Genomic DNA, 288,358 nt, shown 5'->3' on the forward strand with positions numbered 1-288,358 from the left:
TAAACAGTACTGTATATTTGTATGTCTTGTATGTCATAAATGTCTTGATGAATTGAAAATGGACAAATGGAGGACCCGTAAACAACGAAAGTATTTTTCTGGCCTTCATCCTCTTAGCAGTTGTTTGTATTGAGCCGTACTGTACCCATTCTGCAATCTGTTAATAAAAAATAGCATTTTACATGAGTGGAGGGAACATTGTAACATTGTCAGCAAATGTTAGTGGAAGTTAATGTGGACATGAAGCATGTTTCAGAACAATGCTTTATGCCTCCATTGACTTCACCTATAGCGCTGCTAACAAAAACTATAAAGTTGTCTGACTCCCAACATCTGCAAAACAAACCTGTGGTGAGAGTGTACCCTAGACTTCCAGTTAGTGACAAATCACATCAGCTTAAGTAGACAATTCCTTCAACCAGGAGTTCTTAAACCTTTCCAGCATGGGGCCAGAACTGAGTAAAACAGTCTCCCTTGTCACGTTGAAACATTCTGGCCGGCTACTTTTATCAAATGGTGATCCACCAGAGACCCACTCTGGCTTTTAACTTCAGGCCGGGGTACAATCTTACATACACAGAACTGGACATTTTAATGATGACGTGCTGTCATTGAAAACTATAATCTAAATGTCTCACAAACAAACTGAAAAAACATAAAAAAGAATAATAATAATAAACTCACACTTGAAAGGGGTAAGAGAATAGTTTATTTGTGGGGTCCTATTCCTTTCCACCAACCTGAGTGTGACATAATAGCAAAATGGCCGCTGTGTGAATATCGTCAATGGAGATGCTTGGTCTGACTAGACTTGATCAATCAAAACACAACGACCAGTGCCACTATAGAGACTTGGAATAAAGTGAACATTTGTGTCACAATGTAAACTGACCTGCCATACGTCCTCAGTGCTGGTAAGTAAGACAATAGTCACTTGGATAGTTCAGTGGTTTAAAACTGTGTGGTGGGAATTTAGATACCACTAATAATAAATGTTGAGGAATGTGTGAGAAATAGGCTTTATTGTTATTGTTGTTTTATTATTTCTGACCACGTGAGGTCTCCACATCCCTCTTTGGATAACAAACAATAATGTTTTAAATATACACTGAAAGAAATCAGTACTATTTATATGCATTATATCTATAGCTTAATTGCAGCATTATGCAATCTGATCAAACGACATGCCCTTTGTAGCAACCCTGTTAAACTAAAGTGAGTTGACCAGTGTTTTTTGTTGTTTTCAGTTTCCAGTTTATAAAAATATTCCAGTTTTACCTTTTATTTTATTTGTATTGAATATTACAAAATGTAACATTACATGTGTAATGTGTATACAGCAATACACATCAGTATATCATTCAACAAGTCCTGTATAAGTACAGATCAGTACATAAACACACACGAGAATAAATAATTTACAAATAATTAAAAAAAAAAAAAAAAAAAAAGTATAACTTGACATATTTTCACTCATTTTTCAATACTACTGAACACATATTCATAAACAGATATTATCTTATTCAACCCTAAACATACATATTTTTCTATATGAAATTTGGTCTATTATTGAAAACTATTAATAGTATGAGTTGTTGAATGGTGACGTCACTGTAAACGGAGCACGTAGATGACAGCTTGAACGGGTGCATTGTGGGAAAGGAGGAACACCTCTGACGCTCCTATTGATTTGTGCAAAAAGGATGCACTTTTGTCTCAATATTTGATTAAAATGTCCGTGCAAATCGAGATCAGATAAACCCGTTAATAGATATAGCCTCTCGTCGTTTATTAAACAGAACGACCTGGGAAATTATGGAGGCCGCCAGTGAAGGTAAAGAGATGTTAGCTAGGATCAAGTCAAGATACGCTCTGCTGTATCGTTAGCGTGCAATGTTGCTACTGTACAGAGTTGAGAGCTTTATAGTCGCAATATGCTTATTAATGCCACTCAGTTATTCACCTGCGAATACAGTTGCAACACCTCTAACTACAATATTATTTCGTGCATGCATATTAACGTTGCAGGACATGAATTGTTGTGCAGCAGCTACCAAGCTATGTTTTCTAGTCTCGATGTCAGAGAATATTATTATTAGCAATACTAGTTAGTTGAAATAATACTAATAATACAAAAAACTGTCGTCGGCAAGCAATTGATCTGGTTGTTGTCTGTAGAATAGACTGAAAGGAACATGACGTACACACTGTGTACCTAGTAGTTACATAAATCATAATAATGTAGATCCTCTCAGTGGGTAGGCAAGCTGTCATGTCTGTCCCTCTCTGTGTCAGGTGCCAGCAGTGCCACTCCCACTGAGGAGATGAACGGAGCAGGGAATCTTATGGATTTCCTGGACGAGCCCTTCCCAGACGTGAGCACATATGAGGACTTCCACACCATTGACTGGCTGAGGGAGAAATCCAGGGACACTGATCGACACAGGAAGGTATGGCAGAACCCGCTATATGGGCCACGGGAAGGTATGGTCAAGTTCTGTGGCAAAACCAGCTACCTGCCCTGAGTGGACCAACTAATTGGTTGTCATGGTCACAGTCAGCTTTGATTGATTGATTGAAAAGTTTATTAACAGATTGCAGAATGGGTACAGTACAGTACAGCTCAGTACATACAATTGTTAAGGGGATGCAGACCAGAGAAAGACTTTCGTCTTGTTTACATCAGGGTCCCCCATTTTCAATTCATCATAACATATATGACATACATGACATACAGATAGACAGTACTGCTACATCTATACATTTATGACATATCAGATTTGCAAATACAGTACTGTTTGTGATACAAAAGTGTCCAGAAAAAGAGTGTATATACATTTGGCATAGAAACTGTACATTGGAGGAGGTTGGGTGGGTGGGGTGGGGTTGGGTGGGTGGGTGAGGGCTGTACATTGGAGGTGGGGGGGGGGGGGGGGGGGGTTGGGTAGGGGACACACACACATTTTACACTGTACATTGGAATACTGACAAAGCCTAACTTGGTCATTTACTGTACAACTAGGTTAGGACATTTGTAGGGGCCAGTTTCGAATTGCAGTCTCACGTAGGTGTTTTTTGAGAGTGTTTTTGAAAGTGGGTAGTGATTCACATTCCTTTACAGCTTTAGGTAGGGCGTTCCACATTGATGTGGCATAATTGCGAAACGTGTTTAGTCCCTTGTTTGAGCCGAATCTGGGTTTTACATGATTTGTGGAGCTTCCTCTGGTGTTGTGATCGTGGTATTCACTGACCTTTGGGAAGTATTTTGACATGTACATGGGTACCTTGGTCGCGTAGTGTATCTTGTAGACCAGGCCCATTGTAAGTTGCTGTACTCTGTCGTCTACTCTAAGCCATCCTAGGTTGTCAAAGTGGGCAGGGGTGAGGTGGGTTCTAGGAGTCAGGTCAAGCAGTAGTCTGACTAGCTTGTTTTGAGATGTTTGTAATTTACACATAGATTACTCTATGTGTAACACTGGTCACTAGGTACTAGCGGGTACTCTGTGTAACACTGGTCACTAGGTACTAGCGGGTACTCTGTGTAACACTGGTCACTAGGTACTAGCGGGTACTCTGTGTAACACTGGTCACTAGGTACTAGCGGGTACTCTGTGTAACACTGGTCACTAGGTACTAGCGGGTACTCTGTGTAACACTGGTCACTAGGTACTAGCAGGTACTCTATGTGTAACGGTGGTCACTGGGTACTAGCCCATTTAGACCTAAAACGCCTGCTAAGAATGCATTATATATATAGCCTGCATATACTACACACAAATGTGTTTCCCGGTTTCAATGGGCTAGCAGGTACTCTTTCTAATGTACTAGGTACTAGCAGGTACTCTGTGTAACACTGGTACTACTAGCAGGTACTCTTTGTAATGTACTAGGTACTAGCGCAGGTACTCTTTGTAATGTACTAGGTACTAGCAGGTACTCTTTGTAATGTACTAGGTACTAGCAGGTACTCTGTGTAACACTAGGTACTAGCAGGTACTCTGTATAACACTAGGTACTAGCAGGTACTCTGTGTAACACTAGGTACTAGCAGGTACTCTAAGTGTAACACTAGTAGGTACTAGCAGGTACTCTGTGTAACACTAGTAGGTACTAGCAGGTACTCTGTGTAACACTAGGTACTAGCAGGTACTCTAAGTGTAACACTAGTAGGTACTAGCAGGTACTCTGTGTAACACTAGTAGGTACTAGCAGGTACTCTGTGTAACACTAGGTACTAGCAGGTACTCTAAGTGTAACACTAGTAGGTACTAACAGGTACTCTGTGTAACACTAGTAGGTACTAACAGGTACTCTGTGTAACACTAGTAGGTACTAACAGGTACTCTGTATAACACTAGTAGGTACTAGCAGGTACTCTAAGTGTAACAGTGGTTTATTAGTCACATCCCTGTCCTTTTACAGTAGAGGTGTGACATTCTTGTTTCTAGGCTCCTTGGCCTCCTAGCAGCAATACCACACAGTAGTACAGACAAGAACAGTGAACAATAACAACTATTTAAGCAGCATATACAGTAGTAATGGCAATTAAGAATAGAAAATATATATCAAATGACGATTATACGTGTACTGTGTGCAAATCAGTGGTGTGTGCAGGTTAGTATTGTGCAGTCAGTATTGTGTGCAGATCAGTATTGTGTGCAGATCAGTATTGTGCAGATCAGTATTGTGTGCAGATCAGTATTGTGCAGATCAGTATTGTGTGCAGATCAGTATTGTGTGCAGATCAGTATTGTGCAGATCAGTATTGTGTGCAGATCAGTATTGTGCAGATCAGTATTGTGCAGATCAGTATTGTGCAGATCAGTATTGTGTGCAGATCAGTATTGTGCAGATCAGTATTGTGCAGATCAGTATTGTGCAGGTCAGTATTGTGTGCAGATCAGTATTGTGTGCAGATCAGTATTGTGCAGATCAGTATTGTGTGCAGGTCAGTATTGTGTTCAGATCAGGATTCTTTTTTATTTTGGTCCTTGATCTTGGAATGATCTTCAGTCAAGCCTCAAACTGATGGCACTTGTTCCTTTAGCCAGTTTTAAACGGATGTTATCTGAGGTGCTTACCACCAGCTGATCATGTAGTAATAAGTAACGTACCTTGGTTTTTTATTGTTCCAAATGTGCACAATGTAGTGATTGCTTTTTGTTGTGTTGTTCTCTGTGTTTTATATATTTTTGTTGTGTTTACCATTGTGGAAACATTGCTGCTTTCTTGGCCAGGTCAGCATTGTAAATTAGATTTAGTCTTGATGCTTTTTTATCTGGTTAAAAAAAACAAAATTATAAACAGAAAATCAGCAGCAGTGACTGCTGTAAGGTAGCACTGTTTCCCCTCAGTCACAGGTTGTTCGTGCTATTTGTTCATGTGTCTGACTGCCTGGAGGGGGAAACTAATTAGTGTGTAATACTGTGGATCTCAATCTGCAACTTGGCTGCTAGCGGGACTGTTGTTGTCAATATGGTGCAAGTGCAAGCAGGATAATGCCCTCGGAGGGGGTGCCTTTGGGAGATCGGCGGGATTCACCCCAACTACCTTGACGCTAGAAGCGCCTACATGAACCACGCGTTGCGTACTAACAAAACATCCTTACAAAACATCCCACCTAGAATGTCCATACTTTGCCAGTTACAGCTCAGGGTAGCATAGCAGCTGTCTGTAGCACCGTGGGAAACATACTTCAGAAGTGCTCCCATGTGTTTTCACGCATATCTCAATAATCCAAAAATGTCAGCCTAACAAACAACAGAATGAGGATAAAGGAGGTTCTACTGTAGCGGCAACATACACAGTCTAGCAGAAGCAAACAACTACGTACACGCAACACATGTTTGTGGGGCGACAGTGGCTCAGGCGGTAGAGCGGTCGTCTGGTAATCAGAACGTTAGGGTTCAACAGTGTCTCAGGAGGTAGAGTGGTCGCCTGGTAATAGGACGGTTCCCGGTTCGATTCCGGCTCCTTCCAACAGCGTGTCCGAAGTAGTCCTTGAGAAAGACATTTAACCCCTAACTACTCTTGATGACCTTGCACGGTCGCCTCCGCCGTCAGTGTGTGAGTGAATGGGTGAATGTGAGGCATAAGTTGTAAAGCTCTTTAGATAAAATAACTATATAAATGCAGTCCATTTACAAGAAACCTGGTTAATGTGTTGTTATATCAGTTTGGGAACTCTTTATTTGTGGTGGGCCTGTCTCATGTACTCATATTGCGGTGGGCCAACAACACAAATTAATCTGAGGAACACTTACCATGAATAATATTTTTCATTGCATCGTCCGTCACATGATGTCGTCTGTCTCCCTCAGATCACGAGCAAGAGTAAGGAGTCTGTCTGGGAGCTGATCAAGAGCCTGCTGGACGCCTGGTCAGGATGGGTGGTGATGCTGCTCATAGGACTGCTCTCAGGTAGGGAGGTGATGCTGCTCTCAGGTAGGGAGGTGATGCTGCTCTCAGGTAGGGAGGTGATGCTGCTCTCAGGTAGGGAGGTGATGCTGCTCTCAGGTAGGGAGGTGATGCTGCTCTCAGGTAGGGAGGTGATGCTGCTCTCAGGTAGGGTGGTGATGCTGCTCTCAGGTAGGGAGGTGATGCTGCTCTCAGGTAGGGAGAGGTGATGCTGCTCTCAGCCAGGTAGGGAGGTGATGCTGCTCTCAGGTGGGGAGGTGATGCTGCTCTCAGGTAGGGAGCTGATGCTGCTCTCAGGTAGGGAGGTGATGCTGCTCTCAGGTAGGGAGGTGATGCTGCTCTCAGGTAGGGAGGTGATGCTGCTCATAGGACTGCTCTCAGGTAGGGAGGTGATGCTGCTCTCAGGTAGGGAGGTGATGCTGCTCATAGGACTGCTCTCAGGTAGGGAGGTGATGCTGCTCTCAGGTAGGGAGGTGATGCTGCTCTCAGGTAGGGAGGTGATGCTGCTCTCAGGTAGGGAGGTGATGCTGCTCTCAGGTAGGGAGGTGATGCTGCTCTCAGGTAGGGAGGTGATGCTGCTCTCAGGTAGCGTTCAGCACTCCTTCTCAAGCAGAGCTGCCTCCACGTCACACAGCCTCTGCCATAGCAAGTGCCGTATTACTGGAACTAAAACTCACCTCTGTGACCCAATTAGTTTGAAAGAAAAGGCGCCAATGACATTCATGTGCATGTAGTATCACAAATAACCAAATAATATAAGCTTGTCTGAAAATGTATGAGTAATGCAGTGGTATAGTCTTTTTTTGTGTAAGGAAACCATACCTTGGCGGCAACAGTGGCTCTCAGGAGGTAGAGCGGTCGTCTGGTAGTCGGAAGATTCCCGGTTCGATTCCTGCTCCTCCCGGGCAGCGTGTCGAAGTGTCCTTGAGCAAGACACTTGACCCCTAATTGCTTCCGATGAGCAGGTTGGCACCTTGCATGGTCGCCTCCACCGTCGGTGTGTGAATGTGTGAGTGAAGGGAACAAAATGGTAAAGCGCTTTGGATAAAGATAAGATAAGATAATATGAGATATTCCTTTATTGATCCCCTTGGGGAAATTCAGGCATCATAGCAGCATGGGGGAGGGGGGGGGGGGGTACAGGTAGTAGAAGACATGTACAGGTCATAGAATTATAGTACAGTGGAGAAGTAAAAATAAAAAGGCAGTGTAAACAATATAACAATATAATTAACTCTGGATATGCGCATATGGGCAACAAGGTGCAAGATGAGGGTATGTACTGTATGCCCTCAGTTATATTTGCCCTACAATAAATATAGTTACAATATATAATCTAATAATCCAATAATCTAAATCTAATCTAATATATAATCTAAAAATGCTAAATGCTAAATATATGCTCTGATGAAGTATACAGTATACACATAAGGTGCAGTATGCATAAGGTAAGTACTGTATATTGTCCTTTTAGGTGTGAGTCAGCTACTAGGTTCCTAAAAATAACTAAATAACTAACTAAACTAAATAAAAGCGCTATATAAAATGCACCATTTACCATTTTATGGTTCATCGCCGTTTCCATGGACACAGTGAATAAGCACGGCTGCACAGGCACTGTGAGGAGGTGAGATTGTACATCTCAGGAAGGTTAAATACCTTTTTGAGTAGATCTCATGTTTGAGTAGATCTCATGTTTCAGTAGATCTCATGTTTGAGTAGATCTCATGTCTGAGTAGATCTCATGTTTGAGTGGATCTCATGTTCCCTCGTCTCTATGTGACCCCTTCTGTGCGCCGGCGGTGATCCCGTGGACCAGGCACGCTCGCTGGGGTGATCGACCTGGCCGTGGACTGGATGACGGACCTGAAGGAGGGCGTGTGCCTGTCTGCGTTCTATTACAGCCACGAGCAGTGCTGCTGGACGTCCAACGAGACCACGTTCGAAGACCGCGACAAGTGTCCACAGTGGCAGAAGTGGGCCGAGTTGATGACTGGACACTCTGAGGTCATGACCCTAAGTCCCCCTGACATCCTCTGCTGTACACCATCCAAAAATAATAATAATAATATATATACATACATTACAGATCCACCATATATCGGTGACCATGTCAGTTTCGGCTGATGATGGGGATCTTTTCATATATCGCTATCAATCCGATTAGCAAAATTGGGCAGATATATATCGGCAAACATATATCTGCTGGCAATACGGTCTCGTCGAAAAACATAAATAAAGTACTAATCGACCACAGGAAAAAAGGTACATAGTGTACGTTATGTTATAGCCATAAGTAATATATTTACATTTCGTATTGGCGAAAGTCCAAAACAAACTAAATAACAAACTAACAATGATTGTGGTCACGGTGAGTGCACTCACCACTAGTTAAATTAGTTTTAATATGTAATATATGTACTTATTTATAAATACATCAATATATTACTTATTTGTAATATGTAGACATTGTACATTTTCATATTGGTGAAAGATCACCAATATAGATAAAAAAAGAAATTAACAATTAATCGACTGAAAGTCTTAGTCGAGTAAAACCTTAACACATTCGGGGCCATTGGGATTAGACGGGGCCCACTCTATGGCCAGCATATCAAAACAAACTTTCATTGTGCGTGAGGCTGTTTGTAGAGCTAAATCTATACTTTATATTATTGCTATCTGTCCATTCTCATTGTCAATTGACACTATAAACCGTCCCTTCAATATGCCTTAAATAAAAAAAAAAATCATCAATACGTTCCCATTTTATAGCGTCGTGAATATGAACGTTATAGCAGAATGTTCTGGGGTATTTCCTGGAACGCGAGATATAGGGTGCTAAGCTAATAACGTTAAATCAAATGGCGTTTCGGCTATAGACAAGCTAGAGCTAAAACTCAAAATGCATATTGTCGGTATCATGGTCCACCATGAATGCATGAAAGGGGGGGCGCGGGGGACGTCGTTTCTGATTATTGATTACCAATAACGGCATTGGCCTCAGTAGCCTTATTCGCTGACCGGGTGGATGGCTATGAGAGCAAGGCCTGATCGGGCTGTAATTGACGTCAAATCGCTCTTACCTGTGGCTGGTTGGACTGCAAAAAGGATTTCCCAGTTATCGATCGCCATCTGGTAGATCCATATGTCCATTGGCTGATGATATATTCCTTTACTCCTTTACTGCATACTGAATTCAGCGTCCCAAAAACTATTCCAGGCCATCGGCTACACGCATAGCTTTAGGCTAACAGAAAAGTCCATTCATAAAAAAAAAAAAACACCGGTCTGTAACGGGGAACACTGCATTATCGAGACAGCGCCCCTACGAGGATCTGGCAGGTAATGCACTTTTTCGAATTCCAAGAGTAGGGTAAATCTGCAGTGCTGCTCGATGACATTGAGTAGGATATTACAATGGAATAAAAGCCAAAACAACCTTACCACGTATATATACGTGGTTGGCCATCAAGCGTTGGATCCGAAACATGTATATATACGTGGTTGGCCCCGAATGTGTTAAGGACCTATTTGTCGACTAATCAACTCAGTTACTTACTAGTAACTATTTTTTTTTTTATCCACTTTTTCTCCCATTTTCTATATTTTCTCCCATCCCAATTTCGTATCATCCAATTCAACCCTCCCCTGTCACGGACGCTGTTTCTTGCCTCCCACAAGCCGGCTGCAATGTGGACTAAGTCATACATAGCACAAGTCCCCTCCGGTACTTGAGGTAACAGCAGTCGCATCTTTTCACCTGCGCAGCTCGATCTCTCAGTGGCGAGGAGTAACGCGTGGGAGGCTCACGCTGCCCCCGACACTTCCTGATTCTACTGCGCAGGCGCACCAACCGACCTGTAGGAGTCGCTGTCCACAACGCCCGATCCCCACCCATCAGTTTCCCACCCCCTAATACGGCCAATGTGTATTAGTACGGACGACCAGCTAAACTGAAAGCAAATGTGGAGCGCTGGGCTCGAACTGACGAGCCCAGCGTCTCCAGCATTTCGTGGCGAGCGCCTTGCCCACTACGCCACGTAGCCGCCCCCTTACTAGTAACTCTTATTAAACCTGAGCTATCCTGTCTTGAGTCCTGACAGCCTTACTAGTAACTCTTATTAAACCTGAGCTATCCTGTCTTGAGTCCTGACAGTCTTACTAGTAACTCTTATTAAACCTGAGCTATCCTGTCTTGAGTCCAAAAAATAAAAACAAACACACACACACACACACAATGGCAGCTAGACAATTAAATAATCATAATTTGTTCACATCGGCCCAGTTTTGCTCATCAGACCGATACCGATATATGAAAAAAATCATCGTCCGTCACCGATATATCACGCATCCCTATATAATATAACATGAAATTGTATTTAACATACGTATTTGTATTTATTATTTTTGTATTTGCTTGTTTGCTACAGATGAGTGATACTAAACACACCGATATACTGTTGTGTTTATTGTTTATTGAAAGTTATTATTTCTTGTCTACAGGGAGCTGGAGCTTATGTGTTGAACTACTTCCTGTATGTTCTCTGGGCTCTTCTGTTTTCCTTCCTGGCCGTGTCGCTGGTACGAGTGTTCGCCCCGTACGCCTGTGGCTCGGGGATACCTGAGGTCAGCGCATTTACAAATCATTCATCAATTTAAGACGATGAACATTATGGTTAATATATAATAACTCGTGAAACATTTGAACAATACATTTGAAACTGCATGGAGTTCCCAGCAGGCACTCGACTTTAAACATGCTAAATGGGAAAAGTAGGCCTGTGTAAATAAACAATGCTCATGGAGTACATTCAGGCATTCTATGTAGCCAACTTGTACTTGAATGACAACTTTCTGTTGTTGATCAGATCTTTGTGATTATTCTTTTTCGTTTTGTTTCTAGCCTAAATAAACATACAGTTAGCTTACATTTTGCCTGACAAAATATTGCATTATTTGTCCCTTTTCCGGTTAAGCTAGCACAAATAGCACAAAATAATTTGACTGAACCTGCTGGATTTGATTGGTCCTGACTTTCTGAACACTATCACCTCATATATACGATTTGGTCACATGATACATTTACGACTTGACGAGGACCGACCAAACATTATTATTATTATTATTATTATTATTATTATTATTATTATTATTATTATTATTATTATTATTATTATTATGCCTCCCATTACTGCGGTAACAGGGTTATTGTTGCACGCAGCCCTACACTGATCATTGGCGTTGATGGCTTCTCCACTCCTCTGGCAGATCAAGACCATCCTGAGTGGCTTCATCATCCGGGGCTACCTGGGGAAGTGGACCCTGCTCATCAAGACGGTCACCCTGGTGCTGGCCGTGTCCTCTGGCCTCAGCCTGGGCAAAGAGGGGCCCCTGGTCCACGTGGCCTGTTGCTGTGGCAACCTCTTCTGTAGCCTCTTCTCCAAGTACAGCAAGAATGAAGGCAAGCGCAGAGAGGTGTGTACTGTTTCTCTACTGTAGCCTCTTCTCCAAGTACAGCAAGCGCAGAGGGGTGTGTACTGTTTCTCTACTGTAGCCTCTTCTCCAAGTACAGCAAGGATGAAGGCAAGCGCAGAGGGGTGTGTACTGTTTCTCTACTGTAGCCTCTTCTCCAAGTACAGCAAGGATGAAGGCAAGCGCAGAGGGGTGTGTACTGTTTCTCTACTGTAGCCTCTTCTCCAAGTACAGCAAGGATGAAGGAGTCATGTCCCTGGCCTGCTGTCAGTCTATATGGCAAGCGAGCTATGCTGATCTCACACACATTTGAATACTTTATTTGGTTCCACAAATTATATTGCATAAACAGGGAATCAAATATATCGGGGCCAAGCAGCACTGAACACTTCTCCACGCGGCTAAGCTGCCAATAGTAGCAATTTGTTTGGCTTTTCTTTTAGACATTTCAGCAATTCTCAGACCGCTCATGGTGCATTTGTATACATGGCCAATACTTCTGAATACAAGTACACTATATACACCTGTACCCAAGGCTGGCCATCACATTGAGCAGTGGTTGGTATTTTATATACTTGTCCCGGAAAGCCTGGTCCATGTACAGGTCAAAGACGGGTCAAAGGCACAGCCTACTTCTATGATTAGCACCTCCTTGTGGCTGGTGTCAACAAAAACAACAATCAGGTGTATTTGGTATGTTAGCAAAGACATCATTGGTAAAACCAAACCATTCTGGTAGCACTCTAGTATGCTTGTACATTGCTGCACTAGATGGTGAGATGTTTTGTACCGCATCAGACACAATGTCCACAATACGGTCATGACGAGCTATGTACAGCTATGTAATAAAAAATCGCGATTTACCCGGTGGCTACAACAACACACAGTGACTACTAGCCCCTTACGTGACTGCGGTTTGCAAGTCACTGTGCGTTGTTGTAGCCACCGGGTAAATCGCGATTTTTTATTAGTTTGTCATGACAAACCAATTACATAATCCAACATATGTGTAAAGGCATAACATATTCCAGTTAACGGTATATTTTTTTAATGATTCGTTACGGCGCAATCAATACTTCCATGCGTTTGGGACCTCCATGTTTTGGGGGTATTCATCAGAAAAATCGGATCCGGGATTCGGCTCCCATCAGTCGGGCAAGAACTGCGGGTTTTCAGCCTCTCTCCTCTCTCCTGGAGCTTAACACTTTGGTTGCCTTGGGTTAAATTAATGATATACCATAGGTTGCCGGCTCTATTTGTCTATGGAGAAGTACCCCTTCTTTGCATGGCTATAACTTTTTAAATTCTATTGCTACATTGCCATTATTGGGGCCCATTCAAAGTCCTATATGTATTGTTCATTGTGTAGCAACGTTAAACTTTTTCATTCACATATTCATAGTAAAGTATGGTCTAATGTATAAGTATGTTTTCATCTCTTTCTGCAGCTTTCTCCAGAACGTGATCTATAGCCCCAAATGCATTATATTGATGATGCAATAAAGTTTTATGGCAATCAGCGCGATATAAAAAATTCCAACTAGACGTACTTCTAGAAGTTACTACACGTCATCTGATGTTGACCGGATGGGCTAGGGGGCGTTTATAATTCCGTGGGCAGCGTTATACCAATCATCTAATGCGGGTCAAATGTTGATAATATCAGTTAGTATCGAAGACGGTAACGTTACACGCTGAAACTCACCCCAGTCTCCGCGCGCCGTTGGGCGATCATCGTCGAGTTGAAATCTTATCATTATGGGATGTAAATTTACCCGGTCCATCTCCAGCTTGTATAATGGTATATACGTCCAAATCATGTTGTTTATCGAGTTATTGGCAATCGATCACTGTGTAGTGTGACGAGCCAGAGTCGCGGGACCTATAGCGAGCGCCGGAAGTACTACGGTCGTCTAGGACAACCTCTATTCAACATCCTGTTTGGCGATTGCGCCGATCGGCCACCAGATGGCGCTCCTGAACCGCCAGAGAGCTCAGTGGGTCCTGCTGGTGGATCTCAGGCCAGCAGAGGGGCATTATGAATCCGATCGCAGATTTTTGAAATATTGATATAAGGACGCTGTACAGCGTCCCCCGGCAACTTGAGTATGGCCAGCAATGACGTGAAAAGACGTCTCATGGCAGTCAAAGTGTTAAGGGGGAGCTTAGTATCCCTGCCTCTGAGGAGCGCGTCGCGGCTCATGCGCATGCGCGCGCTCGGCCAATCAGAGCAATTCAGAGCAACGCGGAAGCGCATGTTGGTTGCCTAAAGTGTTCGCGCAGCCTGGTGGCTAATGTAGGTCCACTCGACATTGGACACACACACCACACCACACCACACCACACACACACACACACACACACACACACACACACACACACACACACACACACACACACACACACACACACTAACAGACGATGAGTGACAAGTGGTGTCTGATGGAGGGGGGTGTCGTTGCAGGTGTTGTCTGCAGCAGCAGCCGCTGGGGTGTCGGTGGCCTTTGGAGCTCCTATAGGAGGAGTCCTGTTTAGTCTGGAAGAGGTATGGTCTCTATATCACCCCACCTCTCACTACTACACTCCTTCACTGCTCTCATTTCAATCATTAAAGGCTCTCTGTCTCTCTCTCACACTCTTTCTTTCTTCCTCACTCTCTCTGTCTGTATCTCTCTCTCTCTGTCTGTCTGTCTCTCTCTCTCTCTCTAGGTGAGCTACTACTTCCCTCTGAAAACCCTGTGGCGGTCGTTCTTCGCCGCCCTGGTGGCGGCGTTCACCCTGCGCGCCATCAACCCGTTCGGCAACAGCCGCCTGGTGCTGTTCTACGTGGAGTACCACACGCCGTGGTACATGGCGGAGCTCGTGCCCTTCATCCTCCTCGGGGTCTTCGGGGGCCTCTGGGGGACCCTCTTCATCCGCGCCAACATCGCCTGGTGCCGGCGCCGGAAGACCACGCTGCTCGGCAAGTACCCGGTCCTGGAGGTGATCGCCGTGACGGCCATCACCGCCGTGCTGGCCTTCCCCAACCCGTACACGCGCCGCAGCACCAGCGAGCTGATCTCGGAGCTGTTCAACGACTGCGGCGCGCTGGAGTCGTCGCAGCTCTGCGACTACGTCAACAACCCCAACATGAGCCGACCGGCCGGCGGGGACGACATCCCCGACCGGCCGGCGGGGCCCGGTGTCTACAACGCCCTCTGGCAGCTGGCGCTGGCGCTGGTCTTCAAGATCGTCATCACCATCTTCACCTTCGGCATGAAGGTCGGTGCACACATCTTTAAACATCAACCAAGGCCTCCTGTAGTTTGGTCTAGGTACCATTTACAGTAGGTGAGGACCATGACGTACTGCTACTGTGTGTCTAGGTACCATTTACAGTAGGTGAGGACCATGACGTACTGACTGTGTGTCTAGGTACCATTTACAGTAGGTGAGGACCATGACGTACTGACTGTGTGTCTAGGTACCATTTACAGTAGGTGAGGACCATGACGTACTGACTGTGTGTCTAGGTACCATTTACAGTAGGTGAGGACCATGACGTACTGAGTGTGTGTCTAGGTACCATTTACAGTAGGTGAGGACCATGACGTACTGACTGTGTGTCTAGGTACCATTTACAGTAGGTGAGGACCATGACGTACTGACTGTGTGTCTAGGTACCATTTACAGTAGGTGAGGACCATGACGTACTGACTGTGTGTCTAGGTACCATTTACAGTAGGTGAGGACCATGACGTACTGACTGTGTGTCTAGGTACCATTTACAGTAGGTGAGGACCATGACGTACTGACTGTGGTCTAGGTACCATTTACAGTAGGTGAGGACCATGACGTACTGACTGTGTGTCTAGGTACCATTTACAGTAGGTGAGGACCATGACGTACTGACTGTGTGTCTAGGTACCATTTACAGTAGGTGAGGACCATGACGTACTGACTGTGTGTCTAGGTACCATTTACAGTAGGTGAGGACCATGACGTACTGACTGTGTGTCTAGGTACCATTTACAGTAGGTGAGGACCATGACGTACTGACTGTGTGTCTAGGTACCATTTACAGTAGGTGAGGACCATGACGTACTGACTGTGTGTCTAGGTACCATTTACAGTAGGTGAGGACCATGACGTACTGACTGTGTGTCTAGGTACCATTTGCAGTAGGTGAGGACCATGACGTACTGCTACTGTGTGTCTAGGTACCATTTACAGTAGGTGAGGACCATGACGTACTGACTGTGTGTCTAGGTACCATTTACAGTAGGTGAGGACCATGACGTACTGACTGTGGTCTAGGTACCATTTACAGTAGGTGAGGACCATGACGTACTGACTGTGGTCTAGGTACCATTTACAGTAGGTGAGGACCATGACGTACTGACTGTGTACTGCTAGGTACCATTTACAGTAGGTGAGGACCATGACGTACTGACTGTGGTCTAGGTACCATTTACAGTAGGTGAGGACCATGACGTACTGACTGTGTGTCTAGGTACCATTTACAGTAGGTGAGGACCATGACGTACTGACTGTGGTCTAGGTACCATTTACAGTAGGTGAGGACAGGTACCATTTACAGTAGGTGAGGACCATGACGTACTGAGTCTAGGTACCATTTACAGTAGGTGAGGACCATGACGTACTGAGTCTAGGTACCATTTACAGTAGGTGAGGACCATGACGTACTGACTGTGTACTACTACTGTGTACTGACTGTACTACTACTGTGTACTGACTGTGTACTGACTGTACTGCTACTGTGTACTGACTGTGTACTGACTGTATTACTACTGTGTACTGCTACTGTGTACTGACTGTACTGCTACTGTGTACTGACTGTGTACTGACTGTACTACTACTGTGTACTGACTGTACTACTACTGTGTACTGACTGTGTACTACTACTGTGTACTGACTGTGTACTGACTGTACTACTACTGTGTACTGCTACTGTGTACTGACTGTGTACTGACTGTACTACTACTGTGTACTGACTGTACTGCTACTGTGTACTGACTGTGTACTGACTGTACTACTACTGTGTACTGACTGTGTACTGACTACTGTGTACTGACTGTGTACTGACTGTGTACTACTACTGTGTACTGCTACTGTGTACTGACTGTGTACTGACTGTGTACTACTACTGTGTACTGCTACTGTGTACTGACTGTGTACTGACTGTGTACTGACTGTACTACTACTGTGTACTGACTGTGTACTGACTGTGTACTGACTGTGTACTACGACTGTGTACTGCTACTGTGTACTACTACTGTGCACTGACTGTGTACTACTACTGTGTACTGACTGTGTACTGACTGTGTACTGACTGTGTACTGCTACTGTGTACTGACTGTGTACTGACTGTGTACTGACTGTGTACTACTACTGTGTACTGACTGTGTACTGACTGTGTACTGCTACTGTGTACTGACTGTGTACTGACTGTGTACTACTACTGTGTACTGACTGTGTACTGACTGTGTACTACTACTGTGTACTGACTGTGTACTGCTACTGTGTACTGACTGTGTACTGACTGTGTACTGCTACTGTGTACTGACTGTGTACTGACTGTGTACTGACTGTGTACTACTACTGTGTACTGACTGTGTACTGACTGTGTACTACTACTGTGTACTGACTGTGTACTGACTGTGTACTGACTGTGTACTACTACTGTGTACTGACTGTGTACTGACTGTGTACTGCTACTGTGTACTGACTGTGTACTGACTGTGTACTACTACTGTGTACTACTACTGTGTACTGACTGTACTGACTGTGTACTGACTGTACTACTACTGTGTACTGACTGTGTACTGACTACTGCTACTGTGTACTACTACTGTGTACTGACTGTGTACTGACTGTGTACTGATTGTGTACTGCTACTGTGTACTGACTGTGTACTACTACTGTGTACTACTATGTACTAGGGCTGTCACTTTAACAGAAATCTAATTCGATATTCATTGCAGAAAAGTTTGAATTTGAATTTCAGTGTAAAAAAAAAACTCGAGTCTAAGCTATTTTCAACGTTTTGGCTACCTTTTTTTACCATGCTATGTTTGGTATCATTCTTTTCAGCACAGTCTCACCTATATGACCTGACTGTTTTTTTTAATACTGTACATACTGTATACTGCATACTGTACAACACAAACGATTTTAGAAGATGTGTTTTTCTACTATGAGGCTGAGCAAATGTAAACATGCTCCATGAAGCATTAGAAATAATGGAAATGTGCCCTCAGGTTGCCTATGTACAAACAATTATATGTATAAACAATTATTTTCTTACCTCACCTCATAATCCTCCTTTGAAACGGCACAAAACAACTCCAAACGCACTCCAAAAGACAACTAGCGTGATAAAAAATGGCAAAGATAATAATACAAATAGAGTACAATTTAGGCATTCGTAAAACCTTATTTATTATTTAGCATCGAGTTGAAATGATCCTGTTTCAATTATTTCTTTGGCCATCAGGAAATTCTCCGCCAGACCTCGTCAAACAAATGACGTCACTTGGTCACGCCGGCGTGCTGGTCGACTCCTGAGAAGTATAAAAATGACAAGACTAAAAATAACCATGACCAGTAATTATTTGGAATACGCGTTTCTTTTTTTAAGTTATTATTATTATTATTATTTATTTTATTATTTTTTTTTTTTTCAAATTCTAATTTCCCCATTCACGTTAGAATCTTATGTAAATTTTACAAAAATAATGTGACAGCCCTACTGTGTACTGACTGTGTAATAATACTGTGTACAAGTTGAACTACTACTATGTACTGACTGTGTAATAATACTGTGTACAACTACTACTGTGTTCTGACTTTGTACTACTACAGTGTACTGACTGTACTTTTGTGCAGTGACTTTGTACTACTACTGTGTACTGACTGTGTACTGACTGTGTACTTTTATTTTTTTTTATCCACTTTTTCTCCCATTTTCTATATTTTCTCCCATCCCAATTTCGTATTATCCAATTCAACCCTCCCCTGTCACGAACACTGTTTCTTGCCTCCCACAAGCCGGCTGCAATGTGGACTAAGTCATACATAGCACAAGTCCCCTCCGGTACTTGAGGTAACAGCAGTCGCATCTTTTCACCTGCGCAGCTCGATCTCTGTGGCGAGGAGTAACGCGTGGGAGGCTCACGCTGCCCCCGACACTTCCTGATTCTACTGCGCAGGCGCACCAACTGACCTGTAGGAGTCGCTGTCCACAATGCCCGATCCCCACCCATCAGTTTCCCACCCCCTAATACGGCCAATGTGTATTAGTATGAACGACCAGCTAAACTGAAAGCAATGTGGAGCGCTGGGCTCGAACAGGCGTCTCCGCATTCGTGGTGAGCGCCTTGCCCACTACGCCACGTAGCCGCCCCTGACTGTGTACTTCTACGGTGTACTGACTGTCCACTGACTGTGTACTTCTACTGTGTACTGACTGTGTACTTCTACTGTGTCTAGATCCCCTCAGGCCTGTTCATCCCCAGTATGGCAGTGGGCGCCATCGCCGGGCGCATCGTGGGCATCGCGGTGGAGCAGATGGCCTACCACCACCACGACTGGATCATCTTCAAGAACTGGTGCCGGCCCGGCGCCGACTGTGTTACCCCCGGACTCTACGCCATGGTGGGGGCCGCTGCCTGTCTGGGTGAGGAGGGGGGGGGGGCACACTTGGTTGTTTTAACTTAGTTTTTTAACACATCACAGACCAGCACTACTTTGTTCCGTTTTAACTTGTGTCACAGACCAGATCTTTAAAGTCAGTGTTTAGCATCGGTGCGTCCCTGAACGCAACCCAAACAGAAAGCACCAGCGTCTCTCTCCTGTGTCCCCGTTAACCCGTCCGCGTGTGTCGCTGTGCAGGCGGGGTGACGAGGATGACGGTCTCCCTGGTGGTCATCATGTTCGAGCTCACCGGCGGCCTGGAGTACATCGTGCCGCTGATGGCGGCCGCCGTCACCAGCAAGTGGGTGGCGGACGCCTTCGGCAAAGAGGGCATCTACGAGTCTCACATCCAGCTCAACGGCTACCCGTACCTGGACGTGCAGGACGAGTTCACGCACCGCACGCTGGCCACGGACGTGATGCGGCCCCGGCGGAGCGAGCCGCCGCTCGCCGTGCTCACGCAGGACGGCACCACGGTGGAGGACGTGGAGGCGCTCATCAAGGACACGGACTACAACGGCTTCCCCGTCGTGATGTCCCGCGAGTCGGAGAGGCTCATCGGCTTCGTCCAGCGCCGCGACCTGACCCTGGCCATAAGTGAGTAGGACCATAGATATATATATATATAACTATAGATGGTGCAAGGCGGAGTCTCCAGCGTAGTTCACCGGTGGCCATCTTGTCACAGGCAGCACGCCCACTCATAACATGAATGTCTATATGGTGCATGTACTATTGAAATAACCATACTGTAGCTTGCTAAATCAAGGACACTTCAACACGCTGCCCGGGATTAGCGGGAATTGAACCTGGAAAATTCTGATTACCAGACGACTGCGCTACCTCCTGAGAGCCACTGTTGACCCCATTTTATGTATTCAGAAAGTATACTAAAGTTGTGTTAAATTTAAACCATTTACCGGTAAGTTGTACTTAGTATGTTAAACGTTTTACTTATGATGTACTTAAATATATTGAAATTATACTTTTTGATGTATTTTTGGTTACTTCAAAAAATGTCGTTCATCAAAATACTAGTATACTTACTACTTTACTAAAGTACAACTTAAGTTTGGTAAACATCTGTTTTTATTTTCTTTGTTTTTACTTGGAGCATATTAATGACTCATACTAAACATGTGCTTTTCTAAGTATACTCTCAGAAAAGTACATATGGGTAGAACTATACTTTGAACACACATAATATACAAGAAATATAATTTAACTGGAAAAATATTTTAGAAATCTGACTTGGATACATACAACAAAATGAGGCAATCAGCCATATTGGATTTCTGTCATTTAGATTATTTCCCTACTCCCCCTATAGCCTGTTCACCTGATTCTCACCAAACTTGCTGTTTGGAATCTGGCGACTAACATCTTTAAATCTGTCATTTAGATAATCGATTGGCCAAACCATATGGCCGCCAGTGCCAGATCCAATCAAATTTCAGAAAAACTCAAAATGGTAAACGGGAAGGTTACCAAGTTGTGAACACAGTGGGGTGTAACGGTACACAAAAACCACGGTTTGGTACGTACCTCGGTTTTGAAGCCACGGTTCGGTACGGGTTTTCGGTACAGTGGGGGAAAGTTTGGCTTTCCATGTTCCACTCAGGGGTGATGTACTGTGCAGTAACTAATTGTACTTGTAGAGGGCTGTCAACGAATATTCTATATTGAAATTAATAATCGACTTGTAAAGAGAAAAAAATAATAATAATTATATTAGATTGTGAAAAAAACAGCCCCCGGTGGGCGGCCATTAGTGGTTAACATACCGTTGTATTCGTTCGGTACACAGCCGTTAGGTACGGTATGGTACACACTGAAACGGTTTGGTATGGATACGTGTACCTTTACACCCCTAGAACACACTGTCCGATTACCAACAAACTTGACAAATGTGTTTTCCTTGCAATAGTAATGAGGCCCGTTAGTCATGTGGCTTCACGGTGACACTATTCTCATGAAACAAAAAACATTACCGGTACTCTTCAATGGCACGGATTAGGGTCATGGTCAAAAGGTGGATTGAGAATCAGGGCTGTTCGGGGGATTATACCCACTTGTCGACCACCGACGGCAAATGTCTAGTTCTGTTTTAGGGTGGACTTTCTCCTTTTTAAAACAACTTTCCTCTCCTCTCTTGGCTTAACGTTGAAAATAGATTGTCTTTTAATATACTTGTGCTGTTCAAGTTGGTCATGAGCAGTAAGACTCCTGTTTTTATACATAATCAGATTGTTTTTAGTAATACTGTGCACGAGCATTACACTAGAGGTTCCAGTAGTGGGCAGCTTGAATTGCCAGGTCCTAGAACCAGCGCTCTGGGGAGATCTTTTATTTTTAGAGCATTAACTCTGTGGAATGGCCTGCCTCGGAACCTCTGCTGCATTTACAGTAGATTCACTTTTAAAAATAATCTTAAATTGTTTTTTAATTGTTTTTAACACTGTAAAGTGGTTTTTTGTTTTTGTTTTACACTAATGTAATTTTAGCTATATTAATTGTTACAGTAGGTTCATTATGCATTGTGTGTACTGACTTTTAATAATTTTGTTTTTTTGCAATGGTGATTGTTTTTGTGTTTTTTTGTGTGTGGACCCCAGGAAGACTAGCTGGTTGCTATCGCACCAGCTAATGGGGATCCCTAATAAAATCAAATCAAATCAAATCCACAGAGACCGCCCGTCAGAAGCAGGACGGCGTGGTGAGCAGCTCAGTGGTGTACTTCACGGAGGACGCGCCCCAGCTGCCTGCAAGCGACCCTCAGCACCTCAAGCTGCGGCGCATCCTCAACCTCAGCCCCTTCACCGTCACCGACCACACGCCCATGGAGACCGTGGTGGACATCTTCAGGAAGCTGGGCCTGCGCCAGTGTCTGGTCACCAGGAGCGGGTAGGCTAGTCTAGTCCAGCAGGCGGAGCCAGTACACAGTTCCTTTACTTAAAGGAACACGCCGGCATTAAAGGAAATAAATAACCATCTTACCATCTTCTCCAGAGTCGGACAAGAAGATGGATATCAGTTTTCTCTCTGTGTGTTCAGTTGAAAGCTATCTGGCTGCAAGCTAGCCTAGCACAAATGAATGGAAGTGGATACGGACCAGCTAGCCTAGCTTAGTGTTTCTGGCCAACAGCTAGGCTAGCTGGGCCGTACGTACGTCTGTGAAGTATTTTTACATGAATTGTTATGGATTTATAGTTTTAAGATCCCAATAATGGGATCCACCAGACATAAAATACATGAACACCACACAAGGGTTAAGTATAGTACTTGAGTTAAAATCCACCTCTGATGCAGGGTGGCATGTACACCGACATACTTAAAAGGTTGAATCTGTAACGCCGTCAAACGGCGACCTCTAGGCAAAAGAGCCTGCTTCGATATTGAGCTTTGTTTGCTTTTGTTTTGGGCTGACGTGTGGGTTGGAGTTGACTAACTTCTTACACCCTGAATGTCTCCAACCCCTCCCCCCTATCCCCACTGAACCCCCCCCTATCCCCACTGAATGCCTCCCCCTATCCCCACTGAACCCCTCCCCCCTATCCCCACTGAACGCCTCCCCCTATCCCCACTGAACGCCTCCCCTATCCACACTGAACCCCTCCCCCCTATCCCCACTGAACCCCCCCCTATCCCCACTGAACCCCCCCCCCTATCCCCACTGAACCCCTCCCCCTATCCCCACTGAACCCCCCCCCTATCCCCACTGAACCCCTCCCCCTATCCCCACTGAACCCCTCCCCCTATCCCCACTGAACGCCTCCCCCCTATCCCCACTGAACCCCCTCCTATCCACACTGAACCCCCCCACCTATCCCCACTGAACCCCTCCCCACCTATCCCCACTGAACCCCTCCCCCTATCCCCACTGAACCCCTCCCCCTATCCCCACTGAACCCCCCCCCCCCCCTATCCCCACTGAACCCCTCCCCCTATCCCCACTGAACCCCCCCTATCCCCACTGAACCCCTCCCCCTATCCCCACTGAACCCCCCCCCCTATCCCCACTGCACCCCTCCCCCTATCCCCACTGAACCCCTCCCCCTATCCCCACTGAACCCCTCCTACCTATCCCCACTGAACCCCCTCCTATCCACACTGAACCCCCCCACCTATCCCCACTGAACCCCTCCCCACCTATCCCCACTGAACCCCTCCCCCTATCCCCACTGAACCCCTCCCCCCTATCCCCACTGAACCCCCTCCTATCCACACTGAACCCCCCCACCTATCCCCACTGAACCCCTCCCCACCTATCCCCACTGAACCCCCCCCCTATCCCCACTGAACCCCTCCCCCTATCCCCACTGAACCCCTCCCCCCTATCCCCACTGAACGCCTCCCCCTATCCCCGCTGAACCCCCCCACCTATCCCCACTGAACCCCTCCCCCTATCCCCACTGAACCCCTCCCCCTATCCCCACTGAACCCCTCCCCCTATCCCCACTGAACCCCTCCCCCCTATCCCCACTGAACCCCCTCCTATCCACACTGAACCCCCCCACCTATCCCCACTGAACCCCCCCCCCTATCCCCACTGAACCCCTCCCCCTATCCCCACTGAACCCCTCCCCCCTATCCCCACTGAACGCCTCCCCCTATCCCCGCTGAACCCCCCCACCTATCCCCACTGAACCCCCCCCCTATCCCCACTGAACCCCTCCCCCTATCCCCACTGAACCCCTCCCCCTATCCCCACTGAACCCCTCCCCCCTATCCCCACTGAACCCCTCCCCCCTAAACGCCTCCCCCCTATCCCCACTGAACGCCTCCCCCATATCCCCACTGAACGCCTCCCCCATATCCCCACTGAACGCCTCCCCCCACTGAACCCCTCCCCCTATCCCCACTGAACACCTCCCCCTATCCCCACTGAACGCCTCCCCCCTATCCCCACTGAACGCCTCCCCCTATCCCCACTGAACGCCTCCCCCTATCCCCACTGAACGCCTCCCCCTATCCCCACTGAACCCCTCCCCCCTATCCCCACTGAACCCCTCCCCCTTATCCCCACTGAACGCCTCCCCCCTATCCCCACTGAACGCCTCCCCCATATCCCCACTGAACGCCTCCCCCTTATCCCCACTGAACCCCTCCCCCCTAAACGCCTCCCCCTTATCCCCACTGAACGCTTCCCCACTGAACCCCTCCCCCCTAAACGCCTCCCCCTTATCCCCACTGAACCCCTCGCTCCGAGAGACGGCGTCTCACTCACACAGAGAGAGAGAGAGAATGAATTAGAATGTCAAATGGGCAGATTGTGCGCATGGCAGACTACTTGGGGGGGAAAAACATGGCTAACCTGTTAATGACAGCGGATAGCCGGCTCTCAAAATAACCATTATGCACATCCCTATTTTTTTTTTTTATCTACTTTTTCTCCCATTTTCTATTTTTCTCCCATCCCAATTTCGTATCGTCCAATTCTACCCTCCCCTGTCTCGAACGTTGTTAGACTATGCCTCCCACAAGCCGGCTGCAATGTGGACTAAGCCTTACATCACGTGTCCCCTCCGGTACTCGAGGAGGCAGCAGTAAAAAAAATTCACCTGCACAGCGCGATCTCTCAGCGGCGGGGGTCTGCGTGGGAGGGACACGCCGCCCCCGTCGCTTCCTGATTCTGCTGCGCAGGCGCACCAACCGACCTGTAGGAGTCGCTGTCCACACCGTCCGATCCCCACCCATCAGCTTCCCACCCCCTAATACTGCCAATTGTATTAGTATGAACGACCAGCCAAGCTGATAGCAATGCGGAGAGCTGGGATCGAACCCAGCGTCTCCTGCATTGGTGGTGAGCGCCTTGCCCACTGCACCACCTAGCCGCCCTGCACATCCCTATTGACATTACAGATTCTACCTTTTAAGACCTCTTCCCCTATAGCCTATAGGAGTGGATACGCCGCGCCTGCACACTCTAAACTCTACTGTACCTGTAAATGATGATGACGTTTTAACCTCCTCTTCCTCTCCTGTGTCTCCAGGCGTCTTCTCGGCATCATCACTAAGAAGGACGTGCTCCGGCATATGGCCCAGATGATGAACCAGGATCCAGGGTCCATCATGTTCAACTAGGGTACTAAGAGACTCTTTTCTCTCCAGCCCCCTCCACCCCAAGACTGTTTAAAAAGTGAAATGCTACTGTACTGCAACATGTGAAGAAGCCACTCCCCTCCCGACGTGCCGACCTGTAAACCCTGCCTGCAGCCGCCACGGCGCACTGGACGTCCAGGCAGAGCACTCGTACCGGAGCCGTTTGAGTTCAAGCAGTGATTCCGTCCCACGGTATCGCAAGGTCACAGTTCTATAAACATGAAAAACAAAGAGCTAAAGAAGGTGTTGTGGTTTAGACCCCCGCTGGCCTGGGATCAAATCCCACCACGACTTACACTCCTGCGTCTCCCCGTCAGCCGTCCTACTGTCTAAATAAAGTATAAATCCTATGAGGAAACAAACTGCACACTCTCCTTTTAAAGGGGCTATATATTATTAAATAAGACTTCCTTGAATCTGAGACATGTTTTGTGCAAAGAAACGAGTCTAAATCTAATATACATTTATTTTCTAACACATTTATTTAAAAAAATATATATAATAATTCCTTCCCAGCCTGGCTAGCCCACACCCCTGAGGCTTTTACAATCTGGGCAGTACAAGAGATAAGCAATGTTCCTGACTAATTAATCCCATTGTGACATCATCAATCTGAATCTGAAGACTTTAAACCCTGGCCAAACAGCAATGAGTGATGTCATTTCACCCCAACACTTAAATAACACTTCAGACTGACAAAATCCATACAAAGACTAAGCAAAACCCATTTTCCGTAATATGTCCCCATTAAAATAAATAAACAAATAATTTTATTTTAAAAAAGAAGTCATGTTGATAAGCAGTGTTTGCCTAAAATGGAGACGTTTTCATGTAAGGCCTTCGCTGAATTACTGTTCGCAAGATGTCTTGAATTCAAACGTTCTTGTACAGGGTACATGCTTGGATTTAGGATGGTTGTGGACAGAGCTAATGGATTCTACAATAATATATAATCTAATACCTCTAGTTGTATTGAAGAGAGTGTGGACAGTCGGGGGCGTTAAGGAGTGTTGCACCTTGTGTTGCACTTGTGCTAACAATCTGTCGTTATTTTTTGTGTCGTTGCCATATTTATGTTTTTACTTGTATCAATATGTTTATTTGTACCATTGGTACCATACTGTATATTTGAACCACTCCTGTTACTTTAGTAAGTGAACACTGACAATGACGTATTTAACTAGCGCTGGTACTCTCTTGTACTTCACACTACTTAAGAACTACTACTGTAACAAGAAGGCTTAAAGAATTCCGTTACCATAATATATCTCTTTCCATGGAATTATATTGAATGAAGGAAAATAAAATGATTATTTTGTTTGTTTGTAGCCAATGTACAGTTTTCACTACTGAGTGTTGACATGAATCATCAACTTGTGTTTATAAAATGCCAAGAGAATGTATTGAAAATATTTGTGTATATATTAAGGAAGATGGGCACTTGTGTTTTTATTATTTAATTTTTCTGAAATGCGTACACTTTACTGTTGAGCCCCAGTTTTTATTTTTTAATCTATTTAACATGCATTTACTGGTACATAAAACTTCTACTTGCACTTTTATTTGGGATTTGAAAATTGTAAGCAACGCAAAATGCACCATTAGCAACATACTTTGTTCTGATATTTGAATAAATATGGTTCAATTGCATTTTTTGGAATATATATATTTTTTTATCCATTTTTTCTCCTCTTTTTCTCCCATTTCACTGTGCCAATTCTCCCCTGTCTTGAACATTGCTCGCATATGCCCCCCACTGGCCGGTTGTATGGAGGATAGAAGCCTTGCATCACGTGTCCCCTCCGATACACGAGGAGGCAGCCTGTCACATCTTTTCACCTGCCAGTGCGGACTCTCATTGGCGAGGTGTAACGTGTGGGAGGCTCACACTACCCCCGCCATTTCCTGTCTCTGCTGTGCAGGCATCCCCAACCGACCTGTAGGAGTCGCTGTCCACAACGTCCAGATTACCACCCATCGACTTCCACCCGCTAACTCTGCCAATTGAGTTAGTATGACGGCTGGCCCAAGCCGGAGGCAATGCAGACAGCCAGAGTCGAACCCGGTGTCTCTTGCGTTGGTAACGAGTGCAATGTCCGCTGCGCCACCCAGCCGCCTACTAGTTTTTTGGAATTTAATAGTTACACATACACACATTTTGTATATTGACTGATCATTGGTACTGATCAAACACATTTTCCACCTTTGTTGACCATTTTGAAAGCAATTAAAAGGCGTTTTATGAATGATTTAAAATAAGTGCACATATTGAGGAAAATGGGACATTTTACAACGAGCACAACACCCTGCAACACATTCATGTGAAAATGTCAACTGACACATAGTATAGGTGGTTTCAACATGACGACAAACTGAAATGGTATAAGTATTTGTCTAAATACTTCTTTTTGTACAACCTATTTTTGTTGTGCTGTATAAATACAATACATTTGAATCTAATCTAAGTGATTTCAACATGACAATAACAAACTATAGGCTCTTGAACTGACTACAGTTCCCAAGTATACTTTGTATACTTAAATATACTTCTTATGTATTCAGAAAGTATTCTAAAATTGTGTTAAATTGAAACCATTTGAATTGTACTTGTGTTAAAAATGTTACTTGAACTTAAATATATTTAAAATAATCTTTGGTTACCAAAATAGTACAATTTTAAAAGATTAAAGGTTAACTTAAGTTCTGGCTTAACCAGGCTTGCCTATGTCTTGTTTTTAAGTGTACTTTAAGTAATAAAAGATAAGAGATGTCGCTCACTGAGCTCATTCAGCACCTTCTTGAGATCAAGTGTACAAAAGATCTAAGCAAATGAATAAAGGGAAGATGATTTGTAGATACAGTACTGAATTATAATCCATTTGAATGACACATTCAACATTGAATTATGAACTATAAATTACCTTATTATGGCCAAATCATACATCTATGGATAGGGAAACAGCTCCTCGTTCCAATGGCAGTGTCTGGATTTGGTCATTTCCTCGTGTTTTTACGATAAAAGAGAGATAGAATTAGCATGATTCCAATAAATTCTTATTTTCGAAGAAAAAAACATCGGTAAACAAACGTAGTGCTGAAAATATACACTTTGACTGCTGTTTTGATAGGGTTAGGGTCTTTACTCTTGGCTACATTTGAAAAAGAAACAACATTAATTAATACGGTCTGTATTGATCGATTTATGATAAAACCAGTCATCTTTGGTGAAACAACGTGCCGAGTTTCCCTCCTCCATCACAGCCTGGTTGCTCCTGTTTGTGGCTCTCTCCTCTCCATCTCGCTGTAATGCTCCAAGGCTTTCCGCACAGGCTCAACGATATGTTGCTGAGAGGCGTGAGAAGAGAGTCTGATTTAGTTGGGAAAGCATTACCCCTGACCCCTGGATTCCTTTTTCAATTCAAATTTAAACAACTCATATTTTTCAGAGGCACCAGTGGCTTTAAACGGAATAAACTGAATAAATGATAACATATTTCTGATCGACAGGTGGTTTTTGCACATTGTGTTAAAAGATAAGATAAGATATTCCTTTATTGATCCCCTTGGGGAAATTTGGTCGTCATAGCAGCATGGGGGGGTACAGGTATGGGCATGGTAATAGTAGAAAGAAATATAAAGTAAAAGTAAAAAAGGAAAGAAAAGAAGAAAAAAAGGTGGGATTTGAAAGAGTGCAGAGATGTAGCACTACGGATGTTTGGAGGGAGGGAGGGAGTTCCAGAGGGTGGGTGCGGCAACAGAGAAGGCTCTGGGACCAACAGATGGTGGTCTGATATTCTCCGAAGTGACCACGGGTGTGTGGTGTTGCTGGGGTTGTATCAGAAAACGAACACCATCAAAGTACACAATGTGTTCAACCTGCTGATCAGAAGCTGGGATATATATATACAGTATACCTTTTTATTTTTATTCAGCTTGAAGCTGCTGGCGCCTCTGGGCGTCTGTGGGAAACCTTTGTTGCACGGTGCTAAAAGAGCTTGTTCTATTTCTGCTGGGCAGGTAAACTCACTCTTGCCAATTTCACTGAAGTTGCCTATACTCAATTATATCATTTGTACCTACCTAGCCTACCAATGTATACATATCTACTGTCTACAACCGTCTTACACTATAATCATAACTACCTACCTCAAACTATAGTCTACCCATATAACTCTGTATGGTAGCATGTACAATAATACTGTATACCATATATATATATATTTATCCACATCTGTCGGAATATACCTGCATATATTCCTGTTTACCTGTATATACTACCTGTAGACCTGTATATATACTGTATATCCCTTACCTACTCTTACCACTGGCCAGTATAGTGTATTTATACCTGTATCACTCATATCATACACCAGATTAGCATTATATTACTCACTCAGTAGTACTCATTTATATAATGACTTGTACATTGTATATTGTTAATGCGCTTTACTGTTACCTTTGCATTCTGGTTAGATAATTTTTGTTGTACTGTACTTGTGATTGATTATTTAAATCTAATCTATTCCCGCTGAAACCTCCTTGAGGAGGACCCCTGGAGGTCCCCGGACCCCATGTTGAGAACCACTTCTAGCATGTGTCCTGTACCTCCAGGCAGGGGAACAAGTTGGCGAGCTCCGTGAAGAGGGGTAGGAGGACGAAGCTGATGAAGTTGGTCTGGGACGAGGGCTTGGACACTGTGTCCCTGTCCATGAAAGGGGTCACTGGAAGACCTTTCAGCTTCTCCGTATCGCTCTGCAAGCAGAGAGGGCAGACACACTGTACACACTAACTGTAATGGTGAAACTACATAGGGGCTGGGATTAGGGTTGGGTACCGTTCACATTTTAACCGATATCGGTACCCAACGGTACTTTTTTCTGTACTTTAGTCTCTAAAAATGTAATCTACCTACCTCAGTTGTAAAAAAAAAATCAAAACTTCTAATTATTTATTATCATTATTATTTATTTAGAACAATTTGTTAATATACATTATATATAATATTGCAGCGAGTGGTGTCTGCATCAAGCTTTGTAAAGTGTAACCACACTTGCGACTGCTTTTGGCTTGCCATTGGCCCAACTGCTTTGTTGTTGAATCAAGTCAAATCCTAGGTAAGCGTGAGCGTTGACTTGACGACCCCAGAAAAACAGTACAGTACCGAAATGTGGCACCGTTTGATCTCACGTGAATCGGTACTCGGCAGTACCGACGTGATTCGGTCGGTACCCTTAAAAGTACCGGATTCGGCACTCATCCCTAGCTGGGATTAGGGATCTACTTATATGCGTTTTTCTTTTACATTTTTTTTTTTACTTAATTTTTTATTTTAATTTCTTTTTTTTTTACTTTCTTTTTTAGCGTTTATCGCTTTTCTGGTCAAGCATGACCGACAGAAACAGGTTGAAACAGGATGTAGAGCAGGGGAAGACATTCTGATAAATGACGGCGGGTCCGGGAATCGAACTCGTGTCCACCAGATCCGTGACGAGCACGGTTTTCCCCGACGCAGAAATAGCGCCGAGATATGCGGTGAGCTACTGGAGCTCCCCTTTATTTTCATTTTTGATTTACAAACATACAGGTACAAAATATAAAGACAGAATTTACAATACTATTTAAACAGACAGAAATAATAAAGAAAAAATTATAATATCAAAAAGAAAACTGAAATAAAAGTCAGGGTGTGACATGGGTTCATTGGTCATTTCTATCTTTACATTTTTTATTTACATTTCAATTTATTTTCTTGTTTCCTTTTCATCCTTCTGTGATGTCGTTCCTTTTCTTCCTATATTCCTCCCACTTTTCCCATTTTGACAAAAATTTCTCCTCTTGCAGCCTCAGCATATGCGTGATTCTCTCCATTTCCTGTATCCCCTCTATTATCTCTGTCCATTGTTCCTTCGTCGGTGCTTCTACCCTGTACCACAGCTTAGTCAGTGCTTTCTTGGCTGCTACTAATAGTATCTTAATCAAATATTTGTCTTCTCCCTGGATGTCTTTCTGTGACAAGTTCCCTAGGTATAGTACTAGACCTGTCTGGGGTATTTCATATCCTACTATTTCATTTACTATCTCTCCTATCTCTTCCCAATAGTTTCTTATTTTCTGACATCTCCAGAATATGTGTGTGTGGTTCGCTACTTCCTGTCCACATTTTCTCCAACATGGTTTCTGTGCTGGCGTGTAATTGCCCTGTATTTCTGGTGTTATAAAGAATCTAATTGTGTTTTTCCACCCAAACTCCCTCCATATCCTTGATCCTGTGGTTGATTGTTGTATCTTACATGTGTTATACCATTCCTCCTCTGTTATCTCAAGTTCAAGTTCTTTAATAGTTGTCATACAGAAGTACAGAATACTTTCATACAAAATGCTTCTTACTGTTACGCTCCAGAGACTGTGCTAGACAAGATAGTATCAAATAACATAATAACATAATATAGCATGAATTTAGAAGAAGAAAATGAGGTCACAGTGTTCGGTATAGACATATGTACAATGTTCTGAGTTACCATATAATATACAATACACAATACTATGCAGTGTACTAATGTACAGTACTATCTAGTGCAAAGCAGAAATGGGATGAGGTACAATTTTAGGTACAATTTACAGTAAGGTGTACGAGTTGTAGTGCAATCCTTCATCCATAAATATAAATATAAAGTGTGGGGAGTGGGTGCTACAGTGTGTTTGTTTGTGTCTATTTCTAACTCTTTCTCCCACTTTTCTTTTATATACAAGGTTGCAATTCCCTTACTGTCCATTATTGCCTGATATAGTGCTGATATAACCATTATGATTTTACCATTATCTTAATTACCCCATTCTGTTCTTTGTCTCTGTCTTGTTTTATTTCTTTATTATAGTAATCTCTAATCTGTATCTTTCTTTACATTTTTGTAGAGTCTGCATCTCCCCTCCTTCTATCATTGTACATATTGCTGTTACCCCCCCCCCCCCCCCCGTTCCCATCTTTTGAACCCATGGTCGTCTATCCCTGGTTTGAATTAGTTGTAGTGTGTTATCCATCTCAGTATCTTGGATTCTTTTTCTAGCTTGTATTTCTTTACTATTGTGTTCCATATGTTTATAGTGAATTTGGTAATTGGGTCCAGTAGTTGTTCCTGTCTTCTGAACAGCTCCCTATCTCCTATTAGTGCCTGCACTTCGAATCCCTCTCTTTTGGTCTCTATATCTTTCCATTTGGCTTCATAATTCACATTGCACCAGCATGCTACTGTCCTAAGCTGTGCTGCATAGTAATAGCCTTCTAAACTGGGTACTGCCATTCCTCCTTTCTCCTTTGGTAGTTGTAGAGTCACATATCTGATCCTTGGTCTCCCCCCCCCCCCAAATGAATCTTGATATCTGTCTATCCCATTCCCTGAATTGTTTTTGTGGTATTAATATAGGTAAAGACTGAAATAGGTATAATAACCTTGGTAATATGTTCATCTTAGTGATTTCGATCCTTGAGCTGAAATCTAGGGGCATTACTGTCCATCTTTCTAGGTCTCTCTTGATTTTCTGATTAATCTGTGTATAATTTGCATCGTATAACCCCTCCACCCCTCTTGTAATGTTCACCCCTAGGTACTTGATCCTGTCCATGTCCCATTAAATATTTTTTTTTAATTTTATCTCTATCGTTGTCGTGTAGTTCAGTGCTAAAGTCTGTGTCTTCGTCACGTTGAGTCTATACCCTGAGTAATATCCATATTCTGTCAGTAAATCCATCAGTGTCGGAAAGCTTTTTTTTTTTATCCACTTTTTCTCCCATTTTTTCAATTTTTTCTCCCATCCCAATTTTCATATTGTCCAATTCAGCCCTCCCCTGTCTTTGAACGTTGTTTCTTGCCTCCCACAAGCCGGCTGCAATGTGGACTAAGTCATACATAGCACGAGTCCCCTCCGATACTCGAGGTAACAGCCGTCGCATCTTTTCACCTGCGCGGCTCGATCTTTCAGCGTCGGGGGTCTGGGCTTTGGAGGGGCCCCGCCCCGTCGCTTCTTGATTCTACTGCGCAGGCGCACCAACCTACCTGTAAGAGTCGCTGTCCACAACGCCCGATCCCCACCCTTCAGTTTCCCTCCCCGTAATACGGCCAATGTGTATTACTGTGGACGACCAGCTAAACTGAAAGCAATGTGGAGAGCGGGGCTCGAACAGGAGGCATCCTGTTCGAGCCTAGTCTCCAGCATTCGTTGCGAGCGCCTTGCCCACTGCGCCACGTAGCCGCACCAGTGTCGGAAAGCTTATGTCTGGTTGTCTCATATATACTATCACGTCGTCTGCGAACAGTCCCAATTTATGTTCTGTTCCCCTTATCTCCACCCCTTTGATGTCTTTGGTCTGTCTAATTAGTTGAGCCAGTAGTTCGATGAATACATCGAAGAGCATCGGCGAAAGACAACAAGCCTGTCTGGTAGCTCTCTCTAGTTTAATCCGGTCCGTCAGACTACCATTTACCTTAATCCTTGCCGTCGGTTCTTGATATAATGCCCTAATTGTTTTTCATAGCGTTTTTGTCTAATCCAAATTTCTCCAATACTTTATATAGAAATATCCAGTTTACACTGTTGCATGCTTTTTCTGCATCTAGGCTAACTAATACTGCACTTCCTCCTTCCTTTTGTATCTCCTCTACCACCTGCACTGTCTTCCTTATGTTATCCTGTGTCTGTCTTCCTTTAATGAATCCGGTCTGGTCTTCGTCTATAATATCTGACATAAATGTCTCAAATCTTTTGGATATTATTGATGTATACATCTTGTAATCTACATTAAGTATGGACACAGGTCTGAAACTGCTACATAGTTCTCTATCTTTCCCTTCTTTTGGAATTGTAGTAATTATGGCTTCTTTCCATGAAGGTGGTATTGTGCCTTCTTTCATCGTGTGTCTGAATGCTGCTTCTAATATGGGGCTCAGTGACTGTCTAAATGTTTTGTAGAATTGAGAGGGGAATCCGTCGCTACCCGGTGACTTACTGCTCTTTTCTTTACTGATCGCATTCCCCACTTCCGGTTCTGTAATCTCTGCGTTTAATATTTCGTTCTGTTCCTTCCCTATCGATGGTAGATCTAATTTGTCTAAAAATGTCTCCATCTCCTCTTCTCCTGCCGCTATCGGTTGTGTGTATAGTTTCTTATAGTATTCTTCAAATGTCTTCTCTATTTCAGCTGGTTCTCTTAGTATTTTGTTTGTGTTCGTGTCCCTTATTGTGTGTATTGTGTTCAGTTTTTGTTGTGTCCTGATTCGTCTAGCTAAAAGTCTGGTCGCTCTCGGTCCTCCTTCATAGTATGTCTGTTTCATGTATCTAGCTTTCTTCTCTATTTCTGTCAGCAGTTCTTTGTTTATCTTTCCTCTAACTTCCTTTACCTCTCTAAGTGTCTTTTGGTTCTTTGAGCTTTGGTGTTCTTTCTCTAATTCTTTCAGTTTCTTTATCAAGTTCTGGTATGTCTCTATTCTGGCCTTCTTGAGTAATGCCGTCTTTGCTATACATTTTCCACGTATTACTACCTTTAGTGCATCCCATAAAATGTTTGGGTCTACCTCTCCATTATCATTTTCTTCTCTGTATCTAATTATGTCTCCTTTTACTTCATTAACCAAACCTTTGTTATTTAATAGTCCTACATTCAGTCTCAACTGTATTTCTCCGCCTACTTTTAAGATTCACTGTCAGATATATTGCGCTATGGTCTGATATGTCCGTTACCCCTATCCTGCAGTCTTCTACCCTGTATATGTCCCCTGTTGTCATGAGAAAATAGTCTATCCTTGAATATGTTGTGTGTGGATGCGAATAATGTGTGTATTCTCTATCTAGTGTGTGCATTTCTCTCCATATATCCATGATTCCTAATTCTGCCATTTGTATATTCAGATATTTGCTAATGTTTGTCCTCCATTTCTTTGTGCTTGTCGTGTCTATGTCATAGTTCAGTACTACATTAAAATCACCTGTACAGATTAGGACCCCTTCCCCTTCCATCGCTATGATATCAAAGATTGTTTCAAATAGATATTTCTCACTTTCTGGTGGAGCATACACATTCACTAGTGTTACCATTTGACCTTCCATTTTGACCTGACCATTACATACCTCCCCTCTTTATCCCTTATTTCCCTGATCATTTCAAACTTCACTGTGTTCTTAATTAGTATAGCTACTCTTCTTCTAAGGCTCTGTTTAAAAGAACTATAAAACAGATTCTCATACCCGAATCTCTTCAGCTTTTCATGTTCTTGTGATATTAGATGTGTTTCTTGTAAGAAGATAACCTGCGCCTCTTCTTTCTTAAGTTTCGTCATCACCTTACTCCTTTTGATCGGACTATTCATACCATTAACATTCAACGACATCATCTTGATACCCTTAACTTGTGTCATATTTCTTTTCCAAATGTTCTCCCGTTCTACCCATGTCACATAAAATAATATTTGTGGCTGTAGCCACTGCTATCCCTGTCTGATTTACATACATATAACCATAATAAACATTAACATCAACATTAACACTTGGAACTTCCATGGTAGTTGAGGGATTCAGTCGTATCCCTCTTTCCCCCGCTGGCGGGTGGGGAGTAGTGGCTCTCCTAGTGAGAGGGCTCCCCCTAGTGCCGCCTCAATATATCTCTTGAATCTCCATGTCCTTTTTTACAACTTTTGGTATAATTATCTCATATGTACTTTACCATCTTCTCATTGCATAAGTCCTTTTCATGTTTACATTTACTTGTATTGTGTGTGTCACATGTATACCAGTCTAATGTGTATTGTACTTATCCTTCCTTGGATCACTGTGTCCCCTCTCGTCTCCTCTCTGTTCCCCTTCTCTGCGTCTTTTCGTCTTTCTTCTCAGTTGATCCGCTTTGAATCGGTTCAGATCTCCTTCACCTTCCCGTCCTCTTCCTCGTCCCTCGACCCTGGTCCATCTTCTCGCCTTCTCCAACCTCTGCATCAGCGTCGGTCTCTCTTCTTCTCCTCCCGGCACCTTCCATCCTCTCCGGTTCATGTCCCTTGTTGCTTCCCGCACATCGTTGTACACCTTTATGCCTTCTTTCCAATGGACCTTCAGCGTGGTCATTGGTGATTGAAATCTGATTAATTTCTCTTTCAGAGTATTTTTTATCTGAACATAGCTCCGACGCTTTACAGCCACCTCTGTTGAATAGTCATGGTCGAATCTGCCCCTCCACCGCCATCTTCGTCTGCCAGGCTGCTCTGAGAAAGTTTTCTTTGACTTCGAATTTCAAGAAATTAACTATAACTGCTCTCGGAGGTCTGTTTATCTGTGGCTTCGGCGCTAGGGTCCTGTTTGCCCTTTGAATCTCTATCTTGGCGAGGTCTGACATTTCCAATTCTCCTCGAATTAGGTTGTCTACATATTTGGTCATCGAGTCTCCTTCTATCCCTTCTCTCCAAGTCCGTTAGCTTTTCTCTCAACATATTTTGTTGTTCGAGCGTCGCCGTTAGAATTTCTTGTATTTCCGTATTCCATTCCTCCGTTTCAGCTGTCCTTTCTTCTAGCATCCTTATGTCTGTCTCTTGTTCCTGTAGTTTTCCATCAATTGTCTCGAGTCTCTTATTTATTTATTCTCCGAGCTCGTCCTGGCCCTTCTTTAATTCTTCCCTGAGTCTGTCGATGTTGCTCTGGATGTTCTGCGTGTTAGCTTGGTTAGCTATTGCGCTAGCTTGTATGCTAGTCTGTATGCTAGCTTGTAGCTCCGCTACCCAGGTGGGCATCCCAGCTCTGTCGCCCTGCGTCATGCTAGCTTGAATTACCTTCTGCGTCACCTCCTCGTGTCGATAACTTTCCTCCGGTGTTTGTACTTCTTCTGGGGTCGCTTTTCTCTCGCTTTTTCTCGTGTCAATCCTTCCTTTTCTCTTATATCCTTGAATTGTCACTTTTTATTTTATTTTGTTTGTTGTTGATAGTTTTACTTCCTTTTTTCGATATTCTTTGACCGGGAGCTCTTTTCTATGGCCGCTTACCCGAACATCTCAAACCGGAAGTCTATATGCGTTTTTCAATGGACATTACCCGTATAGAGAGAGCAGGGCAGCTGCTTTTATTTTTTTGCATCTGATAAAATATGATTTAATAACAAATGAGACACAAAATGTCTGAAGTTAAGATCACTAATGTTAGCTATATTGGCTTAGCTGGTTGATTACAGCTTAAGTTTGCAGTTGCTAACAATACAATTGTACTAGGAACTGGATGTAAAATATTGCAAAATCCCTTCAAAATATCTCAACTTTATTGAACATGGTGGCCTTCGTGTCCACGTGACAGATTACAGTGGTTGTAGTGAGGTTAAAGGTCACCTGATTGAATTGTGATAATACAGTGACTGTAGGCAGGCCAAAGGTCACCTGATTGAATTGTGACAATACAGTGACCGTAGAGAGGCCAAAGGTCACCTGATTGAATTGTGATAATACAGTGACTGTAGAGAGGTCAAAGGTCACCTGGTTGAAGAACTCCTGCAGCAGACAGTCTAGCCACGGCTCTGCTACATCCGCAGGACGGGCCTCGTTGGAGATGTCGCTCACCTTCAACATGATCTTCATCAGCTGCAGACACAAGCAACATTTCATAATCCCCACCTTAGAATGTCATTGATGGCGTTTCATCTACAGTGCAGTCCATAAATTTGCACCTTACCTTAAAGTTTTGTACCTCATTGTCTGCATTTGTACCGCATTGTTTACAAATTTTGACTCATTGTACTTAGATTGTATATTGTATATTCCTCTTTTACTTACTTTTTTTACTGTATGAAGCACACTCTCAGGGGCTCATACAGAACCAAGCATTTCACCGTAAAGTACATGTATTTTATAAGTGACAAATAATAAACAAACTTGAAACTTGAATATTTTAGTTTGCGGCTCCTGTATTCCAGCATATTGGATTAGAAATGGAACAATGACTTTGAGTGTTTGATTGATTGAAAACTTTATTAACAGATTGCAGAATGGGTACAATACAGTACAGCTCAATACACACAATTGTTAAGGGGATGCAGACCAGAGAAAGACTTGTCTTGTTTACATCAGGGTCCCCCATTTTCAATTCATCATAACATATATGACATACACGACATACAGATAGACAGTACTGCTACATCTATACATTTATGACATACCAGATTTACAAATACAGTACTGTTTGTGATACAAAAATAGTCTAAAAAAGAGTATATACATTTGACGTAGAAACTGTACATTGGAGGAGGTTGGGTAGGTGGGGTGGGGTGGGGGGGGGAACTGTACATTGGAGGTGGTTGGGTGGGGGGGGGGGGTTGGGTAGACAGGGTGGGGGAAACTGTACAAGCAAACTGTACATTGTAATATCGACACAACCTTACTTGGTCCCAAGAAGAGGGTCTTGTGTATTATTGGGTTAGGACATTTTCTGTATATTTACAGGGGCCAGTTTCGAATTGCAGTCTCCCGTAGGTGCTCTTTGAGAGTGGTTTTGAAAGTGGGTAGTGATTCACATTCCTTTACAGCTTTGGGTAGGGCATTCCACATTGATGTGGCATAATTGCTAAACGTGTTTAGTCCCTTGTTTGAGCCGAATCTGGGTTTAACATGATTTGTGGAGCTCCCTCTGGTGTTGTGGTCATGGTATTCACTGACCTTTGGGAAGTATTTTGACATGTACATGGGTACCTTAGTCGTGTAGTGTATCTTGTAGACCAGGCCCATTGCAAGTTGCTGTACTCTGTCGTCTACTCTAAGCCATCCTAGGTAGTCATAGTGGGCAGGGGTGAGGTGGGTTCTAGGAGTAAGGTCAAGTAGTAGTCTGACCAGTTTGTTTTGTGATGTTTGTAATCTTGTTTTTAGCGCCTTTGCAGTGCTTTGGTACCATGAGGTGCAAGCATAGTCGTAGTACCCTTGAATGAGTGCTCCTGCCAGAGTCTTCAAGGTATTCTTGTTTACCAGAGAGGAGATCCGGTACAAGAATCTAGTTCGTTGGTTGACTTTTTTTTTATTACATTGGATGCCATTTTGTCACAGGAAAGATTTGCCTCTATGGAACCTATGTATGTAATTTTATCTTTCCTTGTGACAATATTGTCACCCACTGTAACTGAGAAGCCGCTGGCTTGCTGAGTTTGTTATTTGATCCGAAGAGAATGGACTCTGTTTTACCCAGGTGTAATGATAGTTTGTTATCAGCAAGCCAGGTGCAGATTCTGCAGAGTTCTGAGCTGAGGGTTTTTTCAACCTGTAACTTGTTCTTGTCAGAGACCAGCAGGGCTGAGTCGTCCGCGAACAAGAACAAGTTGCAGTCACAAGCTGACGACATGTCGTTTGCATAAATTAGGAACAGTAGCGGTCCTAGTATGCTTCCTTGTGGAACACCACAGCTCACTGTGAGGGGGGGGGATAGGGTACCTCCACCATCTGTTCTCTCACCTCAAGGTAGGATTGCATCCAGCTCACTGATACGACTATCAAAACCAATTGCTTTTAGCTTGTCAATCAGAATGGAGTGATTGACAGTGTCGAAGGCCTTTTGTAGGTCCAGCATGACCATGCCGCAGTATTTGCCCGCGTCCACCTCTTGTTTGATGTGGTCGTTCAAATAAAGGCATGTGTCAGTGGAGTGGGATGTTCTGAAGCCAGATTGGAATGCGTAGATTCGATTTTTTTCCCGCTAGGTACTTTTCGACCTGTTCGTAGAATTTTTTTTCCATGGCTTTCGAGATGGAGGTAAGAATAGAAATAGGGCGGTAGTTGCCTGAGTCTAATTTGCTGCCCTTTTTGTGCAGGGGGGTCACCTCTTGCAATTTTGAAGTCCTTGGGGACGTGTCCCTGTTTTATGGAGAGGTTTATTATGTGTGTGATGACTGGGGTGATGGCGGCTGCTGAGTCTCTGAGGAATTTGGAGGGGATGTTGTCATGGCCAGTGGTTGGAGGGCGCTCAGTTTTTTTGAGTACCTCATCTGTTGTTACCATTTCCAGTTTGAAGTCGTCTTTGCGGACCCCTAGGTTTTTGTAGTATGCTACTATGTGTTCTACCCCATAATGCCCTGAGTGGGAGGGTAGTTTATTAACCAGTGTTGTGGCTGTTTGTAAAGAATATGTTTAGGTATTTGGCCACATCCAGTTTGTCTGTGATCAGAGTGTTTTCTGTCTTTATGTTTATAAATCTGGTTTTTAGTTTTTTGCTGCAGCCTAGTTGGTTGTTGAGTAATTTCCAAAGTTTGTGGGGTTTGTTTTTGTTTTCCTCATTTTTGTCATTTTGTCTTTTTGCGGTTCTGATCATGGTGTTTACGTAATTTCTTAGTCTGTTTCTTTGAGTTTTTAGTTCAACCACGTGAGCTTGGAGTTCACCGTTTGACCTTTTGGTAAGCGTTGTCTGACTTTTATGAAGTTCAGAGAATTTTTTTCTCTGGTTTTCATAGCGGTCAGTATTTCAGTGTGCATCCATGGCTCAGCGCGATTTTTAACCCTGGTGGTTCTTAGGGGTGCCATGTTGTTAAGTATTGTTGTGAATTTGGTTTTGAATCCATGCCATGTTTCTTCAACCAGTGTACCACTGAGCTCATCTGACCAGTCCATGCTCTCCAGTTCTTGGTTAAATGCCTCTCTGTCTAGAGTAGGTTTTGAGGTCCCTAGATGTTTGTGACAGCCGGCCTTTTGTTTTAGATTTTTGCGGGTACAGAAAATCATATAATGATCACTTAACCCGCATGCTATCACCCCTTTGTTGGAGATCATGGACTTGTCAGAGGTCAGAATGAGGTCAATGGAGGTTTGTGTTGAATCACATACCCTTGTGGGTTGGGTGATTAGCTGGCTGAAAGCGTGCAGATCACTAAACCTACTGAAGGCCTTGAAGACGGGTGCTGCTTTACGTAGCATATCCGTCCTCCAGTCCCCAATAAGAATCTTTTCTACCCCCTCCACCCCAGCTAAACACCCATCAAGTGTGTCATAGAAGCCACTCTGTTCTGGCGGTCTATAGATTGTGCCTACTAGTACTGATTTTGCCCTTTCGAATAAGATTTAAATCCAAACAGTTTCAATTTCGTCATGGTTAAGGTCAGTACGGTTGATGAATTTGGTATCTGGGTAAAGTGCTGACTTTCAACTTTAAAGGAACATGCCTACATTATGGGAAATGCGTCTTACCATCTTCTCCATGAGTCAAGACAAGAAGATAGATACCAATTTCCTCTGTGCGTTCAGTAGAAAGCTATCCGGCTGCAATCTAGCCTATTTTAGCACAAATTAATGGAAGGGGATACGAACCACAAGTCTAGCTTAAAGCTCCAGAAGATAATGTGTTTGGCCAACAGCTATAGGCTAGCTGCTCCTATTCTACATTCAATATGTACAAAAGTTGATCATCATAGAAATGTGTTTTATTTATACAGATCATATCGACATCGGACAGGAATGTTAATATGGGTTATCAGTATCAGCCAAAATTTTGATATCGGTTATCAGCCATAACAGAAATATTAATATGGGTTATTGGTATTGGACAAGATGTTGATAGTAAGCTAGTAAGCAGCAGCGCCGTGAGAGCGTTGGGGCCACGACCCATCCTATTATTATTATTATTATTATTCTAGGATAATACCGGGAAATTGAATTACCACGTCCTTATGCTCCTTGTCCCTGAAGTCAAACACGGGAAGCACAGATTTGAATTTGTTGAGGATCTCATTGTGCTTCGCCATGTCAGTAGCCAAGATACATCTGCAAATTACATTTGATTAGATTCAAATGTATTGTCATCACACATCACAAGTACAGCACAACAAAAAGAGGTTGGCATCTAACCAGAGTGCAAATGTAACATTAAAGTGCATTAACAAAGCACAAAGTGATTACATGTGATATATATATAACAAGCTACTGGTATTATATGCTAAACTGATGTATGTACAGTATAATTATGTTATACAGTGATACAGGTATAGACAGGTATAAAAGGTGAAACTATTTAGAGTAGGTATGGGATATATACAGATATATATATCATATGGGCGGCTGGGTGGCGCAGCGGACATTGCGCTCGTCACCAACGCAAGAGACACCGGGTTCGAATCCGGCTGTCGGCGTTGCCTCCGGCTTGGGCCGGCCGTCATACTAACTCAATTGGCAGAGTTAGCGGGTGGAAGTCGATGGGTGGTAATCTGGACGTTGTAAACAGCGACTCCTACAGGTCGGTTGGGGGACGCCTGCACAGCAGAGACAGGAAAATGGCGGGGGCAGTGTGAGCCTCCTACACGTTACTCCTCGCCAAATGAGTCCGCGCTGGCAGGTGAAAAGATGTGACAGGCTGCCTCCACATGTATCGGAGGGGACATGTGATGCAAGGCTTCTATCCTCCCTACAACCTGCCAGTGGGTGGCACATGCGAGCAACGTTCAAGACAGGGGAGGGGAGAATTGGCACGGCTAAATTGGGATGGGAGAAAAAGTGGATAAAAAAAAAGATATAGATATCATATATATAATATAATTATTGTACATGGCTATCATACAGGTCAGTCAACAGTAATATAATATGGGTAGACTATGGGCATTGGGCTATAGACTATTATGGAAAAGAGGATGAACAAGCTAACCCAACACCAATATCACTGTATTCAATGAATATGAGGGTTTTTTCCCCGGGAAAAGACATGGAGATATCATCTTACTTGATCATGCCTGCTCTTATCTGTTTGTACTGCTCGGTGGTGAGGTTTCTGAAAATGTTGCATGCAGGCTAGAACAGAAAGTGAATTATAAAAACAAAAAGTGTACAAAAGTACACACATCCAAACATGTGAATACTAGGAGTTGTACACACACACACACACACACACACACACACACACACACACACACACACTAGGACCATAAATGTACTTACTCTATAAATGTACTAGAATAGATAGATATATAATAATAATAATAATAATAATAATAATAATAATAATAATAATAATAATAATAATAATAATAATAATAATAATAATAATAATAATAATAATAATAATAATAATAATAATAATAATAATAATAATAATAATAATAATAATAATAATAATAATAATAATAATAATAATAATAATAATTAATACATAGATTTATGTAGAATAGGACCATAGTCTATACTCTATAAATGTAGAATAGGACCATAGTCTATACTCTGCTGGCCTTCATTGTTCATGTTCACAGTGGGTTATTGGCACTGAAGTGGATCTCTGCACAGCAGTCAGGCACCTTGGACAGGATTCCAAAGGTGATGGCACAGTGGTGGTTCTCCAAGGGAGAGATGTCGTTGTACCTCAGGGCCAGTTCGGTCTGGGCGTTGATCTGTACAGGATAGATGGATATGAACAAACACTTAAGCCTTACAGTCTACTACTTTTAGTCCTTTAGCCCTTAGAAGGACCATACCGGTGTCATTTTGACTTCACGCCATTACCAGAAATTGTCCCCATCTTGTAGTAATCTTATGCGCAGAAAAGTGTGTAACGTGTATGTTTTGGTAGATCTCAGCCTCACCTTTACATTCGCTAACATTACTGTATTACTCTACTGCAAGGCATTCAAATTCGCAGGGGCGCTGATGAATATGGTAGTTTGACACTGGGCTTGTAGTAGATTGTTAGCAAAAGTAAAACGACTCAGTATTACCTACTGTATATGTACCTGCCACCCCTATTCAACATCAGTGACTGCAGTGTGAATGGCCTTTAGTAAAGTATGCTGATATCAACTAAAAACACACACCATATAGACATATGAACACAAAATAAGTTAAAAATGGGCAATCTCCGTTAATGGCAGGAAGTCAAAATTAGGGGGAGTCTCAACTGAAACAAAATTTAACATTCCTAACTCCCACTTCTTTCGATATTTCCAAATCAGACACTATGTCAAAGAAGAAATTCCACATTTTGAAACCATGCCAGAGAGTTGCCAATTCTATGATCTCCCGAAGCTTCCTCCAGACTCCAGACACCTGATATCTCACTTTGTGTCTCTATTTGCCACCTCTGTGTCCACTAACCATCTGAAAGATGCCTGGTCCACTGAGCTGAATCTCACCGTGTCTGAGAACACACTGAGAAGGTTTGACTAGAATCCAAACTTGCTCGATCAATGTTCAAACTGATTCAATTTAAAGTCATTCATAGACTCCACAGACTACACTAAATGTATCCATCTTTTTTGTCCATTACGTAACAGATGCAAAGTGGCAGAGCGCTCTTTAACACGTATTTTTTTTTACTCTGTCCTCATTTACAAAAATTCTGGTGTGAAATATTCCAGTGGTTTTCCAGAGTCTATGGAAAGGATGTTGTGAAGGATCAGATTAAACCGAATATATATATTTATTTATGGATATATATTGAATAGTATTTGTATATCGTTTGATATCCCTTGTGTATTCCTTGTACATATACACGGAATATCCCTTTAGTCTACTAGCCCATAATAGTTCATTCTCTTATTGGACAAGGACCTGGCGCCAGGGACAAGCCCCTTGGAGCCAAGTTCAATGGTACCGACGAAACATGTCTCTACTAGCCCCGGCTCTGCGCAGGAATACGGCTACCGAAAAGAGAGTGGCACTATTTGTTCACTGTGCATATAAATATGGCGCAAGAAATGTAGAAGTCCTCTTATCCCTTCGTCTTCTACCCAACTAAGTAACAGAACGTGAAGCCTCACCCCACGATACCGCGTGCGGTGTAGTGTGGCCTGTTTGGCCTTAGAATAGCATTGAGACCTCGTGCGAATTAATAGCTGAATTGCCAGAGTTTGGCACCGTATTTCTATTAAGTAATAATAGTCTATTATGTATGGTGCATCGTGCGGTTAGAGTTCTAAAGTGAGCAGCACCCCCATCGCTTCCTCGTGTTATCTAGAGTCTTAACCAGGTTGGGCAGACCACACGTGGTGCTTTCATCCGAGGAGTTCTAGGCGAGGACCGAGTGGACCTGTACATTGGATTACCTACCCGACGACTGCTGAGCCCTATGCGGCATGGAATATATATTTGCTTTGGTACTTTGATTTGTGGAGCGGATAATCGCCAACACCGGTGAGTGTTGGATCTACCCCGAGAGGAGTCAAGGTGAGACGGCGCTCAGACCAGACTGAGGTCGCCTCGCTTCTTCTTCACTGTGGAGCTACAGCTACAGCTACAGCCTACAAGAGAGCCAAGGTGTATTCATCTGTGGATCAAGATTCTACTGCACTGTCTTCTGTACGTGAAGTCTCCCTAGACATCGTTGACCAGACGGGATACTGCCGACGGCTCTCCTACCCCCCCTACCGGCCTACAACCGGGAGGACCCCTACAGTATATCCAGCTATAATCATTAAGTGACCATAGATATAATTCCCTAAGAGCCAGGTTGTATACTTGCTTCCTGCGTAACCAGAGATTGGACATTCAGTGTTGATTTGCCTACGAGTACTCATTTGCCTTACAAGAGCATTCAAATCATAAATGTAATGGTGAATACTATATGTACCTTTTGCTATATATTAAATATTTGATTATTACCTTTGTGTGGACCTGGTTTCATGGTGGGAAAGTGTTCATCATATTTAGATATCGTGTACTGTATGGCCAGTAGTTAAAGTACATAAAGCGGTAGTGGTTTAATGATACCATACTTATCAATACAGTCAGGGAATTGTACCCCTCAGTTACAGAAAGGACATTCCCCCCGATCCAGAGTTGGCACTTTTGGAGTGTCCAGAGACTGCCTTAACCCTTTCACTGCCACACGACAGAAGGTTAACCCTTTACTATCACACAACCGACGGTCGCTTGTGTATTGTCGCAGTGAAAGGGTTAACCGTTTGGTAGTGCGGCAGTGAAAGGGTTAACAACTGGCATTAATGCTCGGCATGGTAGCTGCCAAGAAAATTATTCTAACCGATTGGAAATCACCTACACCGCCGTGCTTCCAGAAAAGGCTCAACGAAATGATAATCATACAGATGGAGAGCATAATAGGTTTTTGGATATACAGTATGGCAGGGCTATTCAACTGGCGGCCCGCGGGCCAGATCCGGCCCGCGGGATGATTCTGACCGGCCCGCCAAAGATTACATGATGATAAAAAAAAATAAAAAAAAATAATTTTTTTTTTTTTTTTTTTAATTTTTTTTTTTTTTTTACTTTTTTCTTTTCATGTCAACGTTAACACGCACAATTGAGCCAAAAGTCACTCAATTAATGACAGATTTCATTGATAAATTGAGGGAAAACTTTGCAAGTCGATTTGATGAATTTGACATGTCCAGAGAATTGATGCATTTTGTGAGCAACCCATTTGCCAATGTAGCTGCTATTTCCACAAAAGGACAAGAGTTCCTTGCATCACTTCACATTGATGAAGGTCTCCTGCAACTTGAAATAATTGACATGCAAGCATCATCTGCTCTGAAGCAGGCACTTGAGAATGAATCCACCACAACATTTTGGATAAAGTGTATTCATGTCAAGACATTCCCCAAAATAAAAACGCTGGCAATATCTGTGCTAACAATGTTTGGCTCAACATACACCTGTGAATCCAGTTTCTCTCACATGAATGCCATTAAAACAAGCAACGTGCCTCCTTGACAAATGAGCATTTGCATCACTGTTTGCGGGTAGCCCTCACTTCCTATGAACCCTCTTTCTCTGCCATTGCCCAGTCAAAGAAGTGCAATCGCTCTCATTAGATGTGTGTATGTAGGCTAGGCCTGTCTGCCCCCCACCCCCCTGATGTTTGAGAGTTAAGAGTGGACAATAAGTGCTAATAAGATGCTGTGATTTGCTGTTGTTGCACAGACATGAAGCACTTTTTCATACGCTCAGCTGCACTATAAATGTGTTTTTTTGTTCAAGTGTTGATGTTAGAATGTTCAGATGCACATCATGCACTTGTTTGTTTTTTATTTTATTTTTATATTGAAATGTTGAAGAGGAGATGTTGCAGTTGTTGCACAGTCATAAATGAAGCACTTTCTGCAGGAGATGTTGCAGATGTGGCACATAAATGAAGCACTTTTTTTGAAAAGTATACTACTTTTGCAATGTAGTTAAATAAAAGTTGTGAAAATGTGGTTGCGTGTTGTGTCAAGTGTACATATATTCATAGCACGGGGAGGCGCCGTGGCAGTCCGGCCCCTGGCCCCTTGGGTTTCTGACAATGTGGCCCCCTGAACAATTTAGTTGAATAGCCCTGCAGTATGGGGTCCATTCTTTGACTATCTGAAGGACAAATAATTGTATTCTGCAGAGACTCATCCCTGTATATTTCATATTTTACCCGTACTCTTGTAACATCTAACATATTGTGTATCGCTTTGAGTTAAGTCACACTGTTACTTTTGTCTGGCATCTTTTTGTTGTTGTTTTGTCTCTTCCTCTTTTTGTGTGTGTGTGTGTTTGCTCTTGTTTATATAAAACTGAAGAAAACTGAAAATAAAATATATAATACAAAATAAATAACTGTCTGGTGCAGAACATACCTGGTAGACATTGTTGTATCCAGGGTGGTCCAGGTCATGGCAGAGTGCTGAGGTCAGCATGATCAGCAGGTCGGTCCGGGTCAGCTTGCTCTTGAGGTCAGTCAGCCAAATCAGACCGTACATCTGCCACACAGTAAGTACCATCGCTGTATACCCAACCATAGACATATATAAAGGCTAGATGACTCACCCACGCTGCTGGCCAATGGAGACCGACGTTGCCACATGGCGGCCATCTTGCCACAGGCAGCACGCCCACTCATAACATGAATTTCTATGGTGCATGTACTATTGAAATAACCATAGCTTGCAACATTTTCAACCGATTTTCAAACGGTTTGGTTTGTTATAAACCACGTTAATACCGTTTGTAATAAATCCGTCAAGATTTCAGTGAGTTAAGAGTATTTTTGTACAGCTTCCATAGAATGTACCAGAATAGTTGACTGTGACAAGATGGCTGCCGGTGAACTACGCTGGACCATTTAGTTATATATATCTATGCACCCAACATTGTGTAATATAATATGCAGGGGGTTAAGTGGGTAAGAATGGTCCAGAACTGTGTTCCAACACCTTCCAATTGGGAAAAATATATACATAACTGGCTTTGTCCAGGTGAGTGAGTGCAGTCATTCAGTTTGTTTGGGAAATGGCTATAAGTGGACAACATGAACTATGTGACATAAGATTCGCCAGCATCGTTTAAGTCTGATGTTTGGGCGCATTACAGATTTAGTTTTGTCTACGATAGAGATGGATTAAACAGCGACTGAGTGAGAATTGCGCACCGTGAGCGAGGTGTATGCAAGTGTCAATACATTAACGTTATGGGCCAGTTCGCATCGCAAAACTATATACAGTATATAGCCCGATGCAGTCACGGGTAGTTTGATATCTCAGTGCATAACGTCGAGCCACAATGTTAATATTTCCTCTCATAGTCACTTCATCAACAAGTAATTGTTGCCCACAACTCTTTGATTACACTGGAATGAGGGAAAAAAAGTCTTTACCCCTTATGTGAAACCGTGATAAGGGAAAGAGAAGACAGAAGAGGAAGGTGATGTGTCATTTTCAAGTTAAGATAATTGTTGTGTTATTTGAAGGTTGTGTGAGCATACTGGGCAGTTTAAGTGCAGGCTATGGAACTGGGTAGTTTGCAATATTGTGGTAAAGTTTACAGTAATGGACTAACTTGGCCTGGTGCAGGGCAGGCTGTGGTATCCATGTTAGGTTAGGTCAAGGGTAGCAGTCATCAATGTGCAGCCATGATAGTATGATAGCCCATGTAGAATCTGTTAATATATTGTAGAGCAGCATCACAGGCCAGAGCAGCACAGCATAGCGTAGCCTGTCCATAAAGACAACAAGTCCACCAGAGCAGCACAGCATATCCTGTCCATAAAGACAACAAGTCCACCTGAGCAGCACAGCATAGCCTGTCCATAAAGACAACTAGTCCACCAGAGCAGCACAGCATAGCGTGTCCATAAAGACAACAAGTCCACCAGAGCAGCACAGCATAGCCTGTCCATAAAGACAACTAGTCCACCAGAGCAGCACAGCATAGTGTGTCCATAAAGACAACAAGTCCACCTGAGCAGCACAGCATAGCCTGTCCATAAAGACAACAAAAAGTAAAAGTAAAAAAAAAATCTGACTGTCTATTCTTCTGATAGTAGGTGTTTAATCAAAGATCCCAGCTTTCTAGTCTTGCACAAGGACCAATCAGCATGGGTATGGGTGGGTAATTTTCCATTGATGGGGATTTGATTGGCTGTTTTTAAATAAAGTGCGGCCGCAGGATTAATAACGTTAACGTTAGTTTGGCCAGAGAAAGAAATATACTAATTAAAATGGTTGGACCTGCAAGATTTGTACTTTGTAGGTCTGCATTTTAAATGTAATTGTAAAAGTACAAGTATACAAACCTAATAATACTTGTGTAAAGTACAAATCCCCCAAAACAGTACTTAAGTATTGTAACAAAGTACAATTACTCAAGTACTTTACACCTCTGCTGTTTTGGAGCTCGATGTGCTGCCAACTGAGCTAAACCTCATCTGCTGAATTGAGTCGACCCCGTGGTTCACACAGTTGCTTCCTCTTGGTTGAGTGAGAGGGGGGTGTCGTCATTTAAATTGGAATAGGGCGAAAAGTATACATAGCATGGCTTAACTATTTGCAGCGTCAGAATCCAGACAATCACGCGAACACTTTGAAGTGTAATATGCCTTCCTCTCTTCAAAAGTGTAGGAGAAATTACGGGTTAGAAACACAACATTGATTCGGTAATTTTCTGCGTGGCTCCATTGTTCTCAATGGAGGGGGGGAGTCGTCGTTCAACCTGTCACAGGGTTAGTTTTGTTTTTTATTTTATGAATCCCAAGAGTCATGTGAATGTTTTTAATATATACTATGTATATGAGTTGTGAAAATTGGAAGAGGGATGGCAGTTTAGAAAATGTGTAACTTTTTTCCAAAATGCAGCTCTCCCAACTCTAAAATAGGTGAAATTGTGCAGAAGACCAAAGGTGTACCTTGCATGCTGCAATCCAGAAATAAGAATAAGAATTAAACCATGGGTTGTTTTGAAATCTGCATGAGCCAGGGAATCCATTGCTACAAGAATACAATGAAAATCGGACATACAGTTCAAAAGTTACAGGCATAAACGTGACTCCAACTTTGACACGTTGATGGCGCTAGAGTGCACGAGTTGTCAACATGCCACTTGGTGACAGAGATCACATGAGGGTCCCTAAACAGTCTACCAAATGTGGTTGAGATACATTAAAGCATTTCTGAGACATGACTCAACTTCCTGTTTGGCGGTTTTGTCACCAAATTCAATTGGCTGTCAAAAGCGAATGCATTGAAAAATCAAAAACATAAGTCATACCTGTGAGTCTACAGATTATGTGTACCACATTTCGTGCAGATTGGGGGAAATCTGTAGGAGGAGTAGCATTTTAAGTGTTTTTCACTAAATGCAAAATGGCGGCAATCCAATATGGCGGCAAATGACGTCAAGGATTCCAGCGTCTCTACATTTCGTAGCTCCATTTCTGCAGACCCCTCTCTGATTGGCCACTACGCCCATGTGACCGCGGCAGCGCGAGAGAGCTGCAGTGCGGAAATAGGCTGCATTCTATTGCCATTCTCTGCGACAAACTCTAACCTTAACCAACTCCGAAACAGCGCCTAAACTTAACCCTTCTAACCTTAACCAACTCCGAAACAATGCCTAACCTTAACCCTAACCTTAACCAACTCCGAAACAATGCCTAAACTTAACCATAACCTTAACCAACTCCGAAAGAATATTGCCATGCTCTAAGACAAACTCTAACCTTAAAGGGGAACTCCAACATTTTGGGAAATTAGCTTATTTAACATCTTCCCTGGAGTTAGACAAGAAGATACATACCTTTTTTGTCTCTGTGCGTGCATTTTAGCTTTGGGAATAGACGCTCCGTTAGCATAGCTTAGCTTCATCACTGGAAGTGAGGCAGGACAGTAGCCTTACAGTGCCTTACAGTGTATTGCAAGGTCTGACATTGACCATATTTGATAAGCATGACCTTGGTGGGCTCTAGGTCAACTCCTGAAAAGGGGGTCAATGTCAGACCTTGCAATCAAAAGTTAGGGGGCGCACTGAAATTATGGCAAGGGTTATTAGCCCCCTAACTTGTGATTGCAAAGTCTGACATTGACCCCCTTTTCTTTTTTTAAAACTTTGGCCATTTCCCTGGCTCTTTTATACGTTTATCGCATTTATACCTGGTCAAGTTCGACCGACAGAAGCAGGCTGAAAGGGTTCAGATGGGAGGGAAGACACTCTGGGAAAGGCACGGCTGCAGTCCGGGATTCGAACTCGCTCAGCCCCAGATCCGTGACGAGCACGGTTGTCCACGGCGCCGAAATAGCACTCGCGGTACGTGGTGAGCTACTGGAGCTCCCCTATTGACCCCCTTTTCAGGAGTTGACCTAGAGCCCACCAAGGTCATGCATATCAAGTTTGGTCAATGTCAGACCTTGCAATACACTGTAAGGCACTCAGACCTTGCAATACACTGTAAGGCACTGTAAGGCTACTGTCCTGCCTCACTTCCAGTGATGAAGCTAAGCTATGCTAACGGAGCGTCTATTCCCAAAGCTAAAATGCACGCACAGAGACAAAAAAGGTATGTATCTTCTTGTCTAACTCCAGGGAAGATGTTAAATAAGCTAATTTCCCAAAATGTTGGAGTTCCCCTTTAACCAACTCCGAAACAGCGCCTAAACTTAACCCTTCTAACCTTAACCAACTCCGAAACAATGCCTAACCTTAACCCTAACCAACTCCGAAACAATGCCTAAACTTAACCATAACCTTAACCAACTCCGAAAGAATATTGCCATGCTCTAAGACAAACTCTAGCCTTAACCAACTCCGAAACAGCGCCTAAACTTAACCCTTCTAACCTCAACCAACTCCGAAACAATGCCTAACCTTAACCCTAACCTTAACCAACTCCGAAACAATGCCTAAACTTAACATGCCTAAACTTAACCGCCGAAAGAATGCACGTTAAAAAAAAAAAAGGGAATCGAACTTGTCACCAACGCACCGCAGGATCCACAGCAAGGCGGCGAACCAGTTGAGCTAGTCGTCGACCTCGATAACCTTACGCGCACCTCCCTCGCGTACCTTAGAGGGGCTTCGCTCAACCAATCAGAGAGGGGCTTCGCTCAACCAATCAGAGAGGGGTCTGTAGAAATGGAGTTCAACCAATCAGAGAGGGGTCTGCAGAAATGGAGCTACGAAATGTAGAGACGCAGGATTCCAACGGTACCTTGTTTTTGGAAATCTGACTCACGCTTCAAAAGTTGTGTGCACCTCCAACTTAAATGCACCTCCAACTTTGACACATTGGTGGCGCTAGAATGTTGAAGCTGGGGACATGGGGACTTGGTGACAGGGGTCAGTGGATTGTCCCGAATCAGTCTGCCAATTTTCATAACTTTCTGCCATACGGTTCTATGGGCTGCCATAGACTCCAATGGCAGAATAATAAGAAGAAACGGTACAATCACTCAAGGTGGCCTACGCAGCGTAACAAGTGATATTTCATGAGACGCCCCAGTATAGGTTGAAGTGCCACATCGGTTTACCATCTGAGTGACACAGAAGCAGTGCTGGAAGTTGTGGAAGGGGATGTTGTTGTAGTGTCTGTACACCTCACACAGGAAGTTCTGGAGGACTTCCAGCTCCATGTGGAAAGTGGTGAGGAAGTCCAGGTCCGTGTACATCACCTGGAGCAGGACCATCTTCTCGGACTCCTCCCACTGCCTGATGAAACCACAACATTGGCCTTTGCCTCCGATTTCAATGTTTGTCTTTGTTTTATGTTTACATTTTGTGTTGCATTTGATTAATAGATTAATAGTCATGTCTATACTCTATATATCGATATGTAGGTGGTTTTTAATTCAGATGTGTGTGACTCATGCCAATAAAGTGCTTACAACTACTTGATGGGAGGAGATATGTGTGTGTGTGCGTGTGCGCGCGCGGGCACATTTATGTGAAAAATCAGGACCAATTTATAGAATACAATATTCACCATGAAATCAGGACATGTGATTCTTATTTTACTAGGTCAGCTGATGATGGACAGATTATGTTACCACGTCCAAAATCAAATGCTTTAAAGAGGACTGTTGTTTATCGTGCCATCAATCATTGGAATAACTGCCCACTGAACATAAGTAAATTGAATAGTAAAGTGTCTTTCAAATACCACCTGAGAATGCACTACTTAAGTATGTGAGCAAAATATTCTGATGTTGATAATGATGTCTACAATGTTTTACTGTTTTTAGATTATCATTGTTAATTGTGATTCTGTTGTCTTTCTGTGTGGACCCCAGGAAGACTAGCTCGCCACTTAGGTGACAGCTAATGGGGATCCTTTTAAACTTTAAACTTTGAAGACAAGTTTGACGCCCTGATTTTGTTTAACGAGCAATTTTAGTGTCACAGTTCATGTAATGTTCAGGGTTAAGGTTAGGCTTAGTTACGGAGTGAATGTAAGTCTATGTAATGTCCCCACATTTCACATAACATCAATGTGTGTTACTTGTGTGTTACAGTGGGGGTGGTACTTCCTGTGTAAACACTCACCAGTTGTCAAACATTGGAGTTTTGAGGTATTCTCTCACCTCCTCTGTCACCTCCAGGGCACTAGGACAGAAATACAGCAGAAACTAGGGATGGCCCAATACCAGTGTTTCACTGCCGATACCGATTCTGAGTCTTGAAGTTTCATTGATTCCATTGCTTTTACTGAACAGTATAGACTTATTAGACCATCATTCTGGGATCACTGGACAAAGGTTATAGCAATAGAATAAAATGTTCTCCATTAGACACATTCAACGTGCTTCTATGTGTTAGAAATCTTTCTAAAGACAGTTTGCTTTGATTTCTGGCATTTCTGGTTTCTGGTTAGACCCGTTTCTTGGTATCATATTTTTGTATCAGGGAGATCCTTCGATACGGATATACAGACTCTATTTTAGCCTGGTATCGGACGGATACCCACCCACATCTCTAGCAGAATTCTAGACATTTCCCCAAACATCTCTTCCTGGACACTGCACTGTATAAACAGCTACTGTATGGTCTGTTTGACAGCAGGTTTTTAGGGGTGGGCATCACCAGAGGCCCCAACAATCCGATATTATATTATGATACTAGAGTCACGATATTGCAATATTGCGATTTATTACCTTTTTTCAACTCCAAATTATGTCCCCAATGGAAAACGTTGTCAACATACAATAGAAATGTATATATGTAACGGTTGTGCCATCGTCACCTTAAACTTCGATGCCCCGAGGGAGTTTCGAACCCGTGGTCTCCCACACCGCAGGCAACAGCACAGACCGCTATACCAAGAAGTGAACTCACTGCTTTGTAACGTGTCTATGTGTTTTTTAAGGGTGAGAGTGAGTTCAACCCATAGTACCACTACTCGCCCCAGTCACTTCACAACATCTGAAGTCCATCGTGACTGTGCCTCACGGTACCATCCGTTACATAATCTGTTTTATCTAATAAGTTAACATTTTCAGTCTATTCACCTCACTCCAATAATTTTATTGCAGCAAAATGGGATTGTCAAAGCAAATTCTTAAAAAAAAAATCATGGGGGGGCAGGTGGCGCACGGAGATTACGTTCGTCACCAACACCGGGAGACACTAGGATTCGCCTGTTCGAATCCAGCTCCCGGCGTTGCTATCAGCTTGGCTGTCCTCTCACGCTGATACAATTGGCTGTATCAGGGGGTGGGAAGCTGAAGGGTGGGTCCTGGGCGTTGTGGACAGCGACCCCTACAGTTCGGTCGGGGCGCCTGCTCAGCGAGGGTTGGATCTGAGGAGAGATAGTGTGGCCTCCCACACGCTACACTCTCCCCGGTGAGAACCTGCGCGGCCAGGTTGGCCTGCCCCAGGCTGCACATGTTGTCGGAGGAAAGCATGTGACAGTCTCCGGTCTCCCGGACCAACAGTAGGGGAAAGTACGCAACAACCAGGAAGGGTGGGATGGGAGAAAAATCGGGAAAAAGGAGGGGAAGAAAGATATTAAAAAAAAAAAAAAAAAAAAAAAAAAAAAATCATTATCATTGGTGTCGCTGTATCGATATAATATCTACATGCAAAACATCTCAATATAGTGCTGTATCAATTTTCCACACATTTACTAACATTTTGTTTGGGGGATTTAAAAGAGATGCTGGCTGTGAATTTCAACAATTTCCCCCGAACCTTCTTCTGACTTTCATTTTGTGTTTTTCCATAGCCTACTTTTTAAAGAGTTTATTTTTTTTAATAAAATGTACGTATATTTATTAATCAATCAAGTTCTGGAGCATGTACAGAAGAAATTGAGACCGCCGGTGCTTCGATACGCTTCAAATGGTCTGGCGTGATCAGCTTGGTCAGTGTGATCAGCTTGGTCAGCCCTCTCGCGATACTGGACATGTGCTTACAACGAACGAGATGTGGTTTCTTCGTGCATAGAACACGGGGTATTTTTTGCAGCTATTTAAAACAAATATACATCCACCTTGACCACCATGAATTTGCTCTGCAGGAAGTCTGCATAGATATAGACAACTATCGTCCTGTCTCTCTTCTCTCCTTCTTTTCTAAATCACTTGAATGTGCTGTATCCAACCAACTCACTGATTATCTCTTATAGAACTACCTCCTAGACCCAAATCAGTCAGGCTTCAGGACTGGGCACTCCACAGAGACAGCCCTCATAGCAGTCACAGAGGCTCTTCACTTAGCAAGAGAGAAGGGCCTCTCCTCCGTCCTGATTCTCCTGATTCTCTCAGCCAGGGCTCGGTCCTTGGACCCCTCCTCTTCTCCCTCTACACCAAATCTCTGGGTAACATTATCATGCCTTCTCGTATCACTGCTATGCCAATGATACTCAACTCTTCTTCTCCTTTCCTCCCTCAGATATCCATGTCTCTGAGCGGATTTCGGCCTGCCTGTCCGACATCTCCGCCTGGATGACGACCAACCACCTCAAACTGAACCTAAGCAAAACAGAGCTGCTTCACCTGCCGGACAAATCCTCCCCACTGACGACCTTTCCATCACAGTGGAGAAAGTAGCCGTGGCCTCGTCCCCGACTGCCAAGAACCATAAGTGTAGTCCTTGATGACCGGCTGAACTTCTCTGCTCACATCGCCAACCAGAACCTGCAGATTCCTCCTGAGCAACGTCAGAAGGATCCGCCCCCTTCCTAACAAAAGAAGCCACTCAACTCCTTGTGCAATCAATCTCGTCTCGACTACTGCAATGCACTGCTTGCTGGTCTACCGACCACCTCCACCAAGCCACTTCTACTTCAATACAGAATGCAGCGCCCCGCTTGATCTCTAACCTACCAAAGTCAGCCCATGTTACCCCACTTCTTAGAGAGCTGCACTGGCTCCCCATCGCTGCACAAATCCGCTTCAAGGTCCTTGACCTGGCATATCGCGCAGCAAAGGGAACGGCTCCCGCCAACCTCCGGTCAATGGTCTAACTACACACCCTCAAGACCCCTCCACTCTACATCTTCTGGTCGCCTCAGACACACTCCTATCCGAGCTCTGGGAGGGTCATCAAAAGAGAAGCCGCCTATTCTCATTCTCAGTCCAACAAATCTTTAGCCCCCCATCTACATCACTGACCTCCTCCAGGAGTACACCCCCCTCCCGCACCCTCCACTCATCCTCTGTTGGGACTTCTGACCATCCCCAGCTCACGCCTCAGCTGCTCAGCTCCCAGACTTTGGAACTCCCTGCCCCCACATGTCCGACAGTCTGACTCCATAACATAATTCAAATCCGAACTCAAAACCCACCTGTTCAAACTGGCATACTCACTGTAACTGTACCCTGTGTGTCACTGTTTTATATCTCCTGTTCATTGTTTTGTTTTTAACTTCACTGACACTTTTGCCAAGACCGCTGTTTTAAATTGACTGTCTTGTTTTGTTTTTATTCCCTGTAAGGTGACATTGGCTGTTTTTAAAGGTGCCTCCAAATACAATTTATTATTATTATTATTATTATTATTATTATTATTATTATTATTATTATTATTATTATTATTATTATTATTATTATTATTATTATTATTATTATTATTATTATTATTATTATTATTATTATTATTATTATTTTATTTTATTTAATAAAATGTAATGAAAATAGAGACTGTGCCGCTTTTAGTCAGGATGCGCTACTATTACACATTATTGCTTTAAGACCTGGAAATTGTAAATTTTCCATACGTCACAGATGGGTACAGGGGCCCATGTTATTAGTTGTTAAAAGTAAGTGTCTCAGGGTAGTTAGTTACTAGGGCTTTCCTCAACTAAAGACATTATTTTTTTTTATCCACTTTTTCTCCCATTTTCTATTTTTCTCCCATCCCAATTTCGTATCATCCAATTCAACCCTCCCCTGTCTTGAACGCTGTTTCTTGCCTCCCACAAGCCGGCCGCAATGTGGACTAAGTCATACATAGCACGAGTCCCCTCCGATACTCGAGGTAACAGCAGTCACATCTTTTCACCTGCGCGGCGCAATCTTTCAGCATCAGGGGTCTGCGCTTTGGAGGGGCACCGCCCCCATCGCTTCCTGATTCTACTGCGCAGGCGCACCAACCGACCTGTAGGAGTCGCTGTCCACAACGCCCGATCCCCACCCATCAGTTTCCCACCCCCTAATACTGCCAATGTGTATTAGTACGGACGACCAGCTAAACTGAAAGCAATGTGGAGCGCTGGGCTCGAACAGGCGAACCCAGCGTCTCCAGTATTCGTGGTGAGCGCCTTGCCCACTGCACCACGTAGCCGCCCTAACTAAAGACATTCTTAGTCAACTAACAGTCATGATATAAGATTTTGTTGACTAATTAATCTGTCAAATTGAGTTTCCTCTTAGAATCACACAGAGGAACCTTTCCAAATATTGCGTTTACCAGAGATGTGCTTATCAGTGTCTTGGAAAAGTTCCAGAGGTGGTTTGAGCAACGCATTCACCATTTTTCAATTGTCAACCAAAGTATCTTAAGTTTCAAGGCTACCGACCTCATGTGGAAGAACTTCTTGCAGACCTGCGTGTGCTCCTCTGGTTTGTTCTGCGCTGCTCTTCTGGCTTTGGGGGAGGACTTGTTCTGTTTGCCAGACTGGTCTTTGAAATTCCCCAGCCAGCTCTGATGCTCCACATTCTACTCCACGTTAGGAGAGGGAAGTGGAAAGTGAAGATGATACAGTATCACACATACAACTGAACGGATTATTTTAGACATTCTGGAAAGTGTGTGTGTGTGTCTGTTATTCATTCGACCTGTAGAACATTCGTTCACAAACGTTTTCAAGTCAAGGACCCCCAAATTGACATGTAATAGGTCACGGACTCCTATTTGAAACGTCTCAGGGATCCCTATCTGAGAAGATCATTGTTTCTAGATATGATTTAGTCCAGAATTCCATACTATAGTCTATAATGTAATAGGTGGGGAGATAACAGTGGAGAGAAACCGATGGTCACAATAGTCATTCTTGTATTCTCTCCAACTTCTAGTTAATCAAATCAAATAGATTTGTAAAGCCCGCAATCACACGTTAATGTCCCCATGGGCTGGACATGTCTTCTTTAAACAAGTCAAGAAGAAACATCACAAATCAAGAAAAAAAAAAACCATCATGAAATCCAAAACAACACTCTCAGACATACCCCAGGAAAAAAAAAAAACTAGCAACAGGGAAAAAAAGCACTGCTAGTGTAACGGAGTACCGTGTGTCTATCCTACAGTCACGATGGACAGTGTTGTGAAGTGACTGTGGACGGCAGCGGTACTGCATGTAAACTCACTCCCCAGAGGCGTCCACACCCATTACTTAGAAGTGAATTCATGGTCTGTGATGCTGCCCGTCACGCGGGAGACCGGGGTTCAACTCCCACTCGGGGCATGTACGAACCGATCTGTTACACTGGTGCCAAGTAGGGATGGATGGGTACCTTTCACATTTGAACCGATACGGTACCGGTACCTGTGAATCGATACCGGTACCCAACGGTACCTTTTTTCAGTACTTTAGTCTCAAGAAATTTTATTTACCTACCTCAGTCGTGAAAAAAATAATCCAAACTTCAAATAACTACAATTTCGACAGTTTTCGGCTTGCCATTGCTCCGACTGCTTTGTTGTTGAATCAAGTCAAATCCTAGGTAAGCATATATTGTGCGTGTGAACGTTGACATGAAAAAAAAAAAAAAAAAAAATTTGGTATCTCACTTGAATCGATACTCGGTAGTACCGACGTGTTTCGGTTCGGTACCTCAAAAGTACCGAATTCGGTACCCATCCCTAGTGCCAAGTGACCCGGATGCGTCTATTCGAAGCCCAAACAACTCGTACTTCCGCGTTCGAGTTTTGCGCTCTGATTGGCCACTGACCTACGCTATTACACCCCCCTTATCTACGCCGCAGAGCTAGTCTCTGTTTCACCTAACAGTATTGCTCCGTGATCATAGCCATTCATCTCTAAAGCTAACCACTATTTGTCATAGCCATTCATCTCTAAAGCTAACCACTATTTGTAAAAGCCACAACAACGATACCATATTTGTAATAATGTAAATCATTGTGTCGTTGTACATATTGTGTATATAACGTTAGTAGCTAAGTTAGCTAACGTAGCTTAGCTTGGTAGCCAGCATTCTCGAAACTCCTAACAATGCCCGATTTAAAATGGTTCTCTCCTCTTTGTATACCTTTGTCCTCACAAGTATTCTGCCAGGGAACTTATGGACACGACAATAGTAGTAGTTATAAGGTGTTTGAGCTTGTAACGTTAACGTTAGTTAGCTCATAGCTATCGTGGTAGCCCGTTAGCTTGGTAGCCAGCTTATTTTAGCTTGGTAGCCAGCATTCTCATTGTTGTGTCCATAAGTTCCCTGGCAGAATACTTGTGAGGACAAAGGTATACAAAGAGGAGAGAACCATTTTAAATCGGCCATTCATGCCGGCTAGCAAGCTACACGTCACGGCATGTTGATAAGCATGAACCGGTTGGGATTCGATGTTGATAAGCATGAACTGGTTGGGATTCGAATAGACGCAGCCCCACTCGGTGCATCAGTCACGAAACGGGCTACCACGATAGCTATGAGCTAACTAACGTTAACGTTACAAGCTCAAACTTAGCTACTAATGTTATATACACAATATGTACAACGACACAATGATTTACATTATTACAAATATGGTAACGTGGTTGTGGCTTTTACAAATAGTGGTTAGCTTTAGAGATGAATGGCTGTGACAAATAGTGCTTAGCTTTAGAGATGAATGGCTATGATCACGGAGCAATAGTGTTAGGTGAAACAGAGACTAGCTCCGCGGCGTAGATAAGGGGGGCGTAATAGCGTAGGTCAGTGGCCAATCAGAGCGCAAAACTCAAACACGGAAGTACAAGTTGTTTGGGCTTCGAATAGACGCGACCCGGATGCTTCTATTCTTATCCCAACCCATGTTTGCTTGTTTGCGATCTGATTGGCCACTGACGTTTCTGGTAATGTGACATGTGCAGCCAATCGCATGACGCAACCATTTCCGCCTCGACCAGCAGCAAACTACCTAACGCCTACGATCCACACTCTAACCTTAACCAACTTCGAAAGAGTGCCTAAGCTTAACCGGCGAAAGAACTTGCCGTCACACGATATCGCCCTGCTCTAAGACAAACTCTAACCTTAACCAACTTCGAAAGAGTGCCTAAGCTTAACCGGCGAAAGAACTTGCCGTCCCACGATTGGCGCGACCAGAAGCGTCAGTGGCCAATCAGAGCGCAAAACGCGAACGCGGAAGCAAACATGGGTTGGGATAAGAATTTAGGCGACCCGGATGCCTTGGGTGGTGTGAGTTTAGGGGGGTGAGTGTAACGGAGTACCGTGTGTCTATCCTACAGTCACGATGGACAGTGTTGTGAAGTGACTGTGGACGGCAGCGGTACTGCATGTAAACTCACTCCCCAGAGGCGTCCACACCCATTACTTAGAAGTGAATTCACCTCTTGGTATAGTGGTCTGTGATGCTGCCCGTCACGCGGGAGACTGGGGTTCAACTCCCACTCGGGGCATGTCCGAATCGATCTGTTACACTAGGACTGGTGTCCTATTTGATCAACCCTGTCTGTTGCTATTCCATAATTTCTTTTCTTTGTGGACAAAACCCGGGGCGTGCATTTTTCAGTGCATCTCTCATGCGAACGGAGGCAACCAGACCGAGTTGAAACCTTTCCGTCTTTCTTCAACCTCTCTCTCAATTGCTTCCACTCTGTTTTTGCATTTTACAAAATAGCTACGGTTAATTAAAAACCAAATGGGATCGAATCTAGCCATCACCAGTACCTCCGGCTTGGTCAGTCATCCCTACTAACACAATTGGCAGTGTTAACGGGCGGGAAGCCAGGTGGGGTATGTGTCCTGGTCGTAAACTGCAACTCCTACTGGTCGGTCGGGGCGCCTGTTCAGCAGGGAGGGGATCTGGGGGAAATAGCGTGAACATCCGCACGCGTTACGTTCCCCCAGTGAAACTCCTCGCTGTCAGGTGAAAAGAAGCGGCTGGCAACTCCACATGTATCGGAGGAGGCGTGTGGTAGTTCTACACCCTCCCCAGGCCGACAGTGGGCAATGTGCGCAACGACCAGGAAGGGAATTGGCATAACGACTAAATTGGGATAGGTGAAGAAAATACAGAAAAAAGCCCAAAAATAAAATAGAATAATAAAAAACACAAATGTCCACGAAGAAGTACCGCATAGCCTCAACTCCCTCCGTTGTGTTGCGTTGTTATGTCACGTTTGTTGTGTCACGTTGTTGTGTCACAAGTGGAATGTGAAATGCACGTGTGTACAGTAGGTGTATACTGGAAATACAACACGGGTACAACATACGCTACCATCCATATACTGGTCAGTGGAAATGAACCCTTAGTTATAACTAAGATTGAGCCAGTAAGGCTTTCATTTGGGGAAAAACACTTTGTTTGATGCAGTCTAGTGGTCAGAGAATGATTATTGTAGCTTAAAAAGGTGCTATAGACAACCTTGAGCCACTAGATGTTGCACTAGAGCACCAGCATGTCATTTATCCAATCAGGTGCATTCCATGTTGGGAAATGGGAAGTAGGGTAACCTCGTTCCCAGCTTTATCTCGAGAGATAAAGCCTGGTAAAGCACTACGGCCGAAAGTGTGAATCGGGTAGGAAGTACCGCCCCTGAAATCACGACAGGTGCTCGTGAAAATGCACTCCCCCCGAATCCTGTCGGCAAACAAGCTAGAACGTCCCGGTCATGTAGCAAATTCTTAAGGCAAAGCCGTTTGGCGTGGCTTAAACGAGGAATATTGTGCACTTCACACGTTTCTATAATTGTTTTGTTGAAAATGTCCGCTGATAACTCCATTGTCTTGTTTTCGAGATGTACGAGCGTCTGCTTGTTGTTTGTTTCACTGGGGACTATAAACAGAACTGGGGGTGCCCGGAAACCGGAAAGCCTGTAGCCGGTATTTCTGTATTTCCGATTCACACTTTAGGAGGCATAGCTTTACCAGCCTAGAAGTAGGGAGGGCATACGCGTGATTACGAAACCTAGCCGCATTTCTCGGAGACGCTCTCTGATTGGCACTGACTGACGCTCTCTGATTGGCCACTGACACGTTTGCCCAATCCGTGACGAGCTGTGTCTTTGCCCATTTCCACGTCAAACAGCCTGCAAACTACCTGCCGTTCTATCGCCATGCTCTAAGACAAACTCTAACCTTAACCAACTTCGAAGAGTGCCTAAGCTTAACCAGTGTAGAAACAGCCAATCAGAGAGCGTCTCCGAGAAATGCGGCTAGGTTTCGTAATCACGCAGGGCATATATTCATTTTGCACCCGTCCTTTTTTTTATTATGATGAATTAATGAATCAATAATGTTTTGGGGAGAAAAGCATACTTTTATTGTACAGATAAAAGTATATTCCGCACCTTTCTAAAAGATGTATGTATTATAAAAAATAAAGAAAAAGATTAAAAATGTATAGTGTGTGTGCGTGTGTGTGTGCGTGTGTGTGTGTGTGTGTGTGTGTGTGTGTGTGTGTGTGTGTGTGTGTGTGTGTGTGTGTGTGTGTGTGTGTGTGTGTGTGTGTGTGGGTGTGTGTGTGTGTGTGTGTGTGTGTGTGTGTGAGAGACCAACCTGCAGCTTCCTCTTAAATGACTCCATTTGGTTCTTTAACTCACAAACCATCTCTGGAGTCTTCCCTGGTTCCGTTAGCACCCTCCTCTCATGATGCTGCAAACTGGGCCGACGAGGAGGACATTTAGGACTTTCTCGTTTCTAACAACGTTCAGACCAATCTCGCTTTAAATATGTAAATAAAGTACTAAACATGTAACATGTGTACGTAATTACAAGTACGTACATACTACATAGTGTATATTATTTATTACATATTCAAAAGGTAAACCTTCCCCTGCTGGAATCGAACCCTAACCTTAACCCTAACTTTATGTCTTAACTAGGGATGTCCGATATTATCGGCCTACCAATATTATCGGCCGATATTGGCATTAAAATGTAATATCGGAAATTATCGGTTTTCAAAAAAGAAAAAAAAATTGTTCTTTTACATTTATTTAACCTTTATTTACCCAGGCAAGCAAGAACAAATTTTTTATTTTTTTTTATCCACTTTTTCTCCCATTTTCTATATCTTCTCCCATCCCAATTTCGTATCATCCAATTCAACCCTCCCCTGTCACGAACGCTGTTTCTTGCCTCCCACAAGCCGGCTGCAATGTGGACTAAGTCATACATAGCACAAGTTCCCTCCGGTACTTGAGGTAACAGCAGTCGCATCTTTTCACTTGCGCAGCTCGATCTCTCAGTGGCGAGGAGTAACGCGTGGGAGGCTCACGCTGCCCCTGACACTTCCTGATTCTACTGCGCAGGCGCACCAACCGACCTGTAGGAGTCGCTGTCCACAACGCCCGATCCCCACCCATCAGTTTCCCACCCCCTAATACGGCCAATGTGTATTAGTACGGACGGCCAGCTAAACTGAAAGCAATGTGGAGTGCTGGGCTCGAACAGGCAAGCCCAGCGTCTCCGTCATTCGTGGCGAGCGCCTTGCCCACTATGCCACGTAGCCGCCCTAAATTCTTATTTTATTTATTGTGAAAAGTATGCATAATGTTGTGTTTTTGGGGGGGGAAACCCTGCATATCGATATCGGTATCGGAAATTAAGAGTTGGACAATATCGGTATATCGGATATCGGTAAAAAAGCCAATATCGAACATCCCTACCGCAAATGTTAAAACTAACCTTAACTCTAACTATAACCATAGTTAGATAGTGGTGAGAGAATTCGCCCGCGACTGCAATGATTGTTGGTTCAACTACTGGTTGCGGCATTTGTTTTGGACTTTTGCAGATGCAATACATATTAAATTTGACTATAACATAACATACATTATGTACCCTCTCATGTGGTTGTACTTTATTTACGTTTTCTGATGAGACTGTGTTGCAGTGTTTCAAGACATACAAGCTGTGATGCTCATACCTGTTCTCTATCATGTCCAACTTGACTGGCACGGCCGAACCACCACCTGTACAAAAGCACAAAAGTCAAGGTTTTCATAGTGGAGGTTTGTGGTGTAAGTTGGTCCTGTAATGGAGATGTTATTGTAACTATGGTTATAAAGAATATCATAGTGAATTTCACCTCTGTCCAGAACAGAGGGGGGAAAGAGTACTGAAGTATATATCACTCAAGTGGAAGTACTTTTACTTCAGTGACATTTTACTTGAGTTGGGGTAAGAGTACAAAGTTAGAGAGTATCACGCTAAAAAGTATTTGTTGTGTCCCAACAGAAATATTAAAGACGCCTTTATTGAAAGTAAAATGACGAGCTAGAGGGCTAAATAGCTAGAGGGCTAAAGAGCTAGAGTGCTAACGAGCTAGAGGTCTAACGAGCTAGAGGTCCAACAAGCTAGAGGTATAACGAGCTAGAGGGCTAACAAGCTAGAGGTCCAACAAGATAGAGGTATAACAAGCTAGAGGTATAACGAGCTAGAGGGCTAACAAGCTAGAGGTATAACGAGCTAGAGGGCTAACAAGCTAGAGGTATAACGAGCTAGAGGGCTAACAAGCTAGAGGTATAACGAGCTAGAGTGCTAACAAGCTAGAGGTATAACAAGCTAGAGGTCTAACGAGCTAGAGGTCTAATGAGCTAGAGTGCTAACAAGCTAGAGGGCTAACGAGCTAGAGGTCTAATGAGCTAGAGTGCTAACAAGCTAGAGGTATAACGAGCTAGAGGGCTAACGAGCTAGAGGTATAACAAGCTAGAGGGCTAACAAGCTAGAGGTCTAACGAGCTAGAGGGCTAACGAGCTAGAGGTATAACAAGCTAGAGGGATAACGAGCTAGAGGGCTAACGAGCTAGAGGTCTAATGAGCTAGAGTGCTAACAAGCTAGAGGTCTAACGAGCTAGAGTGCTAACAAGCTAGAGGTCTAACAAGCTAGAGGTCTAACGAGCTAGAGGGCTAACATGCTAGAGGGATAACAAACTAGAGGTCTAACGAGCTAGAGGGCTAACAAACTAGAGGGATAACAAGCTAGAGTGCTAACAAGCTAGAGGTCTAACAAGCTAGAGGTCTAACGAGCTAGAGGGCTAACATGCTAGAGGGATAACAAACTAGAGGTCTAACGAGCTAGAGGGCTAACAAACTAGAGGGATAACAAGCTAGAGGTCTAACGAGCTAGAGGTCTAACATTTACATTTACATTTAGTAATTTAGCTGAGACTTTTATCCAAAGCAACTTGCATGATGGCTTTATGAAGATGTCTTTCTCATCATCTGGCCTGTGCATCTCTGCATGCACCTGTAGGGCCTGATAGTCCAATAAACCTATGAGCCAATCAGCACCCACTAATCAGGGGCAGTGACCAATGCTGCATTCTATTCAAAGTCAGAGGTCAGAAACTCCCAGTTAGAAAATCTGGAATTACAACCTCAGTGTGTTCTGGTGCCTAGCTCAGTCAGAGAGAAACCATAGGTATGTAAAATACTGTTTATCTAAGGGAGAAAAAGCTGGTGTTTGTATGGCTAGTTTCTGAATATAGACCTGGGATGATAGTTCTGAGACTTGCTTGGTTCTCAACACATTTTTGCGTATGGTCTTTTTTGCCTAAAGTAGAGGGTTTATATGGTTCCACTTATTCAATTGGTCTGACATTTGAGAGGAACAGAGTTGAGCACAATTTAATGAGATCTGCATTTTTACATTTGAGGACAATGAGAAAAAAAGCCATGGGTACAACAAGACTGTGTACGGAATGCAAAAAGAATACAAAAATATACCCATAAGCCTTGCCATTTGAAGATCTCGAACGAAAGCTTCGGAGTTGATTGGATTACGTTACGAAACCAAAAAGAATAGTCTTGGAATAATAATAATAATTGGAATTATATACTCATAATTACCTGTTTTTAAACGCCATAGTTTTAAATGTTTTGTACGTTTTATTATATTTTTCTCATTATATTCTGTAATTATATTATATTTCTTATGGGTGCCTATCGGCCAACTTAGGCCAATATCAACCGATCGATGGGTTGCGAATGCGATTGAAGATAACACTAGTTCTCTGACTCACTTTGAAGGTCTGACGCTTCCACCTCCAGCCTGTAACACGAGTGGACGTCATTGACCTCGAGCAGAGGGGAGATGTTGACCACGTCTCCCTTCGTGTCGTACATCTTCAGGACGTCTTGGGGCCGTGCCTCCGCCGCTGCTCGGAACAGATCTGTGGGGGAAAATTTTTGGGAAAGTTGTGAGATGTTTGAGGAAACATCCCAAAGCGTAGAAATTGATTATACAGCCAGTAGTTCTACACCTTTTTGGTGCGTGGCCCTAAAAAGTTCATGACCCCCCCCACCACCACCAACATGAAATTAATCCATATGCTTGCAGGATATTACAGTAACCTCACCAGCTGTGCCCAGAGATGGTGTCTCCCTGTGTCTCCTCTATTCTTCTCTCCTGTGTCTCCTCTACTCGGTCTCCCTCTCAGCCGTCCTACTGTCTCAATAAAGAACTTTATTTATATCTATAGTGTTTATATTATGTGATTGGAGTGTTTATATCTATAGTGTTTATATCTATGATTGGAGTGTTCTATATCTATAATTGGAGTGTTTTATATCTATAGTATTTATATCTATAATTGGAGTGTTTTATATCAGTGTTTATTATATCTATGATTGGAGCACCCTCACTGCCTAGTTGTTTCATTAGTACACTTTGGGGCTGTGTAAAGGTCAAGTGTCATTGCTGTCACAAAGTGTCAAGACCACACTGAACAAAGCCCTCCAGGCTAAATAGCCGTCAAAACCACATGTAGGGTATCCTTCATTTGCTAGCGGTTGCCATGGTATACAAGTGCATTGCTTGGCGCTCTGTGCATGACGCCAACACTCCTAGGGTTAGGGGGGTTTGATTCCCACTGCTTCATGTGCATGATGCCAACACTGCCAGGGTTAGGGGTTTGATTCCCACTGCTTGGTTCTCTGAGCATGACGCTAACACTCCTAGGGTTAGGGGTTGGATTCCCATTGCACTGGGGCCATACTGAACTAACGTATGCAGTCATTCCCATTCTGCAGCTCTTTTGGTAATACTAGTATCGGAAAAGTGCTGTAGAAATGTAACCATTCAATCCACATTGTGGCTTTAATTTACAAAGTCTGGAAAACAGCATTTGTCCCTGGTGTAATGTGTGATCAATATCGGATTATTTCAGTTTATAGTAAGAAAATGCTTCATTGATTACAGTACAGTAGTTAATGTCAACGTATTAAAATAAACACGTTGATGTGATTGCCAGTGATCAAATGACAGTATGATGGCAATTCCAGCTGATCAATACAGATATCAAATTAAATGTAAAAAAAAAGAAGAAGAAAAATATAAACAAAACTAAAACAACAAAGGCATTCTTACCTTTTACATCTGCAAATGAACAATCTGGTCGAAACTCTGCTTTCTCTAGTCTCCCATTAACCATGAAATGAATGATTGTTGTCGCCATCGCGCCATCGAGTGAAATTGGACATGAAAATAGCCTCCAAACCACAACGTGTGGCTTGCTATTGAAAATGTAAACCAACGGGCCACCTGTAAGTGACAGTGAAACCGCCCCAATGCTCCCCTGTCTCCATAGACTGCACCAGCAGATGTCGCTAGTGTGCGACGCTAATTCGGACGTCTACGGCGCATGGAGTGGGCCATTTCACCAAGCTTTATTATGGCTAAGCAATAAGGTGAACATGTTTATATTTTATTCTTCTGAATGAGTTTTGATCAGCTAGCAAATGCCATAACCGTTTGGAATGCCATATATAGTCATTGTGTTAATGCATGGGCAATACACAGTGGAAATAAGTCCATATAAGTACAAGCGAACTGAACCGTTAGCCAGTTCACGTTAGTAAAAGCGGCAGAACTTGACTTTTTTTCTCCGAACCTCCTCGCAGCCAACTGTCGCTGAGTGTCCTGTTCGTGTGTTAGTTAGGCTCAAGTAGCGCTTTGGAAACCAATGTATCAGCTAGCAGCGGGTAAGCATTATGTATCAGCTTGCTAGCGGGCTAGTTTGTGAACTGTACTTTTCTGAAGTTACTGGGACCTGCTAGCGTTTACTAGCTGCTGGTTCGAGCTTAGCGTTAGCTGCTGGTTCGAGCTTTAGCTCACTAGCTACTACTAGCTTGATTGTGTTTGTAGCATGTGATGCTAGCAGGCTAGTGGCGGTATGTTAAAGCTAGACGTTGGAGCCAAACAAGCCATGTTCTGTAACAACACAGTTTGACCGGCTGTGACAGTTACCTGAAGTCAACTAGCTATTTATACTATCTTATTATGATCTATTCTAGCACACTCTCAGGAGCGAAACAGAAAAACATTTCATGCAAAGTGTTCTGTATTTCTGTATGACAAATAATAAAGAAACTTGAACCTTGAGCTAGCCTGCTAGCAAGCACACACAACTCAGCAAAGTCACTGAGGGTGGTTATTCTTCTGCCATATAATATAATAACTCTAGTTATTATGGTAGGTTGACGTTATGAAACTTGCTTGCTAACGTAACCTAGATGTAGACGTAGGCTTAGTTTGTTTATAAACTTTGATCACACACAGCAAAGTAACTGCTTTTGTCCATTAACTTTTTTACAGAAAATCGAGGCAGCCCTGGAGAATGAATTGGAATTCCTGGCCTCAGCAGCCCTCAACTACAGGACATGTTGCTTGTGTTGTCCCGCCCACCAGTGCCAGTTAACATCACTCCTAAAGTTTGACACCAGGCATTGATAAAGGACCAGATAGCTTCCAACCACTTACAGTTTTTTTTAAGGGCGAGAGACGGTTCCGTCTGCGTATAAGGTTGTCTTTGCGGGGTCCTCTGACCTGTTGGGACCAAGCATGGAGGTGACCATGGAGTACTGTCTAGAGCAGGTAATGCAGAAGGACTTGGGGAGAAGGCTACAGGTGGGCCAGGACCTCGTGGACCACATTCTGGACGAAGAGAAGTTCCCTGACTTGGAGCAGGACCAGAGCATGCTGGACAGGGTGGTGGAAGGTGTCGCTAGCTCCTGGGTGAACTCCAGCAACTTTAAGGTGAGAGTTGAATACACTGTGTGTGGAGTCAGTAGACACTAGACAGGTGGTGTTGCTGCTGTTTGTTCATGGGAGTAGGAATGTACTGATACCAGGTTAACATAGATTTGACCTTTATTTACCCAGGGTAGGTTATGTTTATAACCTTTTATGTACAGTGACTCAGGAAGTAGAGCGGCCGTCTGGTAATTGGAAGGTTTGATTCCGGCTATGAATTGAAAATGGGGGACCCTGATGTAAACAAGACAAACGTCTTTCTCTGGTCTGCATCCCCTTAACAATTGTGTGTATTGAGCCGTACTGTATTGTACCCATTCTGCAATCTGTTAAATAAAGTATTCATTCATTCATTCATTCATTCTCTTTCTGGCAGTTTGTTGAAGTGTCCTTGAGCAAAGACACTTTTAACCCATAATTGCTCCCGATGAGCAAGTTGGCGCCTTGCATGGTTGCCTCCGTTGTCTGTGTGTGAATAGGTGAATGTGAGGCATGAGTTGTGCTCTGGATAAAAGCGCCGCTATATAAATGCAGTCCATTTACCCAGGATAGGGTCTTTTTCAGCAATGCCCTGCTTCACACTCACACAGTTACTTACATTCACACCTGGGCAGAGCTGCCCAGTACAACCACAGTCTGACACTGTTGACCACTAGGAGCTGCCCAATACTACCAGAGTCTGACACTGTTGACCACTAGGAGCTGTCCAATACTACCACAGTCTGACACTGTTGACCACTAGGAGCTGTCCAGTACAACCACAGCCTGCTGACACTGTTGACCACTTAGGAGCTGTCCAGTACAACCACAGCCTGACATGTTGACCACTATAGGAGCTGCCCTGTACAACCACAGCCCGACACTGTTGACCACTAGGAGCTGCCCAGTACAACCACAGTCTGACACTGTTGACCACTTAGGAGCTGCCCAGTACAACCACAGCCTGACACTGTTGACCACTAGGAGCTGCCCTGTACAACCACAGGCTGACACTGTTGACCACTAGGAGCTGCCCAGTACAACCACAGTCTGACACTGTTGACCACTTAGGAGCTGCCCTGTACAACCACAGTCTGACATTGTTGACCACTTAGGAGCTGCCCTGTACAACCACAGCCTGACACTAGGAGCTGTCCAGTACAACCACAATCTGACACTGTTGACAACTAGAAGCTGCCCAATACAACTACAGTCTGACACTGTTCATCACTGGAGCAGAAGGGGTTAAGTGCCTTGCTCAAGGGGTACTTCAGTGGTTGATGATGAGGAACGGGAGAGCGTTATTCATTCATCTCCCCGCACCCTGTTATTTTCCTGCCGGTCCAGGGGCATACATATGTAGCCTAAAACTGAAATGTGTGATTTCATCAAGTATTATGTCAGGAGCTGCTCCATAGACAATTAATTGAATAAGATGGTAAAGGTGACACCGAGAGCACCCAGGGCGATGTTCCGAGTATATATACGACGTACATATTCTGTTTCAGAACTGAGAACACTACTGTAGAATAAAGCTAATTTGGGTATGAAAACATTCTGTGGGTCCACAACATCAGTCTCCCATTAATTGTCTATGGAGCAGCTCCAGACATTATACCTGTCGTGTCTTGAGTCTTCTCTGCGTTCTTCTGGCTTTATTGGAGAGTAGCTCATGTTCACAAATATTAATTGAACTTTCCTGGGCCATGAAGATAAGTCTTTATTCCGGGTGGTAGCACCACCCTCATCCCCTCTTACCAGGAGCAGGGTTCGCACAATGTCCTTGAAGTGCTTTAAGTGCTTGATTTAAAAGAAAATTGAGGCCTGAAATTCCTTAAACGGCCCATTTTTTAACAAGGTGGTTAAAAAGTCCTTGCAATTCAAATCAACCATTCGCATTGAATGTTTTGTTCATCCATGATCAAATTGTTCTGAATCAAGAAATTGAATTTTTTTCTGTTTTAATCAAATCTGACGAGTCGCTGTCTCGCACGCTCCAACTGCTTTTCCTCATTTATTCGCGTGTGATGCTCTAGCTTGCTCTGGCTGACCAGCAGGCCAAGAAGATGCTTAAAAAAAGGTGAATTGTATCCTTCGAGTGACATCCTTGGAAATGAAAAAAGTCCTTTAATTTCATTTAGCAATGTCTGCAGGAACCCTGTAGGTGGGTTTCTCTTTGGTTTTAACAGTCGTTCCTGCAGCAGGCTGAGCTGTTTAGCCTGATCCCCGGGTACTCTGCTATATTGAGAGGTCCTTGACCCTCCAATCCCACCAGGGTGCAGCGATCAGGCCAAGCCATGAGCTGATGGGATTCACTTCACGAGTGTGTTTTAGAGCTGAACCACCCGCGTCCCGCGCTGGACTACTGTGCTCTCTCCAGCTGAACCACCCGCGCTGGACTACTGTGCTCTCTCCAGCTGAACCACCCGCGCTGGACTACTCTGCTCTCTCCAGCTGAACCACCCGCGCTGGACTACTCTGCTCTCTCCAGCTGAACCACCCGCGCTGGACCACTCTGCTCTCTCCAGCTGAACCACCCACGCTGGACTACTCTGCTCTCTCCAGCTGAACCACCCGCGCTGGACCGCTCTGCTCTCTCCAGCTGAACCACCCGCGCTGGACCACTCTGCTCTCTCCAGCTGCAGGTCTTTAGAGCTGAACCACCCGCGCTGGACCACTCTGCTCTCTCCAGCTGCAGGTCTTTAGAGCTGAACCACCCGCGCTGGACTACTCTGCTCTCTCCAGCTGCAGGTCTTTAGAGCTGAACCACCCGCGCTGGACCACTCTGCTCTCTCCAGCTGCAGGTCTTTAGAGCTGAACCACCCGCGCTGGACTACTCTGCTCTCTCCAGCTGCAGGTCTTTAGAGCTGAACCACCCGCGCTGGACTACTCTGCTCTCTCCAGCTGCAGGTCTTTGGGACAAACTGTCCTCTGGGATAGCTTAGCTTGCAGAAAAGGCCTTTTTCATAATTGATGGGTTGCTTGAGTGGCGGAGAGAGAGCAGAACGAATAGCTTATTGCTGCCACCCGTAGCGGCCGATACAGTCTTACCGCGGTACACGGTTTGCATGCTAGTTAGTTGCCATGTTTACATTTACATTTAGTCATTTAGCTGACTCTTTTATCCAAATCGACTTACAAGGTTTGTACGACAAGTCAGTAGGAAGGGTACAACTCTTATCAGCTCATTCAGCTGAGTAACAATGTTCATCAAAGTGTTCAGACTTTAGTGCTACAGTGTTTGAGTGTATGTTAGTATATTAGGAAGAGTGCATATTGGGAAGATGTTGCTATGCATGTCAATAATGAGGATACAACGCTACCACTGCTCATGAATCAATACGCTGACGTTCTAGTGGCGAAGTGCTCCGACTAGGGGTGTAACGATTCGACCTCACTTCGATTCGATTACGATTTTTCAGGCAACGATTCAATGCATCATGAAATCTCTTCATTTGACCACGATTCGATACATTTTCTATTCATTTTCTTAATTCCCCCAAAAATGTTGAATACACAAATGTGGCTGGGGGAACTGATTCACTCAGCATGAATGGACTATATGTCAATAAAAACAATGCACATTTTTTTTTTTTTTTTTTTTTATTTCGATTATAATAGATTCTAACATACCGGTATTCAAATCGATAAATCGAATCGAACACATTAGAATCGATACATTTAGATTAATCGATGCATCGTTACACCCCTAGCTCCGATTGATTGATTGATTGAAAACTTTATTAACAGATTGCAGAATCAATGGGTACAATACAGTACGGCTCAATACACACAATTGTTAAGGGGATGCAGACCAGAGAAAGACTTTCGTCTTGTTTACATCAGGGTCCCCCATTTTCAATTCATCAGGACATATATGACATACATCACATGACATACAGATAGTCAGTACTGCTACATCTATACATTTATGACATACCAGATTTGCAAATACAGTTGATTGATTGATTGAAAAGTTTATTAACAGATTGCAGAATGGGTACAGTACAGTACAGCTCAATACATACAATTGTTAAGGGGATGCAGACCAGAGAAAGACTTTCGACTTGTTTACATCAGGGTCCCCCATTTTCAATTCATCATAACATATATGACATACATGACATACAGATAGACAGTACTGCTACATCTATACATTTATGACATATCAGATTTGCAAATACAGTACTGTTTGTGATACAAAAGTGTCCAGAAAAGGAGTGTATATACATTTGGCATAGAAACTGTACATTGGAGGAGGTTGGTTGGGTGGGGTGGGGTTGGGTGGGTTGGGTGAGGGCTGTACATTGGAGGTGGGGGGGGGGGGGGTTGGGAAGGGGACACACACACATTTTACACTGTACATTGGAATATTGACAAAGCCTTACTTGGTCATTTACTGTACAACTAGGTTAGGACATTTGTAGGGGCCAGTTTCGAATTGCAGTCTCACGTAGGTGTTTTTTTAGAGTGTTTTTGAAGGTGGGTAGTGATTCACATTCCTTTACAGCTTTAGGCAGGGCGTTCCACATTGATGTGGCATAATTGCGAAACGTGTTTAGTCCCTTGTTTGATCCGAATCTGGGTTTTACATGATTTGTGGAGCTCCCTCTGGTGTTGTGATCGTGGTATTCACTGACCTTTGGGAAGTATTTTGACATGTACATGGGTACCTTGGTCGCGTAGTGTATCTTGTAGACCAGGCCCATTGCAAGTTGCTGTACTCTGTCGTCTACTCTAAGCCATCCTAGGTTGTCAAAGTGGGCAGGGGTGAGGTGGGTTCTAGGAGTCAGGTCAAGTAGTAGTCTGACTAGCTTGTTTTGAGATGTTTGTAATTTGTTTTTTAGTGCCTTTGAGGTGCTTTGGTACCATGAGGTGCAAGCATAGTCGTAGTACCCTTGAATGAGTGCTCCTGCTAGAGTCTTCAGGGTATTCTTGTTTACCAGAGCGGAGATCCGGTACAAGAATCGCGTTCATTGGTTGACTTTTTTTATTACATTGGATGCCATTTTGTCACAGGAAAGATTAGCCTCTAGGATGGAACCCAGGTAGGTAATTTCATCTTTCCTTGTGATAATATTGTCACCCACTGTAACCGAGAAGCCGTCGGTCTTGCTGAGTTTGTTATTTGAACCGAAGAGAATGGACTCTGTTTTGCCCATGTGTAATGATAGTTTGTTGTCGGCGAGCCATATGCAGATTTTGCCTAGTTCCGAGCTGAGGGCTTTTTCAACCTGTAACTTGTTCTTGTCAGAGACCAGCAGGGCTGAGTCGTCCGCAAACAGGAACAAGTTGCAGTCACAAGCTGACGACATGTCATTTGCATAAATTAGGAATAGTAGCGGTCCTAGTATGCTCCCTTGTGGAACACCACAGCTCACTGTGAGGGGGGGGGATAGTGTACCGTTTACTTCCACCATCTGTTCCCTCCCCTCCAGGTAGGATTGTATCCAGCTCACTGATAAACTATCAAAACCAATTGCTTTTAGCTTGTCAATCAGAATGGTGTGATTGACAGTGTCGAAGGCCTTTTGTAGGTCCAGCATGACCATGCCGCAGTATTTGCCCGCATCCACCTCTTGTTTGATGTGGTCGTTCAAGTAGAGAAGGCATGTGTCAGTGGAGTGGGATGTTCTGAAGCCAGATTGGAATTCGTAGATTAGATTTTTTTCCGCGAGGTACTTTTCGATCTGTTCGTATACTATTTTTTCCATGACTTTCGAGATGGATGTAAGGATAGAAACAGGGCGGTAGTTACTCGGGTCTAATTTGCTGCCCTTTTTGTGCAGGGGTGTTACTCTCGCAATTTTGAAGTCCTTGGGGACGTGTCCCTGTTTTATGGAGAGGTTTATTATGTGTGTGATGACTGGGGTGATGGCTGCTGCTGAGTCTCTGAGGAATTTGGAGGGGATGTTGTCATGGCCAGTGGCCTTGTTTGGTTGGAGGGCGCTCAGTTTTTTGAGTACCTCATCTGTAGTTACTATTTCCAGTTTGAAGTCGTCTTTGTGGACGCCTAGGTTCTTGTAGTATGCTACTATGTGTTCTACCCCATACTGCCCTGAGTGGGAGGGTAGTTTGTTTACCAGTGTTGTGGCTATGTTTGTGAAGAAAGTGTTTAAGTAATTGGCTACATCCAGCTTGTCTGTGATGAGCGTGTTGTCCGTCTTTATGTTTATGTTTGAGAACCTGGTTTTGAGTTTTTTACTGCAGCCTAGTTGATTGTTGAGTAATTTCCAAAGTTCACGTGGTTTATTTTTGTTTTCCTCGGTTTTGTCATTGATGAATTTTTTTTTAGCAGTTTTGATCATGGAGTTTACGTCATTTCTTAGTCTGTTTCTTTCTAGTTTGAGTTCAGTCACGTGGTCTTGGAGTTCACTGCTCGTGCTTTTGGTAAGCTTTGACTGACTTTTACGAAACTCAGAGCATTTTTTGTCTCTGGCTTTCATAGCGGTCAGTATTTCAGTGTGCATCCATGGCTCAGCGCGATTTTTTACCCTGGTGGTTCTTAGGGGGGCCATGTTGTTTAGTATTGATGAAAATTTGGTTTTGAAGCCAAGCCAAGTTTCTTCAACCAGTGTACCATTGAGTTCATCTGACCAGTCCAGACTCTCCAGTTCAAGGTTAAAGGCCTCGCTAGAGTAGGTTTTGAGGTCTCTAGATGTGACTGTTTTGTGACAGCCAGCCTTTAGTTTTAGCTTTTTGCGGGTACAGAATATCATATAATGATCACTTAACCCGCATGCTATAACCCCTTTATTGGATATCTTGGACTTGTCAGAGGTCAGTATGAGGTCAATGGTAGTCTGAGTTGATTCACATATCCTTGTGGGTTGGGTGATTAGTTGGCTGAGGCCGTGCAGATCACAAAACCTATTGAAGGATTTGAAGACGGGTGCATCTTTTTGTTGCATATCCGTGTTCCAATCCCCAATAAGAATTTTTTCCGCATCCTCAGCTCCAGCTAAGCACACATCCATAGTATCATAAAAGCCAGTTTGATCTGGCGGTCTGTATATTGTGCCGACTAGAACAGATTTTGCCCTTTCAAATAAAATTTCCACCCATACGGTTTCAATTGTCTCATGATGAAGGTCAGTACGGGTAATGAATTTGGTGTCCTTATGTATGTACATACAAACACCACCTCCATACTGGTTTCTGTCATTACGGACTATAGTATAGTTCTCTATTTCTATTTCAGGGTCTGTTACAGATGGATCAAGTTTAGTTTCAGTAAAGCATAATAAGTCTACCTTACCGCTCATAAACAGGTTTCTTATTTCGTCCAGCTTATGCTTAATGCTGTTCACATTAAGGTGAAAGATGTGTAGTCCGTTTTTATTAGCTGTGTTATTGATGTCTTCAAGTTCCAGGTAATGGTTTTCTGGTGCTGCTGTGGGGGAGGGAGGGGGGGGGCTTTGTTGTTGTCTCCGTGAGGTCTGTGTGCTGATGTGTGGGGAGGGGGGATCCTTTGTCCTGTCTTTTCTGGCGGCAATCCTTTGTTCTCCTGGGCTGGTAAACATAGCCAGCCTGGCTAGGTTGGCTAATTTATCAGGCGATTTGTCCGTGGGGTTGCCGGTTGGATTTCTTGTGATTTGCACCGGTGTTGTAGCCTCTGGTTCATCCCGTCTAGTTCTGGTCCCTCGGGCGTTCCGTTGTAGTTGCGCCGGTGATCCAGTAGTGGGCGGTGGAGGGTTGTTGATGTTGGATGATGCATTGGTCGCAACGGTGGTCGTCGCTGTTTGCGTCTGTAGTCCGAGTTGTCTCGCTTGGTACCGAGTGATAACTGGACCTGGGTTCAGCGGAATGTCTCCCGAAAGAAGCAGGTATAAGAAGATCATTGATCTTCTATCAAACCTGCCCGATGGGGGTAAACTCTTTCGTCCCGGATTCGACGTTAACACGCTGTGTATTGCTGCAGTCCCCATGGATGGATGTTTCCTCTCCGAGCCATTTAGAAGGTAAAAGTCGCAATGGGACTCTTTTTTTACCTTATCCACTCCTGTCTGGTGGTATTTCCATGTTGAATTAAGGTACTGATCCGTAATCCAAAGTAGGGTGAGTAGAAAGTGTATAGTAAACCTTGTTGGTGATTTACTTTGACGTCGTTGTTGGGAGCTGAGAATAATGCGACTGTCCATGTCGAAAGCCGGAAGCCTGACCCTAAGAATCATCCTCATCCTCACTGTTGGCCTGTGGTTGTTGTGGCAGAGTTAAGGGGGAACATGCCACCCAAATGATTGAAAGGAGAGTTCAGTCAGTATCTGTGAACATGAGCTACTCTCTCAAAGCCAGAAACCAGAGAAGTGAGACTCAGACGTGATGTCATCAGGTATAAAGTCTGGAGCTGCTCCATTGATAGTGAACGGGAGACAGAATGTTTGTTTTCTTTTAATTATTTTATACCCAAATGAGCTTTATTCTAACAGTAGTGTTCTCCGTTTTGAAACATAAAATGCACCTGTATAATCGGAACATTCCCCTGTGTGATCTGTCATCTTTCCACACCTACCGAGCAGCTTCAGACTTTATACCTGGTGACATCACAATTTTGAGTTGTAGCTACTAGCACTCAAACACACTTCTTGGATTAGGGAGAGAGTTTGTCTTTACAAATATTGCACACTGCTTGCAGCCAATCACGTGGCTGCTTTCAGCGCTGTCCTGGAAAACGTGGTCCCATCCAATCAAGAGTGATTACTCTCAGGCGGAAATGGGGTCGCTGCTCCCTTGTGATGTGGTGGTGGTGGTGGTGTGAGCCTAATTTCCCAGTACCATTAGCCCAGATATGGCCCTGATATGGCCCTATGTGGCTGGTGCTTGACTGCTGCCCAGACCGCTGTGCTGATGGACAAGTCGCACATAAGAGGAGGAAGGATGACCGAAGACGGGACAAAGGAAGGATTAGTAATGTGGGGCATTTGAACATTTTCCCTTTTCAATAGAGTCAAATAGGCGTATAGGCTCTTATCAAGGCATTGCTGTTATGCCTTATCCTTTTTTTAATTAGATGTAAAACCCCAATTCAGGATTTCTTTTGTGACTATTGTCATTTTGGGGATGTATTCATAAGGGTCTTAAATATGATTTTGATAGGTCTTAAAATGTATTGGACTAGATGGTTACTTCTATGTTGCGATAACTTCTCTGTATCTTGTTTAAATGCGTTTGGGGGGAAATGTCTGGGCTGCAAAGTAAGCAGTATGGTATCAGTTCCCCCCCCAACAACTCCTATGGAATAATTACTTATTTCACAGTCATTTTCTTTCATACCTTTTTTGCCAGTATCAAAGTGATTTAAAAAATGTCTTAACATTTCTTAAATGTAACTGGTTGAGACCTGCAGGAACACTGATGCAATGATGCATGCTTCAAGAGGTTGATCTGTAGAGGGAAAATAAACCTTTCTGGAACTTCTTAATCGGATTTAGAATATAGGTCACTTTTACTCCAGTGTTTACAAACGCTTGCCACAATAAACAGACCATTTACAATTTTATTTTATTTTTATATACAGTATAATATATATTGACCCCTTGTCTTGTAGCGTTAGCGTTGTATCAAGAGCTCAGTCGATGAGAGAATGACAACATGTCTCCATTCCAATTCCATACTGTTTTATTTTATTGTTTATGTATGTGGACTATTGATAAGGTATTTTAAATGGAGACTAGATTGGTATATAATATATATATTGTTCAACCAATTCTACTTGCTGCCATGTTTTATTTCAGTGTGAGAGTAGGTAGGAGGCTTGCTGCTGATGAATGCATTACTAGTGCGATGCAGCTAGGTCTGCTGGCCTGTGTGTGTGTGTGTGTGTGTGTGTGGGGGGGGGGGGGGGTTCACTGCAGCAAGCTCCCATCACTTGAACTGCAACCAGCTGCCTGTGTAAAAAGATTGCCGCTTTTGTTAATTGACTACCTGAGATGAAGAAGCATATAAGTCTGTTTGATATTTTTGAACATTATTATCTAAAGATGGTATGTTAGTGTAGTGTTCACCCTTAGTTAAAGACAGTAGAGGTTGAGTACTTTATCTAAAGATGGCAAGTTAGAGTGTTGTTTGTTCATAACAGTAGAGGTTGAGTACTTTATTATCTAAAGATGGTAAGTTAGTGTTGTGTCCATTCATGGTTAAAGACGGTAGATGTTGAGTACTTTATCTAAAGATGGCAAGTTAGAGTGTTGTGTTCATTCATGATATATCATTTACACTCCCAAGTGATTTGGATTGATTTTAAAACTGCAAGTACATGAGCTGTCCAAAAAACGTAAAAACGGAGGACTTGTATGGTTCTTCAGTGCAAGAGTTAAATTGATAACCCGAGTGGTGTGTGAGTGTGGATGTAAACCGTTTGAGTGAAGACGTGACTTGACTACAACACTACACTGATGAATAGCTGTGTGGGTATCCGTAACATCCAGGATATTCAGAGAAGGGAAATTATTTTTAAGTACCCAGTAGGTGGCAGCAGAGCTCAGTTCAGCCCCACCGGAGAAAACTTAAACGCTCCTCTCTTCCTTCTGTTTGTTGTTGTGGTAAATATTTCTCTTGTGGCGAAGAGAAGTTCCAAAAATTGCACCGTAGCCCGGGCGCAAGGCCCAGGTTGATGCGTATGTGTTGATATGGTGTCAGCAGAGATACTCTCACTAGACGTTCATTGAGTACCTCATGCCACCCCATGACAAGGAAAGCTGGGAGTGGGAGGGGCCTGGAGCCCATCTTAGAGAATCTTTATAGTGTTTTAAGTCATGGTGTCACTTTTATGACAGTATTTTTATCATCCAGAATAAAAGCTCACATGCAAATGTGTGGTATTATGTTTTACAGAATCCTCTCGTTTTGATTATATGGCATGATACTTATGGAAAAGTCCCTGGTTTTCTGAGATTACCCATAATCCCTTGCACCTGAAATTTAAATACAGAACTGGTTGGTTGCTATACAAAAGTGTCTTTATCTTGTTATATCCATGTAAACTTGTTGATTTTAGTTTTTACATCGATAAGGACTTTATTTAAAGGTCCAAACTGTAACCTTTTGACCATTATTTAAGTTTGATTTATAGATGCGTGTATATATCTTTCTCAGCTGAAAATATATGGTGTGTTCTTCTACTCTAATGCCCATGCTGCACTCTCACAGCATTTTAGATAACATTAAAAACGAAATTATGTTGCTGTCAACCTTTTTATGATGAATTGAAAATGTATGATGAATTGAAAATGGGGGACCCTGATGTAAACAAGACGAAAGTCTTTCTCTCGTCTGCATCCCCTTAACAATTGTGTGTATTGAGCTGTACTGTATTGTACCCATTCTGCAATCTGTTTAATAAAATGTTCAATCAGTCATTATATTAGCCTATTGTATTAACCAACCTGTCAATCAATGTAGGAGTGATGACCCACCTCCAAGCCATTATCCTATGTTTTGAATTTTGCTGGTTGGAATTCCCTCTTGTCTATATTAGGATTAGCCATGAAACCATTATGATAACCATGGAAAAATTCCGGGATGGTTAGTAATACCGTTCAAATTTGAATTATCATTAAAACTGTGCTTTGATTACCGCACTTTGAAAAAACTCAGCGGTAATTACTGTCTAGACTGTTTAGCATCAACCATGTGTGTGAGTGAGAGAATAATAATGTAACTACACCAATAATAATAACAATAATTTATGCAAACACAAAGTGCATAGTGCTGCACATTTTATTTTCAGTTTTCAATTATTAAATTATATTATAATACTTGGTGAAATGATTTCAGTGTATCAGTACCTTTTGAGAATGATCAACACATAAAAAAATATATACCGCGATAATACTGATACTTTTGGTCACTGTAATCGTGATAGGAAATGTTCATACTTTTACATGTCTAATTAGGATTATGGATTGTGCGTATATAAATATCATTGTTGTTTTGCATTCCAGGTGGTTCTGCTGGGGATGGATATCCTCTCTGCTCTGGTGACCAGACTGCAGGAACGCTTCAGGACACAGATTGGAACTGGTAAGATAATGGCTCACTGGTTTACAGTCACTAAGTACTTAATTATTTTTTTTATCCACTTTTTCTCCTCCTGCTTTTTCTGTGTTTCTCTCCCATCCCGATTTTAGTCGTTATGCCAATTCCCCCCTCCCCTTCCTGGTTGTTGCTCACATGTGCCCCCCACTGGTCGGTCTAGGGAGGGTTGATAGATACTATCACATGTCCCCTCCGATACATGCAGAGTCAGCCAGCCACTTCTTTTCACCTGCCAGCGTGGACTATCATTGGTGAGGTGTAACGTGTAGGAGGCTCACACTACCCTCACCATCTCCTGTCCTTGCTGTGCAGGCGCCCTGACCGACCCGTAGGAGTCGCTATTTACAACGACCAGATTACTTACCACCCATCGACTCCCCTCCCGCTGACTCTGCCAATTGAGTCAGTATGACGGCCGGCCCAAGCCGGAAGCAACGCTGACAGCCGGATTCGATACCTGTGTCTCTCGCGTTGGTGACGAAAGCTTAGTCCGCTGCGCCACCCAGCCACACTAAGCACTTAATTTAAAGGACCAGTCTTTTCGACATATGGGTTCCAAGTCATTCTGGCCTTGATACAAAAATCAAGGCACTTTTTTCTTTTTTTTTTTTTTTTTTTTTTATAAATAATCGTACTTACTTATTTACTTACTGAAAATTCTTTATCTTATGTTGATTCACCACTACCATAGGCTTTACATTGTATCTGAAAATGTGTCTTGAACATCACATAAACCCATGAAATTGAATAAAATACTAATTCTTAGTTGCATTTATTTTCCTAGTATTCCCCCCCCCCTGAAAATGTTTTCTATCGTGCCATAATATGGTGTCTAAAAAGAAGAGGAATTCTTCCTCCTCAGATACTGTATTATATCACAATGGCAAACATTTTCAGTAAACAAGTGACACAATAAAACAAGGTAATATTGTAAAGTATGGTAATACGTTTTTAGAAACGTATCTGATTTGTTACAAAGTGGGAGTCTTTAAAGTGCTTGTATCAGTTTTATTTGTTTTGGAGATTATTGATTGAGCATTGAGGTATAAGGTATATCTAAAAAAACCTTTTTTAAATGGCTTACTAATTGATTCATAACAGTTAACTCCTAAAGATTCCTTTATGAAGCTATCAGTGAAAGGCCTCCGCTGCACTGCTAGCAAATGTTAAAAGAACACGCCAACATTTTTAGAAATTAGCTTATCGTCTTCTCCAGAGAGAGACAAGAAGATAGATACCAGTTTTCTCTCTGTGCGTTCAGTAGAAAGCTATCTGGCTGCATGTTAGCCTAGCTTAGCACAATGAATGGAAGTGGACAGTGACTGCTAGCCCAGGCATTGTCCAACTAACACCACTCCCAAAGGCTACCTGTCACTGTCCGCTTCCATTCATTGTGCTAAGCTAGGCTAACGTGCAGCCAGATAGCATTTTTAACCCTTTTATTTGTACCTATGATTTATCTCCGCATTTGGGTTTAGAATTCTGGTTTTGTGACAATGTTCTGAGTGCTTGCGTTTTGTAGGATTTCTACCTACCGTATGTTTTTTGTTTTGTTTGTCTTTGTGTTCCATCAGTTCTACCCAGTTTAATAGATCGGTTAGGAGATTCCAAGGACCAAGTGAGAGACCAGGACCAAGCTATGTTGTTAAAGATCATGGATCAGGCTGCTAACCCACAGGTAGACACTCACTCACTCACTCACTCACTCACTCACTCACTCACTCACTCACTCACTCACTCACTCACTCACTCACTCACTCACTCACTCTCACACTGCAGCTATTTCAAAGACATTTTATTTTTAAAGAGCTAGGTGATATGGGCAACATTTGTTTAATACTGCTGCTGCAAGGAATGTTTCTTTGGATTACTTTTAATATACAGTTTTTATAGTGAAAATCCATATCTTTGCATGGATCCATGACTGTATACCTTCATATCCAATAGACGTCAGCCCTACTATTTTAGAAAAGTCAAAGAGACCCCTGGTGTCTCTTTTCCAGTGGAATTTTGTGAGATTGTTGGCTAATTTGCTTATTATTATTTGTAAAATCAACCTCTGTGCTTCAAACAAAAATAAATATGTTTTAAAGATATGTGAAACTATGTTCAACACACTTCCAAGTCATATGCTAAAATATTGTTGGGGTTATTGTTTTATGGCAGTCAGATGAGATGTTGGGAGTTTGTAAAATATGTCTGAATTGAAATATCAAATGATGAATTATCTCAGGAGATTTTGGCATCTTTCCTCCCTGATGCTGCACATTTAGGGGCAATATTTGAGTCACAGAGGCAATTCTGCCCCTTGCCTTTACTACTCACTCACTCACTCACTCACTCACTCACTCACTCACTCACTCACTCACTCACTCACTCACTACTCCTCCTCCTCCTCCTGGCATTATAATATTCTCCAATACTGCCAAATTTAATGTGAGATGGTCTCCTTCGTTGTGTGTCCTTTATTAGTATGTAAGGGACTGAATGTTCTTTGTGTGTCCTTTATTAATTATTAGTAGTACGTATGTTCTTCTTTACGTGTCCTTTTATTAGTACGTATGTGACTGAATGTTCTTCTTTGTGTGTCCTTTTTTAGTACGTATGGGACCGATTGTTGGGAGGCTTCAAGCATAAAAACAACAGGACCAGAGAAGGGGTCTGCCTTTGCCTCATCTCCACGTTAAATGTGTAAGTCTAGAACAACAACACATTCTTTTGGAAGTATTATGTTTTGTGCATGGTTGTAATACTTTTTATTTAAGCCATTGTTTTTAATTATATCATGTTAAGACTTATAGCACATTAGAGTTAAGAGTATAATATGTAACAACATTATAGATATTAGAAGCTGTTGTGAAGGATCAGATTAAACCGAATATATATATTTATTTATGGATATATATTTAATAGTATTTGTATATCGTTTGATATCCCTTGTATATTCTTTGTACATATACACTGAATATCCCTTTAGTCTACTACAGCCCATAATAGTTCATTCTCTCATTGGACAAGAACCTGGCGCCAGCAGACAGGCCCCTTGAGTCAAGTTCAATAGTGCCGACGAACATGTCCCAACTAGCCCCGGTTCCGCGTAGGAATACGGCTACCGAAATACAAATGGTACTATTTGTTCACCGTGCATATAAATAGGGCGCAAGTAAAGTAGAACTTTCTTTTAGTCCATTAGTCCTTTACCCTCCAACCTAGTAACAGACGTGAAGCCTCACCCACGACCCACGTGTGGTGCAGTATGGCCTATTTTGGCCCCAGAATAGGCATTGAGACCTCGTGTAAATTCATAGCTGAATTGTCATAGTTTGGCACTGTACCGTCGAGTGGGACGTATTTCTATTAAGTTAATAATAGTCTATGTATGGTGCATCGTTCGGTTAAAGTTCTAAAGTGAGCAGCACCCCCATCGTTCCTCGCGTTATCTAGAGTCTTAACCAGGCTGGGCAGACCACGCGTGGTGCTTTCATCCGAGGAGTTCTGGGCGAGGACGAGTGGACCTGCACATTGGATTACCTACCCGGACGACTGCTGAGCCTATACGGCATGGAATATCTATTTGCTTTGGGTGCTTTGATTTGTGGAGCGGATAACAGCCAACGCCAGTGAGTGTTGGAATTACCCCCGAGAGGAGCCCAGGTGAGACGGCGCTCAACCCAGACCGAGGCCGCCTCGCTTCTCCTTCGTTGTGGACCTACAGCTACCGTCTACAAGAGGGCCCAAGTGTATTCATCTGTGGATCAAGATCCTGCGGGCACTGTTTTCTGTACCTGAATTCTCCCCAGGAATCGTTGGCCAGATGGGATGCAGCTGACGGCTCTCCAAACCCCCCCCCCCCCCTTACTGACTTACAACCAGCAGGACCCCTTTAGTATCCCGCTATAATCTTTAAGTACCATCGCTATAGTTTCCCTAAAGAACCAGGTTGTATACTTGCTTCCTGCGTAACCAGAGATTGGACATTCAGTGTTGATTTGCCTACGAATACTCATTTGCCTTACAAGTGCATTCAAATCATAAATGTAATTAAGTGAATGTTGTATATACCTTTTGCTATATTAAACCTTCGCCTGTTATATTTGTGTGGACCTGATTTCATATGTGGGAAAGTGTTCATCATACTTAGATATCGTGTACTGGATGGCCAGAAGTTAAAGTACATCAAGCGGTAGTGGTTTAATGATACCATACTTATCAATACAGTCATGGAATTGTACCCCTCAGTTACAGAAGCTGTTATAACTTGTCATAACAAGACATGATGTTAAAAATGTTTTGTATTAAATTAAATGCGAAATTAGAAACTGACCCATTATGGCTGTAATTTGGTCTGGTAATGTCATGTGTTACTAAGCATAACTATGCTGTATTATAAATACATACAAGTATGTTTTGAAATCCTTTGCACACCCAATGTATTTACACATCTACACCCAATGTACTTACACCTGTACACTGACCCAATGCACTTACATCTGTACACTCACCCAATGCACTTACACCTGTACACTGACCCAATGCACTTACATCTGTACACTCACCCAATGCACTTACACCTGTACACCCAATGTACTTACACCTGTACACTGACCCAATGCACTTACACCTGTACACCCAATGCACTTACACCTGTACACCCAATGTACTTACACCTGTACACTGACCCAATGCACTTACACCTGTACACCCAATGCACTTTCACCTGTACACTGACCCAATGCACTTACACCTGTACACCCAATGCACTTACACCTGTACACTGACCCAATGCACTTACACCTGTACACCCAATGCACTTACACCTGTACACCCAATGTACTTACACCTGTACACTGACCCAATGCACTTACACCTGTACACCCAATGCACTTACACCTGTACACTGACCCAATGCACTTACACCTGTACACCCAATGCACTTACACCTGTACACTGACCCAATGCACTTACACCTGTACACCCAATGTACTTACACCTGTACACCCAATGTACTTACACCTGTAGTGTACACCCAATGTACTTACACATGTAGTGTACACCCAATGCACTTACACCTGTAGTGTACACCCAATGTACTTACACCTGTACACCCAATGTACTTACACCTGTACACCCAATGTACTTACACCTGTACACCCAATGCACTTACACATGTACACCCAATGTACTTACACTTATACATTCAATGCACTTACACCTGTACACCCAATGTACTTACACTTGTACACCCTGACCCAATGTACTTACACTTATACATTCAATGTACTTACACTTGTAAACCCAATGTACTTACACTTGTAAACCCAATGTACAGTTACACTTATACAATCAATGTACTTGCATGTGTACACTCAATGTACTTACACCTCTACACCCAATGTACTTACACTTAGTTGTACAAGCATTCAGTGACATTGGGAATGTGCATGTAATCTCTTATCCAAAGGTTCACAACCTCTCCTGTGACTTGTCTTTAACAATGAATGTACATAATACTCTAACGTAAAATCTTTAGATAATGATACTCTATATCAGCGGTTCCCAAACTTTTTTGGCCGTGCACCCCCTGTCACCTCCCGACCTAGCTGACGCACCCCCCAATGGGTTTCTGTTAGAAACAATTGTTGCTGGTCTCCGTGCACAGATTTTATTTTTTATTTTATCTCTTCCCACGGCGACTATGGATAGGGAATTTCTTTATTTAATTAAAATGTTCACGACAACATGGATGCATGTACTCTGCCAGCATGTTTAATATCCATAATACTAAAGGTTTGACTATTTTATGAAATTGTATTGTAAAAAAAAAAAAGTATTATAATTTCTTTTAATTTACCACCATTAGCCTTTTCATGTCACGCACCATCTAGAGGGCGCTCGTGCACCACAAGGGGTGCGCGCACCACAGTTTGGGAACCACTGCTCTATATGATAACTCTCCTCATGGACTCCCAATATGTCTTTGTCTGCAACATTGAATTATTTACCTGTCTCCTTTCAGATATGGATCTCAAAGCCTAACGCTCAGCAAAATTGTACCCCACATCTGCAATCTCCTTGGAGACCCCACAAGTCAGGTATTACCTGCTTACATTTTCATACATATTAGAGGTGTAACGTTACGTCACGTAGGGGTGGAACGGTTCACAAAATCAACGGTTCGGTTCGTATCACGGTTTTGTGGTTTTGGTTTGGTAAAAAAAACTTTGAATATTAAGCTTGTATTGCCAAATTCTGATGTTTTTTTTTTTTTAAACCTTGAAGCCTGTAAAGGCATGATGACAGACGGACGGACTACATAACAACCGCACACTCTGCAGTGGGCTGTCGCCCCCTTACAGGTGTCCCTGAAACATAACCATGAATGTATGATACGTTTGTAACACAGCAGGGTCATTACAACACTAATCAGCCAGTAATCTCTCCCGTGAAGTCTGCGTTGTGTTGTTTATACCTTACTCATCGTACTGGCTGATACACAATATCTCTTCCCCGGTAATCCATTCGACTCAGAAGAAAAACGACACACTGTTCTGAAAAGTCTTCGAAAAGTCTTAATTCATTATTCTAATGATCTCTCTATCAGCCCGGTGGTTGTCGTGGCCTAGTGTTATCCAAAAGCCTTCCCTGTTGGCCGAAGCTAGCTCGTGGCAACCGGAGGGTGGGGGCTACGCGTCAGCTTCCCTTCCCCCACCCTACAGCTCCTGAGGTCTCTGTCTACATGTCTACGCTTCGTTTCCTAGTCTGAGTCAAGCCGGAAGAACTCCCAGCTATAAAGTATAGTCCTTAGCAACGACTGATGGCCCATAGCAACCGCGCAATGCATCTACGTCTCCTGTCACCTATGACCCAAATCTTCCCCTACCAGTGGCCTGCCTAGCCCCCTAGCAACCCACCCTATCTCATCACTATAGCAACGGCTTCTCTGTTGATATTAACTCCCCTCTCTAGCCGACCAGCTATCTCGGGGGATGCGACAGACGACCTTGGCACTCACACACCCTGCTCTATGGCTCTATCCCCGTCTAACTTGGAAACACACACACTGGAGGCACTGGCTGCCTCCACTTTAAGATCTATAGATCCGTCAGAGTAGATGCTGTCATCTACCGATATTTACATTATGTACACATTGAAAAACAAGTCTGATCTCACAATAGGCTGAACATTTTTCTTGTTTGCCCACTAATATTAACCGCTGTAAACACACACACACACCAATTTACCAACTTTCTTATGTGCAACTTTCCCTCACAGCTGATCCGAGAAAAAAAGACAAAACGCAAACATGCTTTTGCTCGTCTGGACTAGTCCTCTGAGCTCCTCTCCAGTCAACCTGCTGTGGGGCTTAAATCCAAAATATGAACAAAATCTCCGCCATTGCTGTGTAACATGTGTCATCTCTAGAGCCTTTTTTCTCTGCTTCATGCGAAGTTAAATCTACTCTAGACGTGAAAGTGAAACGTAAGCTGCTCTGTACTGCGACTCTGCTGCACAGACCTATAAAATAGCAATGCTCTCTCCGTGCAGACACTTTCAGTTTATAATGTCTGACCAAGTATTGATAACATGCTTAGTATTAGAGTTCGTTTTTTGGGTCACTGATATGTGAAATGGGTTTTTATTTCTATTTAAGAAAGCATACACTGGTGGGTGTAAAGTAATTTACTCTGTCGATGATGCCTGAACACAGAGTAACACCGGTATCACAGACTACGCAAGCCTAGGTGGAATGTACTACTGTCTGTTCAAATTAAATCAAAAGAAACCTAGCCCGGTATTTTTTCCTGTTGTGCCAAACTTGTACCGAACCGTGACCCCAAAACTGAGGTACATACATAACCGTGGCTTCTGTGTACCATGGGGGCGGCGGCAGCAATAGTTATGAAAACATACCTTAACTCATTGGACGCCACCGCTTAAGTGCGCCAGAGGGCGGTAGAACGCCAGCGCTTTAATCAATGGGAGGAGTGGTAGATTTGCGAGTGCTTAAAATATATCTTAAATTATGGCTATGGGTCTAATACACCTGTCGCTTATCAATGAGTTTCTTGCAGTCAACATGTACAAAACGGATTGTTTTTTCATCGGTACATTTCCGTTTTATACCGTTTTGAATAAGAGTATAGTTTTGGTGATTTCTAGTAATTCCAGAGAAAGACGCGATAATAGCCCTTTAGTGGAATACACAAAACATGTTGTAAATTTTTTGATGATTTATGAGTTTTCAAATAAACGCTAGATTATCGATAGTATGTGTCCTCATGCATGATACAGAAGCGGGCTGAAAAATCGCTTATCCGTGCATTGGTCGGCGCCAACGGCACGCACACACACACACACACACACACACACACACACACACACACACACACACAGACACGTTGTGATCGCTGTGAAAGAAACATCTGATTAACCCAAGATTGGTAACATAGAGTCCTTACTTCACATCTGATGTCCTGCAAAAAGATTAATCCAATTCCTGATCGCCATTCCAAATATTGATTGCGTTTATTGATCCAACGTTATATATCCAAAACACATAATCCACGCTGCTCAGAGTGTCCCCAGTCAATGTGGTATAATATACTGCATGCCCGAGAAGGAAAACCTGGTGCACAGTCCCAGCCAATCCAATCCAATGATGTGCAATACCATCCGGGAGACGATAGGCGGCGGTATTTGCCCTTTTGCGAGCTCAGACCCATTCCCAACGAAAACATCAGGTTGGATGGATGAAAATGAATGGATATCTCTAATAAAATAAATAATGATTAAAACCCGACTATACTCGTGATTGGCGCTCAAGCGTCTGTGAGTTAACCCGACTATACTCGTGACTGGCGTCCAATGAGTTAATATGTACATTTTAACCAGAATATGGCTAATGGCAGGCTTACTCTGCATTTAATTAAATTAACCGCTGAAACACTCTACTCCTTCAACTGTGCATGGCCATATTCAGCATTTGTTTATTGTTTATTTATAATATTATTAGCGACAGACACCCCACTGATGGTGAAAATGATGCATTGCAGCTGAGCCATAGCTAGTCTGTTTAAGAGAGATCTGTACTTCATAATTTTTTCTTCTTATCTTGCTTTCCTTTTTCGAGTAGTTTTTTGTCGTATGATGCCTCATCCTAGAGTCTCTGTCATCACCGGAACCACACTTCCTCCCCTACAGCAGGAAGCCGTGCCCTGGGACTTCCTGAACACACACACACACACACACACACACACACAATACACACATGCACACACACACGCGATAAACCTCCTCATCAATCAAATATAGGCCTAAGCATTTACAGAATCACGTTTTTGTTACTTGTTTATGAGGTTATTTTATGAATTTTAATGCATAATCTTTCGACAGAATTTCACAGGCTCCCATGCATCCAACATGGCTGCCTCTAACCATTAGTAACCAAAGTGGTAGAGTAGGTAAAACATTGGAAAAGCACAATATTACTGTTTCACAGATTTTTTCTTTTTACAATATCCAGTAATAAGACACCAGATTATAAAATTTGTTAATATATTTGTCATATATCAACACATAGCAACCGTTGTTTTGCACATAGCAACCGTTGTTTTGCACATAGTAACTGTTGTTTTTTGCACATAGTAACTGTTGTTTCATCCAACATGGAGGACAAATGGGCGTTAAATGTAAACAGGCTGGATAAGCTGGTCAGCAGTGTTCATTTTGTCAGCTATTTTAGTTTTAGTCTTGGTCATGTGTCAAATGCTCCTTTTTCACCTTCATTTATTTTTCGTTTAGTCAGTTTTAGTCAACTACAAGTCTCGATTTTGTCTTTTTTGTTTTAGTCTAGATTTAGTCAGGGGGAAAAGCTTTGTTGACGACCATATTTAGTCATCATTTTCGTTGACAAAATTAACACTGCTGGTCAGGAAGGCCAGTAACATGCAGAGCCATATAATAAGAGTTGCGACACTCTCATTGAGTTTCATTGTTATCGTGGAATGCGGAAGTGGAGCGCCTCATGGGCCGTACGTAGTTCCAAGCACAGAAAGCTTCCAGCTGAACGCCATTCATTTTCATTGTTTCCGAGGCGGCACTCGCTGGTAAGTTTACTTTACTTTACTTACTGCATTTTTCTTTTTTACATTTTAACGCTTTAGCAGACCACTCATGGATTTAGTCAATAGTGGTATTTTATGTAGCCAGCTTTAGTTAATGTTTATCGTAAGTTAATAGCTTGTTAGATTCTAAATGCAGTTAGCTAACGTTACTATACGTTCGTCAAATGTATATACTCTCTTTTTTAGAAAAAAGAATCGCAAACAATACTGTATTTGTAAATCTGGTATGTCATAAATAAATGTATAGATGTAGCAGTATTGTCTTATCTGTATGTCATATGTTATGATGAATTGAAAATGGGGGACCCTGATGTAAACAAGACGAAAGTCTTTCTCTGGTCTGCATCCCCTTAACAATTGTGTGTATTGAGCTGTACTGTATTGTACCCATTCTGCCCTTAATTTGTCCCTCAATATCTGAAATTATGACATGGCATTGTCAGTGTTACAGCGAGGGTGTGTAGGCTAGTCATTGAAATATTAAATATTATATAAATAATTATATAAATAAATTATAACTTCACGTTATTCATACCAAAGTTCATTTGGGCACATGTGCTGGAGGTTTTGTGGTGGTTCTCACAGCGGGACCCTTCCTCTTGAGTCTTGAGTCTTTGGCTTAGGGCGATGCACAAATATGGTTGTAGTCATGTACATATTACAGTAAACACATTGAACCTGTTGTGGAATATTTTAAATGAGCCCAACAGTGAAACTGTAGAAATTCAGAGGAGTCAAATTGTATAAAAAATAGAACATAGTTTATTATCTGTTTCTATTGCCATAGAAAGAGTATGCACCGTTTACAATCAGACACACAAAAGCGTCTGCCCAGAAAGTGAAAAAGAGCTCTGGTCATACTTACAATAAATACATAGTTTGACATGACGTCAAAAGATGACAAATTAATAACAGATAATGACAATAAAGGTAAACAAAGATGAGATTACAGGTTTTGTCGTATCTGTCACAAGATTGATATGAAGACAACAAGAAAAAGAACATGTGATTTACTTGGACATGTCACATCTAAGTCTAGCTGAATTTCCTGAATTTCCCCAAGCGGATTAATAAAGTATCTATCTAAGCTGACCTGACCTTTTAAGTTGTTGTCTGAGCTGTAACTCATATAGTTAAACTATATGAACTAGTCAACCATTTTCTTCTGTCTGTGTCCATACACCCGTATCCCTTTCTCGGACCGATTGGTGCATCCGAATGCTGCACAGCCAACCATGGTAAGACGTCGATCTATAAAAGTTAGATGTTTTGATTAAGCAAGCAAAATATTTATACTAAAATACCAAGTTTCCCACAGCAGAAACTGGTGGGTGAACTCTAAACCCTCTAATATATTAAAATCAAATCGAGTTTTATTGTCGCATACACAATCATACACCTCTTGAAGCAGGATGCTTGCATGCTGTGGAATGGAAATGTTAAGAGATGGATAAGAGATACAAGATGTGTGTTGTTGTAGAGTGCATGAGCAACTCCATAACTCTATCTCCCCGTTTTGTTTTCTAGGATAAATTACCACTATAATGACGTCCGTGCATGTGTCCAGTCTGAGGTTTGTGAGCAGCAGTCGTGACAGCAAGGCCCGAATCTAGCACTACCAACAACAAGAGTGAAGACTGGACCTCTACCTGGACATATTATAGGCCTATAATAATAAAAAATATTGGCTTAATTGAGTAGTTTCTGGCATGATTGACATTTAGATTAGATTAGATTCAACTTTATTGTCATTTGCACAGACTACAAGTACTGAGACAACGAAATGCAGTTTAGCATCGAACCAGAAGTGCAAAAACGTACATATTATGTGTAATATTCATAAATGGAATAAACGGTAAAGGTAGGTATGAATGTGCTAAGATACAGTATGAACATTAACAGAATGAACTGTAGGAAAAGAGTGGTATGAATACGCTAAGATATATACAGTGTGAACACTAGTAGTAACAGTATGGACAGTATGAAATGTAGCATTTGAGTTAGTCATGGATGTATTAGAGCTCTTATAATACATCAATGGTTATAGTATGAAATGCAAATGCTAAGAAATGCAGAGTAATAACAGCTTGAGGTATGATATTCACTGCATTTCCATATTCACTTTGTGCATGTATATGTGAATGTACTGTAAATGTTACAGTATACAACGTTAGCCTATGCATTCATATTTTTCGTAACTTATCCTAGGTTATGGGACAGCCCCCACAGACAACAGAAAAACTGATTAATGCTGTTTCTCTGCCACCCCCAGAAATGCTATTATATATATATTGAATGTAATGTGTTGTCAACATAGTAACTGTAATGTGGGCTGATTAATAAAATGATGCTTGAGTGTTTAACAACTGCCGTTAAATGGCTAATGTAAAGTAAAACAATAGTCATCAGTAGCTAGCAAAGAAAGTATTATAAATGTAAATAATAAAGTAGCAGACATAAATGGTAGAACACAACAGTGATCAATGCACATTATGTATTCATATTTATTTACAGAAAATTGCTGTAACAGACTAGTAGTAGTCGCTGCTGCACCTCTTGTCTCGCTAAAATCAGGTTGCCAGCGCTGAGTGCAGATTTGTTGAGGAACTATGGGAGCTACATGAACCACGTGATCGCGTGGCGGCGAGATCACAGTGTCGCAACTCTCTTTTAGAAGGCTCTGGTAACATGGTAGGGGTGGAGCTGCTGAACTCTCTAGCGGTGGTGGCGGAGAGGAGGAGCCTTGCTAAGCTCCATGCCATCAGGGACAACTCCTCCCACCCACTATACACAGACTTGGCTGACAGGAGGAGCATGTTCAGTGCTAGACTAACACTACAGGCACAGCAAGTCCTCCGACAGCCATCAGACCTTTTACAATGCATCACTGTGCCTCACTGCATCACTGAGCACAGGGTGACAGTTACCATCTTCCTGGACTTTTACTTTTAAAACAACATTTTTCAATATTACACTTACTGTAGACTTCTGTATATTTTTACTGTATATTTTATACTAGAATGTATATACATCACATACGAAATGTGAATCCCCGACCGTACTTTATTATTATTATCTTATACTTAGGCTTGTTTTATTCTTTATTATTAGGCAATTTTCTTTTGTTCGTGACTTTGTTCTGTCTACCTAAAAGTTGACTGTGAGCGATTTGTAGTGCCAAATTTCCCTCGGGATGATTAAAGTATTTCTATTCTATTCTATAAACATGTGTGAAGGTGAAAGGCCTCTATTGGCTATAAAACACTGTGGTATAAAGAATACAGTCAGACTGTGTGTTCAGATATCTTTATCCACCTAAAAGTAATGCAAGTAATGCCTATTTGGTCAATGGTGAATGGACTGCATTTATATAGGACTCCAGAGTGCTTTACAACTTATGCCTCACATTCACCTGTCAATTCGCACACCGACGCCGGAGGCTACATGCAAGGTGCCAACCTGCTCATCAGGAGTGTCTTTGCTCAAGGACACTTTGACATGCTGCCGGGAGGAGCTGGAATTGAACTGGGAACCTTCCACTTTCCAGATGTCTAAGCTAGTGGTTCCCAAACTGTGGTGCGCGCACCCCTTGTGGTGTGCGAGCGCCCTCTAGGTGGTGCGTGACATGAAAAGGCTAATGGTGGTAAATTAAAAAAAATTATAATAATAATATTCTTTTTAATTTTTTTTTACAATACAATTTCATAAAATAGTCAAACCTTTAGTATTATGGATATTAAACATGCTGGCAGAGTACATGCATCCATGTTGTCGTGAAAATTTTAATTAAATAAAGAAATTCCCTATCCATAGTCGCCGTGGGAAGAGATAAAATAAAATCTGTGCACTGAGACCAGCAACAATGTTTTCTAACAGAAACCCATTGCGGGGTGCGTCAGCTAGGTCGGGAGGTGACAGGGGGTGCACGGCCAAAAAAGTTTGGGAACCGCTGGTCTAATCTACTTTCTAAGCCACTTTCACCCCGTATTTGAGAGTTTTATCACCCAGCCACTGTCATTATACTTCAAACTCGGTTCAGAAATGATGGGCTGGAATAATATGGAGAGTTCTGTTGTCTGGAAAATGTGGTAGATCTCCTGATTTCAGAGTTGTTGGCTTCAGATGTTTTCAGACATTGTGGGTAAAGGTGTGTGTTCCCGGCTTTGTGTGTAGGTGCGCGACGGCGCCATGAACTGCCTTGTGGAGATCTACCGCCACGTGGGTGAGAGGGTGAGGATGGACCTGGGTAAAAAAGGGCTGCCTCAGTCACGGTACGTCAAAGCAAAACCCAAATATATAAAAACAACATGTCCATATCATAGCATATCATGACATTGCGGCAATATTGCAATGGTAATTGGATGAGATTGTTTTGACTGAAAGCAATATTGACAATTTTGTAAAAACAAAGGCATTAAAAAAAAGTAGTACTGGAGAGAAACCAAAATACAGTCAAAATATTGTTATACGGCCAAAAATATCCAAACAAAAAAAAGTTATATTTTGTCTATATCGCCCCCTGACGCCCAGCCAGCCCTGCCTACGGTAATGGATGCAACTTACAGTGAATGTGAGTCGATGTATTTTTGGACACACAGACACTCTGTGATGAAAATATTTTCTCGACCCATTTAATTATCTCTCCTGAGATCCGCTGACTGTGTGAGATGAGCCAGTAGAGAAGTCTGTAGAAAAGCATCTAGGGGTGGAGACGGGTCGTCGTGTCCATATGAAGTAGAACAAGTCAGACAACATGATGTATACCAATTTCCTCTCTGTGCGTTCAATAGAACTGCAAGCTAGCCGCCTAGCTCACTCTCTCCATTTTTGCCTTTAACTTTGGTTAATGTTCAATCCAGCGTCCAGTCGTCCACTCCTCCCCATGCAGGCTTTTTAGTTCAGAAATGAACTAACTAAATCACAGAAATGAAAGTAAAAAAATAAATGTAAATGCCACTTTGAATAAAATCAGAGTTTAATGACATGATTTTAATTCATGATTTTAATGACATGATTTTAATTACAGGATTTCAATTCACGATTTTCATTCATGATTTTCATTACATGATTGTAATGCTAACTGGCTGTATGACTGGCTCAATGATCCCTTTTTTATAATCATATTAACGTGGATAACTTTGTGTCCCCCTCAGATTGAATGTCATTTTCAGTAAATTCGATGAAGTTCAGAGGTCGGGGAACATGATCCTCTCACCAGGGTCTGGTAAGTGCAGCTTCAGAAGGTTTGGTGTGTTTGAAATGTGAACGCTATATCAAGTGGTGGCCAGTAGGGCTGACCTTGACTAGTCGAATAGTCGAATAATCGATTGAAAGGAGCCATAGTCGACTGCCAACCTCTTAGTCGAATGCCAAAAAAAAGTATTATTATTATCTTTTTTTTATCATTCTTTCCAAAAGCAAAGAGGCCTAGAAGCGTGGCTAACGCTGATGGCGCGCATACCAGTGAAGCTAACTGCCTAAGAAAACTGGCACAGAGGCACTGAAAGAGGATTTCACCCATCTAATGAACACACTAGACGGATATTAAGATGTATCCATCAGTGGACCAATTGCATGCTTTCGCAGAGGACAAGAAGCCTTCAGTCGACTCCTTAAACCCCCCACAGCCCAAATGGAATGAAAAAAATTATATATTTATATATATATTTTTGCATTCGGGGGGGGGGGGGGGGGGGCTGTCCCCTTAGTCGGTTTGTAATACCTGTTGCACTTTAGAAATGGCTCTTATTTGGATATAGAGCTGCTGCTAACTATTATCTCTTGCTCTCCCTGCCTCTGTCTCCGTCTGTCTTTATCTATAAGATATTCCTTTATTTATCCCCTTGGGGAAATGCTGGTGTCATAGCAGCGTGGGTGAGGGGAGGTACAGGTATGGGCAGGGTAATAGATGAAAGATATAAATATAGGCAATACAATTCAATCTGAATATAAAATATGAGAAAATAACATTATAAACAAAGGTGCAGATGAGGTACTGTATACCCTATCAGTCATTATATACGTTATACAGTGTCTCTCTCCTCTCTCTCTCCATGCCCATAATACGAATCCAGAATTCATCGCTTGATTCAAACAGTATGACCTGTTTTACAGAGAACATCAGTGTAACATCTGCTTTCCAGCCAAAGTAGTTGAATTATCTGCACACTGGCTGTGTGTGTGTGTGTGTGTGTGTGTGTGTGTGTGTGTGTGTGTGTGTGTGTGTGTGTGTGTGTGTGTGTGTGTGTGTGTGTGTGTGTGTGTGTGTGTGTGTGTGTGTGTGTGTGTGTGTGTGTGTGTGTGTGTGTGTGTGTGTGTGTGTGTGTGTGTGTGTGTGTGTGTGTGTGTGTGTGTGTGTGTGTGTGTGTGTGTGTGTGTGTGTGTGTGTGTGTGTATATATAACATTCAACTGTCTTTTCTATTTTCCCGAGGGGATTAAAAAAGGAACACTTGACTTGACTTTTTCTGACAAGTCTGCATTCAGTACACAGTAGACTTGTTGAACCAGTCCTGCCTATTGAAACGCACCCAACTCTCCTGAGTTCTGTTGCACCGGCTCGGGCTGGATGGTATAAGGTTGTATGGTGGTGCTTAAAGGGGAAGTTCTGATTTTTGGAACCCTAGCTTTTAACTTACCAATTATATTGTAGATTGGTTTGAATCCTTTCTTCGCACAATCCATGCTATTCCTCATGCCGGCTCCGGATAGTTAGCCACAAACCAATGCAAAGTCAATGGGGTCAAGCTCATGTCTGTACAAACGGACCGAGGACAACTCGGATCTACTTTGTCTGCACCGTGGAACTCAAACAGCAGCAAATGAGCAAACTATCCGTTGCTAGTATGAGGAACAGCATGGGTTGTGATGAGAAAGGACTCCACTTACTATATGTCTGAGCATTATTGTACAAAAAATACAGCATGACTGTGTGCACTCTCCCAGCCTAGTCGTGGAGATGCCGAAGTACACCTTTTAAATGTCACGATGAGTGCTTCACATCTGACACTTTCTTTCCTTGTTTATTTTCCACGTGACAGTGAGGCAGCAAGGAAAGCTGCGTATTCAGTCAACATGTATGCGGTCGTTCCGTTGCAAAGTGCTTGGAGCAGTAGCTGGTGCTTGAAAAGCTCTGTAGAAATGCAGCCATTCATTACCGACTGCCTTGTGGTAGTTCTTTCCATGCGTTCAGGGATTTGAACGTGTTTGGTGAGGTAGTCTGTCTCGGTTCTCTACAGTGGGGTGTGTGTGTGCGTGTGTGTCTGTCACTTGGGGCATTGCAACTTGAGCCCTGTTCCTTTGTGCTCTGGGAGGTGCTGAGGTTTTGTCCCCCTTTCGCTGCAGAAAAATGACCCCTAACGGAACAGAACTGAGCCAGAAACTATTTCAAAGCGGGGGAGGGGCCTGTTCGCAAGAGTAAAAGAGTAAAGGGCACTGGTCCCTCCCCCATTGCAGCCCGCTGTCACTTCTAGCAGGCGGTTGCGGTCAAGTTCACTGTCATTCCAAATCCCTTCAAAATCGCTTCACAAAATCAATTTACTTACTGATAAGGGTCTTAAAGTCTTTAAAAGACTTACATTTAATAGTTAGAATCTTAGGCCTTAAAAAGGTCCTAACTATGATTTTGATAGGTCTTAAAAGTGTATTGTATTAGGAAGTTACTTCTATGTTGAGTTGTGATAACTTATTTAAATGTGTTTCAGGGGAAATGGCTGGGCTGCAAAGTAAGCAGTATGGTAATAGCCCCCCCCCCCCCCCCCCCAACAATTTGTATGGAAGCACGTCTTTCATAGTAATTTTCCTTCATACTTTTTGGCAGTTTGTCTGTGAAATAAGTATACATTTTATTCAGAGGGTCGTAAAAAGTCATACATTTACTTGTTGAAACCTGCAGGAATCCTTATCCTGCTAATGATGGCATGTTCATTCTCTGTCATTTCTTTGAGGAATTTCTTACCTAACCTATTTGGTGGAGGTTTTTGTCCTCCAGACAAAGCTTCTTTCTGGAGTATTTTGCACGCAGCTTTTTCATTATTTTCTACAGAACGGTGCGCTCCGGTGTTTAGGGTGGCGCTGCCCACTCCATGCTATGCTCCTCGCTGCTTTTCGCAAGTGGAAAAGTGGAAAACTATCCTACTTTTGTGTAGAAAAAAAATCGAACTAGGAAGCTTTAATGGGGTAACTTTTTTTAATCCTCACCACAACATGCAGACAAAAGTTTTAACCACCCACAACAGAAAATGGCAGTCCTTGCGCATTTCCAATGCAGATTAATTTAGGAACTATTTTCTACCAAAGTACACCTGCCATATATTGTTGGATAGATAGCTCTCTGGGTAAGAGGAACATTTTAGAGTGAACTGTCCCTTTAACTCTCACCTGTGGTGTAGGCCTGACATCAGAGTCAGTCTTCCTACCCTATTGTTGACATCATGACATCAGAGTGAGTCTTTTCACTCTTCCTACTATATTGTTGACATTAATCAGTCAGTCTTCCTACTATATTGTTGACATCAGTCAGTCGTCCTACTATATTGTTGACATCAGAGTCTGTCTTCCTACTATATTGTTGACATCAGAGTCTGTCTTCCTACTATATTGTTGACATCAGAGTCTGTCTTCCTACTATATTGTTGACATCAGAGTCTGTCTTCCTACTATATTGTTGACATCAGTGTCTTCCTACTATATTGTTGACATCAGAGTCTGTCTTCCTACTATATTGTTGACATCAGAGTCTGTCTTCCTACTATATTGTTGACATCAGAGTCTGTCTTCCTACTATATTGTTGACATCGGTGTCTTCCTACTATATTGTTGACATCAGAGTCTGTCTTCCTACTATATTGTTGACATCAGTCAGTCTTCCTACTATATTGTTGACATCAGAGTCTGTCTTCCTACTATATTGTTGACATCAGAGTCTGTCTTCCTACTATATTGTTGACATCAGTGTCTTCCTACTATATTGTTGACATCAGAGTCTGTCTTCCTACTATATTGTTGACATCAGAGTCTGTCTTCCTACTATATTGTTGACATCAGAGTCTGTCTTCCTACTATATTGTTGACATCAGTCAGTCTTCCTACTATATTGTTGACATCAGAGTCTGTCTTCCTACTATATTGTTGACATCAGAGTCTGTCTTCCTACTATATTATTGACATCAGTGTCTTCCTACTATATTGTTGACATCAGAGTCTGTCTTCCTACTATATTGTTGACATCAGAGTCAGTCTTCCTACTATATTGTTGACATCAGAGTCTGTCTTCCTACTATATTGTTGACATCAGTGTCTTCCTACTATATTGTTGACATCAGTGTCTTCCTACTATATTGTTGACATCAGAGTCTGTCTTCCTACTATATTGTTGACATCAGTGTCTTCCTACTATATTGTTGACATCAGTGTCTTCCTACTATATTGTTGACATCAGAGTCTGTCTTCCTACTATATTGTTGACATCAGTGTCTGTTGTCCTACTATATTGTTGACATCAGAGTCTGTCTTCCTACTATATTGTTGACATCAGAGTCAGTTGTCCTACTATATTGTTGACATCAGTGTCTGTCTTCCTACTATATTGTTGACATCAGAGTCAGTTGTCCTACTATATTGTTGACATCAGTGTCTGTCTTCCTACTATATTGTTGACATCAGAGTCAGTCGTCCTACTATATTGTTGACATCAGTGTCTTCCTACTATATTGTTGACATCAGAGTCTGTCTTCCTACTCTATTGTTGACATCAGAGTCAATCTTCTCAGTCTTCCTACTATATTGTTTACATTGCCCTGAGTGCCAAAGTCTGCTTCTGTTGACTTTTATCACAAGAGGCCCACCGTCAGAAAGGGAAGACCTGCAAGTAAAATCTCCCTAATTTGTGACTGGGTTGATTTGTAATGACAGGACTACAGGCTACAGACCTCCTCAGTGTTGTCGCAAGAATATCTTGCTATGCTTTGTTTGGGTCAGAAAGGTATCACATTAGGAGGCAAATTGACAAATGTCCTTCCTTCAGACCTTGAGCCTTCAAGGGGTGCGGGGGCGGGGGGGCAGCAGAGTTTAGGTTGAAAATAAGCTGAATGATCTACTTAACCGGCATGTCTTGTGGCCATAGAAGCGAGCCTTGTTAAGCCACTTCAAAGGGCCCCTCTGTTCGTCAACCAATGATAACTGACAGCTGATGTATGTCACCTGAGCAGGCAAATGGAAAGCACCTCCGCCATGCTGGACACCAGGTTATAGAGGGAGGGAGAGATGAGAGGGGGAGACTTACTCAATGTCAACAGATGCGTGAGGGAATATGACCGTCAACCCTTTGTATATTATGGACAGTGTCTCAGCTACATCCTAATACTGTCATCAGTTGAAACATACGTGTTATATTGTATATTGAGCATATTGTCTGGTATAGTTCCACTACTTGATTTGTTTATGTCTTGGTAATAATTTGTCAGTGTTTAGAATATATAGAGAGAGATGGGGAGAGAGATGGATAAGATGCTTTATATTAGAGAGAGAGAGAGTGAATGAATTAATCCATGTTAGTGGAAGAAGTGGGACTCTTACTTTGCTAGGCCAGCACTCTTATTGTGTAGGAGGAGGGGGAGGAAGGGGGGCGGCCCCGCTGTCGTCCTTCCAGTCACAAGATCAAGAGGGGAGGGGAGGGAGCAGAGGAGGAGGCAGTGTGGGACGTTGCAGTGCAACAGCAGCAGGACGGGACGGAGAGACAGGACGGCGGTATTTCCCCCCTCTGCTCGCTGTCAGCTGTGTGTGTGTGTGTGTGTGTGTGTGTGGAGTAGCAGCAGCCCAGCGCTCCATTCCTAGCATGACCACAGGAGAAGGTATTGATCTCTCTCTTTTTCTTTCTCTCCCTCTCTCTCTCTCACTCTCATTCCACCCTGTTGATCAGCTGGCCCGAGGTAAACGCAGTGGCACCTGGCTTGTTATTGCAGGTAGAGGTCTCTCTCTCTCTCTCTCTCTCTCTCTCTCTCTCTCTCTCTCTCTCTCTCTCTCTCTCTCTGGTGTATGGGGTGCTCTACTATATTACTGATTCTTATTCTGAGGAAGGTGTTTTTAATGCATGCATAATGTTTTGCCGCTTTCTCTTTGGTGTGAAATTTTAATAACAGTCTCATGTTATTGCACAATTCTATCGCCACCCTGATTTATATTAGTCCTGGGTACTTGCACAGGGAGCTGTGATTCGATGCTGTTGTATGCCTTGCACTGTATTCATAACTACCTACCTCATCCTATAGTCTACCCATATATTACTGTTTACATACCTGTATGATGGTCATGGATAATAATTCTATTATACTGTACATATATTTGTCTACAACGGTTATATCTTCATATATCCCTGTTCACATACTTGTATAGATACCTTACTACCATAGTATATTTATACATGTTTTAAACCTATTTATACCTGTATCGCTGTATAGCATAATAATACTGTACATACAACCAATAGCTAGTAAACCCGTCTGGTTCTGTAAGGGAAGAACAACTAGTAAACCCTTCTGGTTCTCTGTAAGGGAAGAACAACTAGTAAACATGTGGTTCTCTGTAAGGGAAGAAAAACTAGTAAACCCTTCTGGTTCTCTGTAAGGGAAGAACAACTAGTAAACCTTCAGGTTCTCTGTAAGATTCAAGAGTTTATTCATCACATACATACCAGGGCATACATTGAAATGCGGTTGGTCATGCCCGCTACGATTGTGCAATAAAACGATAGTAATAGTAGTAATAATAATAAGATAACTAGAATAGACATGGTAAATAGACATGTTAATAAATCGCTTAAAGTCACTGGATCCTATGTACACTCCTATACAATGTGCAGTCTTTATTCTATGTCCCTATGCTATACTTGCTGTTACTAACTACTATGCAACAATCACAACAAGTTCTTTTCTTAAAGTGTCCTTTTTCCTTCCTTTAAAGTGTCCTTTTCTTGTGTCTTTAAAGTGACCTATGGTGCGTTTGTGTGTGTGCGAGTGCCAAATGTTGTGTTGTGTATGTGTGTGTTCATGTGTGCTTGTGTTTGGAGAGATCAGTGTTAATTTTTCTGATGGCCTGAGGGAAGAAGCTGAGCCTTAGTCTCTCTGTTCTTGCTGCGTGCATATGGAGGCGCTTGCCTGACCGCAGCATCTTGAACAGGCTGTTGTTGGGGTGGTGAGGGTCCTTCATTATTCTGCAGGCTCTGGATTGCACCTCCTATTGTATAAGTCTTGCAGAGGTGGTAGTGCAATACCCGTAGTCTATTCTGCTGAGCACACCACTCTCTGTAGCTGGTAAGGGAAGAACAACTAGTAAACCCTTCTGGTTCTCTGTAAGGGAAGGAGGACAAGGCAACACCACCAGTGGAACTTGAATGGCCCTTAAAATATTTGCAGTATTGAGCTTTTTTAAAACGTGTTTGTTTTTACAATCTGATTGCCTTTAAATGGCGCAACATATGAACTTTATATAAGGAAACTAAAACAGAAATTTGACAAAAGGCTAAGCATTGTTAGCCATCGTACTGTTGTTAGATTCTGTGTGAGATTGGTGACCTTGTGGTGCATTGGATCGTGGCATACACATCACGCTGGGAGCTTGTATTTTATACCCTTCATAGAAGGAGGAAGATCAAGGGAGTGTAAACGCTCCCTTTCTTCACAAAGGTTGGAACCTAAACCCATTTAGTTTGCTGGCCATTTTTCATCCCCTCACCCTCTGAATGCAGCCCCTGGACTGAGGTGTGGAGGGACTAGGAGGATTAGGGTTGCAGAGGTAGGAGCCTATTAAATAATGAACAGCATGTGCGGAGATACTGAGGACCATATTAGTTACACAGTGCCCTTCAGTCTAAAACGCTTCATGTATCTGTTTTGGAAAGGAAATGGTTAACTGATGCTGTTCCTTTTTTTTTTTATATATATATATATATATATATATATATATATATATATATATATATATATATATATATATATATATACATTTTAAACCATATTATATTTATTGAGATTTTTCTTTTTCTTTCTTTTACCCGAATAACAAATCAATAAATAAAATAAAACAAAAAACTCTTTCATCAATGGTGTTGACTTAAGTCCAAGGACTTGGTGTGTCTTTACACACAGGGCCTATTGGTAACTGTTCCAATTCCCTTAACCCCAGTCCTAGTTCCGTCAAATTGACAAAATATACATGAAGACAATTACAATGCAAACAGCATCAAACTTCAATTCCCCCCCCCCCCCCCCCCCCCCCCCCCCCCCCCCAAAATGTCCATAATGGACAAAAAAAAAATAATAATAATTAAATGAAAATGTGTAAGTACAAGAGATGCATATTAACACTTTGCCGCCCGACCACGAGTTAATACAGGTTTCGAATCCATGCGTTGTGGACAGAATCACGTATAAAGCCGTGGCAAGTTGTTATTGCTTTTATTACATTTTAATAACCGGGTCAAGGTCGCGGAGCGGCACTGCATATATTCCCTAGTCTGTGAATTCGAGGATGTGCAATACTGGCCAGATCCTCCTAGGGGCGCCATCGCTCCACTGCAGTATGCCCTCCATCTCAATGGAGATTTTTAGTACCTGGATTCTGAACCAGCATCCTGTACCATGCATTACGTTTCGAATCGCAGATTTCACCATGGAATAAGGGGATTTATCATATCAACCAGCCGATCGGCGTATGTGGCTAGTTAGACGAACACTGCTATTGGTAATCAATAATAATAAACGACGTCCCCCGCCCCCCCCTTTCATGCATACATGCTTTGGGACATTCCCGATGATATGCAGTTTGAGTTATTTCTTTAGCATCTGTAAAACGGAAATGCCGTTTGATATAACGTTAGCAGCTATTAGCCCTATAACTAGCCTTCCAGAAAATATACAAGACAAAATCCGCTATAATCCTTATATTCACGGCGCTATAAAATGACAACCTATTGATGCATTTTTTTTTGTCTTTAAGCCATTTTGAAGGGACGGTTTATGAACTCAATTGACAATGAGAATGGACAGATAGCAATACTATAAAGTATAGATTTAGCTCTACAAAAAGACACCGGTCTGTTTACAAAAGCTGGTCCTCAACCACTATATTAGACGGGTCCCAGCGGTCGCCAATGTGTTCAGGATACTTCATGCAGTATATTACCCTTTAGTTTTTAACACCGGTTTTCATTATAACATCCTCTTTTGTCCCACGGCAGCTTTTTAAAAATGTTTTACTATAACACTAAAATGTAATTTGTAAACGATGTTTAACACTTTAATCGCCAAGGACGCCTTAACTCGTCATTCCCCGCCATGCTAATTCTGCCAATGACGCCGTAACACGTCATTGAGATCAATATTTAAAAAAATCTGTGATCGCAATCATATTTCTCCCGCGGAGACTTGAGATCTACTGTTATAATTTATAATAATAATTTATAATAATTTAGGACCTGCTCCGAGGTCATCAATTGGCACACATGCGATGCATGCATGCAATTCGTATCTGCGATTAACCCATCCCGTCATCCTTCCCCCCCAAGGGCAGCCGGGAGCAGACAGGCGTCAACGTGAGCCGCGCCAGGGGACCAATCCAAGTGCTCCTGTCCGTCTTCGTCAAGGACGCCACAGCGTTAGCGATCTTGTTGTTGTGCATGTTTTTCCATTGGGTTTATCTTATCGGGGGGGAAACCCTTGCGAGCACGGGGAGAACATGCAAACTCCACACAGAAAGGCCTGGGAGATACCCCACCTGGGTAACTGGCATCATGGAAACCTGGTCCCCAAGCGGGAATCGAACCCTGGACCTTCTTGCTGTGAGGCGACAGTGTTAACCACTACACCACCGTGCAGAGTCCCTCTCAACTCTCCAACGGTTCAAGAGCGCCATTCCGCCCAAACCGGAAGCCGGAAACGGAAACTGGTGCTCATCCAAATTCCGTCCGATCACTCGCTGTAGGTCCCGGGACTCGAGCTAGACACAATGGATAGTGATCCGTTACCAATAACTCGATAAACAACATGATTTGGACGTATATACTATTATACAACCTGGAGATGGATAGCATATTTCAACATCCCATAATAGGAATATTTTTGCTCCACGCTCATCGCCCAACGGCCCGAGGAGACTGGGGTAAGTTTCAGCGTTTTTTTTACCGTGTTCGATACAAACTGCTCTAATGATCATATCACCCACACTAGATGAATCATCTAACGTTGGCCACGGAATTATAAACGCCCCCCCCCCCCCCCATCCGGTCAACATCAGATGATAAGTAGTAACTTCTAGAAGCACGTCCATTTGAAATTTTGTATCTCGCGCCAATCGCTATCAAACTGTATTTGATCATCAATATAATGCATTTAGGGCTATAAATCACGTTCTGCAGAATGCTGCAGAAAACGATAAAAACATATTTATACTTTAGACCGTATTTTAGTATGAATATGTGAATGAAAAAGTATAACGTTCCTACATCCTGAACGATAGATAATTGACGTTGAATGGGCCATAGTAATGTCAATTTAGCAATACAATTTAAAAAGTTATAGCCCTGCAAAGAAGGGGAACTTCACCATAGACAAATAGAGATGGCAGAGGATGGTATAAGGATGTACATAAGCCTGGCAAAGAAAGTGTTAAAATAAATAAATAAATACAAGTTTTAAATAAACCTTTCTTTTAAGTTTTTTTGTGAACTGGTCGACGATACACAAGCGAGTGTATTCTATCACCCCCTCCCCAGACTCGCCCTCCTTAGCAGAGTGCCTACGATGGTTCATCATTTCAATAACGGCCTAACAGAGTGTAAGAATTTACTCTGTCATGCCATGAGTCATCTTTGCATGTGTGTGTGACTGTGTGTGTGTGAGTCATATTTGCTCAAATATTATGGCTCAAGAGATATCTCAATGGGAAGGAAACGCTTCAGTTATCTTTAGTGCAGTGCAGGCGGCGCTGCCAGAACCCAGGCCTTCTGGTGTCACACTGCCCAGGCCATATTATCCGCTGTCTCCATTCAGTTCACTTGCCTCTTCATTAGCCCTGAGGGGACAGTGTGTTGTGTTTTGAGTTGTTGCGTGAGCCGCCTCCTCGATTGTGCTCCAATTCCCTAACGTCCTCTTTCTGACGCCGTCTCGTCAACTCATGCTCGACGCCTTTTTCCCTTGTCAGGGTTGTTGTTGTTGTTGTTGTTGTTGTTGTTGTTATTGTTGTAGTAAAGAGTGGATACAAATTAAAAACAAAAGAAAGAAAAGGGGGGGAAATAGGTTAAGTACTAACTTACCCAGAATCCCCAGTGGTCTAGTTCAGTGGTTCTCAACGTTGGGTCCTGGAGAGGGTTTTGGGCGCTCTTCTTCAGAAGAGCGGGTTTCAGTGGGTTCTTCTTCAGAAGAGGATATATGAGTGACTATTCTGCCCATAGGCTTCACACTCTTCACTGCTATCTGCCCTCCTACAGTATAGACTGTTATGGAATAACTCAATCTTATTAAACGGGGGTCTGCAGCTTGATATGGAACAATTTGGTGACTATTTGACACCAGAAAGATTGAGAAATTGTGTTGCTGAGGATCCATGGGAGTGCAGTGTCTAATAAGATAAGATATTCCTTTATTGATCCCCTTGGTGAAATTCAGGCATCATAGCAGCATGGGGGAAGGGGGGGGGGGGGGTACAGGTAGTAAAAACAACACAAGCAGTGTAAACAAATAGGTCAATATAATTTACTATCTAACTAACTGAAAAATATATTCACAGTATTCACAGTGTCACATAAGGTGCAGTATGCATAAGGTAGTGTTATAATTTACTATCTACTGAAATATACATTATTCACAGTATCACAGTATCCACTGAAATATACATTATTCACAGTATCACAGTATCCACTGAAATATACATTATTCACAGTATCACAGTATCCACATAAGGTGCAGTATGCCTAAGGTAGTGTTATTGTCCTCCTTGGGTTCCTATTAGTCCTAGGTCAATGTCTGGCAGCAGTCGAGGCCCCCTGTTGTGGAGCCTGGAGGCCGCTAGTCGCTGCCCCCTGTTGTGGAGCCTGGAGGCCGCTAGTCGCTGCCCACTGTTGTGGAGCCTGATGGCCGCTGGTATGAAGGACTGTCCGAGGCGGTTAGTTGAGTGTCGGGGGGGGTATGAGTCTGTCTGTCCTTGTAAATTGTGCATTTTATATAGTGCTTTTATCCAAATCGCTTTACAATTTTGTTCCTCACATTCACCCATTCACACACATTCACACACCAATGCCGGAGGGGTTAAGTGTCTTGCTCAAGGACACTTCAACCCGCTGCCCGGTAGGAGTGGGAATCGAACTGGGAAGCTTCTGATTACTAGAAGACCAATGTACCTTCTGAGCCACTGTCGCTCCCTTGTATTTCATACCCTTCGTAGAAGGGAGGAACAACAAGGGAATGTAAATGCTCCCTTCCTTCACAAAGGAAGTAATGAAGTGATGTAGGGTGGAAGATCATCAATAATGGCTTCAATCATACAGAAACGGATCAGGTCTCTCTGCCAGAGAGGACCACCCAACCTTATACCAGGATACAATAATGGGTACCATAACTGTCACCAGTGATGAGCCTAAGGGCAGAAAGATATACAGAATCCAAAGGCTTTAGAGTGGAAGCAGCAGCATGTCTATAAACTACATATCCATAATCAAAAACAGATTCTGAACATCTTGTTAAGCTGAAGACTTTAAACCCTGGCCAAATGGCAAGGAATACATGTGTTCTTTCCCAGCAGCTAAATAACTCTTCAGACTGAGACATGGCAATGCATTTGTAATGATGTTATGATGTCATGCTGTGGATTCCTATTCAGTTCACATTTGGACTGCATTTATATAATGTATAATCTTCAATTTATATTTTAGCATGTGACTACAGGATAATTTTAAGGAAAAAGGAAAGATTTTACATATATATATATATATAAAAAATATATATATTATATAAATATATAAATATATATATATATATACACACTGTATAATATATGAGTGAATGTATTCAGACAATGACCAGAGTATTTTCTTAGCCAAATGGAGTTTTATATATTCAAAATAATAAGCTAAACAAAAAGAAAAGAAAACCACACAACCATGGTGTATGTGGCCATTCATTCACAAACCCCAAGCCCCACTCAAGTCCAATGTCCAACCTATGAATATGCAGGAGACGGCATAAGCCCGCCCTCTACTATTAAATCCTTAAAGTATTAACTTAATCCACAAAAAAATTGATCTTCATTGAACAGCATAGATCACACCTGTATATTCCTGACTATCTGGATCTGCTGTCTTTTGGGAGACGCATGGATGAGGCTGCCATACTCTCCATCTCTACAGTCTGGAGGTGATCAGAGTGTAGACTGCCACACTCTCTCCTTCTCTACAATCTGTAGACTGCCACACTCTCTTCATCTCTCCCCAGGCCCTGTGATGATGTAATGTTTGTGTGTTAAACGCCTCACCTCCTCTCAGTAATTTTCTAAATTTGCGTCCGGTAGATCAGCTGTCGGAAGCCATTAGGCACCGTCGTTGCCCGGCTACTTTCAGGCGCTGCCAGGTGGTGACCTCGTGACTCGGCAGGGACCAGTGTGCACCAGGCTTTGATGGGGAACTAGGCCCGATTGAAGAATTGATACATGATATTCCTCTGGTCTAAGACAGTCCAACAGTGAATATGAACTCTCCCAAATCTAAAACCTAGAGTGCTAAAATTCTTAATTTGGTGATGTCATCTTGTATACATTCTGAAGCTGTGTATAAAAACTAAAACATTCTCCCATTCATTGTCTATGTAGCTCCGTCCAGACTTTATACTTGATGACATCACAAGTCTCAGTCTTACTTCTCTGGCTTTGGGAGAGTAGCTCATGTTCACAAGTATTGATTGGACTTTCCTCTGCCATGGAGCTAACATATTGGCATTTTTTATTTGGGTGGTGATCCCCTTTTTATTATGGGTGAATTCACCTCAGAGAGAGATGCAGATCCTCCTGCCCTTGTGGCGTACTGGGACTCTCAAAAATAGTTTTGCCGTGGTTTTCTGCCAGAGATGAACAAGCTCCTTGTAAGAAAACATGCAATTAGATCTGCTATATGGTGTAGTTGTCGAGGCAAACGTCACCGATCCAATATGGGAACACTGCCATCTGGTGGATGGAGATGCTTACTGCCTTGACATTGCATTGTTGATTTATTTGGATGAGTTTGTTTAAATTCAGTTTGACTCGACAGCTGAGGCTAGCATACCATATTTGTAGGCTGCTTTTTTCTGTCTAAAAAATGCCCGTCTGACCCTTTAACACACAGAACAGGAAGTTGATAATAGGTGGGCTTCTTCCTCCTGGTGTGAAAGGGGTTCATGTGAAAACGTCCTGGTGTGAAAGGTTTTTCATGTGAAGGTGTACTGGAGTGAAATGGGCTGATTTGAAAACATACTGGTGTGAATGGGTTCATGTGAAGGTGTACTGGTGTGAAATGGGCTGATTTGAAAACATACTGGTGTGAATGGGTTCATGTGAAGGTGTACTGGTGTGAAATGGGCTGATTTGAAAACATACTGGTGTGAATGGGTTCATGTGAAGGTGTACTGGTGTGAAAGCAGTTCATGTGAAGGTGTACCGGTGTGAATGGGTTCATGTGAAGGTGTACTGGTGTGAAAGCAGTTCATGTGAAGGTGTACCGGTGTGAATGGGTTCATGTGAAGGTGTACTGGTGTGAAAGCAGTTCATGTGAGGCAAGTCAGTCAGCCAACCAACCATCTCACCATTCTTCCACTCTCTCCTTCCCCTCTGGTGAGTCATGGTGACATCACAGCTGTTTGACCTCCAGCAAACCAGGCAGAGGCCTCTCCCTTCCTCCCAGTGCTACAAGATTTGGGCCTGTGCTACAAAACTATCAACCTCTAGTACCAGTGCTATCTGCAAAAAAAGTTAACGTACAGCCCTGCGGCTTCTCTCTCTTCCTTTACCTTCTCTCTCTCACTCACTCACTCACTCACTCACTCACTCACTCACTCACTCACTCACTCACTCACTCACTCACTCACTCACTCACTCACACTCACACTCACACACACACACGTCCTCTGATCATAGACTCCCTTATTTAAACAGGCAGGTAATTTAAATACACATTCTTATTCACATGCAAGAAGTGGCAAGAATATATTCACCTATATGATAGTATGTCATACCAGTTAATGTATCAAGAAAAATACATGTCATTTTGATGACGGAACTCTTCAGACAAACTTTTAATTACTGACATGAATTTCTTGTTTATATGCGTCTGTCCCGCAATATGCCCAGACAATGATAATAACCTCTCACATAGTAGTGTGAGAGGGGGAGAAGGAGAACTTCAGTTTTACTGTACAAAAGTATATTTAAGAGATTAACATTGGACTCCATTCAGTTGGATTTGTGACACTGTTTTGATTCCACATAGTAGAAGGGGATGTTTTTGTGACCCTTTATTTTTCCCCATTTGAGGTTGGACACAATTACATTGTGTGATTTGCTTTAGAAGTGCGAGGGATCCGTCTCGACTCCCGGAGTCAGCATTGCCTTGGCTTGGGCTGATCGTCATACTAACTCGTTTGGCTGGGTTAGGGGGAGGGAAGCCGTGGGTGGGAAACTGGCGTTGTGGACAGCGACGCCTACAGGTCAGGTCTGGGCGCTTGCTCAGCGGAGGCAGGACTTGATGAAGGCAGCGTGACCTCCCACACGTTACACTTCACCAATGAGAGTCCTTGCTGCCAGGTGAAAAAAGAGTCACTGGCTGTTGCCACACGTGTCGGAGGAAACGTGCGGATGACTTTGTAACAACAAATGTGCTTTGTTTGTATTAATTTAGGGTTGTGCCATTATTACTATGCAAATGTAATAATTGTGATTGATTTCCTGTAATGAGTTGTATGTGTTGTTTCAAGCATCCTTGACATCCAAGGACAACGATGTAAATAAGTCATTGCGCCTTTTTCGTTCCTATCCTTGACAAAAATGTATAATAGAGTAATAATCTGTATATGTTTTGTTGTCTAAATAAAAACCTTCAACCTTCTTCAGGGTTCCCTTGTACCGACCAGTAGGAGAACATGCGCACAACAACCAGGTAGGGGAGGGGGGGAATTGGCACAACGACTAAAATTGCGATGGGGAGAAAACAGAGAAAAATCGGAGAAAGAGAGGATAAAAAAATAATAATAATAAAGAAGTGCAAGGGATCCAGGGAATGATCTTTGAGTAATGGAATTTTGCTTACTAATGTACCTGTTATACAATGTGTGTTGTTGCGATGCATTGAGGTCCATTGTTTGGTTTTAATGCTTAAAAAAAACGTATGTTTTAGTGAACCTTTTTATAAGAGTAAAGTCGGACACTACATTTTGTGAGTACTCTTATTACTGAGTAATGTTACATTTAGCAGGTTAATATGGCCATCTGTTGTTGCCTATTGGGCTTTGCCATGTTATGATTGCAGCATATTTACCTTATTTTTCTGGACGTCATTTTGGTTGTTTATTTAATTTAATAAACATACATTTGCATAAAGCAGGCACATCTGTCCACTCCCATGTAAGAGTATTAAACATTTGCAAGGTACATTTAGAAACTTTTTTGATAATCATGCGATTATTTTCATTCATTCATTCATTCATTCATTTTAATGTGATTCAACGGGAATCGATTTGCGACTGATCTCAAATGAGATTAGATTAAAATGTATTGTCATTATACAGCACAAGTACAATACACAATCCAACCAGAGTGGATAGATAAATGCTCGCACGCTTAGGCTGCTAGCCATACACCTTTCTCCATGCATATTTATTTCTGGAGCATTTATTTATCCACTCTGGTACTTGTGCTGTATAAAAATAACAATACATTTGAATCTAATCTCATTTTGAGATCAGTCGCAAATTGCTTCCTGTTGAATGGATCGATCTAACTGTTTTAACAGCAATAATATAATCCATTTCAGAAGCGGAACGCACGCAATATGTTCTGTGTTTTTAAAGTCGTAGTTGGGGGTAATTGACCAATGGTAGGCTTTTTTCTTTTTCTCATCTGGGTAAAATTGGGTCTTGCCTAAGAGAATAGCAAAAATAAGAAAACATTGCTGAATCCCAGGTAAGAACAAAATAAGAAAAAATGCTAGTTAAGAACAGAATAAGAGGAAATCTGTTTTCATACAATATATCGCTTTGTGAATAAGGCCCATTGTGAGTATGCACCATGTAAAAAAACCTGGGTAGGCCTGAATCTCCTTTTCATTATGACGGGGCCATCCACAGAACACAAGTACTAGGGTCTTGATTTACTTGCTTTTAAACACGTGTCTGCAAGTGGGCGGAGCCGCTTATCCTGCATACCTTTGGAGCGCACTTTGTGCACGTCCTCAGAAATGAACTGTCCGAAAGATGCAATGAAGCACGTCAAAAGTAGGGGGCAGTGTGGATGTGTCAGGCTAAACGCTAAACCTCCACATGGAAAAGCTGCAAATGAAAACTGATGCGATAGCTTTTTCTGCCTTGATCTCAACATAACCTCCTCGAGTGTCGCCGTGTTTTATTTTTATGTTGCAAATCTGGATAGTGGATTGTTCACGAGGAAGATATTGATTGAGCCCAGGCTCTTGGCTATCCTTGAGGTTGGGGGAGGTGTCAGATCTGCCTTGTGGTTCTTCTGGTCCTTTTAGATGTCACTAGTACACTCACAGTGAAGGCAGGCAGGGTTCTGCATCTTAACACAGCAGGCTGCCTGATGGGAGTTGATCATCAACGCATGTGGGATAGAGAGAGCGAGAAATAATCAAGAGAGTGACGGAGAGTAAAAGAGAGATAGAGAGGAGAGGGGGAGTGTGTGTGTTTGTGACCGCACGATGGGAGGGGGGCTAGTGGCACGTGCTGGTCTACAACGTCACAGGAGGGGCAAGCCAAGGGTGTATGCTCTCCTCTCCCCCTCTCTCCACTGTGAGAGAGCTAGTCAGGGGACAGCCTGCCATGGCGTGAGGACCGAGGAGGACCGACCGACTGACTGACTTAACGGTCTTGTCTTGTCCGTCTGTTCGTCCCTCACTCTATCCGCCGCTCTTGTCTGTGTCAGCATGCTAAGGAAACTGGTTTGTCGGCGCATCTGCTCTTGTAAGTTGCTCTAGTGTTTTTCTACAGGGAAGGGATAAGAAGGAGAGAGGAAGGGAGTGAGAGAGAGGGAGCGGGGGGGTTGTAGTGATGAGGAGTTGTGGAAATAGTATCCATGATTAATGAAAAAGCACCCGGGATGGTCTCGAGTCTGGAGATGAATGGGGGGAGAGAGAGAGAGAGAGAGAGGGTCACCTCAGTGACAGAGAGAGAGAGAGAGAAAGAGGAGGAGATGAAGGGAGAGAAGAGGGTGATGTATGACAACGGCAGTTAGTTCTGGATACGTTTATTCAGGAGCAACTTGATTATCTTGGATTGGGAATGTAAACAGAGAAACAGGGGTGAGTCGTCGGTTTTCTTTTATGAATGTCTCAGTTCATCTGTTTTTATTATTATCCTAGAAGGGATTTTTCTGTTGGAATCTGGGCTTTCCTTCCTACAGGTCCTCAGGGGAGGTGGCAGGTCGGGCGAGTAAGATAAGATATTCCTTTATCGATCCCCTTGGGGAAATTCAGGCATCATAGCAGCACGGGGGGGGGGGGGGGGTACAGGCACATGGTAATAGTAGAAGACATAATACAGGTAATATAATCATGTACAGTAGAAAAGTAAAAAGACTAAAAAAGCAGCAATGGAAGAAACAATTTCTATAAAGCACTGTTTTAAGAGGAACACCGTTCAAATTAGGAATTCAAATATGTTATTTCCATGGCCTGGGAAAGTTCAATCAGTATTTGTGAACATGAGCTACTCTCTCCCAAAGCCAGGAAGCAGAGTACTAACTTCGGGGGTGCGCTGTGTGACGAACCCCCGCGCCTCCCAACAGAAATGAAAGGCACACGAGGGACAGTTGATACGGACACTGTTACAATTTTACACTGTTACACTATGACTATTTGGTCAACTAGTGGAGAACAGCCATGAAGGACCAGGCCAATCTTTTTTACATGTAGCTTCCAAGTCATTCTTGCCTTGATACAAAAATCAAGGCACCATTCTTTCTACCATTTTTTTTTTACCATTACTGAAATATTTGGTGGTTATTTTCCGCTGATTCAGCACTGCCATGGGCTTCCAGTGTATCTGAAATGTGTCTTAAACAAGTAAGTCACCACATTTGACAAAAATGCTGCTAACATCTCATGTGTCACTTGTTTTCTGAAATGGATGGAGAACCTGAGAACTGTCTGACTCCACGGAACACTGCACAGACTCTGGCGAAATGTGCTGTTACTATGTATATCATTTGTACTATTATCTGTAAAGTATACATTGTCTACAGTGTATTACCATTCCATTATAATTATTATGTTCGGTTATTATTATTATAATATTCTTGTATACATATTTTTCCTGCCTGTACCATGCTGCTGCTGCTATGACATGCTATGATAAGGGCATTAATAAAGTAATTGACTTGACTTTAAAGCTTTTCCGTTGTGATATAATACAGCACCTGAGGAAGAAATTGTAGTCTTATTTTTTTAGACACCGTATTAACCTTTTCAGGAAAATAAATGGAACTCAGATGTTCGGTTGGTAGATGTGGTGACTTCATGGGTTCATGTGGTGTTTTTAAGACGCAGAAACACTGGAAGCCTATGGCAGAATCTGCACAACGTAACTCTTTCAAAATGAAGCGTAAAAAAGAAGAATGACACCTTGCTTTTCAAGAATGACAAGCCACATGTCAAACAGACTGGTCTGGCCCTTTAAGAAGAATGACTTTGGAACCTACATGTCAAACAGATTGATATGGTCCTTTTAAGCGTTGAGCGTCAACCAGTAAACTCGTTTTTAGATCCTTTGATCTTTTTCCTCTGATCCCTGTTCTAAATCATCATCCGGATCTTTCTAGCCGTCACTGGCTCGTTTGCCTACGTTGGAATTGCAATGCTGATCGAATATTACCAGGTGGCTTGAAGAGATTCACAAATCGATCGCCCCGAAATTCCGTTGCCGAAGCGCATTTACCATCGAAATGTGTATAGACATATACACTGGTAATCGCGATGGCGATGCGATCACTTGGAATTATTCTTTTTGGAATACCTTCTGGCTAAGGTAAGGTATATTCTATGTCTATTTTACCGAACCTGAAACATGTTTTTCTAACGATCACAGTTTTGTGTTTTACTATCCGTAAAACATGCTCGACAAACACGATCGCGGTTTTGAGTTAAAACGACCCCCCCCCTTGATGGATTTTGTGAAGGTATATACCTTTTTTATTTGGGGTTTCAGGGGATTAACCAGAACGGTTTGGCCTTATTGCACACAACGTGTTTTATCTCGCGATCTATGGAAAAAGACTGGATTATTTTGGGAATGCGTGATGTTTAGCGTGTAATAAACTACAAACTACACTGTGTAGTTCAAACTCTTTTTTTCCATGTTGTTAGTGTCTGTCAAATGAGCCACACCATTGTCTCCACAGCTATAATACAGAACACACACACAGCTCTGCAAACATCGTGAAACACCACGAAAATGACAATTTTAAGCTGGCCTGAAGCGGCAGAGATTGGGACAGTTTATGGCGCTGAATGAGTTAAGAAGAATGACTTGGAACCCACATGTCAAACAGACTTATATGGTCCTTTTAAGAAGAATGACTTGGAACCCACATGTCAAACAGACTGATATGATCCTTTTAAGAAGAATGACTTTGGAACCCACATGTCAAACGGACTGGCCTGGCCTTTTAAGAAGAATGACTTGGAACCCACATGTCAAACGGACTGGTCTGGCCCTTTTAACACTTTGAGTGCCAGCAGGGGGCGCACGATTTAGCGCTTGAGTGCCAGCGCTTAAAGGAAAACTCCAACATTTTGGGAAATTAGCTTATTTAACATCTTCCCTGGAGTTCGACAAGAAGATGCATACCTTTTTTGTCTCCGTGCGTGCATTTAGCTTTGGGAACAGTCGCTCCGTTAGCGTAGCTTAGCTTCATCACTGGAAGTGGGGGGGGGGGGCGGAGCCTGATGTTCCCTACAGGGTCTTACAGTCACCAAATACAACTCCAAAACGTTCCTGTAAACATGTTGTGACCTGTGTATTCACGTGGAGAAATAAAAAATAATTTAATTAGACAATTATGTTTTATAAGCAAATATACTCTGAACTATTTTTTGCCTAACCACTCGAGTCTCTGGGCGCAGTCAGTGGTTTCAACGTGAAGCTGTGTTTGTTGATATTCTCATTCCTTCAAAGGATCCGAACAGATTGAAGTTTATGGATACAATGACTTAAAATCCTCTTACCTTGACGATTAAAAGCCTCCCCAATTTAGAAAACGGTAATCCAATGGCTGGTATTGATAATATAATACTAACTACTGCACGCTCGGAGCTAACCGGAGCTAACACAGAACAGGATGGTAAAGAAAATATAATGACTTCCTTTCTAGGGTTTTCAAAATAAAAGTGCAACGTTTATAGCAGCGGAAAACGTTTATTTTGTACATTATCTAACGTTAACACGAACCTAAACTAACTTTAGGTTAGTTGTAACGTTAGTTTAAGTTCGTACATTTTAAAAACGACCAGCCAGGCAGATTTTTTACCAGCCAAAAATTATAAATGGCTTTTTAGTATATCGCCATGTGTTATTATTACCATATAATACTCTCGTATGCTATTTTCAATTAATATCATAAACAACATAAGGAATATTAGCATAATTTTGAGTGGACTGAAGGAATGAGTCAGCGTTAATAGTTTTAAATGCAAATAATTTATTGAAACATAGAAGTGGGGTCGGGACACACACTGTTTCAACTCACCACCCCCGCATCATATTGTAGTCTAGTCTGTCTTCAAACTTCCACTCCTCTCGAAACTTTTTTATATTTGAATATCAACATTATCTGTCCATCCTCAGTAATCCTCAATTTACTATAATATACTCCTGTCCTGAGTCCTGACTAGTGACTTCATCGTCTTTCCAAACGCACACACACACAGAGAAAGGGAGAGTGCCCCCCCCCCATTTCCCTTTCCCCAGTCCACACTGTCTGCTGTTCTCTATGGCTCTGCCTCTGATCAGGATTAGCTTGTTAGCTTACGCTAACGTAACGTTCATTTCGGGCGATGTGGGCATAAAGGAATGGCGACGATGCAACGCATGTTAGATGCATTTGACCCGTTGTGAGAAAAAAAAACACCACAGACTTATTTCGGGTCACAAAATAGGCGCACTGCTGTGTAGCCCTGCTCGGCTTTAATGCGAGCAGAAGCACGGACTGGGCGGATATGACTCGCGGAGTTGCCATGGGGTTTTTTAAAATAAGAGTATCGATATGAACCGAACGTTGTTAGCTGCCGGAGCCATAGATATTATGACTGGAGCTGCGCTTGGGGTGGAAATGAGACCCACCACGGATTTTCAAAATAAGAGTATCGATATGAACTATTTTGTTACCGGCCAGGTGGCGGGCAGACCTCTCATTGTTACTCGCCAAACCTTAAATCTGCCCGCCATTGGCGGTTGGCGGGTACTTATTTTGTTCCCTGCATACACATATAGGGGACACGTTGAGATATGTGAAAAAAACTCTGATTACTCCAAGACTGGTAAAATAGATTCCTTACCTCAGATCAGATGTTTTCCAAAAAGATGATTCCAATTTCTGATCGCCATTCCAAATATCGATTGCGTTTATTGATCCAACGCTGGGTACTCGAAACACATAATCCACGCTGTTCTGAGGGACCACAATGAGTCCGATCAGCTTGGGTTACATGCCTGAGAAGTTAAATGTGGATTCCGGATTTTTCTTTTCTCATCCATTTTCATTGAGTCCCATCCGTGCATTACCATCCGGGAGACGATAGGGGGCGTTATTTTCTCTGTTCGAGGCCAGATACAGTCCCAATGGTAACGTGAGGCTAGATTGATGAAAAATTCATGTAAATCGCTAATAAAATAAATAACTATTAAACAACGAGATTTCTCGTCATTGGCACTGAACGCATGGCATGAACTAACGAGATTTCTCGTGGCTGGCACTCAAAGTGTTAAGAAGAATGACAAGGAAGAGGTCTATGTTGCTGTTCCAAATAAGGTCATGTTCGCATCTGAACTCTGCTTTTGAGCGAGTTTTCCATCCAGCAGCCCGCTGTGCTGCTCTTCTTAGCCAGGTGTTGCTGCTGAGCACAGGGGGGACAGGCCAGGTGGCACTGCTGAGCACAGGGGGCAGGCCAGGTGGCACTGCTGAGCACAGGGGGGCAGGCAGGCCAGGTGTCACTGCTGAGCACAGGTGGGCAGGCAGGCCAGGTGGCACTGCTGAGCACACAGGGGCAGGCCAGGTGTTGCTGCTGAGCACAGGGGGGGCAGGCAGGCCAGGTGGCACTGCTGAGCACAGGGGGGGCAGGCAGGCCAGGTGGCACTGCTGAGCACAGGGGGGGCAGGCAGGCCAGGTGGCACTGCTGAGCACAGGGGGGGGCAGGCAGGCCAGGTGGCACTGCTGAGCACAGGGGGGCAGGCCAGGTGGCACTGCTGAGCACACAGGGGCAGGCCAGGTGGCACTGCTGAGCACACAGGGGCAGGCCAGGTGGCACTGCTGAGCACACAGGGCAGGCCAGGTGTCGCTGCTGAGCACACGGGGGCTGGCCAGGTGTCGCTGCTGAGCACACGGGGGCAGGCCAGGTGGCACTGCTGAGCACACAGGGCCAGGTGTCGCTGCTGAGCACACGGGGCTAGGTGGCACTGCTGAGCACACAGGGCAGGCCAGGTGTTGCTGCTGAGCACACGGGGCCAGGTGGCACTGCTGAGCACACAGGGCAGGCCAGGTGTCGCTGCTGAGCACACAGGGCCAGGTGTCGCTGCTGAGCACACAGGGCCAGGTGTCGCTGCTGAGCACACAGGGCAGGCCAGGTGGCACTGCTGAGCACACAGGGCAGGCCAGGTGTCGCTGCTGAGCACACAGGGCCAGGTGTCGCTGCTGAGCACACAGGGCAGGCCAGGTGTCGCTGCTGAGCACACGGGGCCAGGTGTCGCTGCTGAGCACACAGGGCAGGCCAGGTGTCGCTGCTGAGCACACGGGGCCAGGTGGCACTGCTGAGCACACGGGGCCAGGTGGCACTGCTGAGCACACAGGGCAGGCCAGGTGTCGCTGCTGAGCACACGGGGCCAGGTGTCGCTGCTGAGCACACGGGGCCAGGTGTCGCTGCTGAGCACACGGGGCCAGGTGTCGCTGCTGAGCACACGGTCGGGGGCAGGCCAGGTGTCACTGCTGAGCACACGGTCGGGGGCAGGCCAGGTGTCGCTGCTGAGCACACAGACGGGGGCAGGCCAGGTGTCGCTGCTGAGCACGGGGGCAGGCCAGGTGGCACTGCTGAGCACACAGGGCAGGCCAGGTGTCGCTGCTGAGCACACGGGGCCAGGTGTCGCTGCTGAGCACACGGGGCCAGGTGTCACTGCTGAGCACACAGGGCCAGGTGTCACTGCTGAGCACACGGTCGGGGGCAGGCCAGGTGTCACTGCTGAGCACACGGTCGGGGGCAGGCCAGGTGTCACTGCTGAGCACACGGTCGGGGGCAGGCCAGGTGTCGCTGCTGAGCACACAGACGGGGGCAGGCCAGGTGTCACTGCTGAGCACACGGTCGGGGGCAGGCCAGGTGTCACTGCTGAGCACACGGTCGGGGGCAGGCCAGGTGTCGCTGCTGAGCACACAGACGGGGGCAGGCCAGGTGTCGCTGCTGAGCACAGGGGGGCAGGCCAGGTGGCACTGCTGAGCACAGAGGGGGCAGGCCAGGTGTCGCTGCTGAGCACACGGTCGGGGGCAGGCCAGGTGGCACTGCTGAGCACACGGTCGGGGGCAGGCCAGGTGGCACTGCTGAGCACACGGTCGGGGGCAGGCCAGGTGGCACTGCTGAGCACACGGACGGGGGCAGGCCAGGTGGCACTGCTGAGCACACAGACGGGGGCAGGCCAGGGGTTTGGCTTTTTCCTACAGACACAAGTCACATTGTGTTGATATTGAGCCGAGGTGTTGCACCGTGCTTTGATATTGTACTGGGAGAAAAAATGCTGGTCGATGCCACATGACATGTCGGAGGAGTGCCCTGCTTGTGTGTGTGTATGTGTGTGTGTGTGTGTGTGTATGTGTGTGGAGCCTTTGAATAATTTATGAGGATTGATTGCTAGCCTGGCTGATTCCTGCGCTCTGGGGGACTCGCATGGCAGTTGGTTGTCCATGGCGAGAGTGGTTTTCCATAGAGTGGTACCTCTGGAGGTTCAGGGAGCATGGGGGTATAGATTGACTGACTGAGTAAAGCTCATAAATTACCCTGCTTCACACTCATACATGTTGACATGTGCGATCTGTTAGGCTCTGACCCTGTTGACCACTAAGGCTAAGCAGTTGTTGAGCGGGTTGTTGAGGAAGGGGGGTTAAGTTAAGGCACAACAGTGGTGTGTGTCGAGGAAGAGGAGAGCGTCCCGGGGGTCGAACCAGCAGCCTTTTCATCAGGCCACCGCTGCCCCCAATTTTGTAGCGCTGTCGGAGACAATCTATGTAATGAGATGGTTCATTGGGCTCTTTGGGTATGGGGAAGTCCCCTGAAGATGGCAGCAACAACGAAAGCACCTGCTGGCTGCTGCACACAACAAACATAATTCAAAGAAAATGTATTTTTCCTTATAAAATTATAATTCACTGCATCTTGCAGGTTTTCAATGAATTACAATCTCTGCTAAAAGGTTGGCAATCACGCAGTGAGTGATTGCCGTGGTAATTAAGGACTCTGTGGCAGAAACCACTGGATGGCGTGTGTGTAGAAGATGGTCTATGTTGAAAAAAGGCATTTAAAAAAGAAAAATTTGAAAACATCAAATTAACCATTCTGTGTTGTCAGCAATTTACCAGTGACCTGGAATATGAAAGAAAAACAATGATATATATATGACAGATTCTTACCCCATTCAAATATATAGGGGTCAGATATTGTTACAGTTAAAGGCTGTTAAGCTGGAGTGTTGTGTATATATTCATAGTTAAAGCCTGTAAGCTGGAGTGTTTATATATTCATAGTTAAAGTAGAGGCTGTGTTCTTTCAGTTGAAGTAAAACACACCTCAAATTGATCGAAGCCGTCTATACCAGCGTGAGTTGCTCATACTGAAATTGAGGAAGAACTTGTAGGGTTCTTCATCGGAAGACATCTAGCTCTTCTAAGAATGTAGTGGGTGAAGTCATTCCCTGAAGTAGGAGGTCTGCCTCTTCCATTGCTGAGATACTCGGCCTAAGCATTCCTTTTGTGTTGTTTGAAGGCACCACAGACGTCATTGTGTAGCCAGTGACTGGAGCTCTCTGTCTGACTCTGTCCTCTCTCTCTCCCCCTTCTGCAGACAAGACCTTTGAGGATGATGACACGGTGGACGGCGGACGCTCCTCGTCCAAAGCAGCCTTGGTCCCGGGCAAGAAGGCGGCGAGCATGGGCTCCTTCCGGCGGCCCGCGTCCAGCGCCAAATCCGCAGGTCAGTGTCGACAACACAGACTCAACATATGTGCCGTTATAATGTTGGTCCTTAGCAATTGGAACCTTCATGCATTGACTACTGTGAATGGTCACATTCACCTCGGTGCACATATGACATTTGAAGTACAGTAAATACATTTATGAGTGTAATTTGTGAAAAGTACATTCTCCCTACTTTCAAGTTAAATGTGTACCTTTTTATATAAATAAATGCTGCATACAGCAGTGTATAGTCATGTGACCTAACCACTGAACCTAGATCAGCTTTCTGCATACTGCAGTGTATGGCCATGTGACCTAACCACTGAACCTAGATCAGCTTTCTGCATACTGCAGTGTATGGCCATGTGACCTAACCACTGAACCTAGATCATCTTTCTGTGTACAGAAACGGTGCCTGTTTCAAGAGGTAGGGTTCTTCACAGCTGAACTGAAGAAACTGCACTATGTACATATTTAACATGTTCTCAGTGTTGGGACAACCCCCCATTCTGTAAAAACAATCCAAAACACCTGAAAGGGCAATTTTCACAATAGATGCATAAAAATATACTTGGATATACTTAATTTTTACTTTGGTGTGTGTGTGTTTCTCCAGCCTCAGAAATGTGTGTTGAGGGCGTCTGGGTAGCGCAGTGGACTAAGCACTTGCCTACCACCGCAGAGACTCTGGGATCGAATCCAGCTGTCAGCGGTACCTCCGGCTTGGTCAGTCGTCCCTACTAACACAATTGGCAGTGTTAGCGGGTGGGAAGCCGGTGGGGTTTGTGTCCTGGTCATTGTAAACTGCGACTCCTACTGGTCAGTTGCCTGTTCAGCAGGGAGGGGATCTGGGGGAAATAGCGGGAACCTCCGCACGCGTTACGTTCCCCCAGTGAAACTCCTTGCTGTCGGGTGAAAAGAAGTGGCTGGCGACTCCACATGTATCAGAGGAGGCATGTGGTAGTTCTACACCCTCCCCAGGCCGACAGTGTGGCAATGCGAGCAACAACGAGGAAGGGAATTGGCATAACAACTAAATTGGGATGGGTGAAAAATACAGAAAATCTAAAACACAGGAAAAGGCCATTTTCACGATACATAAAAATATACTTGGATATACGGTACTTATTTTTTTGACTTGTGTGTGTTTCTCCAGCCTCTGACATGTGTGTTGTGTCTTGTCCTCAGGGAGAGACGGGACGAGCGCCGGGGCCTTGGACGACGAGGACTTCATCCGTGCCTTCGAGGATGTGCCCGTTGTGCAGGTATGGTACCTCATCACAACAAAGTTCATTAGCAGATTATTATTCAGCGATGGTTTTAATGAATGATTGTGTCCATGTCGTTGTTACTCTCGTTGCTTGTTGTTGTCCTGTAGTTTATCGTGTCTGGGGGATCTAGCTGCATGTTATGCACATGACTGTATATTTACACTTCAACTAGTAAAACAGTAATGAGACTAAATGTCATGTGACTAGATTTTCAGATCACCACTTAATTCTTTGTAGTAGCAGTAGGGAGGCACCAATATTTAATTGAAACAAAATAAATACAAATTAAAGTTGAACCTTTATTAATCCCCTTGAGGAAATGCGTCTTTGACCCTAACTATTGGAGCAGTGGTTCAGCCACACAGTGCGGCACCCGGGGACCAACTCCAGTTCTAATGCCAGTACCCTGGTTAAGGGACCAACTCCAGTTCTAATGCCACTACCCTGGTTAAGGGACCAACTCCAGTTCTAATGCCAGTACCCTGGTTAAGGGACCAACTCCAGTTCTAATGCCAGTACCCTGGTCAAGGGACCAACTCCAGTTGTAATGCCAGTACCCTGGTTAAGGGACCAACTGCAGTTGTAATGCCAGTACCCTGGTTAAGGGACCAACTGCAGTTGTAATGCCAGTACCCTGGTTAAGGGACCAACTGCAGTTGTAATGCCAGTACCCTGGTCAAGGGACCAACTCCAGTTGTAATGCCAGTACCCTGGTCAAGGGACCAACTGCAGTTGTAATGCCAGTACCCTGGTTAAGGGACCAACTGCAGTTGTAATGCCAGTACCCTGGTTAAGGGACTAACTCCAGTTGTAATGCCAGTACCCTGGTTAAGGGACTAACTCCAGTTGTAACGCCAGTACCTTGGTCAAGGGACCAACTCCAGTTGTAATGCCAGTACCTTGGTCAAGGGACCAACTCCAGTTGTAATGCCAGTACCTTGGCCAAGGGCAACGGCGCGCTATGGCACATTATGGGTTAAGTGTTAGCTGTTCTGAGAAAACAGCCCTCAAAGACTTTGGCAATGGTTTTCATATTCTCAGCACGATTCCAATTTGAGAGAAGAGAATTTGTGCTTGAAATGGATCCATTTGGATAGTGCTTTACTCTGTCAATGAAATAATATTGATTTGTGCAGTGTTGAAAAACGTCATTTAGAGAACAATCATTGAGTTCTCGTACCCAAATTAGAGTTTTAATTCTGGTTCAGACCTTCTAGAAATGCTAGAATATAAACTTGTTTAAGAGCTCACACAGTCTGAGCCCCCTCCATTGACTGTGGTGCAGCCCCAGATTGTACATTACCGGTTCTCTCTCTGGTTTCTAGCTTTAGGAAAGAGTGGTCCGTGTGCACACAACACTTCCTGGGCCACAGGAAGAACATAATGAATTCAGAAAATGGGTGACATTGCCCTTTTTAAATGGGAACTATTTTACTATTTCTTTCACTATTTGGGCACTTTTACACAATTCCTGTGAGTTTATGGAACACCTCTGTACTTTTTTATAATTTTTTTTCATTGTTTTGTATTTCTAATCAAGTCCTCAAAAACAGCATTTTTCTACCTCAAGATCTTAAGCCGTTTTGAGGCTGGGCTCCAACCACTGTAACCCTAGCCACATCGTCTGCCACATTATTATGCAGCTGAGTCTCTCTGACATCACAAATCAGCACATTTTCAGATGACTCAGTTCAGTGAGGGTGAATATTGTGAGAGGAGAATTGGAAGAATGCGCCAATATGAGAATTAGAGACATAGATCATATTAATATAAGTCCACATAGCTAGGAAACAATGCTAAACACTGAAAAAGGCCATTTATAAGATAGTTCCCCTTTAAGCAACAGTACCCCAGTAAAAAGGTCTATGTAGTGTCCTTTTTTATGATTTACAGTAAGTAAAGTTAAAGGAACACGCCAAAATTGGGGGAAATTCGCTTACCGTCTTCTGCAGAGGAGTCGGACAAGAAGATGGATACCAATTTCCTCTCACAATGTACATTGTCTAAACTTTTCTTCACTTGCTTGTTCTGCTCCATCAACCACCGTCCTGTCCCTTTCCTCTCTATACCTCTCTTTCTCTCTCTCTCCTTCCCTCTCTCCCTCCCTCCCTCACTCTCTCCAGATCTACTCTAACAGGGAGGTAGAGGACGCCATGACAAAGATCAGAGAAGTGCTGTCGGACGACAAGAAGGACTGGGAGCTCCGTGTGACTGCTGTAAGCTGTGCTCTACATTTATACTTGACCTGCCAAAGCTTTGGCTTTAGATCACAATAAATAATGCAGGGTAAAAAGTCATCACAATTTTAGGCCTTAAAAAAAGGTCTTAAATACTTTGATATTTTGATAGGTCTTAAACATTTATTGGATTAGGAAGTTACTTATATGTTGCGATAACGTCTCTGTATCATGTTTCAGTTCAGTTCATTTTTATTTCGGATATTGGACACATAACAATGGTCATTCCATAAATATACAAAGTTACACCAGCTGCTGTTGCAGCATTGTCCAATTGTCCGAAAAGGGCTAGAGAGAAGCACTAGGCTTGTCGGGCCCTACCCCTGAAAAACTTTTTAAATTTATTTTTTTACACATTTACATACATGCATTACTATACATTACCTGCACATGTCTACATGCATACACACCTACCCATATTCATACATTTATGACTACATGATGTTTATAGCATTGCTCTGCATATATACATATATACACATATATATTAGGGATGCTCGATGTAACTGAGGGGTACAATTCCCTGACTGTATTGATAAGTATGGTATCATTAAACCACTACCGCTTTATGTACTTTAATTACTGGCCATACAGTACATGATATATAAATATGATGAACACTTCCCACAATGAATCGGTTCCACACAAAGGTGTAATCAAGTATTTATTGCAGCAAAAGGTACATAATATACTTCACTGTATTTTACTTTGGATGCGCTTATAAGGCAAAGGAATGTGCGTAGGCAAATCAATAATGAATGTCCATTCTCTGGTTACGCATGAGGTAATTATACAACCTGAATCTTAGGGAATTATATCTATGGTACACTAGTAATATATAGCGGGAGATACTGGAAGGGTCCCCCCGGTTGTAAGCCAGCAGGGGTAGAGGATCTGTCGGTAGTAGAGAGTCTGGTCAACGATGACTAAGGAGACTCCAAGTACAGGAGACGGTGCAATAGTCTCTTGATCCACAGACGAATACAGCTGTTCTCCGTAGACTGTAGCTCCACAGTGAAGAAAGCTAGCCGGCCTCAGGCTCTCTGAGGCGCAGACTCGACTGGTCTCCTCACAGGGTAAATCCCACACGTGTAGGCGTCGGCGATTCTCCGCTCCATAAATCACAGGACCAAAACAAATATAATCCAGCCGCAAAGGGCTATGCAGTCGTCGGGTAGATTAATCCAGTGTACATGTCCACCCGGTTCTCGTCTAGGTCTCCTCGGGTGAAAGCGCCATGAAAGCAGCCCAGCCTGGATAAGCACTCTAGCTGATACGAGGAAGCGTTGGTGATGCTGGTCACTGTAGAACTTTAGCCGCACGATACACTATACACAAATAGACTATTACTGACTTAATAGAAATATGTTGCACTCGACGGTATAGCGCCAAACTCTGACAATTCAGTTATTAATTCGCACGCGGTCTCAATGCTCTATTTTGGGGCCAAACAGGCCATACTTCACCGCACGGAGTATCGTGGGTGAGGCTTCAACTTATTGGGTAACTCTACTTCTGTATTCACCTGCGCCATATTTATATGCACGGCGAACAATCTAGTGCCAACCTCATTTCTGTCTCGTATCCCTGGGCAAGGCCGGGCATGTACAGACATGTCTTGACGGTGGCTTTGAACCTGACTCTGGAGGCACGGCCCCGGCGCCTGTGGACCGCTGTCCAATAGGAGACTGAAATATTATGGTCTGTAATAGGCTAAAGGGACATTCCGTGTATATGTACAAGGAATATACAAGGGATATCAAACGATATACAAATACTATGCAATATATATCAATCAATAAATATATATATTCGGTTTAATCTGATCCTTTGTAACACTCGATATTGGCTTTTTTACCTATACCGATATTGTCCAACTCTTAATTTCCGATACTGATATCAACCGATACCGATATATGCAGGGTCCCCCCCCCCCCCCCCAAAAAAACGGAATAATTTCAGGTAATTAACATTACAAGATACAAGAGTTTTATTTGTCACGGCATACAGGTATACAGTGAAATGCGGGGGGTCTCGCCCGCAACGATGTGCATAATACAAGTAATAATATAAGAGTCCAACCAATAGAGCGACATAGTGCAATAAACAAGTAAACAAAGTAGGCATATCGGTATCTGTACATGAGCTATTTACAGAGCATGGTAGGACATGCTAGGTCCTGTGGCAGTGCAGTACACTGTTAGCTACAGATGAGGCATTGGGTCTTTATGTACACTGCTATACAATGCTATATTATACGATCTCAAGCTATACTATTCTTAAAGTGATCTTTCCTTCTGTAAAGTGTCCATAGTGTGAGCGTGTGCAGCATGAGTGTGTGTGTGCGCTCATGTTAAAGTGGCTGCTAGTGTGTGAGCGTGTACAGTGTGTGTGTTGTGTGTGTGCTCATGTGTGCTTGTGCGTGGAGAGTTCAGTGTTCAAGGCTCTGATGGCCTGGGGGAAGAAGCTGAGCCTAAGTCTCTCTGTCCTCGTTACTGGTGCTCGCAGGCGTTTGCCTGACCGCAGCAGCATGAACAGGCTATTGTTGGGGTGGTGAGGGTCTTTCATGATCCTGCAGGCTCTGGATTTGCACCTCTTGTTGTGGAATTAACACATTATGCATACTTTTGACAATAAATAAAATCAGAATTTGTTCTTGCTTGCCTGGGTAAATAAAGGTTATAGAAATGTAAAAAATCTTTTTTTAATTTTTTTTGAAAACCGATACCGATATTTTCCGATATCACATTTTAATGCCAATATCAGCCGATAATATCGGTAGGCCGATACTATCGGACATCCCTAATATATATATATATATAATATATATGTGTATATATTAGAGGTGGGCATAGATACATTTTTTTAATCTAGATTAATCTATCTGCAATCCTGGATTTAATCTAGATTAATCTAGATTAAAATGGCTAAAAAAAAAAAAAAAAACTGCCGAAGGCATTCAAAATATGTGTGTTCTACCCAAATAATGACCAGAAGTAAGTCCTTACTTTTTCTTTCCTCCTTATGTTTCTCAGGCCAGGTGGCCCATTACACCATGAGCCCATCTCCCGTTTCCAAAATGCATTACAGACTGTTTGAAAAAGCTGTTTTGCTATGATAATTGGTAATGAAATATCAAAATAATGTTCAATAAGATGTACTTGTGTTTAATAAGTTGTTTTATTCAGAAGTTAACACAAATAAATAATATTACCAGTACAGTACAGTATCTAGCACACTCTCAGGAGCAAAACAGAAAGAATCATTTCAAACTTGAACTATGTGACATGGCTTGAATCAACTGCTCCAGTGGAGTTGCTCAGTGGCCAATGGTGTCAACTGTGGTTGTACTGGGCAGCTCCCAGGTGTGAATGGAACTGTGTGAATGTGAAGCAGGGCGTTCCTGAAAAAGAGCATCTGTGCTCAGCGAAACCTACCCTGGGTAAATAAAGGTAAAAAAAAAAAAAAAAAAAAATTATTTTTTTATTTTTTTAGATTAATGCGTTAATTATATTATCGCGCGATACTAGTATAGCGTTAACGCAGCACGTTAACGCCGTTAACGGCCCAGCTCTAGTATATATACATACATACATATCCATACATTGCAAAGGGCACCCCATGGGATACATATGATTCATACATTAGTGTTATATGGCATGTATATAAAGTGATATACTATATAGTACACATTACAGTATATACCTGCAGTATATAAGTTTAACACATAATGTGATATAAGATATATAGTATGATATATACAATATAATATACAATATAACAATACAATACCATAATATTATATAGTGTAAATATAGTTTAATATAATATAATAATGCATTCTAATATGATTATATAATGTAATATAATATAAATATAACATATAATATAATATTTAAAAAATGTATGTTTAAATGCGTTTGGGGTGGAAATGTCTGGGCTACGAAGTAAGCAGCCCCCCCCCCCCAAACTATTTGTAAGGAATTACTTCTTTCATCCTAATTTTCTTTCATACTTTATTTGCCAGTATGGTCGTGAAATAGATCAATTCTATTCAAAGTGGTCTTAAAAGTTCAAGTTCAAGTTTGTTTATTAATTGTCACAATAAAATCCACGTACTTTACGGTGAAATGCTTGGAGCCCCTGAGAGTGTGCTTCATACAGTAAAAAGATGTTAAGTAAAAAAGTAAGTAAATGTATGTGAAAGGTCTTATAAAGTCTTAAATTGAACTTGTTGAAACCAGCAGGAACCCTGATAATGATTCACTTCCCAACTCTTCATACCGTTTGTCCGTGATGCACAGATTTAGCAACCATAACTTTTTTTGTTAAAAGGGCACTTCACTAAAAAACACACATATTTTGCACATAATCTCAGACATATCCCAAGGCTCGAAACTGTTTCGCACACATTCATTTAGTTTAACGGTTATTGAGAGTTAATGACTTTGAATATCAGAGGACACTGAATCCTTGTTGTGTTAATTAGGGATGGGTACCGAATTCGGTACTTTTAAGGTACCGAACCGAAACACGTCGGTACTACCGAGTATCGATTCAAGTGAGATACAGAAAAAAATATATATATATATTTTTTTTTACCTTTTTTCTTTTCATGTCAACGTTCACACGCACAATATATGCTTACCTAGGATTTGACTTGATTCAACAACAAAGCAGTCGGAGCGATGGCAAGCCGAAAACGGTCGAAATTGTAGTTATTTGAAGTTTGGATTGTTTTTTTTACGACTGAGGTAGGTAAATAAAAATGTGAGACTAAAGTACCGAAAAAAGGTACCGTTGGGTACCGGTAACGATTCACAGGTACCGGTACCGTATCGGTTCAAATGTGAAAGGTACCCATCCCTAGTGTTAATTACAGCTCAATGTAATGATGTAGATGAAAGAATAGAGATAAGGATTGCAATAGGGAAGAGGAACACTCTGTGCACGTCGCACTGGGCCCCTTAATGTACTGGGGCCAGTGATGCCAGTAACGCGTTACTAAGTAACGCGTTATTGTAATCTGATTACTTTTCCCCGAAAATAGTAATCTAACGCGTTAATCTTTAAAAGCCAGTAATCTGATTGCAGTTACTTGTCCAAGTGGCTGTGCGTTACTATTTCATTACTATCTCATCATAAATTCATAATGCAGGCGGAATGCAGTATTTTATTTCGTTTTCGACAGTCAAAAATACATTTTGAGCTGTTTTTCTTATTTGGGAGTGACGTCGTGTGGCAGTGAAAGGGTTAAATGCACAAGAATGTGTCCCGCGGCGTGACTGGACCCTCTGTCTGTGAGTGACTCTGCTTTGGTCCAATCACATTCCCCATCCACAGTCTGCGAATCAGAGGCAGAGTAGGGCGGGTCTTCACAGCACGTCATGTGACATATGCGCCAATCGTGTGACAGCAGGGCTCCGTTGTTACAGCCTCGTCTGCACGGAGAATTCCACCCCAAAACGCTTGTCTAAACGCAAAATTAAAAGTGAAACCGCAAGACGACTTTTGCGGTTTCTGTTCAGACTTCCATCCCAAAACGCTCGTCTAAACGTAGCCTCAGTCACTACTTCACGTTTGTGTCAGCTAAGCCGGGTGAAAAAAACATTCATATGCGGAGGAAACAAAATACTGTCTACCGCTAAAAACAGCACATCCAATTGCATTGAAAGCATCTGGAATCACAACACTAGCTGACGCTTCGACTAGGTACAGGAGGACTCGGAGGTCCACCAGCCAAACAGCAAAAGAGAGAGATTGTTTCTTTCCCTTTTGATTAATGTATATTTGATGGTGGCAGAGCAAAAGCTCTTATTTGCCAGATTTACAGTTAATTTACATGTTAAAGAGAGACTGATTGTATGTTTATAGAGAGACATTTATAAAAAAATGTAATAGTTACAGTTGATATAATTGAATAGTTCAGCCTGCATTTGTTAGATGTGATACACTGGTTTTGTAAAACCACTGGCTGGCTGCTCTAATGCTGTGAGCATCATAGACTGTTGCTTTACCATACTTGATGGTACAGAAGCTGAAGCACTAGTTTAACAATTTACGTTATGTGCAGAGAAAAAAGTTAAAAACAATTTATGCACTTTCAATAAAGCGTTTAAAAAAAACTGTTGGGGGAACGACGACGACTTCGTAACCTAGTTACTTTCAAAGTAACTAAGTTACTCTGATAATCAAGTAATCAGTAAAGTAACTTAGATTACTTTTTAAAGGAGTAATCAGTAATCAGTAATCAGATTACTTTTACAAGTAATCTGTGGCATCACTGACTGGGGCAGCCAGGCAGGGAAGGAAATGATGAATAAAAGATGTGGTGTGTTGCTACACCAAAAACAGAGAGGTGCTGGAAAATAAATAATTAAAGGAGACATATTTTAGTCCTTTTCAACAAGTTAATATAGATCTTTGAGGTCCCCTAAACATGTCTTAAGTTTTTTTTGCTGAAAAAAAAGAAATAAAGACTATGCATTCTAGCAGCCTCTATACCTCTCTGTTTCAGTCATGTTCTAATTCTAGCAGCCTCTATACCTCTCTGTTTCTGTGCCTGTAATGAGTGAGCACATTAATCAACATCTTCAGTTTACAATTTTTTTTTTTTTTTTTTTATTTAACCTTTATTTAACCAGGAAGTCCCATTGAGATACAATATCTCTTTTGCAAGGGAGACCTGTGTATGTAAATGTGCCAGCATTAGCTAATGCGCTAGTTTTCATCTGTAGTCCCTGCCTACCAGGCATACATGTCTTTATGGTGTGGGAGGAAACCAGAGTACCTGGAGGAAACCCACGCGAACACAGGGAGAACATGCAAACTCCACACAGAAGGGCCCCTGCTGGGGTTCGAACCCAGGACCTTCTTGCTGTGAGGCAGCAGTGCTAACCACTGTAGACGTTGCAGATGAAATATGACTCAAAATACAGCAATAGCATAGCAATCGTACTGTTGAAAGTGTTATGAACACATTTTAGGTTAAACTTTAGATAGAAAAGAGAATATTTACGCACAAGCCGACATCTTGTACTCGTGCATTTTATCAAGATATCTTCACACGCTTAATATACGCATACGAGGCACTTACTAACTGTGGCGATTGTGGCTGCAATTCTGAATGGCTTGTTTCAAGACGGAGGGTTCTCGTCATGGCTGAACTGCAGAAAAGGCACAATACACGTATTTAACATTTTCTCAGTGTTGGGACAACTCTTCATTCTGTAAAAACAATGCAACACTCAGGAAAAGGCATTTTAAAAATAGATTCTTTACAAAATAATTGGAACAAACATGATCCAAAGATTCAAGGAAGTAGTATAACATTTTTCAAAGTATACATATGATTCTGATATTTATATTAGAGTATTGGTAGTCATATTAAAGTCTCAAATACATTTCAGAGCAAAACTAAGTTTTGTATTGTGCCTTTTAATTGACAACTATTACTAATTACGGTATATATCTTTTCGTGACTAACTTTTCTTCCTCTCACTTCCCTTGGCGTTATTGGCGCAGCTGAAGAAGGTGCGTTCGCTGCTACTGGCCGGCGCGGTGGAGTTTGATGGCTTTGCACAGCAGCTTCGCCTCATGGAGGCGGCCTTCAAGCTCTCCGCCAAGGACCTGCGCTCGCAGGTGGTGAGAGAGGCCTGCATCACTTTTGGGTAAGGCTCGGTTCATAAGAAGACCTAACTCTCTTCAACTCACTCATCCCAAACACTGCCTCCCTTGGCAACACCTTGACAACCACCTTTAGCTTGTCCCATTCAGTCACGCTTTGATGCCATTATTTTCTATGAAAACTAGCCTACCGGGACTTGCAGTTTAAGTTTATTTGCAAAAGGGACGGTGCATATTAATCAACATTCAAATGTAAATACGCCAGAATTAGCCAGAAGGCTAGATTTCATCTGTAGTCCCTGGCCAAGATGTTAAAAAAGGCATCAACCTAACGTGATAAAAAATGTTATCACACATAACATACATCAAATAGGCCTACATAAAATAGGGCTGGGCGATAAAATGATAACGATAATTATCGCGATATGTTTTTCCTCATCGATATGAAACGTGGTCGATAATAAATCGATAATAATTTTTTTTTTTAATTATTATTGTCACCTGCAACAGGGCAGCTTTAAAACCAGAGACGGTGGACAGACTTGTCTTTCTTACCTGCAACTTAAAGTAATGGCTTTGCTTGTCCAAATGACGATACTGACCAGTATCGGTTTGAAACCGTCTGTACACTAGGGCTGTCCCCGACTAAGGATTTGGATAGTCGACTTTGATTGATTGAGTATATATAATTATACTGGCATTGAGTATAATTATATATATATTGTTTTTTATAAAAAAAAAATTCCATTTGGGCTGTGGGGGGTGCTTAATGTCTTAGCGTTAGCCACGCGTATAGGCCTCTTTTCTTTTGGAAAGAATGAAATGAAAAAAAATATATATAAAGAATTTAAATTAAAAGAATTATTATAATAGGCCTACTTTTTTTAAATTTTTTATTTTTGCATTCGACTAAGGTTTGCAGTCGACTACGGCTCCTTTCGATCGATTATTCGACTAATAGGTGCCAGCCCTACTGTACACAGTAGGCTATGTGTGCTAGCAGAGCTAGTCTCCAGTCGCGAGTCATGGTTCACGTGTGGTTTGGTGGTTTGCGCCAAAAGATGGAAAAGAAACTAATAGAGCCAGAACTGTTCAACTCCCCTGGAGCCACAGCCACTTTTTTTGGTACTTTCGCTTTCAAACTAGCTGCAGCCTGAGAACTGGAGTGTGAGGGGCTGTAACACTAAAGATGGCGACAACGACAAAGAATTGCTGCAAAATAAAAATAAAATTTAATACTAATAAAAATATCGATAATTATCGATATCGAACAATATGATTATTATTATATATATTTTTGATAACATTTTTGGCCATATCGCCCAGCCCTAACATAAAATACAATTCATCATCACAATATACACATTTTAACAAAAATACACATATAAAACAGAATAAAGGCGAATTGCATACACACAGTTAATAGTGCTGTGACAAACTGTCAAAAAGGGCTTTAGTTTTTGAGATACCCCTACCGGAGGTAGAACAAAACACAAGCATTGTAACTGAGGGGTACAATTCCCTGACTGTATTAATCAAGTACTGATATCATTGAATCACTACCGACTTGTACATTGCTGGCCAACACCGTACAAAAGTATTCTAGATGACGACACTTCACAATAACACGGTTTTCCACACAGAATACTAGTTTACAATATTTATTACACAAAGGGGATATTAGGTTACATCACTTGGTCACTTTAGATGCGCTTATAAGGCAAATAGAATGTGCAGGTAAATCAATAATGGATATTAAGGATTATCTAGGGATCTTCTGGGAAAGGGTGTACTACCGGTTGTAAGCCAGCAGAGGGGGCCAAAGCTCTATGCAAGTCAATGGTTCAAGGGGGTGATGTCACCCCTGTGGCAGCGGGGAGAGGCAGCCTGATCCCAGGGTGCGCTCCGTGTAGGTGAGAGCCGTCGAGCCTCTGTTACGACAGAGACAGGCTTGAGTGATGGTCTCACGGGCAGGTGTAAATCCCACAGTAGCAGTGGGGTAGGCGGTTCTCTGTTCCAGCAGCTTGGTCAAAGCAATGAAGAAGAATAATCCTTGCCCGGAGAGTGGCACTGCCGGTGGGGTGTAAGTCCTCCGTGGTGCTGCTGCTCCGGTGTAGATATCCTCTCCGGTGCGGTAGTGCACGGCTGAACTTGACGTTACTGTACTATTAGCACGCGGCAATAAGTGCTCTATTATAGACACACAATTACCCACTTCACGTGGTCTTTGACTCGTAATGAAGGTTTACTAATATATATAGAACGATACGACAAACAGACGTATTTAGAATAACACGAGACTATGTTGGGGCGATACGAGCCCTGCTGCACCGCACGTTGCGTAGTGGGTAAGGCTTTACTCGGTAACTGCACCAGACTGAACTGAAGGCGAACTGAAAGAGAACTGCTAGGGGGGTTCTGTATTCTTGCGCCATATTTATATCCACGGTGAACAAATAGTACCTATCTCATTTCTGTCGCCCCTAGGTCTCGTAGCCGTGGGCGAAAGCGGGCATGTTCAGACATATCTCGTCGGTACCTTTCAAGTCAGCTCGAGTGGGCAAGGCTTTACTCGGTACCTGACGCCATGGGATCGCTTCCAATAGAGGAATGAATATTATGGTCTGTCCTGCTAGACTAAAGGGATATTCCGTGCATATTGTACAAAGAATATACAGGGGATATCAAACGACATACAAATATTATACATGGGATCTCAGGCAATAAATATATATATTCGGTTTAATCTGACCCTTTGTAACAAGCATGTTTTTCCTCATCTCTAAGGTCTCCCATATATGAAATGGATTCTTGTATAAAAATATTTACTACAAAACTTGTTAAATTGATATATTGTTATACACCCCCAAAGGAAAAAAGAACCAAAATATAGCCTGGCCGTATGGGAGTTGAGGCATATAAACTCATGTAGATTAATAATACAAGCTCCAAGAGCTTTCAAACTTGACATGCTAGCAGTCAGACAGTTGCTTAACCTAATAGAAAAACCTGGATGTGAATATCTTTATGCATGTAGGAGATATATACCTATGTACACATACTTAAAATAAGCGGAAATGTAAAAAATGAATATCTATGCAGAATGTTCTCATTTACTTTGTAGTAGCTCTGCCATGGATTGTCATAGAAACACAGATGAGGGCTTTTCCGGAAAGGTGTGGTTGTGCTGAATCCAGCAATACCACATGTGTAAATATAGCATGCATGGTCAGGGAGTTACATCAGTAAATGTATGAGGTGTCCTAAATTAAAGAAAATGAAACTTAACATTGACATAATGAAGTCTTCAGTCCAAAGCCCATTATCAGTGGTGAGAAGCATGTTGACAAATTCAATGTTACTGCAAAGTAAAGTCACTTGAGGTAATGTTCTGGTTAGGGATGCTCGATATTGGCTTTTTTACCGATACCAATATACCGATATTGTCCAACTCTTAATTTCCGATACCGATATCAACCGATACCGATATATGCAGGGTTTCCCCCCCCCAAAAAATGGAATAATTTCAGGTAATTAACATTACATATCTCTTGTTGTGGAATTAACACAACATATTATGCATACTTTTGACAATAAATAAAATCAGAATTTGTTCTTACTTGCTTGCCTGGGTAAATGAAGGTTATAGGAATGTAAAAAAAAAAAATTTATTATTATTTTTTTTTAAAAACCGATACCGATATTTTCCGATATCACATTTTAATGCCGATATCGGCCAATAATATCGTACATCCCTAGTTCTGGTCTATAATGTTAATATATTTATGATACATTTAATAAATTATACATTTCATATGATACTTCATATGGAAACAAAGATCCAATTGAATCAGGTTGAAATTGAAATAGAACACCTTTACTTCAATCTACTGCATTCTGAGCCCCCTGCTGTATTCACTGTACACACATGACTGTGTGGCCAGGTTCAGCTCCAACTCCATAGTGAAGTTTGCGGACGACACGGTGGTGGTGGGGCTGATCTCTAACAATGACAAGAAGGCCTATCGGGAGGAGGTTGATGAACTGGCACGCTGGTGCCGGAATAACAGCCTACTCCTGAACATTGGTAAAACCAAAGAGCTGATCGTGGATTTTAGGAGAATACAGCAGGTGACACACACGTCACTGCGGATAAATGGGGCTATCGTGGACAGGGTGAGCAGTTTCAAGTACCTGGGAGTCTACATCACAACACACATAGATTCTGTGGTGAAAAAGGCGAAACAGCGCCTCCATCACCTGAGACAGTTAAGGAAGTTCAGAGTATCGGGAAGATACTCCACTCCTTCTATTCCGGGGCTGTAGAGAGCATTCTGACTGGAAACATCACTGCCTGGTTTGGAAACAGCACGGCACAATACAGGAAGGCCCTCCAGAGAGTGGTGCACTCAGCAGAGCGTACTACGGGTATCGCACTACCACCCCTGCAGGACTTATATAACAGGAGGTGCAAATACAGAGCCTGCAGAATAATGAAAGACTCCCACCACCCAAACAACAGCCTGTTCAAGCTGCTGCGGTCAGGCAAGCACCTACGTACACACGCTACGAGCACAGAGAGACTCCGGCTCAGCTTCTTCCCCCAGGCCATCAGAACACTGAACTCTCCACTCTCCACAAATACACATGAGCACACACACGCAACACAAAAGGAAAGAACAGATGTGGTTCTTGTATAGTCTAGATATAGTAAGTAAAACATAATGACAGAGTTAAAATTGTATATTGTATAGTAGTGTACATGGGAACCAGTGCCTTCTCAGGAATTTAGCATGTCTATTTTGATCATGCACATCTTATGTCTTACCTGTTTTTTTTCTCTGTCTATTTTATTATTGTATTATTGCACAATCGATGCAGGCATGACCACCCACATTTCACTGTATGCCCTGGTATGTATGTGACAAATAAACCTCTTGATTCTTGATTCTAGCAACACATCACCGTCACTCATCCACATTATCATCAGTGACTAAATTGATCATATTCGGGCAGTCAACAATCTCCCCTGCCCCCCCCATGCACACACAGACACAACACTAAGGGAATAGTACAATTTTCTTTTATACCCCCCCTGTTATGTCTATTATGTCTTACGTCTTTATTATTTTAATGCTGTGTTTTAGGACTCTATTTTTATTATCTAGGACTGTGTGACTGCTAGCACCTAGGGCTGCATTTAAAATTTCGTTGTAACATTGTGACAATGACAATAAAGATCATTTATTCATTCATTCATAAACGTTAGCCTTGTGCTAATCGCATTATCATTGCTAATGTCGGTGAATGTTTCCTACTCAATATTTAGGCTACATGTTGTCTTGTACAAAGGCGTTCACAAATCATACAGTACAGGGAATAATCGGCAAGCCATTCAGATGACATGAAAACATGATGGCTAACTGTGATATTGAATAAACATTAGCTGATATTAGCTATGCCAATTGTGATAAATGAATGATTGAAACCTTTATTTCCCCTAATGGATTTTACTCTCGACAACTGAGTCCACAGATTGGCGCTTTGTTGATGTTGTTCCTACTTCTGTTCGGATGCCAAAGGGATATGGCTGCTAGCGGGCTTATTTGATATCCGCTGCTTCATTACATTAATTGTCTGCGCCGTTGTTAGACTATCACTCTTGTTTTTCTTTGTGGGGATGAATATGCGAGCGGTCTTACTAGACGTGTGCATTTCCTGAACCTTCATCAATCACTGGGGAAATGGGCGTAGTGCAAGGCTGCTGAATGGACATGCTGGCAGAATTGTAGACGGACAATAACAGAAAACAGTGGGTGTTATGTCCACTGGAGGAAGGAGGAAATAAGTGGTGAGCAGGTATAAGTTCAGTACAACAATAATACATTTAGATGCCGATCATCTGGCAGAGGTTCATCACTAGAAATAAATGTTTTATAAAAATCATATGATAATAAATTACAATATTAACCCTTTTGTTATGCCGTATAATTCCTTTATAGGCCCTTTTAAATATGATCATGTAATCCTAATAATGATCATAGTAATCCTAATAAATAAAATGTACAAAGGGTCCAAACTCCAAACCCATCTATCCATCCATCCATCTCTAACAACAGCCTCTTGTCTCCTCTCTTTGATCCAGTCACCTGTCGTCGTTGCTGGGCACCCGGTTCGACCATGCGGCAGAGGCCATCATGCCTGCCCTCCTCAACCTAGTCGCCAACAGTGCCAAAATCATGGCCACCTCCGGAGTGGTCGCCATCCGCATCATCATCCGGGTAAGTGGGCCAACTCAGAAAACACACCAAGGCTCTCCGTCTCCCTTCACACATGTAAAACCAGTCATTCTCAGTTTTAATATGCAAAACCCCTCGTAGACCGGCAGTGTCACTAACTCACATAGTCCGTCACTCAACGGTTAGCTACTCTGCCCCTGGTGGCATCTCTCATGCATTGCAGTTTTTGTAGGGCCAGACCGCTTGCACACTTAAGGTAACCTACTTGCGTTCAGCGTCCCACGCCTAGCACGCCCCCGCGGCGACGCGGCAGCGCCAGGCGGCAGAGACGCGCATGTTGCCGCGGCATTATGCATACGCAATCCCCCCTGTTTTAACATCGACGGTTAGCTCAACTCGTTCCTCAGCTTGCTGTGGAGCCTGCGGTCCAGTTGGTGACAAGTTCGAATCACTTCAATTTCTTATAAACGTAACTAGCGTCTGTCTTTCTTTCGCCGGTTAAGTTTAGGCATTCTTTCGGAGTTGGTTAAGGTTAGGGTTAAGTTTAGGCATTCTTTCGGAGTTGGTTAAGGTTAGAGTTTGTCGCAGAGCATGGCAATAGAATGCCTGTCTTTCTTTCGCCGGAGCAGCAGCCTATTTCTGCTCTGCCGCGGTCACATGGGCGTCGTGGCCAATCAGAGAAACGCTGAACGCAAGTAGGTTACCTTAAGTGTTCACGCGGCCAGACCATCATGAAGATGTTGTAGCGTGTACTTGTGTAGTGGAGATGCCCTTCACTAAAAAACGAATTATAAAAATGTATGTATGGTTAAAGGAACATGTCTACATTATGGGAAAGCACTTACCGTCTTCTCCAGAGTCGGACAAGAAGATGGATACAAATGTCCTCTCTGTGTGTTCAGTAGAAAGCTATTCGGCTGCAAGCAAGCCTACCTTAGCACAAATGAATGGAAGCCGATACGGACCACTAGCCTAGTTTAAAACTCCGGGAGAGGTGCATATCTGCTTTCATTCAGTTGTGCAAAGCTAGGCTAGCTTGCAGCCGGATATCTTTCTATTGGTCTTGGAAATTGGTATCTGATCTTCTTGCCTGAATCCAGAGAAAATGGTAAGCACATTTCCCATAATGTTGACGTGTTCCTTAACTCCTCTTGGAAGCACTTTGACTATACAGATAGTTATTTGTGACTTTGACTATACAGATTGTTATTTGTGACTTTGCCTATACAGATTGTTATTTGTGACTTTGCCTATACAGATTGTTATTTGTGACTTTGCCTATACAGATTGTTATTTGTGACTTTGCCTATACAGATTATTTTTTTGACTTTGCCTATACAGATAGTTATTTGTGACTTTGCCTATACAGATTGTTATTTGTGACTTTGACTATACAGATTGTTATTTGTGACTTTGACTATACAGATTGTTATTTGTGCAGAACTTGTTACCGGAGCTCCTTTTTCAAATTCTTACCCTGGAATCACATTCACCTTCTTCCCTGACATCTTTAGTTGCATGTGTGATGTCACTAATAGGTTGAATCATGGGCCAATATGTGGTAACTAGGGTTGGGTATCGGTTTGACCTTGACCTATATGAGGCCATTTAGGCTTTTGCTGACGTCAACTTCTTATTTTGAAGGTGCTATAGATACATTTTTATGTCGAGTAATTGTGTTCTTAAAATAGTACACCCACAGAGCTTTTAGAAAAGTGCAGAATAAAATCATTGCTTTGTCCCCCAAAGAATGATTGATTAATGAATTTATCATTTAAAAAACGTTTGCGGGTCCAAAATGAATGTTGTTGTTTACATGTTGCAGGCATGTACTTCCCATTTCCCCACATTGAATGCACCTGATTGGATAAATGTCATGCCGGTGCTCTAGTGTGACATATAGGGGCTGAATGGTATCTATAGCACCTTTTTTTAAATGTGAAACAATTTTTCGATGTATTATGGATCCTGTGTCTTCCAGCACACCCACTACCCTCGTCTCATCCCCATCGTGGCCAGCAACTGTACCGCCAAGTCTGTGGGCGTCAGAAGGTGAGATAGCCAGGCTGAACAGTGTTTATAAAAAAGAAAATTCCCAAGTTACTTGTTGAGATGGTCATTTGTAATACTCCTCGTTTGTGGGTGAAGTAATGGTACTGCCCAAGGGCTTGATCTATGTTGTATGTATTATACCATTTTGGGCATAAAGTATGTATAACTTATTTTAAGTAGGGCTATCAATATTAACACGTCCATTTATTTTTCTTAAATGAAAAAGAATTAAGGCAATTATCCGCTTTAACCTTTTTGACCCTAGCCATCTTCCGTAGCTTGGACACCCAGCCGCAGTGGCTGGTGTGTTCACATTCCTGATCACTCAGACATGCAAACTGGGAGAATGATAACTGACCAGACATTCCCTGAATGTCTAATTTATTTCATTATACAAAGTTTCCCAGCAAAGCAACATGTATTAAGTACACAGGTCAAATGTATTCACAAAACAAATCACCATTCAACATTACTGAAGACTCCTGTGACTGTACAGAATACAGATGCATTTTGCTATGTATTTCTTAATTTTCATTAATCACAATTCACACAAGCCATCATGCGATGTACATCTGTTGGTAGTTTGTTGTGTGTATATAGCCACTGTTGGTAGTTTGTTGTGTGTGTGTGTATATAGCCACTGTTGGTAGTTTGTTGTGTGTATATAGCCACTGTTGGTAGTTTGTTGTGTGTGTATATATATATAGCCACTGTTGGTAGTTTGTTGTGTGTGTGTATATATATATATAGCCACTGTTGGTAGTTTGTTGTGTGTGTGTGTATATAGCCACTGTTGGTAGTTTGTTGTGTGTGTGTATATATAGAGCCACTGTTGGTAGTTTGTTGTATGTATATAGCCACTGTTGGTAGTTTGTTGTGTGTGTGTATATATATAGCCACTGTTGGTAGTTTGTTGTGTGTGTGTATATATATATATAGCCACTGTTGGTAGTTTGTTGTGTGTGTGTATATAGCCACTGTTGGTAGTTTGTTGTGTGTGTGTATATATAGAGCCACTGTTGGTAGTTTGTTGTGTGTATATAGCCACTGTTGGTAGTTTGTTGTGTGTGTATATATAGAGCCACTGTTGGTAGTTTGTTGTGTGTATATAGCCACTGTTGGTAGTTTGTTGTGTGTGTATATATATATAGCCACTGTTGGTAGTTTGTTGTGTGTATATAGCCACTGTTGGTAGTTTGTTGTGTGTGTATATATATATAGCCACTGTTGGTAGTTTGTTGTGTGTGTGTATATATATATATAATATAGCCACTGTTGGTAGTTTGGTGTGTGTGTATATATATATATATATATATATATATATATATATATATATATATATATATATATATATATATATATATAGCCACTGTTGGTAGTTTGTTGTGTGTGTATATAGCCACTGTTGGTAGTTTGTTGTGTGTGTATATAGCCACTGTTGGTAGTTTGTTGTGTATATATATATATATATATATATATATATATATATATATATATATATATATATATATATATATATATATATATATATATATAGCCACTGTTGGTAGTTTGTTGTGTGTGTGTGTGTATATATATATATATAGCCACTGTTGGGAGTTTGTTGTGTGTGTATATAGCCACTGTTGGTAGTTTGTTGTGTGTGTGTGTATATATATATAGCCACTGTTGGGAGTTTGTTGTGTGTGTATATACCGTATATAAATATAGCCACTGTTGGTAGTTTGTTGTTTGTGTGTATATAGCCACTGTTGGTAGTTTGTTGTGTAATTGTGTCGTTGCTCCTTTAACCTCTGGACTTGTACATGTCTTGTTTTCAGGCGTTGTTTTGAGTTCCTGGACCTCTTGCTGCAGGATTGGCAGACCAGCTCTCTGGAGAGGTAGGGAGTCAGTTCTAGATCAAACGTTGCTCATTTTAGGTATACTTTTCACAATGTTGCGTCACAGGTAGAATCTGGAGACCTCTCTTGGCACATCTCTCTGGCCTGCAATAGCAAGTCCTCCTCTATACCCAGATTCCCCACTCAACTCCAACCCACACAAGTGTAATATTTAACACCTAAAATATGGCTTGTACAGTACTGTTATGGTACTATAGTACTGCTACGGTACTAGAGTACTGCTGTACTACTGCAGTATTGCTATTGTACTGCAGTATTGCTATAGTACTACAGTCTGTTCACCTTCCCTTGGTTCATCCCAGAGCAGCTCACGGTCCTATTTCAGTGAATCGGAGATGGTTTGACTAAGGTTTACCTCAGCAGTATCCATGGTGATGCTCTCTCTCTGTATCTCTTTCACTCTCACACTCTGTATCTCTCTCTCTCTCTCTCTTTTTCTCTCTGGTCTCTAAAAAGGCACACTGTTACTTTCTGTCTACTTCCTGTCAGAGAGAAACCCAACCTGACCCTGCCATGCCCGGGGACTTCTCCCCTTCTCCATAGAGCGAGAGAGAGAGAGAGAGAGGGAGCGAGAGAGCGCGAGAAAGAGAGTGAGGGAGAGAGCATGAGAGAGAGAGAGAGAGATCTTCATGCTAGCTTAATGGGGAAAAAGGGCTAAATAGGGTATTTTTTTGTGAAAAATTCTGCAATATTTTACTGTATATCCAATTCCCAGTACAATTGTAATGTTAGCAATTGAAAACCTAGCTGTCATCACCCAGCTAAGGTAGCTAGTATAGCTAACATTAGTGAACTTAAAAGAACACGCCAACATTTGGGCAAATTAGCTTACCGTCTTCTCCAGAGAGAGACAAGAAGATGGATACCAGTTTCCTCTCTGTGCGTTCAGTAGAAAGCTATCTGGCTGCATGTTAGCCTAGCTTCTTCCCCGATACTCTGAACTTCCTTAACTCTCTCAGGTGGTAGAGGCGCTGCTTTGCCTTCTTTACGACTGAGTCTATGTGTTGTCCATGTCAGGTCCTCTGAGATGTGGACCCCCAGGTACTTGAAGCTGCTCACCCTGTCCACGGTAGCCCCGTTTATCCTTAGTGGTGTGTGTGCCCCTGCTGTGTTCTCCTAAAATCCACGATCAGCTCCTTGGTTTTACCAATGTTCACGAGCAGGCTGTTGTCCTGGCCCCAGCGTTCCAGTACCTCAACCTCCTCCCGGTAGGCCTTCTCGTCGTTGTCAGAGATCAGCCCCACCACTGTGTCGTCCGCAAACTTCACTATGGAGTTGGAGCTGAACCTGGCCACACAATCATGTGTGTGTATAGTGAATACAGCAGGGGGCTCAGGACACAGCCCTGGGGGGACCCGATACTCAGGGTGATGGTGTTGGAGGTCTGACCCCCCACCCTGACCGCCTGGGGCCTTTCACTCAGAAAGTCCAGTATCCAGGCGCTCAGAGCGGAGCTCAGACCCAGCTCGATCAGCTTGTCCACCAGTCTGGTCTCACATAGCCCCCCTTCTGGCAGTCTAGGTGAGAAAGGGTGCTGTGCAGTACCTGAGAGACCGCATCGTCAGTGGACCTGTTTGGCCTGTATGCAAATTGCATAGGGTCCATATCACTGGGGAGCGAGGCACAAATGTAATCCTTAACCAGCCTCTCAAAACATTTCATGACCACAGAGGTGAGTGCCACCGGTCTGTAGTCATTAAGACCTGTTGGGGAGGATTTCTTTGGTACAGGTATTATGGTGGACACATTGAAGCAGGCAGGGACCACGGATTCAGCCAGGCATAGATTAAATATGGTGGTGAACACTGGGGCTAGCTGGTTAGCACAGGATTTAAGTATACGTCCTGTTATCCCGTCTGGGCCAGCTGCCTTTCTGCTGTTCACCCGCATAAATGCTCTTCTCACACTGTGTTCCGTCAATGAGAGAGTGCCCCCGCCCCCCCCCGGATGCCCCCCCCCCCTCCACGACGGCCGGTGTGTCAGTGACGTCGTTAGCCAGTGAGCTAGCGTCGCTACTGTTTGCCCCGAACCGCGTGTAAAAGGAGTTTAGCTGGTCCGCGAGAGAGGCGTCGGCACTCCCCATTGAGGGGGCGCTGACTTTGTAGTCAGTTATTGTCCGTAGCCCTCGCCATAAACCTCTTGTGTCATTCTGGGCCATTTGTGTCTCCATCTTGTCAGCGTATGTCCTCTTAGCAAGTTTAACAGCCTTGCGCAGAGTATAGACTGTAGCCTTATACTCTTCCATGTTTCCTGACGCTCTGGCCAGGTTATAAGCAGTGGTGCGAGTTTTCAGAGCCGCTCGGATAGTTGGTCGACCACTAATTTCGGTGTCTTTATAAGTCTCTGTCTGTGTGTGTATGTTTGCATGCCCAGCAGTCTTAAATCGGTGGTTTAGATGATGATATGAATAAATGATATATTCTCCCCTACTCCTCTCTAGACACGGCACGGTATTGACAGAGACCATTAAGAAAGGAATCCATGACGCCGACTCAGAGGCCCGTTCGGGCGCCAGAAAGTAAGCCACGCCCCCCACTATCAGTCTGACTAACAAGCCACGCCCCCACTCCCAGTCTGCATGACGAGCCACACCCCCACTATCAGTCTGCATAACAAGCCACACCCCCACTACCAGTCTGCATAACAAGCCACACCCCACTACCAGTCTGCATAACAAGCCACGCCCCAACTACCAGTCTGCATAACAAGCCACGCCCCAACTACCAGTCTGCATAACAAGCCACGCCCCAACTACCTGTCTGCATAACAAGCCACGCCCCAACTACCAGTCTGCATAACAAGCCACGCCCCAACTACCAGTCTGCATAACAAGCCACACCCCCACTACCAGTCTGCATAACAAGCCACACCCCCACTACCAGTCTGCATAACAAGCCATGCCCCCACTATCAGTCTGCATAACAAGCCATGCCCCCACTATCAGTCTGCATAACAAGCCATGCCCCCACTACCTGTTTGCATAACAAGCCACGCCCCCACTATCAGTCTGCATAACAAGCCACGCCCCCACTATCAGTCTGCATTAGGGATGGGTACCGAATTCGGTACTTTTGAGGTACCGAACCGAAACACGTTGGTACTACCGAGTATCGAATCAAGTGAGAAACCTAAAAAAAAATAAAAAAAAAAGATTTTTTTTTTTTTTTTTAACTTTTTTTTTTTAACTTTTTTCTTTTCATGTCAACGTTCACACGCACAATATATGCTTACCTAGGATTTGACTTGATTCAACAACAAAGCAGTTGGAGCAATGACAAGCCGAAAACTGTCGAAATTGTAGTTATTTGAAGTTTGGATTTTCTTTTTTTACGCCTGAGGTAGGTAAATAAAATTTCTTGAGACTACTTGAGATACCGGTACCGGTATCGGTTCAAATGTGAAAGGTACCCATCCCTAGTCTGCATAACAGTCCAGAAAACAGAATAAACATGGAATAAACATTGTGAGAACAGAATAAACATGGAATACACATTGTTAGAATAGAATAGACATTGTGAGAATAGAATAGACATTGTGCCAACAGAATAAACACTGAGTGAGAACAGAATAGACATTGTGCCAACAGAATAAACACTGAGTGAGAACAGAATAGACATTGTGCCAACAGAATAAACACTGAGTGAGAACAGAATAGACATTGTGCCAACAGAATAAACACTGAGAACAGAACAGCATCATGGTGGGAGTTACACTGAGCACAGAACAGCATCATGGTGTGAGTTACACTGAGAACAGAACAGCATCATGGTGGGAGTTACACTGAGAACAGAACAGCATCATGGTGGGAGTTACACTGAGAACAGAACAGCATCATGGTGGGAGTTACACTGAGAACAGAACAGCATCATGGTGGGAGTTACACTGAGAACAGAACAGCATCATGGTGGGAGTTACACTGAGAACAGAACAGCATCATGGTGTGAGTTACACTGAGCACAGAACAGCATCATGGTGGGAGTTACACTGAGCACAGAACAGCATCATGGTGGGAGTTACACTGAGAACAGAACAGCATCATGGTGGGAGTTACACTGAGAACAGAACAGCATCATGGTGGGAGTTACACTGAGCACAGAACAGCATCATGGTGGGAGTTACACTGAGAACAGAACAGCATCATGGTGGGAGTTACACTGAGAACAGAACAGCATCATGTGAGTTACCGCAGGGGGTTCTGAGGGTTCTGAGGGTTCTGCTGCTGCTTTGCCAGGTGCTACTGGGCGTTCCACAGTCACTTCAGCCGGGAGGCGGAGCAGCTGTTCCAGAGCCTGGAAGCGTCCTATCAGAAGGCCCTGCAGGCCCACCTGAGGAGCGGCGACACCCTCGTGTCGCTCCCCGCCTCCGACCGCTCCTCCTCCTCCTCCCAGGAGAGCCTCAAGTGAGTTTCCTCACACCTCCTTCTCTTTGTTTTTCTCTTGTGTGCAGAGCTTTTCACGACCGCACTGGAACTGTTCTTTTTAAAGGAACACGCCAACATTATGGAAAATGCACTCACCATCTTCTCCAGAGTCAGACAAGAAGATGGATACCAATTTCCTCTCTGTGCGTTCAGTAGAAAGCTATCCGCCTGCAAGCTAGCCTAGTTTAGCACAAATTAATGGCAGTGAATACATACCACTAGCTAGAATACTAGAACAGCTAGGCTAGTGATCCATATCCACTTCCATTGATTTGTGCTAATCTAGGCTAGCTTGCAGCCGGATAGCTAAATAATGTGCATTGTGCAGTTCAGCTGTGACAAGAACCCTCCCTCTTGAAACAATTCATTCAGAATTGCCGTAGTTCACGTGTAATTATTTTCTTTTCTACTTAAAGTTGAACCTAACAATTATTCTGACACCATTTTTAATGACAAGATTGCAATGCTATTGATGGATCTTGAGTCATATTTGATCTGCAAAGTTGGATCTGAATTTCGTTTGTTGGTATAGGCCTGTGCACCAGCGCTAGATGTGCAATTATTATCGTATTTGTACCATAAAAGCAGCTCTCTCGTTACAGACACAGAAACAGCCCATTGAGAACAGGACTGAAAGAGGGGCTACTAGAATGCATGTGTTATATGAGTGTTTTAGTTGTTTTATGCAATAAACTTCAAAGACATGTTTAACACATTGAGTGCCAGCAGGGGGCGCACGATTTATCGCTTGAATGCCAGCCTTTTGGGACTGATTTTACGATATTTCATGATTTTCGCGGAGCTATTTATATATTCTATATTATGGCTGTGTGTCCAATACGCCCGTCGCTTATCAATGACTTGCTTGCAGTCAACATGTATGAAACGGATTGTTTTTTCATCGGTACATATCCGTTTTATACCGTTTTTGAAAATGTATGGCTGATTTATGAATCGTTTTCAAATAAACGCTAGATTATCGATAGTATATGTGTACTTATGCACGCTAGAGAAGCGGGCTGAAAATGTGATTATCTGACCTGGTCAGCGCTAACGTCATATACACACATACACACATAGGGGACACGTTGTGGAATATGTGAAAAAAACATCCGATTACCCCAAGACTGGTAAAATAGATTCCTTACCTCACATCAGATGTTCTGCAAAAAGATTATTCCAATTCCTGATCGCCATTCCAAATATCGATCGTGTTTACTGATCCAACGATCCAACCTCGAAACACATATTCCACGCTGCTCTGAGGGTCCCCAATGAATGCAATCGTCACGGGTTACATGCCTGAGAAGTAAAATGTGGAATCCGTTTCCCCCCCCCCCCCCATGCATTTCCATTGAGTCCAATCCAATGGGTGCATTACCATCCGGGAGACGATAGGGGGCGGTATTTTCCCTTTTCGAGGTCAGAGCCAGTCCCAATGATAACATGAGGCTGGATTGATGAAAAATGTATGGATATCGCTAATAAAAGCAATAACGATTAAATAACGAGATTTCTCGTTGTTGGCACTCAACGCATGGTGGCGAACAACGAGATTTCTCGTTGTTGGTACTCAAAGTGTTAAGGGACCTCAAGGACTAACTTGTTGAAAAGGACTGAAATATGTATGAAAGTTCTTGCACACCAAAAAAAAATTTAAACGAATAAACAAGGACTGACGCAACAGATTACGGATTGTCTGACATGACGTCCCAGAGTGCTGGTTTCTGGTGTCTGACCACCAGGCTCATCTGACCATATCTCTCTGGTGTCTTGACCACCAGGCTCATCTGACCATATCTCTCTGGTGTCTTGACCACCAGGCTCATCTGACCATATCTCTCTGGTGTCTTGACCACCAGGCTCATCTGACCATATCTCTCTGGTGTCTGACCACCAGGCTCATCTGACCATATCTCTGGTGTCTGACCACCAGGCTCATCTGACCATATCTCTCTGGTGTCTGACCTCCAGGCTCATCTGACCATATCTCTCTGGTGTCTGACCTCCAGGCTCATCTGACCATATCTCTCTGGTGTCTGACCACCAGGCTCATCTGACCATATCTCTCTGGTGTCTGACCACCAGGCTCATCTGACCATATCTCTCTGGTGTCTTGACCACCAGGCTCATCTGACCATATCTCTCTGGTGTCTGACCTCCAGACTCATCTGACCATATCTCTCTGGTGTCTGACCACCAGGCTCATCTGACCATATCTCTCTGGTGTCTGACCACCAGGCTCATCTGACCATATCTCTCTGGTGTCTTGACCACCAGGCTCATCTGACCATATCTCTCTGGTGTCTGACCACCAGGCTCATCTGACCATATCTCTCTGGTGTCTGACCACCAGGCTCATCTGACCATATCTCTCTGGGGTCTTGACCACCAGGCTCATCTGACCATATCTCTCTGGGGTCTTGACCACCAGGCTCATCTGACCATATCTTTCTGGTGCCTTGACCACCAGGCTCATCTGACCATATCTCTCTTGTCTCCCCACAGCCGACCCCTCTCCACCAAGAGCTCCGCGGGAGGCAGCATGGCTAGATGTAAGGACACAGCGCTTCATCCCAGACCAACCTTTACTCTATATTCATATTTAGTGGGATATGTTACTATTGTGCTGTCATGAGCAATCCCTTTTAAACTCTTCCTTAAACCTCAAAATAAACCAAAACTCTGACCGCCCACTCTCTCTGCCGGGCAGCGAAAGCAGGCCAGGCCACCAGGCCACCCGCCGCCGCCCCCTCTCCGGGTTCCCTCCAGCGCTCTCGCAGCGATGTGGACGTCAACGCCGCGGCCAGTGCCAGCTCCAGGACCCGCATGCCTGCCGCGCCCTCCGCCGCGCACCCCTCCGCCTCCCCCTTCAGTTCGGCCTCCGCACTGCCTCCCGGCTCCTACGCTTCGCTAGGTAAGGGCTGAGTCCACCCTGCAGGGTGTCTAGAGAGGAATGTAGGAACCCACTGAAACAAAGGTCTCAGTGCTAGGATGGGAGATTTTGTAAGATGAGTCATACGATTTACTATTATTTGTTGTCAACAGCACTATGGGGCAATAGATAAAAAGAGAATGCAAAGTTGCATTAGAAGAATATAGAAAATAAATAATAATGTTAGAATTATTATTAATGTTAGAATTATTATTTAAAATAATGTTAGAATTATTATTTAAGCTACCATCTAGCCAACTTGAACTACAAACTAGCCAACTTGAACTATGTTATGGAAAATGTTAAAGGACAAAAGATGAGCCGTTTGTTAAAATCATTCTGAGTTGTTATTAAAAATAGAAAACATAGTTTATTTCATCTGTGGCCACAAATGAAAGATCAGTTTACAATCAGAGACAACATGTGTTCACACACAAGAGTCTGACCAGCAAAGTGACAAAGAGCTCTGGTCAGACGTACATTAATACACAGAAATAGACGTATTAGAACAGATATGACTGAAAGTATAAAATGGCCCAGTTAGGAGAATCAACCTTGGCTAGGCGGAGGTTGTTCACCATGTTCCTAACTGGAATGTTAAACAACCTTAAAAGATTAGGTCAAAAGTAGGGATGCTCGATATTGGCTTTTTTACCTATACCGATATTGTCCAACTCTTAATTTCCGATACCGATATCAACCGATACCGATATATGCAGGCCGGAATCAAACCTGCAATGTTGTGATTACATGGTACCGTTATGAGCCTTAGCTTGGTGAGCTATGATTATGACTAAGATTATGATTTCCATTCTTAAGACAACAATTTTGATAGTTGCCAACATCACAGATTTTTACTACGATGCGATTAGATTCAACAACCTATGATCAACATACGATATATTGTGATCCAGCTGCATGTTACAACATGTCTTATCAAGTCGTAAATACCCTATATACAGTGCATGAACACGCACACAAACCCCCTTGTCATCCCAGCCTGACTACTACTACTTTCCATCCATTAACCTCAGTCCTACCTATAGGAACACACTCTCTCTCTCTCTCCACCCTAACCTCTTAACCCCTGTTATATTTCTCCCGGACCTCCATCGCCCTTTGTTTCGGCCTCTTCAGACGGCGCATTGTCTGATAACACGGAGGGTAAGCTGTGTGTGTGTGTGTGTGTGTGTGTGTGTGTGTGTGTGTGTGTGTGTGTGTGTGTGTGTGTGTGTGTGTGTGTGTGTGTGTGTGTGTGTGTGTGTGTGTGTGTGTGTGTGTGTGTGTGTGTGTGTGTGTGTGTGTGTGTGTGTGTGTGTGTGTGTGTGTGTGTGTGTGTGTGTGTGTGTGTGTGTGTGTGTGTGTGTGCGTCTCGTCTTCCATGTGTGGAAGGGGTAGGGTGGAGGTAGACCCCCTCTATGCCTCCTTGTTGTGTGTAGTATTATATTCTCATGGTGTTTTATTTGTGGTGAAATCTCTTTGTGCATGGACTGTATCCTGCATGGTGTACCGTACTGTCCTGTTCTCTAGAACTGAACACGGGTATTCTAGTTGGTATGTGATAGCTAGCTAGCACTGGGGTGTTTTCCCTAACGTAGACCTTTCAAGTTGTCTCTTCTATGCGTTTTGGACTTTACACACCACTAGCATAATAAAAGTGAATAGTCTTTTGGGTTTGTTGACTGAAGTTATGGTGTCTCTCTGTTGCATCTAGTAGAAGCAACATAACGTGGTCCTCCATCCTCAGCTCCCAAAACCAACCCTCAAACTCCTTGGTAGATGGCAAAACAATGAAGTATTTATTAAGTTAACACAAAATGAAAGGGAGCATAGGCTTCAGATTGGGCCATGGCCAAAATACAAATTAAATGAGGTTTAAAGATCCCCTCCAGGTGTATTTTAAACCCATAATCCATTGATTATATTTACCAGGAATTCCACGTCTGCAGCTTATATTCTTTCAAGATATGTCATTACCTACTCAGCTTTCTGTCTGCTGAAGATAAAGGTGTTAAGTTACCACATATTGGACCATGTTAGATTTGACCTATTAGTGACATATCACACATGCAACTCAGATGTCAGGGAAGTACAGAGAAGCTCTCCCTTTCCAGAGGAAGAATGTGGGAAAAAATCCAGCACAAATAACTATCTAATCTGTGTAGCCTCCAAGAGGTCAATCTACATAAACTGTCAAAAAAAAAAAACGAAAGCATAAAATGCAGATGTATAAACCTCTTAATCCAAACACAGTAGAGAACTTAACAATACAAAAAACGACCTAACTATAACTGAAATACAAAAACGACCTACAGTAACTATAACTGGAATACAAAAACGACCTAACTATGATTGAAGTTGGGGTTGCCGTCACCTTGCAAGCTGGTCGGCTCCTATACAGTATGGTCAAGGAAGTTATGGAGCCAATGGGCTGCAGACTCTCCCTCACAGTAGTTGGATGATCAGCCAATCATCACTATTGTCTTATTGCAGTTGGTGGTGGGAGTAGTTTGGTTGCTGCTGGGAACAGCTGCTTCTAGTACCTGCTGTGCTTTCTAAATAATACATATGTTTTATAATGTTTGTTGTCAAACACACATTGGAAATCAGTTTACTGTTTTACAGTAGCTGCGATGTCTTTTCCCCACACCGTGGCCTGGACGTGGGTAAATACGTTGATAAAAACAATTACCAAATAATTTCCACATATTCTCAGAAGTTCTCATACCATTAATGGTAATTAATACATTCAAATATTTCTTATTGTCGTCAAAGATGGAAGGAGAAGCAGCTATTGGTGAAATCTTGGGCATTTGCAGTATATCTTCAGTTAGCCATTGCTCAAGATCAGCCAGCAGATTTAAGTTGTTTTTGTTTATTTACAGTGGAGTAGTATAGAATTGCAGAGAGAACAGTGTCATAGTATGCCGTAGTATTGTATGTATATATATATGTGTGTGTGTATATATATATATACCATGGCATATATCAACCACTCGGTATTTAAACATAAAAAAAAGGTTTTAATCTGGAGCTTATCGGGCAAATTTACTATAATTACCCAGTTTTGTTTTGCGTTGGCTTTAGACAGATGCTTTTTCATAGTTTCTACATTATTCATTCAGCAAGGAGCGTTTTTTCCAAAATCGATGGACTGCTGCTAAATGAATGTAGAGGGATTAGTAAAGTAGGATCTCGGTGCTCAGTGACGTCTGTAGCGTTCTCTCCTCGGGTATCTGCTTTGTGACCATGTGACATGTCTCGCAGGCAGAGAGTAGAGGCATCGATCGTGTCCATAGAGACAGTCAGACTGGGCAGACAGGCACAGACATTGATCTTGCCCACACTCCACGGGGCAGATATTGATCGTGACGACGGACGGACGGGTCGGGAGTTCTTCACCGTTCAGCAGGGAACCCCTCGTCATCCCTGGACCATGTCGTTGTTGAGAATCACTTGCTCGTGTGTTACTGTTACGTTGTGACCTCTCTCTCTCCTCCGTGCTGGTGCCCCTTTCTCCCCCTGAATGAGCCATCTTCCCACACATACACGCATAAAAGATACATGGAAACGTCTTCATTGTTTTATTGTGGGAGACGTGTCTTCCTCCCGTGAATGGTTTTGCTGCTGATGATGAAATGGTATGTCCTGTGTGGTATGTTACAGCTTGTGTAGAATTCATAGAGTTGGACGTGGGTGCAATGCATGGTGGCTTTAAAGACTTGGATACTTTCTCTGTATTTGTTGTGGTGTCTTGGTGTCGGTCACAGGCTGTCAGGTGTCTGAAATATCCAAGCTTGTATCCCATTCCTTTTTAACGTTTCCGTTGCTTGAATCCAGCCCAAACGAATCACAAAAGGTTTTTTGTTTTTCCACTTTGCTCGTAAACCGCCACGACTGTTGCTGTGAATTTCTGTGAACAGTGAACTTTCCTTAAGAGGTCTCCACTGGAGTTTTTGACCACTAGTTGATGAATCTGGCGCTATAGAGCACAGTAGGAGTGCATGGGGGGGAAATAAACCTCAAACATTCAGTGGTTAACGAGCAAATCGAGTGAAAATGGAAGACTTGCGATTTGTTAGACTGGATCCACGCAAATTCTTCCACCGCCTCCTTTAAAGAACTTGCTGGAGGGAGTAATGAAGCTACTAGAATGGGGAGGATTTTGGAACGTCAGACGCAGCCTTTTCCAGATGATGATGATGGTTGTTTTGTTTTGTCTTTGGAGGCGGGTCTGCGGTTTGACTGTCACGCCATTTCCTGGCCGGGTCTCCTATGCCTTCCTTCATCCCTCTGTTACACGCTTCCTTTTTCTGACTCATTCTCTCTCTTTCTCTCTCTCTCTCTCTCTCTTTGCCTTCCTCTCCCAGGTCGAGTACGGACCAGGCGAGTGAGTTCTGGGACCAACCCGTCAGTCAGCGACAGCAGGGGGCGAAGCCGCAAAGTGGTCTCCCAATCCCAACGTGAGTTCTCTTCTCTTCTCTTCTCTTCTCTTCTCTTCTCTTCTCTTCTCTTCTCTTCTCTTCTCTTCTCTTCTCTTCTCTAGCAATCAAGCAGTCAACAAATTCCATAACAATTAGTAATGCTAAGCATTTAGGGCATAAATATTGTAATTATTGAAACTTTTTATTGTTGTTTTTTTTGTAAGGGGACATATGTCTTCAATAATTGCATATTATTTCCTTGAATCTGTCGATCATGTTTAAGTCTTTAAGAAACTAGTCTTTGTTAAGAAACTAGTTTACATCTCTGTTTTTGGTGGCTGTAGCAACACACCACATTTTACATTAATTAATTTCCTTTAATTGGTTTCCATTAATTTCCCTGGCTGCCCCACACACCAAAGAGTAAACAACTTTTACACACTGGGCAGTACATTAGGTAGGCAGTGTGACATCGTCAAGGGGAGGCAAGAAGCACAGCTTGTTTAGGCTTGTTAATCTATAGACTTCAAACTCTGGCCAAACGGCAAGGAGTACATATGTCATTTTTCACCAGCAGCTAAATAACATTTCAGACGGACAAATCCATGCAAAGACTAAAGAAACCCTAAGCATTTTCCATAATATGTCCCCTTTAACGCGAATCTCCTGTATTCCAGCTGGCAGTCGATCAGGCTCTCCCGGCAGGCTACTGGGCTCCACCTATGGCAGGATCCCCAGACCCAGCATGGGCACCTCCCTCACCCCCACCACCACCCCCACCCAAGACAAGCCCAGACCGAGGGGCCCCCGGAGCCAGGGTTGCAGCCGAGAGACTAGCCCCAGTCGCTCTGCGTTGGGTAAGACACCTAACACTTGAGGAACGCACCACTAAGACCCCAAACACCTGAGGAACGCACCACTAAGACCCCTAACGCAATGCCGTCAAACAGCGACCTCTGGGCAAAAGAGCCCTGCTTGGTATCGCACTTTGTTTAAATTTTTTGTTTTGGTCTGATGTGTGGGTTGTAACTTATACTGTGGATTTCTCCGGACCTCTCTTGTCAGAGCCTGAGGTGTGGCCAACAGTAACAATCTATCCCCACTCAAACTCAAACATCAAAAAATAAAAAGTAAACAAAGTGCTATACTAAGAAGGGCCTTTTAATACTTTCAGTGCCCAGCAGGGGGCGCACATTTAGTGCTTGAATGCCCACCATCCACTTCAATGTTAGCATTAATATCGCATAATCTATGTTTTAAATGTGTGTCTAATCTGCCCGTCGCTTATCAATGACTCATTTCCAGTCAACATTGTCGAAGCGGATTGTTTTTTTATCGGTTAATTTCCGTTTTATAGCATTTTGAAAAGCCCTCGTTTTCAAGGGGTGAAAAAAGATTCCATGATAATCGCCCTGTACTGTAATATTCTAGAACGTTGTCATTTTTCGGCCTATTTATGAATCGTTTAAAAATAAACGCTAGATTATCGATAGTATATGTGTACGTGTGCACACTGGTGCCGCGAGCTGAAAATCGATTCTCTCAGTTCCTGATCGCTCTTACAGTCAAACAGCCATATCACATTATAGGGGAAAAGCTTATATCTCCGTGAAAACAGGTCTGATTATCCTAAGACTGGTCAAATAGATTCCTTACCTGAGATCAGATGGTATTCCAATTCCTGATCGCCACTCCAAAAATCAATCCTTTTATTGATCCCACGCGTATACTGTAAAACACATATTACACGCTGTGCTGAGGGTCCAGAATGAATCTGATCGGCTCCGGTTACATGCGTGAGAAGTCAAATGTGGATTCCGGAGTTTTTTTCTCTCATCCATTTTCATTGAGTCCAATCCAAAAGGGTGCATTACCATCTGGGAGACGATAGGGTGCGCTTTTTTCACATCTGAGCGCCTGGCGGGGCAGGTTTACCAACGGTAGACTCGGTTGATGAAATATGAATTCAGATCGCTAATAAAAAAAAAAAAAGGGCATTCAGGGGGCTGGCTGATAACCCGAGATATCTCGTGATGGGCATTCAAAGTGTTAAAAGGGGGATTTCTCTGAAGCTTTGCAGTGTTGCAGGGCTGAGTCGTTGTTTCTGCAGATTGGACTCGACATCCACACGTCGGACTCACTAAGGGCCATGATTATGCATATTTGTAGACATGTGCACAGCAAATGGACCCGTTTTCAATATAATTGCATTGCTAGGGGAGAACTGCTCTGGTTTGTATTAGCAAACACTGCACCAGGAAATAAACTTGGACCAATTTAGAAATGTCTGAAGTTTGAAATGGCCTATACACACACACACACACACACACACACACACACACACACACACACACACACACACACACACACACACACACACACACACAATAGATGTACGTACACACATTTCTATACCTTTATTTGATTCCACCACTGAGACTATACATGAGTCAGATTGCAGTGTTGAAAAGTAACTAAGTATTTGTACTCAAGTACTGTACTTAAGTACAATTTCGAGCTATTTCGAGTATTTTCATTTTAGGGAACTTTATACTTTTACTCCACTCCATTTCAAATGAGATATTGTGCTTTTTACTCCACTACATTTATCTGAACCCATCAGTTACTAGTTACTTTGAAGAAAAAGATTTTGCATAGAAAACATGGCAAAAATGTATGAAGATTATATACTTTCACAGAGGACATAATCAGAACAGCATAACTGGACCACATACCACTTTAACATGACCTATAGAGGTCAATGGATTTAGGATCAAATGCTCCCGAGCACTGCGATACACAAATGGCATGTAGAATGCATACTTTTTTTTTTTTTTTAAACTTTGACCAGTCACCTGGTTCTTTTAGCGTTTATCGCTTTTTCTTCGCATTCATACTTGGTCAAGTTCGACCGACAGAAGCAGGCTGAAAGGGTTCAGATGGGGGGGGAAAGACACTCTGGGAAAGGCACGGCTGCCGTCCGGGATTCGAACGCGCTCAGCCCCAGATCCGCGCGAGCGCGGTTGTCCACGGCGCTGAAATAGCACTCGCGGTACGTGGTGAGCTACTGGAGCTCCCTAGAATGCATACTTTTACTTTAGATACTCAAGTACATTCAATAGCAAAAACGTCTCTACTTACTCAAGTATAATTTTAATGGAGGACTTTTACTTTTACCAGAGTACTAATTTATCTGGGTATTTCTACTTTTACTTAAGTAAAGGAACTGTGTCTTTCTTCCACCACTGCAAGATTGTAATATTCCAGTGGTTCTACATGGCTTTAAGGGGATGTGGTCTAGCCGTATTTCTCAGCAGACGGGGAGCGTGGGTCTCGTGAGTCGGGAGACCTTTTCTTTGGCCATTTGGAAGTTAGCGACGGCAGGTTTATGACCTACTGCGTCCTCGCACCACGAACAGATCGCTCAGGTCGTCTGATCAGGGCTTGCTGACTGTCCCCCGGTCTAGATTGAAGACTAAAGGGGACAGAGCCTTCGAAACCGTGGCCCCCAGGCTATGGAATGCTCTGCCCTTTAAAGACTGCTATTCAAACAGGCATTTGGCTAATTATGCTCTGTGTAAATCTTCTATGTCTTTTGATCTGTTTTGGTTTTTCCTGATCTTTCACGTTTTTAATTATTTTCTTTTACCATGCTGCTATCTTTGCACTTTATTGATGTTTTTACTATGTGAAGCACTTTGTGACCCTGGTCTGTGAAAGGTGCTATATAAATAAACTTTACTTACTTACTTATGTTGGAGCCAGAGCCAAGTATCAAACGCATCAGCCTACAGTCATAGCCAAGGCCACACACGCATACGCACCACGTCACACACAGAGAGAACAATGTCCCTCTCTTCTCCAACTCTTTTCTTCATACTTCTAACAAGAGGTGCACCAATACCACTTTGCTGACCCAAGTACAGAGTACCGACAATGAGTACTCGCCAATACAGAGTACCGATATAAGTACTCACCAATACAGAGTACCGATATGAGTACTCGCCAATACAGAGTACCAATATGAGTACTCGTCAATACAGAGTACCGATATATGAGTACTCGCCAATACAGAGTACCAATATGAGTACTCGTCAATACAGAGTACCAATATAAGTACTCACCAATACAGAGTACCAATATATGAGTACTCGCCAATACAGAGTACCAATATGAGTACTCGTCAATACAGAGTACCAATATGAGTACTCGTCAATACAGAGTACCAATATGAGTACTCACCAATACAGAGTACCAATATGAGTACTCACCAATACAGAGTACCAATATGAATACTCACCAATACAGAGTACCAATATATGAGTACTCGTCAATACAGAGTACCAATATGAGTACTCGTCAATACAGAGTACCAATACGAGTACTCACTATTCACCAATACAGAGTACCAATATGAGTACTCATCAATACAGAGTACCAGTATGAGTACTCACTATTCACCAATACAGAGTACCGATATGGGTACTCGCCAATACAGAGTACCAACAACGAGTATTTTTACATGATATTGAACTTTTTTTTTTTTTTTGATACACTTTTTCTCCCATTTTTCTATTTTTCTCCCATCCCAATTTCGTATCATCCAATTCAACCCTCCCCTGTCACGAACGCTGTTTCTTGCCTCCCACAAGCCGGCTGCAATGTGGACTAAGTCATACATAGCACAAGTCCCCTCCGGTACTTGAGGTAACAGCAGTCGCATCTTTTCACCTGCGCAGCTCGATCTCTGTGTCGAGGAGTAACGCGTGGGAGGCTCACGCTGCCCCCGACACTTCCTGATTCTACTGCGCAGGCGCACCAACCGACTTGTAGGAGTCGCTTGTTCACAACGTTCGATCCCCACCCTTCAGTTTTCCCTCCCCGTAATACGGCCAATGTGTATTACTGCGGACGACCAGCTAAACTGAAAACAATGTGGAGAGCTGGATTCGAACACGCGAATCCTAGCGTCTCCACACTGGTGGCGAGTGCCTTGCCCACTACACCACCTAGCCGCCCACATGATATTGAACTCTTGTTACTTCATGTTGTCCGTCTCCTTTCATATCTCATGATCCCTATGTCTCTTAGTGACTCACGGGTGGCACCTTTGCACTCTGCGCTTGTCTACGCTGGCCCCGTCCCTAAACCTAAGCCCTGCCCCCTTTCTGTATCTCCAGGAGCGTGTGTCGTAGGGACTTGCAGGTGCTGCCGTTGGACTCAGCAGGGATGTCTGCTAACGCTGGTCTATGTTTGCCCTTTTGTATGAATGAGAAACACCTGAACCTGCTTTCATTCAAACCTACCTGCCGTGACATGAGGCTCGAGACGTAGACTTTTAATGCGATAAAATAAGAAAAACATTGGGAGCTCATAACGGTGTCCTTCGGAATGACATGAAGCTACTCTTAAGCCACTGGCTACTGGTTGGTGGAGGCACACGAGCGCCAGGCGGGATTTCTAGATTCTTTGGTGATTTCATTGATTGAAGGAATTGTGCGAGTACTCATTTCCTGGTATCCCTGGCAGTACTTTTAGCTTGGTATCGGGTCAGTACCTTGATAGTGGTGTTGGTTCACCTTGCTGCGACTGTACCAACTCATTGGCTGAACTGTCTTTCAAACTGTCTAAGTCTGTCCTCCTGTTTGCCCTCCTTCTCTCTGTCTCTCCCTGCCTGACTAACTCACTTTCTACTGAGCTTCAGGTGTGTCTACTTCTGGATGTATGTGCTGCTAAACGCTAAAAACCTCTCCCCCCACCCCCTACGCTGCTCTCTCTGTCTCTCTCTCTCTCTCCCTCTCCCTCTCCCTCTCTCTCTGTCTCTTTCTCTGTCTGTCTTTCTCTTTCTCTCTCTCTTATCTCTCTGTCTCTCCATCTATGTCTCTCTCTCTCTCTCTCTCTCTCTCTCTCTCTCTCTCTTTCTCTCTCTCTCTCTCTCACTGTCTCTCTTTCACTCTCTCTCCTGCCCCTCGACCATGCCCCCTCCCCCTCCCCACCGCTAGCCCGGAGCCGCATTCCCAGGCCAAGCATGAGTCAGGGCTGTAGCCGCGACACCAGTCGCGAGAGCAGCCGCGACACCAGCCCGTCACGGGGCTTCTCCCCCCTGGGTGAGTACGGTACCCTAGAACCTCCCCCGCCCCCGGCCCCCTCTATCACCGCCACGACCCAACTCTAATTCCACAGTTATCAGCGCTCCGATCCTCACGGAGCTCAAAGTGTTACGGCTCTCTTGACTTTTGCATGATTTTACATGTGAATGTTAAAGGGATAGTTCACATTTTTGGAACCCTTGCCATATTCCTTACTTACCACAATCCATGTTGTTCCTCATTCTAGCTCTGGATAGTTAACCTAGTTAGTCCAGCAGCTCCAGCTCCTGTCTGTACAAACTGACTGAGACTCTTCAGTGAGCCTGAGCTTGTACAGACAGGAGCTCGACCCCGTTGACTTTGCGTTGGTTTGTGGCTAACTATCCAGAGCTAGAATGAGGAACAGCATGGATTGTGCTGCGAAAGGACCATCAAGATCATCATAGGTAAGTAAGGAATATGGCAAGAGTTCCAGAAACCAGAACGATCCCTTTGTTTTAGTGTCCCTTATGTTATATTCTATTCTGTTTTTAATACCATCAGTTAATATATGGTCAATCAATCAATCAATAAATCACAGAGGGATCTTTACTTCTCCCGTCTCCTTTAGGGATGATGATGGCGGCCCGATACCAGTTTTCCACTCCCGATACCACTTCTGTGTCCTAAACTTTCAGTATCGCCTGATACCGATCCGATACATTACTATCACTGTGTACAGTATATAGACTTAGACAATCATAAAAATTATTGCAATTACAATGAAGTCACCTTGCTTTGATTTCTGGCTTGTTAGACACGTCTTTTGGTATCAGATTTTAGTATCGGGGAAATCCTCTTGATACCGATATACTCTCTTTTTAGCCTGGTATCGGATCAATATCTGATACCAGTATCCCCAGTCTCCTTAGCAGGGGAGGACCATTACGAAAAAGTGAGAGCAGATTTTGCTCCATTTTCTGGGGGGCCAGGGCAATTACCTTTTTCTGTTCTTCAAATCCAAACTAATACGTTTCTGCTGTGTCTATGGGCATAAATATGTTCAGCACACCTCTGGTTTCCTACGCTACATTAATACTTTTCTGCTGTGTATGAGCATAAATATGTTCAGCACACCTCTGGTTTCCTACGCTACATTGTTGTTGGAATGTTGTAGTATGGCAGATGTTAGATTGGATTGTCAGACTTCACTGAAAATCTGGAGGCAGTATTTGTTTGATTCATGGGAAGATATTTGCCTTTTGTCGCTGTTTATTTCCCACGAGAGTCGGTAGCTATTCATATGTACCTATTGGTACCTATTCATATGGTATGACACTAGTTACCTATTCATATGGTATGACAGTAGCTACCTATTCATATGGTATGACAGTAGCTACCTATTTATATGGTATGACAGTAGCTACCTATTCATATGGTATGACAGTAGCTACCTATTCATATGGTATGACAGTAGTTACCTATTTATATGGTATGACAGTAGCTAGCTATTCATACGTTATGACAGTTACCTTATTCATATGGTATGACATTAGCTACCTATTTATATGGTATGACAGTAGTTACCTATTCTTATGGTATGACAATAGTTAGTTACCTATTCATATGGTATGACAGTTACCTTATTCATATGGTATGACAGTAGTTACCTATTCATATGGTATGACAGTTACCTTATTCATATGGTATGACAGTAGCTACCTATTCACATGGTATGACAGTAGCTACCTATTCACATGGTATGACAGTAGCTACCTATTTATATGGTATGACAGTAGCTACCTATTCATATGGTATGACAGTAGCTACCTATTCATATGGTATGACAGTAGTTACCTATTTATATGGTATGACAGTAGCTAGCTATTCATACGTTATGAGTTACCTTATTCATATGGTATGACATTAGCTACCTATTTATATGGTATGACAGTAGTTACCTATTCTTATGGTATGACAGTAGTTAGTTACCTATTCATATGGTATGACAGTTACCTTATTCATATGGTATGACAGTAGTTACCTATTCATATGGTATGACAGTTACCTTATTCATGTGGTATGACAGTTACCTTATTCATGTGGTATGACAGTAGTTACCTATTCACATGGTATGACAGTTACCTTATTCATATGGTATGACAGTAGTTACCTTATTCATATGGTATGACAGTAGTTACCTATTCATATGGTATGACAGTAGCTAGCTATTCATACGTTATGAGTTACCTTATTCATATGGTATGACATTAGCTACCTATTTATATGGTATGACAGTAGTTACCTATTCTTATGGTATGACAGTAGTTAGTTACCTATTCATATGGTATGACAGTTACCTTATTCATATGGTATGACAGTAGTTACCTATTCATATGGTATGACAGTTACCTTATTCATGTGGTATGACAGTTACCTTATTCATGTGGTATGACAGTAGTTACCTATTCACATGGTATGACAGTTACCTTATTCATATGGTATGACAGTAGTTACCTATTCATATGGTATGACAGTAGTTACCTATTCATATGGTATGACAGTAGCTACTAGGCGTGTAACGGTACACAAGAAACACAGTACGGTACGTACCTCGGTTTGGAAGTCACGGTTCGGTACAGGTTTTCGGTACAGTGGGGGAATGTTTGGCTTTCCATGTTCCACTCAGGGGTGATGTATTGTGCAGTAACTAATTGTACTTGTAGGGCGGTCAACGAATATTCTATATTGAAATGAATAATCGACTCGTAAAAAAATATATAAGAAAAAATAATCATATTAGATTGTGGAAAAAAACAGCCCCGGTGGGCGGTCGTTAGTGGTTAACATACAGTTGTATTTGTTCGGTACACAGCCCTACTGAACCTAAGGTCCAGTACTGAAACTGTACGGATGCGTGTACCTTTACACCCCTAGTAGCTACCTATTCATACGGTATGACAGTAGCTACCTATTGATACGGTATGACAGTAGCTACCTATTCATACGGTATGACACTAGTTACCTATTCATACGGTATGACAGTACTAGCTACCTATTCATACAGTATGACAGTAGCTACCTATTCATACGGTATGACAGTAGCTACCTATTGATACGGTATGACAGTAGCTACCTATTTATACGGTATGACAGTAGCTACATATTCATACGGTATGACAGTAGCTACCTATTCATACGGTATGACGGTAGCTATTCTCAGTGGACTGATTGAAGGTTGAAGTCACCTCTATCCTCCTCATCCTTCAGCGTCTCGCCGACACTCTCGCTCCACCAGCGCCCTCTCTTCAGCAGAGTGCTACTCAGGTGACCTGCATGGCCATATATATATATATACACATACAGTATATACACCCTCCAACACACCGAGATAGACCGATGAGCCCTCCATCCGTCCGTCACTCCTCTTAGTGCGGTGGCTTAGCAAAAAATTTGGACGCGCCGGACAAAAGCACACATTTTTTCCCACGTGTTCCCCATCACCATAACTTTCATTTTGGGGTAGGGGCCACGTCATCATGATGGATTTCAAGATGGCCGCCATGTAAAATCAAGGTTCTGCCCATTAATAAATATCTTGGTATCCATGTAAACTAGAGAAGCTAAGCTTTCCATTGGTATCATTTTCATTAAGCCCAACTGTTGGGAAGGGGGTTTTAATAGGCAATGATTACAAATTATGTTACATTTTCGACCTAGAGAAAACTGCCATGCTCATCTTCCAAAAGGTCCCTTGGCCGTTCACATGAATATATCAGAGTGCACATTGGTTTTATAGGTACCCACAAGCCTCTTCTTTCCAGACATACCCACTTTGTCCAACTTGCATGCTATTTGGGGCAATGATCAAGCAGGTTTGTGCATGTGGTACAAATGTGTCGAACATTGGGTTAGGGTTTGTTGTTAGAATGTTGAACATAGAAGATCAATTTTGGTGTCAAACTACACATTTTCTGGGTCAATAAATGTGTTAATGCTATGAAGAACATCCTGGTCGTTTGGTCATTACGGTGTTGATGACCGGTATAGCCACCGACAGCTGTCATGAGACGTGCACTGAGAGTATGGCCACCGCGGGAATTTTTATGAAACATTCTGATATTCTCGCAGGTCTTGTGCAGTGGTCTCGTGCGTGCCACTGTCAACCAAGCGACCGACAGTGGCACGACTCGAGACGCGCACCGTTTGACAATGATATGCATGCAGCATAATTTGCGAGTGCTCTCATGAGTCGTGACTGAGGAGAGGATGGCCCGCAGGCTGCAGGAATTTATATAAACATTCTGATACTTTGATTAGTTAACTACCTATTCCGTTAGTTAACTATGTATTGATAGATAACTTATTACATATTAATATGATATTGTAAGGGGCAGGACCAGATAAGCTTTGCTTCTTTCTGTCCCTTCTCGAACAAAACCATTTGTCTTGAGCTATGTTGATTATTCCCTCCATAGGAAGATATATTTAAATGTATTTGTATTTTATTTCGTTTTTATTTATTTTTTGTTATTACAAATGTGTTTATGGTTGAAAATGTTCGAGATAAATAAAGATCAAATCAAATCTAACTGAAGAAGTTATCCCTCTTCTAACAAGAGAGAAAACGTAGTTTAGCTTTAAACTATAACGTCATTGCTTATTAGGGATGGGTACCGAATTCGGTACTTTTAAAGGTACTTACCGAAACACGTCGGTACTACCGAGTATCGATTCACGTGAGATACAAAAAATATAAAAATAAATTGCACTTTTTTTATTTTCATGTCAACGTTCACATACACAATATACGTATCAGGGCCGACGTTCCACTCTACTGGTTAAAGTTGCTTACTCGTGAGTAGTACGTTTGTTGATAAAGAAAAATAAGGTCCACAGCCGCTCCGGTGTAAAACATTTCCAAATGGTTTATTTCTCTTCCACAGCGAAGTCTTTCTTCACAGAAGTGATCCTAAAGCTATTTTCCTAAATATTCACGTCACTACTACAAGGTAAGAAAACTGTATTTCCCAGTCTCCAAAATCACCACCAACTCGACACATGAAAATTCCTCCTCACCTGAAAGCCGTAAATAAACAGCAAAACGGTAGGCAAGGCACCCTGGTCTAGAAATGCAGGCTTCAATCTATACTTTTAAATACACAATAATCTGTCCCGCGGCTATCGCAACTATTAGTGACTGGAGCCACTGTCTGTGAGTGACTCTGCTTTGGTCCAATCACATTCCCCCACCCACAGTCTGCGAATCAGAGGCAGAGTAGGGCGGGTCTTCACAGCACGTCATGTGACATATGCGCCAATCGTGTGACAGCGGGGCTCCGTGGTCTCGAGTCTTTACAGCCTCGTCTGCACGCAGAATTCCATCCCAAAACACTAGTCTAAACGCAACATTAAACGTGAGACCACAAGACGACTTTTGCGGTTTCTGTTCAGACTCTCTCCGTCTAAACATGGCCTCTGTCTATCTGTTCAGTACTGCTCAGCACTGGTTCAAGATGCACAATGAGCTCTTCAGAGAGAATTGTTGAATATATATACATTTACATTTAGTCATTTAGCTGATGCTTTTATCCAAAGCGACTTACAAGTTCTGTACGACAAGCCATCAGGAAGGGCACAACTCTATCAGCTGAGCAACAATGTTCATCAAAGTGTTGAGTGCTACAGTGTAGGTTAGTTTATTAGGACAAATGCATGACAGTACGGTTAGTTAGGGTTAGATTTTTTTTTTATTAATTCAGATAATGGTTGAAGTGCGTCTTTAGTCGACGGCGAAAGATTGGACGTGTTTCGGCTGTCCTAACTGGGGTGGGTAGTTCATTCCACCATTGTGGGGCAAGGACTGAGAATAGGCGACTTCTCTTTGATGACCCTCCCGGAGCTTGGATAGGAGTAGGTCTGAGGCGGCCAGAAGATGCAGAGCGTAGGGGTCTTGAGGGTGTGTAGTTAGAGACCATTGACCGGACGTAGGCGGGAGCGGTTCCCTTTGCCGCACGGTATGCTAGGTCGAGGGCCTTGAAGCGGATTCGTGCAGCAATGGGGAGCCAGTGCAGGTCCCTTAGAAGTGGGGTGACATGGGCCGACTTCGGTAGGTTTGAGATCAGGCGGGCCGCTGCGTTCTGAATATATAGATACACAAATGTTCTAGAATGTTTGATTATGACATCATACTGTGACGTCACAAATGTTCTAGAATGTTTGACTATGGCATCATACTGTGACATCACTAATGTTCTGAAGGTTCTATTATGACAAATAATACGGTTCAATGACTTTATCTAAATCCAATCAATATTAATGCTGTTTCAATGTAAGGTTATAAAAATAAACATATAAACATTCATATAATACAATAACCTAAATATATAGCTTTGGCTCCTCTACAATACGCTTACCTAGGATTTGACTTGATTCAACAACAAAGCAGTCTGGGCAATGGCAAGCCGAAAACGGTCGAACGTGTAGTTATTTGAAGTTTGGATTTTTTTTTCACGACTGAGGTAGGTACTGTAGATTACATTTTTAGAGACTAAAGTACCGAAAAAGGGTACCGTTGGGTACTGGTACGTATCGGTTTAAATGTGAACGGTACCCATCCCTATTGCTTATCCAGAGATTCCACCTTTGATAACTAAAGTAATGACACTTGACTTACCTGTTATATTATGTTTTGCCTTTTTAAACATGTCCCTTATCGCGCTGTCCTCTGGCTGCGTGCTCTAAGCCACGACAGCTGTCACGAGACGCGCACTGAGAGCTGGCCAGTATACCGCGGGAATTTTTATGAAACATTCTGATATTATCGCGGGCACGAGACCACTGCACAAGACCCGCGAAAATATCTCTAACAGTTAAATACGCCTATACGGGCTAAAGAGTTATGATAATAATAATAAATGTAACGAGTGATCCTAATAAAATGTCTATTCATGCATGTCTGACAGTTAAACAAGTAAAAAATTATGTAAATATGTTGTTAGAATGGTACAAATATTCATCTGGTGACATTTTTCATAGCATTAACACATTTATTGACCCAGAAAATGTATAGTTTGACACCAAAATTGATCTTCTATGTTCAACATTCTAACGACAAACCCTAACCCAATGTTCGACACATTTGTACCACATGCACAAACCTGCTTGATTATTGCCCCAAATAGCATGCAAGTTGGACAAAGTGGGTATGTCTGGAAAGAAGAGGCTTGTGGGTACCTATAAAACCAAGGTTCACTCTGATATATTCATGTGAACAGCCAAGGGACCTTTTGGAAGATGAGCATGGCAGTTTTTTCTAGGCGAAAATTTAACATAATTTTGAATCATTGCCTTTAAAAAAACCCCTTCCCAACAGTTGGGCTTAATGAAAATGATACCAATGGAAAGCTTAGCTTCTCTAGTTTACATGGATACCAATACATTTGTGTTCGCTCAAATATTGAGCGTGCTATGGACCAAGATATTTATTAATGGGCAGAACCTTGATTTTACATGGCGGCCATCTTGAAATCCATCATGATGACGTAGCCCCTACCCCAAAATGAAAGCTATGATGATGAGGAACACGTGGGACAAATTTGGTGCTTTTGTCCGGCGCGTCCACATCCTTCTCAAATCTGGTGCTAAGCCACCGCACTATCTAGCTAACTCTGTGTCCAGAACGTCACCCTCCTCTTCATCACATATATACAGTAGTATATATTAGATAGACTCTTTACTGTCAAACTCTTTGGGAGCTTTGGGAATTGAACTCTGGAATTGTGAAGAGGCCGTTTTGCTTGTATCTTAAGTTGGTTATGCTCCTCTGTTTCATCTCAAACACTGTTGCTTTTTAGTGGATCATATTTTATATTCCTTTTTCATTATGCAATATCAGGCTTGTTCTTTTATAATTGTGCTTGCAGTTGTATTGGCAGCTCAATTCATCATGGTCTTGACGTGACATTTTTCATAAACTGCTTGTTGAATTATTTGTTATTATTTTCTTATTCACTGCGTACGGCACGATATGCATTGCACCCACCCCCCCCTTTGGCTGATGAAATCAAATCCATTGTTCTTTCTCAAATCAGTTTTGGACATAGCCTTTTTCACATGTTGATGTCCAAAACGGTAAGTACACAATCACTATGTACCTCATAATGAGGGCTAATATGGATTTCCCACTTAAGCACTCTGGGTCTGGTTTCCAAAATAATCTCAGCAATAAGATTATATTTGTCTCATTGGCATTCAGTGGATCAAAGGTAATCTTGGGTCCCACTGGTCATGGAATTTACAGAATATCATAGAATTTTAAACCAGACAAACGTCAGAAACATTATTAATTCTCTGGGGAAGTCGTGGAATATGATGGCGATTTTACAGATAACCTACCAAAATGTATTTTAAAATGATTGAAAATACACTTATTGCATTAGTTGGTCTTTTACACATTGCATGTCCACAACAAGACCAACTACAGTATAGTACCGGACTGTTTAGAACTTTTCTGAGCAATTTTTTTTATAATAAACACAATTCTTTGTCATTGAAGTACTCAAAATAGTCATAGAAAAGTCACAGAATGTTCCATTGTGGCTTGAGTGGGAAACCCTGTAGTGTCAAGTAGTGGTCGACCAATATGGATTTTTCAATGGTCGATACTGCTGGTGCATATGATAACGTACAACAATTAAACTATAACAAATTAGACAAAATTGATGAACTTAAGTTCACTAATGTTAGCTATATTAGCTAGCTAGCTTAGCTGGTGGGTGACGGCTAGGTTTGCAGTTGCTAACATTATGATTGTACTAGAAATTCGCTATAAAATATTGCAGTATTTTTTCCCTTCAAATAAATAAGAGCCCTTTTTAGCCCCTTTCTGGGTTGGCGGGCCGATACCAGCTGATACGATACATGAGCGATCCTATATATCGGTCGACCACTAGTGCTACGATGAGCATGGGAGATCCAGCCCAGACCTCTAATTGTCTGGTGTTTTCTCTATGTACCCCCTTCCCCCGCTCTCAGACCGCCTGTCTCACCAGGCCCGTATCTCAGCCTCCGTCAACGCCATGAGAATCCTCAACACCGGGACGGATGTGGAGGCAGCCGTGGCCGACGCCCTGGTAAGATAACTCTCAGCGGAGGAGCTGTGATTGTGCACAGCGTTTCCCCATCAAGTATGTTTTGACTGGCGTTTCCCTCCTGCACAGAACGTCCAACATGGCTGCCTGTAACCATTGGTAACCACTTTTGAGAGAAAATGCCAAATTTGAGTGCAGTGGTAGAGTAGGTAAAACTCTAGAAAATGATATTAGTGTTCCACTGTGAAGTTTTGACTAGATCCAGTATTGCATGGCAAAAATGTGTTGATATATTTCTCATAGCAACTGTTGTTTTGCACATAGCTGTCTCTTCCATTGTTATGTTGCTGTGTGCTGATATATGAGAAATAATTTGGTGTCTTATTATATCATCTTATAAATGAGTCACAGTGGAACAGTAATATTGTGCTTCTCCGATATTTTACCTACTACACAGACATCAGGTGTTTTCTTTCAAACCACCAAAAGTGGTTACAATAGTTACAGAAAGAACTACACACACATTCTGTGCAAGGCCTCTATTGAAAATGAGTTTGACAATTCCCACGTCTTTAGCATGCGCCGACCCGCATATGGGACGTTTTTCGGACTTTTTGCAACCGGCACTTTGGCGACCCCTAGTGGCTCGGTTTTGCATATTTTGTAATACAATATATATATCGAATTGAAGGCTTATTTGTTGCCTGTCGATAGCGAAAGAATGTCATCTTTCAAAAGAGACCAGGCTCATGCATGTGCTATAAGTATAAAGTATGTTGTTTTGGTTTGCAAAAAAAGTATGCAGTACTCAAAAACAAAAACGAAAATGGCCAGGAGACTCATTGCAGGTTAACAGGTGGCAGGGGACTGGATTAGAGGGAAACTTGTCCCTGAGAGAGATTCAGCATGTTACAAAATGTTAGTCTAGTGTACAAAGTACTAGTATTAGTTTTACTGTGGTATTTATTTGGCAACATTACATGTGGATAGAAGATTTATGCTTGTTTTGAATTTAGCTTTAATGATGCTATAGATAAAAAATGTATGTAGAGTAATCTTTTAATATATATGTAATTAGGGCTGGGCGATATAATGATAACGATAAATATCGTGATATATTTTAATAATCGATATCGAATATCGAAAAGAAAAAGAAAAATATCGAAAAATCGTTTTTTTTTAATATTTTTTATTTTATTTTTATTTTATTTTTGTGACCTGCAACAGGGCAGAGACAGTGGACAGACTTGTCTTTCTTGCCTGCAACTTAAAGTAATGGCTTTGCTTGTCCAAATGACAATACTGACCAAATTGAGATTTCTTTTTCTCTTGTCCATTTATTTTGTTTGCTTTCTAATTTAAAATACGGTTTGAACCCGTCTGTACACAGTAGGCTATGTGTGCTAGCAGAGCTAGACTCCAGTCACGATTCACGGTGCACATGTGCGTGGTTTGTCCACCAAAAAAGCGCCAAAAGATCGAAAATAAACTAGCAGAGCCAGAACTGTTCAACTCCCCTGGAGCCACAGCCAGCAGAGAAGCCGGTTTACTTTCGCTTTTAAACCAGCTGCAGCCTGAGAACTGGAGTGTGAGGGGATGTAACACTAAAGATGGCAGCAACGACAAAGAATTGCTGCAAAATAAACATACATCTGTTGTTTAAAAAAATAAAAAATAAAAAAAAATTATACTTATAACAATTTAGATAATTATCGATATCGAGAAATATGATAACATTATCATATCGTTATCGCGATATGATTTTTTGCCATATCGCCCAGCCCTATATGTAATCATATATATTTAATAATAATACATCCACAGAGCTTTTAGAAAGAGCAGAATAAAAGTATTGCTTTTCTCCCCCCAAAATTATTGATTAACGCATCCACCGCCGGAAACGCTTTAAAGCGGTATTGCCTGCCATGCTTTGACCGCCAGATCTCGCTGTACAGCGTTATTGAGATGAATATTTAATTTTTTCGCCATGGCATTCATAATTCATATATACACCTCCGACGCTGCAGCTGGACCCTACAGGTGACGGCAACGATGGCTCAATACCGCCGCCTGGTGGATGGTCGGGCGAGTTACACTCGGAACAACAGGAAGTGGCCGATGTGCGTCGATTAAATTCATCCGGCCGTCAGACATTGTTGCATGACTCCCGACAGACACAATGTACATAATGGATCGCTTTATAAACTTAATAATCGATATGATTTCGGCGTTTATTGCGACATACAAACCGGAAATGGACCTAGGCGATCGACGTCCTATACTTGGGATATTTCACCGCCAGTCTCTTTGACGCACGGTAAGAGGACACTAACGTTATTTTCAGCTCAATTGTTTATTCATTTCACTGCAAACCATCTGATCAATAATATCACCCATACTACATAAAGCCGTTACTGATGATCGGGGAATTATAAACGACCCCCCCCCCCTTTCCTCCACGCATGATGAAGCATAACGTATACGATCATATACAGTTGAATTTTTTAATATAGCGCGTATAGGGAATAAATGGCAATCGATAATCTATATACGTTTAGGCCTATAACTCACGTACTAGGAATTACTGCAGAAAATGATAAAACCATACTTATATTCTAGAAGGTATTTTTGTATGAATGTATGAATGAAAAAGTATAATGTTCCTACATCCTGAACGATAGATAATCGATGTTGAATGGGCCATAGTAATGTCAATTTAGCAATACAATTTAAAAAGTTATAGCCCTGCAAAGAAGGTAAACATCTCCATAGGCTTACAGTGGTGGCAGACTAGGTATATTGATGGGTATAACCAAAGGCAGGAAATGTGTTAATGCATTTATCATTTAAGAAATGTTGGCAGGTCCAAAATGAATGTTGTTGTTTACATGTTGCATCCATGTATCCCCTCACTACTTCCAATTTTGGAATGCACCTGATTGGATAAATTACATTCTAGTGTGACATCTAGTGGCTGAATGTAATTTAATCGGAGGATGATATGTTATCTAATTTGTCTTTACTCTTCCTTCCCATCGTTCTTGGTAAACCTCAGCTTTTAGGAGACAACAGGAGTAAGGTACAGCAGTCTCACACACCCTTCCAATTCATCCCACCTCTCCTGTTGCATGCCCTCCATGTCCACCAAAACAAATACCACAATTGCCGATCACGTGGCATCAAACATATGCACCATTATTTTTCTTATTGTCAACATAGTCTAGGAAAAGACCAAAACCTACAATGCATTTCTCCTACTTACAAGTATGGTCCATCTTGCAGACAGCAGCGTATAGCCATAAGTCATAGAACTGTTGCTGTCAAAAAGAAAAAGGGTTTAAAGCAAGTCACAGAGTTGCACCGTTGCTTTGGTCAGCATGATTCATCGTTGCGATGAACATGGCCATTGTACTTTTTCCTGGACTTGAGTTTAATGTGCAATACACATGCTCAAGGACAATGCTGTTCTGTTTACTACTGTACATCGATAGATGGGTAGAGCCTGTTGCCTTTTTGAAGTAAGTTTTGTAATAACTGCTACTCCCCTGTTTTTCACGATAATACATTATGTTATTTAAAACTGGAAATATGCGCTTGCAAGCTGTATTTAATGATTTTAACATACAATGGGAACGCATGGCTTCCTGGTTGAAAGCCCCAAGGTGTAGGAAGAATATTAATAGTAGAAAAATGCATTGTAGGTTTTGGTACATTTAAAAACAACCAAGGTTGACCAAAGTGCTGCACAATAGAAAGTACAAAAGTACAATAAATACAATACTAATACAACACAAGGTGCACAGTTTATACAAACAGAAATAGTAGACTTAAAAGACTTAAACATGGCTAGGGTTGGGGCAGATCTAATATGTAAAGCTAAAGGTAAACTGTTACACAGCTTGTGGGCAGCCACCCCAAAGGCTCGGCCACCTTTACATTTGAGCCTAGATTTTGGAACATCCAGAAGCAACTGATTTGATGACCTCTGTGCTCGAGCTGGCGTGTGAACATGGAGGAGTCCAACTAGGTACTCAAGGGCCGGACCATTTCAGATCTTAAAAAACAAACATCAGGATCTTAAAATGAATCCTGAAAGTGACAGGGAGCCAGTGCAGGGAGGCCAGAACCGGTGTAATATGGTCACGCTTTCTTGTGCGAGCCGCAGCATTCTGCACCAGCTGTAGGCGTCATAGAGAGAGCTGGTCTCGGCCCACATACAAAGAGTTACAGTAGTCAAGCCTCAATGTAATGAAGGCATGCATGACCCTCTCCAAATCTTTTGGAGAGAGATGGAGTTTGATTTTGGCAAGGAGCCTTAACTGACGAGGCACCTTTGACTACAGAGCCGATTTTGTTTATCACATTTTAAATCACTATCAAAAGTGTCTGCAAGGGAGCCCAGGGTCATTCAAACATTCTGGATGTCCAAACATAATAATAACCTTATTGTAATTTAGATTGAGGAAATGTAGGTCCACCCAGATCTTAATGTCACTAAGGCAAGCTAGCAGAGATGACATTAACAGCAAAATGGTGAAAATAAATGTTATGCTTTTGGGGAATGGAACCCAGGGGCAGCCTGTATAAAGAAAATGGCTATGTTGACAGTACACTGGCCTTATCCTTTAATATTCATCCATAATTCATTGTGACATTCACTATTATTATTACAATTAACCATCACATCAGATATACCTCCATGAGTATTACATTATAACTTCAAACAATCGATGGCTATAACATAGCTTTTTATTTGCCTAAATATGCTTATGATCCCTCATCAAAGAAACACACATTGATTGTAATTGACCATAGTCAATGAAGTATGACTAGTGACCAGAACATACCGTTATCAGCATAGAATGAACGCAGACACTATCAGAAAACCGCATGGCACTTTCTCCTTTTGAAAATGTAGTTGCATGGTAGATGTTGCAACTGGAAATGTTCCTAAAGTACATTTGGATACATGTTCCGTTTGTGACGGCGTGGGGAGAGAACACAGGATGACATTGGTTTTCCACGGTGCACAGTCCCTCACCTGTCCCCCCCCCCCCCTCCCTCCCCACAGCGGAGGCCGGTACGGCGGCGCTTCGAGTCACCGGGCATGTACTCGGACGACGACGCCAACAGCGACGCGTCGAGCGCCTGCTCGGAGCGCTCGTACAGCTCGCGCAACGGCGGCATGACGCCCCACTACATGCGGCAGACGGAGGACGTGGCCGAGGTGCTCAACCACTGCGCCAGCGCCAACTGGTCGGAGCGCAAGGAGGGCCTGCTGGGCCTGCAGAACCTGTTCAAGAGCCAGCGGATGCTCAGGTGTGTTTGTGTGTTTTGATGGGGGAAGATAAAAAAAGATAGCCATAGTTATTTTTCTTTACCAGGCACTTGAAATATGAGGAAAGTCTCAAAGTAGCCTTGTTAGCTTTCCCCATTCAAACCAATGTGTGCAGTCAGCCGCAAGCTAGGTTGTTAGCTTGTAGCTAGCCTCACCCATTGGTTTCAATGAGTAACGCTAATCATTTTATAATAATCATCAACACTTTGGATGCCAAAAACGTAAAAAGTCGTTATTGGGCACCGACGGTTGAGTGCCAAAAACATAAAAAGTTGTTTTTGGATCGTTTTTCCTTATTTTTTTTTATATATTTTTATTCATTATTCATCCAGGGACCTTGGTGTTACCATAGGGAATTAGTCTGAGATCGCCAAAGTGCAATACCGGCCGCATCCAGCTAGACGGCGGTATCGAGCACCCTTTGAAACCTTGTATCTTGGCCTGTGTAATGGCCAAATGTCTCCGGGCTCACTTTACTTTGTCGGGCGAGCAGCGTGGTTATAACGATTGAGGATTGAGAAGCGTCAAATGCTCCCGATGCATGATGTGTGGTGGATTATGTTGGCGACACGATGGACACCAATACTTGGAATCGCGATCAGATAATTGGATATTCTTTTTGGGGTACATCTTAGTGAAGGTAAGGACTATATGATATCAATCCTGCGTTGATCCAACCATGTCTTCACCTCGATCACAACGTGTGTGTATAACATTACTCCACAACGTATGCCGTTGGTGACGATCGTCTTCCTACTCCTACTGCATGCATAGAGAAGAAAAAGGTATGCTGCATCTTGTCTAACTCCAGGGTAGATGGCAAATAAGCTAATTTCCCAAAATGTTGGAGTGTTCCTTTAACAGTTTCAGTGCCGACCTTGTTTACATTTTTACCCCGTTGAATGCCATCATCCACTTCAATGTTGGCGATAAAAACGCCTAATCAATGTTTTAAATTATGGCTATGTGTCTAATCTGCCCGTCGCTTATCAATGACTTGTTTGCAGTCAACATTGTCGAAATGGATTGTTTTTTAACACTTTAAGTGCCGAAAACGTGTTTAGGCGTCTTTCCTAGCCATGCTAAAGTTGCCGAGGACGCCCTACTCGTCTTTAATATCAATATTTCAAAAATCTGTTATCGGAATCATATTTCCCCTCTGCAGCCTTCACACACAGTTCTGAGCTCCTCTCAATCCTCTAGCGGTTCAAGAGCGCCATCTGGTGGCCGATCGGCAGAAGCGCCAAACAGGAAGTCATGTGGATGAAGTGGTGATCACCCATATTACTTCCGGGCACTCGCTATAGGTCCCGGGACTCGAGCTTGACACAATACATAGCGATCCGTTGCCAATAACTCGATAAACAACATGATTTGGACGTATATACTATTATACAACCTGGAAATGGACCGGGTATTTCGACATCCCATAATGGAAAACTGTCTACCCCACGCTGATCGCCCAACGGCCCGAGGAGACTGGGGTGAGTTTTAGCGTGTAATATTACCGTGTTCGATACTAACTGATCTGATGAACATATGACCCACATTAGATGAATGGTATAACGCTGCCCACGGAATTATAAACGCCCCCTCGCCCAACCGGTCAACATCAGATGACGTGTAGTAACTTCCAGAAGTACGTCCAGTTGGAATTTTTTATATCGCGCCGATTGCTATCAAACTGTATTTCATCATCAATATAATGCATTTGGGGCTATAAATCACGTTCTGGAGAAAGCTGCAGAAAGAGATGAAAACATACTTATACCTTAGACCATATTTTAGTATGAATATGTGAATGAAAAAGTTTAACGTTGCTACACCATGAACAATACATATAGGACCTTGAATGGGCCCTAATAATGGCAATCTAGCAATATAATTTAAAAAGTTATAGCCCTGCAAAGAAGGGGAACTTCGCCATAGACAAATAGAGCTGGCAAGGGATGGTATATCATGAATTTAGCCTTAGGCAATCAAAGTGTTAATCTGTTCATATCCTTTTTATACCATTTCGAAAAGATCGTTCTCTTGAAAATTTTCGGAAAATTTAAAGATTCCCCCATAAACGGCATTTATTGGAATATTCTCGAATACACTTGACACGTTGTCATTTGTCGGCCTATTTATGAATCGCTTTCAAATAAACGCTAGATTATCGATAGTATATGTGTACTTATGCACGCTATAGATGCGGGCTGAAAAATCTATTCTCTCGTTTCCTCAAGATCACACACACGCTGTTATCTCAGTGAATACAGCTCCGATTACCCCAAGACTGGTAACATAGACTCCTTACCTTTAGATCAGATGTTCTCCAAAAAGATTATTCCAATTCCTGATCGCCATTCCTAATATCGATCACGCTTATTGATTGATTATTGGCTGCTGTAAATATATATTCCAGGCTGCTTTCCGTCTCACGATCAGATCCCTCTTGATCAGACGGCGCCAGCATCTCTACAGATCTACTGATCCCAGGTCAGTCTAATAGACTGACCTGCAGTTACACAGGGATAGACGATAGGGGGCGCTTTTTCCCATCTGAGCTCCTGGAGGGGCTGCTGTACCAACGGGAGACTCTGTTGATGAAATATGAATTCAGATCGCTAATAAAAAAATAAAACAACATTTGTCGTCATCGGCACTCACTCGGGGGGCTGATAAAAGAACGAAAATTGTCGTGGCTGGCAAGCTCTGTTTACATACAAAGGAACCATTTGTTGAAAAAATTTTAACCGTTGATTTTCATCAGTGGTTTGAATAGTATTGTAAGTGAATTGAATAGTATTGTAAGAGTGTGAACTGTCTCTCTGTCTCTCATAGCCGTGTGGAGTTGAAGAGGCTGTGTGAGATCTTCACACGGATGTTTGCTGATCCTCACAGCAAGGTAAGGTCTCTAAACGCTGGGGTTCGTCACGGTACGGCTAACCCTAAGGGCTCATTCTCATCTAATCCAACAATGTGGCACCTTGGTGCGTTGGTGTGGACGGGCCATTTATGTGACATCATGCTGTGACCTTTTTAACCCTGCCCTCAAAACCCTTGTCTTCCACTGCGATTGATTGGCCACCCCACAGCGTGGGGAGGGGTTGTGATACAGTGAAAGTTGACTCAAGTCCCCATTCAAAATAATCAACTACCCCTATTCAAAGGAATCAACTACCCCATTCAAAAGAATCAACTACCCCCCCATTCAAAAGAAGGGGAAACTTTTCCCACATTGTTTGATTAGATGTGAATACCAAATAGTATCGACATAAAAAAGATGAAAAGTCAAGCTAACCAGCGCTTCTGTGTTTGTTTGTCTCGTCTTTATATTCTTCAACATGTAGACATTGGGAAGCAGTCTTTCTTGTATCAAAGCAACAAGCTGCTCTTCCTTTTATACGCCATATGTTTTGATACTTAACGATACAGCGATGCTTTGGATACTAAGATACTTCAGTCTTTGGTATCACATCGAATGATTTTGATATCGCAATATTTCACAAATTACTCTGCTGGTATTGAAACCTCAGACATTTGGTCCAAACTGTAAAACACTGGAGCACACGGATTTATGGACAATAAACGTCTGTTATTTCAGACTAACATTCTGACGCAGGGTTCATTAGAGTCAAACACTTCATCAGAGTCCAACTCGTGAAGACACACCCTGTGTCAAAACGTTAGTTTAAAATAAGGTTTATTGCCTTTAATCCGTGTGCTCCAGTGTTCTACTTTGGACCAAATCTCTGAAGTCTCTCCCTGATTCAAGATTGCCCTACTCTGAGAGCACCAGCCAGGCCTACATCTCTTTTTATTTTACTTTGTGTGTTGGTTGGTGCATGTATAACTTCTCCATTCAAATACTTTGCTGTAGGGATGGAAAGGTTTGTATAAAAATCTGAACTATTCCATTTGACCACCATGGTTCAGAGCACCTAGAGATCGCTGGGTTTACTTCCGTACTGTGTGGAACACTTTGCTGTAGCCTAATACATCACTCCTGGGTTTACTTTGGTACTGTGTGAAACCCTTTGCTGTAGTCTAATACATCACTCCTGAGGTGTGTATGGAGTGCGTTTTTAACTGGCCTTCGACTATTTCCATTTACTGTCATACAACACTAAAAATAAGGAATACTAAGTTCAGTTAACATTAGTATTTCATGTCTGCTGAATTTTAATCCATAACCGAGTGGGACCTTTTAGTTTGTCCAGGCGAGGTGGTGAGTGCAGCTGTGTTGGTCAGTGACTAAAGTTGAAGGCAAAACATTATTATTATAATTTTCTTTACCAAATTATGTTTGAATTGGCAATGGAATCTTATTTCTCCCCGCTGAACTGTACTGAACCGAAAACCGTGACCCCAAAACCAATTTTTGTGAACCATTCCACCCCTACTTGGCTGGTATTGAAGTATCACGCAAACCCTGATGTACACACACACACACACACACACACACACATACACACACGCCCTGTTAGACTTGCATGTCTTAGCAGCACACTGAAGTCAGTACTTGTTAACTCCAAACTAATCGGATTACTAACACAAGTGTCTTTTTTTGTTGCATGCCTCTGCGTTGCTGTGGATTTAAACACCAGAGAGTAAGTTTGACAAATCTCACAAACATTTGTCTGTTAAGTAACCTGTGTCACTTGTCTGATTGTAACACATTTCACAGCTTCACCACAGAGCGTGTCATTCATGTGGTGCTCTGAACTTGGTGGTGACTTGAAGGGGAACTACGCCCAATTTAGGAATTCATACATGTCATTCCGATGATCTAATGGTCTTGGTATACTTGCTTTTAAATATGCGTTTGCGTGCGGAGCCGCGTATCCTACACAGGTCCTCGGAAATTAACGATACGTGTCCGAAAGATGCAATGAAGTCTGTTTATGTTTACGTTGTAAGATAAGATATTCTTATTCTATATATTTCTATGTTTTGAGGCTCAGGAGGTTGAGCGGTCATCTGGTAATTAGAATTTCCCTGGTTCGATCCCAGCTACTCTCGAGTATAAATCTGAACCTGTTCCATAGACAATGAATTGGTTAAGATGGTAAAGATGACATTGACAATATTAGGTACATGTTCTGTTTCATAACTGAGAACTTTACTGTAGAATAAAGCTAATTTGGGTATAAAAAAGACAACAACAAACACACTTTCTGTGGGTCCACAACATCAATCTCTCATTCTTTGTCTATGGAGCAGCTCCAGACTTTATACCTGATGACATCACAAGTTAGAGTTTTACTTCTCTGGTTTCTGGCTTTGGGAAAGCATAGCTCATGTTAACAAAATATTAATTTAACTGTTCTAGGTCATGGAAATAACACATTTGATTCTTAATTTGGGCGGTGTTCCCCTTTAATGCATGCAGGGCTTTCGATACTAATCGGTGTCGCGATACAAATGGTCAAATATTGCACGCCCACGAAACCCTCAAACGGCAGTCTTGTGTGTCAGGGGTAGTCTATTCTGAAAATGGTTGTGGAGCAGGAAGAGCTACTAGGGGTATTGTAGTAGATGTAGTTGTGGAGCAGGAAGAGCTACTAGGGGTATTGTAGTAGATGTAGTTGTGGAGCTGGAAGAGCTACTAGGGGTATTGTAGTAGATGTAGTTGTGGAGCAAGAAGAGCTACTAGGGGTATTGTAGTAGATGTAGTTGTGGAGCAAGAAGAGCTACTAGGGGTATTGTAGTAGATGTAGTTGTGGAGCAAGAAGAGCTACTAGGGGTATTGTAGTAGATGTAGTTGTGGAGCAAGAAGAGCTACTAGGGGTATTGTAGTAGATGTAGTTGTGGAGCAAGAAGAGCTACTAGGGGTATTGTAGTTGATGTAGTTGTGGAGCAGGAAGAGCTACCAGGGGTATTGTAGTAGATGTAGTTGTGGAGCAGGAAGAGCTACTAGGGGTATTGTAGTAGATGTAGTTGTGGAGCAGGAAGAGCTACCAGGGGTAATGTAGTAGATGTAGTTGTGGAGCAGGAAGAGCTACCAGGGGTATTGTAGTAGATGTAGTTGTGGAGCAGGAAGAGCTACCAGGGGTATTGTAGTAGATGTAGTTGTGGAGCAGGAAGAGCTACCAGGGGTAATGTAGTAGATGTAGTTGTGGAGCAGGAAGAGCTACCAGGGGTATTGTAGTAGATGTAGTTGTGGAGCAGGAAGAGCTACCAGGGGTATTGTAGTAGATGTAGTTGTGGAGCAGGAAGAGCTACCAGGGGTAATGTAGTAGATGTAGTTGTGGAGCAGGAAGAGCTACCAGGGGTATTGTAGTAGATGTAGTTGTGGAGCAGGAAGAGCTACCAGGGGTATTGTAGTAGATGTAGTTGTGGAGCAGGAAGAGCTACCAGGGGTATTGTAGTAGATGTAGTTGTGGAGCAGGAAGAGCTACCAGGGGTACTACCGGTAGTTTTGAATTTCTTGAACATACATTTTTTTGTTATCTTCTTAAATTTTTTATTCTGTTTGGAGATTGTTACATCCCTAATTATAATCAATGACCACTTATCGTAAGATACAGAAATATTGAATCTTTCTATCCAGGAGAGGTAAGTACTGACACTGTAAAGGGACATTTTATTATAATAATAGTAATAATAATAATAATAATAATAATAATAATAATAATTATGAATAATTATAATAGATTATTAGGGACGTTTACCGGAGTACCACATGGTCGGCACGATTTGTTAAAAAATAACCACAATGGTTATTGTTATTGCATCTTAGAGCACACAGTGAGATACAATTGTCCATGTCCACCTTATATACAGTATGTACGTGTCTGTCTCTGTCCATATGTACCGGTATGTCTGTCTGCTGCTTATGGCTCATAACACGCATCACACCTATCTCTGCTACTGATGATAAACGACAGTGAGGCTTTCTCTGAGTAAGGAGTGTGAATCTTTCTTTCTTTTGTAATTTCTTTCTTTTGTTTGTTGCCAATGTTTTCTTTCAATGTTTGCTTTATTTCCTTCTATTTTTCTTTCTTTTTTGTCTTTCTGTCTATCTGTCTCTCTCTGTCTTTTTCAACATATCTCTCTCTGTGTCCATCTCTCTGTCTCCGTCTCTCTCTTTCACTCTCTGTCTCTCTTTCTGTCTGTCTCTCTCTCTCTCCCCCCCCCCTCCGTCTCTCTCTCTCTCTCTCTCTCTCTCTCTCTCTCTCTCTCTCTCTCTCTCTCTCTCTCTCTCTCTCTCTCTCTCTTCCCTCCCTCCCTCCCTCCCCCCAGGTGTTCAGTATGTTCCTAGAGACTCTGGTAGACTTCATCCTGCTCCACAGGGAGGATCTCCAGGACTGGTTGTTTGTGCTGCTCACTCAGCTGCTGAAGAAGATGGGTGCAGACCTGCTGGGCTCGGTCCAGGCCAAAGTGCAGAAAGCCCTGGACATCACCAGGTAGCCTAACAACACCTTTCACTCTGGGACCAACGAGACCTATATCTAATTGAAAACATCTTTAAAACTCACATTTCACCTCAAAATGAAGTAAATTATAATGTTACTCAACATAAAATCACATCAGATTTTTTCTCTGAAAAAACTTTTTATTTTAGTAATTTCCGCCATCTTTAGTGTTACAGATTTTCCCTTCAAAACGACAGCAGTACTCCTCATTATATAGTAAATTGACTAAATGGACTGCATTTATATAGCGCTTCACAACATCATTCACTCACACATTCACACACTGACGGTGGAGGCAACCATGCAAGGTGCCAACCTTGTGTCTTGCTCAAGGACACTTCGACACTCTGCACGGAGGAGCTCGAATCAAACCAGGAACCTTCTGATTACCATACGACCGCTCTACCTCCTGAGCCACTGTCGCCCCACAGTAGTAGCAGGTTACATTAGCTACACTGCAGGTACCAGCCATTGTATGCAGGCTTATCAGAGAAAGGATGTACTGGGTTGTAATGTAATGGTTTACCTCATTACTATCTGGATAACTCATTCTCACTCACTCACTCACTCACTCACTCACTCACTCACTCACTCACTCACTCACTCACTCACTCACTCACTCACTCACTCACTCACTCACTCACTCACTCACTCTCCCTCTCTCCTGTCTCTCTCTCTCTCTCTCTCTCTCTCTCTCTCTCTCTCTCTCTCTCTCTCTCTCTCTCTCTCTCTCTCTCTCTACACAGGGAATCCTTCCTGTTTGAGCAGCAGTTCAACATCCTCATGCGCTTCATCGTGGACCAGACCCAGACGCCCAACCTGAAGGTGAAGGTGTCCATCCTGCGCTACATCGAGGCCCTGGCGCGCCTGATGGACCCCGCTGACTTCGTCAACTCCAGCGAGACGCGCCTGGCCGTGTCGCGCATCATCACCTGGACCACCGAACCCAAGAGCTCCGACGTCCGTAAGGTAGGGAACCGTTTTTGTCGTCTGAAAGCAAAACCACTTCCACGTTGACGACCTCCGCTGAGCTTCATCGCTCGGGAGATGGCTTCCGTTTAGTCTGTTATAGTTTTTTTTTCCTTTTTTTTAGTTTGTTCTCCTTTCTAAACCTAGTTGTATTTAGTGTTATTTTTAACTTTTAGTCCTATTTTGTCTTTTGTCTTTCTAAACGTTTAGTCTTCTTCATTTGCTGTCAGTCATATTGTTATTTTCTAAACTTTTAGCTGTATTCTGTGTTGTTTGTTTCCTGTCTAAACTTTTAGTCACATTTTGTGTTTATTTCCCGTCTAAACTTTTAGCTGTATTTTATTATTTTTTAGTTGTATTTTCCATCTTTTTGTCATATTTATGTTTTTATTTCTTTCCGCCTGCCGTTCCTTTTATCTCTTCTTGGTGGAAACCCACCCTCCCTCCCCCCTAGACCCTCCATAACTGGTCGGGGGAGGAGTTCTCGGGCCGACCCAGCACCGTGGCCTCTCTGCCCGGGGAGGGCAATCTGGAGGAGAGGTGTAAACAGGTAGAACAGCGAGCATGGCCCTGTACGTCCCACTGTAACCTCCGCTACTACTCCCACAGAAACACACTCTAACCTGGCCTGGCCCTGTACCTCCCACTGTAACCTCCTCTATAGCCCCTTTCGTGACTTTCGGTTTGCAAGCCTGGGGCTTTTGTGACCGGAGTCACTTGCTTTTACGCCGCGATTACCCAGTAAAGAAACGACCAAGCCAGCGTTTCCGTTAGCCGGTAATTACCGGTTTTTGACCGGCAAAATCTGTTGAAGTCCGACTTATTTAATATCTCCGGTCTTAATGTCCGGTGGAAATAATTCCCTGAGTCTAAGCACAATTTGATTATTTGAATTGTATTAAAATAGGCTAAAATTAAATAGCCTATGCGATGAACGAAACGATCATTACATTTGTTTCCTCGTTGCTTCTAATAATGACAACGACGTTGTCAGCGAGAGCTTAGTGCTGGGTGTGCGAGTGCATGTGAAGCTGCAGAGCCAGAGAGGCAACGGCACAATGCAGTATTCCATCAGTACTCCAATTCGGCCATTTTCAGCCAATGTTGGGTGGGGGGCGCTGTTGTGCGGTTCCCAGAAAAGAGCCAATAACAGCTGAATGAGCTTCTCTGCAGCGCCATACTCTTTGCAAATAAGTTGTTGCGAGGTGGAGAGAGTCGTCACGCAAACCACGATAGTAGGCTTGTTCAAGATGGGATAGGCGGACGCAGATCTGCGCAGGTTTTACTACGGCCTCGCCAAGCGTGTTGCATGACGGTTAGAATGTTGTCCGATTTGCTCTGAAATTCTGACGAGGCGAGGCGCGGAACTCCCGCGGGAGCGAGCCGCGCGCAGCATTCAGAGCGAGGCTCCACAGTACCTCTCAGCCGGCTGCTCCCGGCTGGGCAGCGACTTGCTACGGTCGCGCAAAGCGCCTATTGGCTCAGAAAAGTTGTCAGTCACCAGCCATGTGACAGCCAGGGAGTTATGAGACGTTTGATTGATTGACAACTTTATTATGTTATGCGTTATCAACTTATCATCATGATAAACTTCAAGCTGTCAGACACACACACACACACACACAGCAGTGTGTTGTGTGTGCGTGCGGCCAGGAGCGCGCAACAAGATGGTATACATTATGGTATATGAATAGTATATTCCACTGTAGCAGTATATGGTGTGCTGTACATTTGAATCTGATCTAATTTTGCACACGGCCATCGCATTATAATGAGCTGGACAGGTGTGTAATGTGTGTGTGTGGTGACGTGAAAGCGTATCTGCCGCGCGAGACTAGGCGAGGGGCTCTCGTGAAATCGGCAGTGTCCGCCCTCTTAACTCCTCCCCCGGCTTCACTCGGCTACTCTCGTCTACTAGTCGAGGCAAACCGAAATCCATCTTGAACAAGCCTAATGTTGCCGCCTCTCTGCTTTCTCAGTTCTTCGCTTGATATAATTAATACAAATGTCCAATATAACGGAATTCGTTAGCTCATAAAAATGTGATTATAACAGACTACTGTTTAGTGTCGGACCGACTGCCCACATACGCGGTCTATTTTAGTTCAAGTCAGCAGCAGCACGGAGTATCGAGGGACTTATTTTATTTGGAATATATTAATTAATGACTGTATACGCAAAAGTAGCCTAGTTTTAAGTAATAATATTATAAATCTACATGCCTTGAGGATGACATTCTTTATTCTAAACTATGACCGGAATTAATCTCATTTGTCCGGTAGATTGAAATCTTGCAGGTCACGGAGACCGACAACAATTTTTTCTAACGGAAACCCTGGACCAAGCGTCATCGAGGGGCTCGGGGTGTGTCAAGAATACATCAGATCTGAATTTCAAAGATACCCAGCGTACAATATGGGTCTAACACAGCTTCACGATGGGGTCTGGAAGCTCGGAGTTGCTAATAAACAGTTTAAAACATTGTTACTCGACGAGTGGTATTTACAGACCGAACGTCCATCTCCGCCGTTGGTGTCACAGCGCATGCGCACCAGGCAGCTAATGCCGCGTTCACGTTACGTGGGAAGAAGCGGAAGAACCAGCTTCCGACTGGGAAAAACCATTCACGTCAGCCTCCTAGTGGTAATTCCTACTAGGACATATGGGATTTTTTTATAGACCCCGATATCTCCCACTTCGCGTCACGAATTGCGGAAGTATGGATGTGGGCGTTTCATCCATAGATATATATAGAGTCAAAGCGTGAAGGCTTCCTAGTTGTAGCAACGAGATGTCCTCTGGTTCTTCCGCTTCTTCCCACGTAACGTGAACGCGGCATCTGCCTGGTGCGCATGCGCTGTGACACCAACGGCGGAGATGGACGTTCGGTCTGTAAATACCACTCGTCGAGTAACAATGTTTTAAACTGTTTATTAGCAACTCCGAGCTTCCAGACCCCATCGTGAAGCTGTGTTAGACCCATATTGTACGCTGGGTATCTTTGAAATTCAGATCTGATGTATTCTTGACACACCCCGAGCCTCTCGATGACGCCTGGTCGTTTCTTTACTGGGTAATCGCGGCGTAAAAGCAAGTGACTCCGGTCACAAAAGCCCCAGGCTTGCAAACCGAAAGTCACGAAAGGGGCTACCTCCTCTACTACTCTCACAGAAACACCCTCTAACCTGTCCTGGCCCTGTACCTCTCACTGTAACCTCCTCTACTACTCCCACAGAAACACACTCTAACCTGGGCTGGCCCTGTACCTCCCACTGTAACCTCCTCTACTACTCCCACAGAAACACCCTCTAACCTGGCCTGGCCTTGTACCTCCCACTGTCTGTAACCCTCTCTACTACTCCCACAGAAACACACTCTAACCTGGGCTGGCCCTGTACCTCCCACTGTCTGTAACCCTCTCTACTACTCCCACAGAAACACACTCTAACCTGGGCTGGCCCTGTACCTCCCACTGTAACCTCCTCTACTACTCCCACAGAAACACACTCTAACCTGGGCTGGCCCTGTACCTCCCACTGTAACCTCCTCTACTACTCCCACAGAAACACCCTCTAACCTGGCCTTGCCTTGTACCTCCCACTGTAACCTCCTCTATTACTCCCACAGAAACACCCTCTAACCTGGGCTGGCCTTGTACCTCCCACTGTAACCTCCTCTACTACTCCCACAGAAACACCCTCTAACCTGGCCTGGCCTTGTACCTCCCACTGTAACCTCCTCTACTACTCCCACAGAAACACCCTCTAACCTGGCCTAGCCTTGTACCTCCCACTGTAACCTCCTCTACTACTCCCACAGAAACACCCTCTAACCTGGCCTGGCCTTGTACCTCCTACTGTAACCTCCTCTACTACTCCCACAGAAACACCCTCTAACTTAGCCTGGCCCTGTACCTACTGTAACCTCCTCTATTACCCCCACATAAACACCCTCTAACCTGGCTCAGAACTCTAACCTGGCTTGGCCCGCGGCCTCCGCTTTAACCAGCCAGCTTTCAGTCTAACGACACAGGATGTTTATTGGACGATTAGTGGTCGACCGATATGGGTTTTTCAATGGCCGATAGATATTTAGAGAGCACGGCGGCAGATGGCCAATTTAAAATGCAGATAGAACAATTGTATATATATTTTTTGCATCTGATTAAAATACAAGAATTTAAAGGCACCACAAGGAGGATTTTGTAGTAGCTTTAGCAGAAGAAACTTAATGTCAGGAGTGTAGTTTTTTCAGCTTCAGATGCATCATTTGATTTGTTATAAGTATTAGTGCACCCTCTCTGAACTCATCCAACTCTGTGTGTTGAGGAGTGTGGCCTCCTGTTCTTTTTAAGGAGATGTCAAATTAGTATCATTACATTTAAATGCAAACAAATGAATAGGACCAGTGTGATCGGTTGCTATGGGAGATTAACATTGGCTAACTATGCTAGCAGGTGATAAATAAATTGGCGTAGTTGCTAGTTTCATTACTTGTTTGTGGGCCAGCTAGCTGATATAATTTACAACTACTGACAACTGACAGACTGATTGATGGGACAATCGGGGTAATCCGAGTAGATTATGCAATATTTTAAAGGAAGCAGATTGGCTGCTTCTGAAATGGCTTAATTTTGTTGATATCCAGAGGGATAGACATAAAAGGGGTTTAGTCATCATTTTCACATCAGCAATCGTTCTAACATTTGGGGTAATTTTACATCAACATACCTTCTGTAAAAAAATAAAATGCAATGAAATTGAGAAACACAATGTTAGCTATATTAGCTAGCTAGCGTGGCTGGTTGATGACAGCTAGGTTTGCATTAGCCTTAGGTAAACACAGAGTTAGCTTAAATTTAGCCTGGCAAAATATTGCTAACCTATAAAATATTGCCATACTTTTTCCCCTTCAAAATATCTGAACTTTGGAGTCCTATCTAACCCCTTTTCTGGGTAAGCTAGCATGAAGTGATTGTGATCTCTAGTTTCATACGATACCATAAATCTTGCTCTAACATTAAAATGTAGGTTGCTAGAGGCTAATAAAGATGGTAATGTCAGCAGGTCGTCAACTGATAATAAAAAAAAAATCAAATAAATAAAAAAGAAGGCCATTATCAGTAAACTGATGTATCAGTTGACCACTAGTTGTGATGGGATGGGGTATTCCTCTTCTGAATGAACAAACGAGAACTGACATGATCTGAATGCTATTGCGGTCCACTGAGCCTAATTTATCAAGTACTCATATCGGATGAAATATGAACACTTATTCTTGTCTAAAAGCTGCATTTTGCTAACAGTTTGCTGCCTTGGATTTATTCTTGTCTACTACATGCTGTGATGTGGTGACTATGTGCATGGCATGAATGCCAGGAGCCCTCTTTTTAATGGCTGGTTATGCCGACAGTTTGACAATGCATTTTATATGTTGGTGACTAACTGCGCTAACCGATTCTGAACAAATCCACCTTCTCTTTTTTCCAGCAATGTGATGTTAAGAGTTATGCATGGCTTCCACAGTGTACAGTGTATATGTGTTACTGTAAATGTAGGGAAATTAGGATTATAGAGATGTATATTCACCATAATATATTATTATGCATACTTGAGATTAGATTAGATTCACATTTATTGTCATTGTACGGCAAAAGTACAGTACAACGAAAAGAAGTTGGCATCTAACCAGAGTGCAAAGGTAACAGTAAAGTGCTTTAACAATATACAACAATCTACAAAGTAATTAAACTGGAGTATATATAAATTAGTACTACTGAGTAAATATTCTAATTTGATGTATGTACACAGTATTATGTATAGTGATACAGGTATAAAGACACTAGTTTATATAGATATATGTGTATGTGTATTTTTGCTTATTTATTGTTGCACAACGCGTTTTGCGGTCCCTTCTTTCCCTTGAAGGTTTTCTCCTTTTAGTTTATTTATCTCTCTTGCGCTGACCTGCACCTCTAGTCGGGGTCCAACCAGATGTGCACGAGTCTTATTTAGTTTAATATATATATATATATATATATATATATATATATATATATATATATATATATATATATATATATATATATATACACACCATAGTAAGAGTAGGTAAGGGATGTATATGGATCTAGATATAGTACAGGTATGTATAGTATGTATATACAGGTGTGCATCTGTGATGGGAAATATAGGTGACAATCTCGCATGTCCCAGTGAATTGGTTAAAGGAACACACCAACATTTTGGGAAATTAGCTTACCGTCTTCTCCAGAGAGAGACAAGAAGATAGATACCAGTTTCCTCTCTGTGTGTTAAGTAGAAAGCTATCTGGCTGCACGTTAGCCTAGCTTAGCACAATGAATGGAAGCGGACATGGTGGGTTAGCATAGGCATTGTCCAACTAACACCTCTCCCGAAGGCTAACCGGTCATGTTTGCTTCCATTCATTCTGCTAAGCTAGGCTAACATGCAGCTTCCCCAAATGTTGGCGTGTTCCTTTAAAGTGGAAAATGCAACTGTGGCCCTCCAGCAGTGCAAAGGTGACTAATAATCAGATTAGGACATAGAAACACAGTAAATGGACATTCTCGCACACATTGGCTCTGAGCTGTGATAAACATGGAACAGGAAATGCAACCAGGGGGACCTGCATGATGCTTCCATCTCTCATGACCAGCCATCAGCTGCCTTTTGATCTCTGAGCACTTTTCACTTTGTAGCAGACGTTTGGCTACTTTGTCGCTATTTATTTGTTTGCCTGATTCAGCAGGCTTATAGCTGGATGTTGTGGGCAACGTCGGTAAGCAGTGATAAGCCTACAGTTACAGAATAGGGGCTAATCAACTAATCATAAAGACAGCCTAGCTGAATTACTGTAGTAATAAGTAAGCTAGATAGGCCTATAGAATCATGAAAGGAGCGCCATATATAACGTTATTTTTAAATGACGTGTTTTTTCCGCTGAGGATCCCCGCACTGCAAGTCTCAATTTCTAGAGCTTAAGATTCTGCATTACCTCTCTTGTGTGAGACGGATGTGTCCTGGCGCAAGGCTGGTCACATGGGTAAATAAGAATCAGATTAGGACATAGGAGCTGTGTCTATTAGCCATCAGAAAGAACTGCTCTGGTGTAAAGACACCTCCTCTTTTGGGGGGAACTTCTGCCACACTGACATGACTCAATGCAGTCAAACTGGTTCCGTGGTAAATATCTGTCTAAGAATGACGTTCTTAGTTCCAAGTCTGTAAAAAGCCATTCTCTGTCACCTCCAGGACTACCGCCAAGACATTGCGGGGGAACAGTCTTTCCGTGATCTACCTCAGGAACAGGCGCTCTGACGTATTGGCCAACTTCAGCTGGTTTGAATTCCTTGCCGGAGAGCTCTCTTGTCTTCCTTGCTTGGTCCTCCTGAAATAAAATTTAATAATGACGACTATAGTCAACAGCAGCCAAGGTTCCGTCGCAAAATGTTGCACTTTCCACTCGCATTAACCGTTTCACAGACGAGTGTGGGATTGTCACCTGTATTTCCCGTCTGGTCGGAGAATAAGCATAATTATCGGTTAATATACACATTCACCCACGGAGTGGTGAGGTAGCTACTGTATCTTTAGTTGCGAGAGTGGGTAATACCGTATGTTGATGACTCCCTCCTTGAGCAATTGAACTCTCCTGCAAGCATGCTTACAGTGGTATGTGTGTGTGTGTGTGTCGGTGTGCAGGCAGCCCAGGTGGTGCTCATTGCCCTGTTTGAGCTCAACACACCGGAGTTCACCATGCTGCTGGGGGCGCTGCCCAAGACCTTCCAGGACGGCACCACCAAGCTCCTCCACAACCACCTGAGGAACGTCAGCGCCAACAGCGGCTTGGTAACCCCCCGCCCGACACGCATATCTGCCAACACCTAATTAAATCTTTATCAGTGCTGTCCTACACATGCACACACAAAATGTATTGCACCACTGTTTTTACATTTAATGTATTTCATCATTTTCTGCATCCAATTTTTTTTAAATGCCAATGTAAATTTGAGCTCTTGGAAGCAATTCGCTGTAGTCGTGGAAATTCATGTTATTTGTCTCGATGTGGGGAAAACCCTGAATGTCATTCGGAACTTCCAACTGCATTTTGACATCATTTTAAAATGCATTCCAAGGTCATTAGTTGCTAAAGCTAACTCTGTAACGTTGCTGATTATCCGCAGGCTTCTCCCAGCAACTCGGTGGCACGCACCCCTCCACGGCACCCCAGCAGCCGCAGCAGCCCACTCACCTCACCCACCAACTGCTCCCACGGAGGCCTGTCTCCCAGGTATGATACCTAGAGCTGAGGCCTGTCTCCCAAGTATGATACCTAGAGCTGAGGCCTGTCTCCCAAGTATGATACCTAGAGCTGAGGCCTGTCTCCCAAGTATGATACCTAGAGCTGAGGCCTGTCTCCCAGCTATGATACCTAGAGCTGAGGCCTGTCTCCCAAGTATGATACCTAGAGCTGAGGCCTGTCTCCCAGCTATGATGCCTAGAGCTGAGGCCTGTCTCCCAAGTATGATACCTAGAGCTGAGGCCTGTCTCCCAGCTATGATACCTAGAGCTGAGGCCTGTCTCCCAAGTATGATACCTAGAGCTGAGGCCTGTCTCCCAGCTATGATACCTAGAGCTGAGGCCTGTCTCCCAAGTATGATACCTAGAGCTGAGGCCTGTCTCCCAGCTATGATACCTAGAGCTGAGGCCTGTCTCCCAAGTATGATACCTAGAGCTGAGGCCTGTCTCCCAGTTATGATACCTAGAGCTGAGGCCTGTCTCCCAGGTATGATACCTAGAGCTGAGGCCTGTCTCCCAACTATGATACCTACAAAGGGGGGGGGGGGGGTGCACCCATACCACACCACTTTTTTCACTGCCTATACTGAGTCAGAGTAACTAAACTCTTATTTAACATTATTTAAATGTTAAAGGGGACATATTATGTATATTTTAAAGGACAGGCCTGGTACTGAGCCGAGATTAATATCACGTCATAAATCGATCAATACAGTCCGTATTAATTAATGTTGCATTTCTTTTTCAAATGTCGCCAAGAGTAAAGACCCTAACCCTATCAAAACAGCAGTCAAAATGTATATTTTCAGCACTACGTTTGTTTACCAATGATTTTAAGTGATTTTTAGATAATTTCCTTCCCTGTCTGGGTAACCCACACACACAAGAATACAAAACTTTAACAACCATGGCAGTACATTAGGTAGGCGTTCCTGGCTCCAAAAAGCTGAATGCTTTTAAAAATGCTTTTTTACTCAACATTTAGGCTTAGAACATCCGTTTGGGGTCATTGGACAAAAGTAATTTAGATGTAATTGGTCCATCACCCTTCTACAGGCTATTTTAGCCTCATATTGGGCAGATATCCCATGCCAGTATTGGTGCATTCCTTCACGAGGGGCCACACGCCTACCCCCCCTGGTCCCAACAATGCCCAGGTCAGCAGTGCCGAGACAAGCCTTTTAATTGTATTCTTTCCAAAGTTTGTCATTTGTAGTTAAAGGCAGACTCTCCGATGCAACACTCCAAGGCCTCATGCTTAGTGAGTGCTGATCTCGGATCTGTGGTCAGGACATGTGTTCAAAATCCCCTATAATCTAAAGAAGGGGAAACTGTCCTAGGTCAGCAGTGGCACACTCCAGGTTTTTGAATAATGGTCCCAGAAATTATCCCTCGACCACAATTTGTGGAAGTGACAGCCCCATGGCTGATGTCCCATCCTAGAGTTTGCGTTTAATGGATTTATTTGTTTGCTTCTACTTAAAGGATAATTACTACTTATTTTATACCTAGATCCAATGTATCTATCGTCTGGTGTCAACCCGATCGTTTCTCACTAATATCTTTTCAATTGGACCACGAATGACAAAACACCTAACTAATCCAACCTAATACGGTGTGACAGCGGATGATCAGAAAATAGGGTCTAGGTTGAAAAATAAACAATATTATCCATTAACCCTTTCTTTTACTAACTCTTGCATGCTAACACTCTCAGAACAGGCTTTCTTTTCTTTCCTCCCACTCTCTCTCTCTTCCCCTTGGGCCTCTATCCTCCTCTTCCTCCTAACCCCCCCCCCCCTCTACCTCCTCTCCCGCCGGCACAGTCGCTTGTGGGGCTGGAGCGCTGAGGGCTCCAAGTACCCTCCTCTGTCCTTCCCTTCTCCTCTGTCCATCCCTGCTACTACCACCTCTTCCTCCTCCTCCTCCTCCTCACACAAGGCCTTGCGGCGTGCTTACTCACCCAGGTAACCCTCTTTCTCTCTCTCTCTCTCTTTCCTCTTCCTCCTCCGTGGTCCTCTACCTCTCCTCCACCCTCTCCTGCGTTTTATTAAAGGACATTAATGGTCCTCCTGCTCCTCCTCCCCCTGCTCCTCTTTCTTTCGTATTGCAACACATTACTGGTCCTCTTCCTCCTCCTCCGAGGTATTACAGGACATTATTGGTCCTCTACCTCTCCTCCTCTTCCTCTTCCTCCGTGGTATTACAGGACATTACTGGTAGCAGAATTTTCTATTAACTTAATTTCCACTTCAACGTTCCATTTTGGAATTCTGCATTTGGTGAATTTGTTGCATTTTAAATCCTTGAACCAAGGATGGACACATTTTGTCAAGCCATGTGTTAACACATTGGGTGCCAACAACGAGATTTCTCGCTATTTCTCGACAATAACGAGTTTTCTCGTTATTTAATCGTTATTTCTTTTATTAGCGATATCCATTCATTTTTCATCCATCCAGCCTGACGTTATCATTGGGAATGGCTCTGAGCTCGAAAAGGGCAAATACCGCCGCCTATCGTCTCGCATCACTCACGTAATGCACATCATTGGATTGGGTGAAAAAGTGCATCAGAGAAAAACTCCGGTCCAGGGTTTCCCCATCTCTGGCAAGTAGTGTCTTTTACCACATTCACTGGGGAGGCTCGGAGCAGCTTTCGATTATGTGTTTCGGACTATAACGTTGGATCAATAAACTCGATCAATATTTGGAATGGCGATCAGGAATCGGATTAATCTTTTTGCAGAACATCTGATGCGAGGTAAGGACTCTATTTTACCAGTATTGGGTTAATCGGATGTTTTTTTCATAGCGATCACAACGTGTCTGTGTGTGTGCGTGTATGACGTTAGCGCTGACCAGGTCATGGATAATAGATTTTTCAGCCCGCTTCTCTAGCGTGCATAAGTACACATATACTATCGATAATCTAGCGTTTATTTGAAAACGATTCATAAATCAGCCGGAAAATGACAATGTGTTTTGTGTATTCCACTAAAGGGCTATTATCGCGGAATTTCTCTGAAATTACTAGAACTCTCCGAAACTATACTCGTATTCAAAACGGTATAAAACGGAAATGTACCAATGAAAAAACAATCCGTTTCGTACCTGTTGACTGCAAGCAAGTCAGGTCTTGCTCGAAAAAGAGATCTTTGATCTCAAGTGACTACCTGGTAAAATAAAGGCAAAAAAAAAAAAATAAGCAAGGGGTGTTTTAGACCCATAGCCATAATTTGATAAGATAAACCCAATGGAAAAACATGCACAACAACAAGATCGCTAACGCTGTGGCGTCCTTGACGAAGACGGACAGGAGCACTTGGATAGGTCCCCTGGCGCGGCTCACGTTGCGCCGGTCTGCTCCCGGCTGCCCTTGGGGGGGAAGGACGACGGGATGGGTTAATCGCAGAGACGAATCGCATACATGCATCTCATGCATGCCGATTAATGACCTCTGAGCAGGTCCTAAATTATTATTATTATTATTATTAAGATATAGTTTAAGCGTTCGCAAATATCCCTGACCTCCCATTGACTAAAGCGCTGGCACTCAAGGGGTTATCTGTGCAAAGGGGCGTGGCACCCAATGTGTTAATGGGACCTCCTGTTTCAGTGGATTGGCCTTCAAAATTAAAGTGTGGAAGTCTAGAGTTTGACCACACTTGTAAAGTTGTGGGTAACTGAAGTCCTGTAAAACACAGATGGGCCTATTTTGGGAATCACTAATACATCACTTGTGGGTATGGAGTGCTTTTATTTGTATAATTGCCAACACTGTCGCAAGTTAACATTGACTATTTCCATTTGCTGACATACAACACTGAAAATAGGGAATATTAACGAGTTTAGTTAACGTTAGTAAGTTACTCATGGCTGCTGCGTTTAAATAAAAAACCCAGTGGAAGCTTTCAGTTTGCCAGACTGCAGATGTCAGTCAGTTTGTGTGGGAAATGGAAATGACTGGCAAGTGGACAAGACACACTAAATAACACAATATTCTCCAGCACCATTTAAGTCCTGCTGTTTAGGCGTATTACAAATGCAGTTCTGTCTATGATATTGACAGCGACTGTATGTGCGAGGCATAATGCGAGCATCAATACGAGCATCAATACATTTAACATTATGGGCCAGTCAGCATCGGCCCGGTTCGTTACCAGTGCAAGGAGAGATTCAGGGAGGGAGGCAAGAGCAACTCCTCCCCAAAGAAGTTGAACGACCTCAGACCATAACCAAAGCCTTAAGGTTGTTGATTATAGTAAGTCATGGATGGTTTGGTATTTCAGTGCATAGGCTAAGTGCTCAAGCCACAATGTTAATATTTCCTCTTATTATAGTCACTTCAGCAACAAGGTTATTCTCAATCTTGAATGGACATGAGACATAATTGTCCAACATGCCCACTATACACTCACTGGGCCTACATAGGAATGTTACCTGACTGTGTTACTTAGTTTTGTGAACCATTCCTTAGTCAAATTACTTGGCGAACCTGTGTGTTTGAGGCTATTCACTCACCCTTATTACAGCACAATTACGATCTGGGGGTAATGTTAGCTTTAGCTTAGCCTAGGAGTACTGGTGGACGTTAGCAACCGCAGGCCCTGCCTTGTAGAAGCATGCCTCCTAGCTTTAGCTTAATTCTAGTGGTGGTGGATGCTAGCTGCTAACGTTGGTAACAGCAGGCATATTCACAAATGTGTCGAGTCATTGTCAGCTTTATAGCTTTAATGCGTCTTTACTTAGTCTAGCAGCAAAACACACAGAGGTTGCTTCAGTAGTGGTGTGGTTAATTGGTGGTACCTTAATCTTCGCTAGCCGCCGGTACCAATCTAGCCCCTTAAACCGCAATGCACTAACAGTGGTACTCGATGCATGCACTACAGCATCCAAAGCTTGTTACAGAGTGTTACACTACACTACTATACTGTCGTGTGTCCAGCTTAAAGGAACACGGCAACATTATAGGAAGTGGGCTTGCCGTCTTCTCCAGGGTCAGGTGAGAAGAGGGATACCAATTTCCTCTCTGTGTTTAGTAGAAGGCTATCCCGGCTGCATGCTAGCCTAGCTTAGCACAAATTAATGGAAGCTAGCCTAGCTGTTGGCCAAAAACACCTCTCCCGTGTGTTTTAAGCTAGGCTAGTGGCATTCACTTCCATCCATTTCCATTAATTTACTATTTTAAATAAATAAATAATAATACAAGGTGCTTGATCTTTTTATAAAAAAAAGTCGAGGCCTGGAATTCCTTAAATAGTTCTGGCTCTGCTAGTTTCTTTTCTATCTTTTGGTGCTTTTTTGGTGGACAAACCACCGCACATAGGGTTGCCACCTTTTACTAATAGAAATAAGGGACACCTGTCATCGAGCGCGCGTGAAATTTTTTTGGGCGAAAATGGGCGGATTTTTTAACTATTTTTTTAACTTTATTTCGGGGTTAGGGTTATGTTATTTAATTATTTTGGGGAGCCAGCCCCCCAAACTCCTGAAATGCATAGAAAACAAACAGTCAGCACTGTTGTAGCTGAGGTTATGTTTAACCGTGTGGTATACCTGTGTCACCTCAGCTGCAGTAACCTAGAGGGGAGGAGTGGGATGATAAAATTGAAATGAAATGAAATTGAACAGTATGACTTTTATATTGTTGTCTGAACACTATTTATTTATTTATTTATTTATTTATTTATTTATTTATTTATTTATTTATTTATTTATTTATTTATTTATTTATTTATGTTTAAGTATTTTTGCATTTATGAATTATATTATTTATGTATTTAACTGTTAATCCATTATGAAGAATTCCGTTTTCCAGATGAGCATAACAACATAAGAGTTTAAATGGGCACACTATTTAAATATATTGACGTCAAATCGCTCCTACCTGTGGCCGGTTGGATTCCAAAAAGAATTTCCCAGTTATATGATCGCCATCTGGTAGATCGATGTGTCCATTGGCTGATGCTATATTCCTTTACTGCATACTGAATTCGGCGTCGCAAAAAGTATTCCAGGCGATCTGGTGAAGCCATAGCTTTAGGCTAACAGAAAAGCTAACCCGGAGCGAAAAAAAAGTGACACCCAGTCTACAACAGGGGAAACTGCATTCTCGAGACGGCACCAATACCAGGATCTGGCCGGTACTGCACTTTCGGAGTGCCAATATGCCTTTTCCAGCCAAAATACAGCTCTGTGACAACATCCGGGATATTAAAATGGAATAAAAACAAAAACAAGCTTAAATTTATATATACCGGTACGTGGTTGGCCGTCAAGCGCTGGCTCCCAATCACGTATATATACGTGGTTGACCCCGAATCGGTGAAGTTGCAGGCAAGAAAGACAAGTCTGTCCACTTTCTCTGGTTTTAAAACTGCCCTGTTGCAGGTAAAAATAAGAAGAAAAAAATATATATATATTTTGTTTGTATTGATATTTTTTTATTATCAATCGATATCGATTATTAAAATATATCACGATAAGTATCGTTTTATCGCCCAGCCCTACCCCACACTATCACAGAGCACTGTCTTCCATAGAAAAGCCACCTGCAAAGCGCAGATTTTTGTATGACATCTTGATCAAACCTGGGACTAGCAGCACTGGCCACGGACTGTCTGTAAAGTCCTATGACAGTATGAACTACACCATCAATCAAGTGGCACATTTTGTCTGGGATCAACACTCCTAGAAAAGGTGCTTTTATACCAGTGGTTCTCAAATGTTCACATCAGGGAACCCTAAATTGGCACCCTTTTGACAAGGTTTTTACTTTTAGATATGTTTTATTACAGAATTCTATGTTTCAATTATAGTCTAGATGGAAACATAGGTCCACCTGCATAGGGTGGATTTCTTCTCACCACCTGTTTTTTTCTTAATCCTTGAAGTGTCTATTTTAAGATTCTGACAGGTAACAGGTTGAAATAATGTCCCATGGGGTTTATTTTTAACCCTTTATTACACCTATCCTGAACGAAAACCTGAAAAAGAAGACGGCATAACTTTTGAAGTTAACAACATATAGAGACAAATTAAAACATTTCCCCAAACAATATTGACCCAAGGAATTCAGTAAAATTGTTATTTTTAAGATTCAAACACATCTTGATTCTATTTCAGGACAAGAAAATGCAAAAAAAGCTGAAAATGTTTAGATCACATCTCTATTTTTCCACTTTACTCAAATGTAGTCCATCGGACGAGATCAATTTGAGGTTAATATTGGAAATACAATGTTAATAAAGATGGTCTCCATGCTGTTATGCCCTAAATATTGTAGATTTGGTGTAAACAAGGCCAAAAGTGGAAGACTAATGTGAAAAGACTAATTCGTCCTACATAGACAAAAATGAACACATTTTTCTATACAATTTGAAATCCAGTGAAATATGTTTTGTTAAGGTTCAAGCAATGTACTGTCTATTACAATACATCTTCTCTGTTGACACAACATTCAAACCTAAACTACTAATCATCATCACCAAAGAGATCGTCAAAGTCTATCTCTCCAATCTCCATCTCTCCCTCCTCCTCATCACTCTCGTACTCTCCATCCTCCTCATCCATGTTACGTTTTGCATAATCTGCCTCCTTATTGAGCTTCTTGCTCTTCTGCCCCTCTAGACTATTATAGATGAGGAGATTATTAGAGGAGGGAGTGAAACCAGAATGTATAAGCAGAATTCCCATAGTCCCACATTCTGTCACTTTGTTCCTAGTGACATTAAACTGTTCTTCGTTTAGCCAAGGACCCCCTGGACTTTTGCATAACTGTGCCTCTTCTCCTCCTCCCTGCGCGCTCTAACAGCTTGCTGGAGTACGACAGCGAGAACCTGAACTCAGAGGAGATCTACTACAGCTCGCTGCGCGGGGTCACAGAGGCCATCCAGAACTTCAGCTTCCGCAGCCAGGAGGACCTGCTGGAGCCCCTCAGGCGGGACGGCAAGAGAGACCCCGCGGTGAGGGCCCCTCGCCACAGACACGCTCCTCACTCTGCCATTCAGCTGGGGGCCACGCGTGGAGAGGACATTTGAATGAACTTCTAATATTAGTCATACAATTTACATACCACTACCACATTAACCCTTTCACTACCACACTACAGAAGGTTAACCTTTCACTACCACACTACAGACGGTTAACACTTTCACTACCACACTACAGACGGTTAACCTTTCACTACCACACTACAGAAGGTTAACCTTTCACTACCACACTACAGACGGTTAACCTTTCACAACCACACTACAGACGGTTAACCTTTCACTACCACACTACAGACGGTTAACCTTTCACTACCACACTACAGACGGTTAACTCTTTCACTACCACACTACAGACGGTTAACTCTTTCACTACCACACTACAGACGGTTAACTCTTTCACTACCACACTACAGACGGTTAACTCTTTCACTACCACACTACAGACGGTTAACTCTTTCACTACCACACTACAGACGGTTAACTCTTTCACTACCACACTACAGACGGTTAACTCTTTCACTACCACACTACAGACGGTTAACCTTTCACAACCACACTACAGACGGTTAACTCTTTCACTACCACACTACAGACGGTTAACCTTTCACAACCACACTACAGACGGTTAACCTTTCACTACCACACTACAGATGGTTAACCTTTCACTACCACACTACAGAAGGTTAACCCTTTCACAACCATACTACAGACGGTTAACCTTTCACAACCACACTACAGAAGGTTAACCTTTCACTACCACACTACAGACGGTTAACCTTTCACTACCACACTACAGAAGGTTAACCTTTCACTACCACACTACAGACGGTTAACCTTTCACTACCACACTACAGACGGTTAACCTTTCACTACCACACTATAGAAGGTTAACCTTTCACTACCACACTACAGACGGTTAACCTTTCATTACCACACTACAGACGGATAAAAACCAGTGATTCATTTTCTTTTTTCGTATGTTTTTGGTAGATTTTTTTATTGGTTTTTTACTACCGGGCAGTCCAGTAGAGAGAGATAGAGGAAGAATGGGAGATAGACGGGGGGAAGACATTCGGCAAAGGTCGCCGGTTCCGGGAGTCGAACCCGGGACGGCCGTGTTGCGACGCAGCGCAGTACGTGGTGTGCTACTTGAGCGCCGCCCCCAGTGATGTATTTTCAATCGTTTTTTTTATTATTATTATTTTATTAAAGAAATTACATTCAACTGGCAGTTTGTATTCAAATTCATAAAAAAATAGTTTCCTGAACATAGAAATGGGTTCTGACAGCTCCAGTTTGACATGTCTTTTATATTGTGACATACCCCCCCCCCCCTACAGTCGGGAGTGGGAGCGTCGTCGGACCTGGACCCCCAGCAGCTGGGCGGTGACGTGGTGGAGGGGGGCCGCATGGCGCTGGACAACAAGACCTCCCTCCTCAACACGCCCTCACCGCGGTCCTTCTCCGGCCCGCGCCTCCGCGACTACAACCCTCACAACTACACGGACAGCATCAGCGCCCTGGACAAAGCCGCCCTGAACGAGACGCTTTACGAAGACGTGGAGCAGCTCAGAGACGGTGAGATAGAGGGATAGATGGAAATCTTTATTGATAATGAACATATATACATATAGAGGCCCACCATTATCAAAAGGACAAAACACAAGAAAGCTTACAGCTTATTTCCATTGTGGTCCTTCAGAGTAATATGCACTGGTGAGTGTATGCCTGGATGTGTGTCGGTGTATGAGAGTGAGTGCATAATGCAACATGCACTTGTCGGAGCCTGTGGGTAAAGCGAGGGTGTGCCCACCACGCAGGGGGGAGGAAAACATGGGGAGATAAAATACAGTAAATAATTTTATAAAGGACAAAGCGCTCGCCTACCACTGCATAGACTCTGGGATCGAATCCAGCTGTCAGCGGTACCTCCACCTTGGTCAGTCGTCCCTACTAACACAATTGGCAGTGTTAGCGGGTGGGAAGCCGGTGGGGTATTTTTCCTGGTCGTTGTAAACTGTGACTCCTACTGGTCAGTCGGGGCGCCTGTTCAGCAGGGAGGGGATCTGGGGCAAATAGAGTTCCCCCAGTGAAACTCCTCGCTGTCAGGTGAAAAGAAGCGGCTGGCGACTCCACATGTATCGGAGGAGGCATGTGGTAGTTCTACACCCTCCCCAGGCCGACAGTGGGGCAATGCGCGCAACGACCAGGAAGGGAATTTCAATCAAATAGCTAATAGAAGTTCCACATACATTGTTTATTTAAGTACAAGGTATAAGCTGGTCCAAGCTTTCACTGGGGGAAAATTTTTATTTATTTTAAAACACATGGTGGCGCTTGTGCTTTGTCATAGTGGTGCTGTGTCTCTATACCATTGTTTAGGGAAAGCCCTGTGATATAATGTAATATACTGTCACATCCATTTCACATACGGTCAGACAGCATTTTCCATAAGCTCCAGTTTCACCCGTCGACAAAAAAAGTCAGGTTTCAGTGATCTAAAACGCATAGAAGAAGCTACAGTTTAAAATGTACCAATGTTTTATACTGGCCCAATCAGTTTAATTTACTGTTCAGTGTAGACTTGGATAATCTGTTTGGGGTTACTGGACCAAAAAAAATATCGATTTGTTTGGAATTCGAGAGGTCAAACATTCTTTGATTACAGACACGTCATACGTGGCTCTTGGTATTTCTCAGATTCCTTGTTATAGCCTGGTATCAACCTGCCATGCACAGTACACACACAGTAGATTGTGTGTTGTATTGAAGAACTTTCTCTCTTCTCTGTCTCTTTCTCGTAGGCCGCCGACAAGAATGTGGAGAGAACAAGATCCTGCACCCCAAGGCTTTCCCTGGTAAAGGCATGTTGTGTCACTTATAATTTCCAGAGACAGTTGTGTTAGTATGTCCCATATCTTCCAAAAAAGGCTTTGGTTTCTCCCGTCTACATTGTTCCCAGAAAACGTGAATGTCAACACTTGTGTTTTATCCTGTCATTAGAATGTTGTATACCGCCTTGGCCCGAACATAAGACCCGCCCACCTTTTTCAAGACACATTTTTGGAAAAAGATTAAGATCAACTATTGGTTTTATAAAGATACATAAGTATAGCCTATCTGGCCAGAATGTAGGCTACCAATAACACTGGCAGCTAATGTAACAGTAAAATGCAATAACAATATACAATGTACAAGTGATTAAACTGAAATATACTGTATAGAATGAGTACTACTGAGTAACAATGCTAATCTGCTCTATGTACAGTGTTACAGTATTATTATGTACAGTGATACAGGTATAAATACACTATGGTAGTAAACCATACTGACCAGTGGTATAACTGGTAAGATTAGGTAAGGGATATACCGTACTTTTCGCACTATAAGCCGCACCTGACTATAAGCCGCAGCAGCTAAATTGAATGATGTGTACATATATAAGCCGCACTGGACTATAAGCCGCAGGTGTTTTAATGTTTAATTACCATATGTAATTAGCATTGGGACACAATACTGTCGGACAAATAACAAGAATTAACTCATTTACAAGTTGTATTAAGTTTAGCAAATAAGGGAACAGATAAATAACATTTCAATGCAGTCAAAAAAGCAATATTTAGATTTTTACATTTTCGGGTTTGGTCAAGTCGAGTCACATATAAGCCGCACCGTTATATAAGCCGCAGGGTCGAAAAATGGGGGAAAAAGCCGCGGCTTATAGTCCGAAAAGTACGGTACACACATATACATAGTATGTACAGGTATGTAAACAGGAATATATGCAGATATATTCAGACAGGTGTGGATAAATATATATACGGTAGATATAAATATATATGTGGTACATTAGATGGATAGATGGATACTTTATTGATCCCCTTGGGGAAATTCAGGTATCCGGTAGCTCAGTGCAGTTGACTGACCATAAAAAGCTATAAAAAGGACGACCAATACAACAAACAAACAATGAAAGTCAGCGCTGAAGTTTAAAAAGTTCCAATGAATGAATAAATAAATAGTGAGCACTATATTGCACAGTGTTAAGTCAAAATAATTACAATATAAAATGAGTGACCATTGTGCCATTTCCTACCGCAGCGAGCCCGGCGGAGCAGCTGGAGCTGGTGGGGGAGCTGCTGAAGGAGCTGTCCCAGGGCCCGGCCAGCGAGCGGGGGCCGGAGGAGCGGCGTGGGGCCCTGCTGGAGCTGCTGAAGGTGGCCCGCGAGGACAGCCTCACCGTCTGGGAGGAGCACTTCAAGACCACGCTGCTGCTGTTGCTGGAGACGCTGGGAGACAAAGACGTGAGGAGCCGCTCACTCCGTTCCGTCACCGACCTCCTGTTTTCGAGATGTACTTTAGAATAGAAATCCTTTAATAATCCAGAGGGAAATTCCGCACTACAGATCACTCACATTGAACAACCATAAACATTTAGGTAGTCAATAGGACTAAAATAAGAATAAAATAGAATAAAGAATAAAATACAGTCTGGGATATACATTCTGGTAATTCTAAAATCTTAAATATAAACTATACAGCCAGAAATATACAGTAAAATGTACAGTAATAAGTGTAAACATTTAAAGTGTCCAGGAAGATTGTCAGAAGTGTAACAATTTTAAAGTGTCCAGGAAGATTTCGCAGGCTGTACAGCACTGCTCAGTGATGCAGTGAGGCACAGTGATGCATTATAGAGTCTAATGGCTGTCGGAATGAAGGACTTCCTGTGGCATTCAGTGTTACATCTAGGGTAACCTCGTTCCCAGCTTTATCTCATACATCTAGGGAGTCTACTAACACTGAACAGTGAACGTTACACCCTTGAAGAAATTTTCTATATTGAACAATTTGTATAAATATGGTTCTTCCACCATATTGTTCAATTAACTACTGAAAATGTCTTAGCAGCATCTCTACACCTTCACCCTCATTGAGAATGAAGGATCTATGAATATGCAAATTGGAAACGAGCACCCATTGATAATTACCATATTCTAGGTAGACATGTTCTGTGTATGCTCAAGTTTAACCTCTTAACTGGCGCCCAGAAAAGTGGCCATTTTTAAACTTGAACTTGAGGACTGCATACTTTTTTTGAAAAGCGTATCTTTATACTTATAGCACATGCATAAGCCTGGTCTCTTTTGAAATATAACATTCTGAACTTTCTGATACAATAAAGAGAGATAACTTTTAGTGCTAATGAAATAGATTGACAGGTCTGAACTTGAGTTGTAGAAACAGTTGTTACTCACGTTTTTAGGTAGTAGTTGCAACATCCAAATATAGTATTTCCCCAAAAATGTGTATGAGCTGTAAACACCATGGGTCCATAGCCTGAAGTCTTATGTAGTACATGTCCAAATTTCATAGAAATTTCATAGAAATCCGTTCAGAAATGAGTGATTAGGAGCGATTTTGGTAAACTGGAGAAAATAAAAAGCTCTCCAGTAAACTATTTTCTCATTGACTTCAATACATTCTGTGGTTTTTTCTCTTCCTGTTTTCACTCGTGACTTTTCACCTAGATTGCAGATCCCCACGTGGGGTATCATTGGAACGCCACACTCATTGGCTACAACCCTGTCCAATAATTTGAGATCACCAAATGATTGACTGAGCTAGAGCCCGGGGAGTCGGGTGGTAATAAAAAAAGAAAAAGGTCTGCTGTGTACTTTGGTGCACATATCAGCATGTAACTCGAGAACCACTGAACGGATTCTGTCGCCTGAAAGGGCAATCGACAGGCAACAAATATGCCTTTAATTCTATATATATATAGTATTTAAAAAAAATGCAGACCGAGCCGCTAAAGGTCGGCAAAGTGGTGCATCGCGCCAGTGGGCAAATCGTCCTCAAGGGGGCCCGGGGCCGGGCCGTTGCCAGTTAAGGGGAGACACTGCAGGTGAATAGGGTAAAAAAATTAACTAATAGATATCACAATGAAACTTCCCCAGTTGATTACTTATATTAAGACAAGACTTTTTTGTATAACAAGTTTTCTGAAATTGTATGTTTAAATATGCAAATGAGGCATGATCTACTTAAATATGCACTAATTTGCATATAATTCCAGGACAGAAATCTGAACATTGGATAAAGCCATTTTCAAAATTATAGTTTCATTTTGTTGACATATTAGAGCCAAAGGTTATTACAGGGGGGATTTTGGATATCTTTTTGTATCACTCCATAAATCAAAAAATATTCCATTCAGTCCATTTTTATGGTAAAATTCCATATTTCGCCATGTTTTTAGGAATAAAATGTGATATAAATCAGGGTATGAATGCGATATCAACAAACCCTTCTGTAAATACCTTCAGAACATAGATATGAATAGAACTGGAAGGTTTGGTGTATGTGAGTGCTACTGAAGTGGAGATTTCTGGCTCAGAGTATGAGGAAAAACTCTTAAAACTCATTTTTGGGAAAACGCCTTCAAAGTTCTGTATTGTAAAATGCCATACTTTTTTTTTTGAAACAGATATTTACAAACACAATACCTAATCAAACCATTAGTAATAGACAACCTAAACACATGCCTGATAACTGAATAATAATAATAATGATGTTATTGAACTGAACAGAACTACACACAGGCTACAAACAGTGTAGTACCCCCTAATAGGCAAAAAATATTTGAATAGATATCACTATGAAACTTTCCCAATTTGTTATGTACATATAAACTAAGAAAAAATATATTGCAAGTTTTCTGAAATGTATGTTTATATATGCAAATGAGGCACTTCCCCATTAAATATGTGCACATTTATGGATGCAATAAGGCAAAATGATGTAAAATAAACAACTAAATGTGTGTTATTGACGTTTTATTGTCACTAGTTTCATAGAAGACATGTTTAGGAAGCAAAATATAACAAAATCTCAATCAACAAAAAAAGTATATTTGACTATTCACCTGCAGTGTCTCGCCTTAAGTGGATAAGATGGACAAGATAGGTTCGACCTATTTGTGACATCACACATACAACTTAAATTTCAGGGAAGTACAGAGAAGCTCTCCCTACAAGTTTCTGCACAAATGACAATCTGTATAGTCAAAGTCATGCCTCCAAGGAGTTGACCCTAAAAAAACATTGAGTGGAGGGGAGCTTTAAATCTTACACCAAGTTTTTGATTGGGTTTATTATTTTCAATTAATTTCCATTTCAGTTTTACCAGTTGATTTGTGATTCAGGTTTGACGTGTATACTGCTGCAACACAACACAAATACATTGATTAAAAAATATATATATAATAAATAAAATAAAATAAAAACGTTCCCTCTCCTTCGCGCAGCACACTATCCGGGCGCTGTCCCTGCGCGTCCTGAAGGAGATCTTGAGGAACCAGCCGGCCCGGTTCAAGAACTACGCTGAGCTCACCATCATGAAGACCCTGGAGGCCCACAAAGACTCCCACAAAGAGGTGACATATCCCTACCCTGAGCTGACCTATCTATTCCCTACCCTGAGCTGACCTATCTATTCCCTACCCTGAGGTGACATATCTATTCCCTACCCTGAGGTGACCTATCTATTCCCTACCCTGAGCTGACCTATCTATTCCCTACCCTGAGGTGACCTATCTATTCCCTACCCTGAGGTGACCTATCTATTCCCTACCCTGAGCTGACCTATCTATTCCCTACCCTGAGGTGACATATCTATTCCCTACCCTGAGGTGACCTATCTATTCCCTACCCTGAGGTGACCTATCTATTCCCTACCCTGAGGTGACCTATCTATTCCCTACCCTGAGGTGACCTATCTATTCCCTACCCTGAGCTGACCTATCTATTCCCTACCCTGAGGTGACCTATCTATTCCCTACCCTGAGGTGACCTATCTATTCCCTACCCTGAGGTGACCTATCTATTCCCTACCCCTGAGGTGACCTATCTATTCCCTACCCCTGAGGTGACCTATCTATTCCCTACCCTGAGGTGACCTATCTATTCCCTACCCTGAGGTGACCTATCTATTCCCTACCCTGAGGTGACCTATCTATTCCCTACCCTGAGGTGACCTATCTATTCCCTACCCTGAGGTGACCTATCTATTCCCTACCCTGAGGTGACCTATCTATTCCCTACCCCTGAGGTGACCTATCTATTCCCTACCCTGAGGTGACCTATCTATTCCCTACCCCTGAGGTGACCTATCTATTCCCTACCCTGAGGTGACCTATCTATTCCCTACCCTGAGGTGACCTATCTATTCCCTACCCTGAGGTGACCTATCTATTCCCTACCCTGAGGTGACCTATCTATTCCCTACCCTGAGGTGACCTATCTATTCCCTACCCCTGAGGTGACCTATCTATTCCCTACCCCTGAGGTGACCTATCTATTCCCTACCCTGAGGTGACCTATCTATTCCCTACCCCTGAGGTGACCTATCTATTCCCTACCCTGAGGTGACCTATCTATTCCCTACCCTGAGGTGACCTATCTATTCCCTACCCTGAGGTGACCTATCTATTCCCTACCCCTGAGGTGACCTATATTCCCTACCCTGAGCTGACCTATCTATTCCCTACCCTGAGGTGACCTACCCCTACCCCTGAGGTGACCTACCCCTACCCCTGAGGTGACCTACCCCTACCCCTGAGGTGACCTACCCCTACCCCTGAGGTGACCTACCCCTACCCCTGAGGCGACCTACCTTGAAATGTGTATACTTGAAATGTATTTTTGGTACTTCTTATGTGCCTTCATGTACTCATTCAAAGCAAATATTTTGTATGTTAGTCATTAATATGCTGTATGTGCAATCTAAATACATACACCCAAAAACTGAGATGTTTACCAAACAACTTTACCAAAGTTGTACTTTAGTAAACTTATTAAAACTTATTTTGGGCAGCAAAAATACATCAAAAGTATAATTTCTAAATATTTAAGCACATCTTAGTATACTTTCGTAATACATAAAAGGTATAAGGAGGTCAAGTTTCCATTCAAGTATTGTGGCTATGAACTGACCTCTGATCAGTACTGTTCTGAATGTGGACCCTGGTGCAGCAGATCCATGATGTGTCCTGACTGACCTCTGATCAGTACTGTTCTGAATGTGATTTGATTGAATGGCAGCGTTCTTTTATTTGGTTGAACGGCAGCGTTCTTTTATTTGGTTGAACGGCAGCGTTCTTTGATTTGATTGAACGGCAGTGTTCTTTGATTTGATTTGCTATTACATTGAGTTATTGAGCTCTTCATCTTCAGTCTACTTTTGAAGACCTCATTGAAATACGTCTTTAAAACTCAATTAGTCTGTCTGTCTCTCTTTCGCTGTCTCTGTCTCTCTCTCCCCCCCCCCTCTCTCCCTCTCTCTCTCTCTCTCCCCCCCCCTCTCTCTCTAGGTGGTGCGTGCAGCAGAGGAGGCGGCCTCCACCCTGGCGGGCTCCATCCACCCAGAGCAGTGCATCAAGGTACTGTGTCCCATCGTGCAGACGGCTGACTACCCCATCAACCTGGCCGCCATCAAGATGCAGACCAGGGCCATCGAGCGCATCGCCAAGGACTCCCTGCACCAGCTCCTGCCCGACATCATCCCCGGGCTGCTGCAGGTACAGTCCTCGCCTCCGGCTCCCTGGGTGGAGGGTCTGAGGGGGAATGTAGAGAGGCTGACTAGTAACCAAAAGGTTGTAGGTTCAATCCCCGGTACCAATAAGGAAGATGTATTCCATCTGTGAGCCAGTGATGGAAGGGGTGGCTGGTATTAGGGTGGCTGGGGGCGACTGGCTCGGGAGGTAGAGCAGTCGTCTGGTAATCGCGGAGGTTCCCGGTTCGATTCTCGCTTCTCCCGGGGCAGCGTGTCGAAGTGTCCTTGAGCAAGACACTTAACCCCTAAATGGTTGCCTCCGCCGTCGGTGTGTGAATGTGTGAGTGAATGGGTAAAATGTGAGGATTGTAACGCGCTTTGGGTAAAAGCGCTATATAAATGCAGCCATTTACCATTTTACATTCATGGTGCCCACCATCTCTTGAGCAAGGCACTGAACCCTAAACCAGCTCCAAGGGTTGCTGCACTCCTGGCGGCCCTGTGAGAAATATGTATGTGTGAGGTGAGGAGGCCATGTGTAACCAGCAGGTAGAACTGGGCCATTAATCCAGTTTAAATTTCAATTATGATGTTGTCTTCCCACGATCATGAAAACAAGATAATTGAGATAAAACACTTATTGTGCCGCATGCCGTGTTGCTCTCATTTAGTCTTGTTGTAAATGCAGCGTACCCCCCCCCCCCACCACCCCCAACAGTAGTTTCAGGGAGTGGGAGAGGAGGGAGGGGAAGGGGAGAACAAGACGAGAGGAGAACAAGAGATGGGATGCTCAGGGATTCATGGATAGCAAGTTCTGGGTGTGAGCTAGTGTTTAGTCTACTCTGTATATGAAGTTGTCGTGTTTGTTTGTTGTCGTCGCAGGGCTACGACAACACGGAGAGCAGCGTGAGGAAGGCCAGCGTGTTTTGCCTCGTGGCCGTCTACTCCGTTATCGGAGAGGAGCTCAAACCGTACCTGGCACAGCTCACTGGCAGCAAGGTATTGGTTGATTGAATTAATTTGATATTTCCATTTTTAAAGGTAGAATCTGTAATGTCTAACAGCGACCTCTAGGCAAAAGAGCCGTGCTTGGTATTGCATCTTGTTTACATTTTTTGTTTTGGTCTGATGTGTGGGTTGGAGTTGAGTGGGAGTTGAGGGGTTTCTATTACTGGCCACACCTCAGAAATGCACAGTATAATAAGTTACTCTATAGTTATATATATATTATTTTGTATTATAGATATATATACTGGTAGCTATATACTGTATAGACTAGTTTCTTTGCCAAAGAATTTACAAATGCTCCACAGATTCAATGAACAACAATTGTTACATCATAATATGAAAGGAACATTTTGAAGAAAAAAAACATCATACTATGAATGATGTCATAATATCAAAGTCACTTTAACTCCCCTCTCCCCCACAGATGAAGCTGCTCAACCTGTACATCAAAAGGGCTCAGACCTCCACCAGTAACAGCAGCTCCTCCTCTGACATCTCCTCCTACTAGCTCCTCCTACTGTACCACCATCCCTGAGCTCTCTCCTCCTACTAGCCCCTCCAAACAAAAATTGACAAAATCCACACCCAACTAACAAATGCCTCCGCCAACACTGTCTCCCCTCCGGATTCAACCCCCCCTCCACCGCCCAACCCCCCTTTTACATCCTTCACAGAAATCACCTCATCGGACCTATCCTCCATTCTCTCTACAATGAAAACTTCAACCTGCATCCTGGACCCTATCCCCTCCATCCTAGTCAAGGCTTGTCTCCCTGCCCTTTCTCCCCTAATCACCTCCATCGTAAACTCCTCTCTGACCACTGGCCTATTTCCCCCCGCCCTCAAAATTGCTTCTGTCACCCCCTTACTAAAAAAACCCGGACTCAACCCTGAAACCCTTGATAATTTCCGCCCCAAAAATCATTGAGCGAGCCATTGCCTCCCAATTGAGATCCTACCTCGACAACAATAACCTTTGTGATACCTTTCAATCCGGATTCCGCACCAGACACAGCACCGAAACTGCTCTTCTAAAGGTCACCAACGACATACTCCTCTCTGCCGACTCTGGTTCCCTCTCCATCCTCATCCTCCTAGACCTCAGTGCTGCTTTTTGATCAGTCACCCCATCCTCATCACTCGTCTCCAGTCCTCCGTTGGCATCTCCGGAATCCCCCTCACCTTGCTCCAATCATACCTCTCACACAGGCACCAATTTATCTCCATCAACAATTGTAAATCCCCCACTGCCCCCATCACTCATGGTGTCCCCCAAGGCTCAGTACTTGGTCCCCTGCTCTTCATCCTCTACATCCTTCCACTTGGTCTGATTCTCCGCCAACATGGCCTCCGCTTCCATTGTTATGCAGACGACACTCGGCTCTACCTCTCCACCCAGACTATCACTCCAGCCACTCTCTCCGCCCTCACCACCTGCCTCACAGATATCAAAACATGGATGCAAAATAACTTTCTCAAACGAAACTGCAATAAATCAGAAATCATCATTATCGGTCCAAAATCCCTCACCAGCCACACCCAGGAATTCTCCCTAAATATTGATGGTTCCATTGTCACCCCCTCCACTCACGTCCGTAACCTTGGCATCATCCTGGACTCCACCCTTTCTTTCCTCCCCCATGTGAACCACATAACAAAAACTGCCTTCTACCACCTCCGGAACATTGCTCGTCTCCGCCCCTCCCTATCACTCTCCGGTGCTGAAACACTGGTTCATGCATGCATTTCATCAAGACTGGATTACTGTAACAGCATCCTCTACGGCTCACCAAACACTATCCTCAATAAACTCCAATATGTCCAAAACTCTGCTGCCTGCATGCTCACCTCCACCCGTCGCTCTGATCACATCACCCCTGTCCTCCACGACCTCCATTGGCTTCCGATCAAATACAGGATACAATTTAAAATACTTCTCATCACATTTAAAGCCCTCAACAACCTTGCCCCTCCCTACCTGTCCGACCTCCTCCACCGTCACACGCCCACCCGTTGCCTTAGGTCTGCTGATGCCAACCTCCTAACACCTCCCACGACCAAGCTCCGGACCTGGGGCGACAGGGCCTTTGCTGCTGCTGCCCCTTCCCTCTGGAATGCCCTCCCCAGCCATATCCGTAATGAAAACACCCTGACATCTTTTAAATCAGCCCTCAAAACCCACCTTTTCAATCATGCTTTTGACCTCTAATTCTGTCGGTTTTATTTTATTTTGTCATGTATTATTTTTGTTCTGTTTTTGTTTTGCCATAGTTTTGTCTCTTCTACTCATGTAAAGCGTCTTTGAGCACCTGGAAAAGCGCTATATAAAATAGATGTATTATTATTATTATTATTATTATTATTATTATTATTATTAATGTATGACTGCTATCATCCCTGCGCTCTCTCCTCCTACTGTACGACCATCATCTTCCCCTTGCTCTCCTCCTACTGTATGACCATCATCTTCCCCTTGCTCTCCTCCTACTAGCTTCTCCTACTGTACCACCACCACAATCTTTTCTTGAAGTCCATTAGAGCACCTAAGATCATCTATATGACCACTGGGCTTCCAAAGGATCCAAGACTGACCATAACACTAAGGTGCTTTTGGGAGACCTGTAACCCCCCCCCCCCCCCCCCCCCGATAAGGACCATCCAGCGAGGGGAGATGTTTCGTGCCTCTCTCTACACGAGACGTTTCGTTTTTGAACGTTCATGAAGGCTGCGTTCCCCTAGCGAAGGGGAAACCACTAAGTATTGTATTTTTCCCCCTTCTCCATTAATTTCTAGTACCTTAACACTCATAGGGTTTCTCTAGTATATTATTGAATGTAAAGAGCTTTGAGTGTTCCTTTCCTATCCTCTTTACACTACTGCCTCATTGTGTCTGGTATAAATGGATCAATGTTTTTTGGGGGGCGTTGGACTATATTTTCCACATGCAGGATATGTACATTTGATAGTGACGGCGCAGATGTCTTTTGGCAATTAAATATAGTTTTGGCACTGTTTTTTTCTTCCTGAAACAGGTGCTAAGAAGGGCTCCTTGTGAAGAGAAGTAGTACCAGTAACTTAAAAAAGAATTGCAAACTTTGGAATTCCATTTTTTTTTTTTTTTTAATAGACTATCATTTGGCTGGCCAATGATTACTTAGAAGATAGACAAAAGAAAACTGTTTTATTGGTTGAGGACTAAGGACTCGTCTTCACAAGGATCCTCACATTAAACCTTTTCATTCTGTGGGGGGAAAAGAAGAAGTATATTTAGTGGTAATGTCAGCTGTCTTAACACGCTTGGGAGTCCACAAGCTGTTAAAAGGTCAACTACTGTGATTTGTCGAGTTTCATTCCAAAATACTACACTTTGTGCTTGAAATATCTTCACAGTTCAGTAGACTATATACATATGTCAGAAATAAATGAGAATTCTTTGTAATTGATGGTTTTGTTAGCGAATGACTAAAGACTGATCATGTATTTTGCAATGTCTGTAACAGAAAAATGCATTTGGGTTTTAGACCTGTCCATTGTCTAATCAGTATTCATCTTGTTTTGGAATGAAACTCACTCTGTATCCTTTAGCAATTATTCCTAAATTGAATGTAAAACTGCTCTGAGGAGTCCTTGAACTTAAAAAAAAAAAAATGTGAAATATTGTATATGCTTTTATGCAAGATAGCTAAAATGGGCAATACCTAAAATCTAAAGTGAGAGGATGACAATCTGATATATTAATGGTAGTTATGACAAAAATCTAGTCTATATTATTGACAATGTTAAAGTGCCAGCGTTTGCGTGGGGGGGGGGGGGGGGGGTCCCTATTGGGAAAACAGGAAGTATAAGATAAGAGTTGTGTTTGGTCCTTTGGTCTTTGGAATTAGCAATAAGTATCCCTTAGAAAATCCAAGTTGGATTATCATGTCGAAAGCACTGTAAATTTCCATCGTTATTCCTCTTTGTTTAAGATGCTCTCGCTGGTAAAAATGTACAGATGTGTCCCTTTTTTTTATATATATAAAGTTGCACCTAAGAAATGTTACTGCTGCTTTAGCGAAAATACTAATTATGGCGCCTAGCGAACCCTGGCCTAAGTACCGTATCTTCACAGATGGTTTTAAGCTACAGTCGTCATGTTACTAGCCAGACCTTGACCCGAGAAGAATACTATTGCAACATTCACATATGCTCTTCGGTGGTTGGTTGGACTTGCCTCGTGCCACGGAGGTCAATGGAATCATCCCAAACATCTAAATCCCGCCAATCTGGCTCCTCAGGGCAGACCCACGCAAACACTCAAATAATTAAAGATCCTCTCCCAGATGTATCCTAAACTCTTAAAGAAATGTTCTATATTGAATAACAATTTGTATAAATAGGGGTTTTCCACCAAATTGTTCAATAAACTACTGAAAATGTCTTAGCATTTCTACACCTTTACCCTCATTGATAACGCAAAGATCTATGAATATGCTAATTGGCAACAAGCACCCATTGATATTTACCAGGAATTCTAAGTCGCCAGCTTAAATTCTTTCAAGATAATGATCATACCTACTCGGCTTTCTGTGTCTGCTGAAGATAAAGGTCTTAAGTTACCACATATTGGACCATGAGAGGTTTAACTTATTGGTGACATTACACATGCAACTCAGATTTCAGGGAAGTACAGAGAAGCTGTCCCTCTCCAAGGGAGGAATGTGAAAGAGACTACTCTGGTGACATGTTCTGCACAAATGACAATCCGTATAGTCATGAGTCATGCCTCCAAGAGGAGTTAAAGGTGCTACAGATTACATTCAGCCACTAGATATCGTACTAGAGCACCAGTATATAATTTATCCAATCGGGTGTGTTACAAGTGGCGAATGGCAAGCAGGGACGGGATCAATGGCAACATGTAAACATTCATTTTGGACCCGCACAAAAAAAAATGTAATGATAAATTCATTAATCAAAAAGGTTTTTGTGGGGAAAAGCAATACTTTTATTCCGCACCTTTCTAAAAGCTCTGTGGATTTTTTTATTTTTTTTTAATATATATATAAATGTTATCTATAGCACCTTTAACCAGAAGAAAATGTGTTTTTGAGTGGAGGGGATCTTTAAATTGAAGTAGTTCTAATGGGTGGTTGTGTTTCTGAAGACTCATCAGGCCTTAACCCTGTCAATGCAGTACTGTACAACCATTTCACACACAGACTGTTAAATGTACTGTAACAAGTCCATGAACTCTGTAGTTTCAATCAACTCCACTCTGGACTGAATGTCAGCCTGCGTAGCCAATGAAGTCCTCTGTGTTGTTCCGATACCAGTGTTTTAATGTTTAGCCTATTGTGATTTTTAGGCCGAAGCCTTTTTTTGTACAGTATGTAACTTTTAAAACCATCGCCTCTGATATACTGTATGTCAACATGTTTCTGCATGTATTACTTCACAATCTTGAGTTCTGACATTCCAGGCCCTTTATCAAGAAAGGTTACTTTAAGAAGTTATAGTTCTGATTTGATTTAATATTGAGTGGTACGAAATACTGTGCCAGAGTGAACCGGGTAGCTTCAGACAGGCAGCAAACGGGGTCTTTAAACAAAAAAGGTTTAATTCCACACCACAACATGCAGGCAAAAGTTTAAACCATCCACAACAATGTTGTGGTGTGGATTAAACCGTTGGTTCACTCTGAACCCGGCCAGACCTCCGATCACAGGACTCTCTTAGTAAGCTAATGGTTATGCATCGATGACACTGCTGACAAGTACTTCATACCACTTAATGTATAAAAAAATATTGAAACTATCCCTTTAATCTGTATTGTGCTTTGGATGGCACACTATTATAATAATAATAACTTTATTTGTTTAATAACTATTGGTTTCTATCAAAGCAAGCAAAGTGTCCAAACCACATACTGTGTATATAATATATACAGCAAATCTGTATATCATTATATCGCTCACCCAGCTATACAGAGATTGGCTTGGATGAAGAAGGAAAAAAAACGATTGAATGTGTGCCTTTTGGTAATGTGTCTGGCTATATTTACGGCTGTACTGGTCATACTAACGGCTGTACTGGTTATATTAACGGTTGTACTGGTTATATTAACGGTTATACTAATGGTTGTACTAACACTTCACACAACGCAGCTTTTTAAGTTGGAATTCAATCCCACTGCAAATGATGGTGATGATGACTAATGTGAGGAAGACTAGCGTTTTTATTGATTAAGACATATGCTGCTGTACATATAAGCTTCTAGCCAATGGTATAATGGCAATATTTTCCATTGACACAATGGCAGTTGTATTTCCTTGTAAACCACTCACAGTGCATGCATTTTTTTTTATTATTATTATTTTAGACTCATTTCATCCTATAGTATATTTATAATGTTTTATTTTCTGTGTATTACTGTACATATTTACATGTTTTCTCTTTCACCTGTGATAGACTTTGCAGAACTTAAACTTGAAATAAACTGTCAAGACTTCTATGCTGTTGGCAACCAAATCCTTTATTATACAGAGGACCCAAGGTTTAACATCATCCATACCTTTATTATACAGAGGACCCAAGGTTTAACACATCATCCATACCTTTATTATACAGAGGACACGGGGTTTAACATCATCCATACCTTTATTATACAGACGACACAGGGTTTAACATCATCCATACCTTTATTATACAGAGGACACAGGGTTTAACATCATCCATACAGAGGACACAGGGTTTAACATCATCCATACCTTTATTTTACAAAGGACACAGGGTTTAACATCATCCATACCTTTATTATACAGAGGACCCAAGGTTTGACACACCATCTATACCTTTATTATACAGAGGACCCAAGGTTTGACACACCATCTATACCTTTATTATACAGATCTACGGTTTAACACATCATCTATCCATCAGGAACCCCCATCTGTGATATTTTGTAGTCTAATTGGAGTTATAGCTCAGAATTGCATTACTGTATCCAATGAACCCTTTTCACAGACATCTCACAGTGGGGCAAACATGCTGCATCTAATAACATTGAAGTCCCACTGAAGTCATTTCTAAACCTTTTTGTTATTGTTGAAATCATGTCTCCCGTGTCATGGGGGTATGTTCCAGATTGACCCAATGCTGAGCAATACACATTTTGATGTAATATTTGATAAATTGAATACATATTTTGATATTGTATCCAGCACAGCCAGATGACCTCATCTCAGGAATTATTGATCAGCAGGCTGTGGGCAGATATCTCTGGTCAGCAGGTATCTCAGCAGGGTTTACCTCAACACTAAACGGCACCCTTTTCTTTTGATAGAAAGAAAGTGTCTTGGTGCTGGTTGATTGATTGATTGATTGATTGATTGAAAACTTTATTAACAGATTGCAGAATGGGTACAATACAGTACAGCTCAATACACAATTGTTAAGGGGATGCAGACCAGAGAAAGACTTTCGCCTTGTTTACATCAGGGTCCCCCATTTTCAATTCATCATAACATATGACATACACGACATACAGATAGACAGTACTGCTACATCTATACATTTATGACATACCAGATTTACAAATACAGTACTGTTTGTGATACAAAAATAGTCTAAAAAAGAGAGTATATACATTTGACGTAGAAACCTCATTGGAGGGGGAGGGGGGGGAACTGTACATTGGAGGTGGTTGGGGAAACTACAACTGTACAAGCAAAACTGTACATTGGAATATCGACGAAACCTTACTTGGTCCCAAGAAGAGGGTCTTGTGTATTATTGGGTTAGGACATTTACAGGGGCCAGTTTCGAATTGCAGTCTCCCGTAGGTGCTCTTTGAGAGTGGTTTTGAAAGTGGGTAGTGATTCACATTCCTTTACAGCTTTAGGTAGGGTGTTCCACATTGATGTGGCATAATTGCGAAACGTGTTTAGTCCCTTGTTTGAGCCGAATCTGGGTTTAACATGATTTGTGGAGCTCCCTCTGGTGTTGTGGTCGTGGTATTCACTGACCTTTGGGAAGTATTTTGATATGTATATGGGTACCTTGGTGCTGCTGTAGTCATGAGCCTTATCTCCTGTCAGTCATCACTGGTCTGTAGATCTTTGTAGATAATAATACACTTTATTTGTATAGCACTTTTCATACAGAAATGTCAGTTCAAAGTGCTTCACAGCAGTAAAAAAATACAGGCATAAGCGAGCATAAAAAAGACAAAGAGGTAGCAAGGTAAGGTAAATCACAGCGTTTCACATTAGGATCTAACATCCCAATAGGCCTCTCTGTTTACGGTTTCATTCAGTAATAAAAATAATAAAATAGAATAGACAGTAAAAAAGTGCGGTTTGATTCAGTTTAAAAATAGACAATACTAAAAATAATAAAATAGAATAGACAGAGTAAAAAAGTGTGATAAAATTGTTCAATAAAAATATACAATAACATTTACAACAGAGCAGTGCATCGCTCTTAATACTTTGAGTTTCTTTACAAAGTTCTAACATACAAGAGCAGTGCATCGCTCTTAACACTTTGAGTTTCTTTACAAAGTTCAGTTCTAAATTACCTTATAGAACAGCAGTGCGTCGCTCAACTTAACAACAGAGCAGTGCATCGCTCTCAACACTAGAACAACAGAACAGTGCATCGCTCTCAACTTTGTGTTTCTTTACAAAGTTCAGTTTTAAATTACAACAGAACTGTACTCTTAAAATTACAGTGCATAAGAGGTAGTGAGATAAGATTTGCATAGAAATTACATGAATTTGATAGGAAGTGTATAAAAGTAGGCAGAATAAGAATAGTGCAGATAAAGTACAATTTGTGTCAGGATATCCCTGATGTTTCATTTAAATGCCTGAGCAAAGAGGTTTTAAGCTGTCTTTTGAAGATATCTAGCGAGTTGGCTTCCCTGATGTTTTTGGGTAGTTTGTTCCATAGTTTTAGGGCGTATAGTTGATAAAGGCTGCATTACTGATCCTCTTTTGACTGTTTCTGCGAGCCTCTAGTAGTCCAGCAGGTTCTTGCTGGCCTGTAATTTATTAGAGTGTTGGCGATGTAGCTATAGGTCCCTGTCCATTTAGAGCTTTGTATGTAAGGAGAAGGACCTTGAAGTAAATTCTAAATGTTACAGGGAAAGCAGTAAAGACTGGACTAATGTGCTCTCTCCTTTTGGTTCTGGTTAGCAGTCGGGACTCGGGCTGCAGAGTTTTGGATTGGCTGAAGCCTCTCTGTGGTTTTCTTAGGGAGACCTGTGAAAAGTGCATTACAGTAGTCTAACCGGCTTGATATGAATGCATGAATTTGCTTCTCAGCATCGTTTTGATTAATAAATGGTCATACTTTTGCTATGTTTCTGAGAGTTTGTTAATATGAGAATTGAAGTTAAGTTCTGAATCTATGATAACCCCGAGACTTGTGACCTCAGATTTGATCCAAGGGGTTAGTCCTCCCAGGTTCTTTATTAATGTTTCTTTTTTTTAATAAAAATTTTATATACTTTATTGTGTCAATAAATCACTCTACATTTAGAGTACACACACATATATATAGTCACACATACATGTATGCATACATACCTGTACATACGTAAATACACACACAAATGTACATACGTATATTGTAAATCTTGACAATTTTTTTTTAATTTTTTTTTTAATTTTTTTACCCATCACCCATACAAAAACAAAAACACATAGACAAAAGGGTGAGTACCAGTATAGATGTTACTGATCCTGGACTGGTAAACATATCCATCCATCCATCCATCCATCCATAGTATACATCCAATATCCATTCCTACTCGTCCCCACATACATAAAAAAAAGGGACTTGAATTTTCATTATAGGTGTAGGCCTATGGAATATTCCCCAACAATTGGGTAGTAGATCAAACTGCTACTACTACTCTAGTTTTCTATTACTGTTTCATGTTACTTAACTCCTCATCTCAACATTTTTTAGTTTTGGGGCAGATAATTAGAATTTCAGTTTTGTTCTCATTTAGTTTCAGGGACTTCTTACTCGTCCATTTATTTATTGCCAATAAGCAGTCGGTAATGGAGTTATTAGCTGTATCATTTGGTTCAGCAGATATGTACAGTTGTGTATCATCCGCATAGCTATGGAAACCTACATTATGTTCTCTGATGATATCACCCAGTGGTAACATGTAAAGGGAGAAGAGTAAAGGACCTATAGGGAACTCCCTTGTGCAACCCCATAGTTGTCATGTATGTCATATACTACCAGTTCTCAAACTACGGGTTGCGACCCAAAGTGGAGTCATGGGTAGGTGACAGTGGGGCAAGTAATTGGCAATTGGCAAGTAAACGAATATATACTTTTTCTTTTTTGGCAACATATTTTGGCTAAATATGCCTCGTTTTATAAATGTGTATTGATAACATAGTGCTGTAATAAAATATTTATAATAAATATGCATGATCAAGTTCAACAACGTGTGCTTTTATTTTGATATTCCTTAATTCCATGTTGAAATTATGCAATACATTAAGTGTGGGGTCACCAAAATAAATCCTAAATAAAATGGGGTCGTGGTATAAAGAAGTATGGTATCGAATGCACTGAGATCTAGGAGGATAAGGATGGATACCTTATTCTCGTCAGAGTTTAGTCTGAGGTCACTGATTATTTTGGTGAGGGCAGTTTCAGTGCTATTTTCTGAACCCCGATTGAAATTCTTCTAAGATGTTGTTTTCTTCAAGAAAGGAATTAATTTGAACTGAAACTATCTTTTCAAGTACTTTACTAATGAATGGTAGGTTGGATATCGGTCTATAGTTTGCCAGTATATTACTATCTAAGTTAGGTTTTTTTAATAATGGCTTTACAACTGCTGTTTTAAAGGCATCTGGGAAAATACCAGTTCTAAGGTAAGTGTTGATGATATCTAGCACAGGGCTTGAAACACTATTAAACACCCGTTTGAAGAAAGCTGTAGGTACAGGATAATGTCATAGCATGCAGACTAACTTGAGCCCTTTGACCCTGACACAAATGACTGCCTGAGCACACCGGTTCAGTGGGCATTTAATAATGGGTGTAACTGAGGGGTACAATTCCCTGACTATTGATAAGTATGGTATCATTAAACCACTACCGTCTTATGTACTTTAATTACTGGCCATACAGTACATGATATATAAATATGATGAACACTTCCCACAATGAATCTGTTCCACACAAAGTTGTAATTAAGTATTTATTGCAGCAAAAGGTACATAATATACTTCTCTATTTTACTTTGGATGCGCTTATAAGGCAAAGGAATGTGCGTAGGCAAATCAATAATGAATGCCCATTCTCTGGTTACGCAGGAGGTAATTATACAACCTGAATCTTAGGGAATTATATCTATGGTACACTAGTAATATATAGCGGGAGATACTGGAAGGGTCCCCCCGGTTGTAAGCCAGCAGGGGTAGAGGATCTGTCGGTAGTAGAGCCTGGGTCAACGATGATAAGGAGACTCCGAGTACGGGAGACGGTGCAATAAGATCTTGATCCACAGACGAATACAGCTGTTCTCCGTAGCCTGTAGATCCACAGGGAAGAAAGCTAGCCTGCCTCAGGCTCTCTGAGGCGCAGACTCGACGTGGCTCCTCACAGGGTAAATCCCACACACGTGTAGGCGTCGGCGATTCTCCGCTCCATTAATCACAGGACCAAAAGCAAATATAATCCAGCCGCAAAGGGCTATGTAGTCGTCGGGTAGATTAATCCAGTGTACATGTCCACACGGTTCTCGTCTAGGGCTCCTCGGGTGAAAGCGCCATGAAGCAGCCCAGCCTGGATAAGCACTCTAGCTGATACGAGGAAGCGTTGGTGATGCTGGTCACTGTAGAACTTTAGCCGCACGATACACTATACACAAATAGACTATTACTGACTTAATAGAAATATGTCGCACTCGACGGTATAGCGCCAAACTCTGAAAATTCAGTTATTAATTCGCACGCGGTCTCAATGCTCTTATTTGGGGCCAAACAGGCCATACTTCACCGCACGGAGTATCGTGGGTGAGGCTTCAACTTATTGGGTAACATACTTCTGTATTCACCTGCGCCATATTTATATGCACGGCGAACAATCTAGTGCCAACCTCATTTCTGTCTCGTATTCTTGGGCAAGGCCGGGCATGTACAGACATGTCTTGACAGTGGCTTTGAACCTGACTCTGGAGGCATGGCCTTGGCGCCTGTGGACCGCTGTCCAATAGGAGAATGAAATATTATGGTCTGTACTAGGCTAAAGGGATATTCCGTGTATATGTACAAGGAATATACAAGGGATATCAAACGATATACAAATATTATGCAATATATATCAATCAATAAATATATACATTCGGTTTAATCTGATCCTTTGTAACAATGGGTCTGCTTGATTAAAGGGATATTTCAGATTTGTCTTGCTTACCAATGATGATGTTGATCGGTAGAATCCTTTCTCAGCACAATCCATGCTGTTCCTCATACCAGCTCCTGATAGCTCCCCACAAACTAATACAAAGTCAATGGGGTCAAGCTCCTGTCTTTACAAGCTGACTGAGGGTTCAGTGACATTTACTCCACAGTGATTCAGATGATTTGTTTGTTGGTCACATCTTCATACAGCACGGCATAAACAAATTAAACACTTGTGTCTTGGCTCCTCCTCCTTGTAGAAGTGACATCATGCAGTCCACACAAAGTGGATTTCAGTGAGCTTCAGTCAGTTGACTTTGCATTGGTTTTGTGACTAATCATCTGTAGCTATTATGAGGAAAAGTGTGCGTGTCATCATTGGTCAGTAGGAAATGGGTTCCAAAGATCAGAACTGTCCCTTGAAGCTGTGCCAGTGAGCCAGCATTGGCAACAGTTTATAGTATTTACAATGCTGGCACAAATAATACAGACCCACAATGTTATCAGCGGCACCTGTGTTTGGTGTTACGGTACACAGAAGGGTTCGGTACGTACCTCGGTATTGCGGTCATGGTTCGGTACGATTTCGGTACAACAGGAAAAAAATATTTATAATAATTATTATATATTTATAATAATAATAATAATAATAATAATAATAATAATAATAATAATAATAATAAATATTATTATTATTATTATTATTAAATATAATAATATTCTATAGGCTTGCCGTAGTAGTCACTAGTCAGTGATACTGGTGTAATTCTGTGTTCAGGCAGCGTGTAGCTTTATGCCAAGCAAGCAGTGCAAAAATTTACCGTAGTGGCATGCAGTAATGCGCCTTTCATTTTCGCGGAAATAGGCTGTCTATTGCCATTCTCTTTGACAAACTCTAACCTTAACCAGCTCCTTAACAACGCCTAAACTTAACCGTTCTAACCTTAACCAACTCCGAAACAATGCCTAACCTTAACCTTAACCTTAACCATGCCTAACCTTAACCATAGAAATTATATTGCCATTCTCTTTGACAAACTCTAACCTTAACCAGCTCCTTAACAGCGCCTAAACTTAACCGTTCTAACCTTAACCAACTCCGAAACAATGCCTAACCTTAATCGGCGAAAGAATACACGTTAAAAAAAAATCACGTTAAAAAATATTTTCGATGGGATTCGAACTCGCCAGCAAACAAGCCATAGGATCCACAGCCATGTGTCCTTGCCAATTGAGCTATTTGTTGGATACTGAATAAGGGGCGGTGACTTATATATATTGAGCTCCGCTCGTGTCGCATGCGCGGGCACCTCGCGCGAGCACGCCGGCGCACGCACGCACCTGAGCGAGCACGCCGCCGCCGGTGCACGCACGGTAGCATTTGTCTGAAAAGAAGGGCGCTTTACCGCACTAGCGTGCGGTGACGAATGCGGAAGCATTTTTGCACTGCTTGCTTGGCATTAACGTACAGGCGTTCAGCCATCCACCGAGTAAATTAATTGCCTACTGCACCTTTAACAACAACTAACGGAAAGTTTCACTTTCACTTATAGAGAGGATTTAACTTCACGTGAAGCCGAGACTGAAGAATACTAGAGAACGGATGACATGTTACACAACAATGGCAGAGGATTATCAATAGTTTGGATTTAAACAGTAGCAGGCAGCAGCAACTGGAGAGGAGCTCAGATTATCTGGTGGTATGTTGTGTTTTTATTTAGTCTCCGATCAGCTGTGAGACTCCGCGGTCCGCCGGAAAAGGTTGTGTGTTCGCGCGCGCGTGTGTGTCTTTTGGTTAACATTATTGGGCGAACAAGAAAACTAAAGAAAACTGCAAAATTGTAATGACCCTGCTGTGTTAAACATTTAATTAATTCACCATTGTTTTGTTTTAGGGACAAATAGGATGTAACAGTACTGTATATCTGTATGTTCTCATAAATGTCATGATGAATTGATAATGGGGGACCCTGATGTAAACAAGACGAAAGTCCTTCTCTGGTCTGCATCCCCTTAACAATTGTGTGTATTGAGCCGTACTGTATTGTACCCATTCTGCAATCTGTTAATCAATCAATCAAAACTGGGTATACTTACACTAAATGAATGTGCTAGTAGCAAGCTATTAAATTACTAGGACTGGGTACACTACTTACACTAAATGAACAGTAGATGGCGGTAGTAGCAAGCCATTTACTAGGGCTGGGTACACTACTTACACTAAATTATTGCTGACATGGAAATATAAGTGGAATAGTGTTGAAAGTTATTTGCTTCACTCAATCAGAAATACATTATTTGACAAGTACAACCCAAGTCAAATAAATAAATACATTATAATAATAATTACATTTATATTATATGTATATTTTCTGAAAGTATACTTTTGTATATTTGTTATGTATACAGAAATCATACTAAAAATATGTTAATAAAAACCACTTAAATTGTACAATATATTGAAATTATACTTTTGATGAATTTCTGGTTACTTTTGTTTACATAAATGGTCCACTTTAATTATGTTTACTAAAGTACAACTTAAGTTTGGAAAGATATAAAAAATTTTGACTTGGGAAGGAATGTACATGCATTTGTTTATGTGACAACTTTGCAAAGACTTCAAACAACTAACAATGTTGGTCAACAGTTTGACCAACACACATCGTACAATGATAACAGGACCTCACATATAGTATAACCGCCCCAGGACAAACACACCTAAACTCATGATAGGTCACAGTATATAGTATCAGACTGATATGAAATATATATATAGTGATAGTACAAGTGATTGGTGCCGTTATGATCATCTGTTTCAATTTGTTTCAGTTTCAAGCACCACAAACAACAGACAGCACAGACTATAACTCAGGTACAGTATGACTACATTTAAACATTGACTAGTACTGATACTGAACCCAGAGTCTGACTCTATTTAAACATTGTGATGTTGTCTAGTACTGAACCCAGGCTCTATTTAAACATTGTGATATTCACTAGTACTGAACCCAGGCTCTATTTAATTTTAAACATTGTGATATTCACTAGTACTGAACCCAGGCTCTATTTAAACATTGGGATATTCACTAGTACTGAACACATGAAAACAAATATGGGTTTAGGGGTTTTGTCGTATCTGACACAACATTGATGTGAAAAAAAAGACAACAAAGAAAACAACAAGATCGGATTTTCTTATACATTATGTCATATCTAAGTCAAGCTGTTCTGACCCTTAAGTTGTTTTAAGAACACCGTCCGACTGTCGCCTAGTGTCTGGCTAGTATAGTTAAAGCTTTGTACAGAGAAACATGACATTTTCTATAACAGTATCTACGTTGCCCAGTTACACATGTAGCTGGTCTATGAAACTCATTATAAGTTTTGATACAATGTATCAAATTCACATGTTCTACCTGCTTACCTTTAATTCAGTTAAATAATCTATATGACGACCTAGTCAAGATGAGAAGCACGTTCAGTCAGATTCATACCCCCCCGACACTCAACTAACCGCCTCGGCCAGTCCTTCATACCAGCGGCCATCAGGCTCCACAACAGTGGGCAGGGACCGCTGCCAGGCATCAAACTTGTTATGGTTTGTAACCGACCCCAATCGCACAACACAAGACAGGTATGAGAGTAAGCCAAAACAGGGCAAATATTTATTATAGAACAAAAAGCGGCACAGTCCCTTTAAGGGAAAACACAAAAACTCTAGAGTCAAGGAAATATGGAAAATGCGGCACTGTGCCTTTAAGAGGCGAACAGGCTAAGGGACTAAGGCTAAGGGCCAGGGCTAAGGACCAGGGCTAAGTGACAGGGCCAGGACCAGGGGCACTGGAGAGGGGGACAGGGACAGAGGCCCGGAGAGGCGGGCTGGAGACAGGGACAGAGAACAGGGTAAGGCCTTGGACAGGGCGAGGGCCAGAGCTGCTTACAGGGATGAGGACAGGGTTCCGACGGCGGAGGCCTGGCACGGGGACAGGGGCCCGACGGCAGAGGCCTGGCACGGGAACAGGGGCCCGACGGCGGAGGCCTGGCACGGGGACACTCCTCCTCCTCTTCGGATGCTGCAGACGGGCAGCGCAGAACAAAGGGCTTCCCAGGGGACCGGGATGGGAACACGCCATCCTCCCGTGGAATACTAGGGAGCGACGACGAGCCTGGGTCCAAGGGGAACGGGATGGGCACACGCCGTCCTCCCGTGGAATACTAGGGAGCGACGACGAGCCTCACCCCAGGAACGAGGATCACGAAGAGACGCCTTCCTCCCGTGGAATCGGGATCGATGACGAGCCGCCTTGACGTCTGGAGTGGGAACACTGGAAAACCTCCCGTAGAGAATTAGAGAGCGAAGACGGTGTCCCACTCCAGGCAAACGGCGACAGGTGGTGACGGCTGGGCCGTCGTCTCACGCCGGAGACACGGCAGGTAATGGTGACGTACAGAATGGTAACGTCCAGAACTCCATGAACAATGAACACAGATACAGAGTCCAGAACACAGAACGACCCAACAAGGACTGGAAGGGAGCCTGCCACCTAAGTACTCTCCAGCAGATTGCAAACTCCCAACAGGTGCGTGAGGGTAGAGGAACAGAATGTCCAAGGGTGGGGGCTGGTGAAGAGTAGGAGGCAGACAAAAGTTCTCACAAGGGTGGGGGCTGGTGAAGAGAGTAGACAGGGAAAAGCTCAGGGAACAGGCGAATCCTCACACAACTACTAGGAACCTAGTAGCTGACTCTCACCTAAAAGGACAATATACTACCATATGCACACCACACCTTATGTGAATACTGTATACTTCATCAGATCATATATTTAGCATTTAGCTTTTTAGCATTTTTAGATTATATATAGAAATATTATATAGAAAACCTGTCTCAAGTGCCCACTCAACTACACAAAAGCCACATGCACTATGGCCACGCCTCCAGTTTCTATCAGCTGGGTGAAACTACTTTACAATTAACAATTTCCACAACACAATTCTTAGGCTACGTTTAGACGGAGAGAGTCTGAACAGAAACCGCAAAAGTCGTCCTACGGTTTCACTTTTAATTTTGCGTTTAGACTATCGTTTTGGGATGGAATTCTCCGTGCAGACGAGGCTGTAACGACTCCAGACGACTGAGCCCCGCTGTCACACGATTGGCGCATATGTCACATGACGTGCTGTGAAGACCCGCTCTACTCTGCCTCTGATTCGCAGACTGTGGGTGGGGAATGTGATTGGACCAAAGCAGAGTCACTCACAGACAGTGGGTCCAGTCACGCCGCGGGACAGATTCTTGTGTATTTAAAAGTACTGCCAATGTAGCCTTCAGGTGATCGCCATGGATAGAATCAGACATGCTTTGTTTACGCTTCTAGGCTACTGACGCATGCCTGTGATGTAAGCAGTACACGCGACGAGAGCCTTGACAACCCTTTCGTCATCGTTTTATGCGGTTTGACAGTTTAGATGAGAGCGCAAAGGTTTATCGTTTCTAGGAATTCCACCCTGGAAGGTAGTCTCACTTTTTTGCGGTTTCACCCCGTAAAAACGCTGTTTCCGTATAAACGAAAGGCACATCCGAAAAAATATTTTTGCGGATTCACCTGCTAGCGTTTCCGTCTAAACGGGGCCTTGGTCACACACTTTTTTTTTTTTATCTACTTTTTCTCCCATTTTCTATTTTTCTCCCATCCCAATTTCGTATCGTCCAATTCTACCCTCCCCTGTCTCGAACGCTGTTAGGCCATACCTCCCACAAGCCGGCTGCAATGTGGACGACGCCTTGCATCACGTGTCCCCTCCGGTACTCGAGGAAGCAGCTGTCGCATCTTTTCACCTGCACAGCGCGATCTCTCAGCGTCGGGGGTCTGCGTGGGAGGGACACGCCGCCCCTGTCGCTTTCTGATTCTGCTGCGCAGGCGCACCAACCGACCTGTAGGATTCGCTGTCCACAACGTCCGATCACCCCCCATCAGCTTCCCACCCCCTAATACTGCCAATTGTATTAGTATGAACGACCAGCCAAGCTGATAGCAATGCGGAGAGCAGGGCTCGAACCCAGCGTCTCCTGCATTGGTGGTGAGCGCCTTGCCCACTACACCACCTAGCCGCCTTAGTCACACACTTCAAAATGATGTACACAAGTATTATTCAGTTAAATGATCCTACCCTCTCTGCTGTTTGTCATCAGAATGATTTCAACAGAGAAAAAGCTGGTATTTAACAGAAAACCTGTCTCAAGTGCCCACTCAACTACACAAAAGCCACATGCACTATGGCCACGCCTCCAAATATAACTGAGAGGGCATACATACAGTGCCGTCTGGGAGAAATGCGAGACCCTGTGCGAGATTTAAACGTGAGCCCCCCCCCCCCCCCCCCCCCAAAGGTAAAAAAAATAATAATAATAATAATTAATATAAGATTTTTTTATTTTTATTAACCCTTTATCTGCCAGGGATTATTCTGATCTTAATCCACTGTCTGCCAGTACTGTAAGTCTATGGAGATGTTCCCCTTCTTTGCAGGGCTATAACTTTTTAAATTGTATTGCTAAATTGACATTACTATGGCCCATTCAACGTCAAGTATCTATCGTTTAGGATGTAGCAACGTTCTACTTTTTCATTCACATATTCATACTAAAATACGGTCTAAAGTATAAATATGTTTTTATCGTTTTCTGCAGCATTCTGCAGAACGCGAGTTATAGCTATAAATACATATATTACATCAATGTAGTTTGATACCGATTGACGTCAGATTAAAAATTTCAATTGTACAAGGTCCTAAACGTCATGCCTCATCATCTGCTGGTGACCGGAGGGGGGGGGGTTTATAAGTCCGTGGCCGACGTTAAATCATTCATGTAGTATGGGCGATACATAGATCACAGCAGTTTATATGGATCATAATAATCAAACACGCTGAAACCAGTGGCGAATCCTTGTGGAAGCCAACGGAAGCCATGCCTCCCTATATTCATATCAATTCATATCAAATTATGAAATATGAAAAAAAAAAAAAAAAAAATTAAAATATAATTTTTTTTAATATAGTTTACATTCTTTTTCATCTGTGCATCTGTGTTTTTTTTTTTTTTTTTTTTTTTTAATGTCTCCCTCTTCTCCTTCTCACTCCCTCTAACACACTGTCAGACTGTGCTCACTACTGCAGCTAGTATAGGAGAGAAGCAGTGGGTAGGTCTCTTTCTCCAGGCTTCCAGCATTATAGAGTGAGTCCAAACTCCAAATCCGATCCTAGCCAATCAGATTCGAGCTGACTGCCACTGTGCCACACCCTAAAAGTTTAAAACGGAGCTGGGAGGAAGACGTTCAGCATAATGTTCCACCTGGAGGCGGGGCAGGTCAGAAGTTCACGTTTCCACCTGACTACCTAACGTGACATCCCATTAGTACTGAGGACCAGCGCAGAGCACACCACTGTGGATATTATGATTTAACAAATCTATCTGGCAAGAGGAGGACCACATTATTGACCAGGTAAGAACTGAGCAGCCTGACTAAGGACTAACTAACGTTATCAGGCAAGCTTGTATACCCTTTCATGACTGCAATGCAAGCCAGGGGCTGGAATACGCAGTAATTTATTCCTCCGTAGTAGCCAGGTTAATGTGCACCATCAAGCACTGCTTAAAAGCTAGCGGTGGGTCCAAAATATATCGGATATAAATGTCAAAGGTACCCAGCGTTCCATTAGGGTTTCACACACAGATGCGGCGGGGTTTGAAAGCTCGGCGTTGCTAATAAACATTTTAAATCATTTTTATAAACGAGTAAAACTGAGGCTGAAATGACTGCTTCCGCATTTTACAGTAGGAGCGCTCTGATGGCTGGGCGCGCGGCGCAACAGACACGTGAATGAATGAATGAATGAATGAATGAGAACTTTATTTAACAGATTGCAGAATGGGTACAATACAGTACGGCTCAATACACACAATTGTTAAGGGGATGCAGACCAGAGAAATACGTTTGTCTTGTCACGTTTGTCTAATAGACAGTCATATTCTCTCCCGGTGTTCTGCGGAATCCTACTCCCGAGTCCCTCCTCGAAAACAACACCGGCCGTATGTATATTTCTCTCCCACCCACCCACCCCCTCCTAATGTACAGTCCCCTCCCCATCATATGTATATACTCTGTCAGGATCTAGGGGTAACAGTACTGTATATTTGATGTCATGATGTCTTGTATGTCATAAATGTCACTAGTATGAATTGAAAATGGGGGACCCTGATGTAAACAAGACAAACGTCTTTCTCTGGTCTGCATCCCCTTATACAATTGTGTGTATTGAGCCGTACTGTATTGTACCCATTCTGCAATCTGTTAAGAAAGTTTGACTGGCCGCCGAGCCATACTGTAGTGTACATGGTGACTACTTGACTTAAAAAAGAAAAAAAAAAAAAAATATTAATAAAAATATTTAATAAATTTTTTTTAATACATTTTTTTGGCTTCCCCTGTTATTTTACCCACGCGACGCCACTGGCTGAAACTTACCGCAGCTTCCTCTGACCGCTGGGTGGTCAGCGTGGAGCAGAACGTTCGCGATTATGGGATGTTGATATATGCGATCCATTTCCAGGTTGTATAATAGTAGGGGTGGGAATCATCAGTTTCATCACGATACGATACGATATCGATTCTTTGGACAACGATACGATATTTGCCGATATCACAAAGTCTGCCACGATACGATACGATACGATTCAATTCAGGTGTCTGCGATCGATATGAGGCGATATTATGTGCCCATTTAACACAATCAGTCACATTTAGATCAACTAAAAAAAGGCTACGGAAATATCAATTGATGTATTTATTTTTGAGCTCTTCCAGACATTTAAATGAAAAACAATCTATTGTTTTTAATACAAATAGACCTCCTGTTCACTTTTGTTTTTATATATTGAGCTTTAACACACACACAGACACACACACACACACACACACACACACACAGTCCCCCACAGCCCCCCCCACCCCTCCTCCTTCCAAGTCCCCTTTCCACTCTCCTGTTCTCTCTCACGGTTAGCTGCTTAGCTTTTAGCAGCCAACACGACGTTCATTTAGATATTTAACGCGACGTTGGCATAAAGGAATGGCGACAATGCAACGCCTGTTATATGCATTTGACCCGTTGCGGGGAAAAAACTGCACAGACTTATATCGGCTCGCAAAATAGACGCTCTGTAGTGCTTTACAGCAGACGCAAACACTGCTGTAATTTCTACACGGAGTTTCACAATACTGGGCGCCGGCGGATATGACTCGCGGGGATATCGCAATATGAATCGATCTTTTTACGTTGCGTCGATCTTATTTGATTATTGATAATAGATCGATATATCGATCTGGATCGATGTATTGTCCCACCCCTATATAATAGTATATACGTCCAAATCATGTTGTTTATCGAGTTATTGGCAACGGATCGCTATCCAGTGTATCAAGCTCGAGTCCCGGGAGAAATAGCGAGTGGCCGGACGAAATATGGTTGAGCACCACTTCCTGCCGCGTCACTTCTGGTTTGGGCGATTCGCCGATCGGCCACCAAATGGCGGTCTTGAACCGTTGGAGAGTTGAGAGGAGATCAACAGCAAGTCTCAAGTCTCCATGGGTAAAATATAGGGATGCTCGATATTGGCTTTTTTACCGATACCGATATTCCGATATTGTCCAACTCCAATTTCCGATACCGATACCAATATCAACCGATACCGATATATGCAGGGTTTCCCCCCCAAAAAACGGAATAATTTCAGGTAACTAATAATTTCACTGGATGCATTCAAAAGGCTTTCTAAATGTAAGCATTATCTGTGCAAAATATGATCATTAAAAAAGTAAAAATGAACATTTTAAACCAACATGCATACTTTTGACAATAAATAAAATAAGAATTGGTTCTTACTTGCTTGCCTGGGTAAATAAAGGTTAAATAAATGTTAAAAAAAAAAAAAAAAAAAAAAAAATTGTTATTGTTTTTTTTTTTTTTTTTACCGATACCGATATTTTCCGATATCACATTTTACTGCCGATATCGGCCGATAATATCGGTCGGCCGATAATATCGGACATCCCTAGTAAAATATGATTGACATGACAGATTTTTGAAATATTGATCTCAAAGACGCCTTACGGCGTCATTGGCAGATTACGCATGGCGGAGAATGACGTGGTAACACGTCATTGGTGAATAAAGGGTTAATACATTTATTTATTTAAAAATAAAATTGTAGGGGAGCTCCAGTAGCTCACCACGTATCTCGGCGCTATTTCTGCGTCGGGAGGAGCCGTGCTGCGTCGCGGTTCTGGTTGACTCCGAGTTCGATTCCCGGACCCGCCGTCATTTGCCGAATGTCTTCCCCTGTTCTCCCTCCCGTTTCACTCTACAACTGTCGGTCATGCTTGACCAGAAAAGCGATAAACGCAAAAAAATAAAGTTTAAAAAAAAGAAAAAAAAATTTGTATACAGTCAACGTATTCTTAAATAATAGCACTGCCCGAGGCTGGGCATACAGTCAACATATTCTTAAATAATAGCGCTGCCCGAGGCTGGGCATATGATACAGTCAACGTATTCTTAAATAATAGCGCTGCCCGAGGCTGGGCATATGATACAGTCAACATATTCTTAAATAATAGCGCTGCCCGAGGCTGGGCATATGATACAGTCAATGTATTCTTAAATAATAGCGCTGCCCGAGGCTGGGCATACAGTCAACATATTCTTAAATAATAGCGCTGCCCGAGGCTGGGCATACAGTCAACATATTCTTAAATAATAGCGCTGCCCGAGGCTGGGCATATGATACAGTCAACGTATTCTTAAATAATAGCGCTGCCCGAGGCTTAGTGGCAATGCACCTGTCCAGTCGTACACCTGGCAGTAACAGGGAAAATGCATAAAACACGCCTGGAACCTGATAAACAAGCTTAAAGCCAGGTACATTTTTCAAGCACGACATGCAGATTTGCAGTTTTGCCTTATTTGAATCGAACTCTATAAGCTTAGTACACAAACTGCACAAGCACAGTGTGCGCAGACCCTTGCATGATGCAACACACTGAGTGAGAGAGAAAGCGCGCGCGAGAGAGAGAGAGAGCAAGAGAGAGAGAGAGCGAGAGAGAGAGCGCGAGAGAGAGAGAGAGAGCAAGAGAGAGAAAGAGAGAGAGAGAGAGAGATCCACGGCGGGAACAGAATAGATTGCATTAAAAACTCACCAAACGTCCAAGAGGAAGGAGACAACCGTGGAGATGATAAAGTTCACCAGTCCATATTGTCCCCCCCGTTGGGATGAACTTGGGAGTCTGTTCCTAGTTTATCTGCCACACGTTAGCACTCGATAACGTAGCTAACGCTAGTTAGCTGTCCCTGCCTTTAGCTAAGGCTGCTAAGCCGACATGGCTAGCCTGACTGAACTTTCTAACACGCAACAACTTTCATCTTCAGTCCATCTGCCGAACGTCCTCTTTGTCTTGGCATAACCTAATCACTATACTTTGATAAGCTTACGGCATGCAGCGTTATTTCTTCTGCTCCATTGCTGCACAGCGCTCCTGTGGATAGCGCCGAATAGTCAGACCCCGTACCTGTAAGTTATGTAACCCCTCCCCTCGTTGAAACCAATAGTATATCTGCAGAGCCGCAGAGCTCCAATAGTGTATCTGCAGAGCTGCAGAGCTCCAATAGTATATCTGCAGAGCCGCAGAGCCCGGAACAAGTCAGACACATTCTACAAACGTGTCTAATGTGAAATATATAAGCATGTAAGCAAAACTAGATTTTAGGTCTGTGATGGAAAGTGATTGTTAACATTCTATTTTTTTTATAAAAATAAAAATAATAATAATAAAAAAAAAAATTGCGAGGCCCGAGGCCCTGTGCGACCGCACTGCTCGCACACCCCTTGAGGTGGCCCTGCATACATACCCTCATTTCGCACCTTGTTGCCCATATGCACATGTCCAGAGTTAATTATATTGATTTGTTATATTGTTTACACTGCTTTTTTTATTCTATTTTATTTTTACTTCTCCACTGTACTATAATTATGTCAGCTGTAACATATCTTATACTACCTGTACCCCCCCCCCTCCCCCATGCTGCTAGGATGCCTGAATTTCCCCAAGGGGATCAATAAAGGAATATCTTAATCAGTTAAATCATATCTGTTCCTCTGCTTTGTTCACATATCCTCACTAGTTCCTAGGTACTTACCATTGTTCTTACCAAGTGTTACCTGCTTGGTACTATGTACTTTACTTCTTACTTAAATGTCAGGCTCATAGCTCACTAAGCTCAGAATCAGAAAATACCTGTATCCCAGTCGTAGTATCATGGGAGTTGTTCCACTTATTCACTATGGAGCAGCTCCAGTATTTGTCTCTTGATGACATCATCACTAGAGTCCCGTCTCTCTGGTGTTTAAACAACACATAAACCATACATAATTTATGCTTATGTATATACATTTGTATAAATCCCCCCCCCCAAAAAAGTTCAATTAACTGCTAAAAATGTCTTCTCTCTACACTACAGTACATCTTTACCCTTCATTAAGAACCCAAGGTCTATGAATATGCAAATTGACAACAAGCACCCATTGATATTTACCAAGAATTCCAAGTCGGCAGCATATATTCTTTGAAGACATGTCAATACTCAGCTCCCTGTGTAGCTGAAGATAAAGGTGTCAAGTTACCAGACCCTGAGAGGTTTGACCTACTACTATTAGTGACATCACACATGCAACTCAAGATCTCACAGAAGGACAGAGAAGCTGTCCCTCTCCAGGGGAAGAATGTGAAAAAGGCACTCCGGTGACAAGTTCTGCACAAATAACAATCAGTATAGTCAAAGTCACAAAGAACAATCTGTATAGTCAAAGTCCCAAATAACAATCTGTATAGTCAAAGTCCCAAATAACAATCTGTATAGTCAAAGTCCCAAATAACAATCTGTATAGTCAAAGTCCCAAATAACAATCTGTGGAGTCAAAGTCACAAATAACAATCTGTATAGTCAAAGTCACAAATAACAATCTGTATAGTCAAAGTCACAAATAACAATCTGTATAGTCAAAGTCACAAATAACAATCTGTATAGTCAAAGTCCCAAATAACAATCTGTATGGTCAAAGTCCCAAATAACAATCTGTATAGTCAAAGTCCCAAATAACAATCTGTATAGTCAAAGTCCCAAATAACAATCTGTATAGTCAAAGTCCCAAATAACAATCTGTGGAGTCAAAGTCACAAATAACAATCTGTATAGTCAAAGTCCCAAATAACAATCTGTATAGTCAAAGTCCCAAATAACAATCTGTATAGTCAAAGTCCCAAATAACAATCTGTATGGTCAAAGTCCCAAATAACAATCTGTGGAGTCAAAGTCACAAATAACAATCTGTATAGTCAAAGTCCCAAATAACAATAATAGTCAAAGTCCCAAATAACAATCTGTGTAGTCAAAGTCACAAATAACTATCTGTATAGTCAAAGTCCCAAATAACAATCTGTATAGTCAAAGTCCCAAATAACAATCTGTATAGTCAAAGTCCCAAATAACAATCTGTGGAGTCAAAGTCACAAATAACAATCTGTATAGTCAAAGTCACAAATAACAATCTGTATAGTCAAAGTCACAAATAACAATCTGTATAGTCAAAGTCACAAATAACAATCTGTATAGTCAAAGTCACAAATAACAATCTGTATAGTCAAAGTCACAAATAACAATCTGTATAGTCAAAGTCACAAATAACAATCTGTATAGTCAAAGTCACAAATAACTATCATATAGTCAAAGTCATGTCTGCAAGAGGAGTTACCCATAAGAAAAACATTTGAATGGATGTCTCTTTAACCTAGCTACGATGCTTTTGGTAAACCAGGCCTCGGTTCCCTCCAAGGCACTGCTGATGTGACGTCACATGTTATATGATCGGTAATTACAGTACAATGTAATAATGATCAACATTAGGCCAACAGATCTCACTGGCAGACAGAGGCACTGTGTTTTAATTTACAAGCTATAACAGCCTATAAATCCTTAAACGCATTCCTTTGGATCACTGACTCCTAATGGGGCATTTGATTTCTAGATCAAAGTAGGGTTGGGGGGGTACGGTGTGTGTGTGTGTGTGTACGCGCCGGTGATGAGTTGCTGGGCGGCCTGTCAGCTGTTCCACCTTGAAGCGCGGCTCGTTAACGCTCAGATCTCTCAGCGGTGGCCGGCGTCTCATCCTTTCGACATGCCGCCACGGCCCTGCCTGTTCCATTAGTATGCACACTTTGTTGAAAATTAATTTCATTAAAGCCGCCTCTACACACCCCCCATTCGCCCCTTCTGTTTAAAGGCCTCTCATAGTGTATGATTAGCGCGCATTTCCCCCAACCTGGCTGGGAGTGGCGGCTGGGTCGGGGAGGTCGCGCAAATGAAAGAGAACGACTTCATTGTGAGATGACTGGGCCATAAATCATCGGCCGTTTTCTATAAATCACGGCAGATGGCGGCGTAGCCGAGCCAAGGCTCGTGGGAGCCTCGTCGCGCGCCCCTGTGCTGCATGATGGGAAGGGGTGTGTGCGCTTTAGCCGCAGCGGAGGCTGGCAGAAGCGTCTGCGAGGTCAGTTCGTTTTTTTCTTTCTTTCTCCGTGCACATTTAGAAGCGCAGGGGAGCGGAGGTGAGGCTAAAGGCGGGGTCTTCCAGGTGCCACGGGGAGGGGGGCGGGGGGCGGGGGTGCCTCTGCTTCTACCTGATGAGCTGCGGAGCCCCGGAGGTCTGCCGGTACAGCACCTCTCCAAGCTGGCCTCCGTTTAACATCTAATGTGCCTGTTTAATATGGAGACAACTTGATCCCCACTCAGTCCCTGAGCTGCAGTGAGCCCTGTCAAACTGACACTAAATGTCTGCCCAAGAGGGGGTCCAGTCAGTGGGGGTGGGGGGCGGGGGGGGGGCTCACCTTCATTATTCATCATGATTATTTAACAGAATGGGGAACTCACCTGTTCTAGTACTTGAATAATATTTAAGATAATCTAGTACGTTCTCATTAGATTTTACAGTGTGCTACAGTTCAGCATATCAATTCCGCTGTACATAAAACTCCTTCTGTTTTGTACAACTTGGAACGAGACCCTGACCACCTGCACACAGTGAATCTTTTAACCCGGGCCCTGTTTAAACATTGTGATGTTGACTAGTACTGAACCCAGGCCCTGTTTAAACATTGTGATGTTGACTAGTACTGAACCCAGGCTCTGTTTAAACATTGTGATGTTGACTAGTACTGAACCCAGGCTCTGTTTAAACATTGTGATGTTGACTAGTACTGAACCCAGGCCCTGTTTAAACATTGTGATGTTGACTAGTACTGAACCCAGGCCCTGTTTAAACATTGTGATGTTGACTAGTACTGAACCCAGGCTCTGTTTAAACATTGTGATGTTGACTAGTACTGAACCCAGGCCCTGTTTAAACATTGTGATGTTGACTAGTACTGAACCCAGGCCCTGTTTAAACATTGTGATGTTGACTAGTACTGAACCCAGGCCCTGTTTAAACATTGTGATGTTGACTAGTACTGAACCCAGGCCCTGTTTAAACATTATGATGTTGACTAGTACTGAACCCAGGCCCTGTTTAAACATTGTGATGTTGACTAGTACTGAACCCAGGCCCTGTTTAAACATTGTGATGTTGACTAGTACTGAACCCAGGCCCTGTTTAAACATTATGATGTTGACTAGTACTGAACCCAGGCCCTGTTTAAACATTGTGATGTTGACTAGTAGGCTGAACCCAGGCTCTGTTTAAACATTGTGATGTTGACTAGTACTGAACCCAGGCCCTGTTTAAACATTGTGATGTTGACTAGTACTGAACCCAGGCCCTGTTTAAACATTGTGATGTTGACTAGTACTGAACCCAGGCCCTGTTTAAACATTGTGATGTTGACTAGTACTGAACCCAGGCTCTGTTTAAACATTGTGGTTTAAACATTGTGATGTTGACTAGTACTGAACCCAGGCTCTGTTTAAAGTTTAAACATTGTGATGTTGACTAGTACTGAACCCAGGCTCTGTTTAAACATTGTGATGTTGACTAGTACTGAACCCAGGCTCTGTTTAAACATTATGATGTTGACTAGTACTGAACCCAGGCCCTGTTTAAACATTGTGATGTTGACTAGTACTGAACCCAGGCTCTGTTTAAACATTGTGATGTTGACTAGGACTGAACCCAGGCCCTGTTTAAACATTGTGATGTTGACTAGTACTGAACCCAGGCTCTGTTTAAACATTGTGATGTTGACTAGTACTGAACCCAGGCTACATTGTATGGCAGGATGTTGACTATACAGGCCATGATGTAGTATTGAGAAACCTAGCACTGTGCTGCATCCTCTCACCAGGCTCCAAACCAATACAATAGATAAAACGGCTTAGTCTTAAAAAAACACGATACATATCCTTTTCCAAAACAGGAAGCTCACAGTATAATCAGATGTGTTCTACTGAGGAAATGGTTGCAAACTGCATCAAACATTATAGTGATTTGAACAGGTCTTGTGCTACAGTGTCTACGTTGCCCAGTTGCACCACGTTTATGAAACTCATTATATCTCTTGAAGTCTTGATACATAAAAACTCGTTCTGTTTCTACAACTTGGAACAAGCCCCTGACTGCCTGCATGCTGTGAATCTGTCACACGCAACGCTTTATCCTACGTTGTTGACCAAACGATGAGTTGGACGTCAATCGCTGTGTTTTAGTTGTGCCAAGGGATGTCTTTTCAGACCAAGTACAAGTATAAGTACAAGTGCTTACATTTGGGTACTTGCTGATACAGAGTACCGATATGAGTACCATCACAGTTCTAACAATGACTTAAATATTTATTTTCATCAGATGTTCCTCACTTTCTGATGGTAACAAATTGAATATACAACATGACGCTGTTGCTCACATTTTAAGTAAAAATAATATAAATAATGTAAAATAATAATATAACATTTTTAACATTCAATGTTGTGTTTTCATGAACAAACATGGTACTGAGTAGTAGGATTGGAGTAGTTGTATGAGTATATCATGAGCACAGTGTCGGGCCATCCTGGGTCCTGGGTTCGATTCCCGCTTGGGGACCAGTTTGCCGTGTTGCCAGTTACCCAGGTGGGGTATCTCCCGGGCCTTTCTGTGTGGAGCCTTTCTCCCCATGCTCACAAGGGTTTCCCCTCCCGATAAGATAAACCCAATGGAAAAACATGCACAACAGATCGCTAACGATGTCGCGTCCCTGACGAAGACGGACAGGATCACTTGGATTGGTCCCCGGGGGCGCGGCGCACGCTGCAGCCCTCGTCTGCTCCCGGCTGCCCTTGGGAGGGAAGGACGACGGGAGGGGAGGTGCAGAGAACATTTCATTCAGCGACTCAGTGCATGTGTGTGTGTGTGTGTGTTCCTGTGGGTCGCCCATCGCATGTGTGTGTGTGTGTGTTAAATCTGCATGACAAATAAAGACTTCTTCTTAATAAAGATAAATATATATTAATATATATCTGGATACCCATACTGTACACTGTATATACTTTACCTATATCTGTATATATCACTATAATATGCGTATAGTTCCTATTAGTACCGCTGTATATAATAATACTGTACAGTACATACATACATCCCACAGACCCCCACTTGATGTAGTCTCAGGTCTCCCCATCTGAAAAGACTTTGACTGTTAAATATGATTTCATCCAGAATTCCACAACTGCCATCCTGTAGTTGAGGTCGATAACAGTGGAGAGAGTGAAACCTATGATCAGAATAGTTAACACTCCAAGCTAGACCCCTAGTCCTAGACCCAGGTTGAGAACCACCGGTCTCCGATATAGGCAAGCGTACAGACTATAATCACCTCTCTCTTTCTCTGGCCCACACATCTATCATCCTAATTAAGAAGGTGGAGTCACAGGGCGGCTGGGTGGCGCAGCGGACATTGCGCTCGTCACCAACGCAAGAGACACCGGTATCGAATCCGGCTGTCAGCGTTGCCTCCGGCTTGGGCCGGCCGTCATACTGACTCAATTGGCAGAGTCAGCGGGAGGGGAGTCGATGGGTGGTAGTCTGGTCGTTGTAAACAGCGACTCCTACAGGTCGGTCAGGGCGCCTGCACAGCAAAGACAGGAAAATGGCGGGGGCAGTGTGAGCCTCCCACACGTTACTCCTCGCCAATGAGAGTCCGCGCTGGCAGGTGAAAAGATGTGACGGGCTGCCTCCACATGTATCGGAGGGGACATGTGATGGGCTTCTATCCTCCCTACGACCGGCCAGGGAGGGGAGAATTGGCACGGCTAAATTGGGATGGGAGAAAAAAAAAAATTGAGGAGAAAAAGTAAAAAAAGAAAAGGTGGAGTCACAGAATACCCACCTCATCAGCACATCATTCAATAACTTTATGTTATGACCCTGGTGTTTGTTCCACAAGAATAATACATTAATAGAGGGGACGGAATGTGTGATTCAGCAATAATACACGTGTTGTTGAACGTCCAGTTCATGTGAATTGTCAGTCACTGGAATCTGCAACTCGTTATTAAACTGTCTCCGAGTCCTAATTCCCTACGCGGGTCGCGTGAATACTTTCCCAAGGCGTGTCATTCATGTGACGCTGTTCCACATGCGACCACCAGAGGGCGCTTCAGGGCTGCCACAGTGTTACCGGGGCCTACCGGGGCTGCTTACCGTCTAATTAATTCACAGTAAGGAGACCTGAACGTTCCATCTCCTCAACTTGTTGAGCACGCAGTTCATCTTTGCTTCGCTCAGATCAAATCTCTGTGATGAAGTCATGATGTGGTTTATTTTGACCCTGACGTTGACGTTTCACATAAAAAAGGATACTTTCAGGACCATTTTGAAAGAATCTTGTAAACATTATCAATTGAACCCTTGAGATGAACCATATGAGTCAGTTTTTATTCATTTTCTAAATATTTAAATAATTTACAGTCCACGTGTTTGCTGTTGTAAAGTCAATCCAAATCACTTGGAGTGTGAAAGTGATATGTCACCCAAAAGAACTCAACTGTCGTTAACTATGAATGTACTACAACACTTAAATGTACCACCTTTAGATAATTAGGTTTGACACACACACACACACACACACACACACACACGCACACACACACACACACACACACACACACACACACACACACACACACACACACACACACGACTCATATGGGTATTCGCCTGAAGTTTTCGATTAAAGTGTACATGTGTTATTTATTTATAATTTTTACCCAATATTGATCCAGTCAGAATCAAGTATATTTAACATATTACACACTAGCTGCCAAATATATATATATATATATATATATATAATATATATATATATATATATATATATATATATATATATACATGTGTGTGTGTGTGTGTGTTTTTCCTTGCTTTTTCACAAAAGCAGCAGTGAGAAGTGTGTTTTCCACTAATTGATCTCCTCATATTATGAGCTCTCAGCTGGAACACAATGAGATATACTGATTACTGTGGATGAATAAAAAAGACACCTTCCTCAGAGAGAGAGAGAGAGAGAGAGGGAGAGAGAGAGAGAGAGAGAGAGAGAGAGAGAGAGAGAGAGAGAGAGAGAGAGAGAGAGAGAGAGAGAGAGAGAGAGAACACAGCTGGAACACAATGAGATACTGATTACTGTGTGATTTATTATATAGGATGAATAAAACAGACACCTTCCTCTGATAGAGAGAGAGAGAGAGAGACAGAGTGAGAGAGGTAGAGAGACAGGAAGAGATAGGGAGACAGAGAGAAAGATATATAGAGAAAGAGAGAGAGAGACATAGAGAGAGAGAGGGTTTATGGAGGTTGTCTTGACAGTCGTCTCGCCGCTCCTCAGATCCGCTGACCCCCACTGACCTCAGGGTCATTAGAGACACCCCCCCCCCCTCCTTGGCCCTGATTGGCTGCTCCCTGGCCCTTCTGGAGCGAGGCCCCAGCTCAAAACGATCCCAAAACACTGTACATACTTCCACCTTGTCCAGGAGCCGCAGGCCCCCAAATCCTTTCCACCAACATCTGGTTGAAATTGCCACTTGTGATAATTGTGTATGTAATTGTGTGTGTGTGTGTGTGTGTGTGTGTGTGTGTGTGTGTGTGTGTGTGTGTGTGTGTGTGTGTGTGTGTGTGTGTGTGTGTGTGTGTATGTGTGTTTGTGGAGGGTGGGGGTGTTTGTTTTTCTGCATGGCTCCCCGACTGCAATCGAAGACCCAATCAGTTATTTTTTCTTTTATTTAGTTTTCCGTATACAGAAGGCTTGAGTTATGAGTGAACGTGACATTTCCAAGACATAAATATTAACACCTCTCGGAGGAGCCAATCAGAGCAGAGAGTGCCTCCGTGGAAACAAGTTCTATATATGTAACGGTTGTGACATCATCACCTCAAACTTCGATGCCCCGAGGGAGTTTCGAACACGGGTCTCCCACGCCGCGGGCAACAGCACAGACCGCTATACCAAGAAGTGAACTCACTGCTTTGTAACGTGTCTATGTGTCTTTTGAGGATGAGAGTGAGTTTAACCCACAGCACCGCTACTCATACTCACCCCAGCCCTTCGTGATTGCGCTTCACAATACCATCCGTTACATATATACTTTTTTGTGTTATTCTGTGCATTTCAATGAATATGTATTTGTGTCGCAATGTACAACCTTTATATATCTTCGGTCTCAAATACCACTTAACTGAAGTAATGTCTCCAGCAGACAGGATGGATAACTTTCACCATCTTGTTCTGTCAGTCTCAAAGTTCCCTGAGAGAGACAGAGACACAGAGAGAGAGAGAAAGATAGAGAGAGAGACACACACGCGCACACACGCACACATGCACACGCACACACATGCACACACACAGAGGGGGGGGGGGGGGGGGGGCAGAGAGAGAGAGAAAGAGAGATATCAGGGGAAGAGGGGAATTCTCTGCATTCATATATTCATCTGGTATATCATACTTAAAAGGAGTGGAGCCCTATTAGCCTCAGCCTCGTTCTCTGTCTCTCGCTCTCTCTCTCTCCTCTATCTGTCTCTTTCTCTGTCTCTATCTGTATGTCTCTCTCTCTCTCTCTCTCTCTCTCTCTCTCTCTCTCTCTCTCTGTCTTTTCTCTCTCTTTATCTCTGTATCTCTCTCTTTCTTTCTCCCCCCTCTCTCTGTCCATCTTCAGTCCAGCTGGCTCTTCATCAGAAGTTCAGTTTCCTTGGAGATGTGTTCAAACAGTAAAAAAAGAAAAAGGAAAAAAAAGGACAACTGAAAATGTTTCCAAGTCGTCTCCTCTCGCCTGGCTTGCTTTAATTAACCCTGTTCCTGCTCCTAGCTCCTAGCTCCTAGCTCCTAGCTTCTCTCCTCACCACCAGGGGCTAAAGAGCCGTGTGTCAGTTGTCTTGTGGACAGCTGGGGTTGTTTGGAGAAGAGGTCCTGCATGGCTGTTTTCCTCTCATCTCCATATCATACTGGCCCTATTATACCACTGGATGAGAAAAATAAATAAATAAAATAGAATAAAATAAAATCAGATCAATGTTAAAGCTACATTTTTGAATATTGCTCTGAATAAGCGTGACACTTAGTCTACATGGTCCTCATGGTCTACATGGTCCTCATGGTCTACATGGTCTACATGGTCCTCATGGTCTACATGGTCCTCATGGTCCTCATGGTCTACATGGTCCTCATGGTCCTCATGGTCTACATGGTCCTCATGATCTACATGGTCCTCATGGTCTACATGGTCCCTATGGTCCTCATGGTCTACATGGTCCTCATGGTCTACATGGTCCTCATGGTCCTCATGGTCTATATGGTCCTCATGGTCTACATGGTCCTCATGGTCTACATGGTCCTCATGGTCCTCATGGTCTACATGGTCCTCATGGTCCTCATGGTCTATATGGTCCTCATGGTCCTCATGGTCCTCATGGTCTACATGGTCCTCATGGTCTACATGGTCCTCATGGTCCTCATGGTCTATATGGTCCTCATGGTCTACATGGTCCTCATGGTCCTCATGGTCCTCATGGTCCTCATGGTCTACATGGTCCTCATGGTCTACATGGTCCTCATGGTCCTCATGGTCTACATGGTCCTCATGGTCTACATGGTCCTCATGGTCCTCATGGTCCTCATGGTCTACATGGTCCTCATGGTCTACATGGTCCTCATGGTCCTCATGGTCTATATGGTCATCATGGTCTATATGGTCCTCATGGTCCTCATGGTCCTCATGGTCTATATGGTCCTCATGGTCTACATGGTCCTCATGGTCCTCATGGTCTACATGGTCCTCATGGTCTACATGGTCCTCATGGTCCTCATGGTCCTCATGGTCCTCATGGTCTACATGGTCCTCATGGTCTACATGGTCCTCATGGTCCTCATGGTCTACATGGTCCTCATGGTCTACATGGTCCTCATGGTCCTCATGGTCCTCATGGTCTACATGGTCCTCATGGTCCTCATGGTCTACATGGTCCTCATGGTCCTCATGGTCTACATGGTCCTCATGGTCTACATGGTCTACATGGTCCTCATGGTCTACATGGTCCTCATGGTCTACATGGTCCTCATGGTCTACATGGTCCTCATGGTCCTCATGGTCTACATGGTCCTCATGGTCCTCATGGTCTACATGGTCCTCATGGTCTACATGGTCCTCATGGTCTACATGGTCCTCATGGTCCTCATGGTCTACATGGTCCTCATGGTCTACATGGTCCTCATGGTCTACATGGTCCTCATGGTCTACATGGTCCTCATGGTCCTCATGGTCCTCATGGTCCTCATGGTCCTCATGGTCTACATGGTCCTCATGGTCTACATGGTCCTCATGGTCTACATGGTCCTCATGGTCTACATGGTCCTCATGGTCCTCATGGTCTACATGGTCCTCATGGTCCTCATGGTCTACATGGTCCTCATGGTCCTCATGGTCTACATGGTCTACATGGTCCTCATGGTCTACATGGTCCTCATGGTCTACATGGTCCTCATGGTCTACATGGTCCTCATGGTCTACATGGTCCTCATGGTCTACATGGTCCTCATGGTCCTCATGGTCTACATGGTCCTCATGGTCCTCATGGTCTATATGGTCCTCATGGTCCTCATGGTCTACATGGTCCTCATGGTCTACATGGTCCTCATGGTCTACATGGTCCTCATGGTCTACATGGTCCTCATGGTCTACATGGTCCTCATGGTCCTCATGGTCTACATGGTCCTCATGGTCCTCATGGTCCTCATGGTCTACATGGTCCTCATGGTCTATATGGTCCTCATGGTCTACATGGTCTACATGGTCCTCATGGTCTACATGGTCCTCATGGTCTACATGGTCCTCATGGTCTACATGGTCCTCATGGTCTACATGGTCCTCATGGTCCTCATGGTCTACATGGTCCTCATGGTCCTCATGGTCCTCATGGTCTACATGGTCCTCATGGTCCTCATGGTCTACATGGTCCTCATGGTCTACATGGTCCTCATGGTCTACATGGTCCTCATGGTCCTCATGGTCCTCATGGTCTACATGGTCCTCATGGTCTACATGGTCCTCATGGTCTACATGGTCCTCATGGTCTACATGGTCCTCATGGTCCTCATGGTCTACATGGTCCTCATGGTCCTCATGGTCTACATGGTCCTCATGGTCTACATGGTCCTCATGGTCCTCATGGTCTACATGGTCCTCATGGTCCTCATGGTCTATATGGTCCTCATGGTCCTCATGGTCTATATGGTCCTCATGGTCCTCATGGTCTACATGGTCCTCATGGTCTACATGGTCCTCATGGTCTACATGGTCCTCATGGTCCTCATGGTCTACATGGTCCTCATGGTCCTCATGGTCTACATGGTCCTCATGGTCCTCATGGTCTACATGGTCCTCATGGTCCTCATGGTCTATATGGTCCTCATGGTCCTCATGGTCTACATGGTCCTCATGGTCCTCATGGTCCTCATGGTCTATATGGTCCTCATGGTCCTCATGGTCTACATGGTCCTCATGGTCTACATGGTCCTCATGGTCCTCATGGTCTACATGGTCCTCATGGTCCTCATGGTCTACATGGTCCTCATGGTCCTCATGGTCCTCATGGTCTATATGGTCCTCATGGTCCTCATGGTCTATATGGTCCTCATGGTCTACATGGTCCTCATGGTCTATATGGTCCTCATGGTCTACATGGTCCTCATGGTCCTCATGGTCCTCATGGTCTACATGGTCCTCATGGTCTACATGGTCCTCATGGTCTATATGGTCCTCATGGTCTACATGGTCCTCATGGTCTACATGGTCCTCATGGTCCTCATGGTCCTCATGGTCTACATGGTCCTCATGGTCCTCATGGTCCTCATGGTCCTCATGGTCTACATGGTCCTCATGGTCCTCATGGTCTACATGGTCCTCATGGTCTTCATGGTCCTCATGGTCTACATGGTCCCTATGGTCTACATGGTCTACATGGTCCTCATGGTCTACATGGTCCTCATGGTCCTCATGGTCCTCATGGTCTACATGGTCCTCATGGTCTACATGGTCCTCATGGTCTACATGGTCCTCATGGTCCTCATGGTCCTCATGGTCTACATGGTCCTCATGGTCCTCATGGTCTACATGGTCCTCATGGTCTACATGGTCCTCATGGTCCTCATGGTCCTCATGGTCTACATGGTCCTCATGGTCCTCATGGTCTACATGGTCCTCATGGTCTTCATGGTCCTCATGGTCTACATGGTCCCTATGGTCTACATGGTCTACATGGTCCTCATGGTCCTCATGGTCCTCATGGTCTACATGGTCCTCATGGTCTACATGGTCCTCATGGTCTACATGGTCCTCATGGTCCTCATGGTCCTCATGGTCTACATGGTCCTCATGGTCCTCATGGTCTACATGGTCCTCATGGTCTACATGGTCCTCATGGTCCTCATGGTCCTCATGGTCTACATGGTCCTCATGGTCTACATGGTCCTCATGGTCTACATGGTCCTCATGGTCCTCATGGTCTACATGGTCCTCATGGTCCTCATGGGCTTTGAGCTCCCCTGATTGGTTAGAAGGGAGAGGCTTAAGATTATAAAATATCTGCTGCTCCACTGGACAAAGACACAGTAGACTGAGTCAGCATGTCCACCTTGAGGTCATGTCACCATCGAATATCTTACACATTGTAGCTTTAACCTGCTTGACAAGGCTCATCTGGTTCTTTCACTGAGTTCATTACTGTAATGCTGGTCAGAATATCAAGGGAGTGTGTGTGTAGTGTGTGGGTGTGTGTGTAATGTGTGGTGTGTGTGTGTGTATATGTGTGTGTGTGTGTGTGTGTGTGTGTGTGTGTGTGTGCGTGCGTGCGTCGTGCGTGTATGTGTGGTGTGTGTGTGTATGTGTGTGACTGTGTGTATGTGTGTGTGTGTGTGTGTGCGTGTGCGTGTGTGTGTGCGTGTGCGTGTGTGTGTGCGTGTGCAGTCCAGTGTATTAGAGACTAACAGACTGTCTTCTCTTCTTCAGGCTTTGATAATGAGTCTATGATCTAGTCTATCATCAGGGCCGGGGGGGGGGGGGGGGGGTTGTCTCCGGGAGCCAAGGGCAGAGGATCCAGTTCAAGGTGGATTCCTTCTTTAACAAGCTGGCTGGGCCCTTGTCAACCGCCCCCCACCGCCCCGCCTACTCGCCCCGGCCCAAAAGCAGACATTAATGCAAATTATGTGCTGATAATTTAATAACTTTGCCGGCTTGATCTGTCCTTTTTATTACAATTATCATCAGGCAGGGGGTTGCGTTCCATCATCAGAAAATAAACACCATCGATCATCCTTGCCGTGATTAGCCGTTGACAGGCGTCGGGACGACGCTTTGCATAAATGGCTTCTAATGCAGGGGGCTGGATGCGAGAAGACAGAGGGGGACTGTTTTTCATAGACACAGAGATTAGATGTTGTCTCCTCGCCGGGGCGCTCTGTGAGGTTATTACCCGTCCTGATAATCACATGGAGAGGGGCGGTGTGGTTCTCGGGGCCAGCGAGGAGAGACGTTTTCTAAAGGATTACGTCAGGAAACAAAAAGTGGCGTCTTGCCTGACTACAGCTATGTACTCGCAGCCAAGGCATTCGCCAGGGCCCTGTTAAGTCCTTCCAGCGGCGGGAGCAGTCGCCACGGACCGTACACAGACTTGGCACGGCGTCGCCCAGCACCAGGCCTCCTCTTAATTGCATTGGAAAATTATGCTGCATTTCCCGCCTGTTGAAACAACATTTTTTTTATTTATTTTTTTTATCTTTTCCCCCCTCCTTTTTCCTCCGTTTTTCTCCCATCCAAATGTTAGTCGTTATGCCAATTCCCAATCCCATTCCTGGTCGCTGCGCACCTACCCCCTACAGTCGGTCTGGGAGATGTGTAGCCAATCAACCGCTTCTTTTCACCTGGCAGCGCGGACTCTCACTGAGAGGGTGTAACGTGTGGAAGGATCACACTACCCCCCTTAGATCCTTTTCCTGTAGGAGTCGCTGTTTACAACGACCAGGACCCACCCACCGGCTTTCCCACCCTCTAACACTGCCAATTGTGTTAGTACGACGGCCGGCCAAGCGGGAAGCAACGGCGAGAGCTGGGCTCGATACCAGTATCTCCTGCGTTGGTGGTGAGCGCCTTGCCCACTGCGCCACCCAGCCACCTCACGGCTGCAGTCTTAAATAAAAAGGGAAACAATCATACTTTGGAGCCTTTTTCCTCTCTCTCGTTTTGATTCACTACAGTCTTAAATAAAAAGGTAAATAATCGCACTTTGGAGCCCTTTTCCTCTCTCATTTTTGATTCACTACAGTCTTAAATAAAATAATGATGCTTTGGAGCCTTTTTCCTCCAGCTTGTTTTGGTGTTTGGTGTTACTCAGTAGCACACTGGGTGGACTTAAATCAGTGTTGCATCAGTTTGTTGAATGTTTTATTTATGGTATGGTATGGTATGGTATGGTTTATTTCTTAATCCCTGAGGGGAAACATGGTTTGTGCTCCTCGGTATCCATAGTCGGGGCCTACAGCACAAAAGTGGTGCATCAAAATTCAAACGAGCCAACGAGCCGCTCACCTCTGATCGCTCCTCTGTTGTCGAGTCTGAACACAAATGATGCGTTAATTATTACATTTACGTATATATATACACTTTAATATAAATTTTTTGTTCTTTTCTTTTTACACAGGCTACAAAACAATAGTCTGAACTCCCTGTTAAAAAAGGCAGCCCTTTCTTTAGCCAGTGGTAGAGAAAAAAGGATTTGAGACACAGATTTGAGACACAGACACTGACTCACAAAACACAAGACCTGCTTTGTTCTCTGGGCTCTTTACACACTTCTTTTTGTTTTGAAACGCCAGGGTTGAGCTGAACACCCCTCCAGGAGAACACCCCCCCGACCACAGCGGAATACCATCTTCAAAAACACCACCTTTCTTTTGTGAAGATGTAAAGGGGAAAAAAAGAAAATACAGAGAAATCTATTATTTATGTTCAAAAAACCAAACCACCGTTACATTGTTGACCTTTTTTTTGGTGCCGGCGGGATCAAAGAGGGCTGCGGCCCTCATGTTTGGGTGTTTCGGTGAACTTTGAACAGTGAACATTACTGGGGTCCGGTGGAGGTTTGCGTTGTGGGGCTAAGTGGGCCTGTTCTGGGAAGATCCTCTCGACAGCTAGCGTTACTTTACTTGAACGCTACTCATACCAGGGAGATTACTTTGTTGTTTTTCTTTAGTGAAGGCAGTAAAAAATTCATGTGGGCTAAGATCCATTTATTCATGTCCCTAGATACATGTATCCATGTCTTTCATTATCATGTCTTCATGTAAATCTCAGCCTGTGTCTGTAGCTACTGTAGTGGTCAAGATCTATTTGTGACCGGAAGGCCAGTGCATCTGTTGAGTCACAGGTCCACAGACCAAGGACTGATGCGACGACGGTTTTGGCTGACCAGAGGAGCTAATGACAGGATCTGTAAATGCATAATATCTATGAATCAATCCATTTATCTATTGTAAGAATGTATAGACGAATATCTACAAATGTGTGTACCATTAAAATGTGTTATTATATTGTATTAAAACAAGCAAAGGCCTGATCCCAGCCTGTCCTTCTGAACCACCAGGAGACGGACTGTATTCTAGATCTTCGCTATTTTAACTGTCACCATCGGTAAGAGTCGGTAAGAGCCACCTCATTCATTCAACACCAACCAGAAGTTATAAAAGTCATTGTGATGGAAGGAGCTGGACGCATTCCTGCTGAGCCCAGAGCTAAGTAGAACCTGTGTCCACTCTCAGCTGTTTGTGTAAATACTCTGTAATATTGAATATTCACTCTGTAATAAATCTTTGATTGCTAAACCCTCTCCTCATCCTTCAAGGTCAATCTAAAGAACGCGACATTCACTATAATTATACACACAACACCCACTATACACACAACACACAATATACTCTCACACACACACTACACACAATATACACACACACACACTACACACACGCAACACCCACTATACACACTATATACACTATACACACAACACACACTATACACACAGTATACACATTATACAGTAGCTACACACTATACCCATTGGCAGACCCTTGTTAATTTAACCCTTTTCTAAACATTTCCTCAGAACACTATGTTGGAATTCTAGAACTGTATTGGGCTTTCAGTGGCTGGCAGCCAATGTGACATCATTACAATATTCACTTCTCAAACTTCTAAACCCACATGAGAGATTCCCACCCGTTTACCAGCCCAGGCAGGGTGCAGGAGGACCCGCTCACTTCAGTGACGCCTGCCTGCGATCTGGGCTCTCTCTCTCTCTTTTGACATGCAGGCTCTGGCCTGATCGGGGAGACGGGGTTGGGGACGTGTTAAAGCTCTCCAGCTGAGGGGGTCTCAGGGTGTCATGGAGTCAGGGCTCATGGCGGCAGCAGAGGGAGGTCAGGAACGCCGGGGCCTTCAGGTCCTCCTTCCTCTGGGTGCTTTGGGAGGTCCTCATTAAAAGCCATGGCTTCCTCTTCATACGCCCCCCCCCCCCCCCCCCTCTCTCTCCCCCACCTCCACCATGCCCCGACCCCCACCCTCCGCCCTCTCCTTCTCCTCCTCTTCTGGTCCTCCCCTCGGAGGATTTACAGGAAGTAAACCGTGCAGCGATGGTCCAGGTGTTATCTGTCGTTCACCGATAACACTTTACTTTAGGGAGCACAATAATAATGATGGAGGAACTTGGAACTTGTATACTACTATCGATCGAATATACTGCCATTCTATTATTATTATTATTATTATTATTATTATTATTATTATTATTATTATTATTATTATTATTATTATTATTATTATTATTATTATTATTATTATTATTATTATTATTATTATTATTATTATTATTATTATTAATAATAATAATAATAATAATAATAATAATAATAATAATAATAATAATAATAATAATAATAATAATAATAATAATAATATATATATTATATTATTATTATCTCTTTTTCCTGCCTGTACCTCCCTTCCCCATGCTGCTATGGCACCTGCTTTTCCCAAGGGGATTAGTAAAGGAACACTTGACTTGACTTGACTTACATTTTTAAGAATTCATACATGTTATTTTTATGATCTAAGACAGTACACAAATATGATTTAACATGAACAAATCTCTTCCAAATCTAACAGCTAGAGTGCTGAAATTCAAATGATATCAACGGGTATGAATTCTGAAGCTGTTGGATGACACTGAAAGCACCCAGGGGAATGTTCTGAGTATGGTTGTGTGTATAGTGTGTGTTCCCAGTTCGATTACCGCTCCTCCCGGACAGAATGTGAATGTGAGGAACAAATTGTAAAGCTCTTTCGATAAAAGCGCTATATAAATGCAGTCCATTTACCATCCATTTATAGTGTGTACAGTGTGTGTTGTGTGTATATCGTGTATACAGTGTGTGTATAGTGTGTATAGTGTGTTGTGCATAGTGTGTATAGTGTATGTTGTGTGTATAGTGTATATATCGTGTATACAGTGTGTGTTGTGTACTGTATATAGTGTGTGTATAGTGTGTATTGTGTGTATATAGTGTGTGTATAATGTGTGTTGTGTGTATAGTGTATATAGTGTGTGTTGTGTGTATAGTGTACATAGTATATTGTATATAGTATATAATATATAGTTTGATTGATTGATTAAATTGATTGATTGATTGAACATTTATTAACAGATTGCAGAATGGGTACAATACAGTACAGCTCAATACACACAATTGTTAAGGGGATGCAGATTAGAGAAAGACTTTCATCTTGTTTACATCAGGGTCCCCCATTTTCAATTCATCATAACATATATGACATACATGACATACAGATAGACAGTACTGCTACATCTATACATTTATGACATACCAGATTTACAAATACAGTACTGTTTGTGATACAAAATTGGTCTAAAAAAGAGAGTATATACATTTGACGAAGAAACTACATTGGAGGAGGTGGGGGGGGGGGGGGGTTGGGTGGATAGGTGGGGTAGGTGGGTGGGGTGGGGGTGGTGGGGGGGAACTGTACATTGGAGGTGGTTGGGTGGGTGGGGTGGGCTTGGGGATGGGTAGGCGGGGTGGGGGTAACTGTACATTGGATTATCGACAAAACCTTACTTGGTCCAAGAAGAGGGTCTCGTGTATTACTGGGTTAGGACATTTACTGTACATTGGAGGGGGTTGGGTTAGAACATTTACAGGGGCCAGTTTCGAATTGCAGTCTCCCGTAGGTGCTCCTTGAGAGTGGTTTTAAAAGTGGGTAGTGATTCACATTCCTTTACAGCTGTGGGTAGGGCGTTCCACATTGATGTGGCATAATTACGAAACGTGTTTAGTCCCTTGTTTGAGCCGAATCTGGGTTTAACATGATTTGTGGAGCTCCCTCTGGTGTTGTGGTCGTGGTATTCACTGACCTTTGGGAAGTATTTTGACATGTACATGGGTACCTTAGTCGTGTAGTGTATCTTGTAGACCAGGCCCATTGCAAGTTGCTGTACTCTGTCGTCTACTCTAAGCCATCCTAGGTTGAAGAGAATGGACTCTGTTTTACCCAGGTGTAATGATAGTTTGTTGTCAGCGAGCCAGGTGCAGATTTTGCCTATAGTTCCGAGCTGAGGGTTTTTTCAACCTGTAACTTGTTCTTGTCAGAGACCAGCAGGGCTGAGTCGTCCGCGAACAGGAACAAGTTGCAGTCACAAGCTGACGACATGTCATTTGCATAAATTAGGAACAGTAGCGGTCCTAGTATGCTTCCTTGTGGAACACCACAGCTCACTGGGAGGGGGGGGGGGCAGTGTACCATTTACCTCCACCATCTGTTCTCTCTCCTCCAGGTAGGATTGCATCCAGCTCACTGATAGACTATCAAAACCAATTGCTTTTAGCTTGTCAATCAGAATGGAGTGATTGACAGTGCCGAAGGCCTTTTGTAGGTCCAGCATGACCATGCCGCAGTATTTGCCCGCGTCCACCTCTTTTTTGATGTGGTCGTTCAAATAGAGAAGGCATGTGTCAGTGGAGTGGGATGTTCTGAAGCCAGATTGGAATTCGAAGATTAGATTTTTTTCCGCGAGGTACTTTTCGACCTGTTCGTATACTATTTTTTCCATGACTTTCGAGATGGAGGTAAGAATAGAAACAGGGCGGTAGTTGCCTGGATCTAATTTGCTGCCCTTTTTGTGCAGGGGGGTTACTCTCGCAATTTTGAAGTCTTTGGGTACGTGTCCCTGTTTTATGGAGAGGTTTATTATGTGTGTGATGACTGGGGTGATGGCAGCTGCTGAGTCTCTGAGGAATTTGGAGGGGATATTGTCATGGCCTTGTTAGGTTGGAGGGCGCTCAGTTTTTTGAGTACCTCAGCTGTTGTTACCATTTCTAGTTTGAAATCGTCTTTGCGGACCCCTAGGTTATTGTAGTAGGCTATGATGTGTTCTACCCCAAAATGCCCTGAGTGGGAGGGTAGTTTATTTACCAGTGTTGTGGCTATGTTTGTGAAGAAAATGTTTAAGTAATTGGTCACATCCAGCTTGTCTGTGATGAGCGTGTTGTCCGTCTTTATGTTTATGTTTGAAAATCTGGTTTTAAGTTTTTTACTGCAGCCTACTTGATTATTGAGTAATTTCCAGTTACTAATGACATAATCAGCTTTAGACAAGAAGAAACACTGTGCTGCCCTCTTTATTGATCTGTCAAAAGCTTTTGATACAGTCGATCACCATTTACTCTTAAAAATGAGCTACTATTGGTTTGGATAGAAATGCAAGTGATTGGTTACAATATTATCTGTCAGGGAGACTTCAGACATGTTTATCAATAACTAAAGGTGTGCCACAGGGTTAAATTCGTGGTCCTGTCCTCTTCACTATTTATATTAATGATATTGTGTCTTCACTGAATGGTTGTCAAGCCCATCTGTATGCAGATGATACTGTTGTGTATTGTATTGTATTGCTGACTCTGTACAATTGGCCATTGAGAACTTATACAACGTTCCTTTATTACTCTCCAGGAAGCTCTTATTAAACTTAAATTGGTTCTTAATGCAAGTAAAACTAAATTGGGGCTGTTTTCTAGAGCCAGAAACATTGAATATGATGGTTTACACATACAGTATCTACCGTAAGTGGTTCTAGCATTGAGAGACTCACTGAATACAAATATCTTGGTGTGTGGCTTGATGAGAAATTTACAACCTTGCCTCCAAGTTGCGACAGAAAATTGGCTTCCTATACAGAAACAGAACCAGCTTTCCTTTGATTAGTATAGGAAGAGAGTTATTGAAGCAGTCTTGGACTATGGTGATGTAATCTATAGACCTGCTGCGGCCTCAACCCTTAAAACCTTGGACTCTTTCTATCACTCTGCCCTCAGATTCATCACTAATAATGACAGATACGACACTCATCACTGTGTCCTTTATGAGAAGGTTGCTTGGCCCTCTCTGATGGAGATGCACAACAAACACTGGTATTTGTTCATTTTTAAGGCCCTTATTGGTAAGCTACCTCCATATATTACATCATTATTGGAATGGAATTTTGGAACCTATGAAATCCGTTCGAGTTTCTCGGAACAGGGTTGTTGACAGAGTCACCTGGGGAGCAACAATAACTTGGTCATGACGACAAGGTCCTTCTTTAGCCTTAACCGGCGTGGTTTATTCTTATGCACATGTGTACCACGAGACCTCCTAGAGTGAAAGAGATAGAGGGGGAGGGAACATTCCCTTTTATACCTTCTACCTGACGTCAGCCACAATAGCTGCGTCTCCTTACGCCTATAGCGCACTCTTGTGGAACAGTAAAGTGCAGTTACATACAGTCATATTAACACATTACACTTAACACTCCCACTTATGAATGACGTGTATACTGTACAACTTTTAGCTTAGCTTTAGTCACGCGGTGCTCCCGCTGCTTAACTATCCTATACTTTGCAGCTAACTAGCTATCCTTATTTTGCTCTTCCGTGATCTGGGCCCATAACCTGTTGACAGAGTCACCTGGGGAGCAACAATTACTTGGTCATGACGACAAGGTCCTTCTTTAGCCTTAACCGGCGTGGTTTATTCTTATGCACATGTGTACCACGAGACCTCCTCTCCTTGAGAGGTAGAGTGAAAGAGATAGAGGGGGAGGGAACAATCCCTTTTATACCTTCTACCTGACGTCAGCCACAATAGCTGTGTCTCCTTACGCCTATAGCGCCCTCTTGTGGAACAGTAAAGTGCAGTTACATACAGTCATATTAACACATTACACTTAACAAGGGTAATCTGCATTTTGCTATGATGCCCCCTAGCTCATGGAATTAACTCCAATAGTCCTTAAAGCTTGAGATTCTCCCCTCTGTTGCAGAGTTTAAAACCCTGATCTCCAATCTTTGTCAATCAAGCTGTACGTGTTTTAATTGATTTGTTATCTTGCTCTTTGCCTCGTCTTGTTGTTATGCTTTTATATGCCTTTTTTGTGTGCTTATTCCTGTACACTCGACGTGACTGTAAATGAGGGAAACCTCAATTGCCCTTTGAGTTGAAATAATGGTTTGAAATGAAATGAAATTAAATATAGTGTGTGTCGTGTGTATGATGTATATAGAATGTTTTCTACACATTCCATAATAAGGGCATATTGATGAGCTAATAATGCTGTACAATCAAGGTTGTGTTTCTAAATTAATCATATACTTTACAGAACACTGTGAAACAGTTTGTGTGATTACACACAAATAATAGTGGAGAGACTCTGTTTACATGATATATTGCAGATAATGACCATCACAATCACCTCACAATCACCCCCCCCCCCTTTTAATACACCTTTTTCTGCACAAGGAGTTGTTAATATTGCAAAGTCCCTTAAACAGATGGCACGTTGTTGGAAAACAGATGTTATTTTGCATAGGAACATATCATGAATATGCATGCTATATTAGTTCATGACACCAAAGGCCTCACCAATGATTAGGAACCCCCCACCACACACACGCACCCCCGCCCGTCGTCTCAACTGTGTTGGAACTGCAAAGATAAATGAAGGCTTGTGGAGAATCCATGTCTCATATGATTACAACAGTTCATCAAAAGTCCTTATTAAAGCCACGCTCCGTATAGGGATTTGGTGCATTTTAGTTATATTTCTTCACCGATATTTCTTACCCTCACCCCACAATGACTATATTTACATGAACACTCTATTCCATATTCACCCCACAATGACTATATTACATGAACACTGTATTCCAGATTCACCCCACAATGACTACATTTACACAAACACAGTATTCCAGATTCACCCCACAATGACTACATTTGCACAAACACAGTATTCCAGATTCACCCCACATTGACTACATTTGCATTCATTCATTTTCATATCCCAATTAACCATGATATCCACCTGTATACATTGTCAAGTGTTACCATGGGAACACATACTGTACACAGACCATAAAACCCAACAGTAATGGTGGCAATCCACTGGGTTAGGGGTTAGTGTGCTTGCCAATAGGAAATTAAGTGAGGCAGAGGGGGGGGGGTATACAATATAATTTATCTGGGCAACGAGAGGTTGCCATGCAACTAGTACAGACATGTTGAGACATCTGTTCGTCCAACGTTGCTGAACAACGTTGCTGAACAATGTTGCCCAATAAGTTGGCCAATGTGTCATCACTTTAAAACCCTAGCCCTATTACTTACCAATAATGTTGTTGATCGGTTGATGGCGAACTATCCAGCGCTGGTATGGGGAACAGCATGGATTGTGCTGAGAAAGAACTCCACTAATCAACATTAGGTTATTGGTAAATAAGAAACAGGGCTATGATTTAAAAAATGATCCCTTTAAGTGCGGATCAGGCGTTGCCATGCCTCATCCTGACTAATGTCTCAGGTCCCTTAATTTTACACCATTTTGAATGATAGACAATAATGACAGCAGTAGAATTTTATATTTTTGCTACTCTATTACTCTATATCAGTGGTTCCCAACCTTTCTGGGCCCAAGGCACATTAAAGGTTAAACCAGAATCTCAAGGCATCAAAAATCTAACCAGAATCTCAAGGCACACCTAAAGTCTATCTCAAATGTCATGATTACATTATCAAGGCTGATGCACTAAGAAAACTATGCCTAGATGAGAGAACAGTGTCATGTCAACAGCACAATAAGCACTTCTATGTGGTGAATGAATGAATGAATGAATGAATGAATGAATGAATGAATGAATGGTAATAGACATCTGATTATATGAAGTGCAGATATTGTACAGTATTTGTGTTCATCTCTTCTGGATTAAACTAGTAGTTCATGTTCTTTCATATGTGGAGGCATATAAAGAGATTTCCCACTAGTTATGAATCAGTTCTGACACAAATATGTATGTTGAATAGTATGTATAGTATCTAATAGTATGAAATGTATCTAATTTAGAAATAATTTTATATAAAGCCTTATGTAGCAGGGGGGATTATCCCTGCTTTATGGGAGTGTATGTACAGGGCCACCTGGTAGTGGGAACGCAGCAGAGCTGGGTCCGGCTGAGTCCCTGACTGTAGGCCAGGAGTATTGAAGTGGAGGTTGAGCAGCGAGAGTGGATGGGGCCTAGGATTCACTAACCTAGGGATGGTGCGCTGGTCCTTCTTGCCCTCCAGGGCGATCAGCAGTAGCTCCCCACACACCCACACTTCCCCCAATACTTCCTGCGCCCTCCCACACCCGATGGCAGTAATGATGGATGATATATTCGCTCCCCAAAGCAGTACCCTTCCCGATTGGCGAGTAGAGACCTTTCCCAATGAACTATAGGCAGGGGGTGGGGAAAGGGTTAAACTGTAATGAGCATTACCCGGAAAGGAAAGGGTTAGATAGAATGCACATTAACAGACACGCACACAGTGGTCCCATTGAGCTCTCTTTTACTGAAAGTCTTATTCATGTTACAAGGATTTACACAGGAATGAAAGTTATTTCCGAGGGGTGCTCCAGTAGCACACCATGTTACCGCGCTCGCGCGGGACTCCGTGCTGCGTCACGGATCTGGTTGACTTCGAGTTCGATTCCCGGACTCGCCGTCATTTGCCGAATGTCTCCCCCTGCTCTCTCTCCCGTTTCACCCTGCAACTGTCGGTCATGCTTGACCAGGAAAGCGATAAACGCTAAAAAACTAAGTTAAAAAAAATAAAAAATAAACGTTATTTCCGCACTGGGCACCTAGTGCTCTCGCTCTACCGTAAGGACTAAAGTTCTTCCCACACTGGGCTAGACACAGTAATCAACCCGTCCCTTTAAGGGTTTAGATACTGATTCGCTTCCCCGTAGGTGGGGAGAGAGGGGAGGAAGAGGGAGAGGGATACAGGAGCTATTCAATGGGAATTTTTATAAAAGAACACACATTATCACATTCAACCAAAATTACAGTGGGCCCACGTTGAAAACAAAAGTCCTATCTATAGCCGGCTTTCCCCAAAATAATAAAAGTTGGGCGCCCCTAAACACTGTTACCAGCGTCAGTTCAAAGCACTGCTTCTCTTTGCCCTTAAAGAGCCCGCGCCGCACAGAGAGAATGTCTACCGATAAAGTTTCAGCACTCGGAGCGCTCGCTGTAACTGGCTTGAGTGTACTTAACCAAGTGGCGGGCCTGCTCCCACCACCAAACGTCCGTGTGGTGAGATGGCCGTCGAGAGGTCCCGTGATAGCAGGCAGCGGGGCTGGGTAGACGTTGGGCAGGTGACTGCTGGAGTAACGGCGTGCAGTGTAGTGACATCCGCTGCTGGGCTGAAGGGGTGGGGCGACATGCGGGCTAAACCGTGGTGCTAGCCTAACTGAAGCTAAGCTGTGGGTCGGGACGACCCCCTGTCATGACGCCTATACTTCAGCTAAAACGCAATGTGGGCAATATCTACCACACTCTTCGGCAGTAGCTCGTCTGCTTCTTCGTTCACAATGTCTCTTTAGCATTAACTAAAAGCTAAGCTATCGCATACTCATTATTAACCCGCTTCGTAACTGGGTTTATATCTCGCGTGCTTGATGTCCGGAGCTCCAGCTCCATGCGACCTCTTCCTTCTCTGGAAAATGATGAAGAGGAAGTTCCTCCGCCGGCGCCGCGCCCTGAGCCCATCCTTCTTCACCTGTGTCTCCCTGCCCAACGTCGCCACCAGCTCCCCCTGGCGGTACCTGTATCATGTCCCACTATTAAGTGTCAATGTTAGGATAGGGAGGATCAAGAGAGGTCAGCAAGTTAAGTGTCAATGTTAGGATAGGGAGGATCAAGAGCGGTCAGCAAGTTACACAACGTCATCGCGAACACAGAGAATGCAAGGAATTAACGTTAGACACATTGAATTATTGTTAGACATATTCAGGTGTCTACACTTATATAAATTTAATTGGTCTAAAATTCCACGCACACTTGACCTTGCTTCACGGCACATTGGTTGAAAACCACTGCTCTATACTACTTTTATTCAAGTCACCATTCTCTAAAAACAAAAGGTTCTAGTTCTGGTACCAATGAGCTGTTCTTTAATACCAGGAGACACATTTTCAACACTAACCTTCTTACTGTCCTCTACTATCATGGACTCTTCCTAATATACTAATATGTCTCTACTACTATGCACTCAACACTGCAGCACTCAAGTTTCAACACTTTGATGATTATTGTTACTCATCTGAAAGAGTTGTACCCTTCAGTGCTGACTTGTTGTACAGAACTTGTAAGTTGCTTTGGATAAAAGTATCAGCTAAATGACTAAATGTAAATGTAAATGAATAACCCTATTTTATTAGTGTTTTCCTTTTTGTTTTGATCCATGTTGGAATACCTCTACATACTGTATTTCACATCATTGTCTGATGAAATGTGATGATGACCACATTAAATATATAATAAATATATATTTATTTATAAATAAATAACCCAAGCAACAACAACAACTCACACTTCAAAGGGTTAATAAAGAAAAAGAAGGAAGAAAAAGCATTTGAAGCCATCTTGGAGACCATGCAGCCACCATCTCTTGTAATTGAAACGTGGTCTTCAAAGCCATAGACATATATAAAGGCTAGATGACTCACCCACGCTGCTGGCCAATGGAGGCCGACGTTGCCACATGGCGGCCATCTTGCCACAGGCATGAATGTCTATGGTGCATGTACTATTGAAATAACCATAGCTTGCAAAACTTTCAACCGATTTTCAAACGGTTTGGTTTGTTATAAACATCAGAGATGTAGTTATCATACACTGCATACTTATAATAGACTTTCATATGAAAATAATTTGTCAAGCATCCTGAATTATAGCCACGTTAATAACGTTTGTAATAAACCAAACCGTTTGAAAATCAGTTGAAAATTTAGCAAGCTATGGTTATTTCAATAGTACATGCACCATAGACATTCATGTTATGAGTGGGCATGCTGTCTGTGACAAGATGGCCACCGGTGAACTACGCTGGAGACTCCGCCTTGCACCATCTATAGTTATATTATATATCTATGTTCAATGCACTCATGGCCGGCACTCTCTGTCCGGATGCGTCTCCTCGTCCCCTGACCTTCTCTGCAGACTCGTTATCATTCAGCAGACTGCTGGTTAATATTAACCAGGCTGTGACACAGGGGGCCCCAGCGCTCCCCCTGCTCCTCCACGCCGCCGCTCTCCCGTCGGCTGTGAGGAGGTGGCCCTATTGTAATGAGGGGGGAACGTGGCCATGAGTTATTAATACGTCTCCTGAATATCTCCAGCGGATACTCAGCAGGCATCTCGCTATCACCGCAGACAGAGACGGTCCACTGCTAAGGTGTCTGTCCACTAGCTACGCCCTTTAAAGTGTCCTGTGTGTCCACTAGCTACGCCCTTTAAAGTGTCCTGTATGTTCACTAGCTACGCCCCTTTAAAGTGTCCTGTATGTCCACTAGCTACGCCCCTTTAAAGTGTCCTGTATGTCCACTAGCTACGCCCTTTAAAGTGTCCTGTATGTCCACTAGCTACGCCCTTTAAAGTGTCCTGTATGTTCACTAGCTACGCCCTTTAAAGTGTCCTGTATGTCCACTAGCTACGCCCTTTAAAGTGTCCTGTATGTTCACTAGCTACACCCCTTTAAAGTGTCCTGTATGTCCACTAGCTACACCCCTTTAAAGTGTCCTGTATGTCCACTAGCTACGTCCTTTAAAGTGTCCTGTATGTCCACTAGCTACGCCCTTTAAAGTGTCCTGTATGTTCACTAGCTACGCCCTTTAAAGTGTCCTGTATGTTCACTAGCTACACCCCTTTAAAGTGTCCTGTATGTCCACTAGCTACGCCCCTTTAAAGTGTCCTGTATGTCCACTAGCTATGCCCTTTAAAGTGTCCTGTATGTCCACTAGCTACGCCCTTTAAAGTGTCCTGTATGTTCACCAGCTACGCCCTTTAAAGTGTCCTGTATGTCCACTAGCTACGCCCTTTAAAGTGTCCTGTATGTTCACTAGCTACGCCCCTTTAAAGTGTCCTGTATGTCCACTAGCTACACCCCTTTAAAGTGTCCTGTATGTCCACTAGCTACGCCCTTTAAAGTGTCTTGTATGTCCACTAGCTACGCCCTTTAAAGTGTCCTGTATGTTCACTAGCTACGCCCTTTAAAGTGTCATGTATGTCCACTAGCTACGCCCTTTAAAGTGTCCTGTATGTCCACTAGCTACGCCCTTTAAAGTGTCCTGTATGTCCACTAGCTACGCCCTTTAAAGTGTCCTGTATGTTCACTAGCTACACCCCTTTAAAGTGTCCTGTATGTCCACTAGCTACACCCCTTTAAAGTGTCCTGTATGTCCACTAGCTACGTCCTTTAAAGTGTCCTGTATGTCCACTAGCTACGCCCTTTAAAGTGTCCTGTATGTTCACTAGCTACGCCCTTTAAAGTGTCCTGTATGTTCACTAGCTACACCCCTTTAAAGTGTCCTGTATGTCCACTAGCTACGCCCCTTTAAAGTGTCCTGTATGTCCACTAGCTATGCCCTTTAAAGTGTCCTGTATGTCCACTAGCTACGCCCTTTAAAGTGTCCTGTATGTTCACCAGCTACGCCCTTTAAAGTGTCCTGTATGTCCACTAGCTACGCCCTTTAAAGTGTCCTGTATGTTCACTAGCTACGCCCCTTTAAAGTGTCCTGTATGTCCACTAGCTACACCCCTTTAAAGTGTCCTGTATGTCCACTAGCTACGCCCTTTAAAGTGTCTTGTATGTCCACTAGCTACGCCCTTTAAAGTGTCCTGTATGTCCACTAGCTACGCCCTTTAAAGTGTCCTGTATGTCCACTAGCTACGCCCTTTAAAGTGTCCTGTATGTCCACTAGCTACGCCCTTTAAAGTGTCCTGTATGTTCACTAGCTATGCCCTTTAAAGTGTCCTGTATGTCCACTAGCTACGCCCTTTAAAGTGTCCTGTATGTCCACTAGCTACGCCCTTTAAAGTGTCCTGTATGTTCACTAGCTACGCCCTTTAAAGTGTCCTGTATGTTCACTAGCTACGCCCCTTTAAAGTGTCCTGTATGTCCACTAGCTACGCCCCTTTAAAGTGTCCTGTATGTCCACTAGCTACGCCCTTTAAAGTGTCCTGTATGTCCACTAGCTACACCCTTTAAAGCAGTGGTCACCAACCCGTCGATCTTGATCGACTGGTCGATCTTTGAGACTGTCCCTGTAGATCTTTCCATGAAAATTAAAAATTAATTAATAAAAAAAAAAAACATTTTTTTTTTTTTTTTTTTTTTTAGATCTTACCCTGAGTCCACATTACAGTTCTACTTTTGTTTTGATGTGAAAAGTGATGCTGCACTTAGCACTGACTGAGAAAGTCCACATTACAGTTCTACTTTTGTTTTGATGTGAAAAGTGATGCTGCACTTAGCACTGACTGCACTTAGCACTGACTGAGAAAGTCCACATTACAGTTCTACTTTTGTTTTGATGTGAAAAGTGATGCTGCACTTAGCACTGACTGCACTTAGCACTGACTGAGAAAGTACACATTACAGTTCTACTTTATAAAATGCTAATTGTAAATATGTTTGTCAATGTTAATAATATGAGAAAGTCCACATTACAGTTCTACTTTTGTTTTGATGTGAAAAGTGATGCTGCATAAGATGACTGCACTTAGCACTGACTGAGAAAGTACACATTACAGTTCTACTTTTGTTTTGATGTGAAAAGTGATGCTGCACTTAGCACTGACTGCACTTAGCACTGACTGAGAAAGTACATAATAGTTCTACTTTGACGTTTTAATGTTGGACCAAAGCATTGCATGTAATTAGAATACAGGCAAATAAAAGTAATTTAGTTTAAAGTACAATCTTGGCTGTCTTTTTCTCTCAACGCTTCAATAGGTAGATCTTGCCTTCACCAAAAAAAAAAAAGTGATCTTGGGCTTAAAAAGGTTGGTGACCACTGCTTTAAAGTGTCCTGTATGTCCACTAGCTACGCCCTTTAAAGTGTCCTGTATGTCCACTAGCTACGCCCTTTAAAGTGTCCTGTATGTTCACTAGCTACGCCCTTTAAAGTGTCCTGTATGTCCACTAGCTACGCCCTTTAAAGTGTCCTGTATGTCCACTAGCTACGCCCCTTTAAAGTGTCCTGTATGTCCACTAGCTACGCCCCTTTAAAGTGTCCTGTATGTCCACTAGCTACGCCCTTTAAAGTGTCCTGTATGTTCACTAGCTACACCCTTTAAAGTGTCCTGTATGTCCACTAGCTACGCCCCTTTAAAGTGTCCTGTATGTCCACTAGCTACGCCCCTTTAAAGTGTCCTGTATGTTCACTAGCTACGCCCTTTAAAGTGTCCTGTATGTCCACTAGCTACGCCCCTTTAAAGTGTCCTGTATGTCCACTAGCTACGCCCCTTTAAAGTGTCCTGTATGTCCACTAGCTACGCCCATGCTGGAGTTATTTTGCAGCACAATCCATGGTCTGTACAAGCTGAGGCTCACTGAAGTCACTGTGGAGTAAATATCAGTGAGCCTGTCAGTAAGAGATTTCTTGACCCCATTGACTTTGCGTTGGTTTGTGTAACCAGTAGTATGAGGAACAGCATGGATTGTGCTGAGAAAGGACGATCGGTCAACAGAACTATCCTTTTAAAAACCATGTGTAGGATTATTTCTAGGTAAAGAGTGGCTCAAATATACGCACAACTCCTAGTGGTGGAAAAGTGGAACTGCTACTAAAATACCAATTAGCAAATGAAAAAACATCAGAAAACAAGTAAAAAAAAACTGCTTCCAATTTCATTTGATCAAACATAAAGTACATCATACATAAAGTATATCATACTACATACATAAAGTACATCATACTACATACATAAAGTATATCATACTACATAGATTAAGTATATCATACTACATAGATAAAGAACATCATACTACATACATAAAGTATATCATACTACATACATAAAGTACATCATACTACATACATAAAGTATATAATACTACATACATAAAGTATATCATACTACATACATAAAGTATATCATACTACATACATAAAGTATATCATACTACATACATAAAGTATATCATACGTAAATACATAAAGTATTTACATCATACTACATACATAAAGTATGTACATCATACTATTATACTGTTGGAGCTTACTGTATTAAATACATAGTAAATACAAGTATCTTACTACATACTGTTGGAGTTTACTGTTGAGTTCTGTTCTACATACATAAAGTATTATACTACTACATACAATATACTAGAATGACCTGCGTACCCAGGTGGAAGTGGCCATTTATAACACCAGAAGAAGAAGAAAATAGTCACAGCTGTTTCCACTTGCTAGCTAAGTGATCAGGAGCACATTTGGTTGTTAAGTCTGACATATATGCAGACGTATATTCATGTCCGGGGCCATTTCTTTTTATCACTCAGATCTATTAAAACAACAAGGGACACAGCACTGAGGCATGTTGAAAAGACAAGAGCCTCAGCCAATGCAGTCCCGTTTATTGAACGGTCGATACGTCACGACTTAACAACTGAATAATGTCAGTTTAGCCAAAAGAAAAGCCAGCACAGATGCTTCATTGGCCAGGATTCAATCAATCAATCAATCAATCAATCAATCAATCAATCAATCAATCAATCAATCAATCAATCAGGATGTTGTTGTTTTTATGTTTGTTTGGAAAAATGGTGGTGGAAATGACCTGCCGCAAAGAATTGTGGGATTGAAACGATGACACTGTGTGGACAACTCAACCGGCTCCTGGTCCATGTCTTCCTTATACTTGTTTCTCAATGCTGAGAGTTCCTAAGTGACTGTGACTTTTAAAGGGAAGGTTTCTTACAATATTTGGTTAAGTTGGAGATATTTCCTACTTCTTCTTCCTTTTCTTCTTCTTTTTCTTCTTCTTTCTGCTTTATTTAGGCTACAGAAGGCAGATTTGCTGAGCATGCATGTTCTTTTTCAGGAGCGCCATGCTTCACACTCACAGTTCCACACATTAACACACATTCACACCTGGGAGCTGTCCAGTACAACCATGATCTGACACGGTTGGCCACTGAGCAGCTCCACTGGAGCAGAAGGAGGTTAAGTGCCTTGCTCAACGGGTGCACTTCAGTGGTAATTGTAGAAGGAGAAAAGACTGTCATTCACTTCCCCCATCTGGTCTAGCGGCTCGTCCAGGGATTCAAACCTACATTTTACTGGTCACAAGCCTACAATTCTACTCAAGCTATACCACTGTTAAAGGAACATGCCAACATTATGAGAAATGTGCTTCTCCAGAGTCAGACAAGAAGATAGATAGAATTAATAGAAGTGGATACGAACCATCTAGCCTAGCTATTGGCCAAAAACATCTCTCCTGGAATCTTAAACTAGGCCAGGCCTGGACTGGCCATCTGGCATACCGGGCAAATGCCTTGTGGGCCGACGCATATTTGGGCCGTTATGATTTGATAAAAAAAATATATATATTTTTTTTTGGTCAACGACCGGCCCACTACTAGGCTGGGACAGCGGCCCATTGGTACAGACTGACACTGGGCTGGCCCAATCATCTTACTAAGCACCCCCCCGCCAGTCGTGCAGGTACATGACTGAGAGGGGGGCTGGTACATGACTGAGATGGGGCTGTGGTACATGACTGAGAGGGGGCTGTGGTACATGACTGAGAGGGGGCTGTGGTACATGACTGAGAGGGGGCTGTGGTACATGACTGAGAGGGGGCTGTGGTACATGACTGAGATGGGGCTGTGGTACATGACTGAGAGGGGGCTGTGGTACATGACTGAGAGGGGGCTGTGGTACATGACTGAGAGGGGGCTGGTACATGACTGAGAGGGGGCTGTGGTACATGACTGAGAGGGGGCTGTGGTACATGACTGAGAGGGGGCTGTGGTACATGACTGAGAGGGGGCTGGTACATGACTGAGAGGGGGCTGTGGTACATGACTGAGAGGGGGCTGTGGTACATGACTGAGATGGGGCTGTGGTACATGACTGAGAGGGGGCTGTGGTACATGACTGAGAGGGGGGCTGGTACATGACTGAGAGGGGGGGCTGGTACATGACTGAGAGGGGGCTGGTATACATGACTGAGAGGGGGCTGGTATACATGACTGAGAGGAGGCTGGTACATGACTGAGAGGGGGGCTGGTACATGACTGAGAGGGGGCTGGTATACATGACTGAGAGGGGGCTGGTACATGACTGAGAGGGGGCTGGTATACATGACTGAGAGGGGGCTGGTATACATGACTGAGAGGAGGCTGGTACATGACTGAGAGAGGGCTGGCTGGTACATGACTGAGAGAGGGCTGGCTGGTACATGACTGAGAGGGGGCTGGTACCATGTATTGTGCATCATTGTAGGTCAAACCATTAAAAAGTTAATTTCCACAGCAGCCATTTTGGATTTTGGTCTCTCACAAATTTCCCCCGCCTTTTAAAAAAATACACCCCGGCTAAATTAGTTTATTAACCCTCCTAGATCAGGGGTTCCCAAACTTTTCAGGCCGCGATCCCCAAATAACGGTGTCAGTGAGCCGCGACCCCCACTATTATAGGAGGGAAAAAAATAATTATAATTTTTATAAATGGAAATGTATGGTTGAAACATGCAAACGCACACACACTAATAAGCATTGGAGGCTTTTAACCAGGGCCGGACTGGGGAAATCATTCAGGCCAGGAAATATAGTGCAAAATATAGCCCCAGTCAGGCCACTTTTTAAGCAGGGGGTCTGGGGGTCCCCCACCAGGAATTTTTTTTTTTTGTTACAAAGACTTCATCTCAGGGCGGTTAGGTGGCCGAGCGGAGATTGCGTTCGTCACCAGCCCCGGAGCTGTGAGCTCGATTCGCCTGTTCGAATCCAGCTCACAGCTCCGGGGTTGTCACCAGCTTGGCTGGCCGTCTGCACTGATACAATTGGCTGTATCAGAGGGTGGGAGAAGCTGGCGGGGTGGGTCTGGGTCGTTGTAAACAGCGACTCCTACAGTTCGGTCGGGGCGCCTGCTAAGCGCGGATTGGACGTGAGGGGGATAGTGTGGTCCTCCCACACGCTACGCCCTCTCAATGAGAATCCGCGCTGCCAGGTGAAAAGAAGCGGTGATTGGCTGGACGTGTGTCGGAGGAAGCACGTGGTAGCCTCCACTCTCCCAGATGATCTGACTGTGGGGGGTAAGTGCGCAGCGATCAGGAAGGGACTGGGAATTGGCATACGACTAACATTGGGATGGGAGAAAATCGGAGGAAAATGGAGGGGGAAAAAGACCAATACAAAAAAAAAAAAAAAATACTTCATCTCCTGCATTCTGGTGCAGGAATTTTTTCATTTGTAGCCTTTAAATGCCAGTGTTTGTGATGGCATCACAAATTATTGTTAAAAAAACAACACAGATTTTTATGGATTTTCAGTTTTTTTTTTATTGATCATAACACCACATATTCATTTTATAATTCTAACCCTTTAAATGCCAGTGTGTGTGATGGCATATATTTGCAATATATCAAATGCAAAGTAGATTTTTCTGGGGGGGATTATTACAGGCTAGCATGTGTCAATGATTAGCAGTTTTTTGTAAGGGTCCCGCCTCCACCAATCACATGCGGCTCCCTTTGTGTGTGTGTGAGAGCAAGAGAGAGAGAGAGAGAGAGATAGTTCTCCAACTTGTGTGAGTTGCAGTGATCTCCTGGTTGTTCCCCACCTAGGTTATCTAACTATTGCGCTGGTGCAACTAGAAACACTGGCCTGGCCTGCTTCTAAGTTCAGTGGCCTGACTGCATACATTTAAATTTTTTTTAATCATCTGGCGACCCTCCCGCGGCGGCTCGCGTCCGAGTTTGGGAACCCCTGTCCTAGATGATAAATCCATTGAGAAACGAAGTGCCACAGATGACCCAACTACTAGGCAGGCACGCGGGAACTATAAAACGGCAGGGGGTGCTGGGGGGTCGCGAGATTTTTTTTTTTTTTTCCCGGTCAGGCCACTGAACTTAGAAGCAGGCCAGGCCAGTGTTTCTATTTGCACTAGCGCAATAGTTAGATAACCTAGGTGGGGAACAACCAGGAGATCACTGCAACTCACACAAGTTGGAGAACTATCTCTCTCTCTCTCTCTCTCTCTTGCTCTCACACACACACAAAGGGAGCCGCATGTGATTGGTGGAGGCGGGATCCTTACGAAAAACTGCTAATCATTGACACATGCTAGCCTGTAATAATCCCCCCCAGAAAAATGTACTTTGCATTTGATATATTGCAAATATATGCCATCACACACACTGGCATTTAAAGGGTTAGAATTATAAAATGAATATGTGGTGTTATGATCAGGGCTGAAGTTGAATAAAATATTGTATTTATCAATTACAAAAAACTGAAAATCCATAAAAATCTGTGTTGTTGCTAATCATACATATGCTAGCCTGTTTTTTAACAATAAGTTGTGATGCCATCACAAACACTGGCATTTAGGGTACAAATAAAAAAAATGCCTGCACCAGAATGCAGGAAATTAAGTCTTTGTAACAAAGAAATTCCTGGTGGGGGACCCCCAGACCCCCTGCTTAAAAAGTGGCCTGACTGGGGCTATATTTCCTGGCCTGAATGATTTCCCCAGTCCGGCCCTGGTTAAAAGCCTCCAATGCTTATTAGTGTGTGTGCGTTTGAACGTTTGCATGTTTCAACCATACATTTCCATTTAAAATATTTTTTTTTACCTCCTATAATAGTGGGGGTCGCGGCTCTCTGACACCGTTTTTTTTGGGTTGCGGCCTGAAAAGTTTGGGAACCCCTGGTCTAGCCTGTACCCCCCAGACATGTTGCTGGCCCCGTCAAAACAGTATCCTATCAGCCTCTCCATGGGCAGGTCGAGGCGTAAAAGTATTTTATACACAAAAACAGTGTCTCGGCTGTTGTGTCTGGGCCGGGCATTGTAAAAACCCCAAAAGAAGTTCTGAGCTTCCAAGTTGTCATCGGCTAACTGTATATTACACGAGAATTGTTCTTTTCCAGTGAGTGACATCAGTGGTTCCGTCAGCGCTCAAGCCAAAGATTGGGCTTTTGGATGCTTTGCCTCTAATTTGTCGCTGAATATCATGGGCAAGCAGCTGTAAGATTTCGTTTTGAATGTTGTTGGACATCCAGTTGTCTCTCTTTTGGAGCCAATTCTTCAACTCAGGATCAGATTCGGTGCGCACTCTTTCCATCATGAGCTGCCATAACACCCCATCCCTATTTGCATCACCCCTCAGTGGAAGCCCCTGGCGCCCGAGGGGGGGTATAGGGGAACAGACTCAGTTAACTCTTCAATACCTGATGCTGAGGCTGAACCTGTCGTCTCTGTCTCTCTCTGACGTTTATCAGATTTAGTGGGACTGTCACTGGGACCGGCGGGACGTTTCGAAAATAAATCTGATATTTTTCTTTTCTGCGAGTGAGACATTCTGTGCTAGCAAAGTCTGACTACTAGCTCAAATCGACTGACTGCGCAAGCACTGTATCACAGTAGCTCAGTGGTTCGTGACGCGTGGGAAGGGAGGGAGACAGGAGGTGAATACAATTAGTTGTTTCACCTGTCATTCAATCAGTCTGTGACAGTCTGTCATCACTCGAAAATCTACTCGGTTTTACACGTATGATTGTGTACATACAGTAGTGTAATGAATGAATGAAAACTTTATTTAACAGATTGGAGAATGGCTACAATACAGTACGGCTCAATACACACAATATTAAAATGGTGACGTGCTTTGAGCAGGATAAACTTATAATATACAGTGTTACAGTTATACAGTTACAGTATATACAAATATATAAATACTGCCATAATTTTTTTTTTTTTTTTTTTTTTTGCAATAACTGAGAGGGGGTGCTGCAGCACCCCCCGCACCCCCCCTTCCCGCGTCCCTGCTACTAGGTCCATATCGTATCATCATAATATTATTTAAAAAATCATTAGGATAAGGGTTCCCTTGATAAAGATGCATGAAAAGGCTGTATAATATACAACACCTGTAGCTCAACTGCAAAAACAGCTTTTTTGATTTGATTAGATTTGTATTTGGAAATTAAAAACACATCATAAAAACAAATTATCTTGACCAATTTGTATTCCTGAGGATATCACCTAAAAGCATTAATTAAAACACTTATTTCCAAGGTGGTCCTCGATGGAAGACATAAAAACACAGCACATATAGCCTACTCAACTGCAAATTTTTGCTCAACTGCAAAGATGTATGCCTACTTAAAGTACTTATGTATTAGCCTACAGGGAAAAACACATTCACAACAGGCAGCAAAGTTTATTTTCAGCCAAGTATGGTAATAAGGTAACTATTAGGATATATATTGTATGGATTACTTACTCTTATAACTTATTACTATCTGTGGTAGCTCTAGTCTCCACCTACACAAATTGTTTTTGTGCTGTCCATTGATCATGCACCTTCACATGGTAGGCACATTAACTGTAGGTCAAACTCCCCAAACAAACTATTACTCCTCTCTGAACATGAATATAAAACAAGAAGGTGATCTATTAACTGTGTAAACCTTATGCAATATTCATCATTGATATTTGAATACTTGAAATCTGTATGAACTGAGTAGTTAGTATCAAATTAAATAAGAACAGCTCCATGCATTCATTGAATAAACAACTATTTGCTCATTACCAGAATGGTATTGTTTAAATTTTACAGCTTTTTGCACATCTTTGTCAGGGAATTCCAACAATTCTGGACCTGAATGTACCAGTTAATTGTAATCATCTCTCTCTCTCCTTATGTCTAGTCAAGCCAGGTTGTGGAGGAGAGAGACAGGGATGAACAGGCTATAGACTACTTTGCCCATCCTGAGCCTGCTATGATGCAGATGTTTTTACATCACCACCCAAAACAAGCTTCAGCCAAGAGTGAGTGAGTACACTGGTCCACTTGCACTGGTCCACTTGTCCATGGCACTTACTACCCAGCTTTGTAGTGGTTTGGGGGAATAGTACAGTAGGTACGCATATTTATGGGGAAACACAAGGATGGTGTACTGGTGGGTGGTGTCCAACCGATTATGGTGGGCCGGTCTGGGCCAAAAATGCCAGGGCCGATTTTTGGTCCCAGTCCAGCCCTGAACTAGGCTAGTGGTCTGTATCAGTTTCCATAAATGTATGCTAAGCTAGGCTAGCTTGCAGCTAGATAGCTTTCTATTGAACGCACAGAGAATAAATTGGTATCTATCTTCTTGTCTGACTCTGGAGAAGACAGTAAGCGCATTTCCCATAATGTTGGCATGTTCCTTTAATCTGTGTGGCTGTGCACTAGCAAGCTGGTTTAGACAGTTTGGTAGTTATCAAAGAAAATTACTAGCAAGTGTGTTCAATTATGTGGTAAATTATATTGTGTGTGCAAAACATTTAAAACTACAATAGTATGAGATGCGACAATGTGCGACGACCCGCTTAAGAAGTACAGTGTAATACACACGCACGCACGCACACACACACACACACACACACACACACACACACACACACACACACACACACACACACACAGTGGAACAGAGGATCAAGTAATCACGTATTAGACAATGATGTGTCTTTTTCTAAGCTGGCCCCAAGATTTCACTACCAAAGAAAAAAAAAACATTGTTTAGGGAAAGCCCTGCAGCATTATTGTACATGTTATCATACAGAGTTATATAGATATACTATAGTTTAAGGTAGTCAAAGGGAAGGGAAGGAGGGCAAACAGACAGTTTGTGATGAATAGTCTCAATTGAGTGATGTACCAGTGATGCATTTTCACCACCCTCTGCAGTGCTTTCCGGTCTGAGACAGTGCAGTTGCCGTACCAGACTGTGATGCAATTGGTGAGTTGGTGAATTGGTGATGCTTTCTATGATGCACCAGTAAAGGTTCACCAGAATCTGAGGAGACAGGTGGGCTTTCCTCAGTCTCCTCAGGAAGAAGAGACGCTGGTGAGCCATCTTGACCGGTGGCGGGGTGTTGAGGGTCCAAGAGAGGTCCTCGGAGATGTGGACACCCAGACATTTGAAACTGGAGACACGCTCAACCTCTGTCCCGTTGATAGGGACAGGCTCTGGTCTTCCTGAAGTCCACAATGAGCTCCTTGGTTTTGTTGGTGTTGAAGGCCAGGTCGCCGTCGGGCTTTGTATGCATCCGTTATGTTGGTGTTACGACCCCTGTGAGTCTAAGGGTAAAGGGCTGTAACATAACAGTTGGTTGACAGAAAAGATGGACCAGGTTTGTAAACAACAATGATATTTATTGAATAGAGGCAAAGGAAGCACATGTAGCTCAGGGGTGAGCCCAGGCCAAAACAACAAACAAACACCACTATACTCCAAATAAACACAATCTAATCTATGGTAAAAGAGATTACATTACCTAAACTACTCTTACCTAACCAAAACAGGAGAAAACAATGTCCAAAGGAAATGGCAGCTCACCCCATCTGTGCTTCCTGAGAAAGAGAGAAAAACACATTAATTATACAGAAACAAAAGCAGAATATATACAAAAACAAACTATAACTAACAATGCTCTCTCTGTGGCCATACACACACAAGGAAATTACTACTAAGCACCAAAGGCCAATAAACGAAATGCAATACTGTCAAAGTTACAGGTTTACCAAAAACACAACATGCCTAGCCTCATGCCAGAGAGAGAGAAAGACTGAAGTGAGAAGCCATGTTTTAACAGGTGTGGGGTGATCCATGATTGGGTGGTGTGGATTGAGTGTTGGAGTCTGGAAAGCCATCCACCAATCGGTGCTGTATTGCAATAATGGAAGGATTGGCCTGGCAGGGACCAATGGGGAAGGGAACAATGGCTGGAGGGAGGAAACAAAATGGAGAACACACACACATGGAGACACACACTGGGGAATATATACATTGGGATGTAACACCCCCATACATAAGACAAAAACATGTTTGACACTTAACACTTTGGGTGCCGGCCAAAAATCCGGAAAATGACTGTGGGTTGCCAGGATTCCTGGACGATTCTAGCATATCTCATGATCTTAGCGGAGCTATTTCTATATTTTATATTATAACTATGGGGAAATGGTTGGGCTCATTTGAAGACGACAAGTTGATGTACACAATGCAAAAAAACGTTTGTTTCTGCATGTCTTCGTTCGTTCACAATTACAAGTTAAAAAACGTCAACAAAAGATAAAAGTGGAGGTAAATTATTTAGAACAGAAGTTACAGGCACTTTTATGAAAGGTGTGCCGGCGGGGGGATAATAGGTACTGAACGTGTTATAAAGCAATTTAGACTGGGATGGATGGATGGATGGTTTGATTGATTGATTGTTTGACAGATTGTTTTATTGGTTTGATTGATAGAATGTTTTATTGTTTTGTTGATAGTTTGATTCATAGATTGATTTGTTTGATTGATTGATTACTTTGTTGGTCATTTGATTGATAGAATGTTTGATTGTTTTGTTGATAGTTTGCTTGATAGAATGTTTGATTGTTTTGTTGATAGTTTGCTTGATAGAATGTTTGATTGTTTTGTTGATAGTTTGATTCATAGATTGATTTGTTTGATTGATTGATTACTTTGTTGGTAATTTGCTTGATAGAATGTTTGATTGTTTTGTTGATAGTTTGATTCATAGATTGATTGGTTTGATTGATTGATTACTTTGTTGGTCATTTGATTGATAGAATGTTTGATTGTTTTGTTGATAGTTTGATTCATAGATTGATTTGTTTGATTGATTGATTACTTTGTTGGTCATTTGATTGATAGAATGTTTGATTGTTTTGTTGATAGTTTGCTTGATAGAATGTTTGATTGTTTTGTTGATAGTTTGATTCATAGATTGATTGGTTTGATTGATTGATTACTTTGTTGGTCATTTGATTGATAGAATGTTTGATTGTTTTGTTGATAGTTTGATTCATAGATTGATTGGTTTGATTGATTGATTACTTTGTTGGTCATTTGATTGATAGAATGTTTGATTGTTTTGTTGATAGTTTGATTCATAGATTGATTTGTTTGATTGATTGATTACTTTGTTGGTCATTTGATTGATAGAATGTTTGATTGTTTTGTTGATAGTTTGCCTGATAGAATGTTTGATTGTTTTGTTGATAGTTTGATTCATAGATTGATTGGTTTGATTGATTGATTACTTTGTTGGTCATTTGATTGATAGAATGTTTGATTGTTTTGTTGATAGTTTGATTCATAGATTGATTTGTTTGATTGATTGATTACTTTGTTGGTCATTTGATTGATAGAATGTTTGATTGTTTTGTTGGTAATTTGCTTGATAGAATGTTTTATTGTTTTGTTGATAGTTTGATTCATAGATTGATTGGTTTGATTGATTGATTACTTTGTTGGTCATTTGATTGATAGAATGTTTGATTGTTTTGTTGATAGTTTGATTCATAGATTGATTTGTTTGATTGATTGATTACTTTGTTGGTCATTTGCTTGATAGAATGTTTGATTGTTTTGTTGATAGTTTGATTCATAGATTGATTTGTTTGATTGATTGATTACTTTGTTGGTCATTTGATTGATATGCCTGGCGCTAATGAACAAGTAAGTTTTATAACTACTGGTGTAGGTCCAGACAACATTATTATAAAATACAGAATACTTTACAATGCAAAAAACTTGAAACTTTGATGCCATGAACATTTTTATTGTAAAATATGTTCAATAAACTGGGTGACAAGTCATCAGTACCAACCATTGTTGCTGTGCATTATATGCTGGTAACATTCACAGTATAGGATTATGGTAATTTACCAAGACAATACCTTATAAAAAGTGAACACTGGAGGATAATCAACCATTGTTTCAGTGCATTTAGGAGTTTGTTGGTAACATTCACAGTATAGGATTATGGTAATTTACCAATACAATACCTTATAAAAAGTGAACACTGGAGGATAATCAACCATTGTTTCAGTGCATTTAGGAGTTTGTTGGTAACATTCACAGTATAGGATTATGGTAATTTACCAAGACAATACCTTATAAAAAGTGAACACTGTGATGATAACCAACCATTGTTTCAGTGCATTTAGGAGTTTGTTGGTAACATTCACAGTATAGGATTATGGTAATTTACCAAGACAATACCTTATAAAAAGTGAACACTGGAGGATAATCAACCATTGTTTCAGTGCATTTAGGAGTTTGTTGGTAACATTCACAGTATAGGATTATGGTAATTTACCAAGACAATACCTTATAAAAAGTGAACACTGGAGGATAATCAACCATTGTTTCAGTGCATTTAGGAGTTTGTTGGTAACATTCACAGTATAGGATTATGGTAATTTACCAATACAATACCTTATAAAAAGTGAACACTGGAGGATAATCAACCATTGTTTCAGTGCATTTAGGAGTTTGTTGGTAACATTCACAGTATAGGATTATGGTAATTTACCAAGACAATACCTTATAAAAAGTGAACACTGGCTGATGATAACCAACCATTGTGTCAGTGCATTTAGGAGTTTGTTGGTAACATTCACAGTATAGGATTATGGTAATTTACCAAGACAATACCTTATAAAAAGTGAACACTGGAGGATAATCAACCATTGTTTCAGTGCATTTAGGAGTTTGTTGGTAACATTCACAGTATAGGATTATGGTAATTTACCAAGACAATACCTTATAAAAAGTGAACACTGGAGGATAATCAACCATTGTTTCAGTGCATTTAGGAGTTTGTTGGTAACATTCACAGTATAGGATTATGGTAATTTACCAATACAATACCTTATAAAAAGTGAACACTGGAGGATAATCAACCATTGTTTCAGTGCATTTAGGAGTTTGTTGGTAACATTCACAGTATAGGATTATGGTAATTTACCAAGACAATACCTTATAAAAAGTGAACACTGTGATGATAACCAACCATTGTTTCAGTGCATTTAGGAGTTTGTTGGTAACATTCACAGTATAGGATTATGGTAATTTACCAAGACAATACCTTATAAAAAGTGAACACTGTGATGATAACCAACCATTGTTTCAGTGCATTTAGGAGTTTGTTGGTAACATTCACAGTATAGGATTATGGTAATTTACCAAGACAATACCTTATAAAAAGTGAACACTGGAGGATAATCAACCATTGTTTCAGTGCATTTAGGAGTTTGTTGGTAACATTCACAGTATAGGATTATGGTAATTTACCAAGACAATACCTTATAAAAAGTGAACACTGGAGGATAATCAACCATTGTTTCAGTGCATTTAGGAGTTTGTTGGTAACATTCACAGTATAGGATTATGGTAATTTACCAATACAATACTTTATAAAAAGTGAACACTGGAGGATAATCAACCATTGTTTCAGTGCATTTAGGAGTTTGTTGGTAACATTCACAGTATAGGATTATGGTAATTTACCAAGACAATACCTTATAAAAAGTGAACACTGGCTGATGATAACCAACCATTGTGTCAGTGCATTTAGGAGTTTGTTGGTAACATTCACAGTATAGGATTATGGTAATTTACAAAGACAATACCTTATAAAAAGTGAACACTGGAGGATAACCAACCATTGTTTCAGTGCATTTAGAAGTTTGCTGGTAACATTCACGTCACATGAACTACAGGGCATATCTTACTTGGTCTCTCGCATCGATGACTGCATTGTCCATTGATAAATGGATGAAGCGCCAGATGATCTGTGGACCAAAAAATATCCAATACATGCTTCCAAAGTATATAAATAATAGGCCAATGGACTGCATTAGAAAAGTGTGGTATGTTACCTACAGTATATACTTTTTTAAACTGGGTGACTGTCAGCAACCATTGGTTCTGTGCAAACGGTAAAAATGAGGGGGGAAAAAGATAAATAAAAAAAAACTATATACACACACAATGCAAATTATGAATGGAGTCGATACAGCTAGATCGCTAACATAACGTCTCATCTGCAAGTGGTCCAAACATGCCTATGCAATATCGACAACCGTGGCCCAAATACATGTGTTCAACGCATTTGTCTTGTACAGAAAACAGTGCAACTACCCATACACTATACTATACTATACTATACTACAATATACTATACTATACTATACTACACTATACTATACTACACTCAGCTAGCTATACTATGTACCGGTACACATGGTTCTGTCTGTATCACACAATAATGGATTATTTAGAAGTAATCTGTACTTCTGTGTGCCGGATTATTTAGAAGTAGTCTGTACTTCTGTATGACAACTAATAAAGAAACTATTTAGAGAAATCCCTCTTTGTGTGGTACAGAGCGAAGCATTTGTCACGATGCAGGGGGACTTTGCACGATGTGCAAAAATATCTGGTCTCACTCCTGATGCCACGCCTACTGCAGACACGACATTTCCTACACGGTAGCTTTTTCTTCGGGGTGGCTTTGTATGCAACCATTACATGCTTCACAAAGCCACCCACTAATCTGCTCTGCGGGTCCCCCAGTGGGGCCCTAGGGTCGACACGCCCCACCTGCTCAGCCCCTGCCTCCTCCTCATCCCCACCCCCTGCCTCCTCCCCTGCCTCCTCCCCTGCCTCCTCCCCTGCCTCCGCCTCCGCCTCCATCTCCGCTGTCACCCCAGGAATCTTCTTCTCCTTACCGTCTGTGTAGGTCCGCGCCACAGCCCTGGTGAACCGGAAGAGGTTGGAGTAATGCCCTTGTGGGTGCTTTTTTTTGTACAAGACAAACGCGTTGAAGATACATATTTGGATCAGATACATCACAAACTTTTTGGTCCACTTTCCAGTCTTACGTGTAACCGGATAGTACGATATATTCTGATCCAGCTGATCGACGCCGTTCATGAATTTATTGTACTCCAGGATTGATGATGGCTTGAGCATCTCCACCCTCAGCGCTTTGCCCTTCTTCTGCTTCTTCCACACCATCGCCTTTTCCATGGTGTCCTCGTGGAAGCTGCTGATGGTCTTCACGATTCTCTTATCGCGCCATGCCACGATCAGGACCTCCTTGTTGTTGACCACAATGCGCTCCCCCACACCGATGTCACGTTTGGTAATGTTCTTGATGATGGCTGGCTCGCCCCGGTGCTTCCTGAGGGTACCACAGACGTCGGTCCTCAACTGTCGGAGCCTGGCGGACATACGTACCGAGTTGTAGAAGTTGTCCATGAAGAGCGTATAGCCGGCCCCAGACAGACGTCCAAGCAGACCGACGACCGTGTCCCCCAGGAGCGAGCCTTCCCGACAATATGGCTTAAATGAAAAGCAATATCCTGTGCGTGATTCGCACAGGAAGTAGGACTTGATGCCATAGCGGGTGGGCTTGTTGGGGTTGTAGACCCGGAAGGTCAGGCGGCCTCGCCATGCCATCACCCCCTCGTCAATGGCGAGCTCGCGTTCAGGCTGGTACAGCTCCTTGCACCTCGCGTTTACATGGTCGACTACAGGGCGTACTTTGCACAATTTGTCTCTAACCTCCAGGGAAGTATTGTCCGCAAAGTGGAGGAATCGCCAGATCAATTGGAACCTGTTGCGTGGCATGGTATCAGAGTAGTACGGTGTGTACATCATGTCGTCAGTGGTCCACATCTGGTCCACGCGAGGCTTCCGCAGGACACTGCTAAGGAAATGGAGTCCGAGGAACTTCTTCAGCTCCTTCAATGTGAGGGGCTTCCAAAGCAGTGCCCTGCTACTGGTTAGCGTGGGGTCCAGCCGGGCAATGGACTGCTCAGCGTAGAGGTTGGACTGGGCAACAATAGAGTTCAGAAAAGCATCTGTCAGGAACAGATCCATCCATTTCGCAGGCCGGTAAGATCTGAGTGCCTTGGCGTCCTGGAGCAACCCCGGTTGGGCTGTGAAGGGGATCCTTTGAGGCACCCAGCCCTCACGAGACCAGGCATTCTCCTCTTCCTGACGGATCGCAGCCCTGCTCTTCGCTCCTCCACGACCTGTCAATTATACAAATATACTATAACACCCCTACTGTAGACATTCATATGCCACGTAGTTACAAACTGTGTGAGTGAATGAGTGAGTGTGTGTGGGGTTCAGATGTCAGAGCTGGACGTGGTGTGGGGGTCAGAGGTCAGAGCTGGAAGTGGTGTGCAGAGTGAGGCCAACTTACCGCTCTTAGATGTGCGTTTCCGCCCTGCAACAGGTTCCGGCATGTCCAGACTAGCATCCAGTTCTAGAATCACATGATGTAATACATTACACTAGGGCAACGCATTGTCATTGTATTTACCACCATCACCACCAGACCAGGCCCTGCAGCAGCCAGTCACCACCAGGCCCAGGCCCTGCAGCAGCCAGTCACCACCAGGCCCAGGCCCTGCAGCAGCCAGTCACCACCAGGCCCAGGCTCTAGCAGCAGCCAGTCACCACCAGGCCCAGGCTCTAGCAGCAGCCAGCTACCACCAGGCCCAGGCTCTAGCAGCAGCCAGTCACCACCATGTACAATTACCTGCAGGAGTAGAATGTGATCCTATGTCGTTGCCAGTCTCAGCATCACTATCTGCAGGGTCTGCGCCAGAATCTGAATTGGATTAAATTCATTCAGTAAGTAAGTCTCACAAAACACAATAGTAATACATTTACACATACATAAATGTAGTTAGTACATACCCAAGCATGTTGGTGTATTGGCCCCGGATTCGGTTTCGGAGTGTTCTGCTGTGTGAACACAAAATAAATCAGCGGCCATCAAAGCATGTACATGTGTGTGTGTTGTAATCAATGGAATTTTACATATGCTACACAACCATGCATTTAAATATAGGCCTCGCCATGTGCCCATGCCATTGTGTATGTGTGTGCTGTAATCAATGGAATTTGCATATAGAGGCCTCACCATGTACTGCGAAGTTCAAAGGTGTTGGAGAGGATGCATGTCTTTTGATCTTGTGTGTGTGTGTGTGTACACACACTGCACACACACACACACACATACACACACACATCAAATGGCATGGGGTGAGGCATCTACACACACACACACACACACATCCATGTAACTAAATGTAGTGGCCTGTACATGCCTACTATATCCTATATCATTCAACTATCGATTTGAACATGCACAAAACAATATTCACATTGCAACATACCAATTACCACGTCGACCACCACCACCACGTCGTATCATGCCCAGCATGCAACTATTATCACTTACATGATAGCTACACACTTCAAAGAGCCACTTCAAAGGGCGTGCACATGCACACACACACACACACGCACACAAGACAACCTAACTGTAGCACATGGTAGCGTGGCCTGTACTACATGCCTACTATATCCTATATCATTCAACTATCGATTTGAACATGCACAAAACAATATTCACATTGCAACATACCAATTACCACGTCGACCACCACCACCACGTCGTATCATGCCCAGCATGCAACTATTATCACTTACATGATAGCTACACACTTCAAAGAGCCACTTCAAAGGGCGTGCACATGCACACACACACACACACACGCACACAAGACAACCTAACTGTAGCACATGGTAGCGTGGCCTGTACTACATGCCTACTATATCCTATATCATTCAACTATCGATTTGAACATGCACAAAACAATATTCACATTGCAACATACCAATTACCACGTCGACCACCACCACCACGTCGTATCATGCCCAGCATGCAACTATTATCACTTACATGATAGCTACACACTTCAAAGAGCCACTTCAAAGGGCGTGCACATGCACACACACACACACACGCACACAAGACAACCTAACTGTAGCACATGGTCGCGTGGCCTGTACTACATCCCTACTATATCCTATATCATTCAACTATCGATTTGAACATGCACAAAACAATATTCACATTGCATTAGTAAACATGACGTACCGTTGCCCCGTCGACCACCACCGTGTCCGACTCCCACGTCTGAATCGTGCGATGAATCAGACTCATACCTCCGACCCAAGCCGAGATCATCGTCAGATGATTCCGGAGCTAGAATATAATAAATGCATATCAGCGTTAGGTTTGGCAAACTAACGTTACATAGTCACAGAATAAGCGGTAGGTAAATCATCAAATACACGTTTCACACACACACAATCACATGCATATCGCCGGCGTTGGTTTGTCGAACTAACGTTACATAGTCACAGTATGTAAATCATCAAATACACGTTTCACACACACACACAATCACATGCATATCGCCGTTGGTTTGTCGAACTAACGTTACATAGTCACAGTATGTAAATCATCAAATACACGTTTCACACACACACATATATATATATATATATATAAGACCGTGTAATTACCTGGTGGTTCCCAATCGGCGCTCCCATCAGATTCGTGGGCGGTCGAATCGCTGTCCCCTGACTCGCATGAAGAAGCTATGACCACAGCGGCAGCCTTCCTCTTCCTCGAACTGCGTCGGGTAGAGCCGGTCCCGGGGCGAGACGCGTTACTGGGCCCAGCAACGGTCTCACGGCTCTCTCCGATCGGAGCTACCAAAGACGTTGGTGCTGTTGGTGCTGCTGCTGCTTGAACAACCGCGGGTCCAAACGCCAGCTTCGTCTGAACAAAGCGACCCGCCGCCGGATTGTCCCCTCGCTTTCCTACACTACGTCTCTTCATACTGATCTAATAATCTAAATGAAACTACTAACTGATCAAACTACTATTACTACTACTGAAATATACTACCTAGACTACACACTAATCCCTCGAATAGTACTACTACTTAGCACGACTAAGTACTTTCTAAAGCACAGCTGAAACCTTACAATTAGTCTGATACTACCACTATACTGTATAACACTATAAATATAGACTATAGGCTGATCTCAATTCAAATCTCTCTCTCAATCTCTCTCTCTCTCTCTATCGCTCTATCTATCTCTCTCTCTCTCTCTCCTCCAAAACCTCGTAGATTCTGGGATCGCGCTAACGTTTTATACCTGTGGTTACATTGGCCAGGTATGCTGGCCAATCAAATGCCAGATTCATTGTGGGGTACAATATTCCCCCTATTGTGATAGTGTTAGAAAATAGGGGGACACTGCCACCTAGTGAAATTTGAGAGGAAATGCAGTTTCCGGTTAAAATTTTCTTCCAAAAGCTCGGCGGTGAAGTTCAGACGGGGAAAATCGGAAAAAGATGTAAACAGATCAAAGACGCTGTACAGCGTCCTCGGCACCTTGAGCATGGCCGGGAAAGACGTTGTAAATCGTTTCTAGGCACCCAAAGTGTTAACACCAACTAAACATGTTTTTTTTTTAACAACGAGATAACATCTCTGAGATAACATGTACTTCAAAACAAAGCTATAAAAAAAAACTAGCAGTTGGTACAACAACCACTCGGGTCAACAATGACAGAACGAGTTGACAGCAACAGACAACGAGTCGACAGCAAAATAGAACAAGTCGACAGCACGAGAGATTTAACTCCGAGATAGAGCATCCGCCAACACATTCTCAGACCCCTTCCTATGCTTTATGCTGAGGTTATAATTTTGCACTATGAGCGCCCAACGCATGAGGCGCTGATTGTGGTTGTACATCCGCGACAGAAAAACCAATGGGTTGTGGTCGGTGTATACTACCACTGGTAATACGCTCGAACCGACATACACCTCAAAATGTTGCAACGCATACAACATAGCCAAAGTCTCCTTTTCAATAGTGGAATAGTTTAGTTGATGTTTGTTAAATTTCCGGGAGAAATAACAAACCGGGTGACTGACACCATCGTGATCATCCTGTAATAACACTCCTCCAGCTCCCACCCCGCTGGCATCCACCTCCAGCTGGAACGGCAGGGAGAAATCTGGAGCAGAGAGAACAGGGGAACTGCATAAGAGAGCTTTAACACCATCGAATGCATTTTGACAATCAGCTGTCCAAATGAATGGTTTGGACGGGCTACACAGGCTAGTGAGAGAAGTGACGACAGAAGAAAAGTTTCGGCAAAAACCACGGTAATACCCAGCCATCCCAAGGAATCTACGCAATTCCCGCCTAGTAGTAGGCACTGGAAAAGTTGTGATTGCAGATATTTTTGCATCCACCGGACGCACTTGGCCTTGTCCTACCTGCTTACCAAGATAGGTAACCGTAGCCTTGCCGAACTCACACTTGGCAAGGTTAAGGGTCAGGGAGGCTCCAGCTAAGCGGTCAAAGACAGTTTGCAAGGTTGTCATGTGGTCACGCCAGTTGGTCGAATAGACAACCAGGTCATCGAGATAGGCATTACAATTTGGAACACCAGCCAGGACTAGGGTCACCAGTCGCTGGAAAGTGGCCGGGGCATTACGCATTCCAAAAGGCATTACAGTATATTGCAAAAATTGTCAGGAGTAACAAACGCAGAGATTTCCGAGGCACGGGGGGTCAAAGGGACCTGCCAGTAACCCTTTAACAAATCTAGTTTGCTAACATAGGTGGCAGATCCAAGGTTGTCAATACAATCTTCCATGCGGGGCAGTGGGAAGGAATCAGGCACGGTGACAGCATTTACCTTTCGGAAATCAGTACAAAATCTAGGAGTTCCATCCGATTTGGGAGCTAACAAACAAGGTG

The 288,358-nt window shown here is 42.9% G+C and overlaps 4 protein-coding genes across 7 annotated transcripts; 3 read left to right on the plus strand and 1 right to left on the minus strand.

Moving 5' to 3' along the window:
- Positions 1-1,670: 1,670 nt before the first annotated feature.
- On the plus strand, positions 1,671-27,339 carry clcn4 (chloride channel, voltage-sensitive 4). Of its 2 annotated transcripts, XM_084318191.1 has the most exons (12): positions 1,671-1,834; positions 2,296-2,450; positions 6,321-6,420; positions 8,237-8,424; positions 10,924-11,046; positions 11,689-11,895; positions 14,357-14,437; positions 14,602-15,153; positions 19,384-19,570; positions 19,786-20,184; positions 22,275-22,491; positions 25,581-27,339. In XM_084318191.1, the coding sequence occupies exons 1-12, from the start codon at positions 1,816-1,818 to the stop codon at positions 25,669-25,671; spliced, it is 2,319 nt and encodes a 772-aa protein (XP_084174317.1). In that variant the 5' UTR covers positions 1,671-1,815; the 3' UTR covers positions 25,672-27,339. The 2 variants fall into 2 exon arrangements, with proteins under 2 accessions (XP_084174317.1, XP_084174318.1); XM_084318192.1 differs by lacking the exons at positions 1,671-1,834; positions 2,296-2,450; positions 6,321-6,420 and adding an exon at positions 6,842-6,858.
- Positions 27,340-28,944: 1,605 nt separating this feature from the next.
- LOC311228014 (high affinity cGMP-specific 3',5'-cyclic phosphodiesterase 9A-like) lies at positions 28,945-70,127 on the minus strand (the record flags this gene model as incomplete). The annotated part of the gene is made up of 13 exons (XM_084313904.1): positions 28,945-29,034; positions 30,295-30,441; positions 38,181-38,285; positions 42,332-42,434; positions 43,384-43,451; positions 43,952-44,044; positions 48,215-48,337; positions 53,375-53,552; positions 54,387-54,446; positions 58,861-59,000; positions 65,333-65,436; positions 67,488-67,637; positions 70,121-70,127. The coding sequence occupies 13 exons, from the start codon at positions 70,125-70,127 to the stop codon at positions 28,945-28,947; spliced, it is 1,368 nt and encodes a 455-aa protein (XP_084170030.1).
- A 61-nt stretch (positions 70,128-70,188) lies between these two features.
- LOC311228106 (CLIP-associating protein 1-like) lies at positions 70,189-85,208 on the plus strand (the record flags this gene model as incomplete). Its single annotated transcript, XM_084314020.1, has 4 exons — positions 70,189-70,501; positions 82,420-82,498; positions 84,088-84,191; positions 85,113-85,208. The coding sequence occupies exons 1-4, from the start codon at positions 70,307-70,309 to the stop codon at positions 85,206-85,208; spliced, it is 474 nt and encodes a 157-aa protein (XP_084170146.1). The 5' UTR covers positions 70,189-70,306.
- Positions 85,209-88,538: 3,330 nt separating this feature from the next.
- LOC311240980 (CLIP-associating protein 1-A-like) lies at positions 88,539-215,764 on the plus strand. Of its 3 annotated transcripts, XM_084329617.1 has the most exons (33): positions 88,539-88,605; positions 96,811-96,908; positions 97,791-97,861; positions 124,188-124,316; positions 125,489-125,565; positions 127,695-127,787; positions 135,333-135,478; positions 141,580-141,715; positions 143,655-143,725; positions 145,546-145,605; positions 148,067-148,144; positions 149,858-150,025; positions 152,555-152,601; positions 152,760-152,963; positions 157,352-157,444; positions 158,083-158,262; positions 172,510-172,607; positions 175,621-175,644; positions 177,637-177,884; positions 180,733-180,796; positions 185,137-185,300; positions 186,056-186,278; positions 186,733-186,828; positions 194,003-194,149; positions 194,485-194,591; positions 202,415-202,565; positions 203,933-204,170; positions 205,397-205,450; positions 206,694-206,896; positions 209,902-210,030; positions 211,966-212,172; positions 213,030-213,146; positions 213,580-215,764. In XM_084329617.1, the coding sequence occupies exons 2-33, from the start codon at positions 96,826-96,828 to the stop codon at positions 213,661-213,663; spliced, it is 3,990 nt and encodes a 1,329-aa protein (XP_084185743.1). In that variant the 5' UTR covers positions 88,539-88,605; positions 96,811-96,825; the 3' UTR covers positions 213,664-215,764. The 3 variants fall into 3 exon arrangements, with proteins under 3 accessions (XP_084185743.1, XP_084185744.1, XP_084185745.1); XM_084329618.1 differs by lacking the exon at positions 186,733-186,828; XM_084329619.1 differs by lacking the exons at positions 88,539-88,605; positions 96,811-96,908; positions 97,791-97,861 and adding an exon at positions 103,439-103,485.
- Positions 215,765-288,358: the final 72,594 nt, after the last annotated feature.

The sequence above is a fragment of the Notolepis coatsorum genome (assembly GCF_963971535.1).
Source record: "Notolepis coatsorum genome assembly, chromosome: 1".
In the NCBI taxonomy this organism is placed as follows: Eukaryota; Metazoa; Chordata; class Actinopteri; order Aulopiformes; family Paralepididae; genus Notolepis; species Notolepis coatsorum.

Excerpts from the sequence above, each read along its gene's own strand:
- clcn4 (XM_084318191.1), top strand. Across the intron at positions 11,047-11,688 it reads GTGGCTCGGGGATACCTGAG|ATCAAGACCATCCTGAGTGG; the intron begins GTCAGCGCATTT and ends CTCCTCTGGCAG. Across the intron at positions 20,185-22,274 it reads CGACCTGACCCTGGCCATAA|AGACCGCCCGTCAGAAGCAG; the intron begins GTGAGTAGGACC and ends TCAAATCCACAG.
- LOC311240980 (XM_084329617.1), top strand. The coding sequence starts at position 96,826 with ATGAACTGCCTTGTGGAGATCTACCGCCACGTGGGTGAGAGGGTGAGG. Across the intron at positions 180,797-185,136 it reads TTGCTGATCCTCACAGCAAG|GTGTTCAGTATGTTCCTAGA; the intron begins GTAAGGTCTCTA and ends CCCTCCCCCCAG. Across the intron at positions 212,173-213,029 it reads TCATCCCCGGGCTGCTGCAG|GGCTACGACAACACGGAGAG; the intron begins GTACAGTCCTCG and ends TTGTCGTCGCAG.